Source organism: Urocampus carinirostris, chromosome 6 (genome assembly GCF_059441175.1).
Source record: "Urocampus carinirostris isolate Australia breed hairy pipefish chromosome 6, RoL_Ucar_1.0, whole genome shotgun sequence".
NCBI lineage: Eukaryota > Metazoa > Chordata > Actinopteri > Syngnathiformes > Syngnathidae > Urocampus > Urocampus carinirostris.
Window position 1 is genome coordinate 35008432 of NC_142354.1, and position 281520 is coordinate 35289951.

At 40.4% G+C, this 281520-nt stretch overlaps 2 protein-coding genes, 1 long non-coding RNA gene and 1 pseudogene across 6 annotated transcripts; 2 read left to right on the top strand and 2 right to left on the bottom strand.

Annotated features, from left to right (window-relative positions):
* The first annotated feature begins 27593 nt into the window (after positions 1 to 27593).
* Positions 27594 to 198758, top strand: LOC148364667 (A-type voltage-gated potassium channel KCND3-like). Of its 3 annotated transcripts, XM_088338849.1 has the most exons (7): positions 27594 to 27885; positions 30066 to 31225; positions 147976 to 148138; positions 173025 to 173126; positions 192175 to 192267; positions 192343 to 192593; positions 196641 to 198758. In XM_088338849.1, the coding sequence occupies exons 2-7, from the start codon at positions 30123 to 30125 to the stop codon at positions 196867 to 196869; spliced, it is 1941 nt and encodes a 646-aa protein (XP_088194975.1). In that variant the 5' UTR covers positions 27594 to 27885; positions 30066 to 30122; the 3' UTR covers positions 196870 to 198758. The 3 variants fall into 3 exon arrangements, with proteins under 3 accessions (XP_088194975.1, XP_088194974.1, XP_088194976.1); XM_088338848.1 differs by having other exon boundaries at positions 192175 to 192593; XM_088338850.1 differs by lacking the exon at positions 173025 to 173126.
* LOC148364668 (uncharacterized) lies at positions 177021 to 207880 on the bottom strand. The gene is made up of 5 exons (XR_015850775.1): positions 207704 to 207880; positions 194217 to 194489; positions 179583 to 179737; positions 179412 to 179447; positions 177021 to 177634 (listed from the first exon to the last, which is right to left on the bottom strand). It is a non-coding gene; the product is annotated as an uncharacterized LOC148364668 (long non-coding RNA).
* On the top strand, positions 207794 to 228830 carry inka2 (inka box actin regulator 2). 2 transcript variants are annotated; one of them, XM_088338851.1, is made up of 2 exons: positions 207794 to 208068; positions 224877 to 228830. In XM_088338851.1, exons 1-2 carry the CDS (start codon positions 208015 to 208017, stop codon positions 225978 to 225980), a joined length of 1158 nt encoding a protein of 385 aa, XP_088194977.1. In that variant the 5' UTR covers positions 207794 to 208014; the 3' UTR covers positions 225981 to 228830. The 2 variants fall into 2 exon arrangements, with proteins under 2 accessions (XP_088194977.1, XP_088194978.1); XM_088338852.1 differs by lacking the exon at positions 207794 to 208068 and adding an exon at positions 222025 to 222058.
* Positions 220625 to 220789, bottom strand: LOC148364670 (U2 spliceosomal RNA; annotated as a pseudogene).
* Positions 228831 to 281520: the final 52690 nt, after the last annotated feature.

Below are 281520 nucleotides of genomic sequence, written 5' to 3' on the forward strand. Positions count from 1 at the left end.
GGGTCCAGATAGATTCAAGTCATTTGTATGGCAGTGACATGCATTTTGGAGAGTCATCATAGAAATATAACATTCGACTTCACAACTTTTGGATTTTCTTTTTCAAAATTTCCAAACGTTAATATTTTATCATGAATATTACTTACACAGTTACTTTGTAACGTATTAGTATGCTTAGTGTCCACTAATGCAGTGTGAGGCACGCAATTCTCCTGCCTCATGGCAGAGGGCGATAGTGAGGTTCTGATTAGGCGCACATCTCGGCCCAAAACAATAGAATTAGAGGTAGTGTTAGCAAGCTAACAGCAAGTCAAGCTTTCGAATATTTTTGCAGAGTAGATTTCCTTGTTTAGCCAGAGGAAAGGTGAAGTTCACGCACAAATTTAGAAAAAATAAAACAAAAAAATTAGCCAGTCGAACAATTTGACCCATCAGAGAGAGAGAGAAAAATAAAGATAAACTTCATGATTCTAGTAGACCAACGGCCGGACAGATTGCTACCCCAGGACACGTTGCCTCCAGGTTTACCACCCATACTTCGTTCTCTGCCCTGCGTGAAGTTTAGTCAGGCAAGATTAGTCCTTTAGTGTGAATGCTATTCCTTATTTACTTTTATCCATCATCTGCACCGCTTATCCTCAGTAGGGTCGCGGGGATGGTGGAGGTCATTTTAAAGATAAAATTGTTTTCTTTGTCACTTGGCCAGTTTTACTTACTAAAATTTACATCTTTCGTCATCTTTTCCTCTATGTCTATGGCTCCATGCTTCTACCAGGAATGCCTCAAACATAGACATAGTCACAGATGAAACAAACAGAATTTAGAAGATTTTTGTGTTCTCAAAAATGTATATTTTTCAGTAATTCTGGATCATGTTTTAAGTGTCATCCTGTTTTCTTTTTTTCCCTTTGTCATATTAATATCGAATGCCAACCTTTCTATTGGCTGAAGCACCCAAAGCATTATAAGGTTCATATGCAGGACAATGAATTGAAAAATCAGTATAATATCTTTAAAGTCACACAGCAAAATTAATGGTGTTACGATAGAAATGGTTAACATGTTCGATGGTCAAATGAATATTTATTGAATGTATTTTATTATCATTATCATTATTAATTTTATGTTCATTAGGAATTATTGCCTGTTTGTGGTTTTGAGGTAATTATATAGCCTTGTCGCTTGATTTTCTTCCAGATAACAATACACTTTTGTTTTATTTTTGTTTTTATAAAATAAGTACAGAAATGATTTAATAGACTCACCCAAAAAAAAAAAAAAAATTCAAATTACAATGACCCAGAGCACCTCAGCTGTCCTTAAAGGGCTCCACATTAGAGACCCCTGAGATAAACAATTTAACATTACTACAAGGTTAATATTGTTGATAATCTATTAAAACGATGAAAGTCTTGCTAAGTAACTAACAAAAACAGATATAATTTTTATTCATCCTCATTTGTGTCTGTAAGACTGTAAAAATTGCAAGAAATAGACCATTGAAATAAGTTACTGTACAACAAAATTTGACACGCACGTTTTGTTGCATTTTTCAAATAAACTACAATATAATATCATACTTCTATTATTAAAGCACGTGAACAATCCTTTATTCATTATATGCACTTCTTATCCTCAGCAGGGTCGCGGGGGGTGCTGGAGCCCATCCCAGGGGACACCCTAAACTGGTTGCCAGCCAGTCGCAGGAAACACAGAGACATACACCATTCACACCATGCGACAATTTGGACCGGTCAATTAACCTAACATGCATGTTTTTGGAATGCGGGAGGAAACCAGAGTGCCCGGAGGAAACCCACACAAGCACGGGGAGAACATGCAAACTCCGCACAGGAAGGCTGGTAGCTGAATTTGAACCCATGACCTCAGAACTGTGACGTGAACACGCTAACCATAGCCCTGCTGTGCCACCCGGCACTCGAACAAAAATTGTAATTTTCTCAGAGGGAGTTTGGGTTAATAATGTCTTTCTGAAACACATTTATGAGAGAAAATGATTGAATTCCACTCACTGCAAGTAATAAAACAGAACACCTACACTTGAAGGAACGGCAAATCTCAAAGACCTTTTAAATTGAACCTATGACTCACTTCAATAGATTTTATCTCTTCCACATTTAAAATTCATTTATATTATATATTATTAATTCATTCATATAGAACATTTTGAAGCTCCATATGACGAGACTATAACTTCTTAAATGACAACTCGGAAAAATAAATTGCCTCCAGAGTTCAGGGGATTTCTTCTACCCAGAACTGAAGTTCCACCCCATAACTTGATAAATCTACTTTCAAACAGAACATCTGCCGCTCAATTGAGTAATCTGATGCATAAATTCCCCCTAACTTTTCTTACCGTTTAAGGAAAAGTATTCCAAATCAATATTTCATTTCAATTTCACACCTGGTGCACCAATCTCGGACGCCAGACTCACTGCTGTGACCGTGCCTTCGCTTCCGAGTTAGTGGCACACATTGAATCAGACAAGAATGGTAAATATAGCGTCTGTGGCTGACTACAATCCCGGATTTCATCTGAGACACTTATCAGATTCTGTCAGCTGGCAAGCACCCACTCGCTTTTACTCAGTTGCTCCATATCAGTTTCCTTCTCCCATTAAATTCCATAGGTTTTCTTGTCGGATTTCCCGTTTGCTTAAGGACTTTGCAGGGGCAAAGCTTTTTGAGGCATTGTGATGCTCTCAAATGAGATCAGACTATAAAACCCATTCATTTTTCACAAGCCAGACAGTAGAAGTGCCAGATGTATCGCTGGGCATAATCTTAGCCTAGTTGTTAGCCTGTTCAGGAGCAAACTGTGGAGAATAAATCCCCACGGTAAATGAGCCAAGCAAAATTTAACCTACTTTCATGCAAGCCACTTGAGGTGGAATTTAGCCAAGATAATAAACTTATCAATATTTTGTACCGGGACATATCTTCTTTATACCCTTCTCACCTTATTAAGCAACGACCCATTTTCATGCCTGACTAAATTATATTAAAGGGACATTATGAAATATTTAGTGCCTCCGAATGGTACAAAAAAAACTTTCTCCCGGGAAAAAAGACTGGGCAAAAAACATGATGTTGATTTTTTTAAATAAAAAAAAAATCATAGGTCGAAAATTTTTGTCTTTATCTTGCACCCTCACTTAAGCCAGCACGATGGGGCAGTGGTGAGTGCCTGTGCGGCACAGTACTGAGGTCATGAGATCGAACCTCCTTGCGAGGAGTTTGCATGTTCTCCCCGTGCTTGCGTGGGTTTCCTCCAGGCACTCCGGTTTCCTCCCACATTCCAAAGACATGCATCAGGTTAATTGGCCGGTCCAAATTGTGCCTACGTGTGAATGAGCGAGCGTATTGTCTGTCCCTGTGTGCCCTGTGACTGGATGGCAACCAGTTCAGGGTGTCCCCTGCCCACTGCTCGAAGATAGCTGGGATGGGCTCCCGCACCCCCGCGACCCTACTGAGGATAAGCGGTGCAGATAATGGATGGATGAATCCTCACTTAGATCTGCGCTACGTTTGTATCGCAAACTCCCCCCACGCTGTGCCGTGTATCTCTGGGCTTCGCTCATACCAAACAACACAGTGCTATCTAGGGGTCAAACATTACACATTGGGTCTTTAAGCAAAATCAAAAACATTCAAGGTCAGTCAAAACAAAGTTTGCGCTTTCTCGCCGAAAAATCCACTCACTCGAAATGTTAACGTTAAGATATTACATTTGTCCTTCAATCTAATATTTAGAATAAAAGGTTCACATTGTTTGTAATACTTTTTATGTAATTAGTGTCTGCTAAAACAAAATGTATTTATGTAATTAACTTGACAATACAAGATAACGTGAATATATTTTCTTTACTAGTAATTGTAGTGGACTGTATAACTGTTATATGAGTGCATTGCAGGAAAGAGGTCTAAATATAATGGAAGCTAGAGCCATTGTTGGTGATAGAGAGGAGTGGAGAGGTGTTGTGAAAGGACAGTGGGATTGTGGACGTGTGGCGTTCTTAAGGATGGGCTGGGCACCCGTATGATGCGGCAGGGGTAAACCAGTGAAAGCTGTCGGGCCCTGCTGTTGAACAAAAGAGTGTGTTGTGTCACCGTAACCCGAGTGACATGGCCGCTTTCTGGTGTCCCATTTCATCTGGAGGGACGAAATCATGACCAACTTGGGTGCCGAGGTGCCTAACTTGTTTGGATGTTTGGGCAATTGGGTTGGCCATTGTCCAAAAATTTTTGTGTTTTTTTTTATGCTATTTATTTCCCTTTTATTTTCTTTGTTATTGTATGTGTGCGTTTTGCTGTCGGTCACCCCTCTTGAGGGATATGACCAAGGTAGATAGATAGTAATTGTTGAATTTGTTACAATAGAAATAACATTCAGTAAGATGAAAAAAAATTAAAATATAAACTTTGTATTACAACAGTGATTTTTTTTCTATGACCGATGTGAGTATTGAGGAGGTCAAGACCTTATATTGGGGGTGCACTCTTTATCAAACAGCAATTTATTGACCCCAGTATCCTGAATTTGGGATTGGTGATCCGCCAATTGATTCTAAAATAACCTCTTCTGCACATCTCATCTCTCTTCCTTTGGTCTGAAGACAGCCACTGTCTTCTACTGATTAAATACCTTCTTCAGAAAAGAAAACAACTTGATTTTTTGTGCCTGGCAGATATTTTTGATTGCTTAAGGATAAAATAAGATTGAAAATAGTGAAAGTGTGTGGGACCTATTATGAGAAAAAATTTGGAGCTGTAAAAAATTCAGATAGACACGTTTGACGTTATAAGGCAGCTTTAATCGGCTTAGCTGTATTTAGTAGTAACTTAAAGGGACATTTTACATTATTCTGCGCCTCCTAGTGGTACAAAAAAAACTTCATGTATTACAAAGAAAATAGGAAAAAATACACACTTTCACCTAAAATACTAGTAGGATACGGAATTGGAATTTATTTTACATAACATGCGACGTATAGGGTGGGAGCTGACTTAATTGTCCGCCATCTTGCTGTTACGTGTACTGCGCCGACGTGCTGCCCATGAATGTTTTTCTTTAGTGATATTACATTCGCCTAACACGCGAAAAGGTCTCTGATTTGAGACTCTGTGGAAACATATGTTGGCCCAGAGAGGAATGGGCACCGCAGGGCATGGTGTTCCTACCACCCTAGTTAGTGGTTAAGGGACCAACCAACCAACCAACCAACCAACCAACCAACCAACCAACTAATCAACTAATCAACTAATCAACCAACCAACCAACCAACCAACCAACCAACCAACCAACCAACCAACCAACCAACCAACCAGACAACCAGACAACCAGACAACCAGACAACCAACCAACCAACCAACCATATTCTACAAACGAATACATTATAGCAATACATGGAATGTGTCTTGCACTCGTAAAAAAGCATAGTGTGATGGTGTAAAAATAATGATTGAGGTTCCTTCCCATTTTATGGAACTTTAGACGTCACAATATAAAACCAAAACAATGCCTTATCTTCTTTACTCGGGACTAAAAAGGCCTAACCACGAAAACAAAAAGAAACAATTGTGTAAAAGGCATATTTTGGTTAGTTCTACCACTACAAATGGTGATCAATGGGATGGATGTGTTATGTGGGCAGCCATCCTGAATTTAAAGCAGCCAAAAGTCAAATGATAAGGTAATTTAATCCCTTAATGGTTTCCACAGTCTTCAGGATTATAATTCTTTACGTCGGGCTCCTAAGGAACAAGAGCACGGTGTGAATGTCAATGATAGATAATGAGCAAACTCACCTCTGACAATTTGTTCTTGACAAATTGAGTTATTCCTCTGAAGTCTGAGGCTTAAGAAAGGAAAGGAGTTTTGTGCCCAGGGCTTTTTACCTGCAGAGTCAAGCAGCACTCTGTCCATACAATTTACATGTCAAGTTCCTTTACCTCCAGCTTTGTCATTAATCTGCTTCAGACCAAATGGTTTCTGGCGCTTATATAATTGCTCTCTTTGCATATACCTGGAGATTCAGGCCTTAAATCTTGGACTAGCGATACAAACCCCTAAAATAAGCCCTGCATTCATTACATCAGCTGTAGCTGCACAATGACAGACAAATTGCAGGCTTCCATTTGTGGAACAAACACAGCAGGGACAAAGCTAAAAGGAGAACTGTAACTAGATTCCAAGGAATTAACGTAAATGAACCAAACAAAATAGCTAGCAAAATATGAGGAAGTACTTGAGTGCAGTATTTCCCATCATGTAGGAAACTACAGCGTCAAAGATTTCTGTATCCTAATTGTAGTCACGCTTTTGGTAAAAGGGCTCAAAATTAATGAATAGAAAGAGGAACAATGATTAATGAGATATAATGGTGGCCAAAATGAATCAAAATTGGATGTAATGATATAATCAAGTCCATTTGAGATATTCTCAAAGATGTAGTGTGCTTGTTTGTTGTTAATGGACATTCATTAATCCTTTTCAAAGTAATATACCAGTCGGTGGCACAAAAGGTAGACTAAACCCAAGACCAGTAAGTGTGTTCGACATGTAGCAAAGACGCTCTAGGTAATCGAAATTACTGTCAGTAAAGACACACTGTAAGAGTAATGGTAACCACCCCCAAAATTTGGCTACAGAGAGTTTGAACTGATCTCAGTTGATTGTGGGATTGACAAAAAATAAAAATAAAATCAAGTTCATGGTTCAAGCAGGTGAAACAAAACTGATACCGCTTACTACTATTTACTTAAACCTCCTCTAGTGTTAGTTTTCAGGTAACATGTCCTATGTTAGCGGGTCGGTGGCAACCCAGCGTCTTATATCAGCTGTAAAATACACCGAAAAAACACTAATATATCATCTAATTTTCTCTTCTTTCATTTACATCCTTAAGATTCCTTACCCATGAAAATATTGTTGATGCTCTTTCCATTATTTTTGACAGAATTTAGTAAACGATTAATGGATTGGCAAATTTCACTGGTTGAGCAGTTTTTGGGCACAGGGCCTTGTAACAATTAAACCCCAAATTCATGGTTAAATATCAAGCTCAGATTGGTTGTTTATGGCCAGGGGTGGCCAACCTGGTCCTTGAGAGCTGTATGTCCTACATCCTTTGAAGGTTTCCCTTCTCCAACTCAGGTGATGTAAACTTTCATCCTGTTAGCAAGCTGTGTGTAAGCTTGATAATGATTCAGGTGATTGGAATCACCTGCATTGGACTAGTGAATTTCCCAAAACGTGCAGAACATGCAGCTCTCAAGAACCAGCTTGCCCACCCCTGGCTTATGACAATGCAGAATAATGCACTCCCCTTGGACTCCAGGTTTTTTTAATGCCCTTAATGTAATGGAAGCCATACTTGCAAAAAAATTACCTTGCTATTAGAACAGAACAATTTGTCCTCCACGTTGACGAGAACATTGTCCCACAACGCTTGTTAAACGATGTTCCAAAACCAGCAATAAACTATCCCCCACAAATGTCATTAGTGACCTCTCTGGGCATCATTTGTCGGACCACCGACCTGTGCTCTAGAAGAAAAATTGTATGGACTTTGCGTTCCATGGCTGGTGAGATCAATAGAAGCGGGGTAACCGAGCGTCTCTTCAGCATGTATTTACAATCTGATGATACAGCATGGGAAGCAATTTACAGAATGACCGCTCAGGTCTCCGGGGTCTCTCTCAGTAATATGGGTCATTGTGTTCATTGGCAAGGTTTTTTGCTTAAACTGTTGTTTTAATTTTCTTCCTTACAGGCGCCAACGTTGCATCCTGGGGATTGCCTCTAAAGAACCTGCCTATGATTTAAAGTGTTTTTAATATGTTTTTCCTTGAACATAGTAAGAACATCAAAATAGCTAAGTCAGCAGTACAGTATATTTAGTTTTGAGGAGGGCTTTTTTCAACATTCTTAGTTTACCTCCGAGTTAGTTACCATTGACTATGTAGTGTATGTATTTGCCTAAACCAGTGGTTCCCAAAGTGGGCAGTACTGCACCCCTGGGGGCGGTGGAAAGGTCTGGGGGGAGGTGAGAAAGAAGAAGGCTGTAGGGGGGCAGTAGGGGGGCGGCAGTCGAAGTCAGAAGTTTGAATGTAGTGCGGTTGTGAAACCGCAAAGCACTGCGTTTTTTTTCAAGGTTTTGTAGTGAGTGATGGAGTTTTGGCCGACCACAATTGTTACTGTTCGAGTTTTAAAAGTGCGACCAATCTGAAGGGAAGTTTTAATAATACCACAAGCCAATAAACGTGATTCAAAGTTTGCAATCACCACACTATGCCTCACCCGCTGTGTGAGCTCATTGAGTGTCATGGCGGACTCCGTAAACATAGTCCCAGAGTCAACAAATGAGAAGGAAACGAAGCTTGCACCGAAGAATGGCGGTACATCACTTGTTTGGACCCATTTTGGTTTTGACGAAGCGGACGTGGAACAGAAGAAAACGCCCATTGCAGAGTTTACTTTCGCATAGTCGCTACGTCCAGAGGAAAGACAAGTAACATGTACCAGCACCTTAAAAATTATCACACCATGTGAAAAGGATTACAGGTAAAAGACGAAGAAGTTACATCTACAAAAGGACTGAGAGGTAAATAAACCTCCATCAAAGAGGCATTTGCGCCCTTCACGCCTTACGAAAAAAGTGTCACAGACCAGAACGGACTCAGGACTCAATTGCATGCGTTTCTCAGATTTTATTGAAAGAGAGTGAGATTTTAGGCTTGCTTGATTGCTTGATCCGAGGACTGGCGGAGAGCGGAATCGAGCAAGGCGGGGATGACACTTCTGTGTCGGAAGAAGGCAGGCGGGAATGGCAAGTCGTTTGACCAGGGCTGGAGATTAGAGACGATGTCGAGTTCGTAATAGTGGTCGTAGGCAGGCGGCAGGCAGAACAGGCGTAGTCAGGTTCAAAAATGGGTCAAAAACGGGAATTAGGCAGAAAACAGGTATAGCAGGGACGGAGTTGGACGAAAACGCTCACTGAGTGAAAACACAACAGCTCGCAAACAATCTGACAAAGTTTGAACAGAGGACAGGGGCTCAAGAAGGGTGTGGCCACCAATCAGCTTGTCCGGGCTGTTGGCGCCAATCAAGCTGTCACAGGTGTTCCAAATAGGGCAATCATGACAAAAAGTTAGTAAAGCTAGTAATAAACTGGGGAGCCAAGTGGACACCAGCCTGCAAAAGTTTGGGAACCATTGGTCTAAACCATCATCACTTCATTTTCTATATCAGTAACTAGAAAAACCGAGATGTCATACATTACTAGAATCTGTGCGAGCTGATTCTACCCAAGGATAGTGAGGTACATTCCACATTGGTCATTCAGACCATTTCTACTGCTTGTCCTCATTATGTATGATTTTGAGCTGGAGCCTATCCCATTCGAGACTGGTCGCCGGTCAATTGCAGGGCATATTCATCATTTACTCCATTCTTCTCATCACGGTTGTGAGAACTGAATCTTTTAAAGCTGACCCTTGGCAAGAGATGCAGGGTGCACATTGGGCTTATTGTCAATAAACACTGGGCATGTCCTAGAATACATTTCAAAATGATCAATTTGGGGCCTGTACGAGCTGGCTTTTGATGAGGAAAGGTGGAGATTTACTATACTTTTCTTCAATCCATCCCTTCCAAAAAGAAGCCTCAGAATATCACCGTTAGTATCTGGTTTATATGTGGTGTCAGTGGTGGGCCATTGGTTTCTGCAACATACCTGTCAACCTCCACGGCTCCATGCCCGTACAAACTGTCGAATTTTCCCGTACAAAATACAAAATAATCGTACACCATATTTTTTTTTCCGGAATGATGCATGGTGGGAAATCCCCAGGCGGCAGACGCATGCGCACAGTAGCATCAAACCGCTCGCTTAGTTTGCAACGAAAAAAAACGATACCGAGATAGAGGCTTCCGCGGCGAACTCGTTAGACTTGATTGATTTGCCGTTTCGATATACAGGGAGTGCAGAATTATTAGGCAAGTTGTATTTTTGAGGATTAATTTTATTATTGAACAACAACCATGTTCTTAATGAACCCAAAAGTCTCATTAATATCAAAGCTGAATATTTTGGAAGTTGGAGTGGGGCTTTTTTAGTTTTAGCTATTTTAGGAGGATATCTGTGTGTGCAGGTGACTATTACTGTGCATAATTATTAGGCAACTTAACAAAAAACAAATGTATACCCATTTCAATTATTTATTTTCATCAGGGAAACCAATATAACAGCTCAACATTCACAAATATACATTTCTGACATTCAAAAACAAAACAAAAACAAATCAGTGACCAATATAGCCACCTTTCTTTGCAAGGACACTCAAAAGCCTGCCATCCATGGATTCTGTCAGTGCTTTGATCTGTTCACGATCAACATTGCGTGCAGCAGCAACCACAGCCTCCCAGACACTGTTCAGAGAGGTGTACTGTTTTCCCTCCTTGTAAATCTCACATTTGATGAGGGACCACAGGTTCTCTATGGGGTTCAGATCAGGTGAACAAGGAGGCCATGTCATCAGTTTTTCTTCTTTTAGACCCTTTCTTGCCAGCCACGCTGTGGAGTACTTGGATGCGTGTGATGGAGCGTTGTCCTGCATGAAAATCATGTTTTTCTTGAAGGATGCGGACTTCTTCCTGTACCACTGCTTGAAGAAGGTGTCTTCCAGAAACTGGCAGTAGGACTGGGAGTTGAGCTTGAGTCCATCCTCAACCCGAAAAGGCCCCACAAGCTCATCTTTGATGATACCAGCCCATACCAGTACCCCACCTCCACCTTGCTGGCGTCTGAGGCGGACTGGAGCTCTCTGCCCTTTACCGATCCAGCCACGGGCCCATCCATCTGGCCCATCAAGACTCACTCTCATTTCATCAGTCCATAAAACCTTAGAAAAATCCGTCTTGAGATTTTTCTTGGCCCAGTCTTGACAGTTCAGCTTGTGTGTCTTGTTCAGTGGTGGTCGTTTTTCAGCCTTTCTTACCTTGGCCATGTCTCTGAGTATTGCACACCTTGTGCTTTTGGGCACTCCAGTGATGTTGCAGCTCTGAAATATGGCAAAACTGGTGGCAAGTGGCATCTTGGCAGTTGTACGCTTGACTTTTCTCAGTTCACGGGCAGTTATTTTGCGCCTTGGTTTTTCTACACGCTTCTTGCGACCCTGTTGACTATTTTGAATGTAACGCTTGATTGTTCGATGATCACGCTTCAGAAGCTTGGCAATTTTAAGAGTGCTGCATCCCTTTGCAAGATATCTCACTATTTTTGACTTTTCAGAGCCTGTCAAGTCCCTCTTCTGACCCATTTTGCCAAAGGAAAGGAAGTTGCCTAATAATTATGCACACCTGATATAGGGTGTTGATGTCATTAGACCACACCCCTTCTCATTACAGAGATGCACATCACCTGATATGCTTAATTGGTAGTAGGCTTTCGAGCCTATACAGCTTGGAGTAAGACAACATGCATAAAGAGGATGATGTGGTCAAAATACTCATTTGCCTAATAATTCTGCACTCCCTGTAGTCATTGACAAATTTGCATTTTTTTCGTACAGATTTCTTTGTGCGTCGTACTCGTCATAAAAAACGTACTTTGTATGACAAAACCGTACAGGTTGGCAGAGATCCTGCAAGCACTCTTCTGCTGGCCTAAAATTATATATGAATTATGTGAGGTTTATTATATTTTGTCTATAGATACTTCTGTCAGTCTTCTTTCATTGCTTTTATATTCAAGCATTTAACCACTCACATTCCGACCATTGTTTGTTGCCAGGGTGAGTAATTTGCCCTGAGGCCTTCATAAAAAATGTTGAAGGCCGTGTAAGCGTAACATTGTTGTCTATAAAGCTGTTGAAGCTGTTGGTTTAGCCAATCAGATTTAAAGTTGGTGTCTGAATATCTACTAGCAGGCGCAAGGCAACATCATAGGTTTTACAAAATATGATTGGCTAAGGGCCGGTAACAGAAGTATAACAATAAAACATCAAGAAACAAATACCCGTGTCCACTGCTCCCGTCGAACGGAGTTTTCCAGCAAAAATCGAGAAAATACTTTTGTCAATAATATGAAAAGATGGCGTTGACCTTCATCAATAGCTTTGATGGCGATAGGAAATAACTTCTTGATGGAACTTAAACGCACGGATAATCGCACGGCAGATTGAAATCTTCTCGAGGAGAGAAAAAAGGATGAATTTTTGCAATTTCATGAGGTTACTATTGATGCCTTTTTATATGTATCACAGCAATAGCTGCAGTAATTGTTTCAGAGCAATAGAATAGTTATTAAGGGTTGGATTGTTTCAGACTAGTGATGGGAACGTCGGCTCTTTATAGATAACCAGCTCTTTGGGCCCGGCTCACTAAAAAAGCCAGCTCTTAAAGCACCCGAATGGCTCCACAGGTTGATCTTGGTGCTTGCATATATTTCTGATTCATATGAAAGATTTACAGATGTACAAAAAATGATATTTTTTATACTCAACAAATATAAGGTCGACAACATCCCTGAAAAACACATGCATATGGTATCACGAGAGAAAATAGTGTTTAGAAGTTTACCATGGGTGGAGAGACGGCTCCTGTCCTTCACTCACAAGAGCCGGCTTATAGAGCAGGTTCGTTCGTGAACGGCACATCACTATTTTAGACTGCAGCCGAAAGCCTAGTGGTGAATGCATGGCCCGCCACTTGGGTACAATACAGCTGTACTTGAAGAAAAAAAATCCTTGGATTAAACTTAGTTATCTCAGTTCCCATTTTCTTAAAATGAGAGTCAATGCATGCTTACTGTTACCATGGACCTTCTTCAAAAGAAACAGCAAAACAAAAGGTTTTGAGTGAGGGGACTGATTAAAGAGAAAGTCGCTTTCACTTGCTAACGGAGCTATAAAATGAAAGCAGATTTCTGGGTGACACTGTCTTCATAGACAGTATTTAGTATGTTTTGGGTGTAAAATTGAAACTACCGTAAATTCCGGACTATAAGCCGCTACTTTTTCCCCAAACTTTCAACCCTGCGGCTTATTCAGTGATGCGGCCAATTTATGTAATTTTTCTAACGGCCGCCAGCGGCGCTCGAGCACAAAAGGTAAGATTTAGACCGGTGGAATATATGCGTCGAGGAAGACTGCAACTTCACTAAAACTGGCCGCATGCGAAAGGCAACTTTTTCGCAAGTCTGCCAGTGGATTCTGACAACGCGGGACAGCATCAAAAAATCCACCATAACCAACGGGTTCCGGAAAGGTTTGCTGCATGCCGGAGAGGAGGGCACAGAATCAGGAGTGGATGAAAGTTCCAGCGACAATGAGAGTGCGAGTGAGGCTGCGGGAGCGTGGGACGACGTCTATATGACACTGTTTCTTTCCGACACTGAGGAAGACGACTTTGATGACTTCAGTTCTAAGGAGGAAGATAAGGACGGTTTACTGTGATTTTTACAAGTACGGTATTTTTTTTACAGACCCGTTTACTGTGTTGCAAGCGTGTTGCTAGCGTGTTGCTAGCGTGTTGCTACCATTAACTGCTCTGTCAGGCACCGTTTGGGATGAAAGTTATATTATTATTATCAAAACTTTGAAAACTCTCTCGGTGTATCGTTTTCTTTGTAAATATGTGTAACCTTGTATAATATATATTTGCAACTGTATATTTTTGTAATGTATTCATTTGTATTTATTTTGGACACTTATTCTGATATGTCTTGCAAAGGCCAATTAAAAAGAAGGGGCGTAACAAACGCGGGGTGACGGGAAGTGGGGACCGGTAAAGGTGAGTGTTTGTGGACACGGCGGGCAATAGTGGATATATATTTTTTAACGGGACCCGGACTCTGCAGGTCTGCATCAAACCTTAATTACCGGTATCATTTTCTGTTCATTTTGCCGGCTGTGATTTTTGGACTGTGTACTTTAATGAAGGACATTTAGTTTCAATCGTTAGTTAGTTAGTTTTGTGTTTGTGATACATTCTTTTAATGTGGGCGCATGCGGCTGATATACAGGTGCGGCTAGTGTAGACAAAATCGGTTTTCCTCTGAAAATGTGGTGGGTGCGGCTTATAATCAGGTGCGCTCTATAGTCCGGAATTTACGGCTAATTTAAAACATTGGGAATTTGTATGGTAGCAATAAATTGTCAGCTTAATAGTCCACAGTTCTACAGTGAAACTACTTGCATTGCAATAAACTCAAAAAAATTGTGAAAACAAGCCTATTTTTGTCGGCCGTCATTTTTTCCAACTTTTTTCAAATTCCTGCTTTAAATACGCCAACGGACAGAACATTTATAAACTGAGGGAACTTTTACTGATTTTCAGCCGCCTTTGTTTCATATGAATCTCCCATAAATAGAAAATACTCCCAAATGAACATTTTTAGAACAAACACGTTTAACGAACAAAAAGAACCCTGTTACCTTGAATCAGCCTTTGCGGAATTGCATGACCCGGATAACTGGATCCCTGCCGACCCAAATCTGATGCACAGCTTCCGCCAAAAATTAAACTGTGCTACATTCCATTTTCGCTGCGTTCAAATGAAAAAGGCGAATGACAAAGGGACCATGCCATTGCTGGTATTGACTCGGGGGTCTTAACCCGTAAAGCACCACTCGGTTTTTTTACAGCTAGGCTCTTTCCTCTGATGAATATTCAAGGGTCCGAGGCCTGGCGTACAGACCACAGGATGCTTGATCATGAAAGGAAATGATCTGAAATGATCTGCATTTATATAGCGCTTTTCAAGTCAATGACTTCCCAAAGCGCTTTACAGTGTGCTTCACATTTCCCAATAGCGGCCTTGTATTGCAGCCATGTAAGACGCTAACCTGCTTATTGGGGGTATTAGGGGTTCAGTGTCTTACCCAAGGACACTTCGACATGTAACACGGACAAGCCGGGATTCGAACTGGGATCCCTTGATCCCAAGACGAGCGCTCTACCTCCTGAGCTACTGCCGCCCCCTTGGGAAATCATGGGGCTCCCACAGCTAGGGTTGCAATTTGATGATATATTAATAATTGTTTTTCTAATCATGCATCAGTTCACACTGAAAGATAGAAGTAGAATGAAGTTAACCCCTTAACAATCCTGTAAAATTTGGCTGAAATCCCAATTCATGACGTACCCAGAGTAAATTGAATGCTGTTCTTTGTAAATTATGGACGCTTTTGGTCTTTTTTGAAAGGTATTACTCTGAAGTTTTGTTTCCAACTGAAAGAATCACTACTAATATTGAGTAAAGTTGGAACACACAGAAATAAAGGGTTTTATTGTCACCTGATTTATTTATTATTTTGCAATCACATTTGTTTAGAAGAGTGTAGCATGGGCATCTTAGCTGGAAAACAGCTGGGACAACAGCATGAAGCTGTACCGGGTCCCGGGTCGAATTTAATCACAATCTGAAAGACAAAAATTTGTATTTTGCACATTTTTCCAAGGGGATTTTTAGGGCCATTGGAGACGACGAGTGCGCAGCTCTAAAACCTCTTCAACCGTGTATTTGACTAAGGCTAATTCTTAGATATTGGGAAAGAGTTATAAGTGTTTCACTGTTTAAGCTGAAAGAGGCATTTTTTCAATACAGGCCCCCTAAGGGGCCGGTCACACAGCCATTTGCGGCTGAATCACGGATAAAATTTTGCGTTTTTTTTTTGCCCGTGGTTGCCCGCGATGGAAACTGCGCAAAATCGGCCAACCCGCTGTTCATCGGTGGTATGCCCGCAAAACAGACGCCGCCGACTGTTCCGCTTCCTCATCGCGTCATTTCTGCGTCATTTTCTCGTGTGGACCACGGGTATAAAAGCTCCCGAGCCGTTGTTGTGCCCAAATCCGACTCCTACGCAACAAATTACGTTCACAACAAAAACAAAGACGGAATGGTTTAAGTTGAATTACATTTCCAACAAATGCAAGACGAAGTGGTTTTGGTTATATGTTCGCCATTACATTCCCTAAAGGTGAGATAAAACGAGGTAAAAGTGGTTGTAGTAGCGAGGGAATGCAAATCTCGGCAGGGATGCATTTCTCGGATAACACCGGGCTCAAGACACAGTCCCGTGAAGATCAAGATTTCAAGCTATGGCATCATTTTTATTTTATTATCTTGAAAAGAAATGTCAAGAAATAAAATTGGATTAAGACGAGGTCACTACTCTGACGGGGATCCATGTTCACCCCCTTGACGTCTCAAGCACAACTGACGTGTGACCAGTGCTCGGCAAATCGCGCTGTATATACGTGGAGAAAGGCGTTTGACTGTCACACGCGTAACACGCTAATTTCACGTAATAACACCGCGATACAGGCGCAGAACATGCTATTACCATGCTCCACCCACGATTACCTGCTGAAATTTCCCGTCCTACCCATGTGTAACCACGCCCTGGCCGCGGCCAGAGCACGTCGTTCCGCGTTATTTCCGCGTTATTACCTTGTGTTGACCACGTGTGCGGCACGCGGTTTAACACGTGCTCAAACTTTTGAGCAGCTCAAAAGTTTTGCGCGCGGCCAACCACGTGTGAATTTCCGACCGCGAGTAAAGCACTGCTGTATCTCGTCTATATGGCGGTCTCAAAACGTCCAACAGCGCCCAACGGCATCCGCTTCGCGGCTAGAAATTACTGGCCGTGGTTCAGCCTCGATACGCTCGTGAAAGGCTGTGTGCCCGCGCTCTTCGCGCTGCCACCCGCGAGCGAATTTCCGACCGCGTTTTAAGCACTGCTGTATCTCGTCTGCATTGCGATCTGAAAGCGTCCAATAGCGTCCGCCTCACAGGCAGAAATTTCTGGCCGTGATTCAGCCGCAAATGTCTCTGTGACCGGCCCCTAAGGCTAATGCGGGCTGTGGATTGTGAATTTTTTTTGCAATTGGTCGACTGTGGTGTTAATCGAAAGTTCAGAGGCTAACTGCCACTTTGGATTTTTTTTTGCGAGTCTGTTTATTTGTAAACGGGAATTATGGGGCGAAACAGTTGAATTGCAACTAGAAACAATGCAGACATGCGTTTAGGCAGATTTTTTTTTTTGTCTGTCTGCATTATTGTGTGTTTTGGAGTAAATGTTTTACACGATTGGATTACCTTGACTCTCGTGGATGTAACTAGACCATGTTTGCGGAAAATTGTACCAGAAACTGACTACCATGGGTCGTTATTGGTGAGCTAGTCATGTCCATGAGTTATCTTTTATATGACTGGGCAGAGTTGCCTCTCCCATTGTGGTCTCAATTGTAGAACCTTCAAAACAGAAGCAGTCTATTTTAAAACAAGACAACTAGCAAGACAAATTGGCACAGAAGAACACCGTGTCGAATGGAGTGGCTGCGCTTTGCTTTATATTTTTCGGGTATCTTGTTTCAGACTGTTTGTTTCTTTAAGCTTTCCAATGATATCTGGCATGGCATATTTTAGTGATCGTACAAACACGTATTTGCTTCTTAACAGTGATTAAAGGCTTTACCTATGCCCTGAGGTGTACAAAGAGCCCTGACTTTCAGGAAAGTTTAGCAATTTTTTTGTAAAAGTTTGAATCATTACACTAAGAATTTTTTTTTAATTGGAGGTGTGTTTTTGTCCTACTCCCAAGCAGCGTTCCCTCTAAGCTGCGCGCGTGCGCAATTGCGCACTGCTCGCACATTCTCTGCGCACAAGAAAATCTAGCCGGCGCACAAAAATGAGGGCTCAAAATTACTAATTAATAAGCGACTTAAGTCAAAGTTACAGTGCATGATGGTAAAAATACACGGGTTCCCCTGATGTTGTGTCCTAAATGCGGTATTTTGAAGTCGAGTCAGAGTAGAAAGAAGTTGAGTAAAGTTAGTAGAGTTGGTCGAGAACTGGCTTCTTCGGCTCGGCTCACTAAAAGGAACCGGCTCTTTCGGGTCCTGAACGGCTCTTCAGGTTGTTTTTGCTTCTTTAATCCCAACATGACCAAATATTATGTAAAACTATGCACAAAATGACTTAAAAGAAGGGGGGAATAGAACAAAAAATAAAAAAAATCCCAAAATGAAAAAGTAGTGAAAAGCTGAGAAAAAAAAGAAAGAAAAAGAAGAGAAAAAAAAGAAGGAAAGATTTAGAAAAAAAGCCAGAAAAAAAGAAAAGAAAGAAATGTAGGAAAAAAGTAAACAGAGAACAAAAAGAAAAAAGTAACAGCTCGGAAAAATAAACACAATGAGATTTTTTTTAAAGGAATTTAAAAAAAAAGTAGAAAAAAACACAGAAAAAATAAGAAAAAGTTTGTGTTGCATTCAAATCATTTCCAATTCTATCAAGTGAATCTTGTTGCCAACATTGTACTTCCACTAAAAAATGTAATTAAGTACAGTTCTGTATCTTGCAACCGACTAAATAAGCCCTCAAAAATGTTTATATTTCGCGACAAAATATATCAGGAAATAAAAAGAAATGGATATCTTGTGAAAGAATTGTAAGAACAATGACGTTTATAGGCCGTACAACCTTGGCAATAGTACACGAGTCAATTCATTCAAAAGAGAAAAATAATTTTGCATTGCAGGAAACTCAGCAAAATGTAACTTGATGTCAAGTTTTGGACATGTTTGATAATGAATTATCTTGCCACACTTGGGATTATGGTTGCTCACTGTTGTTTCAAGCGTTGCTCACCGACTTTGTGTGAACGCTCAGACCCGTGGAAAATTACAGGGAACGTTGCTCCCAAGATATTGGCCCACATGAAAAGGCCATTGGCAAGTCAGGAGACAGATTGTTCCAATTTAAAAACATATCCTGCTGATGATGTGTTCTTTTCCTGCTGATCTTTGCACTGGCCCCCAACCAGACCAAACTGCGTAGCCGCGTCGTTTACTGATGCATTGTTATCAGATTGATCTTTTTTTGGACGCATTCAAAACGGGTGATAAGCTCATTTTGTTCCACCTGTTCCACCTACAGTGTAAGGTCCAGGATTCATTCTATTGGACCTGTTTTGACTTTGGCACTCCTCTGATGCCAATAGCTTATCTGATTAACCAGTCAGCCATGTTGGGCTTCATCTAGCGTGGCATTCATCATCTTCGGGAGAGGAGACGGAGGCTATTCATGCGCCAGATAAAAGACATGATTGCAGAAGAAGCGTCGCGGAAAGGCTTTGACACTGTTTTCCACGAGGAGCACCTCTTATGGAGTCGTACACAAGCTTTTCAAATTCAGCAACTGAAAAAATCCCTCTCGATCCAAAGGAACATTTTTTTTTAAGTCTCAATTTTCAAACCTTCAAAAGAGAAGCAGTCTAATTGAAAACAAGACAACTAGCCAGACAAATTGGCACAGAAGAACTCTGTGTCGAATGGGGTGGCTGAGCTTTCTTCTGTTGTTAACGCTTGGCTTTCATCGGCAGCAGTCCCAGGTGCTGGACAGCCTGATGAAAAATCTCAACCCTTTTCAGTAACAGCTTTCATTTGGGGGCTGAATGCCAACAAACCGTATTGATGTGCTCATACGTATTTCTTCCTTGCCTTTTTTGGTCTTTGTTTGTTTGGCATGCATTTATGGAGGAAGATGTGTATCCGTCTAAAGGTCCGTATCTGACATTAATTACCGTATTTTTTATAAGGCGCACCTAAAAGCCTTAATTTTTTTCAAAAGCTGACCATGCGCCTTATAATACAGTGCGCCTTATATATGGATCAATACTAAGTCGCAAAGTCTTGCAACTAAAGCAAGCAGCCGCCGACTAGATTTTCCCCCGAAGGCGAAGTCGTCCGCGGTGTATGCTGGGATTTATATACCGGCGTTTCATTTCCTAACCAATGTGTCAATCATCATTTGAATCAGTCACTATTGGCTAAAGTTATTCGGAGGTAAAGGGGGCGGATCCTTTTTATCATTTACAGGCTCGCATAGGCTAAAGGGGCGAAACAAAGCCTGCAATTGGCCCAAAAAGATGAATGTAAATCACAGGTTGGGTTGCACTACGGCATAGAGAAAACAATTTTTACTATTCTGTATTTGTAAATATTTTACTCTCCTGGATTTACTACACTCACGGTTGTAAGAAGACCATGGTTACGTATCATTAATGAACGTGAAGGCTGCAAAAGAACTTAGGAGAGCTATGCGGCTTTATATTTTCCCGGTATCTTGTTTTAGAACGATCTTGATGTTTCTGTGATGAGTTTATTTTTAAACTCAATTCAATTCAAAGTGTTTATCGTCATATGCACAGTAAAGAACCCCGTTTCCCTGTACAATACAATTCTTACTTTGCTGTCCACACAGTCGCCAGCAAAAAATAAAATGGAAACTAAGAAATGTTTCTTCGGTGACATCGTACGGACACCGCATCCGCGTATTTGCTTCTTTGCAAGCTTTGGGAATGTTAAGGGGGTAATAAGTTTGACTGAACTATCTGACTGTTTTGTCGATGTTCCCACTGTCGCGCCTTATAATCCGGTGCGCCTTATGTATGGAAAATATCGGACCAAAAACTATTTTTTGGGGGTGCGCCCTATATCCCGGTGCGCCTTATAGTGCGGAAAATACGGTACTTAATTATTAATTACTAAGTAAGTAAAATATATCAGTGTGGGAAGTGTTTAGACCTAAACACGCTGTAGCCCTTTTTTCGTCTGTTTTTGAATGAACACAGAATCAAATTAAATGTCAATAAATTAGTGATTGGAATTTACAGTGCATTACATTCTGGTTAGCTGCATGTAAGTGCGTTGTATATATTATTTCATTTTCCTGCCCTCTGTCCTGTCCTAAGACCCTATTCTGCTGTCATAAGGCAGGGACATACTGGACTGTTTGCCAGTCAGTCAGTAGGGTATACTCATGCTCAGTCATACCTAGGGACAACTTGAAAACACAAATCAATCTGCCATCCATGTTTTGGGACTTGGGAGAAAAGTGGAGTGCCAGGAGAAAACCAACTCTGGCAGGGCGAGGACATGCAAACTCCTCACAGAGAGGCCAGTAGCTGGAGCTAAACACGGGAAAAAAGAATAAACAGTGATTGCACATTTAAAAATGGTTCTTCCCTCCTTTCTTTCTTTCTTTCTTTCTTTCTTTCTTTCTTTCTTTCTTTCTTTCTTTCTTTCTTTCTTTCTTTCTTTCTTTCTTTCTTTCTTTCTTTCTTTCTTTCTTTCTTTCTTTCTTTCTTTCTTTCTTTCTTTCTTTCTTTCTTTCTTTCTTTCTTTCTTTCTTTCTGCCTGCCTGCCTGCCTGCCTGCCTGCCTGCCTGCCTGCCTGCCTGCCTGCCTGCCTGCCTGCCTGCCTGCCTGCCTTCCTTCCCTCCAACCTTCCCTCCAACCTTCCTTACACCCGTTCATCCTTCACAGCTGCAGTTACATATTTATAGTACTAGTGAAAATGCTTTTATTGGTTTAAAATGTCACAATTCAGAAAAGTAAAAATAGCTATATTAAGCATTTATAATATTAATTTTAAAGGTTTTGTTGAATAAAAAAGACCAATGCTGACATTTCATCTGTGGTAGAGTACATTTAGAGTAAAACTCTACAGGAGTATTTATTGTATATTACCTCTAAAATACTTACTATGACTGGGATTCAAAGCCCAGTATCCTTCATCATTTGGAAAATATAATTGAAGACTGAACAGTAGACTTATGAGCCACATTAACTGACTGTTACTATAACTATTGTTCACCTGATGATCTGTACGGTAAAAGACAGTTCTTACCTGTAAGAATAAGTGGCAAGCTGTGAAATATCACCTATTCTTGATACCAACTTAACAATTGCAGCTCAATTTTTCCTAGATCGGGGTCCATCCTCAACAGGGGAGAATTGAGCACAAGCTCACGTCTTCCATGATGCGCCAGAAGCTGATTTGAACATCTCAATGCACTGGGCATCAAGGGCCCTTCTGTCCCATGAAGCAGGCTCTCTCACTTTTATTTGCTTTCTCTCCTGGAATACACACAAGGCCATTCATTGAAAGGCAGGCCCTATCCCTCAAGAGCATTCCCTTTAAGGTCCAAGAAGAGCTCGCTACTGCCTGCCTCGGATTGAAGTGAGGGACCCCAGGCATCGCCTGCTTTCAACTTCATGATGAAAGCTCTACATAACTATCTGCAGAGGTCTGGTGTTCGGGCCAAGGGGTGAAGCAATTTTTTTTGCAACTTTACTCAAAAAAAAAAAAAACACAAAAATTTGCATCTCAATTTTTTAAAATCCGTTTTTTGATCTGGGTACTTATGGCTGCCTTGCTTAAATACCAATACAAATTTAAAAGTCAATTACAGCTTCAAAAGTACCGTATTTTCCGCACTATAAGGCGCACCGGGTTATAGGGCGCACCCCGAAAAAAAAGTTTTTGGTCCTATTTTTGACATACATAAGGCGCACCGGATTATAAGGCGCTACAATGGGAAAGTCGACAAAACAGTCAGATAGTTCAGTCCAACTTATTACCCCCTTAACATTCCGAAAGCTTGCAAAGACGCAAATACGTGTCGAGAACACGTGCGGATGCGGTGTCCGTACGATGTCACTCAAATGCATCGTTCCATCATTCGGAAGGTTAAAGTCTTGGGATTCAAGAAATGCCAACCGTTCCTTAGTTTCTATTTTCTTTTTCGCTCGCAACTTTACTGTGCATATGACAATAAACACTTGGAATTGAGTTTAATTTAAAAATAGACACTCCATTTCATCCATTATCTGCACGGCTTATCACAGAAACATCGAGTTCAGTCTGAAACAAGATATATAGCCGGAGTAGCTCACCGAAGTCGTTGTGTTCATAATAATGTGCAGCCGTGGTCCTTTTATATCCGTGAGTGTAGTAAATCCAGGAGAATAAAATATTTACAAACACAGTATAGTAAAAAATGCTTTCTGTATGCCGTCAAACCACGTGCTATACACATTCATCTTTTTTGGCCAATTGCAGGCTTTGTTTTGCCGCTTCAGCCAATGCCAGCCTGTAAATGATAAAAAGGATCCGCCCCTTGACCTCCGAATAACTTTAGCCAATAGTGATCGATTCAAATGATGATTGACACATTGGTTAGCCAATGAAACGCCGGTAAATAAATCCCAGCATACACCGTGGACTACTTGGCGTTCAGGGGAAAATCTAGTCGGCGGCTGCTTGCCTTAGTTGCAAGACTTTGCGAATTAATATTGATCCATAAATAAGGCACACTGTATTATAAGGCGCATGGTCAGCTTTTGAAAAAAATAAAGGCTTTTAGGTGCGCCTTATAGTGCGGAAAATACGGTAATTTATTAAGTTTAGCAATGTTCTCGTTTTTGCAAAAAATATCTCATTAGATTAGAATTTTATAGTTAGAGTTAAATTTTATGTAAAAAAAATCCTCTCACGGTTTATTTATTTATTTATATCAATTGCAAAATATATACTTTTATGAGCATGTACCATTTTTGGATCCACTGTGACACTCTTGAAATTGTACTCACAGCCTGCAGGCCCTATTTTGGACACACTTTCTATAATTTATTATTATCAAGACCGGAACTAAACAAACCTTAAGACATTAATTCACCAATAAATCTAATAGGATAATGCCAACTCAAAACGAAAAAATACAGTAGACCCCAGGGAACCACAACCTCGCCTTATGACAATTTTACTTTATTCTATGGATTATGTTGTTTTTTCAGCACCTTTTTTTCTGCATTTTCCCCACTACAGTATACAACATCAAAAAACAGCTTATTTGGCATGCCAAAAGAAGTATCAAACTCAAACTTTGTGGTCTTCTTGCATTTGTAGAGTTGTATCTCTGAGATGCCTTTCTGCCATGAGTTGAAGTCGAATAAATGCTAGCCTGCTATTGGTTGGTGTCCGGGAATCATGATAATGCCAATATGCATTTGGCTGAACTACCTCCCACAATACTTTTCTGCCGTGTGCTTGGTAGAGACTGTGAGTCGACAATAAAATACTGCATTTTCTGTACTGTCCCAAAGCTTGCAGTGATACGAAAGGAAGAATTGAAAAAAATGCAATTATCAAGAAATATAAAGAAGGCACAGATCACTACTCTCGCTAAATTGCATGGACGTGACCAATCATTATGACGATAGTTAAAAATAAGTAGCCAATTAAAGCAAGGAAATCCTTTAAGGGCAAGAAAATCCTCGCAAGTCAGTTGTAACTGTAATCTAAACACAAAATTTGCCAACCCAAATGATCGATTTTTGATAGGGATGTTTGGGTAAAACAGACTTATATCCAGTTTTGTTTTGTATGACGATTGAATTTATTGTTATTAAAGCAACAGATGTTTATGCAAAACAACCCAGGAAGTTGGGTCAAATTAACCCTTTTAATGGTCAGTCCAGTGACGTGCAGGAAAATATAAAATCTAAAATATACTAAATGTTTATATCTGTTCAGAGTTTTTTTCTGATGTACCATATTTTCCAAAGTATAAAGCTCACCCAAAACAAAATCTATGCCAGACATTCAAAGGTGCGCTTGATAATCCGCTGATCTCATAACCGGATACACAGTAAATAAAATTGGAAATGCATAATTACAATAAAATATTCCTACAAATACTGATCTTTTATTGATGAATCATGTACGTTTAGTAGTGGAATCAGATTTTAAAAATGTATGTCCTATAATTATTTATTTAATTACATTTTCTTATGTGTTTTTTTTAATGGTTTTTGGTTTGAACAATTTTATTGACACTAATAACAGCAAATAAACAATGTGAGGTTTGAACAATTTTTCTCGACAATTTTAACAACAATTAAGCATATTCACAATTTCGTTATATCTGACAATATGACGTTTTAACAATTTCTTCCGACATTTTAACAGCAATTAAACACACAATTTCATTATATCATATCCCAACAATATGAGTTTTTGCAACCCTCGCTCTGTAGTTGACATTTAATGCGCATAATAGTTTCTGCGCCTCACAAATGAAACATATAGCTCACAGTGGAATATTCTAAAGTCAGGTGTGCCATATAGTCCGGAAAATACGTTAACTTTTCAATTACTGGATTCAATTTTTCAAAATATTTGAACTTCCACATTTTATTATGAATATTATCAATACAGTTAATATGTAACATATTATTTTTAGGGTTTGACAGCTTTATTGGGGGTAAAGGAAATTAACAAAAAGTTCTCCAAATGGGGGGAAGGGATAAAACGGGCAACACAAATACAGTCCCAATTGCATGGCTAGTATAATTTACAAAGTCTTTTGTGGGCAAAGTACAGGCGTCAAAAAGTCGGGAATTAGGCTTGGGCAGGCGGGAATGGCATCATTATGGAGAGCCACGATCCAATAGAGGAAGCTGTTGGTGCAGTTATTTAATACCGGCTGGTTGATGAGTGTTAGGTGTTGGTGATTACAGGATGTGCGGATTTTCCTGTCCATTTGTCTGTTGGCGGCCTCTGGTGAACGTTGGCGTCTTGGATTATGTCTTTTATTGTGCTCAGTCAATACAGAGTGTGTCATGATTGCCCTATTTGGAACACATGTGGCAGCTTGATTGGCGCCAACAGCCCGGGCAAGCTGATTGGTGGCCACACCCTTCTTAACCCCCCGACTGCAATTCAAACTTTGTCAGATCGTTGCCAGCTGTTGTGTTTCAATCAGTGAGAGTTCCCGTCCGACTCCGTCCCTGTTAAAACATGCTTCCTGCCTGATTCCCGTTTTCGACCCGTTTCCGAACCTGACTACGCCTGTTCTGCCTGCCGCCTGCCTACGACCACTATTAAGAACTTGACATCGCCTGTGATCTCCAGCCCTGGTCAAACGACTTGCCATTCCCGCCTGTCTTCTTCCAACACGGAAGTGTCACTCCCGCCTTGCTCGTTCCCGCTCTCCGCCAGTCTTCGGATCAAGCAATCAAGCAAGCCTTACTCTCACTCTCTTTCAATAAAATCTGAGAAACGCATGCAATTGAGTCCTGTGTCCGTTCTGGTTTGTGACAGAGTGAGGCACACAATTCTCTTGCCTCAGGGCAGAGGGAGAAAGCGAGACTTCAGATTTTTCACACACCTCTGCCACAAAAAATAGAATTAATGATTGTATTACCAGGTAAGTCAGAAAGTCAGTCCATCTAGTGATTTTTTTCTCGCTGCATAGCCTTTTTTTATATACAGTGGAACCATGGTTTTCGAACGCCTCTCAGTTAAAACAAATCGGTTCTTGACCAAAAATTTCGTGAAATTCTTGCTTCGCTTTTCGTTCAAAAAGTCGGAGTTCGAACGCCTGTATGCTAGGGTGCGATGCTGAGCGGCGTACGGGTGTAGATCGTGGAGATTGCCCCCACTCCTCGTGAAGAACTGTTATGACGTGCGCGCGCACTTCTTTTCGCTTTCGCTTTTAATATCGGTGAACGGAGTGTTTTAGCCCTTAATTATGCCTCCGAAGAAGGTCGGTGCAAGCAGCAAAGTTGACAGGTGAAAAAAAAAGAGTAGTGCGTACAACTATTGCATTTAAGAAAGAAATAATAGCAAAATATGAAGAAGGTGTGCGAGTTTCCCTTCTTTTGAGGGAATAGAGCATGGCTTCTGCCGACCGGTTATAAATCCTATTCATAATTATTTTCTTTATCCTTTAACCCAGACCTGGGCACTCCGGTCCTGGAGGGCTGTATGTTCTGCATGATTTTTGAGGTTTCTCTGATCCAATACAGGTGATTCCAATCACCAGTATCGTTAACGAGCACTTGCTAGCTTGCTAACGAGGTTATAATTTGTATCACCTGAGTTAAAGAAGAGCAAACTTCAAAATCTGGCAGGACGTATGGCCCTCCAGGACCGGAGCTCCCAGGTCTGCTTTAACCGCTCACCACTTGTTGTGGAGACCCGGGTGCTAAATTACGTGTAAACGACCTGATTTTTTCATTTTTACACGTTCATGTTAGCGTAATCTTTGGTACGGAAGATTATGCTAACGCGAACGTACGATTAGCCTGGGTTAGCTTCATGTTTACGTTCATGGTAAACATTCAGGGTGTTGGAACGGATTAAAACGATTTTACATTACTTTTAATGGGAAAAAAACGATTCCGGTGATCGAACAAATCGGTTTTCGAACAGGGTTCTGGAACGGATTATGGTCGAGAACCGAGGTTCCACTGTATATATTTTGATATTTTATTCAAAGGGACCATTGCAAATATTTCATCCAAGTTAAGGTAAGACAATACAACTTTCGTTTCTATGCTACCGTTCATATATTGCTTCCTTGCTCTGCCAATCACATAAATCATATAAAATTGGATTGTTTATTTGTATTTGAGTCACTGGATCACAGCCCACTCATGACCGCCCAAAAATCTTATTTTTGACTCAACTTTTTTCTAAAACCTTGATTGGAAATTTGGTGACTTGAAACCATCTGCTCCTGCTCTGTTTACAACGTCTCGAGTGAAATCAGAGCAGTATTACCCCTGCCCTACATCCTAACTTGTTGAATGCATCGAAAGTGACAGAGTAATTTGTGTCACACACCGAAGAGTGGTGAAGAGGAGGAGGAAGACTGACGAAACCATCAAGCAGAGAGAAGAGCGCACACACTATCACTTCAGCCAGGGAGGCTCCAGGAAAGTACAACGTGCGTTTCGCTGTGCGCTCACCGAGGCTCAGACGAAGAAAAAAAAAAACCCAAGAAGTCAGGATGTAAACGGGCAGAGGGTTTTTTTCTTCCTTCCCTACAGGACAGACTCTGGTAGTCTCTTGTTCATCCTCTCTCTCTCCACCCATCCAGCCAGCAGTTGTATGCACTCGCCTCCTCCATCAGATTCGCAGGCTGACGAGAGGCGCTGCCCGCCGCTTTTTCCCGCTGAATGGACCAACATCTCAGATTGGATTATATTCACCTTCACTTTGAGATGGTGAGATCATTGCTTTTGTTATTTTTTTTATCTTTTCATTTTGGTGGGTGCCTCCCTACTGGATGAGATGAATGAAAACTTCACACCCGAGCAACACGGGGATGAAAGAAAAAAGCTTTCCATGACTTTTTTGTCCCCCACAAATGTAATGATTTATATCATTCAATGTGAGTTTGGATCAGACTTCAACAGGTCATATTCCTTAACTAAATTGTTAGTCCCTGATAGACCTGCGTAGAGTTGGTTTGCATGTTCTCCCTAGTGCGCTAGAACAGTGGTCCTTTTCGGTGCCAAAGACAGGTTTAATGTCTGACTATATTCTTGTGGCCCATCGCAATAATAACATTAATAATAACAAGGATAATGAATTTAATAACACTAAGCCCAATTCCACTGTGCAATCATTTGACCACTAGGGATCTAGATGACATAGGAAAATTCATTGGATATTATCTTATCCCACTGTTTACTCACTGTGCCATGGTGTACAACAATGTTTTGGAAAAACTATTTCCCATAATGCTTGACTACAACGTTCTACAGCGGGGCGCCATAAAATCAGTATGATGATGAGATAAACACAATGCCTTTTCCATTGACATCTACAATCATTGTTGCCAAGTGGTTTGGATTCAACACTCTCACCGCTGCGGTTCGATTCTCGTTCCATCTACTGCTGAGCAAATGAGGCCAGCGATATTTTTCGACTGATCAAACAATGCTCAACTACGGTGATGTTTTTACCTAAGTTTAACTGTCACCCATAAAACTTTTTGGGGGAAAAAAAAATGCTTGTATAGACAAATGAATATGGTATGAGCAAAAAAAACAGCTCGGTGGCCTTGGGGGTATGGCGCCCGCCCCGAGACTGGGAGGTTGTGGTTCAAGCCTCGGCCGAGTCATACCTAAGACTTAAACATTGGTACCCGTTGCCTCCCTGCTTGGCGTTCAGCATTAGGGGTTGGAATTGGGGGGTTTGGTCACCTAATGACTCCCAACACCTCAGTTGGGTTGAGCGAGGGGGCTGGGAATCCCCTCCTCTGAATCAATCTCCCAAAAAGAGTCAGAAATGACTCTAGCTACCTCCCACTAGGGGGATATGGCTGTGGTATATATATATATATATGAGCAAAAAAAGGCATTTTTTTCCTTTCTGTGCTGCCCAGTTCATAACTAGCCACGACCCATTGCCAACCACTGCTCTAGAATGTAAATTTAAATTAATTCACGCTAACATCGTGCATTCCAAAAAAGGCCCAAAATTCAACAAAAATCAGCAGAGATGGCTACAACACGCTTGTGACCTGTAAGAAAGAAACAAATGGAATAAAGGGATGGATAAAACTGTACACATCAGCATATTAGTTTTTAATTCTCCATAAAAAAGCTTTTTAGTAAATTCATCTGTTAGTACTAAGACCTCTTGACTATAAACTGTTTTTGTACTGGTTAAAATAAAAATCAATTCTCTAAAATAAGACTGAGCTTTGCTTACAGTTGCAACCCCATCGAAGATACAAAAAAGACTGACCAAGATGGGGAGACACAACAGCAATCATAGTGGGTTGCCATTCCTTATATGAGAAAGGTTTAACCTCTGCTCCCATAATGAGGAGTGTAGCATTAACCTGGAAAAAAAACAGCACATTCTGCCACATAATGAAAGACATCACTCTAGGTTTTGAACATGCGTGCAGAGGCTTGGTTTAGAGAGGAGCAGAATAGCAAGACATTTTTAAGGCTTCTGTTATGGAGTGAAATAGAAAGTGAAATCTAAAACAAACAAGGAATCATTGACATGTTTGCATAGTTTTGAATCATGAATGTTAAAGCCAAACATCCCATCAAAGTAAATCATAATATTGCCATGGATCATTTATCTGTGACCTATTCAGGAGAGAGTGAGTGCTAAGGAATACCCTAAAATGCCACAAGATGGTATCAACATATAGTTTAAAATCCGTGGATTGCCAGGAGATGACGTAAGAAGCCTTATCATGGTTCTAAGGAACAGTGTTGATGTCCGGTATCTTTTCTAGGATGCAGCTGTAGACATTTACAGAGGGATTAATGCAGAGATTTCTGTCCGTTCCTCCAAAACAAGACAAGATGGATCTTAACTTTACAAAAACCTGTGCTTGTTCTAATGCCATTTTCATCATCTTACCCTCCTCCTGAAGATGTCAACAGATTTTGAAGAAGCCTGAAGGTAAAAAGCACTTCCTACAAGACTCAGCATGGCTACGGGAGTCGCCGCATGGCTCCCCTTCGCCCGGGCAGCTGCCATCGGCTGGATGCCTGTTGCCAGCTGCCCCATGCCAGTGGCACCGCGAGATCACCGTCGGCGGCAGGACGAGCTCATTGTCCTCAACGTCAGCGGCCGTCGATTCCAAACCTGGAGGACCACTCTTGACAGGTACCCGGATACTCTGCTCGGCAGCTCGGAGAAGGACTTCTTCTACAATGAGGAAACCAAGGAATACTTCTTCGACCGAGATCCAGACGCTTTCCGGAGCATCCTGAACTTCTACCGCACCGGAAAGCTGCACTACCCACGGCACGAGTGCATCTCGGCTTACGATGAGGAGCTGACATTTTTCGGCATTATCCCAGAGATCATTGGTGACTGCTGCTATGAAGAGTACAAGGATCGAAAGCGGGAGAACCTGGAGCGGCTTCAAGATGACCAGGAAGAGAACAAGGATGCTAAGCTGCCCCATATGAACTTCAGAGAGACCATGTGGCGGGCATTTGAAAACCCGCATACCTCTACTATGGCGCTGGTGTTTTACTACGTCACCGGCTTCTTCATTGCTATCTCCGTCATCACTAACGTGGTGGAGACGGTGCCGTGTGGCTCCACTGCCACTCAAAAGAACATGCCGTGTGGCGAGCGCTACACGGTGGCGTTCTTCTGCATGGACACAGCCTGTGTTATGATCTTCACCGTGGAATACCTGCTGCGCTTGTTTGCCGCGCCCAGCCGCTATCGCTTCATGCGCTCCGTGATGAGCATCATTGACGTGGTGGCCATCTTGCCATACTACATCGGCCTGGTAATGACAGACAATGAGGATGTAAGCGGTGCCTTTGTCACACTCCGGGTGTTCCGCGTCTTTCGGATCTTCAAGTTCTCGCGCCACTCGCAGGGCTTGCGCATCCTGGGCTACACGCTCAAGAGCTGCGCCTCGGAATTGGGTTTCCTGCTCTTTTCTCTCACTATGGCCATCATCATCTTTGCCACGGTCATGTTCTACGCTGAGAAGGGCTCCAGCTCCAGCAAGTTTACCAGCATTCCGGCGTCATTCTGGTACACCATCGTCACTATGACCACGTTGGGGTAAGTCAATAACTGAAACTGCTCGATATCAATCGATATCCTGTTGGAGGGCTAAGGGCTATGTGATCGCCACTCGTTTTGATGAACTTCGTTTTTGGGTACTTATTAATCGTTCTGCAGTATTACAATTCCTGAGTGCTCTTAGACGATGAGACCCTACGGATCCCATAACTGCCTGGGTCGTCGGGGCAGGAGTTTTTTTTATGTGTGCCTTGAGCAAGTACAGCCCAGAGTCCATCCCTCTCCAGGCCAGTTTTTAAAGTAAAACAGATAGTACTGGTTTACATGGTTACCAAAAAAAATTATTTTATTTATACAGTCCATTACAACAATCCTTTCAGTGTACCAACGTGCTTTACAGTGATAACAGAAAAACAGTTAACAAAAAATTGACATAAATAAAACTAATAAAAGACAATAAAAACAATAAATATAACAGTATTTAATAAGATTAAATAAAATATAAAAAGTGTCCTTGAACTATGGAGCAATAAAAGCCATTCTGAAGAGGTACATGAAGTCAGCTGGTCTCAGATTCAGGACCTTCAACATCTGGTCACCATTAAAATATAAGTGTCCTTGAACTACGGAGCAATGAAAGCCATTCTGAAGAAGTACATGAAGTCAGCTGGTCTCAGATTCAGGACCTTCAACATCTGGTCGCCATTTATGTCGATGTAAAGTGTCCTCTTGCTCTTTATAGATTAGCCGGACCTTGCAGTGCATTTTCCCCTCTAAACCTTCTTGCAAGTGAATGCCGAAACTGATACCAGATTCCAAATCACTGCAGAAAATATAATTATTAAACATTTTTGAGATGATCACAAAGGGAAAAAAAAAGCTTGATTCCGTTTCTGAGGTTTTGGTTAGGCCTCTTTTCTTCAAATCACATTGTACAGTATGCATTGCATCACTTGCATCTCTATCTTGGTTATAAAACAAACTTTGTGGCAATGAGTTTGTGTTTTGTACGTGCATGTCTTAAGTTGCTGCACTTTGTTTAAAGTAATCACGTACAGTCTTTTAAGTATCTGAAGGGGAAAAAGAAAAGTAATCGCTACAAATAAAATTAAAAATGGCAAACTTAACATAAAGCATTCATGCATAATGCTTCCTTGGAATATGCTTTCTGAACATGAAGGAAAAATATTCACTTTATGAACAGTAAGGCGTAGATTTAACATTGCCTAGTAAATGGTAAATGGACTGCATTTCTATGGCACTTTTAACTAGTCACTGCCGAACTCTCAAAACACTTTACAATGTACTTCAAACTTACCCATTCACACACATGCAAACACTCACACACCGATAACAGAGTCAGCTATATTGGAGGCATTAGGAGTTCAGTGTCTTGCCGAAGGACACTTCGACATTTAACCCAGAGGAGCCAGGAATCAAACTTGCAATGTTTTGTTTTCAAGACGAATGCTCTACCTCCTGAGCTACTGATGCCCCGTAGGAATGAAAACTGCTTACCTGCTGCTCAAATAAAAATGAATAGCATAATCCTTTTCACCCAGGTCTCAAAAATATATTGAAAGGCTTGAGATACATCTTTAATAAGTTGAAATGCGCCGCTGCCATCTTCCCTCTACTAATGCCAGGATGACAATTTATCTAACGTGACTGGACAGAATTTTCTGGCCTTAAAGCGACAGTGTGTAATGTTTAGTCCCTTCTGGTGGTAAAAACAACTTTCGCAGTTAACGGATCCCTTAACCGCATGGGTCGTCGGGGCACCAATGAGGATGCAACTATGTACAGCCTTCTCCACTGTTGATGGTCCCAGGCCTCTTCTTGGGTCGTGGCAGTCTATTTGTTAATGTTGTCGGCCCAGTTCTTTTTCAGTCTTCCTCTCCTCCTGCCCTCTTGTACTTGCTCTGGAGAATTATCTTGGTCAACCCTGATGATCTTTTGACGTGACCATACCATACCATTTCCGTCTGCGCACAGTTGACAACGGTTCTTCGTAGGGTCCAATGTGCACTTTGTTGGTGTTGCACACCGTTGTCTTTTGTCACAGGGGCTAAGAAGCTGACGCCCAGAACTTTCCTAATTCAGTTTTGCTGATAGAGTCCATGTCTTGCAAGTGTGGAGGAAGATGGAAGTAACCAGCGCTTCCATGAGTCTGATCTTTGATTTCACTGATATGTGCTTGTCCCTTCAGTTGAGTTTAAGTCTGGCTAGTGCGGCTGTGGTTTGAGCTATCCTGGCCATGATTTCTGGTTGTGACCCCTCTTGTGTTATGAAGACTCCAAGATATTTCAATTTGGTGACAGGTTCTAGCTCTCTGTGGTTGATGGTGATTTTTGTGGTGATACCTTTGGAATAGTTGGTCAATTATTCTGTTTTTACTGTTCTGATTTCCATCCCATTCTGGCTTGATGCTTTGTCCAGGCGAATGACCAGATCTCTAAGTTCCTGTTTGTCTCCTGCCTATCCGGCAATATTATCAGCAAAGCGGAGGCTAGTGGTGTGGTGCCCCCCCAAGACTGCCAGAGCTTCTGCGAGAGCTTCGGACATAATCCTCTCCAGAAAGATGTTGACTAAAGTTGGAGAGAGAATGCAACCTTTTTTGACACCGATTTTGGTCCGAAACCACGCGCAAATTGTACCATTGATCAGTACCGCTCTGTTGTTATGAGCATACAGTTGTTTGATGGTCTAGTTTCTGGCCCATGTTGTATTTCCGCATGGTGGCCCACAAAGTGGCTTGCCATACTCTGTCAAACACCTACTTGGAATTAACAAAAACTCAGTGGAATCTCCATTTAGGTCCCCGAGATGGTTGTCTGGAAGATTGCCACCAGGTTATATTCCAAGGCACTGACCCTCGCTTGCACTAGACAACATAGTGCCATTTAATCGTCAACTATTACACATTGGGGGTTTAGATATTTTTTCAGGGAGCTATGAAGCAGCTATACTGTATGAGTTACCTGTTAAAGGTATGTACCAAATTGAATTGTTTTTCCATTTATAAACTGAGAATTTCCACAACATCTTATAAATTACTACATACGCTCACTCAAACATCCTCAGACATAGACAAAACATGTTCATATTGTCATGAGGACATGTCCTGTTTTACGGTAACACCAAAATTGCACACTATTAGAAATGTCCCAGTGATTGATCTGTTTAATTTCCAAGTATTAATTGCATTATTCCTCTTTTTTCAAATTGCAAAAAGAAAAAGGGGATCTTGGGCAAACGACTATCCTTGTCCCTTGGAGAGGATATAATTTGCACTCTCCAAACTTCAACAGAGCAAATAAGAATACTCATTAATGAAACAATCGGTCCCTGGGCAATTTTCCTTTTTTGTTTAGTACAAGTAATGTTTTCCACTTGAGCTAAAATTGTACGTCAAAAAAATGAACTGTTTATTAAATAATTCATCTGAAGTCAGATGTCAGTCCTAAGTATGAATGTGATAATATTATGAAAACGTTACAACCAAATCATAAATCAAAACCACAATGATAATTATGAAAAACAAGAGTTGACTCTAATGTGTTTTTGTTGTCTTCTTTTGTTTGTCTTTTACATGTTAAAGATAACTTGACTTTTGAACGTTCCACATGCATAAAAGCTTCCTTGCCTTGCTTATTATTCCAGATCCATCCATTTTTTTTTCTGTAAAATCAGCAAGGAATTAACTTTTCGTGAAATTCTTTGTTGTATTGTATAGCTAATCTAATATGGTTCCTTTAATTTATCAAAACTACAAATAATTGGCATGCTTAGCATTAATGAAATACATTGCTTGAAGAAAGCGATCCAGTTACAGGAATACATTTCTTAATTGATCAAAGCCTGACAGTGACAAATTACTCTTATTTTTACAATTTATCATTTTACTTTTATCCAGTGTTTCATTTCCTTTCCATGAGAGATGCGGCAAGAGAAAAAGAGAAACCAGTAAAACGGCAATTGTCTATTAAAGAAAGCTCAGTTAAACATTACTTTTTACCTAGATTTGATCCTGCTTGAATTTTAAGTGTGTTGACGGAGGTGGGCATATGTGTGCATTTTATTACATAAAATAAAAGTCTAGTCTAATAATCAAGATTGACCCCAACATTAAAGTAACCTAAGAGTCTCCTCCTACAATATATTTTATAGCTTCTTCTTTCTTTTCAGTAACTGATGTCATAATTCTTCTGCAAAAACTATTTTGTATTACAAAAATCAATATAGATGCTAAACATCATGTTTAGCATCTATATTGATTTTTGCAAGGGTCTATTTTCCACAAAAAGCATTTTATAAGTGTTTATCAGTGGTGGAACATCAGGGCCTGCAAGGCCTTCTCTGCTGGCCTAACAATATCTAAATCATGTGATCTTCATTATATTTTGTACAAAAATACTTCCACAATGTCAGCTTCCTTTAGTTAATTTTCCCGTGGTTGTGCTGCTTCTAGATGTGTGCTTTCATTGTTTGGCATTCAACCAATCACATTTATTCCATTACTTTAGAAATCTACCCAGAGCCCTTCACAACCAGTTTGCAGGCCCTGAGGCATAAAATAAGTATCAATAAAGCGGTTCAGTCAATCAGAATTCGAGTCGGCAGAGCCAAGGCCTCCTACCTGGGAAACGTCCGTGGTTTCACACATATGATTGGCAAGGGGGCAGTAACGAAAGTATCACATCCTGAGGTGAAGAACAAATAAACACCGTTTCACCTGCTTCTGTCAAACAGATTTTTTTCCAGCCCAAATATAAATAAAAAATAGTGCCAGAATTCGTCAGGACAGGCTTGACCTTCAGCATTCGCTTTAATGGTGATGAAAAATAACTTCTTGATGGAACTGAAACACTCAAATGCTCTGAATGACAGAGTAATTGAAATCTTTTTGAAGAAACAAAGGCGGATGGATTTTGTGCACAAATAAAAATGATTTTTTGTGAGTAAAATGTGGCTATATTCCTCAATAATATTGAAGTTTTATGAGGTTGGTATTGATACTTTTTAAAGTGTCGCAGCTGTAGCTACACAGTGTTCTCGTTTGCCTGCGTCCCTGCGTCCTAGACGCATTATTTTAGCTGGGGACGCATCGTGTCAAATCAACGTGCGTCCCCGGGACGCAACTTTTTTGACACGAAATTATCATTTTTTAACAAAGATTTACCGCACTCCAAACTTTTCGTCATTGTTGTTTTGGTCTCGCGGTTCGAGTTTTGGTCCGCACGCCGATCTCGAGTTCGAGTTGTGTAGTCCGTCTCATTTTAGAGAACCGGCTTTTTCGGCTCAACTCATTAAAGAGCCGGCACTCAAACGGCTCACTTGCTTTGATGCATTATATTACGAATGATTATGTTGTATAAAGAAGTTAAGAAAAAAAGGAAGTATAAAAGGAGAAAATGAAAAAAAGACAGGTTTGTGGTTATCCCTTTAATCAGTATATTACCAACAATAATTTAATGCAGAAAATGAATTTATAATTTGAATAAGAAAACATATTATTCTATTTAATTATATTTGCATGTATTTTTTCCTTCTACAGTGAACGTCCAAGCGACTTTATTTTTGAACTTTTTTTATAATAAACCTCATTCATGTCGAGCAACTCAGTGTCTCACAACAAAATGTTCATTAAAAATATATATGATATAAGGAAACACATGTACAATATAACATGTTAAACTACATAAATAAACATGTTTGAAAAAAAAGATTTTTTTTGTATTTTGTAAGGGAAAATATGACAGTTTGTAAGGGCATGGAGCACACTAAATTTAGGGGACCCATAGATCTCTGTTGGGATCCATAGATTTTTGAGCATGCGAGTCCTATCACTTTTCAGAGGTAAAATGAACACTGGCTACAGTAAATCTTTAATAACCATAAGCTAATTATTGAAGGTTGGATTAATTCAGACGCAGCACTTCTGAAGGCGTAGGTGTGAAATGCACGGCCTGCCAATGTCAATATTCTCAAACTGACTGATCCTGAATGCAACCATCAAAATCAGATTTTCTTATACTTTGAAATCAGTTATATGAATGCACACTCTTAGACAATAATGAAATATGAGTGGTTGCTCTATTGCAATTGATAACAACTTCTGATCTCCCACAAGGAACATATTTACGGCCGCCGCGTTCGGTGCAAGAAAAGAATTATTGCTACGTGAGGAATTGATTTAAAGGCGGCATAAAGTCCAGAGCAGTGCGTTTTGAGGCAGAAGGCAAAGAGTCCCGAGAGGCTTCTTCTGTCACATTTATTGTCACATTTATTATGATTCAACACGCTTAATATTTCACAAGCCTTCCAAGCTCGATGGCCATGACCTGCAGGGGGAGCGGGAACGTGTTGCAAAAGTTTGGGGCCTCGCTTAACCAGGAATACTTTGTTTTCAGGGTTGGGTAGGGTTACTTTCACTTGATTACTTTCAATTACTTTTGGATTACTCCAATACCAAATATGCTAATAAAAGACAAAATAAACTAAATATGAATAAAGTTACTAAATTTTGTGCAGGCTTGGGAGTAACGGAACACATGGAACGGCAAAAATGATGTCGGCAAGCTGTTTGGATTTATTTTCATTTTGTTTCTGTCGCATTTTATGTTAGTTTTGCCGGAGGTCAAAGAGATCAAAGCCAGAAGAGAAAGCCTACCACGTGTTGTGAGTCATAATTTTATTCATATTTAGTTTCTTAGTGTCTTTTATTAGCATATTTGGTATTGGAGTAATCCAAAAGTAATTGAAAGTAATCAAGTGAAAGTAACCCTACCCAACCCTGTTTGTTTTCATGAGATCCAAGCAGAGGTGGGTACTAACAAGTACCATTTACTTGAGTACGTTTTGGGAGACTTTATACTTCTGAGAGTATTTTTAAATCACTATATTTGATCATTTTACTTGAATAGATCTGAGAAGAAGAAACGGTACTCCTACTTTGCTGCATTAGCCAAAATTGAACCTGTTACTAAGTAACCTAAAGCCCCACCTGATGGGTTGGCATCCGTTGGCCGTGTGAGTAATTTGGCATCAATGCATTTATTTGCAAAATTCCAAAGGCTACGTGGACGCACACCTGACCCTGTTTTCAGCAGCGCGTTTTTCCACTCTCATCCAAGTTTTTTTTTACTTCATGTAATTTCGGATCATTAAACTGTACAAAAGAGCAAAAGTTAGATAGCAATTGCGACCAGAGTATGTGCTAATACGCCGAAAGAAAAGGCAAAGGAGGGCTACATCTCAAAAACATGTGAGCCCTATAATTGACAACGCTGTTGTCAACAGACTCGTGTCATTTGTGAACAAAAAGGATTAATGAGCTGGCTCTTGGAAGTGGATGGCGGGAGCCTGCTACCCTCTAATCAAGAGCTGTTCCCTTCGAGAAGCTATTTTTCTCTTGTGATTGGTCAACATTTGGCGCAACAAGGTTTGCTGACTCGTTAAAATGTTATATCGCGGTGATTATAATTCATGGGTTTGTTACCTCCAGTCTCGATTACTGTAATGCACTACTCTCTGGTCTCCCGAAGTCCAAAATCGAGAGCCTTCAGCTGGTAAAAAATGCTGCAGCGAGGCTTTTAACGAAGACATGAAAGTTTGATCACATTACACCGATTTTAGCTAACATGCATTGGCTACCTGTTAGCTTAAGATGTAATTTTAAGGTTCTGTTAGTAGTATACAAAATCATGCATGGACTTGCTCCCTCATACCTTTCAGATTTAATTTCCCCCTAAGTTCCGGGGGTGAGGTGGGAGGAGTTCAAGGAGGGGGGGTGAGCGAAGCGGCAATGACTAAGCATTGTGTCAGGGCCTCCCCCTCCCCTTCACAATAAGAGTGTCCACACCGTGTCCTCTGTTGACATAAGCTTGCGCTCAATGGCGTCAAGTCAATAAATGCTTTTATTGAGAAGGTAAGGTATATTTTCTAGACCTGCGAAGCTCTGAACCCGCAAAAGTGGAACCGCGAACTAGCGAGATTCCACTGTATTCCATATCGCTGTACGTTTTTGAATATTATATTCAGGGTTGGGTAGGGTTACTTTAACTGGATTACTTTCAGTTACTTTTGGATAACTCCAATACCAAATATGATAATAAAAGACAAAATAAACTAAATATGAATAAAATCATGACTCACAACACGTGGTAAGCTTTCTCTCCTGGCTTTGATCTCTTTGATCTCCGGCAAAACGAACATAAAATGCGACAGAAACAAAATGAGAATAAATCCAAACAGCTTGCCAACTTCATTTTTGCCGTTCCATGTATTCCGTTACTCCCCAAGCCTGCACAAAATGTAGTAATTGTATTCATACTTAGTTGATTTTGTCTTTTATTAGCATATTTGTTATTGGAGTAATCCAAAAGTAATTGAAAGTAATCCAGTTAAAGTAACCCTACCCAACCCTGATTATATTGTATGGTATTGTATCGAAAAACTTCAATAAACCTATGAAAATACCAATGCAATGTAAGTTGGGGTCTCTTATGTGTTATATATTCTACCTAAAATGAGCAAGAACTTCTTTTTTTGCAGTGAATAGCTGTAAACGTGTGCTGAGGTTCACAAGCTCTTGTATTTACTGCATAATGAGCATCTCTACTTTACCTAACTGTCCCAAAGCCTCACAGCAAAAGTAGATAGAGGTCCAAGTCATTACTGGGCTATAATCAAACCTGGCTGGTGCAGGCCTGACAATCTGTCACGTTGCGCCTCATTCGGTCCGTAATCAAAAGCATGATGCGACCTCGTAACTTTTTACAGACCTGACACACATTACATTACCGGGACTTGTCTTTTCTGGATCCAAACAAATATTTTCGATGATCACTAGAACAGAAGCAAGAGGGATTTGCATGCAAAAATGTCCAGTGGAAAAACACCTCTTGTGTTGAAAATGAATGAACAAAATACACAATGGTGAGTCTAGAACACAGGTGTCAAATAGGATGCCCGCGGGTCAGATCAGGACCGCTAAGGGATTGAATCCGGCCCGCGAGACAACACTCAGAGAAGCGCAAGAGAAAAACAAGCTGCAGGTTGAAATATGTCAACTTGATGTTGTCAAAGTCCAGTGCCTCGAACAAAGACACTGTACTTGTATTTCTCTCTCTCTCTCTCTCTCTCTCTCTCTCTCTCTCTCTCTCTCTCTCTCTCTCTCTCTCTCTCTCTCTCTCTCTCTCTCTCTCTCTCTCTCTCTCTCTCTCTCTCTCTCTCTCTCTCTTTTCCATCCCCTATCTCCCACTCTCTGTCTCTGTCTCTTTCACTCTCTGTCTCTCTCTTTTTCTTTTCCTTTGTTGCTCTTTGTTTATTTCCCTCTCTGTGTCTTTTTAACTTCTTTTGCTCTAACTTCCTTTTTTCCTTTTCTCTCTTTTCTCTTTCTCTCTTTCTACCCTTTGCGCTTTCTTTTCTCTTTTCTCTCCTTCTGTCTTTCTATTTCTCTTTGGATTTCTTTCTTCCTCTCCCTTTGTTTTCCCTCTCCCTTACGACTTTTTATCTCTTTTGTTTCTCACGCTCTCTCCCATTTTTTCTTTCTTTGTCCCGCCCTCTCTCATTTTCCCTCCCCTCTTTTCTTATTTCTTTAACTCTCTTTTTCTTTCTCTCAACTTACTAGTCCGGCCCCTGACAGAATGTTTGTTCTATCGTGCTTAACGTGATTTTTTTTTCAAATTGTATATATATTTTTTAAAAGATCTAATGATATTATAAAAGTGAGAAAAATATTATGCAAATGGGGTAATATTTTTCATTGATTGATTTTTTTTTTTTTTTTTTTTGCATTGTACCATGAATCGGGAATTTTGAACATTGATTGTCTTCCATTCCTAAACATTTTCAGACAAAAAATTGAGAACAAAGATGCAATTACACAAATTACACATTTGAAGAAAGGTGGCAATCACGGGTCCAACCTCATGACATATTACGGGTTTATTTTTAGCTGAATATTTTTTTAAGTTCTGTGTTAATATGTTGTGACACCTTTTTTCAAGGTGATTGAAAGTAATTGGATGTCAGAAAAGGCAGCTTGAATCCAGTAATAGGTGAAAACTCACCTCTCATGCCACATTTTATCTCTACGTTTCTGCATCACAAAGGTTCTCTCCATATTCCTTGTCGGCAGCACGGCAGCGCAGTGGTTAGCGCATGTGCGGCACAGTTCATGTCTTGGGAACCTCCTGCGTGGGTTCAAATCCAGCTCTAGACTTCCTGTGCGGAGTTTGTATGTTCTCCCCGTGCTTGCGTGGGTTTCCTCCGGGCACTCCGGTTTCCTCCCACATTCCAAAAACATGCATTTCAGGTGAATTGGCCGGTCGAAATTGTCCCGTGGTGTGAATGAGCATGTGAGTTGTCTGTCCCTGTGTACCCTGCGATTGGCTGGCAATCACTTCAGGGTGTCCTCTGCCCACTGCCCGATGATTGCTGGGATGGGCTCCAGCACCCCCGCGACCCTACTGAGGATAAGCGGTGTAGCTAATGAGATGAGATGAGATGAGATATTCCTTGTTCCCGTGCTTACAAAAGATGAAAGTGAAATACAAAATTGCTATATTCCACTCATAGTAGAAAATCTTACAAAAGAAAAATCCACATTATTACACACAAAAAGAATTTAAACTCCTTGTTCAAGGCCCAGGCATATAAAAAGACAATTTGAGCAAAATCATACCTGGAAATTATGCCGATCTATTTTTTTTTGGGTATCACTATTCTGAGGGTGAGATTATTTTTGCGTTAACATAGTTTCATCATCTAATGATTAACTTATTTCCAACACAGCACCAATGTTCCCTGTAATTTTCCACGGGTCTGAGCGTTCACACAAAGTCGGTGAGCAACGCTTGAAACAACAGTGAGCAACCATAATCCCAAGTGTGGCAAGATAATTCATTATCAAACATGTCCAAAACTTGACATCAAGTTACATTTTGCTGAGTTTCCGGCAATGCAAAATGATTTTTCTCTTTTGAATGAATTGACTCATGTACTATTGCAAAGGTTGAACGGCCTACAAACGTCGTCTGTTCTTATAATTCTTTCACAAGATATCCATTTCTTTTTATTTCCTGATAAATTTTTCGCATAATATTAACATTTTTGGGGGCTTATTTAGTCGGTTGTAAGATACAGAACTGTACTTATTCACATTTTTTAGTGGAAGTACAATGTTGGCAACAAGATTCACTTGATATAATTGGAAATTATTTGAATGCAACACAAACTTTTTCTTCTTTTTTCCATGTTTTTTTATAATTTATTGTTACTGTTTTCTTTTTGTTCTCTATTTACTTTTTTCCTACATTTCTTTCTTTTCTTTTTTTCTGGCTTTTTTTTCTAAACATTTCCTTCTTTTTTTCTCTTCCTTTTGTTTCTTTTTTTCTCAGCTTTTCACTACTTTTTCATTTTGGTATTTTTTTTTATTTTTTGTTCTATTCCCCCCTTCCATCAAGTCATTTTACATAATATTTGGTCATGTTTGGATTAAAGAAGCAAAAACAACCTGAAGAGCCGTTTATAACCCGAAAGAGCCGGTTCCTTTTAGTGAGCCGAGCCGAAGAAGCCGGTTCTCTACTAACTTTACTCTACTTTGTTCTACTTCGACTTGACTTCAAAATACCGCATTTAGGACACAATGTCAGGGGAACCCGTGTATTTTTACCTCTATGCATTGTAACTTTGACTTAAGTCACTTCTTAATGAGTTATTTTGAGCCCTCATTTTTGTGCGCTGGCTAGATTTTCTTGTGCGCTGAGAATGTGCGAGCAGTGCGCAATTACGCACGCGCGCAGCTTAGAGGGAACACTGCACAGCACCCCAATAAACTCATAATAGCAATATCTCTACTCTCATTATTCTCTCGCTGGCAGCCCACTGCTTTTCACTTTCCTTTGATCCTAATAACCAAAACGTCTTTGTCTGTTTTTCTCTGCTAACTTTGTACTGCTGCCTTTCCCCCCCAAAGAGCCCACCCACCCGCTCACCCACCGAACCAGTCTCCCCAAGCCAAGCCGTTCAAAGAAAAACAGCAGTAGGTGTAAATAGAAATTATTCATGGCGGATGCTCGGAATTAAAAACAAGCCCTCCAATCATGTGCGTATGCTCGCATGGGAAGAGTTCACCAACTGTCATTACAATTACATAACGGGGGACTCAGTGCGACTACTTTATAGTATATTTATGGACTTTTTTCTCTTATGCTTTGAGTTGCAAGGGTTTTAGAATAGTAGTTAGCCTCTCATGTACCAGGTACAAGTACCGTAAATTCCCGACTATAAGCCGCTACTTTTTTCCCTAACTTTCAACCCTGCGGCTTATTCAGTGATGCGACCAATTTATGTAATTTTTCTAACGGCCGCCAGCGGCGCTCGAGTGTTGCTACCATTAACTGCCCTGTCAAAGCTATATTATTATTATTAAAGCTTTGAAAACTCTCTCGGTGTACCGTCTTTCTTTGTAAATATGTGTAAACCATGTATAATATGTATTTGCAACTGTATATTTTTGTAATGTATTTATTTGTATTTATTTTAGACACTTATCCTGATATGTTTTCCACGTGTGAACGAAAAATGAGGGGCGGAACAAACGCGGGGTGCCGAGTTTAAGTGGGGACCGCTAAAGGTGAGGGACGGACAAGGAAAGAAGAGGGGGTGAAAAGTTGGTTGAAGAAAAAGGAGTTGCGTCAGTAAATTTGTTCATCTGATATATTTTTCCCACCCTTACCTTTGGAAATATACACTTTTTTCCTTGGATTACTTTCAACGGGACCCGGACTCTGCAGGTCTGCATCAAACTTAAAGTACCGGTATCATTTTCCATTCATTTTGCCGGCTGTGATTTTTGGACTGTGAACTTTAACGAAGGACATTTAGTATCAATCGCGGGGCTTGAAGTCGGGTTTGGGTTAATTTTGTGTTTGTGTTACATGTTTAAATGTGGCCGCATGCGGCTTATATACAGGTGCGGCTTGTGTGTGTGCAAAATCGGTTTACCTCTTAAAATGTGGTAGAATCAGGTGCGCTCTATAGTCCGGAATTCTATGCGACCTCTTAACATCCATCATAAAAGCTGTGTTGTTATTCTGAAAAAAATAAAGAAGAAAGGATAATAAGCATAATTCAGTGGTGGTTGATCCGGGCTGCAAGGCCTTCTCTGCTGGCCTAAAAAAAATTCATGTGTTGTTATTATATTTTGCCCATTGATGCTCATTCAATAACTCCAAATCTTCTTTCAGCATAATTTCATTGCGTCTCCCTGGTTGCGCTGCTTCCAGATGTGTGCTTTCATATTTAACCATTTAACAAATCGCACCAATCACAGCCGTTACTTGTTGCTGGGCTTAGACATCTACCCGGAGGCCTTCACGAAAAAATCCTTAAGGCCGTGTGCACTAATATCAGTCTTCAAAAAAAATTGATTTGGCTAAAGTGGGCGGTGGAAAGATCTGGGGGGGTAGTGAGGAAGAATGGGGCGGTAGGGGGGCGGCAGTCCGAAGTCAAAGTCAGAAGTTTAAACGTAGTGCGGTTGTGAAACCGCAAAGCACTGTGTTTATTTTAAGGGTTTGTAGTGAGTGATGGAGTTTTGGCCAAGAACAATTGTTACTGTTCGAGTTTTAAAAGTGCGACCAATCAGAAGGGAAGTTTTATTAATAGCACAAGTCAATAAACGCGATTCAAAGTTTGCAAGCACCACACTGTGCCACACCCACCCTGTGAGCTCATTGAGTGTCATGGCGGACTCCGTAAACATAGTCCCAGAGTCAACAAACGAGTAGGAAATGAGGCTTGCACCAAGGAAAGGGTGGTACATCACTTGTTTGAACCTATTTGGGTTTTGACGAAGCGGACGTGGAACTGAAGAAAACGCTCGTTGCAAAATTTACTTTCAAGTAGTCGTTAGGTCCAGAGGAAACACAAGTTTAAACATTTTTTTTTTAAATTATCACGGCATGTAAAAAGGATTACAAGTAAAAGACGAAGAAGGTGCATTGACAAAAGGACTGCGAGGTAAAAAAAAACCTCCATCAAAGCAGCATTTGCGGCCTTACGCCGTACGAAAAAAGTTCGCAAACCAGCAAGCCTTTTGCAAGCAGGAACACGTTTTGTCCACCACTTTCAGCCTGTAGGTGAGATCTTGAGCTCAAGCCTGATCCACCCTGTTTCAAAATTTGGGCTGGTCAGGTCAGGCCTAAAATGTCAATCATTATGTTTGGGTCGGGCCGAGCTTATCTTTCGCTGCCTTTAAAAAAAAAAAAGATTGAAATGAAATGAAATGAAATGATCTGCATTTATATAGCGCTTTTCAAGTCAATGACTTCCCAAAGCGCTTTACATTGTGCTTCACATTTCCCAATAGCGGCCGTGATCTGTGCAGCCATGTAAGGCGCTAACCTGCTTATTGGGGGTATTGGGGGTTCAGTGTCTTACCCAAGGACACTTCGACATGTAACACGGACAAGCCGGGATTCGAACTGGGATCCCTTAATCCTAAAACGATCGCTCTACCTCCTGAGCTACTGCCGCCCCGATTATTCACCAGTCATTGTATTTTCCTGTCTCTATTTATACAGTCTTGTTTAACTTTCAACAATTTCATTAAATTGGACCCGGCATTGGACCCTTCACGCCCTACAAATAACTACTGTACTGTCAAATAATATTTTATTGAACTCAAAGCACCTGGCCAATGAGAAGACAGAATACAATGCACGATGCAAATCAGTGAAGGAACGAGATCGTGGAAAGTGAACCACGCTATAGCAAGGGTTAACTGTTCTTAAAATAAACAATATACTCTTTTTGCAGTGTTCACTGCACAATTAAGTTTTTGCAGTGCTTTAACACTGCAAAAACATGCACAGGTATATTCTTTTCTTGTAATTCATTTTTCTAGTATTTCTTAAAGATATATTTTGTATATTTAACCTCTATTAAACAATATAGCAGATGGTATTTTGTTTAGCTAATTTGAAGTATATTTTTCATTTTCGGGTACAAAATATTTCTTAAAATGGTCAAATGTTTTACTTTCAATCTCATTTTCATCTCATTAGCTGCACCGCTTATCCTCAGTAGGGCCGCGGGGGTGCTGGAGCCCATCCCAGCAATCATCGGGCATTGGGCAGGGGACACCCTGAACTGGTTGCCAGCCAATCGCAGGGCGCACAGGGACAGACAACCCGCTCGCTCATTCACACCAAGGGACAATTTGAAATGCATGTCTTTGGAATGTGGGAGGAAACCGGAGTGCCCGGAGTTAACCCACGCAAGCACGGGGAGAACATACAAACTCCGCACAGTAAGTCCGGTAGCTGGATTTGAACCAGCACAGGAGGTTTCCAAGACCTTAGAACTGCGACACACGCTTACTTTCAATCACATAAGGTTATTTTTGCTTATTTCAAGGTTATGTTTTATTATTTTTATCAAAGAAGAAAAAATAATGAAAACAAGTATACCCAAAATGAAAAAAACAGCGGCCATTGTATTTTGTAGTGTGCCAATAGAGTGATTTTTGAGTTTTTTACGATTGGATGAGTGCAAAAGGAGATTCCATAGGATGCGGGTTTGTTATTTGGACTCACTGTTGTTCGTTGTTTTGACTATTGCATCATTGTCGCAATAAGCTAATCATGTTGCTATTCTTTGATACCCGCAACCCTTTAGGGCTGATCTGTTTTTTGCAACATTGAAAATGTTATACAAAGATGGGGCTCGGATTTTTAAAAAAAAAAGTTGAGAGCACTTCTATCCGTCCTCCTTACAATTTCAAAATCAATTGATTTCTTCTCGCCTTATCATCAGCCTCTATTAAAGTTGAAACTTAGTATTTTGTCCTTCGAGACTGATTTGAATCCGCGACTTAAGGGTAGAAACTTTTTTTTTGGTAAAGATTAAGTACCGTATTTTCCGCACGATAGGGTGCACCGGGTTATAGGGCGCACCCCCAAAAAATAGTTTTTGGTCCTATATCTTCCATAGATAAGGCGCACCGGGTTATAAGGCGCTACAATGGGAATGTCGACAAAACAGTCAGATGATTCAGTCAAACTGATTACCCTCTTAACATTCCCAAAGCTTGCAAAGAAGCAAATACGTGTCGTAGACACGTGCGGATGCGGTGTCCGTACGATGTCACTCAAATGCGTCGTTTCAAATATCATTCGGAAGGTTAAAGTCTTGGGATTCAAGAAATGCCAACCATTCCTTAGTATCTATTTTCTTTTTCGCTCGCAACTTTACTGTGCATATGACAATAAACACTTGGAATTGAGTTGAATTCACTCAACTCATCACAGCAACATCAAGATCGTTCTAAAACAAGATACCGGGAAAATATAAAGCCGCATAGCTCACCTAAGTTCTCTAGTTCAATAATGATACGCAATCATGGTCTTCTTACAACCGTGAGTGAAGTAAATCCAGGAGAGTAAATTATTTGCAAATACAGACTAATAAAACATGTTTCTTTATGGTGTACTTTAGCAAGCTTGCTAAGCTTGCTACACCATTGCTAAACTCGGCCAATTGCAGGGTTTGTTTTGGCCATCTAGCCAATCCGAGGCTCCGAATAACTTCAGCCAATAGCGATCGATTTAACGGATGATTGACACATCTTTTTCGGCCAATTGCAGGGTTTGTTTTGGCCCTCTAGCCAATCCAAGGCTCTGAATAACTTCAGCCAATAGCGATCGATTCAACGGATGATTGATACATCTTTTTCGGCCAATTGCAGGGTTTGTTTTGGCGCTCTAGCCAATCCGAGGCTCCGAATAACTTCAGCCAATAGTGATCGATTTAACGGATGATTGACACATCTTTTTCGGCCAATTGCAGGGTTTGTTTTGGCCCTTTAGCCAATCCGAGGCTCTGAATAACTTCAGCCAATAGCGATCGATTCAACGGATGATTGATACATCTTTTTCGGCCAATTGCAGGGTTTGTTTTGGCGCTCTAGCCAATCCGAGGCTCCGAATAACTTCAGCCAATAGTGATCGATTTAACGGATGATTGACACATCTTTTTCGGCCAATTGCAGGGTTTGTTTTGGCCCTCTAGCCTATCCGAGGCTCCAAATAACTTTAGCCAATAGTGATCGATTCAAATGATGATTGACGCATTGGTTAGCCAATGAAACGCCGGTATATAAATCCCAGCATACACCGCGGACTACTCCACGTTCGGGGGAAAATCGAGTCGGCGGCTGTTGTGTAAGTCGCGAGACCTTGTGATTTAATGTTGATCCATAAATAAGACGCACTGTATTATAAGGCGCATGGTCAGCTTTTGAAAAAAAATTAAGACTTTTAGGTGCGCCTTATAGTGCGGAAAATACGGTAGCTGCTTTTGTCTCACAGTCCTTGTCCACATTTTTAACCATAACACGAACAAATTGAAATAGATAATTAGTCAAACATTGTTGCCCTTGGATACAGTTGGAAAACTAGCGACAGGCAGATGGAGCAGAAGCCGACAAATCTTGACTAAAGCCTTCCGTCGTGACAATGTATTACAGTTCAGAAACATCGCGTACTTTTCTCTCCATAACACATTCCCATTTTTTTTTCTTTGTCCCAATCCTCGCCTGCAGTATAGTATCTAACAAAGTCAAAATCATCAATCTGTTACCCAAGCGGTCATGATTAATTCAAAATCTGCATAAAGCCAGTGTTACAGCATTATTATGTTTAATTCCCTGAATGGACATTTCTGAAATCTTCTTTTACCTCTTTTTTTTTTTAAAAACATACATGTCAACAGCACTGTTCCCTCTAGTTTTCCACGGGTCTGAGCGTTCACACAAAGTCGGTGAGCAACGCTTGAAACAACAGTGAGCAACGGCAATCCCAAGTGTGGCAACTAAGTCATTATCAAACATGTCAAAACTTGACATCACGTTACATTTTGCTGAGTTTCCGGCGATGCAAAACATTTTTGCACTTTTGAATGAATTGACTAATGTAATGTGAAGGTTGTACGGCTTACAAACGCCATTTGTTTTTACAGCAATTCTTTCACAAGATTTCCATTTCTTTTTTTTCCTGGTATCTTTTGTCGCATAATACTAACATTTTCGGGGCCTTATTTAGTCGGTTTCACGATACACAACTGTATTTAATCACATTTTTTTTAGTGGAAGTACAATGCTGGCAACAAGATTGACTTGGTATAATTGGAAATTATTTGAATACAACACAAAATTTTTCTTCTTTTTCCTTGTTTTTTCTATTTTTTTAGTTCCTTTAAAAAATCTCATTGTGTTTATTTTTCTTAGTTGTTACTTTTTTCTTTTTGTTCTCTATTTTGTTCCTTTTTTCATTCTTTTCTTTTTTTCTGGCTTTTTTCTGAATTTCTCCTTCTTTTTTCTCTTCCTTTTGTTTCTTTTTTTTCTCAGCTTTTCACTACTTGTTCATTTTGGTATTTTTTTTTCTTTTTTGTTCTATTCCCCCTTCCTTTAAGTCATTTTGTGCATAATTTTACATAATATTTGGTCATATAGGGATGAAAGAAGCAAAAACAACCGGAAGAGCCGCTTAGGACCGAAAGAGCCGGTTCCTTCAAGTGAGCCGAGCCGAAGAAGCTGGTTCTCGAAAAACTCTACTGACTTTACTCAACTTTGTTCTCCTCAACCCGTGCGTTTTTACCGTCATGCACTGTAACTTTGACTTAATTTGCTTCTTAATTAGCAATTTTGAGCCTGATTTTGTGAGCTGGCTAGATTTTCTTGTGCGCGGAAAAGCTCTGGGTAGTGCGCGATTGCGCACGCGCGCAGCTTAGAGGGAACATTGGGACTCAACAGAATCCCATTTATGTTCTGTCAATCGCAGCCCAAAAGTGGGCTACCCATATAATGATTGTATTCAAATAAACAGGTAATTTTAAAACATGAGTGAGTCCTTATTTCACAGTTTTCTCATTTGAAGCTATGATATATGAATAGACTTTGTAAGTGCCACCATTTTCTAAGTTCATTGCAGTGGACATTGATTTTTATTTGTTGGAAAACGAGATATTTCTTTTGATTCAAGAAATACATAAAAAAACAGACGGGAAAAAAAAGGGAGGGGGGTATGGGGCAGAATGAAGCACCAACAGCAGAAAACACAAAAAGTCTGCAGATTGTTTTTCTTTAATTAAGTAGGATATCTATAAAATATATATTTTGAACTTGTGTCTCAAATAAAGTATGAAGAAAATAATATGTCAAATTGTATTTTTCAGTGGATGGCAGAACATTTGGTTCATTTTAAGTATTATTTTCTTCGTTAAACAGAAAATTGTTTCAACAATTTTCAAAAATAATGTTCTAAAACAAAATACTTCCCAATTGGCAAACAATTTAGCTCATTTTTAATTTTAAGATATTTTGAAACATTACTTCGCGTGAAGTAAGAAAATGTAGACTTTAAAGGTGGGGTAATTTGTTTGAGGTGTCTTTACAAAGTTGAAAGTAAAGTATTTTCTTTATTAAGTGTGTATTAACAATGCCAAACTGAGTTCAAAGAGCCTTTATTTGTTTCTTATTTCCGCCGCACCTTTTTGCTTTTAGCTTACTCTTAGCATCGCAGTTGCAAGACTCGCAACGCGTTTGGAAGCAGGAAAGAAGGTAGCGGGGAGTGATTAAGAGTGATTTCACGCTCTCTTGAGGTTTTTTTTGTTAGTGTAGCACGAAAATTGTAAAAGAAAGAAAATAACTGTTTCAAATATCATCTGAATGCCAACCTAAACTCGCGAAAAGATGAAAAAGGAAGAGTGTATCTAAGCGCCTCTAAGAATTTCACATACTGAGCTGCAATGAGGATTTCAGTCAGAAGATGGCGGCAGCAAGTACAATATTTTTGAAGTTCCATACACCACCTTTAAAATAAGCAAAATGTGGTATTTTCTAACAAAATGTAGTTAAATATGTACATTTACTACGCGGATAGAACGTAATACTTAAAATCAGTCTAACAATTTACCATCCGTCACATATGACATTTTTGCTTCTTTTAAGAAAGTTTAAAAAAATAATTAATATAAAAAGGTACAAAAATATAAAATGAGCAAACATTTCTGCATATGTGTTAAGATATGGTGTAACTGATAAGTTTGCTGTTTTTTTCTCATTTTATTTTTCTGTTTACTTAAAAAAAAAGACTTAAAAATATCACAAGCAAGCATAATGGCTCGGCATTGCCGGACTTGGTGTTGCCGGGCATTCTACTTGAGCGAGGTTGTTGGGGCTGTGGTTTGTTGCAAAAGTGCCATGGAGCCACTAAGGAGTGCCAAAGACCAGTATTACGGCATGTAGCTCCAGACACCCTTCTACTCGGATGCAGATGTTTATCGAGTTATTTATTTGATGTAGTGGAGGGGGCGGGGGGGTTGTCTTGACATGAAACCTAGCTAAAGACACTCCCAGTGGTCTAAAGTACTAATGTGTACATTTTCCTGAAAATCGGTTCAACCGTCTCAGAACTTTTAAGCCACATACGAATACACGCATGCAAATCGGAATTTCTAGAATAGTCCAGGAGTCAAAAAAATCCTTAAATAACTTGAAAAATACTTAAAAATATCTTAAAAAAAGAAAAATAGTGCTTCAATTGAGAGCAGTTTTATCTAGTAGGAATTCATTTTATGAAAAAGAAGTATTTTATTTCAGAACAGTATCTTATATTTATAGTAACAAAAGTTTTCTTACCTAGCCTTTTCCAGCATTGATTATCTTTAGCCAGACCCTTTTCTGTCCAAGTCGATTCAATTTCTTGGATCGCGGTTATTATTACATTTTTCCTGATTGGTAACACTGCTGTCAAGGCACATGGCTGGCTGCTGTCCCATACAATTAGATTCACTCAGTGAATTTGGTTTTGTTTGCCCCTGATTGGCATCCTCATTGTGTGTGTTGTAGGGAGTTGAGGACAAGATTCAGGATTGTCCAGAGTGTTGAATCAAACTCTGGTGGCTGATAAAACCTTTTGGATTAAACAAAAGTAAAGTTACCTTATCTGTGGCTTTCTGCTGGATGGATGAGTTGCTTGATGGCACGAGTGGTAGGGGTGGGCGGATCGGTCCAAATTTGGATATTAGCGACGCAAGCAGGGTTGGGTAGGGTTACTTTAACTGGATTACTTTCAATTACTTTTGGATTACTCCAATACCAAATATGCTAATAAAAGACAAAATAAACTAAATATGAATAAAATGATGACTCACAACACGTGGTAAGCTTTCTCTCCTGGCTTTGATCTCTTTGATCTCCGGCAAAACTAACATGAAATGCGACAGAAACAAAATGAAAATAAATCCAAACAGCTTGCCAACATCATTTTTGCCGTTCCATGTATTCCGTTACTCCCCAAGCCTGCACCAAATTTAGTAATTTTATTCATATTTAGTCAGGGCTGGGTAGGGTTACTTTAACGTGATTACTTTCAATTACTTTTGGATTACTCCAATACCAAATACAGTGGAACCTTGGTTTTCGAACGCCTCTCAGTTCGAACAAATCGGTTTTCGACCAAAAATTTCGAGAAATTCTTGCTTCGCTTTTCGTTCAAAAAATCGGAGTTCGAACGCCGGTACGCTAGGGGCGATGCTGAGCGGCGTACGGGTGTAGATTGCCCCCACCCCTCGTGAAGAACTGTTGTCACTTCTTTTTGCTTTCGTTTTGAATATCGGTGAACAGAGTGTTTTAACCCCTAATTTTGCCTCGGAAGAAGGTCAGTGCAAGCAGCAAAGTTGCTACAGGTGAAAAAAGAAGAGTAGTGCGTACAACTATTACATTTAAGAAAGAAATAATAGCAAAATATGAAGAAGATGTGCGAGTTTCCCACCTTTCGAGGGAATAGAGCATGGCTTCTGCAGACCACCACAAAGGTAAGAAATCTTATTCATAAATCTTTTCTTTATCCTTTAACCGCTCACCACTTGTTGTGGAGACCCCGGTGCTAAATGAAGTGTAAACGACCTGATTTTTTTATTTTTACACGTTCATGTTAGCGTAATCTTTCGTACGGAAGATTACGCTAACGCGAACGTACGATTAGCCTGGGTTAGCTTCATGTTTACGTTCGTGGTAAGCCTTCAAGGATTTGGAACGGATTAAAATGATTTTACATTACTTTTAATGGCAAAAACAATTTTCGGTGATCGACCAAATCGGTTTTCGAACAGGGTTCTGGAACGGATTATGGTCGAGAACCCACTGTATGCCAATAAAAGACAAAAGAAACTAAATATGAATAAAATTATGACTCACAACACGTGGTAAGCTTTCTCTCCTGGCTTTGATCTCTTTGATCTACGGCAAAACTAACATAAAATGCGACAGAAAAAAATGAAAATAAATCCAAACAGCTTGCCAACATCATTTTTGCCGTTCCATGTATTCCGTTACTCCCCAAGCCTGCACCAAATTTAGTCATTTTATTCATATTTAGTTTCTTTTGTCTTGTATTAGCATATTTGGTATTGGAGTAATCCAAAAGTAATTGAAAGTAATCCAGTTAAAGTAACCCTACCCAACCCTGAACGCAAGTAATTGGATAGGATGGAAACTTTTGTCCTGGGATTGGAGCATGAAACCAAATCTCTATTTTTGAATGCTGCTAAAGTTCAAACTTAATACCAAAAAGTGTTATGTAAAGGTATCAAATCAGTAAAGATCGATACCACTATGCAATTACTTGGTTTGCATCTATCCAAAAATCCCCAGCATCACACCACTCTAATCTGTGGCACTGGTTGTAAACAACCGCTTTCCCTCATCATGAGCTCATTTTTATTCAACACAGAAGGGAGTGATCCATTTCAACTGTGAATTAAATTTGATACAAGGTCTAAACACAAGGGCGTAGGTTTGTTCTTGGCATTGGTTGGGACCAAAGAATATCCACGCCCCCATCCCCCTTCCCCCCGTCGACACAACAGCCGCAAATTCCAAACCGTATTTGCTCGCACTACTTTAAACTCTCCAAATACTAAAGGAAATTAAAGAAAACGAGTACACCGACCTGGGACACACAATACCCATTTTGGCTCTGGGTTTCAAAACGCTTGAAGATCTCCTTCTCCATTTCTGGATACACTTTTTGTTTTGATCCACTATTGGATTGTCTGGGTTTAAGTGCAATCTGTGCTATCCTTTTCTTTGCCATAATTTCTTGACACTTCCATGTTTTTTCAGCGGCTGTTTTCACTTTTAGCTTTAAGTCAGCAGTATTGGGAAGATGTTTCCTTTTTTCTGCCAGGCATTCAAATATAATTTACAAATAGAATCAACAATTTATTGTAAATTATGTGGCTGCATGCTCACGTTTGCCGCATTGGTTCCAATTTGGGCCAGTCTCCAAGCACCACTTTGTAAATATTTTTGCCTACACATCCTGAAAGTCGGGCAACACGGCGGCGCAGTGGTTAGCATGTGTGCGGCACAGTTCTAAGGTCTTGGGAACCTCCTGTGTGGGTTCAAATCCAGCTACCGGCCTTACTGTGCGGAGTTTGTATGTTCTCACCGTGCTTGCGTGGGTTTCCTCCATGGCACTCCGGTTTCCTCGCCCATTCCAAAGACATGCATTTCAGGTGAATTGGCCGGTTCAAATTGTCCCTAGGTGTGACTGAGCGAGTGAGTTGTCTGTCCCCGTGTGCCCTGCGATTGGCTGGCAACCAGTTCAGGGTGTCCCCTGCCCACTGCCCGGAGATGGCTGGGATGGGCTCCAGCCCCCCCGCGACCCTAATAAGGATAAGCGGTACAGCTGATGAGATGAGACAATTTCATTATATCATATTCTAACAATATGAGGTTTGAACAATTTTTATCAACACTTTTAACAGCAATTAAACACATTCACAATTTCACCATATCATATTCTAACAAGGTTTCTGGAGGTAAAGTGAAAGTGTGACATTCTGCCTTTCTGCATGCTCACGTTTGCAACATTGGTTGCAATTTGGGCCAGTCTCCAAGCACTACTTTGTAAATATTTTTGCCTACATATCCTGAAAGTCTTTATTCTCATTTTCCTCTCTTTAGTCTTTATTCTCTGTTTATCTTGATCATCCTAGAGTGCCATGTCTGATGTCATTGCAAACAAAGCTCACTACTTTATGTTATCAATACCATAAAGACCATTACATATTCTATGCTATTCTTTTGGTCTATGAACCATGCTCCCCTTCCTACATAGTGTCTGTGACTCGCTATTGGTGACACAAAGCAAAATATGTGCATATGAGCCGACCGAGCAACTAAACACGAGTCTTTGCGTGAAATACGTGAATATTTCCCATTAACCTTTCCAACGTCAGTGGGTCACTATTGATGTGTCAAGAGCTGGGTTGGGTAGGGTTACTTTAACTGGATTACTTTCAATTACTTTTGGATTACTCCAATACCAAATATGCTAATAAAAGACAAAATAAACTAAATATGAATAAAATTATGACTCACAACACGTGGTAAGCTTTCTCTCCTGGCTTTGATCTCTTTGATCTCCGGCAAAACGAACATAAAATGCGACAGAAACAAAATGAAAATAATTCCGAACAGCTTGCCAACATCATTTTTGCCATTCCATGTGTTCCGTTACTCCCCAAACCTGCACAAAATTCAGTAATTTTATTAATATTTAGTTTCTTTTGTCTTTTATTAGCATATTTGGTATTGGAGTAATCCAAAAGTAATTGAAAGTAATCAAGTTAAAGTAACCCTACCCAACCCTGGTCAAGAGAAACCATACGCTTGCGACTTCCGCTTCACACAGACTTTGACACGCAAGCAACGATTGGACTTGTGGCATGGATCGGCAGTGTTGGGCACATTTCTTTTAAAAAAAGTTATTAGTTATAGTTACTCACTGCTTTATCCAACAAGTAGTTATCAACTGAGTTACTCTATAATAAAAGTAACGTCTTCATTTATAATGGGGCTAGTCCCAACACTCTGGGTTGATTGGTACTTTCAAACCCAAGCGTGGACTGGACTCATTGCATGGATTACTTTAAAATGTGAGTGAAATCTCTGATGCAAGAAAGACTTTGGTTGCATATTTTGAATCGTCATGCGGGGATATCGTGGAGAAAGATAGTCTTATGTGTATAGACTTCTGAGGAGAACATCTACACGTTATGTACCTACTCATGAAACGATTGTGTTACCAATGAGGGTCAAGACGCCCAATGGTCCAAAAATGGAGACATGGTCACAATTGGAATTTCCAATTGATAAAACCCTCATTGTAACCAAATCTTGTGGATTTTATCCTTCCTCCATTAAACGTTCCTGGCCAGATTCTTCAAGCATACAGGTACACTTGACCCTTGTGTCTCTCTTTCACCAGTATTTGAGATAAATTATTCTACGATAGAGGAAGCACAGTAGCGCAGTGGTTAGCACATGTGCAGCACAGTTCTGAGGTCATGAGATCGAACCTCCTGTGTGGAGTTTGCATGTTCTCCCCGTGCATACGCAGGTTTCCTCCGGGCATTCCGGTTTCCTCTCACATTGGCCCTTTGTGTGAATGAGCGAGTGAGTTCACTGGCTCTGTGTGCCCTGCGACTGGATGGCAACCAATTCAGGGTGTCCCCTGCCTACTGCCCGAAGATAGCTGGGATGGGCTCTACTGAGGATAAGCGGTGCAGATAATGGATGGATTGATGGATATTCTACAATAGGCACCGCCATTCTCGTTGTTCTTATGCAACCATGCTTTACCAGAGAAAGCGATTTAACCCTTTTTATGCGGCAAGGTGAACGAGACCTTGAGCAATTTTTTGGGTGATCCCAAAGTATTGCCTAATGTTGAGAGGGGGCAAGTCGGTTTTATCCATACGGCAGTAACTCAGGAGGTAGAGCGCTCGTCTTAGAACCGAGAAGTCGCAGATTCCATTCCCAGCTCCACTGAGGTAAATGCTGAAGTGTCTTTGGCCAAGACACTGAACCCTTAATGCCCCCGAAGAGCGGGTAGAAGCCTTTGCGTGAATGGGTTCGTGTGAAGCTCATTGTAAGACGTTTTGGGTGGTCTTAAGCAGTGTTCCCTCTAAGCTGCGCGCGTGCGCAATTGCGCACTGCTCGCACATTCTCAGCGCGCAAGAAAATCTAGCCAGCGCAAAAAAATGAGGGCTCAAAATTACTTATTAAGAAGCGACTTAATAAAAATACACGGGTTCCCCTGACGTTGTGTCCTAAATGCGATATTTTCAAGTCGAACGAAGTTGAGTAAAGTTAGTAGAGTATGTCGAGAACAGGCTTCTTCTGCTCGGCTCACTAAAAAGGAACCGGCTCTTTCGGGTCCTAAACGGCTCTTCAGGTTGTTTTTGCTTCTTTAATCCCAACATGACCCTATATTAAGTAAAATCATGCACAAAATGACTTAAAGGAAGGGGGGAATAGAACAAAACAGAAAAAAAATTACCAAAATGAAAAAGTAGTGAAAAGCTGAGAAAAAAAGAAACAAAAAGAAGAGAAAAAAGAAGGAAAAATGTAGAAAAAAGCCAGAAAAAAAGAAAAGAAAGAAATGCAGGCAAAAAGTAAATAGAGAACAAAAAGAAAAAAGTAACAGCTCGGAAAAAAATAAACACAATGAGCTTTTTTTTAAGGAATTAAAAAAAAAGGAGAAAAAAACACAGAAAAAAGAAGAAAAAGTTTAATGCTGCTAATGTTTAAACTTAATGCCAAAAAGTGTAAAGGTGAAGGTGTGTTGCATTCAAATAATTTCCAATTATATCAAGTGAATCTTGTTGCCGACATTGTACTTCCACTAAAAAATGTGAATAAGTACAGTTCTGTATCTTACAACCGGCTAAATAAGCCCCCAAAAATGTTAATATTTTGCGACAAAATATATCAGAAAATAAAAAGAAATGGATATCTTGTGAAAGAATTGTCAGAACAAACGATGTTTGTAGGCTATACAACCTTTGCAATAGTACATGAGTCAATTCGTTCAAAAGAGAAAAATAATTTTGCATTGCCGGAAACTCAGCAAAATGTAACTTGATGTCAAGTTTTGGACATGTTTGATAATGAATTATCTTGCCACACTTGGGATTGCTGTTGCTCACTGTTGTTTCAAGCGTCGCCCACCGACTTTGTGTGAACGCTCAGACCCGTGGAAAATTAGAGGGAACATTGGTCATTGGGATTTTCAGGAAAAAATATTTTTTTAGTGGTTGATTGAGTCTATTTATCCATACTTACAACAACTAACCTGGTGATAACATCATAACAAAATACCAGTTACAGTATTATTTGCCCTCATGTAGGTTTTAGATCAGGTGATGGTGTCATAATAGTCTGTGGTTTGCAATAATCTGTGGTCTGTGCAGCCCTTTGAGACTCTTTGGTCTTAAGTGATTTAAAAAGCGCTATATAAATGCAGGCCTAAATAAATCCGTTGCCCAAACGATTCATACTTGTATATGAAGTAAGTTCGACAGATATAAACCACATAATGAGAAAATACTAATGAGGAAATCTGACTTATTCTGCATTAGAGTAGGCCTCCCTGTTGTAAAGTCCCGATCATGGACATCTTGGAGTTTTGTCCTGTAGTGGCAAAGTGAAAAAAAAATGTTGCCATGCATGTAGGTCATGTTCCCATCGCTGCCTTAATCAGTGGCTATATATAATCCGCTTTCTTCTGAGAGACTTTTAAGATGGCCGCCCTCTGTGTGTTCCCCTCAACATCTCCATTAGAGTAAGTGGACCGGGCCCAGAGGCCACCGTCAGAAAAAGGGAGAGGTCAGACAGTTGTTGGACCTCCTTAGCCAAAAGGAAGATACGCGCAAGAAAATGAGAAAGGCAGAGCGATTCTCATTGTCCTTAAATGTAGTTTCCCTTTGGCTCCCGACGAGGTGGGGCCCCGATACCGTTTCGGATATTACTAAACAAATACGTGAGTAAACAACGAGGCGCTCAACAGAGACACGGGTCCGGTAAAAAGGAAATTGAATCTTTCGACGACTAATAAGCTTTTTATTGCCTTTTCCTTCCTTAAAATATTAGAAGCATTAGTGTGCTCTGAAACTGCAGAATGCAAAACACTTAACTGAATTACTGAGGCAATATTCTTTTCTTTGAAATGGATTTATTGACTTTTCCAAACAACAACAGTACGAAGAATCAGATTATTTCGATGCCGTTAAATGTAGTCTTCAATAATCCATATTTTTTTTCTCCCATTAGCGTCTTTTAGCTTCTTTCTTCTCAGAGATTGTGTTGCGATTCGCTAGCATGAATAATTGGATGATTTTGTCTCCTCGTTGAACTCCGGGGTCAAACTGACTGCTGCTTGGCGGAAATTGGAAATATAAGTGCCTTGATCGGGCCAAGATGCTCTTGCGGCCAATTTGTCAAATTGCCGCTTTCAAATAATAGTGTTGCGTTGGAATGCATCGCCAGTGTTTTTCAAAAAATAATTACCAACAAAATAATGATTTCAAAGTACAGTGGAACCTCGGTTTTCGAACGCCTCTCAGTTTGAACAAATCGGAGTCCGACCAAAAATTTCGAGAAATTCTTGCTTCGCTGTTCGGTCAAAAACTCGGAGTTCGAACGCCGGTAATGCGTGAGTGCGTACGCTAGGGTGCGATGCTGAGCGGCGTACGGGTGTAGATCGCTCTTTTCGTGACCGACTGTTATCGAGTGCGGACGTGCTTCGTTTTGCTTTCGCTTTTAATATAGGTGTACAAAGTGTTTAAGCCCCTAATTATGCCTCCGAAGAAAGTCAGTGCAAGCAGCAAAGTTGCTACAGGTGAAAAAAGAAAAATAGTGCGTACAACTATTGCATTTAAGAAAGAAATAATAGCACCACCGTCCACCTGCGCCTTCTGCTGACCACCACAAAGGTAAGAAATCCTATTTATAATTCTTTTCTTTATCCTTTTTTTTATTTTTACACGTTCATGTTAAGCGTAATCTTTCGTACGGAAGATTACGCCAACGCGATCGTACGATTAGCCTGGGTTAGCTTCATGTTTACGTTAAACATTCAAGGTAAACATTCAGGGTGTTGGAACGGAGCCCAACATTCAGGGTGTTGGAACGGAGCCCCCTTTCCAATGAACCGCTCACCACTTGTTGTGGAGACCCGGGTGCGAAATGACTTTAAACGACCGTATTTTTTTATTTTTACATGTTCATGTTAGCGTAATCTTTCGTACGGAAGATTACGATAACGCGAACGTACGATTAGCCTGGGTTAGCTTCATGTTTACGTTGAACATTCAAGGTAAACATTCAGGGTGTTGGAACGGAGCCCAACATTCAGGGTGATGGAACGGAGCCCCCTTTCCAATGAACCGCTCACCACTTGTTGTGGAGACCCGGGTGCGAAATGACTTTAAACGACCGTATTTTTTTATTTTTACATGTTCATGTTAGCGTAATCTTTCGTACGGAAGATTACGATAACGCGAACGTACGATTAGCCTGGGTTAGCTTCATGTTTACGTTGAACATTCAAGGTAAACATTCAGGGTGTTGGAACGGAGCCCAACATTCAGGGTGATGGAACGGAGCCCCCTTTCCAATGAACCGCTCACCACTTGTTGTGGAGACCCGGGTGCTAAATGACTTTAGACGACCGGATTTTTTTATTTTTACACGTTCATGTTAGCGTAATCTTTCGTACGGAAGATTACGATTACGCGAACGTACGATTAGCCTGGGTTAGCTTCATGTTTACGTTAAACATTCAAGGTAAACATTCAGGGTGTTGGAACGGATTAAAACGATTTACATTACTTTTAATGGGAAAAATGATTGCGGCGATCGAACAAATCGGTTTTCGAACAGGGTTCTGGAACGGATTATGGTCGAGAACCGAGGTTCCACTGTATTACCAAACTAGAACGCTAGGTGGCCTAAATGACCCAGTCGAATTGATGCTACCTGTGCAAAAGCAGAGTTTGTCATCTCTCTGATTGTTTCTCGTATCTCTCTAAGGATCCTTAGGAATGCTTTTCATTCTCCAATCTTTGCACATTACAGTAGTCATTTGTCTTTGAAACTGCGCACACACGTTTGTGTGTTATTTTGATGGTGCGTCAAGAGGAAACCCTAAGAACCCAAATAAGATTGGTATCATTAGGTTTGTGTCAGATGTCAGACTTCATTCAGTGCATTTAATTTCTTCTAAGGGAGGGAAAACTCTTCCTTTGTTGGTCTTTGTTTCTTTCGCTCTCTGTGTCTTTGTAACTTCTTTTGCTCTAACTTCCTTTTTCCTTTTCTCTCTTTTCTCTTTCTCTCTTCCTACCCTTTGTGCTTTCTTTTCTCTTTTTTCTCCTTCTGTCTTTCTATTTCTCTTTGAATTTCTTTCTTCCTCTCCCTTTCTTTTCCCCCTCTCTCACGACTTTTTATCTTTTTTGTTTCTCACGCTCTCTCCCTCTCTCTCTTTCTTTGTCCCGCCCTCTCTCCTTTTCCCTCCCCCTTTCTCTTATTTCTTTAACTCTTTTTTTCTTTCTCTTTAATCTACTATTCCGGCCCCCGACAGAATGTTCGTTCTATCGTGTGGCCCCCGAGTTAAAATGAGTTTGACACCCCTGCTCTATGGTAAGTATTCATAATAAACTCATATTTAATTTCCTTAATATAATTTATTTTAGTGCTGTATTTTTCATGTTGGATTACTATTATAATTTGTTTTTTTCTTGTGATAAAATGTGTTTTACAGCTATTTGGGGTTTACCTTTTGGGAAGTCTGGAATGAGGCAATTAGTTACAAATTACTCATTACAAATATGTGTTTAAACCAACTGAGTCCAAGTTATAGTATATCAGCAGAGGAAGACAACCCAGGCATACCAATAAGACCTTTTATTTAAGAAAAATAGCAGGTACAAGAAGCATTTTTGAAATGAAATATGTCAGGTCTGCAAGGAAGTAAGAGCCTTTAATGCCTCCTGGCAAAGTTTCCTATCTGAAGGGGTTGGCGTCAGGACACAAAGAAGAACCTTGAATGACACCACGTGCTCTGTTTTGTGGCGTATTTTTAGCGGCTTGGCCCTTATCTCATAACACAGACGGCAAAAGGTTTGACTGGGTACGGGTATGTTGTAGAAAACCTCAGCGTGCCGTGATGGAGGATAGAGACAAGTCATCATACAGTGAGAGCGAATGAAGGGACAAATCTGGGTAAACAGACGAGGGAAGAAACATATTGGATTGTTTGCCAGTATCAATCTTAAAGACACATAGACATTGTCATAAGGGTTTAGGATTAAATACATGTGGTTAAGAGACAACTATTCTGCACTGTAAATTAGAAAAAAAATAAAAAACTAGTTGGGGGATAGGGGTATAGGGAGGTCCCCCTTGACCCGAACTCGGATAAGCGGAAGAAAATGGATGGATGGATGGCAGGGCAAAAAAATGAGAAGCAAACAGTGTTCATTTTACCTCTGAAAAAGTGATGGGTCCCGGGGACTCGCATGCTCAAAAATCTATGGGTCCCAACAGAGATCTCTGGGTCCCCAAAAATTTGTGTCATCGAGGTTGAAATTGTAAACCGGCGACAAATATATAATATAAATCTATATTTTCATTCAGTTTTAATCATCACAGTTAATTGGTAATACAAAGCAGTTACCACTTCAGATTTTTCAGTTCATATATTCTTCGTGGTTTGCTGTCACGCCACAGTTGTAATGCCTTCTCAAGGTCCAATCCATTATCATCCTCCTCATAGCGTAACCAGGAATAAAATTAAGTCCATTTTGGCAGAAAAGTCCTTATCTTGCTTAGGAGTATTATTTTCTTTATTTTCTTTCGTCGAGTCTTTCGCTTCAACACACGTGTTTTCCTAGCCTCTCGTGTTTTCCTAGCTATCTTCCGAAGAATTTCTCCGCCGTTTTTTCGTGCTGGAATTATTGCCATTGTTATCACTTTCGGCATTATGCTCCGACTTATTACGGACACTGAAGAAATGAACAATTTTGTGTTGATTTTCACCTTAAATCGACGACAACCACCAACACAATGACGTAATCTCGAAGCAACGAGATCTCGTTTGCCGTGATCGGCGTACGGACGAAAACTCAAACTGCGAGACCAAAACAACAATGGTGGATCTGCCTGACGAAAAGTTTGGAGTGCGGTAAATCTTTGTTAAAAAAAAAGTAATCGGGTAATAATGACAATTTTGTGTCAAAAAAGTTGAGTCCCGGGGACGCACGTTGATTTGACACGATGCGTCCCCAGCAAAAATGATGCGTCTAGGACGCAGGGACGCGGGTAAATGACACTGAGCAAAATCGTGCAGTTTGGTAACTTTGAGTGTCTGTAGTTTTTAATCTTCCTTATGTTTCGTTCCCCTTGCTTTTGGTTGCTTTACAGAATGCATTGACATCTAATGGTTATTTATTACCCAGTGTCCATTTAAAAATATTTGAACACATATATAAATGATTATGATGTAAGCCTCCATAAAGAATGGGCCATTTTATTTTAAAAAATAATATTGGACGTTTACGTTTTGATTCTCAAATTTGGGGTCGATTGTTTTTTCAAAGAATCTAAAAAAAATCGGATAATTCATCCATCCATTATCCGTACCGCTTATCCTCAGTAGGGTCGCGGGGGTGCTGGAGCCCATCCCAGCCATCTCCGGGCAGTGGGCAGGGGACACCCTGAACTGGTTGCCAGCCAGTCGCAGGGCACACAGGGACAGACGATTCGCTCGCTCATTCATACCTAGGGACAATTTCGACCGGCCAATTAACCTGACATACATGTTTTTGAAATGTGGGAGGAAACCGGAGTGCCTGGAGGAAACCCACGCAAGCACGGGGAGAACCTGCAAACTCTGCACAGGAAGGTTGGTAGCTGGATTTGAACCCATGACCTCAGAACTGTGCCGCACACACGCTAACCACTGCGCCGCCGTGCTAAAATCACATCATATTTCACAAAATGAATTCCCCAAACTTTAAATCAAAAATTCCCATTTTTTCAAATAAATTAAAGTTCTACATGATCTGCAAAGCCATAACAAACATAACTACAGTATAACAATCAGAACTCGAATTCGTGCTTGGTAATGGAGTTTGCCAACAGATTACCTTTAGAAATCGCTTTTACACAAACATATAGAATAGAATAGAATAGAATATACCTTTGTTGTCATTGTTACAAAATGGGTTAACATTTGTGACAACGAAATTGGGCATGACACTCCAGTTTTACACATTCACAGTGAGGTATGAGCCAAGAAGATAAAGGAACAGAGAAGATAAGGTTATAAAACAAGGGGGATAAGGCTATAGTTATAATTTACATGGTATTTACACAAGAAATGTCGGCATGTGTGATGTTACATACAGTGTTGTCGTGATACCGTTGGTATCGTAAGGGTTGTGCAATATTGCATTTGGTGCAAAGTCATCATAGTGCAAAAAAAATAGTCAGCATATGCATTGGTGCAAACATAGACAACATAGTGCAGAAAAAAGGAAATGGTCAGACATTGTGCAAGGTGAGCAGTAAACATAGTGCAGTCGACATGTGCAAGAACATAGACATTAGTACCATTATATTCGTATGAGGTAGTGTTGGCACAAGTTTTCAGTTTTTTTGTGCGGTGTCTGTTTTGAGCAGTGAACAAACATAGTGCAGACAGCATGTACGTGAGTACCATTTTACATTCGTGTGAGGTAGTTTTTTGCAACATATGGGAAAAAGCAAAACAAAACTGTATGAGCCTCTGTGCCATTTAGAAGTTCGCCTCCCCCCACCTTACCAACCCCCAGCCCATTCTCAGCCTCTACCGCATCATTCCCATGATTCAAAGAGAAAGCTTTTTGTTAAATAGTACATTTTCTGAAAACAATTTTAGAATGCAGATGGAAATAAGCTCATATTTGGTTCCCCGCTTTCAAACGGCACAATTTAAGATATTGGTGGCACTCCGAAGGGCAAGAGCAGTTTACACGAATGCTTGTGCTCATTTAAATGACTTTTTTAGGGGGAAGCAATAAGACTTGGCAGTGTAAGTCCAACAGACGGAAAAAAATTGGAAGCAATAGTGTGTGCTCTAACTTGTTGCAGGGAGCACATTCAAAGGTTGTCCATCTAGTCATATTCAAAAACACATTTTCATTGACACGCCGGCCTCGTAAAAGGCTTTTATGGAAATACTTGTCTACAATAAACCTAATGGATCCACGGTGCGGTCTGCTCAAGATTATTATTTGTCAAGAAGGAGACATTAAATCCATTAAATTTAAGTAGATTGAGGGCATGTTAATGGTTAGGACTCAATCATCTAATAATTCACTGATTTGAAGATAGCAATTTTTGCATTTTTAATTTGATAATTGACAAGAGAACTGGGTTATATGGTTTATTTCAATACCATCAAAGTACAGTGGAACCTCGGTTCTCGACCATAATCCGTTCCAGAACCCTGTTCGAAAACGGATTTGTTCGATCACCGAAATCATTTTTCCCATTAAAAATAATGTAAATCCTTTCCACACCCTAAATGTTGGGCTCCGTTCCAACACCCTGAATGTTTACCTTGAATGTTTAACGTAAACATAAAGCTAACCCAGGCTAATCGTACGTTCGCGTTATTGTAATCTTCCGTACGAAAGATTGCGCTAACATGAACGTGTGAAAATGAAAAAATCAGGTCGTTTACAAGTCATTTAGCACCCAGGTCTCCACAACAAGTGGTGAGCGGTTCATTGTAAAAGGGGCTCCGTACCAACACCCCGAAAGTTGGGCTCCGTTCCAACACCCTGAATGTTTACCTTGAATATTCAATGTAAACATAAAGCTAACCTAGACTAATCGTACGTTTGCGTTATCGTAATCTTCCGTACGAAAGATTACGCTAACATGAACGTGTAAAAATAAAAAAGGATAAAGAAAATAATTATGAATAGGATTTCTTACCTCTGTGGTGGTCAGCAGAAGGCGCAGGTAGAGAGTGGGGTATTCCCTAGCAAGATCAGACATTCGCACACCTCCTTCATATTTTGCTATTATTTCTTTCTTAAATGCCATAGTTGTACGCACTACTTTTCTTTTTTCACCTGTAGCAACTTTGCTGCTTGCACTGACTTTCTTTGGAGGCATAATTAGGGGCTAAAACACTTCGTACACCTGTATTAAAAGCGAAAGCAAAACGAAGCACGTCCGCACGCGATAACAGTTGGTCACGAAAAGAGCGATCTACACCCGTACGCCGCTCAGCATCGCACCCTAGCGTACGCACTCACGCATTACCGGCATTCGAACTCCGATTTTTTGACCGAACAGCGAAGCAAGAATTTCTCAAAATTTTTGGTCGGACTGAGAGGCGTTCGAAAACCGAGGTTCCACTGTACAGTCCCATTTCCCTGATATGGTTTATGAAACATTTGTAATCCACTCATTTACAGTAGGCTAACCTAATCCTGATCCAACACATCTGATCCTGAAGATCAGGATCATTATCACATTTATGCAGACCGGATCATTTTAATTAGTTATTTTGGGTATAGAAGGCATATGAAACCTTACCTGGATTACTAGATTTGGAGTTTGGTTGGCTATTAGTCTTCAGTGCATGTGCTGATAATTGACTAATCGACGCAGAAGCCCTGTGGTTAGAAGTCCAGCTTTGTTGTTCTAAGGCAGGGGGTTCCAACGTGGGGCCTGCGGGCACTAAAATGCCCCCTAGAGACCGCAGAGCTGCCCACGGACTGTAAATAGCTCATAAGTGCTGGGTCATTGGGATTTTCAGGAAAAAATATTTTTTTAGTGGTTGATTGAGTCTATTTATCCATACTTACAACAACTAACCTGGTGATAACATCATAACAAAATACCAGTTACAGTATTATTTGCCCTCATGTAGGTTTTAGATCAGGTGATGGTGTCATAATAGTCTGTGGTTTGCAATAATCTGTGGTCTGTGCAGCCCTTTGAGACTCTTTGTGATTAAGGGCTATACAAATAAACATGACTTGACTTGACTATAATGTTATTTTAGAAATGCTTATCAGACTGGGTGCACTTTGCGCTACCTAGCAACAAAAAGTAGCTCTCAAATTGAAAAATGTTGGAGACCCCTGGTCCAAAGAATAGGTTTGAATCTGGGCCCCATGCATACAGGCAGGTGTCTCAAAGATTTAAGTTTTTCAGCATGCAAAAAAATGTGTTCTTACTGTTGCATAGTAGGAAAATGTCATATAGAGGCAGAAAAACATCTTCTTTCACACGGGAAAATGAAAACGTCATCAGGTGGGGATGGTGTATCCCTTTCATTAATTTCTCATCTCATCTCATCAGGCGTACCGCTTATCCTCATTAGGGTCGCGGAGGGGCTGGAGCCCATCCCAGCCATCTCCGGGCAGTGGGCAGGGGACACCCTGAACTGGTTGCCAGCCAATCGCAGGGCACACAGGGACAGACAACTCATTCGCTCATTCACACCTAGGGACAATTTGGACCGGCCAATTCACCTGAAATGCATGTTTTTGGAACGTGGGAGGAAACCGGAGTGCCCGGAGGAAACCCACGCAAGCACGGGGAGAACATACAAACTCCGCACAGGAAGTCTGGAGCTGGATTTGAACCCACGACAGGTTCCCATGACATGAACTGTGCCGCACAAGCGCTAACCACTGCGCCGCCGTGCTGCCCCTCTTTCATTAATTTGTATATGCATATATGTATAGATTCAATTGTAGCATTTTTCACTGTATTGACAGAAAATGACATTTACATTTTGCTGTGAAATAAACATATTCACATAAGGCTTATTTGGCGATTTACCCTGAGTAAGCATAAATAATATCATTCAGTAAGACAAGACCAATGGTTATTACCACTCCAGAAGAAACATGCGTTATGATATATTTGTCATGATTACTGATGCGGGGAACCTGAGTCTGCTCCTTTGGCACCAACGGCCTCGGACGCTGATTGGCCGCTCATCTCTTTTTAAACCCCCGCCTTCCTGTCAACAATTGTCAGTTCGTATGCGAACCACAGCTACATGCAAGGCAAGCCCCTTTTGACTCCTGACTCTATCCTGCCCTGTTTACCGGGGCTGGAGAGGAGATCGAAGCGTGGGACAGAAACAGGTCGGATCAGAGGCAGGCAGAAACAGGTAAGCAGAGTTCTTTGACGAACGGGAAATCAGGAGAGTCACACAGAGTTACCAAAGTACACTCTGACGAGGAGGTCTGGGCGCAGCGTGCTTAAGAGCGAAGTGCCAGCCAATCAAAAGGCACCCACATGTTTGCTCCAGGTGATCAGAGTTAGTAACTGTACTTTTGTGGAACGAATTAGCGCATTTACGTGCAAAATGCGTATCTACCTACGAAGTTTTCAGGTTACAAAGCTACTCCCAGAACAAAATTATTTTGTAAGCAGAGGTACCACTGTATTTAATGGTATGTTCATGAAGACAATATTAGTGAAAATTCAGAGCTTAAATATTGTTGTATTGCGAGCATGTGCATAGTTCTGTAGTTATTCGAGCCAGGCTACAAGGGAATTATGCCATTTTGATAAACATCTGTGTTGAAGATTGACACTTATTCTATTGGCTTGGGCTACATCATCCATTTCATTTGTCATCTGGTGCAGTTTTGAAAAAAAGCCTTCAGAGTGCCAATTTTTGGATAGTTGATAAATTCGCATCCCAGGAACTCTCTTCACAGACTAATCTGTGTGTGAAAGCAAGAACACGTTCTCAGCGGAAGGGTATGAAAACCTTTCTCAGGTGAGACTTGTAATCACAAATGAATCCCAATTGCTTCTTCAAGATGTTTACAACAGTGCACGTCGAGGAAAAGTGTGATTTATGCCTTACTCTTGGCCATTTGTTTTCTTCTGCTCAATGCCCGCCGTTTAGGAATGCCAAAACCCGAGTAAAACGAAACACAATCACCGGCAAAGTGATTCAGCGTAAAGGATAACATAAAAGTTGTGTTGGTTAAAGTTGTTGTCTTGGCGAGATTCATGAAAACCGCAACAGCGCGTGACAGCTGTTCATTTTTACATTCTCTCGCTCGGACCGGCAGATTGCTTCTCTAACGAGCAATAGAGTGATAATGTGTCATGGCGGCAATATCGGGTGCCAACAATGAAATAATACATCAGCTTGTCATGTTGCTCCGTTCGGCTGTGGAAAAACTTGAATTTGATGGACTTCTAAACAGAATGTGCCAGAATTTTATGGTCCATGTATTTCTTCATAAAGACACAATAAAATTGTTCTATTGAAAAATATCTTCAATTGACCTGAAACGAATGCTCAACCCAAAATTTTATAACCACCATGAAACTCTTGTGACATTCATATTTGAACTTGTTGGCAGTTGATAGTTGATATGTGGTTGAAAATATCTCATTATCTCATCTCATTAGCTGCACCGCTTATCCTCAGTAGGGTCGCGGGGGTGCTGGAGCCCATCCCAGCAATCATCGGGCAGTGGGCAGGGGACACCCTGAACTGGTTGCCAGCCAATCGCAGGGCACACAGGGACAGACCACTCGCTCGCTCATTCACACCTAGGGACAATTTGGACCGGCCAATCCACCTGAAATGCATGTCTTTGGAATGTGGAAACCCACGCAAGCACGGGGAGAACATACAAACTCCGCACAGGAAGTCCGGTAGCTGGATTTGGACCCACACAGGAGGTTCCCAAGACCTTAGAACTGCGCTAACTACTGCGCCGCCATGCTGCCCTACTTTGAAAATATGTCTATAGGTAATAATAAGCCGCTTGAAAATGGGTCAGGGTCTATAAAGGTGACAAGGGTGTCGTGAAAATATCGTATTTATTTGTTGGTATAACATTTTGTTTGACTTTTTCTCAGCTCAAACTAAGCATTGGAAGTGACAAAAGTTGTTGAATATAGGCGGCCATGATTGAAATGATTTATTAAAAACTATGAACACAGTACCTACAAAAATTGACTGTATTTATTTAATATCCTTCTAAGTCCGAGTCATCATCAGATACACCAAAGAGTTGTTGACTTTGTCACAGTTTTTGTGTTTACTGTACCGTAAATTCCGGACGATAGAGCGCACCTGATTATAAGCCGCACCCACCACATTTTAAGAGGAAAACCGATTTTGTACATACACAAGCCGCACCTGTATATAAGCCGCATGCGCCCACATTTAAACATGTAACACAAACACAAAACTAACCTAAACCCGACTTTGAGTCCCGCGATTGAAACTAAATGTCCTTCATTAAAGTTCACGGTCCAAAAATCACAGCCGGAAAAATGAACGGAAAATGATACCGGTACTTAAGGTTTGATGCAGACCTGCAGAGTCCAGGTCCCATTGAAAGTAATCCAAGGAAAAAAGTGTATAGTTCCAAAGGTAAGGGTGGGAAAAATATATCAGATGAACACATTTACTCACGCAACTCCTTTTTCTTTAACCAACTTTTTACCCCCTCTTCTTTCCTTGTCTGTCCCTCACCTTTAGCGGTCCCCACTTAAACTTGGCATCCCGCGTTTGTTACGCCCCTTCTTTTTAATTGGCCCGTGCAAGACATATCAGAATAAGTGTCCAAAATAAATACAAATAAATACATTACAAAAATATATAGTTGCAAATACATATTATACATGGTTACACATATTTACAAAGAAAGACGATACACCGAGAGAGTTTTCAAAGCTTTAATAATAATAATATAGCTTTGACAGGGCAGTTAATGGTAGCAACATTCGAGCGCCGCTAGCGGCCGTTAGAAGAATTACATAAATTGGCCGCATCACTGAATAAGCCGCAGGGTTGAAAGTTAGGGAAAAAAGTAGCAGCTTATAGTCCAGAATTTACGGTATATCTTTCAGGACGTCCTTCTGTTTTCTCCATTCTCTAACATTTGCCTCTGGTACTGTGAATAAAAATTGCGTGATAATGAGGTAACATCGAACGCGAGTTACACACGAATAAATATAGTAAACCTGCGTGCGTGTACTGCACTCATTCTATATTCAACTACATCCAATTGCACTGGCCCAAACGCCCACCTCAAAATATGTCCTCCTCAGATCTATACAAATCATGTGGGTCACCTTTTTTACTTAAAAATTGTGAATTTTACCTAAAGGTGAGAGATTTTCACGCCTGATTAAGGAGAGTCAATTTGGAACACATTTGACCAGGTAAACCATACAATTACTCTTTTTGGATATAATTTGAATGATGTAGGCTGGTCTAAACACCACAACATGCATTTTCGAAGTCTACTTTTGGACTAAATCAAGTCTTAAATGGACTGGACAAGATTAAACAATCCAATGTCCAAAAGACGTATGTTGCTGGGTGTATACATTCTATCAACTATCCACAAGTATGTTCTGAAGGTACTGTCAGGGTTGGGTAGGGTTACTTGAACTGGATTACTTTCAGTTACTTTTGGATTACTCCAATACCAAATATGCTAATTAAAGACAAAAGAAACTAAATATGAATAAAATGACTAAATTTTCTGCAGGTTTGGGGAGTAACGGAATACATGGAACGGCAAAAATGATGTTGGCAAGCTGTTTGGATTTATTTTCATTTTGTTCCTGTCGCATTTTATGTTAGTTTTGCCGGAGATCAAAGCCAGGAGAGAAAGCTTACCACGTGTTGTGAGTCATCATTTTATTCATATTTAATTTATTTTGTCTTTTTTTAGCATTTTGGTATTGGAGTAATCCAAAAGTAATTGAAAGTAATCAAGTTAAAGTAACCCTACCCAACCCTGGGTACTGTCCAGAATTTCAAAATGTTCTATTTGCTGACGCTATGTTTGGGATTAAATTAGCACCGCAACCTCTGTCAAGCTGCTTGTGTGGAAGTATGAACATTTTTTTAAGACACACTTAAGTTAACTCTTCTTTTTTTCCATCTTTTTAGGGTTGGGTTGGAGTTTGGATTGTATTTGAAGCAGTCATTTTCTTACTTTCACCATTTCTTGGTATACTAAGCGCGGGCATGAAATCAATCACCTAGCCTTTGTTAGGAATTAATTATCAAAATGTACCGTTTACCAAATTGTTCGATTTAGGTAAACTAAGTCAATCGTATAAAATCCTTTATAGTCAAATGTTTAAAATCCTTTACCTTCCAGATTCTTCGGCTGGCTTGTGCAATTTTGAAAGCCTACAAACAGTTAGCCACAATGTTCCCTCTAAGATGCGCGCGTGCGCAATCGCGCACTGCCCGCACATTGTCAGCGCACAAGAAAATCTATCCAGCGTAGTTTTTCGAGAACCGGCTTCTTCGGCTTGGCTCACTAAAAGGAACCGGCTCTTTCAGGGTCCTAAACGGCTCTTCAGGTTGTTTTTGCTTCTTTCATCCTTATATGACCAAATATTATGTAAAATTATGCACAAAATGACTTAAAGGAAGGGGGGAATAGAACAAAAAAGAAAAAAATACCAAAATGAAAAAGGAGTGAAAAGCTGAAAAAAAAAGAAACAACAGGAAGAGAAAAAAGAAGGAAAAATTCAGAATAAGCCAGAAAAAAAGAAATGAAAGAAACAACAGAACAAAAGTAAATAGAAAACAAAAAGAAAAAAGTAACAGCTAGGAAAAAATAAACACAATGAGATTTTTTTAAAGGAATTAAAAAAAAAAAGAAACAACAGGGAAAAAGAAGAAAAAGTTTGTGTTGCAAATAAAATAATTTCCAATTATACCAAGTCAATCTTGTTGCCAACATTGTACTTCCACTAAAAAAAGTGATTAAATACAGTTGTGTATCGTGCAACCGACTAATTTTTTTGCATTGCCAGAAACTCAGCAAAATGTAACGTGATGTCAAGTTTTGGACATGTTTGATAATGACTTAGTAGCCACACTTGGGATGGCTGTTGCTCACTGTTGTTTCAAGCATTGCTCACCGACTTTGTGTGAATACTCAGACCCGTGGAAAATTACAGGGACCATTGGTTAGCGAGACCACTCAAGTTCTGACCAAGTTGTTTTCTTTGTTTCTCCAGGCATAGTGTGTTGCAAAAATAATTTTAAATACTAAAATCAATCAGACTTTTACTGTAAAGTCTGTGCTCACGTTGCCCCCTTGATTCAATTGAGTTGTTGTTCTGTATCAGCCACGCCCACCATACTACGACACACCAAATATGCTCATATACTATAAACTGACCACAGATTTCAGTATTTTGTTTTATATTTGTAAAATGATAGGTTGGTCGTTTTGGTTGTAACATTTCTCAGAATTCACTGTGTGAATATAACTTGTTTTTATATTCCTAAATATAAAACAATCTTTCACACACACACACACACACACACACACACACACACACACACACACACACACACACACACACACACACACACACACACACACACATGAAGTAACGTTTCAATAATCAGTCTAATTGCATCTCTTGTACGTTTATCAGTCTTGTACTCTTTTATTTTGAAGTCGCATTTCTGGTGTATTTTTCTGTTTCCTGTGTGAGTAAAGTTAACTACACACATGGGAGGGGCCAGTGCTGCCGAGGTCGTGGCCCGAATGGGCCACGGGACAGTGCTTTTCCGCTTGGGAAATTTATTTACCTTGATGCTTGTTTTTATTTGAGTAATTCTGCCAACATAGAGTTTATATAAGTTTTAACTTTAACATAAATACAGATTTTATGTTAGCATACAAATTTGGCAGAGTATCCACATGGTGAAAAGTTCAGTTTCTGCATATTCTGTGCTTGAGATGGCTCCGCCCTCCCCCAATTGTTTGAAAAACTCACACTCTTTTTCTATACAGTTTCTCAAATATGCATGTATATACAACAATATGATTCCATAACAGCCACATGCTTTTGATTTCCTTGCCCTAAAATGTATTATTAGTCTCTGGATACTAAGATGTATTTTTGATCTGCTCGTTTGTGTACTAGAGTGGATTCTCAAATCCTCATTAGACCTTTAATTAGGCACCGAAGTCCCCCGTGCTGCTAATTCTGAATAAATCAGCCGCTGGATGGTCACTGAATGCACTCAGGCGAATCATTTTTTTTCCATCATGGCGCGCTTTACCTTCATTAACTCTGCAATCCAAATGACTATTTGGGAAATAGTTTGGAGAGATTAAAACAATTTATTTGGAGCTGGACATTTCACAGGGAAAGGCATGTGGGGGACGCTCAACTGGAGTTTGATTATCTATTAACTTTTCCCCCACGAAGAGTACGGAGAGTCAAGGTTAAAGGAACTACTCGCAGATGCACTTCATTTGAATATTTTAATTTTACCGCGATTGGTTTGGTGGCCAGTGCAAGTCTTCTGGGAACAGGCTCCAGCTCACTCTAATGAGGACAAACGTGCAAGAAAATGAACAAATAGGAATTGGAATGCTAGCCATCTTTGCGTATTGCCTGGAAAAGTGAGTCTTCCCTGCAAACCACTCCAGGGTTGTAAATGTTCAAGTTTGTCAGGCAAATGGCTCTTTATGATCATGAGCGTCATTACCGGGACTCTAATTAAAAAGGGTTTGATTGGTTTTGCAGTCCTTAGTTGGAAATTTGTGATCCTTAATATGTCCATCTGTCCTCTCGATTAAAACTCTCCTTTGGCCACTTTTCAATGGAAATACCTTGTGCTCGCTGAATGACTGTCCTAGTTACGCACAGCTTTAATAAATGGTTGGAAAATTACGAATTGATTTAATGTTAAAACAAGTTCGAAGGGAAAAAAAAGTGTGTTTTTTTTCTCCTCAAAACGTTTTATAACACAAAGTAAGCATTGTAATCAGTAGTTTTTTTTAAGATCATGCAAATGAAAGAATACAAACTCACAAAAGTTCATGTCATGTCCAGCATGGTCGCCGTGGCGACCGGCTGGCCCTGCCCCCTTGGCACCGGCTGTAGCAGATTTTCTAATTTGCGTGTGTGCCTCTTAAGGGCGGGTTTTGGGGATTGCCGGTTGCGGGTTCATTGCATTATTTTGCATTATCCTGTTCTGTTTGACTTGAGGAAACCTGTACTTGCCCGTTCTGAGTAAAAGCCTGTTTTGTGAGTATTCCTAGTCTGAGTTCCTCTTTGCCTGTAAGCCTGTTTTTGTTTTTGTCCCTGAGTGTTGGACGACTTTTATTTCCTTAATAAAAGTAACTGATCGTTAACGCGAATGAGTTCACCCTTCCTGCCTCCTGCCTCCGATCTGGTCCGGTCTCGTGACAGTTCATATCTAAAATAATATATACATTTGTAGCGGGCTGTACATTTCACACCTAAGCCTTCAGTAATGCTACTTCTGAATTAATCTAACTCTCAATAACTATTTTATGGCTGTCAAACATTTTAGTGCAGATACAGCTATGATGCACTCAAAAAAGCATCAATTAAAAATGCTTAAAGTTGCAATATTGTTTTGGAATATAGCCACATTCTACCCACCAAAAACCCTGATACAAACGCCATCCTCCTCTTTCCTCTAGAAGATTTCAATTACTCTGTTGCACAGATTATCCATGCGTTTCAGTTCCATCAAGATGTTGTTTACTATTGCCATCAGAGCTAATGCTGAAAGCCCAGTCTGTCCTGTTGCTGGCTTGAGTTTTAACTTGATTTGGGGCTGAAAATGTCCGTTTGACAGTGGACACGGGCAGTGTTCCCTCTAAGCTTGCGCACTGCTCGCACATTCTCAGCGCACAAAAAAATCTAGCCAGCGCACAAAAATGAGGGCTCAAAATTACTAATTAAGAAGTGACTTAAGTCGAAGTTACAGTGCATGAAGGTAAAAATACACGGGTTCCCCTGACGTTGTGTCCTAAATGCGATATTTTGAAGTCGAGTCGAAGGAGAACGAAGTTGAGTAAAGTTAGTAGAGTTTGTCGGGGAACCAGCTTCTTCGGCTCGGCTCACTAAAAGGAACGGGCTCTTTCGGGTCCTAAACGGCTCTTCGGGTTGTTTTTACTTCTTTAATCCCAATATAACCAAATGTTATGTAAAATTATGCACAAAATGACTTAAAGGAAGGAGGAATAGAACAAAAAAAGAAAAAAATACCGAAATAAAAAAGTAGTTAAAAGCTGAGAAAAAAAGAAACAAAAGGAAAAGAAAAAGGAAGGAAAAATTTGGAAAAAAGCCAGAAAAAAGGAAAAGAAAGAAATGTAGGAAAAAAAGTCAATAGAGAACAAAAAGAAAAAAGTAACAGCTCAGAAAAAAGAAGAAAAAGTTTGTGTTGCATTCAAATAATTTCCAATTATATCAAGTCAACCTTGTTGCCAACATTGTACTTCCACTAAAAAATGTGATTAAGTGCAGTTCTGTCTCGTACAACCGACTAAATAAGCCCGCAAAAATGTTAATATTATGCGACAAAATATATCAGGAAATGAAAAGAAATGGATATCTTGTGAAAGAATTGTAAGAACAAACAACGTTTGTAGACCGTACAACCTTTGCAATAGTACATGAGTCAATTCATTCAAAAGAGAAAAATTATTTTGCATTGCCGGAAACTCAGCAAAATGTAACGTTATGTCAAGTTTTGGACATGTTTGATAATGAATTATCTTGCCACACTTGGGATTACGGTTGCTCACTGTTGTTTCAAGCGCTGCTCACCGACTTTGTGTGAATGCCCGTGGAAAATTACAGGGAACATTGGACACGGGGATATTTTTCTTCACATTTTCGTTGTGAAACTTCCATTACTGTCCCCTGACCAATCATTTTTGTAAAATCCCCGCTGTTTCCATAGGCTGCTAGCAGGCCCTGGCCCACCAATTTGGAATCTAATTGACTAAACCAACAGCTTTATCGCCACTTATTTCATGCCTCAGGTCCTGCAGAGGTAATCATGAAAGCCCCCGGGTAGATTTCTGACCCTGGCAACAAGTAATGGATAAAATGTGATTGGTAAAATGCTTGAATGTGAAAACACACAGCTGCAAGCATGACATGATTCATATTCATTTGTATAGGCCAGCAGAGTAGGCCCTGCAGTCCCTGACGGACCACCATTGATGTACACAACCTATAAGGCAATTTTAAAGGTGCCTTGATTTTTTTACTCTGACTATATCGAATAGCTTGTCATCTTTTAATCCGTTACAACATTTCGGGTTGAGCCTCTCCCAGATTCTTGGTGATGCGTTGCTCAGAGTGCTGCTATGCAAGATGTTTACACGGCAGCAGAATCGTATTTCAAAGTACCGTATTTTCCGCACTATAGGGCGCACCGGGTTATAGGGCGCACCCCCAAAAAATTGTTTTGGGTCCTATATCTTCCATAGATAAGGCGCACCGGATTATAAGGTGCTACAATGGGAACGTCGACAAAACAGTCAGATGATTCAGTCCAACTGATTACCCCCTTAACATTCCCAAAGCTTGCAAAGAAGCAAATACGTGTCGTAGACACGTGCGGATGCGGTGTCCGTACGATGTCACTTAAATGCATCGTTTCAAATATCATTCGAAAGGTTAAAGTCTTGGGATTAAAGAAATGCCAACCATTCCTTAGTTTCTATTTTCTTTTTCGCTCGCAACTTTACTGTGCATATGACAATAAACACTTGGAATTGAGTTGAATTCACTCAACTCATCACAGCAACATCAAGATCGTTCTAAAACAAGATACCGGGAAAATATAAAGCCGCATAGCTCACCTAAGTTCTCACGTTCAATAATGATTCCCAATCATGGTCTTCTTTCAACCGTGAGTGAAGTAAATCCAGGAGAGTAAAATATGTACGAATACAGACTAATGAAACATGTTTCTTTATGGCGTACTTTAGCCAGCTTGCTAAGCTTGCTACGCCATTGCTAAACTCGGCCAATTGCAGGGTTTGTTTTGGCCATCTAGCCAATCCGAGGCTCCGAATAACTTCAGCCAATAGCGATCGATTTAACGGATGATTGACACATCTTTTTCGGCCAATTGCAGGGTTTGGTTTCGGCCCTCTAGCCTATCCGAGGCTCCGAATAACTTTAGCCAATAGTGATCGATTCAAATGATGATTGACACATTGGTTAGCCAATGAAACGCCGGTAAATAAATCCCAGCATACACCGCGGACTACTTTGAGTTCGGGGGAAAATCTAGTCGGCAGCTGCAAGTTAGTTGCAAGACTGCGAATTGATTTTGTTCCATAAATAAGGCGCACTGTATTATAAGGCGCATGGTCAGCTTTTGAAAAAAATTAAGACTTTTAGTTGCGCCTTATAGTGCGGAAAATACGGTACATACGGAAAATCAATAAAGTTTTTAGAATATCGGATCTGAATCTATAAACACTATCATATTGTTGAGCAATTTTAAGAAGTTTGTTGTATGAAACAATGCTCGATATTCTCTGAACCCATCACCGGAAGACTTGCACACCTCCGGAATCACCATGGAGACGAACAAACCTCAACTCAAGAGGCCTTTTCTCTTCTTCCATTGTTTATTAAAAGGAAGAAGAAGAAGAAAATGTGGCAAAACATTGTGGTCTCCTGAACTGAGTGCAATGTGATCATTTATTGTCCTTGATACATCAGTCACTCACACTCGCACTTTTCTTTGTTGCTCGTCCTGGAACATTTTCGCGCTTCGTTTAACCTTGTCTTAGTGTAGCGCCCTTGTAAAGGGGACGAGGTGCATCAACAGAAAAATGAGACATTGTTCCTCTTCATGAACATAACGATACTGAAGAGAAAACCGTGCAGTCCCCTTACAGGGCTCATTGGACCAGACCAAAGTAATCGATCCTCAACATGAGTTACAGACTTTGAAGTCGATCGTGGAGCTCCCGATCGATCTGATGTTGTAAGGCAGGGGGTGTCAAACTCATTTTAATTCGGGGGCCACATGATAGAACAAACATTCTGTCGGGGGGCCAGACTAGTAGATCAAAGAGAAAGAAAAAGAGAGAGAAAGAAATAAGAGAAAGAGGGAGGGAAAATGAGAGAGGGCGGGAGAGAGAGAGAGAGAGAGAGAGAGAGAGAGAGAGAGAGAGAGAGAGAGCGAGAGAGAGAGAGAGAGAGAGAGAGAGAGAGAGAAAAATAAATACAAGTACAGTGTCTTTGTAACGGGACACAGGTGGATGGTCTAGCTCCAGCCAGTGTTACACATTTGTTTTATATATATATTTTTTTTCTTTTGGTTTTGTTGTTCTTTTACCTAATCTGCAAAATAGATGGTAAATGTCAGTCTCACACAACACCATTTACTTGTTGACATTAAGAGTGATTTATTGAACAAGTCTCATTAAATCACGTGAGTTCCCCTTTTAACATCTCATCTCATTTGCTGAACCGCTTATCCTCAGTAGGGTCGCGGGGCCCTTTTAACATATAAATACAAAATAACATTGCCATCAATTGGTACTTTTCAAGAATCATTTAACAAAAACACCATAACTGTACCTTCCAAAACAGCTCACTTTGTGATATATGGTAACCAAATATACATATTAACATCACAGTACACTCTTAACCCTGCCCCGCATAATGTAGCATACTTCACTCTGTTGCTTATGCTAACGGACGACTCACTCGTACTATTTCACTTTTTGTAAACTTTACAGACATCACAAACAACCTTTACAAACATATTTTCACGTATTATCATCCTCACAGTAAGCGTGTTACCAGTATAAACATCTCACCTGCAAAATAGATGGTAAATGTCAGTCTCACACGACACCATTTACTTGTTGATGTTACGAGTGATTTATTGAACAAGTCTCATTCAATCACATGAGTTCCCATGAGACTTGCCCCAAAACACCCTTCGCTGACCTGTGAGGCTATGTCATCTAGTGGTGATATACTGGTACTACACTTATTCTGCTTTACAAAACAACACCAAAATCCCAAAATATAACATTTTAACTAGTCAGCAACACTTGTTGCGCCACATCTTTGTGAGAGGCACCTGGCTTTGGCAACATCAAGTTGACATATTTCAACCTGCAGCTTGTCTTTCTCTTGCGCCTCTCTGAGTGTTGTCTCGCAGGCCCGATTCAATCCCTCAGCGAGCCTGTTCTGGCCCGCGGGCCGCCTGTTTGACACCTGTGTCGTAAGGCAATATTACACAGTAACACTGTTGTAAATAAACCCACAACGTCATACAAAATAAATGATAAACTCACAATACTAAATATACTTAGCCCTAAATAAAGACGTGGTTCAACTTTGCAAATAGACAAAATAGACACCTCTTTTAGAGTCGATTAACAACAACAAAAACAGTCTATTACACCAGCCTGTTTGCTATTGATTTTGTGAACTGTATCATGGTGGGGAATATATGCATGTATACACATGTACAATGTTCCCTGTAATTTTCCACGGGTCTGAGCGTTCACACAAAGTCGGTGAGCAACGCTTGAAACAACAGTGAGCAACAGCAATCCCAAGTGTGGCAACTAAGTCATTATCAAACATGTCATAGCAAGAAAAATTAAGTGAGTTAGTTTTACTATTTTAGCGGTTCATGATATTTTGATGAACCCTCACACACTCAAGTACTCAAGGAAAATCATTCAATACTAATCTAATAGAAGTGTGCGGCACAGTTCTGAGGTCGTGGGAACCTCCTGCGTGGGTTCAAATCCAGCTCGCGGCATTACTGTGCGGAGTTTGTATGTTCTCCCCGTGCTTGTGTGGGTTTCCTCCGGGCACTCCGGTTTTCTCCCACATTCCAAAGACATGCATTTCAGGTGGATTGGCCGGTCCAAATTGTCCCTATTGTGTGAATGAGCGAGTGAGTTGTCTGTCCCCGTGTGCCCTGCGATTGGCTGGCAACCAGTTTAGGGTGTCCCCTGCACACTGCCCGATGATTGCTGGGATGGGCTCCAGCACCCCCGCGACCCTACTGAGGATAAGCGGTGCAGCTGATGAGATGAGATGAACAATAACAAAAACAAGACAACCAGCACTAAATAAGAAAATGTGACATAAAGAAAGATAGATACATGTGGTATTACAAGCAATAAAAAGACAGAAAACACAGTTGTTTGACAATAAGAGTTTCATAGTACAGTAATGTGACTTGGTGTTATTTAAATCAAACCATTATTCCCTTATAAAGGGAATGTATACTATATGTGTCTCTTGTAGTAGTATTGATTTGGTGGAATGTTGGGTCCAGGAGATTTGTTAAGCATTGGTAAAAAGGACAAAAACTCAGCACAGAAGACTGGTCCAAGAAGAAAAGTCCCTTTTTTGGGCGTACGATTGCACACTGGAATCTTGAAGTCTATCACATCGCTGGCCCTCAACATGGCATTCACCTTGCAATAGCTATACAGTGGAACCTCAGTTCTCAACCATAATCCGTTCCAGAACCCTGTTCGAAAACCGATTTGTTCGATCACGAAATCATTTTTCCCATTAAAAATAATGTAAATCGTTTTAATCCGTTCCAACACTCTAAATGTATACCTTGAATGTTTAACAGAAACATAAAGCTAACCCAGGCTAATCGTACGTCCGAGTTATCGTAAACTTCCGTACGAAAGATTACGCTAACATGGACGTGTAAAAATAAAAAAATCAGGTCGTTTACAAGTCATTTAGCACCCGGGTCTCCACAACAAGTGGTGAGCGGTTCATTGGAAAGGGGGCTCCCCGAATGTTGGGCTCCGTTCCAACACCCTGAATGTTTACCTTGAATGTTTAACGGAAACATAAAGCGAACCCAGGCTAATCGCACGTTCGCGTTATCGTAACCTTCCGTACGAAAGACTAGGAATAATAGAATAGAAAAGAATTTACTTTTATTGTCATTCTTTGTAACCATGCACACAGAACGAAATGTCGATACACTTGACCCTTACAGTTTAACTGTAGCGACCCGATGCAGCCGCAGCCAAACAGGGCGCCGCCATTTTGGACCCAACTGTTGTGTTGGTAGTCATTAGGTGACCAAAACCCCCAATTCGAACCCTTAATGCTGAGCAGGGAGGCAATGAGTACCAATGTTGTAAGTCTTAGGTATGACTCGGCCGAGGCTTGAACCAGCGACCTCCTAGTCTCGGAGCGGGCACCCTACCATCTAGGCTACGGAGCTGGTAATACAAGCCTTTCAAACGATATACCGTAAATTCCGGACTATTGAGCGCACCTGGTTATAAGCCGCACCCATCGCTTTTTAGATGATTTGCCACTTTTATTCTCACACAAGCCGCACATATGCATAGGCCGAGTGCGCCCGCGTTAAAACTCGTGACACAATCACAAATTTAACCCAGATAAGGCTACAAGTTCCACAATTGTTACAACTTAGATAAGACATAATTCTAGAGCCACAGTTGCCATCATGATCGGAAAATGATACCCGTTATTAAGGTATGATGCAGACTTACCTACTCTTCTCGTCGGCTGAAAAATAGTCTGTGTGGGGTTTTTAAGGGTTATTGTTCTATCTTCGTTATTCATTATCCATTATCCGTTATCGGTCAGTTCATAATACGCTACAAAGCCTAGGAGCCGGGACACTTACTCTCAGCCAAAAGGCCAAGCTAAGGTCCTAGCCCTAAAGCCTTGCTGCGATCATTGCGAATGGTGGTCTGCCGGGGGGTTTTGGGGTTTTTAAGGGTTATTGTTCTATCTTCGTTATTAGTGTAATAATCTGTGAAGCCCTTTGAGACTATTCGTGATTTAGGGCTATACAAATAAAAATGACTTGACTTGACTTGTAAAGTCCGGGTCCCGTTGAAAGTAATCCAAGGAAACAAAATGTATATTTCAAAAGTTAAGGGTGGGAAAAATATATATCCACTATTGTCTGCTGCGACAACAGACAGATCTACCGGTAACGCAGCGTTACCCCAATTCCCATCAGCCCGCGTTTGCTCCGCCCCTTCTTTTTGATTCGTCCGTAGAACACATAACAGAATAAATCTCTAAAATAAATACATTACAAAAATATACACTTACAAATACATATTATACATGGTTACACATATTTACGAGAGAGTTTTCAAAGCTTTAATAATAATAATATAACTTTCATCCCAAACCGTGCCTTTGAAAGGTACCAACACGCTAGTAGGATCACGCTTGCAATGTATCAAACGTGCCTGTTAAAATAAAGCATCCCGTAATCGTGAAATTCACAAAAGATCGTCCTCAGCTTCCTCCTCATAACTATCGCCATCAAGGGCGTCTTCCTCATTATCGGAACATATCTTTACTTCACAGACAATGTATGCATAAAATTAGAGGTTGCAGTCTTTCTTGGCGCACATATTCTACTGGTCTTAATCTTACCTTTTATACTCCAGCGCTGCTGGTGGCCGTTAGAAAAATTTCATAAATTGTCCGCTTAACTGAATTAGCGGCTTATAGTCCGGAATTTACAATACTTGCAGGAGCAAGCTATCCATAGCTAACTAGAAATCTCAGAATTACGAAGGCTAAAATTCTACTAAAAAATGTCAACGTATAATCAAAAAAATGGCAAAATCCACAGAAATCTTCCGTTTTAGCATTCTGTACTGAATTGTTATCAAGTTTTTGGGCTCCACTTTACTGAATATGTTTTATACTTGAATAATGCATGTTTGTCATAGCCTGAGAGCTTGTTGACTGAATGGCAATGGCGCTTGCCATTCATCGCACTGGTTTCAATACTCACCGCTAGACAATAGTTTATGGTCCTTATGCGTACAAAACAAGCCCACAAGGACTGTTTATGGGCCATCGTTTTCAGGCTGCTCCTCTGTGTCCCGCATTCATGTGTGCTGCCTGTTAGCCCTGAACCACACACAACAAACACAAGCAGTTGTTTTGTGAAAGATGAAGCGGTCGTTGCTAATGGCTCGGCCTTGTTTAGAGGGCCACTCAAACGCGGGCGCTTGTTTATACCGCACGATGAAATCAGCGAGCCCATCAACTTCTCCATCTTTCGTTGGGTCTGCCCACTCTTATAATCAGCCTCTGTTTTACCTTTCAAGCTTCAGCACTTCACGGACGGGATGTGCAAACAGGTGGAAGCACGACGAGTTCGACATTCAAGCCATCATTAGACAAATTGGAATGTATTTGAGGAAAACCTTTAGCAGTAGTGGTAAAATATTTAAATCAGTTGGAAAAAAAGTCAGTAGAGAGTTGTTGAAAAGTGGCTCCAGGAAAGCCATAACAGAAGATCCAGAACTAAACCTAATTTAAATGTTGAGTACCACCAGGGTTGGGTGGGGTTACTTTAACTTGATTACTTTCAATTACTTTTGGATTACTCCAATACCAAATATGCTAATAAAAGACAAAAGAAACTAAAAATGAATAAAATGATGACTCACAACACGTGGTAAGCTTTCTCTCCTGGCTTTGATCTCCTTGATCTCCGGCAAAACTAACATAAAATGCGACAGAAACAAAATGAAAATAAATCCAAACAGCTTGCCGACATCATTTTTGCCAATCCATGTATTCCATTACTCCCCAAGCCTGCACAAAATTTAGTAATTTTATTCATATTTAGTTTCTTTTGTCTTTTCTTTTGTCTTTTATTAGCATATTTGGTATTGGAGTAATCCAAAAGTAATTGAAAGTAATCCATTTAAAGTAACCCTACCCAACGCTGGAAACTTTTTACTTTCAATTACTTTTGGATTACTCCAATACCAAATATGCCAAAAGACAAAATAAACTATCTATCTATCTACCTTGGTCATATCCCTCAAGAGGGGTGACCGACAGCAAGACACACACATACAACAACAAAGAAAATAAAAGGGAAATAAATAACAAAAAAACACACAACATTTTTTGGACCATGGCCAACCCAATTGCCCAAACACCCAAACAAGTTAGGCACCTCAGCACCCAAGATGGTCATGCTTTTGTCCCTCCAGATGAAACGGGACACCAGAAAGCGGCCATGTCACTCAGGTCAGGGTGACACAACACACTCTTTTGTTCAACAGCAAGGCCCGACAGCTTTCACTGGTTTACCCCTGCAGCATCATACGGGTGCTCAGCCCAACCTTAAGAACGCGTCCACAATCCCACTATCCTTTCACAACACCTCTCCACTCCTTTCCATCACCAACAAGAGCTCTAGCTTCCATTATATTTAGACCTCTTTCCTGCAGTGCACTCATAACACCATCCATCCACGTCAATCGCGGCCTTCCTCTCGGTCTCCTTCCATTGACTTCTGCTCTGTAGATCCTCTTCAACATTCGCTCCTCATCCATCCTCTCCATGTGTCCAAACCAAACGAGTACTCTCTTATCAACACGCTTGCTCAGTTCCACGACTACTCCAGTTCTGTCTCTCTCAATCTCATTTCTCAGTCTATCCAATCTTGTCACACCTAACATAGTCCTCAAACACTTCATCTCAAAAACATTCAACTTCCTTCTTAAATCTGCGTTCAGGCTCCAAGTCTCTGCACCATACAACACAGTCGGCACAATCACACTCTCACACAGTCCCCTCTTAACATCCATACTCATACTCTTGTTGTTCATCACTCTCCTCAGAGCACCCAAAACCTTGTTTCTTTGATTCACTCTATGCAATACCTCACACTCCATTCCACCAACTGCAGCCACATCACAACCCAAGTACCTAAAGCTTCAAAATCACAAAGCTTTAATAATCAATTGACTATGATCAAAAGAAACTAAATATGAATAAAATTACAAAATTTTGTGCAGGCTCGGGGAGTAACGGAATACATGGAACGGCAAAAATGATGTTGGCAAGCTGTTTGGATTTATTTTCATTTTTTTCTGTCGCATTTTATGTTAGTTTTGCCGGAGATCAAAGAGATCAAAGCCAGGAGAGAAAGCTTACCACGTGTTGTGAGTCATCATTTTATTCATATTGAGTTTCTTTTGTCTTTTATTAGCATATTTGGTATTGGAGTAATCCAAAAGTAATTGAAAGTAATCCAGTTAAAGTAACCCTACCCAACCCTGAGTATAGTATACACAATATGGCCGAAAGACCTAGAGCCGATCTACTGTATATGAGCTCTCTACAATAAAAAAGGGCATTTCAAAGTAAACACCCAGAATTAATTTGCACTTACATTGCGTGAAAGGACAATATCGTAAAGCTCACACATTTACAAGAAGATGACTCTCCATCTCGAGAGGGTATTTAAGGTGAACAATATGCAGCTTTTATGGCGGGAAGCTCGCAAACTCTGTGTAGGAGCTCGAACTAGACCTCAGGGAGAGTTTATGTCTTTGTGGAGAATCAATTGGGCCATGCTTGCTCATCTTAGCTCAGCACTGGAGAAGAAAATAAAGACACACTCGTGGAACTTTGTCATAATGAAGATGCATGCCACGTCAGGAGCAATCATGATTATCATGTCATGGAAATGAAGCATGAATTGAGAAGAAAAATGCAGCTATCAGGGAGGGCATTAGACTAATGACCTTGACTGACAATTAGAGATGGGAATCCCGGCTTTTTTTGAGGACCGGCTCTTTTGGCTCAACTCACTAAAAAGAGCATCTTTCGGCTCCTGAAGAGTTCTTTAGAATTGTTTTGCTTAAATTACCAATTATTACGTAAACATTGCACACCGAATAGATTATTAATTAAGTGAAAGAAAACTTTGAAATAAAATCTTTCTTTGTTTTAATCAAGGCAATATTTTGTTTATGTTTAAATATAAAGGTATTATTTGATGAAATGAGGAAACTTTTTATTCATTTAACCAGGGGTGTCAAACTCATTTTAACTCAGGGGCCACACGATAGATCAAACATTCTGTCGGGAGCCGGACCAGTAGATTAAAGAAAAAAAGAGAGATAAAGAAATAAGAGAAAGGGGGAAGGAAAAGGAGAGAGGGCGGGACAAAGAAAGAAAAAGAGAGAGAGGGAGAGAGCATGAGAAACAAAAGATAAAAAGTTGTGAGAGAGGGGGAAAAGAGAAAGGGAGATGAAGAGAAATAGAAAGACGGAAGGAGAGAAAAGAGAAAAGAAAGCGCGAAGGGTATGAAGAGAGAAAGAGAAAAGAGAGGAAAGAAAAAAAGGAAGTTAGAGCAAGAGGTTAAAAGACACAGAGAGAGAAAGAGACAAACAAAGGAAGAGAAAGAGAGACACAGAGAGTAAAAGAGAAAAGGGGTGGAAAAGAAAGAGAGAGAGAGAGAGAAATAAATACAAGTACAGTGTCTTTGTGAGAGGCACCTGGCTTTGGCAACATCAGGTTGACATATTTCAACCTGCAGCTTGTTTTTGTCTTGCGCTTCTCCGAGTGTTGTCTCGCGGGCCGGATTCAATCCCTCAGGGGCCTGATCTGGCCCGCGGGCCGCCTGTTTGACACCGGTGATTCAAACCTCAAACTGTTCACAACAAAGATATTATAAGGGACAGTGTGTAATATTTTGCGCCTCCCAGTGGTACAAAAAAAAGCTTATTCAGTAAAAGAAAAATAAATGTTTTGAGTAATAGACAAAAATACATAAACTATCATAACAATGTAGATTTTCATAAATACTCATAGGTCGAAAAGTAGAGCAGAATCCATACCTAGTAGTCGCAACCAACAATCTGGCATCTTGCTGCTATGCTGGCACTGGTTTTTTGTTGGTATTAGACTATACAATGGCATATTGTGGTCGAATTTTACACAGTGTACCCTTAAAGTCAAGTAACACAGAATTCCTGAAAAACACACGACATAATGTAAATAAAATATATCTACTTTTGAGTGCAACAAAAATTAATCCATAAAATACAAGAGTAAAAAAAAGCTAATCATAAAACACATGATGCCTCAAAAACACAGGAAACATTAATGAAATAAATGATAGAGTAAAAAGCGTTTTAGATTTCCTGAAAAAGAACATGCATATTGACCAAAAACATGAGAAAAAAGCATCTCAAAGAGAAATAGCTGTGGATTAGTGAGAAGCCAGCTCCAGTCGTTCACTTCAAAGAGCCGACTCATAGAGCCGTTATGTTCATGGATGACACATAACTACTGACAATAGTAAAAACAATTACAAAAGTGAAGTCAAGTCAAGTCATGTTTGTTTGTATACCCCTTAATCACAAGGAGTCTCAAAGGGCTGTTTTTTTAATATCCATAGATATTTCATTGGTAAAGAGAACTCCAATATTTTTTCGAGATAATGCATTTTGAAGACAGCCAGTCTCGTCTCTGACCCTGGCAAGCCAGTTATGATATCACTTAGCGTGTTAATTAGACTTTACCAGCGTTTTGAGCAAAGTTTTGGTAGTTCTTGTGAAAAATGCCTAGGCATTGAGTTGCAGGTGGATGCAGTAATGGTTCAACAAAGTACGAGCAGGCAAAAAAGTGGTAACTGGTAGAAATATCACAAGGAAAGCTAACGGGGGCTAACTGGAACTAACTGGGACCGATCAACAACAGGTGGCTGCAGCTTCGGCGGAAAAACGTGTCTCTGGCGGACTCAAAAACTAGCAGTGAGCAGCCAGGCTAACAGGGAACCAACAACAAAAAACAGCTATGGTGACAAACGCGAACCCAGCCGGGAATAAACCAATGGATGCCGCAGGCTAGCCGGCCAAACAACACACTGTTTGCAGTAAACAAGGGCAAAAAACGCTACTGGGGTGCTAGCCAGACAATATTAAAACAACTGTGACACACAGGATGAAAAACACACATAAAAAGCCACAATCGCCTAATTAGAAGGAGAGAAAGGCTCACTGAAACGGCGGCAGGTAAACGAACACAAAGCAACTTTTTAAGGTCGAAGCACGCAACTCGGCAAAAACAGTCACAAGGAAGGATAGGCAAAGTTCCAATTTCTCTATGCAGAAATAAGCAGTATCTGATCGCTGTTTGTTTCTGAGCTGCCACACGAGTTGTGTAAACGGGATTCACCGTTTTGACAGTAATGGGATCCTTCAATGACATCACAGCTCTACAAAAAACAAGCCGGACGGGTCAACTTTGAGACAAAATTCTCGAGTCCCCCGGCACGTACAATTTTCGGGAACATGTCTACATAATTGTGGGGAGGAACGCTACACGTTCTGTGCCTGAGGTCTTCGTGAATACCTTTAATTAAAAAGATTTGAATTGTCTGTGACACCACAGGTGTCCGAGATTCTAACAGCTTTGCGCCACAGACGGCACAAAACCCGCCCGAAACTGTGATCATGAAACACAAACCCGGAGCCTCGCCGGCATTGCCTAAATACTACCGCCAAAAAAGCCCATCTGTTCACGTCGCCTTGGTCGTTCATATGCTATCATTGCTGCGCATTGAGGCTCAGCCAGATGACTTCGAATTCAGAGCTCAGCTCCCCCCACCAGAGACATCCATGAACACCGCGAGTTCAACGTGGCCAACTTTAACGTCCTTGACTGCCTCGTCACATGCACAAAGCGCATGAAGCAATTATTTCTGCAAAAGCAGAGTAAGAAAAAGGAGTACTCTAAAGTACAAGGGCTGCCTTGACCTAAGAACTCAAATAAAGCTAAAATGTTTTGGAGTGAACACAACCCTGTAGCGCAAAGAGAGATTTAATTTACCCATCGTGAAAAATAAACCGTAGAAAGAGTGTTAATGTTATAAAATAGCGGGAGATTAGTGAGTGAAAATATTTGATCGGGCCTAGCGTGGTATGGTTCATGGTTGGGTAGGGTTACTTTAACTTGATTACTTGCAATTACTTTTGGATTACTCCACTACCAAATATGCTAATAAAAAACAAAATAAACTAAATATGAATAAGATAACTAAATTTTGTGCAGGCTTGGGGAGTAACGGAATACATGGAACGGCAAAAATGATGTTGGCAAGCTGTTTAGATTTAGTTTCATTTTGTTTCTGTCGCATTTTATGTTAGTTTTGCCGGAGATCAAAGAGATCAAAGCCAGGAGAGAAAGCTTACCACGTGTTGTGAGTCATAATTTTATTCATATTTAGTTTCTTTTGTCTTTTATTAGCATATTAGGAACAGTGTGGTTTTCGTCCTGGCCGTGGAACACTGGACCAGCTCTATACACTCTTCAGGGTCTTTGAGGGTGCATGGGAGTTTGCCTGTCCGGTCTACATGTGTTTTGTGGACTTGGAGAAGGCATTCGACCGTGTTCCTCGGGAGGCCCTGTGGGGGGTGCTTCGGGAGTATGGGGTACCGCACAGTCTTATCCGGGCTGTGCGGTCCCTGTATGCCCGGTGCCAGAGTCTGGTCCGCATTGCCGGCAATAAGTCGGATTCGTTCCCGGTGAGGGTTGGGCTCCGCCAGGGCTGCCCTTTGTCACCGATTCTGTTCATAACTTTTATGGACAGAATTTCTAGGCGCAGCCTTGGCGGGGATGGAGTCCGGTTTGGGGGCCTCAGCATTGCGTCACTGCTTTTTGCAGATGATGTGGTGCTGTTGGCTTCCTCAGCCCGTGATCTTCAGCTCTCGCTGGAGCGATTCGCAACCGAGTGTGAAGCGGCCGGGATGGGGATCAGCACCTCCAAGTCCGAGGCCATGGTTCTCAGTCGGAAAAGGGTGGTATGCTCCCTCCGTGTCGGGGAGGAGGTCTTGCCCCAAGTGGAGGAGTTCAAGTATCTTGGGGTCTTGTTCACGAGTGAGGGTAGGATGGAACGGGAGATCGACAGACGGGTCGGTGCAGCGTCTGCCGTCATTCGGACCCTGTACCGGTCTGTCGTGGTGAAGAGGGAGCTGAGCCGGAAGGCAAAGCTCTCGATCTACCGGTCGATCTACGTTCCTACCCTCACCTATGGTCATGAACTTTGGGTTATGACCGAAAGAACTCGATCCCGGATACAAGCGGCCGAAATGAGTTTCCTCCGCAGGGTGGCTGGGTTCTCCCTTAGAGATAGGGTGAGAAGCTCAGTCATCCGGGAGGGACTCGGAGTAGAGCCACTGCTCCTCCGCGTTGAGAGGAGCCAGTTGAGGTGGCTCGGGCATCTAATAAGGATGCCTCCTGGACGCCTCCCTCGGGAGGTGTTCCGGGCATGTCCCACCGGCAGGAGGCCCCGGGGGCGGCCCAGGACACGTTGGAGAGACTATGTCTCTCGGCTGGCTTGGGAACGCCTCGGGGTCCCGTCGGATGAGCTGGAGGAAGTGGCTGGGGATAGGGACGTCTGGGCTTCCCTTTTAACGCTGCTGCCCCCACGACCTGACCTCGGATAAGCGGAAGACAATGGATGGATGGATGGTATTGGAATAATCCAAAAGTAATTGAAAGTAATCAAGTTAAAGTAACCCTACCCAACCCTGGTATGGTTTTAGGGTGATGATGGATCCATGTGGGGGAAGCAGGTACTGGAGACAGGTGTGCTTAAAACAAGGGAAAATATTTAAAAACAAAACGAAGTACAAAGTGACAAACAAACAAGGGTACACAAAACAAAAAAATGTACAAACAAAACCAAACTAAAAAAGTCCAAACCACAAACAATGACCAAAACCAGAAATCGAAAATGCAAGGAACAAAGTAACAAACTAATATGTCCAAACCAGAAATGAGAAACAAAAGAAACAGACCTGGCATGGCGTGGCAGTGGAATTAAAATGACCAAAATATCCTAATGAAGGATGAGGATAAATAGGAACATATGTTTGGATATTGTGCACACCACACTCGGCGCCCCCTAGGGGAAGGAGGCACACCAGACCCTGACAGGGCGATACTTCAAATGTTGTTCTCGATCCGATCCAATTAAATAAAAGAATATTGATTGATACCAATTTGATACTGATAATTTTTGTTTTGAAATATCATGTTCGTTGTATAATTTGACTGACTCTGAGTAAGTTTATAAATATAAAAACACATCAAAAAGATTTTATCAGGCACTTAAAATATTTTTATCAAATAATAAAAATGCAAACTTTAGCAGTATAAAATAAGACATATCAATGTTTCTATTATAACTATTACAGAAACGAATACAAGGGACAAAGAAGCAGCAGTGTAACAAAAAAAAACAAACGGGGTTTTCAACTGGTGGGCCGGGTCACAAAAGTGGGTCACGGACCCATTTTCAGTGGATCGCGGGACAAAATTTACCCATAATAAAGGGTCCTAAAAAGGTATTGATAAGGGGAAGGAAAAGTGAAAAACTATAACAACAACGATCGAGCCGAAAAAGGAAATGATTGCAAATCCGAAAAATATTGTACGACTGTCTCCCACTAAAGCACTGCTTGAACGAAAAATATATGGCTTAAAATATTGTGTTCCTAGCTCTTTTACCTCTATATTGATCTTTATTATTGACAAAATTAGGTCATTATTTTAGTTTAGGTACAAGATTTTTTTAACATTCTGGATACGGACTCCTTAGTATGTGGCTGTTTTAAATCAGTTTTAGGGGGTCGCTTATATGTGATATAGGCAGGGTTGGGTAGGGTTACTTTAACTTGATTACTTGCAATTACTTTTGGATTACTCCAATACCAAATATGCTAATAAAAGACAAAATAAACTAAATATGAATAAAAAGACTAAATTTTGTGCAGGCTTGGGGAGTAACGGAACACATGGAACGGCAAAAATGATGTTGGCAAGCTGTTTGGATTTCTTTTCATTTTGTTTCTGTCGCATTTTATGTTAGTTTTGCCGGAGATCAAGGAGATCAAAGCCAGGAGAGAAAGCTTACCACGTGTTGTGAGTCATAATTGTATTCATATTTAGTTTAGTAGGCTTATATGCGAGCAAATACAGTACTTATTTTTGGAAAAACTACTGTCTCTGCTTAATACTGCACAATCCTTTTATACGATACATTTCTTGGTTTGGGTCACAGCTTGTCATGAGAGTGGAATAGTGGATCCTCAGTCAGACGAGTTGAGAACCACTGCTTTATAACAATATCAAAATGACAACTACAGTATTCCATTCAATGTTCCCTGTAATTTTCTACGGGTCTGAGCGTTCACACAAAGTTGGTGAGCAACGCTTGAAACAACAGTGAGCAACGGCAATCCCAAGTGTGGCAGCTAAATCATTATCAAACATGTCCAAAACTTGACATCAAGTTACATTTTGCTGAGTTTCCGGCAATGCAAAATTATTTTTCTCTTTTGAATGAATTGACTCATGTACCATTGCAAAGGTTGTACGGCCTACAAACGTCGTTTGTTCTTACAATTCTTTCACAAGATGTCCATTTCTTTTTATTTCCTGATATATTTTGTCGCATAATATTAACATTTTGGAGGGCTTATTTAGTCGGTTGCAAGATACAGAACTGTACTTTATCACATATTTTAGTGGAAGTACAATGTTGGCAACAAGATTCACTAGATATAATTGGAAATTATTTGAATGCAACACAAACTTTTTCTTCTTTTTCCGTGTTTTTTTCTACTTTTTTTGAAATTCCTTTAAAAAAAATCTCATTTTTTTCCCTAGCTGTTACTTTTTTCTTTTTGTTCTCTATTAATTTGTTTTCCCTTTGTTTCTTTCTTCTTTTTTTCTGGCTTTTTCAGAATTTTTCCTTCTTTTTTTCGTCCTTTTGTTTCTTTTTTTTCTCAGCTTTTCCCTACTTTTTCATTTTGGTATTTTTTTCTTTTTTGTTGTATTTCCCCCTTCTTCTTTTAAGTCATTTTGTGCACAAATTTATATAATAAAGAAGCAAAAACAACCTGAAGAGCCCTTTGGGACCCGGTTCTTTTTAGTGAGCCGAGCCGAAGAAGCCGGTTCTCAAAAAACTCTACTGACCTCACTCAACTTTTTTTTACTTCGTTCTAAGTCGCTTCTTGATTAGCAATTTCGAGCCCTGATTTTTGTGAGCTGGCTAGATTTTCTCGTGCACGGAAAAGCTCTGGGTAGTGCGCAATTGCGCACAGACGCAGCTTAGAGGGAACATTGCGCTGGATAGATTTTCTTTTGCGCTGAGAATGCGCGAGCAGTGCGCAATTGCGCACGCCCACAGTTTAGAGGGAACACTGCTTCCATTGCACAAGATTTTGAAAATAAAGTCAGTAGTACAAATAAAGTGTCAAACCACTCCTATTATTAATCAACATTGTTTTGTTTTTTTAATGATTATGTTTTGTAACCATTACTCGGCGCTAATAAATTCACAATGTCTCTTCAAATTTGACATCCCTAAATTTGATTTCCCTTAGGCCAACACAAGGTGAAGACAGTGAAAAAAAAACACCTCCAAAGTTATTCGTTTGAACTATTGGAAAAGGTGATGCAGAGGTAACAAAGTAAAGAAAAAGTAAAGGCACAAAGAATCCACAGTGACTTCTCCCTCCTCTACACGTTGTGCCCTGACATTGATTTTTTTTCTGCTCTTGTTCTGTTAAAGAATAACTTATTCAAGTTGTGTCGTCTGTTAGCCACTAGAGACTTTTTTCTTTTAGAACACATCGAAGCTGAGAACGAGGTGCGCTAAAGTGGCTGAAAGTAATTTGTGGACTCTGTGGCCATTGCGGTAAACAAACATCTCTTTTCAGTCCAACGGCGATGACGACCAAAGACAACGAAACGAAGGTGATGCGTAAATTGCAGTGCGATCGTTCTATAGGGGAAAGGTAAAGGTCCTGCCAATTATTTATGGGGAGAGCCAGGTTTAACGACTTTAATTGCGAGCGTTTGCCCCTGTTTTTTCCCCCGACAATCACCTGACAGTCACCGCGTATCTAAAAAACCCTACCGTAAATTCCAGACTATAGAGCGCACCTGATTATAAGCCGCAGCCACCACATTTTAAGAGGAAAACAGATTTTGCACAAGCCGCACCTGTATATGAGCCGCATGCGCCCACATTAAAACATGTAACATAATCACAAAATTAGCCCAAACCCGGCTTTGAGTCCCGCGATAGTAACTGAATACAAAGTACACAGACCAAAAACCACAGCCGGCAAAATGAACAGAAAATGATACCGGTACTTAAGGTTTGATGCAGCCCGCGTTTGCTCCGCCCCTCTTTTTTAATTCGCAAAACATATCAGAATAAGTGTCTCAAATAAATACATTACGAAAATATACAGGTGCAAATACATATTATACATCAGTTACACATATTTACAAAGAAAGACGGTACACCGAGAGAGTTTTCAAAGCTTTAATTATTATATTTTAACTTTCATCCCAAACCATGCCTGTGAAGGGTAGCAAAACGCTACTAGCAACATGCTCGCAACACAGTGAACGGGTCTGATAAAAAAAAAAAAAATACCGTACTTGTAGAAATCACGGTAAACCGTCCTCGTCTCCCTCCTTATAACTGACATCATCAAAGTCGTCTTCCCCAGCATGGGAAAGAGGCTTTGTCATACAGACGTCGTCCCACGTTCCCTTATTCAAAAACACGCTAGCAACACGCTCGCAAAGAGAATTCCACGTGCAGTAGCCCTGTTTCCTTCTTTATCGGACTGCTCGTTTGCTTTTAGCTTGAAAGCTACGTCATGTGCCTTTTTGCAATATGCATGATGAGGATATGTCTACGCTAATTTAATTTGTGCACAAGCTAAGAAGTTGCAGTCTTCCCCGGCGCATATATTCCACCGGTCTAAATCTTACCTTTTGTACTCGAGCGCCGCTGGCGGCTGTTAGAAAAATTACATGAATTGGCCGCATCACTGAATAAACCGCAGGGTTGAAAGTTAGGGAAAAAAGTAGCGGCTTATAGTCCGGAATTTACGGTACTCATTTAGCACCCTTTGTAGTCACGAAGAGGCCTGCAAAAAAGAAAAGGTTGTGAGGCATTAGATCTGAAACAACGTGCAGTTGGTGATTATCCTCTCGCTGCTGTCTCGGCTTAGCAGAGTGCAACTTCACGGGAAATGGTTTTACAGTTGCGTTGTTTTTAGAACTTGGGATTAAGAGGATGAGGGATGATCACATGCATTATTTCACATTTTGATTTGTACAAATAGAGATTAGCATTGTAATCCTATGAGAAGACGTTAGAGAAGTAAATCATACTTGCTGTTGTATTCAATGTCATACTCTCACACAGCCAAAAATATACTCTCATACAAACACAATTGTAGCCATAAACACAAACTACTATGCTATCTCACACATACAACTATACTAACATACACACCTTGCTATACTCTCTTTTACACATACGTAGTCACCTGCACACACAGATATCCTCCTAAAATAGCTAAAACTAAAAAAGCCCCACTCCAACTTCCAAAATATTCAGCTTTGATATTAATGAGACTTCTGGGTTCATTAAGAACATGGTTGTTGCTCAATAATAAAATTAATCCTCAAAAATACAACTTGCCTAATAATTCTGCACTCCCTGTAAAATTACTGCTAGTGTTAGCAAGCTAACAGTAAGTCAAGCATTCCTGTCATTTTTTTTTTCGTTGCATTGACTTTTTTTTCATAATAGAGAGTTACCTATCTATTTATGTTTTTTTCCCAAAAGGTGCAGCACATACAATTCATTTATAAGTTAAGGTAAGACAATAAAATGTTTTTTAATGCTACGGTTTATATACAGTGGAAATTCGGTTCTCGACCGTTCCAGAACCTTGTTCGAAAACCGATTTGCTCGATCACCGATAAATCGTTTTTCCTATTAAAAGTAATGTAAAATCATTTTAATCCATTACAACACCCTGAACGTTTAACATGAAAGTAAACATGAAGCTAACCCAGGCTAATTGTACGTTCGCGTTAGCGTAATCTTCCGTAAGAAAGATTACGCTAACCTGAACGTGTAAAAATAAAAAAAATCAGGTCATTTACACGTCATTTAGCACCCGGGTCCCCACAACAAGTGGTGAGCGGTTAAAGGATAAAGAAAATAATTATGAATAGGATTTCTTACCTTTGTGGTGGTCTGCAGAAGCCATGCTCTATTCCCGCGAAAGAAGGGAAACTCGCACATCTTCTTCATATTTTGCTATTATTTTTTTCCTAAATGTAATATTTGTACGCACTACTCTTCTTTTTTCACCTGTAGCAACTTTGCTGCTTGCACTGACCTTCTTCCAAGGCATAATTAGGGGTTAAAACACTTTGTTCTCCGATATTAAAAACGAAAGCAAAAAGGAGTGCGCGCTCACGTGACAACAGTTCTTCACGAGGGGTGGGGGCAATCTACACCCGTACGCCGCTCAGCATCGCCCCTAGCGTACCGGCGAACTCCGATTTTTTGAACGAAAAGCGAAGCAAGAATTTTTCTAAATTTTTGGTCGAGAACCGATTTATTCGAACCGAGAGGCGTTCGAAAACCGAGGTTACACTGTATTTATTTATTCTTCTGTCAATTAATGATGAATAGGGTGTACGGTTATTTAGTGTAAATTTGACTGTGATTCACCAGACATTATTTCAATGTCGTAGTAGCAATACTTGGTCTCCTGTCACTCGCTTTCCTCTCTATTATTTTGTCTTGTGCGCAAAGGATGGGAGAGCTTAAGATCAGGCGCATGTCTACAGGATGTTGTGTTTGTAAGGGCTTAGGTTTTGGTAATTGTAGTTTTTTTTTATACACTACATTGAGTTTTATTTTGGGAACGTTTTTCACACTCCTGCATGTTAATGCAAATGTAATTTATATTGACTGCAGTGCTAGTTGATTAAGATTGACAGCCGTGGAGAAAGTCCGCAAAAGCATGTCTTAATCACTCCACAATGTGTTACATTTCTATACTAGACATTTCCCAGCTGATATTTTTCAAATGTAGGAAATTGACGTGCTGTTTGAGCCTGAGGCTTATAATCCGGTGCGGCTTGTACAAAAACAGTTCCTTTCATAAATTTGCCATTGTGGTTTTTAATAAGGTGCACTCTCTAGTCAAGAATTCACGGTAATCTTTTAATGGGGTTTGCTGGATGAAAGCTGAATGGACCAGAAGTGATAGTTCAGATGTGATAAATTCACAAGTTGAATGATGTCAAGCTTTTCATCTAAGGTGTGAATTACTGTTACTGGGTAGTATCACAGTAGCATTCATCCCACCCCTCGGTTTGATGTAGGGAGAACAAAATGAAATACCAGGTAATCAACGGGTTTGTAAACAACACCAGGGAGTAGACCATATTCCTGGGGTGCAGATTCTCCTTTGCAATTGCTCCCCAGGGAATAAAAAAACAAGTCCAGCGTAATTTATTCTGCAAGTGGCAGGCCACTCAGGGAGCTCTGCCGGCTAATATTTCAAAAGCTATCACAGCTGAGCAGATGTTTACAGAAGGAAACAGCAAGAGGATCCTTGTCGGTGTAAAAGGTCGAGTCCGGGAATTCAGACATATGGAAACTGTCACTGGATGACTTGAATACACGTCTCTCAAGTTCAACTTTTCATATTTAAATCGTTAACTCGTTCACTGCCAGCCCAATTGACTAAGTGGAAGATGTAAGATTGACGTTTAAAACCGTCAATAGCATTGAATTTAAAAATAGATCTTTGACGTCGTAACATTTCCCAAGTAGGCAAATAGAGGGAGGGAATTTAAAAGATGTAATTGATTTGGCAAAAGCTAGAACTGATTATCAACCAACAGCTACTAGCTAGCTGATCATGGCACTACCAAGTTAACTACTCAAACGGAAAATAGAAAATTGATTGTCTAAATCTGTCAAATTGAAATGGATGTTTGACGTTGGTAACATAAAATAAATAAATAAAAAAGATACATTTCAATAACTGAGAGCTATTACACATTATCAATCAACAGCTACTAGCTAGCTGATCATGGCACTACCAAGTTAACTACTTAAGCGGAAAATAGAAAATTGATCGTCTAAATCTGTCAATGGCAGAGGAATTGAAATGGATGTTTGACGTTGGTAACATAAAATAAATAAATTAAAAAGATACATTTCCATTACTGAGAGCTATTACACATTATCAACCAACAGCTACTAGCTAGCTGATCATGGCACTACCAAGTTAACTACTTAAGCGGAAAATAGAAAATTGATCGTCTAAATCTGTCAATGGCAGAGGAATTGAAATGGATGTTTGACGTTGGTAACATAAAATAAATAAATAAAAAAGATAAATTTCCATTACTGAGAGCTATTACACATTATCAATCAACAGCTACTAGCTAGCTGATCATGGCACTACCAAGTTAACTACTTAAGCGGAAAATAGAAAATTGATCGTCAAAAATCTGTCATTGGCAGAGGAATTGAAATGGATGTTTGACGTTGGTAACATAAAATAAATAAATTAAAAAGATACATTTCCATTACTGAGAGCTATTACACATTATCAACCAACAGCTACTAGCTAGCTGATCATGGCACTACCAAGTTAACTACTTAAGCGGAAAATAGAAAATTGATCGTCTAAATCTGTCAATGGCAGAGGAATTGAAATGGATGTTTGACGTTGGTAACATAAAATAAATAAATAAAAAAGATAAATTTCAATAACTGAGAGCTATTACACATTATCAATCAACAGCTACTAGCTGGCTGATCATGGCACTACCAAGTTAACTACTTAAGCGGAAAATTGAAAATTGATCGTCTAAATCTGTCAATGGCAGAGGAATTGAAATGGATGTTTGACGTTGGTAACATAAAATAAATAAATAAAAAAGATACATTTCCATTACTGAGAGCTATTACACATTATCAACCAACAGCTACTAGCTAGCTGATCATGGCACTACCAAGTTAACTACTTAAGCGGAAAATAGAAAATTGATCGTCTAAATCTGTCAATGGCAGAGGAATTGAAATGGATGTTTGACGTTGGTAACATAAAATAAATAAATAAAAAAGATAAATTTCCATTACTGAGAGCTATTACACATTATCAACCAACAGCTACTAGCTAGCTGATCATGGCACTACCAAGTTAACTTCTTAAGCGGAAAATAAAAAATTGATCGTCTAAATCTGTCAATGGCAGAGGAATTGAAATGGATGTTTGACGTTGGTAACATAAAATAAATAAATTAAAAAGATACATTTCCATTACTGAGAGCTATTACACATTATCAACCAACAGCTACTAGCTAGCTGATCATGGCACTACCAAGTTAACTACTTAAGCGGAAAATAGAAAATTGATCGTCTAAATCTGTCAATGGCAGAGGAATTGAAATGGATGTTTGACGTTGGTAACATAAAATAAATAAATTAAAAAGATACATTTCCATTACTGAGAGCTATTACACATTATCAAACAACAGCTACTAGCTAGCTGATCATGGCACTACCAAGTTAACTACTTAAGCGGAAAATAGAAAATTGATCGTCTAAATCTGTCAATGGCAGAGGAATTGAAATGGATGTTTGACGTTGGTAACATAAAATAAATAAATAAAAAAGATAAATTTCCATTACTGAGAGCTATTACACATTATCAATCAACAGCTACTAGCTAGCTGATCATGGCACTACCAAGTTAACTACTTAAGCGGAAAATAGAAAATTGATCGTCTAAATCTGTCAATGGCAGAGGAATTGAAATGGATGTTTGACGTTGGTAACATAAAATAAATAAATAAAAAAGATACATTTCCATTACTGAGAGCTATTACACATTATCAACCAACAGCTACTAGCTAGCTGATCATGGCACTACCAAGTTAACTTCTTAAGCGGAAAATAAAAAATTGATCGTCTAAATCTGTCAATGGCAGAGGAATTGAAATGGATGTTTGACGTTGGTAACATAAAATAAATAAATAAAAAAGATAAATTTCCATTACTGAGAGCTATTACACATTATCAAACACCAGCTACTAGCTAGCTGATCATGGCACTACCAAGTTAACTTCTTAAGCGGAAAATAGAAAATTGATCGTCTAAATCTGTCATTGGCAGAGGAATTGAAATGGATGTTTGACGTTGGTAACATAAAATAAATAAATAAAAAAGATAAATTTCAATAACTGAGAGCTATTACACATTATCAACCAATAGCTACTAACTAGTTTATCATGGCATTTATACCATCACCGCCAGCCCTGTTTACTACCAAGTTAACTACTTTAAGTGGAAAATGGGAGAGTGATGACTAAATCTGTCCACGGCACTGAATCGGAAATGGATTTTTGCTATCTGTAACATCTATTAAATAGTGAAATTGAAGAGATAAATCTAAAAGATACATTTGAATTACTAAAAGCCAGTACTGATGATCAACCTTTAGCTAGTAACTAATTGATCGAGGCATTGAAGAAAAGTTAGCTACAAAATAACAAGTTAATTGTAGCATTTAAGAAAGTTAGCAACCGGCTAACTAGTTAATTGTGGAATTAAGGAAGTCAGTTATATGCTACTTCTTTGTGGCCACTTAACTCATTTCACCAAGTTATCTACTTAAGTTGAAAATGAATGGTTGACGTCTAAATCCATCAAATTCTCTCAGCACAGAATTTCAAAAGGATCTGTGACATTCGTAACTGTCATTGGTAGTGTATGAGTTTATTTGGGCAATGTGGATCTGAGACATCTGCATCGAAGGGCCTTCCGAAATTTTGTTCTGCAACCTTTCTTAATATAAACCTTCTCCTGTCCACTGATGCAGCGCCTATTTCAGACATATTTTCCATGCCTGGCCGAGTCTCTTTTTCCATCCATTCATCAGAAATAATGATCTGGACTGGAAACATGTAAGGGCAAAAACATGTTTATGTAGAGAATAGGTTTCTCAGGTAATGGGATAAGAAGTTCAAGAGCTGTCAAAAGTACACAGCTTCCATTTAATAAAATTGCATGAAAAATGCAGGCTGCGTTAACAAGGATAAAGAGGAGACGTGTGTCAAATGGTACATGTGAGCAATTGCCCCAAGAACCACGGGAAAAGTCTCCCTTTTGTTTTAACGAAGTTAAATTTAAACAGTACTAATAGAGTGGAACCTCGGTTCTCGACCATAATCCGTTCCAGAATCCTGTTCGAAAACCGATTTGTTCGATCACCGAAATCATTTTTCCCATTAAAAATAATGTAAATCGTTTTAATCCGTTCCAACACCCTGAATGTTTACCTTGAATATTTAACGTAAACATAAAGCTAACCCAGGCTAATCGTACGTCCGCATTATTGTAATCTTCCGTGCGAAAGATTACGCTAACATAAACGTGTTAAAATTAAAAAAATCAGGTCGCTTACAAGTCATTTAGGACCCGGGTCTCCACAACAAGTGGTGAGCAGTTCATTGGAAAGGGGGCTCCGTTCCAACACCCTGAATGTTGGGCTCCGTTCCGACACCCTGAATGTTTACCTTGAATGTTTAACGGAAACATAAAGCTAACCCAGGCTAATCGTACGTTCGCGTCAAGATAACGCTAACATGAACGTGTAAAAAAAAAGATAAAGAAAAGCATTATGAAAAGGATTTCTTACTTTTGGCGTGGTCAGCAGAAGGCGCAGGCAAGATCAGACACTCGCACACCTCCTTCATATTTTGCTATTATTTCTTTCCTAAATGCAATAGTTGTACGCACTACTTTTCTTTTTTCAGCTGTAGCAACTTTGCTGCTTGCACTGACTTTCTTCGGAGGCATAATTAGGGGCTAAAACACTTCGTACACCTATATTAAAAGCGAAAGCAAAACGAAGCACGTTCGCACGCGATAACAGTCGGTCACGAAAAGAGCGACCTACACCTGTACGCCGCTCAGCATCGCACCCGAGCGTACGCACTCACGCATTACCGGCGTTTGAACTCCGATTTTTTGACCGAACAGCGAAGCAAGAATTTTTCGAGATTTTTGGTCGGAGTCCGATTTGTTCGAACTGAGAGGCGTTCGAAAACCGAGGTTCCACTGTAGTCCAATTTTGTTGTCACAATATGTTCAACCCATTTTGTAACAACGATAATAAAGGTATATTCTATTCTATTCTATTCTTGATGATTCAATGATTTTAAAATTGTGTGGATTTTTAGAAGAGGGTCGCAAAATGGCTCAGTGGTTAGCGCGTGCGCGGCACAGTTCTGAGGTCAAGGGATCAAATCCAGCTACCAGCCTTGCTGTGTGGAATTTGCATGTTCTCCCCGTGCTTGCGTGGGTTTCCTCCGGGCACTCCGATTTCCTCCCCTAATTCCAAAAACGAGCATTTCAGGTTGATTGTCCGGTTAAAATTGTCCCTAGGTGTGAATGAGCAAGCAAGTGGTCTGTCTCTTGGTGTCCTGCGGCTGGCTGGCAACCAGTTCATATTCAGATTCAGATTCAGATTTAGATTCAGATATACTTTATTGTCATTCTTGTACACGTGTATACAGGATGAAATGTCGATACATCTGACCCGCACAGTTTCCTTGAATGTACAGATATAAATAAAATGTTGTATTGAGTTGGAGTATTGAAGTACCAATAATATAATAGATAATTATAGCTATGTATAGTATTTTACAGTAGTGCAAAGAGTGCAAGAGGAGCAGCTAACCAGATGTGCAAAATGGGCAGTCAGGTAAACAAGTCACTATACAATAACAATAACACTTGAGTATGATAGTGCAGAGGAGAACAGATGTGCAAAGTGGCTAGGTATAAGAGAACTGACAGTAGTGCAAAAAACCCCCAAAACAAACAGATGTACAGATTAGCAGCTGTGTAGGCTTACTATGTGTGTGATTGACCATTTAACAGTTTAATGGCCAGGGGGAAAAAGCTGTTGCAGGACCTGGTGGTCCTGCACCGCACACTGCAGTACCTCTTCCCAGAGGCTAGCAGAGAGAACAGTCCATGATAGGGGTGGGAGGGGTCCTTAATGATGTTCTTGGCTCGGGATAGGCAGCGCTTCTGGCCAATGTCCTGAATGGATGGGAGAGAAGTCCCGATGATTTTCTCTGCTGTCCTCAGTTCAGGGTGTACCCTGCCCACTGCTCGGAGTTAGCTGGGATGGGCTCTAGAACCCCCACGACCCTACTGAGGATAAGCAGTGCTGATAATGGATGGATGGATCTTTAGAATTTAACAATTATGTGTTGCCCATAAAGCAAATGTTTTTCTTTACTTACAAGATACTGTGTTTAAAATGAAATACAAACTTGAAAAATTGATGGAAGTTGTTTAAGTGTTCTGTAAAGATACTTTGGGTTTATTTGAGCTTTAAGTTGAAAAGTGTAGCGAAATAATACTACTCCCGGGTTTTTCATGTCACTTTTGGTTGCGCCAGCTAAACATAAAAAAGACTTAGGAAATGGTTGACAGCTGTTGCATGTCTAATGCATCCTCATCCATATTGAAGGATTAACAAGGCAATGCCGTATATTTATAAAAGTTTTTGTATGGTGTATAAACCATACCTTGTATTAGTTCAGACAGCTGTTAACTTTATTTTTCTGTCAGGAAACGGACCGGGAAGCAGGAAGTCGGCACTCATTTGAGTGGACGATCTGTCACTTTGATTAGGAAACAAAAGATGTCCAATACACAAACATACCAAAAACAAAACAAAACAGGTTCAAAGGCAATTAAAATTACATACTAGGCATTACTCAGATCAAACAGGCATAAACAGGAATTCAACAAGCTAAAGCCATGGTCTGGCAAGGGGGCAGTATCAAAAGGAGCGTTTGAGTACTCCAAAAGCAATCAGTCCAATGCGTCTCAGGCGGTGTCAAGGGGCGGGGCCAGCTGGGCGCCATGACAACCGTGCAGGACATGACATTTTCAAACTTATTGGCACATGGTCTCAATGAACTGTATTGTATTTTTGCAGGTTTCACCATCCAGAGAAGGGAATTAAAGCTTCAATGACACATCCTTTGTGGTCACAGTCCTTCTTCTGTGGTTTAGCTCAGAGTCGTATTGATGACGCTACAAATGGAATTAAAGTGATCGTTGTGCAGAATAATGCACCTTGACCTGAATTAACCATGTTGCATCTGCGGTTCCTAAACGCCCTTTAAATGGTATGTGTATCATTTATTTTATTATTACTTTTGAACCTCTTAGTGATAAAAAAAACTTAATTCATTGAAAAAAAAATGTTTCAATTATATGCAAAACTCAATGAACTATCATCTCATCTCATCTCATCTCATCTCATCTCATTAGCTGCACCGCTCACCCTCAGTAGGGTCACGGGGGTGCTGGAGCCCATCCCATCAATCATCGGGCGGTGGGCAGGGGACACCCTGAACTGGTTGCCAGCCAATCGCAGGGCACACAGGGACAGACAACTCGCTTGCTCATTCACACCTAGGGACAATTTGGACCGCCCAATCCACCTGAAATGCATGTCTTTGGAATGTGGGAGGAAACCGGAGTGCCCGGAGGAAACCCACGCAGGCACGGGGAGAACATACAAACTCCGCACAGTAAGTCCAGTAGCTGTATTTGAACCCACACACGTGCTAACCACTGCGCCGCCGTGCTGCCCATGAACTATCATATTAACGTGAATTTATTTTAAATACTCATTGGTCAAAATATTTGTATTAATTTGAGCTTCATCTAGAAAGAGCTGACATGATTCTTGTTTTACTATACAGTCTGTTTCATATACATTCATATCTTTTAAATATCAATAATCAATTATCATAATAAACATATGTATTTCCCTGTACCCATTCACAAGTAGTTCATTTGTATATAAAAAGTAAACAAATACTAATCTGCTAAAGACCGTTACCCAAAATATGCCTTAGCGTGTCTGGCAGGAGCTGGATTACCGACTTGACATATGCTATTTCTAAAGGTGTGCGACTATCGAACATTTGTGAAATCCTTCACATAATTTACATTCATTTAAATATCTCATTTAGATTTGGAATAATAAAATTTACGATCCTTAACATTATTACTTTTAAAATTTCATTTGCCTTAATCCTGTACTTTCTGCTCTCTCAAAATATATCGTTTTTTTTAAAGCCCTGAATTTAACTGATTTCAGCATATTTTACCTTTTTTTTCCTAGTAAAAATATCACTAAAATGTATCAAAAATGTCCGAATTGTATGAGGTTTAAAGGTCAATAATTATTTTACTTTTAAGTTTAAATATAATTGTTGTTATTTTTGAATTTTTTTTGATTGAAATAATCTTGCTTTTTAATAATAAAAAGCCAATTCATAAAATAGAAGAAATTGCAGGGATAGCCAATGCCATATAAGATTTATTATTTTTGTTTTTATTTTACTAGGCTGACAAGTTAAAAATACAGTGTTGTATTCTTCCTTCCCCGTAACCCTGAGGATAAGCGGTGCAGATAATGGATGGATGGTATTCTTCCTTGTGTTTGTGGCACTCATTCTACTCCATCCCTACCAACCACCAGAGGTGGTGCTTCAAGCACAAAGTTTCACCTTTGCGCATGTTCGAGAAATGCATACCAAAAACTAGTCACTCCATGGCACCTTTTTCTTTAGGTATGTCTGTAAATTCCATTCCATTCTCTACCCTTTTATCTTCTTGCATGGCGGTGCATACCGCTTGCTTCCGCTTGAAGGAATTGGCGTTTTCACCATCCCTCCTGCTATTAGCCTTGAGACGATTTTCGTCTGAGCTTTGTGTCTTTTGCCCTCCTAGAAGGCTGCATAGTGTTTGTTTTCCTGCCGCCTCTGCGACTTGGTTTCTAGCTCACCTTCGCCTCCCCTCGAGTTTGCCGAGTTTTTTTTTAAACCGTGTGTTGCGGTGGTTTTGATTTTGCCCGGCATAGCTTCCTGCTAGCTTTGGGGCTACCGGTGTTCTGCACTTTCTTCCTACATGGCGAGACGTCCTACTAATGCCCAGTGCGCTAGCATGCACACTGAGCAGATAGCGATTTCCAGGGAATTGTGCAGTCTGACCAGTCATACGTGCCTTTTACACGCAGTGTATGTGATGGCATAACGTAATACCCTCATTTTATTCATCCATTGTTCCATTATCCATCATTAAGGACCCCTCTCACCCCCATCATGGACTGTTCACTCTGCTAGCCTCTGGGAAGAGGTACTGCAGTGTGTGGTGCAGGACCACCAGGTTCTGCAACAGCTTTGCCCCCCTGGCCAGTAGCCTGTTATACGGTCAATCACACACATAGCAAGCCTACCCAGCTGCTAATCTGTACATCTGATTGTTTTGTTTTTTTGTCCTTGCACTACTGGCAGTTCACTTGTACCTAGCCACTCCTTTGCGCATCTGTTCTCCGCTGCACTACCGTACTCCATTGTTATTGTTATTGTATAGTGACTTTTTTACCTGACTGCCCATTTTGCACATCTGTTCAGCTGCTCCTCTTGCACTCTTTGCACTACTGTACAGTACTCATAACTATAATTACAGTATTTACCTACCATTGCACATCCATATATATATATATATATATATATATATATATATATATATATATATATATATATATATATATATATATATATATATATATATATATATAATTTATTTTATTTTTTTGTACATAAAATCCCTTTTCGATACTCAATACTACATATTTATACCTCTATATTTAAGGAAACTGTGCGGGTTAGATGTATCGACATTTCGTTCTGTATACAAGTGTACAAGAATGACAATAAAGTATATCTGATCTGATCTGATCTGATCTGATCATTATCAGCATCACTTATCCTCAGTAGGGTTGCTGGGGTGCTGGCAACTATGCCAGCTGTCTTCGGACGATTGCCAGCCAGTCGCGGCGCACACAGAGACGGACAACTCACTTGCCAACTCTCACCTAGGGACAATTTTGGACGGCCAATTAACCTGAAATGCATGTTTTTGGAATGTGGGAGGAAATGCCCAAATGAAACCCACGCAGGCATGGGGGGAACATGCAAACTCCGTACAGGAAGGTTGGTTGCTGGATTTGATCCCATGACCTCAGAACTGTGCCGGAGACGCACTAACCACTCATCCACTGAGCAACCCCTTCATTTCATATAAAAAGTAAAAGTTTCGTTGATAATAACTTTGAGTTTCAGCGTTACTGATTGTATTACGTTTGAAAGAAAACAAAAATGAATGATGCTGAGAACATTTACACACTTAACATGAGTTAAATAGGAAAAACAATCATGTGGCAATATTCGAGCTAGTGCTGTCACACGTTGATCAGATGTGGCTTAATCGAGAATGTGTCCCTTAATGTTCTCTGATTAAGTTAAAAAATGGCAACTGTACCTGAACAAAACTTTTTTCCAACTGAATCTTCGCCCGAGTAGGACATTAAGGACAACTCACTTGCCAACTCTCACCTAGGGACAATTTTAAGACTGTCGATTAAGCCTCCGGTAGAAAGATTCGCCCAAGTAGGAAATTACAGCAGAACACCAGTTTGTGTGCTAGCAAGTCGGGTGGTTTTTATCCGGCTAGTTTACTGCTAGCATCGGGTCTACAGTGTTCTTGTTCGCCCGCGTCCCTGCGTCCTAGACGCATTATTTTTGCTGGGGACGCATTGTGTCAAATCAACGTGCGTCCCCGGGGCGCAACTTTTTTGACACAAAATCGTCATTATCATTTTTTAACAAAGATTTACCGCACTCCAAACTTTTCATCAGGCAAATTTGCCATTGTTGTTTTGGTCTCGCGGTTTGAGTTTTCGTCTGCACGCCGATCTCCAGTTCGAGTTGTGTAGTGAAAGTCCGTCTCTGTTTAGAGAACCGGCTTTTTCGGCTCAACTCGTTAAAGAGCCGGCTCTCGAACGGCTCACTTGCTCTGATGCATTATGTTACGAATGATTATGTTGTATAAAGAAGTTAAGAAAAAAAGGAAGTATAAAAGGAGAAAATGAAAAAAGACAGGTTTGTGGCTATCCCTTTAATCAGTATATTACCAACAATAATTTAATGCAGAAAATGAATTCATAATTTGAATAAGAAAATGTATTATTCTACTTAATTATATTTGCATGTATTTTTCCTTCTACGGTGAACGTCCAAGCGATTTCATTTTTGAACTTTTTTCCTAATAAACCTCATTCATGTTGAGCAACTCAGTGTCTCACAACAAAATGTTCAGTAACAATATATATGATATAAGGAAACACATGTACAATAAATGTTAAACTACATAAATAAACATTTTTGAAAAAAAAAAAGATCTTTTTGTATTTTGTAAGGGAAAATACGATAGTTTGTAAGGGCATGGAGCACACTAAATTTTGGGGACCCATAGATCTCTTTTGGGACCCATAGATTTTTGAGCATGCGAGTCCCCGGGACGCATCACTTTTCAGAGATAAAATGAACACTGGGTCTACAGAAATAAAAATATTGAAACATTTTAGGAAGCAATACTCCAAAAAAGCTCATTTCTCTGCAAATTCGGCACTTTTTTTCCACCCTCCTTGCATTTTTGACCCCTGATAGAGCAAAACCTCGACTTCTGATCATGTTTTTTTCGTTTTTTTTTTATCAAAGTAACACTCCTAGGCATGTGAAACACTTATTACTGCAACATCTTTAATAAACCAGCTCGTTATTTTCACAATTGTCTTGTGATTCTGTGCTACTGTTGTGTATTTGTAGTTCTCTTATTAGCGCCGTAGCGTCATAAAAGCAAAACAAAACAATGCCTGTTATCATTTAATTAGATTGCATGTTTGTCCCAAGACTTTAATTAAGATATGCCATTAAGGGGCCCATCCTTTTGTTTTGCAAAGGCGTTTGGCTGCCTCTTTAAAACGATAGCATTTTTGTTTTGTTTTTTGCGAGTGCAGACGCTGAAGTGGAACAACACAGCTGGCAGCACCTTTCTTTGACTCGAATTATTATCAAACGTAAAAGCAACTTAATCTTAGAGATTGTTTGAGTGGGAAGAAACGACTGCTCACGCGCTGGGGATTTTTCTCCAGATTTTAATAGCACATTGAAATGCACGTAAGCAAAAACAATAATTAGAAGTCTATTTTAATCGCAGCGTATTACAAACGTTAAAAGGTTGCTTTAATTTGTAGTCTAATTCTGGCAGACTCGAAAGGTTTTTTTTTTTAATTAAATAACATGGATCAAATGTTGTGATTTTTAGGGATGCTGAAATACTCAACCAATTGATGGATTGATAGCAAAAAAAGGAATATTCACATTTCTTTCACACATGTGTATTTTCATAAAATGTGCAATTAAATACTAATGACACTATGTTTAAAAGGTTTAAAGTTTAATAAATACTCAAAATGAGAAGAGAAAACATAAATGATTGTTTTACCTTACGAGGGGAACCGGGGAAGACTCAAAACCCTAAATATGCGAAAATGTCTGCCTGTTCTAAAGGTCCTCTCCCAAGCCTTTTTTCAGGGTTGGGTAGGGTTACTTTACCTGGATTACTTTCAATTACCTTTGGATTACTCCAATACCAAATATGCTAATAAAAGACAAAATAGATTAAATATGAATAAAATGATGACTCACAACACGTGGTAAGCTTTCTCTCCTGGCTTTGATCTCTTTGATCTCCGGCAAAACGAACATAAAATGCGACAGAAACAAAATGAAAATAAATCCAAACAGCTTGCCAACATCATTTTTGCCGTTCCATGTGTTCCGTTACTCCTCAAGCCTGCACAAAATGTAGTAATTTTATTCATATTTAGTTTCTTTTGTCTTTTATTAGCATATTTAGTATCGGAATAATCCAAAAGTAATTGAAAGTAATCCAGTTAAAGTAACCCTACCCAACCCTGCCTTTTTTGTTATTAAATCCCCCGGGTTAGAAACAGCAGAGCAGCCCTAAGGGTTTTGGGGTTCAAAGAACAGCAAACTAACAATGATGTAAACAGTGCATACAATTCAATATAAGGAAGAAAAGTGTGCCAAAATAACGAACGGCAATGGACAATAATAGTCAAAATAAAGAACAAGCAATCTACTTTGCAGGTACCCATTAGTACCCAATAAAGTATCCATCTATCTATCTATCTATCTATCTATCTATCTATCTATCTATCTATCTATCTATCTATCTATCTATCTATCTATCTATCTATCTATCTATCTATCTATCTATCTATCTATCTATCTATCTATCTATCTATCTATCTATCTATCTATCTATCTATCTATCTATCTATCTATCTATCTATCTATCTATCTATCTATCTATCTATCTATCTATCTATCTATCTAGTAAAACAAAACCACATCCTTCATTGTAAGCAAGCGTTACATTTTAAATTCAATTTCATTTTAAAATCCTGGAGGAAAAAAAACTATTTTAAAATGCTCTCAAAAAAATATAAACTTTGTTTTCAGTGGGAGTCTGTGCTTCTGTTTTCAAAATTAGGTTTGTAACAAAATGCTTACAGCTTAATAGTAATGAGAATTTATTATGATTTAATTTAGAACAGAGTTCTCGAACTTATTTATATTACTTATTACTTATTAATTTGTGTCACGCGCCTGATTATGAAATTAGTTTGATACCTCCTTGCTAATTTGTTAGGTAGGGCTCAACATGTTCCACATCAATGTTTGGAGAATCCCCCAAGTTGTATGTATATAAAATGTAAGTATGAATATAAAATTACTTATAATAAGCATTCTTAATAACGGCAACTGGGGAGATAACTAAGATATTGAAAGAATTGTTTGTGTTGTTTGCACAAATTATTTGTTTTTCTTGTAGTTAGTCTGTCTTGTGGAATAAATACGTGCTGTGTTGTGTTTGGTAGGTGTATTATCACTTGATGGGAGGAAATGCAATCGTTTATAAGGGAAACAATTGGCTTAGGTTGACATGTATGCAATCGTTTAATTCCTCTCCTGTGCACCTTATAGTTTTCAAGTCATCATCATCATACTTTAAGGGCCTTTCAGATGTTGGGCTAAAGCAAAATAATGAAATCAGATATTGCAATGTTCCCTGTAATTTTCCACGGGTCCGAGCGTTCACACAAAGTCGGTGAGCAACGCTTGAAACAACAGTGAGCAACCATAATCCCAAGTGTGGCAAGATAATTCATTATCAAACATGTCCAAAACTTGACATCAAGTTACATTTTGCTGAGTTTCCGGCAATGCAAAATTATTTTTCTCTTTTGAATGAATTGACTCATGTACTATTGCCAAGGTTGTACGGCCTACAAACGTCGTTTGTTCTTACAATTTTTTCACAAGATATCCATTTCTTTTTATTTCCTGATGTATTTTGTCGCATAATATTAACATTTTTGGGGGCTTATTTAGTCGGTTGTAAGATACAGAACTGTACTTAATCATAATTTTTTCAGTAGAAGTACATCGTTGGCAACAAGATTCACTTGATATAATTGGAAATTATTTGAATGCAACACAAACTTTTTCTTCTTTTTTCCTGTTTTTTTTCCTACTTTTTTAAAAATTCCTTTGAAAAAAATCATATTGTGTTTATTTTTTCCGAGCTGTTACTTTTTTCTTTTTGTTCTCTATGTACTTTTTTTCCTACATTTCTTTCTTTTCTTTTTTTCTCAGCTTTTCACTACTTTTTCATTTTGGTATTTTTTTCTTTTTTGTTCTATTCCCCCCTTCCTTTAAGTAATTTTGTGCATAATTTTACATAATATTTGGTCATGTTGGGATTAAAGAAGCAAAAACAACCCGAAGAGCCGTTTAGGACCCGAAAGAGCCGGTTCCTTTTAGTGAGCCGAGCCGAAGAAGCCGGTTCTCGACAAACTCTACTAACTTTACTCGACTTCGTTCTACTTCGACTCGACTTCAAAATACTGCATTTGGGACACAACGTCAGGGGAACCCGTGTATTTTTACCTCTATGCATTGTAACTTTGACTTAAGTCACTTCTTAATTAGTAATTTTGAGCCCTCATTTTTGTGCGCTGGCTAGATTTTCTTGTGCGCTGAGAATGTGCGAGCAGTGCGCAATTGCGAACGCGCGCAGCTAAGAGGGAACTCTGATAGTAACCACATAGTGCAGGTGGTCCTCAGACCTCTGAATTCCTCTTTATTCAGGAACACTCAACCAAATGTGTCCTTGGAGGAACAATTCAACATTACACCTTCTCTCCCAACATGCAAAGCTGTGAAGTGGGATGCCACTCCTCTGGAGCGACGCAACAGGAGCTCCTTGGGCCTCCTGAGCCTCCTGCGGCAGCCTACTTTCGCCTCTAACCTACTTAGGAAGCTTTTTAAAAGATCCCAAAGAAAGCTTCGCTCCTTTCTGGTCTCACCTCGGGTGCTCCAGTGGTGACAGCTGATTGGAGGGTGGGACGTAAGAAGGGATAGACCATCAGTGTGGGGTAGCCCAGTGGCCGATTTAGAGCAGCAATATTTTTTATGAGCCGTACTGGAGGTGGAAATTGTGCCATTGTTTATTGGGGGGATCTAAAAATAATGACTACATTTGGAAATAATGTGATATTAGTTTCTGTGCAGTGATAGCTAATTCACAACTTTAGATCTTGTGGACATTTAGTAACCAAATGTATAAACATAAGACAATCTAAAAGGTGGTCTACTTTGAGGCACAGGTGATGTGTTGCCAGGTTTGTGGATTTAATTATGATTATTAATGAAACGGTTAATTTAACAATATCTCATCTCATCTCATTAGCTGCGCCGCTTATCCTCAGTAGGGTCGCAGGGGTGCTGGAGCCCATCCCAGCAATCATCGGGCAGTGGGCAGGGGACAACCTGAACTGGTTGCCAGCCAATCGAGGGCACACAGGGACAGACAACTCGATCGCTCATTCACACCTAGGGACAATTTGGACCGGCCAATCCACCTGAAATGCATGTCTTTGGAATGTGGGAGGAAACCGGAGTGCCCGGAGGAAACCCACGCAAGCACGGGGAGAACATACAAACTCCGCACAGGTAGTCCGGTAGCTGGATTTGAACCCACTTAGGAGGTTCCCAAGACCTTAGAACTGTGCCGCACACGCACTAACCACTGCGCCGCCGTGCTGCCCTTAAAAATATCTATTATACCAATTTTTCTTCTGTATGCCATGTTTGATTTCAAACCATGACTAAAGTAAGAGCCCTTAATCGATGGAAATATATTTATTGAATTAGCAGTGTACAAACTATGGCCTGGTGGGAATATTTGGTCCGCCATCCATTTTTATATGGCCAACAAAATACAGTATATTGAAATTGAACAAGAACCACTTTTCTTACTAAGCAAGTTAACAAACCTGAATAGTCAATCAAGGTTTCATCATTTTCATCTTGTAAAAAATTTACTCTAGCCGTTTATCTTAATAGAGTCCGTCATTTATTGATATAAGTCAAGTCCTCATACCTGCAAACTAAAAACAACTCTTGAAACAATGCAGAGACTGAATAACAACTCGGTGAAGAACTAAATAATTACACTCAAATAAATAAACAATCATAAAGTGCATTGATTAAGAATAAAATGAAGAATTAATTCAATCATGACCATATATGCATTGACAACAATATAATTTTTTGTCCAAATTGAGGAAGGCCGCGATTGACGTAGATGGATGGCGTTATGAGTGCACTGCAGGAAAGAGGTCTAAATATAGAGGAAGCTAAAGCTCTTGTTGGTGATAGGAATGAGTGGAGAGGTGTTGAAAAAGGGTAGTGGGGTGTTTGAACGTGTACTAAGGGATAGGCAGGGCACCTCTATGATGCGGCAGGGGTAAACCAGTGAAAGCTGTTGGGTCCTGCTGTTGAACAGAAGAGTGTGTGGTGTCACCCTGACCCGAGTAACATGGCCGCTTTCTTGTGTCCCGTTTCATCTAGAGGGACCAACTTGGGTGCTAAACTTGTTTGGGTTTTTGGGCATTTGGGTTGGCCATGGGTTGGGTTGGCCATTTTTGTGTGTTTTTTGCTACTTTTTCCCTTTTTTTATTTTTCCCTTTTTTTATTTTCTTTGTTTTTGTGTAAGGTGCAACTTTTAAGGATGCCAAGCGGTCTCCAATAGTCTTTCTAACCTGTCCGCTTTGGAAAAAAAATTTCGGGTTTTTTTTCAATCACGTAGCTATTAAAGGGAGCAAAATTATAAGATACCTCTTACATAGACAGTGCTCCCTCCCACAATGGCGCAAACTTCCACTTGTAATAGACTGCAAAAAATTCAAAGGAAATGAAACTCTCATGTGCACAATATGACTGTGCTATAAACAAGATTGGGTGCTGAATGGTAAAAAGGCCTGGTGTAATATTTCAAATGCGCTGGGTACTGCCACAAGCAGCATATCAAATTATTTTTTCGGCTAAAGACTTAATTTCACGACATCATCAAAGCACAGCAAACTACATGTTGCGCGAGATATTCTGGCGCGTCTTCTCTTTTCATAATCCGTTCTTCCATAACAAGATTAGGCATTATCTGACATCAAAGCACAACAATTCACAAGCGCACATCGTTGCCCGACACTTGTTTTATTCTTCTGTTATTTCACCGTTGAATTTTGAGAGTTCAGAAATGCATCCATCATGCATGAAGATGCAATCTTCATTTCTGCAACTGTCATCACAGTACACATGAAGACAGCCACTCCAATATTCATCTTTTCTTTCCTTTATATGAGCAGATTGTACAGTGTAGGGGTGTCTAAAACTCAAATCTGGGGACATTTGTGGCCTGTCATTGATAAATACATAAATAGATGAATACATAAATAAATACCGTATTTTCCGCACTATAAGGCGCACCTAAAAGCCTTTATTTTTTTCAAAAGCTGACCATGCGCCTTATAATACAGTGCGTCTTATATATGGATCAATATTAAGTCGCAAAGTCCTGCAACTAAGGCAAGCGGCCGCCGACTAGATTTTCCCCCGGAGGCGAAGTAGTCCGCGGTGTATGCTGGGATTTATATACCGGCGTTTCATTTCCTAACCAATGTGTCAATCATCATTTGTTATGTAAAATAAATGCAATTTACTTGAGCTACCAGTTTTTTTTAAATTGGGTCACTTATATGATAGTGGGTGTATTTTACATATTATTCAAATTTAAATGTTCAATGTATTAAATTTTTTTACAATTATGAGGCGTTAAACAGTTCATACTGTTTCTTTTAAGACATACATTTTTATATATATTATGGGTTTCTCTACATATACCAAGAGCTCCAAAATATATATGAGTAAAATATTTATAATAAAAATGTCTCTACTATAAATGATTCAATTAAAAAAAAGTTTGCTTATGTCTATTTTCTTTTATGTCAAGTTCTGATTAGTGAATACAGTATTATTGATCACGTTGTACCTTAAATAAAAAACAAAAACCTTCATCTTGTCAGAGCCAGAAGAAATGGTAGACCCAAACGCGTAACGTTTCACTCAAAAGTTCATTGGGATATTGAGGAAACAAACGCCAGTGATCCGGTGCTCGCTGGACGAGGGAAGCAAGTCGCTCACGGGATCGGAGCGTGATCGGAATGCAGAAGTGGATTTCCCGGGGTGGGAGATCGGAGCGTGATCAAATGGGCAAAACCGGTCGATAGCCGGAGCGGGGGATCAGAGCGTGGTCGGTTGTCAAAAACAGGTCGTTAGACGGAGCGGGAGATCAGAACTTGGTCGGTGGTCAATAACGGGTCGATAACCGGAGACAAACGGGGAATCAGGAACAGACGAGTTGTATACGGATGAAAACGGGACAGACGTCAGCCAGAGTCAAAGTGCTTGCCTTGCGTATGCAGAGGTTTGTTGACGGACTGACAAGTAGTAACTGGAACACTGGGTATAAATAGGAGGGGAATCAATCAGGCAACCAGCGGCAGCTGGCACCAAACAAGCGGGCATAGGTGAGTGCAATGAGTAATCGTGACACATCTTAGACCATGTTTTCGCTCATTCTGGTTCTGAAAGTGAAAATGAGATGGTAGTCAAGTCATATAAAACTATGTGTATTGTGACCTTGGACAGAAAACAGTTCTATTTTTATTTTTCTCCTCTTGTTTTGAAACAGGCAATATTTCTTTTGGTTTATTGGTAATAATGTGTTACAAATAATAATAATAATAATAATAATTTCCTTTGTATTGTCATTCTTTGTAACAATGTACACAGAACGAAATGTCGATACACCTGACCCGTTGTAGCGAGTCGATGCAGCCGCAGCCAACAGAGGGCGCCGCCATTATACCAATTAGGTATGACTCGGCCGAGGCGCGAACCAGCGACCTCCCAGTCTCAAAGGAGGTCAAGCCAAAATACTTTCTGTATCAATCAAATTGAAAAAGGTCAATCATCCCCGGTAGTGCTTTTGTCTCGCTTTTTATCTTATTTTTATTAATTCTAAAAAGTAAATTCATTCCAATGAAATTTCAAAGTAACAGATAATTTCCATTTATTTTTCCCTTGACTACTACTCCAAATCTTAAGTGCAATTTCTGGACCACTTTAGAAACATAGTAGATTAAATCAGAAATGAAAGCTCAAGATAATAATCTTCAAGAGAACATTTTTTTAGAATTGTCCTGGAATCATCGGCCAGTGTTAAAAGACCACTCAAGCCAGTGGCTGTTATTTCAGACTACAATCATTGTAGCTACTTCAACTCATTTTGCAGCGTTAGGCTGATCCAAAAGTTACCGCAGTGAGCGATTACAGACATAATTCAAGAGTTTCAACCACTTAGAGCCATTTCTGTTGGGTTAATCACAGAAATCTGCAGTGTACGTTTGACAGGGTTCTACATCTCCTCTCATCGTCCTATTCGTTTTCATCCCGGCAAAGCAGTTTAATTTCGCTTAAAGCACTTGATTTTTTTTAGCTCGTCCCTCAGCGTCCTCGGTTACAATCAGAATCACATTTTTTTTGAAGACGGCGTGTGTTCAAACAGCTGCTTTGAGACTTAAAGTGTCCACAGGCGTCACTATAAAGTAATAAAGCACTCAGCACATTCATACAGCGTCACGCTTTGAAACGTCTGAGTATGATAAAATAAAATGAAAATCCTGACTTTCGTTTTTCTTTCAGGTTACTTTCAAAAATCGCCTCCTCCTGAGGAATAGCATTGCGTGTGTGATCATATTTTAGGGGTTTTTTCACCGCGTGGGATTGGCATAAACACCTGACTACCCAAAATCTGATGCTCACCTGTCTTTAGGGGGTTTAAAGTTGTTGCTTTTGATTTCGAAAAGTCTGAAAAGTTTGTGGTTAATGAGCCGTTGGGACGTCTTCGCTCGAGAGACTTAAAAGGTTGCCTGCAGGTTTACAGAGAGCCGTTAATAACGCAAACTCTTAGTTTACTGTATTTAATGAACGCGTGTCTTTCACTAGTTTACTGTAAATTCCGGACTATAAGCCGCTACTTTTTTCCCAAATGTTCAGCCCTGCGGGTTATTCAGTGAAGCGGCCAATTTATGTAATTTTTCTAACGGCCACCAGCGGCACTCGAGTACAAAAGGTAAAATTTAGACCGGTGGAATTGTGCGCCGAGGTAGACTGCATCCTCGTAGTTTATGTTCGAATTGTTCGTATGACAGAGGACAGAGCTTCGTTCAGATTATGAGGAAGACGCCCTTGATGGCGACAGTTATGAGGAGAAAGACGAGGACGGTTTGCCGTGAATTTTGCAATCGCGGTATGGCTTTTTTTAACGGCTGCGCTTTGTGCGTTGCGAGCGTGTTAGGAGTAGTGTGGTGGTACCTTTCACAGGCACGGTTTGGGATGAAAGTTACATTATTATTATTAAAGTTTGAAAACTCTCTCGGTGTACTGTCTTTCTTTGTGAATATGGGTAACCATGTATAATATGTATTTGCAACTGTATACTTTTGTAATGTATTCATTTTAGAGACTTATTGGTTTTCTACGAGCGAATCAAAATGAAGGGGCGGAGCAAACGCGGGCTGACGGGAAATGGCGTAAAGCTGAGTTAAATCTCTTTGTTGTTGCAGCGGACAATAGTGGATATATATTTTTCCCACCCTTAACTTTGGAAATATACATTTTTTTTGTTGGATTACTTTCAACAGGACCTGGACTTTAAAGGTTTGCATTAAATTCTAACTACCGGTATCATTTTCCGTTCATGTTGCCGATTCTGGTAGATGGATTGTGTACTATATTTGCAGTTACAATCACGGCACCTAAAGTCAGGTTTGGGATAAGCTTGTGAATGTGTTACATGTTTAAATGTTGGCGCATGCGGCTTATATGTCACGGTCGCCATGACGACCAGTATGCCACGCCCCGAACTCAAGCTGAAGCAGATCAGCTGATTGCTGTTCTGCTATTTAAGGCTGGATTTTGGGTTTGGCGGGTGCTGGTTCATTACTCTTATACACAATCCCGGTCTGTTATGCTTGTCCTGTTTTAGTCTGTTATGCCTTGTCATGTTTTAGTCTGTTATGCCTTGTCCTGTTGAGTTCGTGCCGGAGGAACTCTGTATTGTTCTGTTTTGCCTCGGAGTATTGGGCGACTTTTATTTTATTAAATAAAACCTATGGATCGTCAACGCATTTGAGTTCTCCCTTCATGCCTCCTGCCTCCGTTCTGGTCCGGTCACCTTCCACGCCACCACGTCTCGTGACAGAATGAACCAGCCAACAAATAGAACTCAGCGAACGATCCCAGCGCGACTTGGGGAGAGCTGGAGAGCGCAGTTCGGCAGGCGCCTACTGAGTTGGCCTTCCCTGCCCGTTCGAACCACGGCCCCGCCCGTCGTGGCCCTTGCTGTGCCTCGAATGGGGTCCCGGGAAGAATTGACGCCTGTCTGTTCAACTCTCATGCCTGCCTGCCCGACTCCCGTGCCGATTGCCTGCTATTCCGTCTTCCCTGCGTGCCAGCCCGACTCCGACTCTGCTGCCCGTCGGGCCGACTCCGACTCCGCTGCCCGTCGGGCCGACTCCGACTCCGCTGCCCGTCAGTCCGACTCCGCTCCTCCTGTTTTGTCTGTTCTGATTTTGACTCTCTCATGTCTTGTCTGTTCTGATTTTGACTCTCTTATGTCTTGTCTGTTCTGATTTTGACTCTCTTATGTCTTGTCTGTTCTGATTTTGACTCTCTTATGTCTTGTCTGTTCTGATTTTGACTCTCTCATGTCTTGTCTGTTTTGATTTTGACCCTCTCATGTCTTGCCTGTTCTGATTCCGCCTGTCCTGTCTGAATCGCCACTCTGAACCCGAACCCCCTGAGTCTGACTCTTCTGAACCCGAACCCCCAGAGTGCGACTCTTCTGAACCCGAACCCCCAGAGTGCGACTCTTCTGAACCCGAACCCCCAGAGTGCGACTCTTCTGAACCCGAACCCACAGAGTGCGACTCTTCTGCATCGGCCTGACCTGAGTGCGACTCTTCTGCATCGGCCTGACCTGAGTGCGACTCTTCTGCATCGGCCTGACCTGAGTGCGACTCTTCTGCATCGGCCTGACCTGAGTGCGACTCTTCTGCATCGGCCTGACCTGAGTGCGACTCTTCTGCATCGGCCTGACCTGAGTGCGACTCTTCTGCATCGGCCTGACCTGAGTGCGACTCTTCTGCATCGGCCTGACCTGAGTGCGACTCTTCTGCATCGGCCTGACCTGAGTGCGACTCTTCTGCATCGGCCTGACCTGAGTGCGACTCTTCTGCATCGGCCTGACCTGAGTGCGACTCTTCTGCATCGGCCTGACCTGAGTGCGACTCTTCTGCATCGGCCTGACCTGAGTGCGACTCTTCTGCATCGGCCTGTCCTGAGTGCGACTCTTCTGCATCGGCCTGTCCTGAGTGCGACTCTTCTGCATCGGCCTGTCCTGAGTGCGACTCTTCTGCATCGGCCTGTCCTGAGTGCGACTCTTCTGTAGAGGCCTGTCCTGTTTATCTGTTCTGATTTTGCCTGTCCTGTTCTCGTCGGTTCTGCCTGTCTGTCATCCCCTGTCCAGTTGGCCACCAGACCCCCCCTGCCGAGCGCCGACTCCGATCCGCCCGACGCAGATGGCGCCTGCCTCTCCCCGTTCCTGCGTGTTCGGAGGAGGGAGCAGGGTTGCCCCAATCGCGATCGTCAACATTCCGCGAGGTAGTAATTTTTTCTTTTTTGGGACCTCGGGAGCTGTCCCTTAAGAGGGGGGCTCTGTCACGGTCGCCATGACGACCAGTATGCCACGCCCCGAACTCAAGCTGAAGCAGATCAGCTGATTGCTGTTCTGCTATTTAAGGCTGGATTTTGGGTTTGGCGGGTGCTGGTTCATTACTCTTATACACAATCCCGGTCTGTTATGCTTGTCCTGTTTTAGTCTGTTATGCCTTGTCATGTTTTAGTCTGTTATGCCTTGTCCTGTTGAGTTCGTGCCGGAGGAACTCTGTATTGTTCTGTTTTGCCTCGGAGTATTGGGCGACTTTTATTTTATTAAATAAAACCTATGGATCGTCAACGCATTTGAGTTCTCCCTTCATGCCTCCTGCCTCCGTTCTGGTCCGGTCACCTTCCACGCCACCACGTCTCGTGACATTATATACAGGTGCGGCTTGTGTAAGGACAAAACCAATAATATCCGCAAAATGTGGTGCACGCGGCTTATAATCAGGTGTGCTCTATAGCCCGGATTTTACGGTAAGTCAAAAGGATCATTTCTATTTCTGATTTTTAATAACAAGAGTGCAAAGTGATGACTTGTGTTTCAAAAGTATGTATCCACATACATTGTATATTGTTTTAACTTTCTCAAAAGTGGTTCAGGGACCCGTTTTCAGTGGGTCGCGGGCCAAAATAATGCTACGAAGAAGAAAAAGTGGAGAGTAAATTACACTTTTTGACAGTAGATGGCAATAATGCCATGCAACCTTGATCTCGTTTTCCTGTTGTCAATCGGTGTCGTCCCAATAGTGTGTGAGAGGGACCACAACTCATTTTATTGGGAACTTTTCTGTCGCATTTCCTTTTTATTTCCATCTTAATGTGTCCCTAGCAATTGTGATAAAGGGAAGGAAAACAGTGAAAAACAGTGACAAAAACGATCAATAAATATATATATTTTTTTACCAGTATATTAATCTTTATTATCTCACAGATCACGAATCACCTAACCGCCAAGGTCGTAGAGGCACCACTTTTTGTGGTGTGTCTTGGGCAAGTACAACATGGTGGCCATTGCCATATCAATTTTTTTTGTTGTTTGGACATTTTGTTAGTTATTATTTGAGTATTACTTCGTTCCAAAGTTTTGGTATTAAACATAATCTTTTTCAAGCGCACCTGCCACTACTAATACTTCCCTGCATTTAGGTTCACCTGAAAAACGTAACAAGTTAGTCTGAAATCACAAACCAAATGAAAGCATCAGCTTTCAATTCAAAAGCTCTCTTTGACCTTGCAAAACATTGCACCGAATTTACCAAATATTTCATCATCTCGACTTGTTCCACACAGATTGAAATGTCAAATGCTTAGCTCTGCCTGCCATTCAGCCACAGTAATTCTCCGTTTTTGTGTTGGGGTTTATCAAAGGAGGCATTCAATTTATTTTTTTTCTGAAACCCAAGAATTATTATCCATCTTAATACGGCTACTTGATTTGAAACCAACCACAGAGATGTATTGCTGACACATTAAACACAAAAATACCTGTTAGTAGCCATGCAACATGTAATAAGACAGGCAGATAATTGAATTCTATGTGCAGTGTTGTGCTTTTTCCATAAGCACGACATTTCACTTAACATCAATTTACTTCCACAGAACTATGCTATGTCCTGCAAATTGTCAAACTGCCAAATATGAAATGGCCAAAAAAGAGATAGAGAATGGAGACAATGAGGGGGCAAGTGGGGTTAATAGTCTCATTTGATGAACATTTGGTTACGACGTATGAAAGATTCTCTGAAGTTTCTTGAAGCGGAATCATCATGGGAATTGCCACAGGGCGTTTGTGACATTCAGACAAAGAGGCCATGTAAGATTGAGCTAAATATCGAAAGGCAAAGAGTATTGATGAACAAGTGTCAAACGGCAACAAAGGGAACCTTTCCCATTATTATAATCAACAAAATTTCAGTCTTCATGAGTAACCATGTAGATGTGATCGCATCAAACCTCTTGCATCAAATAGTGCGTTCTGCCTTGAATAGTGCTTTCTGATTTAGCAGTAAGCTTATCCTATTTCAGTTCGGGGCAGCAGTGGCTCAGGAGGTAGAGCGCTCGTCTTGGGATCAAGAGATCGCAGTTCGAATCCCGTGTTACATGTCGAAGTGTCCTTGGGTAAGACACTGAACCCCAAATGCCCCAATAAGCAGGTTAGCGCCTTACATGGCTGCACAGCCGCTATTGGGAAATGTGAAGCGCACTGTAAAGCGCTTTGGAAAGTCGTCTTGAAAAAGCGCTATATAAATGCAGATCATTTCAATTCGTTTAATTTGAATCATTCTATACCCGACATTTCTCTCAAGTGGCCAATAGTGCCATTTGACTCATTTTTGAAGCCATACAAAATTCAATTCTGTAGCTTTTCAGCCATAGAACATATCAAAGTAAAGATTCAAACCCCCTCTTTCATTACAAAAAATAGTAAATACATTCTTTAAAATTATTTTCAGAAAACCTCTGATGAAACAGCTTTTTGTGAAAGTGTCATGATTGCCCATTACCCTCACCTGTGCCCACTCGTTTGGCTCCAGCTGCTGCTCGTTTCCTGATTGGTTCCCTTCCTATTTAAACTCAACTCTTCCGGAGACTCCTTGTCGGTCCGTCAACGAACCTCCGCACTTGCAAGGCAAGCATTTTGACTCTGGCTCCTGTTCTGTTCCCAACCTGACCTGTATCCTGTATCCTGTATCCGGTATCGTCTGTTATCCAGTATCCTGGTCGTTATCGATCCCGTCCGTCCCGTATCCTGTATCGATCTCTGATACAAGCCCCGTTATCCCGTATCCTGTATCCGGTATCAATCCTGTCTGCCCCTGGCTTCCTGTTTTCCCGCGCCTGACTTCTCTCCCCTTCTTCTGCCCAGCAATCGCTGCTGTTTGTGTTCCCGCACAAGACTGCTCCGCTTCCGTAAATAGAGCTTAGTGTGAAAACGTTATGCGTTTGGGTCTACCGTCGGTTCGGGTTTCGACAGAACTTTCGGATTTTGGCAGAACTTTCAATTCTGAGCTTTTTTTTTGCATTTTTGATACCTCCAGTATTTAAACAATGCTTTCCACAAACACTTCAATGCATAAACTTGGCAAAAACAATTCAGTGGCCAATGTTTCCGGTGACGTGATCACACGATTTTGTTCACCATGGTGATCGCATTCCTGCAGATGTGCGCGAAACGTCATTCATATTTGCCCTCGCTATGATGAGAGGACTTCGTTATCTTTTAAGAAAGAAAAATACCTTAAAGTGTTAACTGTACTTATCCAAATCTTCGCTACTCTGACCACAGCGCTTTACTACCCCTATATTTGCAATACAGGGCTACCTATACACTTTAAACGCTGGGTAGAGGAAGCAGGACTAGGAAGTGTGGGCTTCCTTGATGTGTGGAAAAAGATCTGATCCAAGCCACTCCTGTCATATAATTGTGATTTCTCATACTGAAATCATTTCCTGGTGTGATACTTACTAGAGGTAAGATCCAGCCTAAAAAATTCAGCCTGAACGGAGTCGTGGGTATATAAAACCCGACAGATTAACTTAATTTGATATATAAACCCGAAATAATCCCACAACTTTAATTTGCTGGCAAAGTAAACACAAAGCTTTACATAATCAAAACTTAGTTTCTTCAATTGCTCCTCAATGATTCTGATGCTCATCTGGTACAACACTGTTCAAGCTTTGTTACTGAAGCACTTTATGGGCTGTTTGAACAATCCTGAAAAGTCCTTTTAATGAAATTGTTTTGCACATCTGAGTGAAAGACGGTAAATATAAAACAAGGTAACGTAACACAAGTGTTCTCGTTTGCCCGTGTCCCTGCGTCCTGGACGCATCATTTTTGCTGGGGAAACATTGTGTCAAATCAACGTCCGTCCCTGGGACGCAACTTTTTTTTACACCAAATTGTCATTATTACCAGATTACTTTTTTTTTAACAAAGATTTACCGCACTGCAAACTTTTCGTCAGGCAGATCCGCCATTGTTGTTTTGGTCTCGCGGTTCGAGTTTTCGTCTGCACGCCGATCTCGGCAAACGAGATCTCATTGCAGTATTAGGTGAAACTCAACACAAAATTGGCGATTTCTTCAGTGTCAGTAATAAGTCGAAACATAATGCAGAAAGTGATAACAACCGCAATAATTCCGGCACAAAAAACGGCGGAGAAATTCTTCGGAAGATCGCAGAAGCAAGGAAAACACGTGTGTTGAAGCGAACGATTCGACGAAAGAAAATAAATAAAAGAACACTCCTAGCAAGACTTTTCTGCCAAAATGGACTAAATTATATTCCTGGTTACACTATGAGGAGGATGATAATGGAAGGCTACATGTTCTGTGATGCATGTACCCAGCGTGACAAAAAACTGGATTGCATAAATCATTTCGCAATATGAACTTTCAGAAAGGCACATTGGATCGGCACAACGACAATGAAAACCACAAATTAGCTATGGAAATTCCGTTGCTGCAATTGGACCTTGAGAAGGCGGAACAGCAGACCACGAAGAATATATGAACTGAAAAATCTGAAGTGATTAAAACTGCATGAATATAGAGACTAATATTTCAGCAATATTATTTTGTATAATGTACACTATTTTTGTGAACTGAAAAATCTGAAGTGATAACTGCTTTGTATTACCAATTAAGTGTGATGATTAAAACTGAATAAATATATAGATTTATATATTTATTTATACATTTGTCGCCGATTTACAATTTCAACCTCGATAACACTACATTTTGGGGACCCATAGATCTCTGTTGGGACCCATAGATTTTTGAGCATGCGAGTCCCCGGGACCCATCACTTTTCAGAGGTAAAATGAACACTGGTAACACGCCCAAAAATCATACCTAAAAGTTCCAGAGTGTGGCTGATATTATCCTCCATGTTGGATGAGGCCGGCGGGAGAAAGGTCAGCCTGGAGAATGTCAGTCCACTTCACTTATGAGCGGCCAAACAAAGCCCGCAAAAGGCCAATCATTTATGATCATTACAGGTAGACTCCGCATAAAAAATGTATTTAGCTCTATGTTATTATGCCATACCCCACAGGTGTCAAACAGGCGGCCCGCGGGCCAGATCAGGCCCGCCAATGGTTTAAATCCGGCCCGGCGGACAACAGTGAAAGAAGCGCAAGAGGAAAATGTAGTTTTAAATATTTCCACCGGATGTCAACAAAGCCGGTTAACACTTGCGAAACAATTGTGGTGGTATTTCTCTCGGACTCACTTCTTTTTTATTTATTTCTCCCTCTTTTTCTTTCTCCTGTTCACTCTCTCTTCTTCTCTTTTCTCTATTTCTCTCTCACTCTCTAACTCTTTCTTTTTCCCTGTCTTGCTCTCTTTCTGTTTTCTCTCATTTACACTTTAATTCTCTTTCTATTTTTCTCTTTCTTTCCCCTTTTCGACCTCTCTCTCACCTCACTTTGTCTCTTTTTCTCCTGCTGACTCTTTCTCTTTCTGTCGTTTCACTTCTCTCATTCTTTTTATCTTTCTCTTTTTTCACTTTCTTTTTCTCTCTATAGTCATTTCCCCCTTCTTCTCCATTCATATCTCTATTCTGCTCTCTCTTTTTCTCTCACTGTTACTCTGTCTCCCTTGTTCTCCCTTTCTGTTTATCACTCTCTCTTTACCTCCCTCTCTTTCTCTCTCTTTTTCTCCCTCTCTCTTTCTCTTAGACTTACTAGTCCGGCCCCCGTGAGATTTTGTTATAGCATTTGTGGCCCCTGGCTAAAACGAGTTTGACACCCCTGCCATACCCAGTGAAGATTCAATTTGACTGGATTTCAATGTTTAATGCTGACATTTGAGGACTTCTTCAAACCTTAATGACATAGTAGCCCAAGCGCCAGTGTCCTAAGCAATTTACACTTATGCTTGCAATGCAGTAACTTGTCTCCTGTTTTCTTTTATGTTTGTCTTCTAGTTAGTTTCTTGATCTTAAGTAAACAAGACATTAAAAAATTACTCACCAACACCCAGCGACATACCCCGCACATGGCACTTACTACTATACACAAAAAATTGTTGAATGTGTCACTCACTACCAATGTTCCCTGTAATTTTCCACGGGTCTGAGCGTTCACACAAAGTCGGTGAGCAACGCTTGAAACAACAGCGAGCAACAGCAATCCCAAGTGTGGCAACTAAGTCATTATCAAACATGTCCAAAACTTGACATCACGTTGTATTTTGCTGAGTTTCCCGCAATGCAAAATTATTTTTCTCTTTTGAATGAATTGACTCAAGTACTATTGCAAAGGTTGTACGGTCTACAAACATCGTTTGTTCTCACAATTCTTTCACAAGATATCCATTTCTTTTTATTTCCTGATGTATTTTGTCGCATAATATTAACATTTTGGGGGGCTTATTTAGTCGGTTGTAAGATGCAGAACTGTACTTAATCACATTTTTAGTGAAAGTTCAATGTTGGCAACAAGATTCACTTGATATAATTGGAAATTATTTGAATGCAACACAAACTTTTTCTTCTTTTTCCGTGTTTTTTTTCTACTTTTTTTCTACTTTTTTCTTTTTGTTCTCTATTTACTTTTTTTCCTACATTTCTTTCTTTTCTTTTTTTCTGGCTTTTTTCTAAATGTTTCCTTCTTTTTTTCTCTTCCTTTTGTTTCTTTTTTTTCTCAGCTTTTCACTACTTTTTCATTTTGGTATTTTTTTCTTTTTTGTTCTATTCCCCCCTTCTTTTAAGTCATGTTGTGCATAATTTTACATAATATTTGGTCATGTTGGGATTAAAGAAGCAAAAACAACCTGAAGAGCCGTTTAGGACCCGAAAGAGCCAGGTCCTTTTAGTGAGCCGAGCCGAAGAAGCCGGTTCTCTACTAACTTTACTCAACTTCGTTCTCGACTTCAAAATACCGCATTTAGGACACAACGTCAGGGGAACCCGTGTATTTTTACCTTCATGCACTGTAACTTTGACTTAAGTCGCTTCTTAATTAGTAATTTTGAGCCCTCATTTTCGTGCGCTGGCTAGACCTTCTTGTGCGCTGAGAATGTGTGAGCAGTGCGCAATTGCGCACGCGCGCAGTTTAGAGGGAACACTGCTCACTACAAATATTTGCGACTCATACTGAACAATAAATTCACCTTCAAACAACATGTCACTGATGTCCATAAGTGTTCCCAGCTAAGACTCTTCTGCAAACTCTGTTCTCTCTCTGTCACTCCACATCTTCTTTTATCTTTCGATTCTGCTCCCTGTTATTTCAACTTGCTTGCAATGCAGTAACTTGTCTCCTGTTTTCTTTTTATGTTTGTCTTCTAGTTACTGTTTCATGCTACTCTGGTGTATCAGACTTAATTTCGAAAGACATTGTTTACAACTTCCAACCTCATTTGACTATATTTTTGATGTTATATAACCCATGAAATGAAATGATCTGCATTTATATAGCGCTTTTCAAGTCAATGAAGACTTCCCAAAGCGCTTTACAATGTGCTTCACACTTCCCAATAGCGGTCGTGCAGCCATGCAAGGCGCCAACCTGCTTATTGGGGGCATTAGGGATTCAGTGTCTTGCCCAAGGACACTTTGACATACAACACGGATGAGCCGGGAATCCAACCTGCGATCTCTTGATCCTAAGACGAGTGCTCTACCTCCTGAGCTAATGCCACCCATACTTTTCGTGGACCATATCTCTGTATTATTTGTGATTGCAACATCCTTTGCTGTTTGGTAATCCTGAAAGGGGGATGCCACATGCGGTCCCTTCGCAAGGTCTCTTCATTTTCCCTCATGTTGAGGTTTTTGAGTTTTTCCTTGCCCTCATGTTGGTTCCAGATCAGGGGATGGTGTAATAATAGTCTGAAAAAATAGTCTGTGTAATAACCTGTGAAGCCCTTTGAGACTCTTTGTGATTAAGGGCTATACAAATAAAAATGACTTGACTTGACAAGTTTTTAAACCTGTTTTTGTCGAAGAACTGGAAAAATTAAGACCAAAAATAATTAGCAAAATTAAAACAAAAATAAATCATCTGGCGTGGCCATTGACTGGTCTTTCTAATTTAACATTTTGATTTTCTTTAATTAGTTTCCTTTTTTCTTAAAATGAGAAAATTATACTTTAAATCAGAAAATCTGACAGTGGAACTTATGTCATTTAAAATGTTTCCTGTTTTAAATACTTCGGTCTCACTCTCCATGTTGCCCGTCATTGTACTCATCTCAAGATATTGCCTCCCCAAGACGACAAACTCTACATTCATCTCTGGGTATTTTCGTCAAGATATTAATTAAATCGTTTTCTAAAGACTTTCCCTTCCAAGACAACCTACTCGAGTTTCTATTCCGAGACTCCCCTTCTCGACAATTATGGTCCCACTCTTCTTTGTCAGTACTGAGTCTCATATTGTTGATAAATAAAGACCCTTGTTGGGGTTTGGTTGCAGCTCCATTTTTTAACCTCTTGTGTACAGCGTTTGGGTCTGTCTGACATTACATGACAATTGAATGCGTCTTAAAGCCGGTGCACCTTATGTATGAAAAAATATGACAAAATACTTTTTGGGGGATGCGCCGGTGCGCCTTATAAGCCGGTGCGCCTTATGGTACAGAATACATGGTCAATCTAATCTCCTACATTTTACTAACCTGGAGTGCCTGCGGCACGTCTTTAATTTATTGTAGTTAAGTATATTTACATTCTCTAATAATGGTGCAATATGTACTGTATTTTCCGCACTATAAGGCGCACCTAAAAGCCTTTATTCATTTAAATTGGTCACTATTGGCTAAAGTTATTCGGAGGTAAAGGGGGCGGATCCTTTTTATCATTTACAGGCTCGCATAGGCTAAAGGGGCGAAACAAAGCCTGCAATTGCCCGAAAAAGATGAATGTGAATCACACGCTGGGTTGCACTACGGCATAGAGAAAACATTTTTTACTATTCTGTATTTGTAAATATTTTACTCTCCTGGATTTACTACACTCACGGTTGTTGGAAGACGTGATGGCTGCAAGAGAACTTAGGTGAGCTATGCGGCTTTATATTTTCCCGGTATCTTGTTTTAGAACAATCTTGATGTTTCTGTGATGAGTCTATTTTTAAACTAAATTCAATTCAAAGTGTTTATTGTCATATGCACAGTAAAGAACCCTGTTTCCCTGCACAATAAAATTCTTACTTTGCTGTCCACACAGTTGCCAGCAAAAAATAAAATGGAAACCAAGAAATGTTTGGCATTTCTTGAATCCCAAGACTTTAACCTTCCGAATGATATTTGGAACGATGCATTTGAGTGATTGGTGACATCGTACAGACACTGTTTCTGTACATGTCTGAGACACGTATTTGCTTCTTTGCAAGCTTTCGGAATGTTAAGGGGGTAATAAGTTTGACTGAACTATCTGACTGTTTTGTCGACGTTCCCATTGTAGCGCCTTATAATCTGGTGCGCCTTATATATGGAAAATATAGGACCAAAAACTATTTTTTGGGGGTGCGCCCGATAACCCGGTGCGCCTTATAGTGCGGAAAATATGGTATATTTAATCAGCCATGGATGTTACAGCTCCACAAAGTGTACGTAGAGAAAAAAAAGAACAACAAGCTGTGAACACGAGTAATGGCACGCTTGAGCATCAATCAAATGTGGGCGGGTGGTCAAGGCGGCACTGCACACCACCTGCTGCATTGATATTATTCTCAGCCCTTGAAAAGAGGGAACAGGCTGCAACTAAAGAAACAAAACAGTGTGTTTTGACGCCGGGGATATTAAAGCCGGCGCCGAGGCGTACGCAATCCATCACGACTTACGTGGGGATCCAAAGCGGAGGACTTAAACGTCAACTTCTCAGCCCGAGCCCTACACACTTCATTTAAAGCGGTCAATGAGGCCACGTGAATGATGGAGAGAGCAACAACTGAACAACAGCCTGGCTCGAGAATTAAGACATTTGTCTTCGTCTGTTCTTATTTGGAGCCAAACTTTTCTCGAAGCGCACACATTGTGCTGCTTAATATTCATCTCGTCTACGAGCTGCTAAGTACACTAAGTCCATTTATCACTTGTTCTGTTATGTGGCTTCTCGCGTTTCGGTGAACTGTAAAAAGAGTTTTGAAGAAAAGTTAGGCTTTTTCTTTTTCCTTGTTTTTTTGTAGGCAGCACAACGTCATAATATGATCATTGAAACGTGACCATTTAATATATTTTATTACAGTGGAACCTCGGTTTTCGAACGCCTCTCAGTTCGAACAAATCCGTGTCCGACCGAAAATTTCGAGAAATTTTTGCTTCGCTGTTCGGTCAAAAAATCGGAGTTCGAACGCCGGTAATGCGTGAGTGCGTACGCTAGGGTGCGATGCTGCGTGGCGTACGGGTGTAGATGGCTCTTTTCGTGACCAACTGTTATCGCGTGCGGACGTGCTTCGTTTTGCTTTCGCTTTTAATATAGGTGTACGAAGTGTTTTCGCCCCTAATTATGCCTCCGAAGAAAGTCAGTGCAAGCAGCAAAGTTGCTACAGGTGAAAAAAGAAAAGTAGTGCATACAACTATTGGATTTGAGAAAGAAATAATAGCAAAATATGAAGGAGGTGTGCGAGTGTCTGGTCTTGCTAGGGAATACCCCGCCGTCCACCTGCGCCTTCTGCTGACCACCACAAAGGTAAGAAATCCTATTCATAATTCTTTTCTTTATCCTTTTTTTTTGTTTTTACACGTCCATTTTAGCGTTATCTTTCATACAGAAGATTACGATAACGCGATCGTACGATTAGCCTGGGTTAGCTTTATGATTCGAGGTAAACATTCAGGGTGTGGGAACTGAGCCCAAAATTCAGGGTGTTGGAACGGGGCCCCTTTCCAATGAACCGCTCACCACTTGTTGTGGAGACCCGGGTGCTAAATGACTTGTAAACAACCTGAATTTTTTATTTTTACACGTTCATGTTAGCGTAATCTTTCGTACAGAAGATTACGATAACGCGAAGGTACGATTAAAATGGGTTAGCTTTATGATTACATTCAGGGTGTTGGAACGGATTAAAACGATTTACATTATTTTTAATGGGAAAAATGATTTCGGTGATCGAACAAATCGGTTTTCGAACAAGGTTCTGGAATGGATTATGGTCGAGAACCGAGGTTCCACTGTACTTTGTTCCATGATGACCAGTGAGGCACAGCCTCACATTACTCTCCTGACTGCAGTGTTCATAGTTTGAGTCTGTGATCATATCTGAAGGATGATATATGTCCACGATGACAAGTGAGGCATTGCCTCATCTGCCTCCCCTGACTGCACGCCACTGCCATTAAGGCTTGATTGATTGATGGATTGACAAAGTGAAACTCTAGTTTTTCCTAACTCTACTGTTTGGCGACATGTTTACCTGAGCTGTATATTATAAATAATAATTAAACTTGTAAAAAAAATAAAGACCCACATAATGATACTTGTATTTTCTGTGTATGTTTTTTATTTTTTTTTATAACTTTTTATTTCTCACACACAGGTTTGATTCCTCCATCATACGGCAACACAAACACAAAATATATACATACCCATAAATAACAAAAGAAACAACAACAAAAATACAATGAAGAAAATAAAAAGTGAGGTGTTTAGACAACAAGTAAAAATTGTGTGATAAGCTTCCATCTTTTCTCGAATTGATTCAGATTCAGATTCAGATTCAGATCTACTTTATTGTCATTCTAGTACACGTGTATACAGAACGAAATGTCGATGCATCTGACCCCCACAGTTTCCTTGAATGTACAGATATAAATAATGTTGTATTGTATTTTGGCTACGTATAGTATTTTACCATAGTGCCGATAGTGCAAGGAGAGTAGCTAACCAGATGTGCAAAATGGGCAGTCAGGTTAACAAGTCAGGTACACAGTAACATTAACACTGTAACAATAACGCTGTAATTACAATAGTGCAGATAGCAATGTGCAAGGAGGAGTGGCAAGCTATAAAAAAAAAAAAAAAAAAAAAAAAAAAAAAAAAACTGCCAGTAGTGCAAAAAGTCAGATTAGCAGCCGTTTAGATTTAAGTTAACTATATGTTAGATTGACCATTTAACAGTCTAATGGCCAGGGGGACTAGACTATTGCGGAGCCTGGTGGTCCTGCACCGCACACTGCAGTACCTCTTCCCAGAGGCTAGCAGAGTGAACAGTCCATGATGGGGGTGAGAGGGGTCCCCGGTAATGTTTTTAGCATGGGATAGGCAGTGCTTCTGGCCAATGTCCTGAATGGAGGGAAGTGTAGTCCCGATTATTTTCTCTGCTGTCCTCGTTACCCTCCTCACACTACCCCAGTTGGTAGCGCTGCAGCCTCCACACCACACAGAGATACAGCTGGTCAGGATACTCTCTATGGTGCCCCTGTAGAATGTAATGTGGGAGGGTGGGGGCAGGTGGGCTCTCCTCATCCTCCGCAGGAAGTACAGGCGCTGCTGTGCCCTCTTAACCAGTGATGCAGTGTTCACGGACCAGGTGAGTTTGTTTGTAATGTGCACCCCTAGGAACTTGATACTGCTGACAACCTCCACAGCCTTGTTGTTGATGCAAAGTGGGGCATGGTTGGGCTGGTTTTTCCTAAAGTCGACAATGATCTCTTTAGTTTTGTCGACATTCAGGACCAGGCTGTTGTCCCTGCACCAGCCCACCAACTGCTCCACCTCCTCTCTGTAGGCCAGGTCGTTGTCATCCCTGATGAGGCCCACCACTGTTGTGTCGTCAGCATACTTCACGATGTGGTTTGTGGCGGACCTAGGGACGCAGTCGTGTGTCATCAAGGTGAACAGCAAGGGGCTTAGGACGCAGCCTTGGGGGGAGCCCGTGCTGAGGTAGATGACATCTGAACTGTTCTGACCTATCCGCACTGATTGGGGTCTGTCACAGAGGAAGTCCAGCAGCCAGTTCCGCAGGGGGGTGTTGAAACCCAGGAGTCTCATTTTGTCTACCAGATGTTGTGGGATGATGGTGTTGAATGCTGAACTGAAGTCCAGGAACAGCATCCGCACATGGGTGTTCTTCTCCTCTAGATGTGTCAGGCTCAGGTGAAGCGCAGAGGAGATGGCATCCCTGGTGGAGCGGTTTGTCCTGTAGGCAAACTGAAAGGGGTCGAATGAGGAGGGGAGACTGGAGGTGATGTGCTCTTTAACCAGTCTCTCAAAGCACTTCATTATGATAGGAGTCAGTGCAACGGGCCGGTAATCGTTGAGTGATAAGATCTGGGGTTTCTTTGGCACTGGGATGATGTTGGCAAATTTGAAGTATGATGGTACTTTGGCTTGGTCTAGCGAGGTGTTGAAAATGTCTGTTAGTACACAAGCCAGCTGATCGGCGCACTCCCTAAGTACCCGCCCCGGAATGTTGTCCGGGCCTGGAGCCTTCCTTGTGTTGACCCTTCTCAGGGTCTTCCTCACGTCAGATGAGTCCAGGTGGAGTGCTCTTTCGTCCTGATTTGGAACCGCTTTCGCTGCAGGGGTGCCGTTTTGTGCCTCGAACCTTCCAAAGAATTTGTTGAGGTCATTCAGAAAGTCCATGCTAGTGTTCTGCACTGGGGCGGTGGTTGGCTTGTAACTGGTGATGGCCTGAATGCCTTTCCACATATCCCTGGTGTTGGTTGTGCTGAGGAAACGTTCCTGGATTTTTTGACTGTGCGTTCGCTTTGCTAGTCTGATAGCCCGGTTCAGGTTAGCCCTCGCTGATAACAACGCCTCCTTGTCACCAGATCTAAAGGCAAGGTTCCGTACTTTTAGTTGTTTTCGTATTTCAGCAGTCATCCAGGGCTTCTGATTGGCACGGGTGCATATAGTTTTGTTATTGCTGACGTCTTCTGCGCATTTACTGATGTAGGCTGACACAGAAATGGCGTACTCATCTATATTTATTTTGTTGTTGTAAGTGGCAGCCGATTTAAACATGTCCCAATCAGTGCAATCAAAGCAGTCCTGTAGTGCCTCCATTGCCCCCTCAGACCACACCCTCACCTGCTTCACTGTAGGTTTTTCTCTGGTCAGCAGGGGCTTGTATGCTGAAATTAGCATAATAGAAAGGTGATCTGATGAGCCAAGGTGGGGGCGGGGGGCTGCTTTATATGCACCTTTGATGTTTGTGTAGGCCAGGTCTAATGTGTTCCTACCTCTTGTAGCAAAGTTTACATGCTGATGGAAATGCGGGAGAACTGTTTTCATATTGGCCTGGTTCTAGTTTCAGTTGAAGTCTTGCAGTGATTTTTTCCATAATGTACATTTGCTTTAATTTGTCTCTCCATTGTTTTATGTCAGGAGGTTATGGTTTCAGCCAGGACACTGTGATCATTTTCTTTGCTACCAGAAGCATAACTTTTAGTATATATTTATGTTGACCAGTCCATAATTCTTCTGGCAAAATTCCTAATACGTAGGTTACTGGGTCTAACCGCAACTCCCAACCAATAATTGATTTTATTTCTGTCTGAATACTTCTCCAGAAATTTAATACTACAGGGCAATTCCAGAAAATATGCGGAAAATCTCCGACCCTTCCCCAGTTACGCAAACATAGATTTGAGGTATTTTTATATTTTGAAGTGATAGAGGGTGTATAGAAGAATCTCATTTTTACTTTCAATTCATACTCCCTCCATGTCGGGCTGCTGGTTATTTTGTGTCCCTCTTTCAAAGTTTTTTCCCATTCGTCATCTTTTATCACTACATTAGCTTCTTGTTCCCATTTTTCCTTAACCATCGTCTGTCACGGGACCGGAACCGGATTGGATCGGAGGCAGGAGGCAAGAAGGGAGAACTCATTCGCGTTAACGATCATATACTTTTGTTAAGGAAATAAAAGTCGTCCAACACTCAGGGACAAAACAAAACAAAAACAGGCTTACAGGCAAACAGGAACTCAGACTGGGAATACTCACAAAACAGGATTTTACTCAGAACGGGCAAACACAGGATTCCTCACGTCAAACAGAACAGATTAATACAGAACAGAAAACGCAATGAACCAGCAACCGGCAATCCCCAAAACCCGCCTTTAAGAAGCACACACGCAAATCAGACGATCTGCTACAGCCGGTGCCCAGGGGGTGGGGCCAGCCGGTCGCCACGGCGACCATGCTGGACATGACATCGTCATTACTGAGATCCATTCGCAGCGCTTTATATAATTTTGAGATAACCCCCTTTATTGATTGTCCTTTTGAGTATGATATTAATAATTACTCAACTTTAGTTGGCTCCTTACATATTTTCCACCATTCATCATGTTTCTGGAGGTAATGCCTTAGTTGCAAATATTTGTAAAAATCATTTCTAGGTACCACAAATTAGCTATGGAAATTCCGTAAATTTCAATTTCTGTCCTTCGAACACTTGGGTAATCAACATCCATCCTTTTTCGGCCCATTTTTCAAATCCTACATTGTATGTGTATGTTTTTTAAATATAGATTCAGATTCAGATATACAGTGGAACCTCGGTTCTCGACCATAATCCGTTTCAGAACCCTGTTCGAAAACCGATTTGGTCGATCACCGAAAATTAAAAGTAATGTAAAATCGTTTTAATCCGTTCCAACACCCTGAATGTTTACCATGAACGTAAACATGAAGCTAACCCAGGCTAATCGTACATTCGCGTTAGCGTAATCTTCCGTACGAAAGATTGCGCTAACATGAACGTGTAAAAATAAAAAATCAGGTCGTTTACACGTCATTTAGCCCCCGGGTCTCCACAACAAGTGGCTAGCGCTTCATTGAAAAGGGAGCTCCGTTCCAACACCCTCAATGTTTTATGTAAACAAAGCTGACCCAGGCTAATCGTACGTTTGCGTACGAAAGATTACGCTAACACGAACGGGTAAAAATAAACAAAGGGTAAAGAATTATGAATAGGATTTCTTACCTTTGTGGTGCTCAGCAGAAGCCATGCTGTATGTATAGCAAGATCGGAAACTCGCACACCTTCTTCATATTTTGCTATTATTTCTTTCTTAAATGCAATAGTTGTACCACTACTCTTCTTTTTTCACCTGTAGCAACTTTGCTGCTTGCGCCGACCTTCTTCGGAGGCATAATTAGGGGCTAAAACACTTGGTACACCTATATTAAAAGCGAAAGCAAAACGAAACACGTCCGCACGTGATAACAGTTCTTCACGAGGGGTGGGGGCAATCTACACGATCTACACCCGTACGCCGCTCAGCATCGCACCCTATCGTACCGGCGTTCGAACTCCGATTATTTGACTGAACAGCGAAGCAAGAATTTCTCGAAATTTTTGGTCGAGAACCGATTTGTTCGAACTGAGAGGCGTTCGAAAACCGAAGTTCCACTGTACTTTATTGTCATTCTTGTACACGTGTATACAGAACGAAATGTCGATACATCTGACCCGCACAGTGTCCTTGAATGTACGGATATAAATAAAATGTTGTATTGAGTTGGAGTATTGAAATACTAATAATATACTAAATAATTATACCTATGAGTATTATACAGTAGTGCAAAGAGTGCAAGAGGAGCAGCTAACCAGATGTGCAAAATGGGCATTCAGATAAACAAGTCAATAACAATAACACTGGAGTACGATAGTATATATAGCATGGTAACTCATTTAGAGATAAAGAGATAAACCGAGATAGAAACAAAAAGTTGTTGTTGGATGATGTGGAGGGGGGAGAAGAGCACGGAACGCATCGCAAGAATATCATATTTCCATTACAGGTGAGGCACTGCCTCATCTGCCTCCCCTGACTGCTCGTCACTGTGATTGAATAACCTTTAAATAAATATAATAGCTAGCATTAGCACAATTCACTCGTATTTATGTACAATACAACAAACTTTGACCACTAGGGGCAGAATAAAATTGACATGCAATAAGCTGGGATTTGTTCATACAGCATGAAAATCGTTACGGAGATTCAGTACTTTCTCTCTCGTACGCATTGTGTCAATATAGTAAAAATAAGTGTTCACCAACAGTTTTGATTTTAGAAAGGCACCATTCAGTCCTACCTTCAACTATAACAGTACAACTGATTTAATTAAGGAGGAACTCCTAAAATTGGAATCCAGATAGTTATTAAAAAAGATCCAGATTATAAACCAGAGGGAAATGTCAACTGGATCCCACGCACCCTATTTTAGACAATACAGTTGAAAACAGAAAATCCATTTATCCATTTTCTGCACGGCTTATCCCCACCCATTGTGGCGGGGGCACTGGGGCCCATCAAAATACACCATTTTAATTATTAATCAACGCTATATTTAGTTACTAATATGATTTTTTTTTAATACTTGTTGTAATAAATCCTACTAACTAACAATCACAAACACAAAACGTTTTTTATTGATAATACTTGGCATTATTGGTGTTGTATGAAGAAAATTAAAATGTTGTACTTGTTTTCTGGTGTTTTAGAATAAAAACAGTTAATTGTCAAAAAAATGTAAAACAGTCATAATTTTCCTTATTTAAATATGACTTTAAAAATTTTTGGGACAATTTTGTTCATAAGGCTATTGTCTTCAGATATATAATGCTAATTTTTAATAACATAAATATATTTATGTTTCTTTTTTACTGTTTTAAAGTATGGCTATTTATTATTTATTTTTTTTACAAGACTATTAAACCACAGATCAATCAATAAGGTTAGGCCTTAAAGGGACAGTGTGTATTATTTGACCTCTATTGCACTGTAATTTTGTATTTGACTAGATTTTTATCCCAATTTTCAAGTTTTATTCGATTTAAAATATAATATTAAATCACAAAAACTATTATATGTGTCCTCTAGATCCCGCTGTATTGTGTAGTGCGGGCAAAATTGAGTGCTAAAAACCACAAGGAAGAAAACAATCTACGGAGACCTGAAGTGACCAAACTGCAAAATTTTTCCTCAAAGATTTTTTTTCCCAGCCTTCCACGAGGTTTTTAGGGACACGTACCAGCAAGATACCGCACCATTATGTTAGCTCCCTCTAGGTGAGGGTCACGTCATGTAAAATAAATGCAAATTTCTTGACCCACAAAGATTTTTATAAAAGTATGTAGGCTATTAATTATATCTTATGTTTTGTTTATTATCTAAATATTTTTTTTTAATAAATTATGTTTTGGATACCCCTAGGAATCACTAAATAACACACACCACCCCTTTAAAGGAAGATAATATGCCCTATCCCTTTAAATTTTAGGTTTTATATATTTGACAGGTTACAAATGTACAACAATGGAGTGCTTTTTGCCTGAATTTGCTAACAAAAAATACTTTCATAACAGATGAAGTGGCATCTTTTAAACTAAGCATGCTTTCAAAGCTGCTCCATTGACATTCGGATGCAGAAAAAAATATTATTGTTAATTAGGGTTTTGATGTATATTTTGACGGTGATTAAAACATATTTTGATGTTTTTTCTGTACAAAAAATTTTCACTTTTTGTGTGAATACTGACTAAATCAACACGGTGGGGCAGTGGTTATAGCGTGTGCGGCACAGTTCTGAGGTCATGGGTTCAAATCCAGCTACCGGTTTCCTCCGGGCACTCCGGTTTCCTACCACATTCCAAAATCATGCATTTCAGGTGAATGGGCCCGTCCAAATTGTCCCTAGGTGTGAATGAGCGAGCAAGTTGTCTGTCCCCGTGTGCCCTGCGATTGGCTGGCAACCAGTTCAGGGTGTCCCCTGCCCACTACCTGAAGATAGCTGGGATGAGCTCCAGCACCCCCGCGACCCTACTGAGGATAAGCGGTGCAGATAATGCAGTGTTCTCGTTTGCCTGCGTCCCTGCGTCCTAGACGCATCATTTTTGCTGGGGACGCATAGTCTCAAATCAACGTGTGTCCCCGGGACGCAACCTTTTTGCCACAAAATTGTCATTATTACCTGATTACTTTTTTTTAACAAAGATTTACCGCACTCCAAACTTTTCGGCTGGCAGATCCGCCATTGTTGTTTTGGTCTCACGGTTCGAGTTTTCGTCTGCACGCCGATCTCGGCTAATAAGATCTCATTGCTTCGAGATTACGTCATTGTTGTGGTGCTCGAGCAAAGGTTAAGTATGCTTCGGAAAAAAAAGTTAGTATTAGGTGAAAATCAACACAAAATTGGTCATTTCTTCAGTGTCAGTAATAAGTCGAAACATAATGCAGAAAGTGATAACAAGGGCAATAATTCCGGCACAAAAAACGGCGGAGAAATTCATACCTGTCAACCTGTACGTTTTTGCCGTACAAAGTACGTTTATTATGCATTTCAAGACGTGCACGACGTACGAGAACATCTGTACGGAAAAACGCAAATTTGTCAATGATGGGTACCATCCGGTATACACCGACTATCACGAAACGGCAAATCAATCAAGTCAAACGAGTTTGAGTTGTGTAGTGAAAGGAAGTCCGTCTTTTTTTAGAGAACCGGCTTTTTCGGCTCAACTCATTAAAAAAAGCCGGCTCTCAAACGGCTCACTTGCTATGATGATTGATATTACAAATGAGTATGTTGTATAAAGAAAATAAGAAAAAAAGGAAGTATAAAAGGGGAAAATCAAAAAAAGACAGGTTTGTGGTTATCCCTTTAATTGGTATATTACCAACAATGATTTGATGCAGAAAATGAATTAATAATTTGATGATTAAAACTGAATGAATATATAGATTGACATTATACATTTGTCGCCGATTTACGATTTCAACCTCGATAACACTAAATTTTGGGGACCCATAGATCTCTGTTGGGACCCATAGATTTTGGAGCATGCGAGTCCCGGGACCCATCACTTTTCAGAGGTAAAATGAACACTGTAATAGAATAGAATAGAATATACCGTATTTTCCGCACTATAAGGCGCACCTAAAAGCCTTTATTTTTTTCAAAAGCTGACCATGCGCCTTATAATACAGTGCGCCTTATTTATGGATCAACATTAAGTTTTCCAACTAACTTGCAGCCGCCGACTAGATTTTCCCCCGAACGCTAAGTAGTGAGCGGTGTATGCTGGGATTTATTTATCGGCGTTTCATTGGCTAACCAATGTGTCAATCATCATTTGAATCGATCACTATTGGCTAAAGTTATTCAGAGGTCAAGGGGCGGATCCTTTTTATCATTTACAGGCTGGCATTGGCTTGAACGGCAAAACAAAGCCTGCAATTGGCCGAAAAAGATGAATGTGTATAGCACGTGGCTGACGGCATAGAGAAAGCATTTTTTTCTATTCTGTATTTGTAAATATTTTATTCTCCTGGATTTACTACCCTCACGGATATAAGAGGACATTGGCTGGACATTATTATGAACACAACGACTTCGGTGAGCTACTCCGGGTTTTATATTATCCCTGTATCTTGTTTCAGACTGAACTCGATGTTTCTGTGATAAGCGGTGCAGATAATGGATGGAATGGAGTGTCTATTTTTAAATTCAACTCAATTCCAAGTGTTTATTGTCATATGCACAGTAAAGTTGCGAGCGAAAAAGAAAATAGAAACTAAGGAATGTGTGGCATTTCTTGAATCCCAAGACTTTAACCTTCCGAATGATGGAACGATGCATTTGAGTGACATCGTACGGACACCGCATCCGCACGTGTTCTCGACACGTATTTGCGTCTTTGCAAGCTTTGGGAATGTTAAGGGGGTAATAAGTTTGACTGAACTATCTGACTGTTTTGTCGACGTTCCCATTGTAGCGCCTTATAATCCGGTGCGTCTTATGTATGCCAAAAATAGTACCAAAAGCGATTTTTTCCGGGTGCGCCCTATAACCCGTTGCGCCTTATAGTGCGGAAAATACGGTACCTTTATTGTCATTGCTACAAATGGGTTAACATATTGTGACAACGAAATTGGGCATGACACTCCAGATTCACACATTTACAGTGAGGTAAAAAGCCAAGAAGATAAAGGAACAGAGAAGATAAGGTTATAAAACAAGGAGGATACGGCTATAGTTATAATTTACATGATATTTACACAAGAAATGTCGGCAGGTAGGATGTTACATACAGTTGGTATCGTACTACAGTTGGTATCGTAATGGTTTGTGCAATTTTGCATTTGGTGCAAAAGTCATAATAGTGCAAAAAAAATAGTCAACATATGCATTGGTGCAAACATAGTCATCATAATAATCATAATGGATGAATGGATGGACATTATATAAGATACACTGTTCCTTTAAGAAAAGTAAATTAATGTTTTTAACAAACATGCCCTTAATTCAAACCACACAATTTAATTAATTATAGTAAAGGATAAGGGCTAACAAATTACACATCACATGTGGGTTTTACACGGCCAAAATACTCTTAAGTAAAATTAATACGTTGTTGATTTAAGGTTCAGAAGTTAAACTGTTGTGTGTGAGTGTGTGTGAGAGTGATTGACGACTTTCAGGTCCAGTAACTCTGCTCCTGTATGTGTTTACAGCAAATTTGCCCACTCTGCCATTGAAGCCATCAATCTTGCTGGAATAAATAAAAGTGACAAATTACAGCATGAGCTCTTTACACCTGTAAAGGCAATAATAACACGAGCATTTCAGCGTCCTTTGGTTGCCCTTGCCAAAGAGATGCTTGATGATGTTCATCGCCGTTTTAACAAAGTGTGACTTCACGGATGCTTCCTTCCCGTCTCCCGCAAAGACGCCGATAGGACGGATTGGTTCCTTTGGTTTCACGGTGTCTTCTTCTTCTGTCATTTGATGCAAATGCATTTTCATCACATCATCTACTCAAAGCGTGCTGTTCCTGATATAAAGAAGACGAAAAAGCAGGAAGCACATTTACATACATTTCCTACAACCTTTTTTGCATGAAGATACATACTTTTAGTATTTTTTTGTAACAGTATATTATATTGTTTTTACTGTCCTTTAATCTTATTATTTTTTTGTTTGTTTTTGACTTTAATGACCAGCTCGGTGGCCTTAGGGTAGAGCGCCCGCCCTGAGACAGGGAGGTCGCTGGTTCAAGCCTCGGCTGGGTCATACCTAAGACATACAACATTGGTACTCATTGCCTCCCTGCTTGGCGCTCGGCATTAGGGGTTGGAATTGGGGGGTTTGGTCACCTAATGACTCCCAACACATCAGTTGGGTTGGGCGAGGGGGCTGGGAATCCCCTCCTCCGTATCGATTTCCCAGACAGAGTCAGAAAAAGACTCAAACTAGGGGGACATGGCTCTGGTATATACCGTAAATTCCGGACTATAAGCCGCTACTTTTCCCCCTAACTTTCAACCCTGCGGCTTATTCAGTGATGTGGACAATTTATGTAATTTTTCTAACGACCGCTAGCGGCGCTCGAGTGTTGCTACCATTAACTGCCCTGTCAAAGCTATATTATTATTATTAAAGCTTTGAAAACTCTCTCGGTGTACCGTCTTTCTTTGTAAAAATGTGTAACCCATGTATAATATGTATTTGCAACTGTATATTTTTGTAATGTATTTATTTTAGACACTTATTGAAATGAAATGAAATGAAATGATCTGCATTTATATAGCGCTTTTCAAGTCAATGACTTCCCAAAGCGCTTTACATTGTGCTTCACATTTCCCAATAGCGGCCGTGATCTGTGCAGCCATGTAAGGCGCTAACCTGCTTATTGGGGGTAATTGGGGGTTCAATGTCTTACCCAAGGACACTTCGACATGTAACACGGACAAGCCGGGATTCGAACTGGGATCCCTTAATCCTAAAACGATCGCTCTACCTCCTGAGCTACTGCCGCTGTGATATGTTTTACACGGGTGAACGAAAAATGAGGGGCGGAACAAACGCGGGGTGCCGAGTTTAAGTGGGGACCGCTAAAGGTGAGGGACAGACAAGGAAAGAAGAGGGGGTAAAAAGTTGGTTAAAGAAAAAGGAGTTGCGTGAGTAAATGTGTTCATCTGATATATTTTTCTGACCCTTACTTCTGGAAATATACACTTTTTTCCTTGGATTACTTTCAACGGGACCCGGACTCTGCAGGTCTGCATCAAACCTTAAGTACCGGTATCATTTTCCATTCATTTTGCCGGCTGTGATTTTTGGACAGTGGACTTTCAAGGACGCCATCTGGACCTCCAGAAACCTGCTGGTATGGAGGTGCAGGCAGATCCCCCCCGTGGCTGTGCTCCAAATGGCTGCAGATACCATACAATCTGCGAGCGGCGGGCCTAGGACGCAGCCATAAAGAAGACTCGTCTGCACCCACCCGGAGGGGGGAGCCGGAGCTACACTGTGGGAGTCCCGGCAGCAACGGCCTGGGTTGTGGAACCCAGAAGGGAGAGGACTCACGCAGAAGGGAAAGGACCCACACAGAGGACTGGAAGAATGCTGCTTGGGAGGGTGGGATGGCAGAGCTATGCCCTTGCACAATAGTATTGCCTTTTACACGCTGGTTAACTACTGTTAAAAGAAAATAACTCTGAAATTGTTTAATTGATGTTGAAAATGTCAGGAAAAATGTTAAAACGTCATATCGTCACGTCATATTGTCAAATATAAAAAAAATTGTGAATATGCTTGATGGCTGTGTTTTGCTGCTGTTGGTGTCGGTGGATTTGTTCAGACCGAGGACAATCGACTTTGGCCTGGACGGATCTATTGACACTAACAAAGATGTTATATAATGAAATTGTGAATATGTTTGATTTTCGAGAAGGTTTGTTCAAACCTCACTTTGTGTTTGCTGTTAAAAACGTAATATTGGAATATAATATTGTGAATGTGCTTAATTGCTGTTGAGATTGTCATGATTGTTTTTCTGTTTTTAGTGTCAATAAATTTGTTCAAACCAAAAAACCATTTAGTTTTAATTACGGGACTTGAAATCGGGTTTGGGTTAATTTTGTGTTTGTGTTACATGTTTAAATGCGGGCGCACGCAGCTTATATACAGGTGCGACTTGTGTATGTACAAAATCGGTTTTCCTCTTAAAATGTGGTGGGTGCGGCTTATAATCAGGTGCGCTCTGTAGTCCGGAATTTACTGTATATATAATATATATAATTTATGATCTTGTGTGAAGCACTTTGTTCCACCGAAAGGATTGTTGTCAAGGGCTGTGTAAATAAAGTACATTTACATTTACTTTTTAGAATTTTCAAGATGAAATGATGTACACAGTAATCATTCGGTTATCGCGGTTAATGGGGACCAGAAGCCCCACGATATGTGAAAATCCGGGAAACAGCAACACCCCTTTCCAAGATTCAAACTTACCTCGAGATGACGTCCTTATTGAATTGGACAGGGTTGTGTAGGGTTACTTTAACTGGATTACTTTCAATTACTTTTGGATTACAGTAATCCTTCGGTTATCACGGTTAATAGGGACCAAAACCACTCGCGAAAAGTGAAAATCCGCGAAGTAGCGACGTCCCTTCAAAAATGCTTGAAAAAAAAACAATTAAAAAAAAAAAATTATTTTATTGTATTATTATTATTTTTAGACCCGCGAAGCTCTGAACCCGCGAACGTGGAACCGTGAAGTTGCGAGGTCCCACTGTACTCCAATACCAAATATGCTAATAAAATGATGACTCACAACACGTGGTAAGCTTTCTCTCCTGGCTTTGATCTCTTTGATCTCTGGCAAAACTAACATAAAATGCGACAGAAACAAAATAAAAATAAATCCAAACAGCTTGCCAACATCATTTTTGCCTATTCATATTTAGTTTCTTTTGTCTTTTGTTAGCATATTTGGTATTGGAGTAATCCAAAAGTAATTGAAAGTAATTCAGTTAAAGTAACCCTACCCAACCCTGGACTTAGAGTATATGACTGACAACTACAGGTATAGATCTACAAATAAAGACACAGAACATAGAATAGAAGTTGAAAGAATGGTCTTTATTGTTATAATGACAGAGCTTCTCTTTTCAGTGTAAGACAGCGATCTAGAGAGCGGCTGGTTAGCATGACAGCATCGGGTATCCTAGGGCTGGCCAGGTCTCTGCAGTGACTTTGGTAGCCTTATGCTAATCTTGACACTAGATTGCATGCAATGGCTGAAACACAAACGTCACAGTTACTCATGTGGACAGTCAGTCATGTATTCTTTATCCTCTGCTTGATAAAGAATGAGTAATAGTCAAGCAATCAATCAATATGTATTTGCAAAGCACGTTTCAGACAATGGATTGCAACTCAAAGTACTGTGTAAAAACATTTATTTTACAATAAGAAAGTAGAACTCCCTCCTTTTCCCTACCCAAAAACCTGGAAAGCCATATACGTAGTCTTGGGAATTAAATATCAAAATGTATCGTTTACCAAATTGTTCGAATTAGTTATCTGACTCCATTAACCAAACACAACTTACATTCACCCAACAGTACGCGCTCTTTTCTTGATGGAAAAGATGAACAAGAAAAGCAGACATTTTCACACGGGGGCAAATTTAATTTCATTAACAATTGAACTAAGTGAACTCCATCGAATACGGCCGAATTAGTCGAATTAGTGTCGTTGGACTCTCTGGGAAAAACCTCTCTTCAAGTCCTCTCGCTTCTCCTCTCGGCCCACGTCTTTCCGCAAGATGGTGTGCCGGCTCCTCCCATGGGTATGCCAATGAAGCCCAACGTGAGCTCCACCACCTCGCCGCGATGTCTGGAAAACTCAAAACAGCACCGAGCGTTTCTCAAAACAATGCCTGCCGTCCTCAGTCATCAGGGCCTTTCTGCGTTGTCGGATGTGCTGATTATCTTATCAGCCTTACGCCCCGTCCCCGCCATTCCTGTAACCAATATTTCCTACCAGGGTGCCCTGAACTTTCACTGCTCATTGATTAAAGGCACAGTCAGTAAATAACTACAGCATTAAACTCAATAAATGTATAAAATCCTTTATACAGTGGAACCTCGGTTTTTGACCATAATCCGTTCCAGAACCCTGTTCGAAAACCGATTTGTTCGATCACCGAATTCATTTTTCCCATTAAAAATAATGTAAATTGTTTTAATCCGTTCCAACACCCTGAATGTTTACCTTGAATGTTTAAGGTAAACATAAAGCTAACCCAGGCTAATCGTACGTTCGCGTTATCGTAATCTTCAGTTCGAAAGATTACGCTAACATGAACGTGTAAAAATAAAAAAAAGGATAAAGAAAAGAACCCAGCGACCCTAATAAAGATAAGCGGTACAGCTAATGAAATGAGATGAGATGAGATAAGATAAAGAAAATAATTATGACTAGGATTTCTTACCTTTGTGGTGGTCAGCAGAAGGCGCAGGTGGACGGTGGAGCTATTATTTCTTCCTTAAATGCAATAGTTGTACGCACTACTTTTCCTTTTTCACCTGTAGCAACTTTGCTGCTTGCACTGACTTTCTTCAGAGGCATAATTAGGGGCTAAAACACTTGGTACACCTATATTAAAAGCGAAAGCAAAACGAAGCACGTCCGCACGTGATAACAGTTGGTCACGAAAAGAGCGATCTACACCCGTACGCCGCTCAGCATCGCAGCCTAGCGTACGCACTCACGCATTACCGGCGTTCGAACTCCGATTTTTTGACCGAACAGCGAAGCAAGAATTTCTCGAAATTTTTGGTCGGACTCCGATTCGTTCGAACTGAGAGGCGCTCGAAAACCGAGGTTCCACTGTAGTCAAATGTATAAAATCCTTCAGTAGACACACACAATTGCTAAAATGAAATAAAAATAAGTTTCACACTGATTGTGAACAATATAATAAACCATATCGAACTTTTATTTTAAAGTCTATTGTTGGCCACATCCAAGATCGCAACAATCCTTTCGGCCCAGCTATAAACATTTAGGGTCTTAGCCCCCAGCCTCTGCCCTTATGCTTCGTTTGCTATTATGAAACTCAATTTTGAGGCAAGAAGCAGACAGTGCAGAAGGAAGTTGATCCAATAATCCAGTCCTCAGCACATTTTTCAGCTCCAAGACTCAAGAGCTTCAGGGCTTAGAAAAAAAAGTCCGACACCTGCCTTGGGGTGTCTTACAATATCGGGATGGAGCTAGAGACGGGATATAAGAGGCGAAATCACAGCAGGCAGAGTTTCTTTGTGAACGTTTGACAGATGTTGCAAATGTGAAACATTGGAGATTTTTGAACATTCCTCAATACCATTTTATATCGTGACCATTTATTTTGCAGTTACGGGGACATGGTGCCGAAGACCATTGCCGGAAAGATATTTGGCTCCATCTGCTCGCTCAGTGGCGTTTTGGTGATCGCACTGCCCGTGCCTGTCATCGTTTCCAACTTCAGTCGCATCTACCACCAGAACCAGAGGACGGACAAACGCCGTGCCCAGAAGGTAAACCGGCCCGCTTCTGATATTGAGACAGTCAAGTCAAGTCATTTTTATTTGTATAGCCCTTAATCACAAAGAGTCTCAAAGGGCTTCACTGGTTATTACACAGACTATTTTTTCAGACTATTATTACACCATCCACTGATCTGGAACCAACAGGAGGGCAAGGAAAAATTTAAAAACCTCAACATCAGGAAAATTGAGCTTGAGAAGGCATCCCCCTTTCAGGATTACCAGACAGCAAAAGATGTTGCAATCACAAATAATACAGAGATATTGTCCACGAAAAGTATAGGTTAGATAGATAGATAGATAGATAGATAGATAGATAGATAGATAGATAGATAGATAGATAGATAGATAGATAGATAGATAGATAGATAGATAGATAGATAGATAGATAGATGGATGGATGGATGGATAGATAGATAGATAGATAGATAGATAGATAGATAGATAGATAGATAGATAGATAGATAGATAGATAGATAGATAGATAGATAGATAGATAGATAGATAGATAGATAGATAGATAGATAGATAGATAGATAGATAGATAGATAGATAGATAGATAGATAGATAGATAGATAGATAGATAGATAGATAGATAGATAGATAGATAGATAGATAGATAGATAGATACTTTATTCATCCCCATAGGGAAATTCACACTTCCAGCAGTCTACCCCGTTGTTTATTAACAGATTAACATGATGCCCTAGAGGTGCTTGTAGCGGAGCGGATGACGTCACGCCAGTCCAAAAGTTCGACATCCCTGCGGCAGATGAAAAACTTTTCTTTGTGAAAATCCAGGGATACACCACCTCGTGTTAGCAAGTCCGCCTCCTCTCCGATTCCCCCCGGCTTTAGTGTCTCTGTTTAGCGGCGTTGAAGCCGGACAGCTCCGGGTAGCTCCGGGTGGCTACACGTTAGCGTCCGGAATGCTAAACGTGAGCCACGTTTCCGCAAAACACAGCAACTGCGCTCGCTGTGCGCTTCGATGTTTTCCACCAGCACTCGATGATCTTATTTGGTCGTGAGTTCGCATTTACCATGATTACGGATGGTACCGAAGACTTATAACGCCGCTAGCCGCTTCGCTAGCTCCGGCTCCTCTTCCACGATAGGCCCCTTCATCACGCCGGCACGAGAATTCTTCAGGGCAAGGAGTTGAAATTCCTTGAATACACGCATTTTTTGTGCGCTAAAACCCATGTCCCATAGGATATAAGTAAGCCATAGTGTAGTTGTCAAAACGGGAAGAAAAAAACACCGAAGACAGGAGCAGACAATAAAACAATAGGGCAGCTGCTGGAAAAGGCAGCCGCTCGTGGCAGCGTTCATATGCTATAGAGTAGAAGTGTGTTTTAAGCTTAGATTTAAACATTTCCACTGAGGTTGCAGATCGGGGGAAGAGCATTCCACAGCACCGGTGCCCGGATGGAGAACGCTCTCAAACACAAACACTTCTTGGCTCTTAGGATCACCAGAAGAACGGCGCTCTCAGAACGAAGGCTTCGGACCGGAACATAGGGGGAAATCAGATCTAAAAGATATGAGGGAGCAAGTCCATGTATGATTTTGTATAATACTAAGAGAACTTTGAAATCACATCTTAGGCTAACAGGGAGCCAATGCAGTTTAGCCAAAATCGGCGTGATGTGATCGGACTTTTTCGTCCTAGTTAAAAGCCTCGCTGCGGCATTTCGTACCAGTTGAAGACTCTTGATTCTGGATTCCAGGAGACCGGAGAGTAGTGCATTACAGTAATCGAGAATCTATAATCTCCGCATCCGACTGAGACAGTATAGGACGAATTTTAGCAATATTGCGAAGATGGAAGAAAGCAGTTCTAGTAATTTTCTTCACATGTGTTTGAAAGGACCGGGTTTAAATATGACACCTACATTTTTAACTCTGTCACTCTGTGTGATGTGACATTTGTCAATGTTCACAGCAATTCTGCAATTTAGTTTGTCTCTGATGTTTATTTTATAGGTTCCTTTGCACTTTTTTATCAGATCGATATCCTTTGCATATACACCTGTTAACCTCAGCCGATTGTTCCCATTAAAAATGATCACAATTCCCCTTAGTAAGCGATAATTAGCCCGGTGGCCTTGGTGGTTAGGGCGCCCGCCTCAAGACTGGGAGGTTGCTGGTTCGAGCCTCGGCCGGATCATACCGAAGACTTCCAACATTGCCTTTCTGATTGGCGCCCGGCATTAGTGGTTGGAATTGGGGGGTTTGGTCACCTAATGATTCCCAACACATCAGTTGGGTTGAGCGAGGGGGCTGGGAATCCCCTCCTCTGTATCAATCTCCCAGAAAGAGTCAAAAATGGAAATGTGTTCCTCACTCTAGCCATCTCCCAATAGGGCAGGGTGTCAAACTCATTTTAACTCAGGGGCCACACAATATAACAAACATTCTTTTGGGGGCCGGAAAGAAAGGGAAAATACGACAGTTTGTAAGGGCATGGGGGCCGGACTTGTAGATTAGAGAGAAAGAAAAAAAGAGGGAAAGAAACAAGAGAAAGAAAGGGAAAATACAACAGTTTGTAAGGGCATGGGGGCCGGACTAGTAGATTAGAGAGAAAGAAAAAAAGAGGGAAAGAAAACAAGAGAAAGAAAGGGAAAATACGACAGTTTGTAAGGGCATGGGGGCCGGACTAGTAGATTAGAGAGAAAGAAAAAAAGAGGGAAGGAAAACAAGAGAAAGAAAGGGAAAATACGACAGTTTGTAAGGGCATGGGGGCCGGACTAGTAGATTAGAGAGAAAGAAAAAAAGAGGGAAAGAAAACAAGAGAAAGAAAGGGAAAATACGACAGTTTGTAAGGGCATGGGGGCCGGACTAGTAGATTAGAGAGAAAGAAAAAAAGAGGGAAGGAAAACAAGAGAAAGAAAGGGAAAATACGACAGTTTGTAAGGGCATGGGGGCCGGACTAGTAGATTAGAGAGAAAGAAAAAAAGAGGGAAAGAAACAAGAGAAAGAAAGGGAAAATACAACAGTTTGTAAGGGCATGGGGGCCGGACTAGTAGATTAGAGAGAAAGAAAAAAAGAGGGAAAGAAAACAAGAGAAAGAAAGGGAAAATACGACAGTTTGTAAGGGCATGGGGGCCGGACTAGTAGATTAGAGAGAAAGAAAAAAAGAGGGAAGGAAAACAAGAGAAAGAAAGGGAAAATACGACAGTTTGTAAGGGCATGGGGGCCGGACTAGTAGATTAGAGAGAAAGAAAAAAAGAGGGAAAGAAACAAGAGAAAGAAAGGGAAAATACAACAGTTTGTAAGGGCATGGGGGCCGGACTAGTAGATTAGAGAGAAAGAAAAAAAGAGGGAAAGAAAACAAGAGAAAGAAAGGGAAAATACGACAGTTTGTAAGGGCATGGGGGCCGGACTAGTAGATTAGAGAGAAAGAAAAAAAGAGGGAAAGAAACAAGAGAAAGAAAGGGAAAATACAACAGTTTGTAAGGGCATGGGGGCCGGACTAGTAGATTAGAGAGAAAGAAAAAAAGAGGGAAAGAAAACAAGAGAAAGAAAGGGAAAATACGACAGTTTGTAAGGGCATGGGGGCCGGACTAGTAGATTAGAGAGAAAGAAAAAAAGAGGGAAAGAAACAAGAGAAAGAAAGGGAAAGAAAGGGAAAATACGACAGTTTGTAAGGGCATGGGGGCCGGACTAGTAGATTAGAGAGAAAGAAAAAAAAGAGGGAAAGAAACAAGAGAAAGAAAGGGAGAGAAAAGTAGAGAGGGTGGGACAAAGACAGATAAAGAGAGAGAGTGAGAGAGATATATAGAGAGAAACAAAAGAGATAAAAAGAGAAACAGTGAGATACTGGGAAAGAAAGAGAAAGAAAGAACGTAATTCAAGGAGAAATATATGGAGAAAAGGAGAGAAAGAGAGATGGAAAGAGCAAGAGAGAGAAAGAGAGAAAAGGAAAAAAGGAAGAGAGGTCAAAAGAAGGTAAAAAGACACAGAGAGAAAGAGACAGAAGAACAAAGAAAGAGAAAAAGAGAGACAGAGAGAGTGAAAGAGAGAAAGATAGAGAGTGAGAGAATTAAATACTTGTACAGCGTTTGTGAGTGGCATCTGGCTTTGGCAACATCAAGTGGATATATTTCAACCTGCAGCTCGATTTTCTCTTGCGCTTCTCTGAGCGTTGTCTCGCGGGCCGGATTCAATCCCTTAGTGGGCCTAATCCAGCCCGCGGGCTGCCTGTTTGACACCCCTCCAATAGGGGGATATGGCTCCGGTATATATATAACAGCGACAGCTACAGTCCGTAGAATAAGGTGACAATATTAGAAATCGACGATAATTGTAAAAATATAAATAATGAGAAAACATATAAAACATGGTGAAAACGTCCATGTTGACAGGCGTGAAAATATTTAACTCTGATCTTATTGCAAAGAGCAATGGTACGGAATTAACGAACCATTTTGTAGATAAAGTATCATTTTTATCGTTACGAGCAAAACATTCTTGTTCTGTGTTGTTGGATATTGTTGCAAGTTTTAAAGGGACAGTGTGTCTTGTATGTGTCCACTTGATGTTGCTTTATTGTGTATTACAACCGAAAAGGAGTGATAAAAAGCACAATGGAGGATACAAAGTAGTGACTCAAAGTGAAGAAAACATCCTTTTTTCCTTTTTTTTTTTTTACAATTTTTGTCCGGCCTATTTTTTAGGTTTTAGAGTACCCGTAGGAACAAGATGTAAATAATGTAGGTTTATATGATACTTCATGTATTTTTAATGATCAATTCAATTATTGTTTTTTTTAATGAAAGATGATTATTACCACTAATTCTGCTAATTAATACTCACTGCCCCTTTAATAATAATAATAATAATAATTTCCTTTGTATTGTCATTCTTTGTAACAATGTACACAGAACGAAATGTCGATACACCTGACCCGTTGTAGCGAGCCGATGCAGCCGCAGCCAACATAGGGCGCCGCCATTTTACCAATTAGGTATGACTCGGCCGAGGCGCGAACAGGCGAAGAGTAATGTTGTCTTATTTTATTGAATTATTAATTTAAAAAGATTATCAAACAAAAGTCAAACGTAAGATAGATGGTAGATGATTATTATATTAACGACCAAAATTCTTTAGAATAAACTGCAAAATAGAAAATACAATATCTGATATTGCTGATCAATTAATTGTATTTTAGTTTTTTTATTATTTGAAAAACAGGAAAACTATATATTTAAAATTAAATGAATCCAAAATGATCTTCCATTAGTCATACTTGATCATTTAGCTTATTTCACTCGTTTTTTATTATTTATCAAATAGATTTGTACTTCAAGTCAAGTCATGCTTATTTGTGACGCCCTTAATCACAAGGAGTTTCAAAGGGCTGCACAGACCACAGATTATTGCAGACTACAGACTAATATTACACCATCCCCTGATCTAAAACCTACATGAGGGCAAGGAAAAACTCAAAAACCTCAACATGAGGAAAATGAAGAAACCTTGAGAATGCACATGAGGGTAATTCCCTCTCCAGGATGACCAGGCTGTAATGGATGTTGCATTAACCAGCGTTCTCGTTTGCCCACGTCCCTGCGTCCTAGACGCATTATTTTTGCTAGAGACGCATCGTGTCAAATCAACTTTTTTGACATGAAATTTTCATCATCATTTTTTAACAAAGATTTACCGCACTCCAAACTTTTTGTCCGGCAGATCCGCCATTGTTGTTTTGGTCTCGCGGTTCGAGTTTTCGTCTGCACGCCGATCTCGAGTTCAAGTTGTGTAGTGAAAGTCCGTCTCTTTTTAGAGAACCGGCTTTTTCGGCTCAACTCATCAAAGAGAGCCGGCTCTCAAACGGCTCACTTGCTTTGATGCATTATATTGCGAATGTGTCAGGGCGGACCAGAACAGAGCAGGGGACCCCAGAGCGTTCGTTACAAGTCTTTTATTTGGGGAAGCGTACAGGGTTAGCGGGAGACGCGATGACCGTCGAACGTCAGCAGCAACGCCGTGAAGACAACTTCGGAACACGTAGCCAATCGTAGCGTGGGACGGAAGCAGGTCGAGTTTACCGGGACTGGAGAGAAGATCGTAGCGTGGGACGGAAGCAGGTCGGATCGGAGGCAGGCAGGCAGAATCAGGTAAACAAGAAGGCACAGGTAAACGGGAGAGTCATACGGGGTACAGAAGTAATCCTCAGACCAAGAGGTCTCCGCGTAGCGTGCTTAAAAAGGGAACATAAACCAATCAGGGAGCGCATTCCAGCGCGTCAGATGATTACCCCAGGTGGCTCCAATTAGGTAATCATGACAGAATGATTATGTTGTATAAAGAAGTTAAGAAAAAAAGGAAGTATAAAAGGAGAAAATGAAAAAAGACAGGTTTGTGGCTATCCCTTTAATCAGTATATTGCCAACAATAATTTAATGCAGAAAAGGAATTCATAATTTGAATAAGAAAATGTATTATTCTACTTAATTAGATTTGCACGTTTTATGATAAACCTCATTCATGTCGAGCAACTCAGTGTCTCACAACAAAATGTTCAGTAACAATATATATGATATAAGGAAACACATGTACAATATAACATGTTAAACTACATAAATAAACATGTTTGAAAAAAAAAAAGATTTTGGGGGATTTTGTAAGGGAAAATACGACAGTTTGTAAGGGCATGGAGCACACTAAATTTTGGGGACCCATAGATCTCTGTTGGGACCCATAGATTTTGGAGCATGCGACCCATCACTTTTCACAGGTAAAATGAACACTGATTAAATAACAATAACATAAAATAATTAAAGTACAATATAAATAAAAAATTGAAATAAAATAAAACGGATGACCCAGTAACAATGGATGTAGCATTTCTCTTTAATAAATGAGTTAAATGCATTGTAAACAACTTTATTGACTACGGACAATAGTATCACATTTGATCCATAAAGCAAAACTGAAATCTTCTATTCTTCAGGTCTGCGTCTCAATTATCAAAGATAGAAATCAGGAAAATAAAAGACAAAACAAAATGAATTAAAAAGTAATACATTCTATCTATCTATCTACCTTGGTCATATCCCTCAAGAGGGGTGAACGACAGCAACACACACACATACAATAACAAAGAAAATAAAAGGGAAATAAATAACAACAACAAAAAAAACACAATTTTTTTGGGACCCTCCAGATGAAACGGGACACCAGAAGGCGGCCATGTCACTCGGGTCAGGGTGACACAACACACTCTTTTGTTCAACAGCAGGGCCCGACAGCTTTCACTGGTTTACCCCTGCCGCATCATACGGGTGCCCTGCCCAAACATCCCACTATCCTTTTACAACACCTCTCCACTCATTCCTATCACCAACAATAGCTCTAGCTCTAGCTTCCACTATATTTAGACCTCTTTCCTGCCGTGAACTCATAACACCATCCATCTACGTCAATCGCGGCCTTCCTCTCGGTCTCCTTCCATTGACTTCTGCTCTGTAGATCCTCTTCAACATTCGCTCCTCATCCGTCCTCTCCATGTGTCCAAACCGAGTACTCTCTTATCCACACGCTTGCTCAGTTCCACTACTACGCCATGTCTGTCTCTCACAATTTCATTTCTCAATCTATCCAATCTTGTCACTCCTAACATAGTCCTCAAACACTTCATCTCAAAAACATTCAACTTTCTTCATAAATCTGCGTTCAGGCTCCAAGTCTGTGCACCATACAACACAGTTGTCACAATCACACTCTCATACAGTCCCCTCTTAACATCCATACTCATACTCTTGTTGTTCATCACTCTCCTCAGAGCACCCAAAACCTTGCTTCTTTGATTCACTCTATGCAATACCTCACACTCCATCCCACCAACTGCAGCCACATCACAACCCAAGTACCTAAAGCTTTCAACTTCTTCCAGCACCTCTCCATGCAAAGTAGTACATACTAAACTGTAATAAAAAATAAGTATGAAATCGTAAAATAATATTAAAAAAACCATATATTTAGCTGGCTTTACTAAAACCTATACAATGGAGTAATTACAAATAAAAAAGGTATAAAGCACAAAATCTTCAACCTCAATGAAGCGCTGTCCAGCGCTACAAACAACCCCAAAACTAAGCAATGTTTTGCCCTTTTATTTGACATTTTTCTAGCTGCCACACATAGCACTCGCTCAAAAAGCAAGATGCGCTCCGTAGCAGAGTGTTAAATGTTATCCTGCTCTCACCTAGCGGGTTTGACCTTTTCCACCGAGCTTGGTGAGAGATGCATTACGCTAAAAGTTCCTTGGCCGTGAGACGGAGCTTGTCGTCCTTACTCAGTAGACGCCGATTTGCAAATTGTCCGTTGAGAAACGGACAAAATGTTGCAGCTTGAAAGTGTCAAAATTAGAAAAAAAAACTAGTTTTTGAAGTCTACACTCGAAGCCAGGGGGGGCGTCAAATTCATTTGAGCCACGAGGTAAAAAAAAAATGCACTTTCACGTGAGCCGGATTAGTAACTTGAAAGAAAGAAAGAAAAAAAGAAAGAAACAAAGAAACAAAGAAAAATAGAGAGATAAAAAAGAGTAACAGAGAAAGAAAAAGCGAGGGATAGGAAAAGAGACAGAAAGAAGTTAGAAAGAATGAGATAAAGAAAGTGACAAGGAAAGTGAAAGAGAGGGAAAAAAGACATGAAGAAAGAAAGAAAAAAATAGAGAGAGAGAAAAAAAGAGTAACAGAGAAAGAAAAAGAGAGAGGGATAGGAAAAGAGACAGAAAGAAGTTAGAAAGAATGAGATAAAGAAAGTGACAAGGAAAGTGAAAGAGAGGGGGAAAAGACATAAAGAAAGAAAGAAAAAAATAGAGAGATAAAAAGTAACAGAGAAAGAAAAAGAGAGTGGGATAGGAAAAGAGACAGAGAGAAGTTAGGGAGGATGAGATAAAGAAAGTGACAAGGAAAGTGAAAGAGAGGGAAAAAAAGACATATAGGAAGAAAGAAAAAAAGAAAAAAACAGAGAGATAAAAAAGTAACAGAGAAAGAAAAAGAGAGTGGGATAGGAAAAGAGACAGAGAGAAGTTAGGGAGGATGAGATAAAGAAAGTGACAAGGAAAGTGAAAGAGAGGGAAAAAAAGACATATAGGAAGAAAGAAAGAAAAAATAGAGAGATAAAAAAGTAACAGAGAAAGAAAAAGAGAGTGGGATAGGAAAAGAGACAGAGAGAAGTTAGGGAGGATGAGATAAAGAAAGTGACAAGGAAAGTGAAAGAGAGAGAAAAAAGAAAGAAAGAAAGAAAAAACATAGAAAGATAAAAAAGAGTAACAGAGAAAGAAAAAGAGAGAGGGATAGGAAAAGAGACAGAGAGAAGTTAGAAAGAATAAGATAAAGAAAGTGACAAGAAAAAGTGAAAGAGAGGGGAAAAAGACATAAAGAAAGAAAGAAAGAAAGAAAGAAAGAACAAAAGAAAAAAACAAAGAAACAAAGAAACAAAAACAGAGAGATAAAAAAGAGTAACAGAGAAAGAAAAAGAGAGAGGGATAGGAAAAGAGACAGAGAGAAGTTAGAGAGAATGAGATAAAGAAAGTGACAAGGAAAGTGAAAGAGAGGGAAAAAAGACATATAGAAAGATAGAAAAAAATAGAGATAAAAAAGTAACAGAGAAAGAAAAAGAGAGTGGGATAGGAAAAGAGACAGAGAGAAGTTAGGGAGAATGAGATAAAGAAAGTGACAAGGAAAGTGAAAGAGAGAGAAAAAAGAAAGAAAGAAAAAATATAGAAAGAGAAAAAAAAGTAACAGAGAAAGAAAAAGAGAGAGGGATATGAAAAGAGACAGAGAGAAGTTAGAGAGAATGAGATAAAGAAAGTGACAAGGAAAGTGAAAGAGAGGGGGAAAAGACATAAAGAAAGAAAGAAAAAAAAATAGAGAGAGAAAAAAGAGTAACAGAGAAAGAAAAAGAGAGCGGCATAGGAAAAGAGACAGAGATAAGTTAGAAAGAATGAGATAAAGAAAGTGACAAGGAAAGTGAAAGAGAGGGAAAAAAGACATAAAGAAAGAAAGAAAAAAAATAGAGATAAAAAAGTAACAGAGAAAGAAAAAGAGAGTGGGATAGGAAAAGAGACAGAGAGAAGTTAGGGAGAATGCGATATAGAAAGTGACAAGGAAAGTGAAAGAGAGAGAAAAAAGAAAGAAAGAAAGAAATAAAAAATATAGAAAGAGAAAAAAGAGTAACAGAGAAATAAAAAGAGAGAGGTATAGGAAAGGAGACACAGAGAAGTTAGAGAGAATGAGATAAAGAAAGTGACAAGGAAAGTGAAAGAGAGGGGAAAAAGACATAAAGAAAGAAAGAAAGAAAGAGAGAAAAAAAATAGCGAGAGAAAAAAGAGTAACAGATAAAGATAAAGAAAGAGGGATTAGAAAAGAGACAGAGAGAAGTTAGAGAGAATGAGATAAAGAAAGTGATGAGGAAAGTGAAAGAGAGGGAAAAAAGACATATAGAAAGAAAGAAAGAAAAAAATAGAGAGATAAAAAAGTAACAGAGAAAGGAAAAGAGAGTGGGATAGGAAAAGAGACAGAGAGAAGTTAGGGAGAATGAGATAAAGACAGTGACAAGGAAAGTGAAAGAGAGAGAAAAAAGAAAGAAAGAAAGAAAGAAAGAAAAAATATAGAAAGAGAAAAAAGAGTAACAGAGAAAGAAAAAGAGAGAGGCATAGGAAAAGAGACAGAGAGAAGTTAGAAAGAATGAGATAAAGAAAGTGACAAGGAAAGTGAAAGAGAGGGAAAAAAGACATAAAGAAAGAAGGAAAGAAAGAAAGAAAGAAAGAAAAGAAGGAAAGAAAGAAAGAAAGAAAGAAAGAAAGAAAAAATAGAGAGAGAGAGAAAAAAGAGTAACAATAAAAGAAAAAGAGAGAAGGATAGGAAAAAAGACAGAGGGGAGTTAGAGAGAATGAGATAAAGAAAGTGACAAGGAAAGTGAAAGAGAGGGGAAAAGACAAAAAGAAAGAAAGAGATAAAAAAAATAGAAAAAAAGCCAGGCAAAGAGAAGGAAAGATAGAGGCAAAGATAGAGAGTGTGACAGAGGGATAGGAAAAGAGCAAAAGAAAAAGAGTCAAAAGAGAAAGAGGGAGAGAGAGAGAGTGATAAAGATTGAGAAAAACAAGGGGAGAGAGAGAAAGCAAGAAAGAGAGAGAGGGAGAGAGAGGGAGAAAGAGAGAGTCAGAGAGGGAGAGGGAGAGAAAAGAGAGAAAGAGAGAGAGAGAGAGAGAAAAGAGAGAGTGTGTGGCAGAAATAAAGAAAGAAAAAAAGGAGAGAGAAAGAGAGAAGGAGAGAAAGATAGAGAGAGATGATCAATATTTCAAAGAAATGATGCAGTACAACATATAAGCAACGTCTGAATAAACGTCCGTGGTGATCGATTCTTTTTCAAAAGTGAAGAAAAACTAAGTGGTAAACACTTTCTGCAGGTGCCGGATTCCTGGAGGTGAGGGGCCGAATCGTGCGTTTTTAATGCTCACACAAAAAGAGCGGTCGGTAAAAGTAGGACAACGTTTAGTTTGAAAAACAGACAAAAGTAGGACATATAACAAGTGACTTTGAATGGAACTGGTGCAGTTCAAAAATAACACGGTGGAGAAAAAATGATTTACAATGCATTTCACACCAAGGCAATGTTCCCTGTAATTTTCCAGGGGCGTTCACACAAAGTCGGTGAGCAACGCTTGAAACAACAGTGAGCAACAGCAATCCCAAGTGTGGCAACTAATCCATTATCGAACATGTCCAAAACTTGACATCAAGTTACATTTTACAAGTTTCCAGCAATGCAAAATATTTTTTCTCTTTTGAATGAATTGACTCATGTACTATTGCAAAGGTTGTACAGCCTACAAACAATTCTTTTACAAGATATCCATTTCTTTTTATTTTCTGATATATTTTGTCGCATAATAGTAACATTTTTGGGGGCTTATTTAGTCGGTTGTAAGATACAGAACTGTACTTAATCACATTTTTTAGTGGAAGTACAATGTTGGCAACAAGATTCACTTGATATCATTGGAAATTATTTGAATGCAACACAAACTTTTTCTTCTTTTTTCCTGTTTTTTTAAATTCCTTTAAAAAAAAGTCTCATTGTGTTTATTTTTTCCGAGCTGTTACTTTTTTCTTTTTGTCCTCTATTTAATTTTTTCCTACGTTTCTTTCTTTTCTTTTTTCTGGCTTTTTTCTAAATTTTTCCTTCTTTTTTTCTCAGCTTTTCACTACTTTTTTGTTTCTTTTTTGTTCTATTCCCCCCTTCCTTTAAGTCATTTTGTGCATAATTTTACATAATATTTGGCCATGCTGGGATTAAAGAAGCAAAAACAACCTGAAGAGCCGTTTAGGACCCGAAAGAGCCGGTTCCTTTTAGTGAGACGAGCCGAAGAAGCCGGTTCTCGACAAACTCTACTAACTTTACTCAACTTCGTTCTCCTTCGACTCGACTTCAAAATACCGCAACCTCAGGGGAACCCGTGCATTTTTACCTCCATGCACTGTAACTTTGACTCGAGTCGCTTCTTAATTAGTAATTTTGAGCCCTGATTTTTGTGCGCTGGCTAGATTTTCTTGTGCGCTGAGAATGTGCGAGCAGTGCGCAATTGCGCACGCACGCAGCTTAGAGGGAACACTGGCTGGGGGCCACAAATGCTATAAAAAAATCTCACGGGGGCCGGACTAGTAAGTTTAAGAGAAAGAGAGAGAGAGATAAAGAGAGAGAAAGAGAGGGAGAGAAAGAGAGAGCAGTAAACAAATAGGGAGAACAAGGGAGACAGAGTAACAGTGAGAGAAAAAGAGAGAGCAGAATAGAGATATGAATGGAGAAGAGGGGGAAATGAATATAGAGAGAAAAGAAAGTGAAAAAAGAGAAAGATAAAAAGAATGAAAGAAGTGAAATGACAGAAAGAAAAAGAGTCAGCAGGAGAAAAAGAGACAAATTGAGGTGAAAGAGGGAAAGAGAGAGAGAGAGAGAGAGAGAGAGAGGTCGAAAAAGGGAAAGAAAGGGGGTGAGAAAGAAAGAGAAAAATAGAAAGAAAGAGAATTAAAGTGTAAATTAGAGAGAGAAAATAAAAATAGCGCAAGACAGAGAAAAAGAGTTAGAGAGTGAGAAATAAATAGAGAAAGGAGAAAGAGAGGGTGAACAGGAGAAAGAAAAAGAGAAAAAAAACAAATAAAAAATAAGTGAGTCAAAGAGAAATGGAGAAATACGACCACAATTGTTTCACAAGTGTTCACTGGCTTTGGTGACCTCCAGCGGAAATATATAAAACAACAGCTCATTTTCCTCTTGCGCTTCTCTCACTGATGTCTTGCGGGACATATTTAAACCATGGGTGTGCCTGATCTGGCCCACGGACCACCTGTTCGACACCTGTACTTTAGCAGAAGTCCAATGATCAGAACAGAATACAGTAATCCACAGGTGTCAAACAGGCGGCCCCGCGGGCCAGATCAGGCCCGCCAATGGTTTAAATCCGGCCCGGCGGACAACAGTGAGAGAAGCGCAAGAGGAAAATGAGCTGTAGTTTTAAAAATTTCCACCGGATGTCAACAAAGCCGGTTAACACTTGCGAAAGAATTGTGGTGGTATTTCTCTCAGACTCACTTCTTTTTTATTTATTTCTCCATCTTTTTCTTTCTCCTGTTCTCTTTTCTCTATTTCTCTCTCACTCTCTAACTCTTTCTTTTTCCCTGTCTTGCTCTCTTTCTGTTTTCTCTCATTTACACTTTAATTCTCTTTCTATTTTTCTCTTTCTTTCCCCTTTTCGACCTCTCTCTCACCTCACTTTGTCTCTTTTTCTCCTGCTGACTCTTTCTCTTTCTGTCGTTTCACTTCTCTCATTCTTTTTATCTTTCTCTTTTTTCACTTTCTTTTTCTCTCTATAGTCATTTCCCCCTTCTTCTCCATTCATATCTCTATTCTGCTCTCTCTTTTTCTCTCACTGTTACTCTGTCTCCCTTGTTCTCCCTTTCTGTTTATCACTCTCTCTTTACCTCCCTCTCTTTCTCTCTCTTTTTCTCCCTCTCTCTTTCTCTTAGACTTACTAGTCCGGCCCCCGTGAGATTTTGTTATAGCATTTGTGGCCCCCGGCTAAAACGAATTTGACACCCCTGCAGTAATCCCTCGGTTTTCGCGGTTAATGGGGACCAAGACCACCCGCGAAAACTAAAAATCCGCGAAGTAGCGGCGCCCCTTCAAAAATGCTTAAAAAAACATATACAGGTATACATTATACCCCTGTATACAGTACACCATATAGAATCCGGGTAGAGAGAGAGAGAGTGAAATTCATGTCATAACAAAAAAAAAACCCTGTAAAATACCGTAAATTCCGGACTATAAGCCGCTACTTTTTTCCCAAATGTTCAGCCCTGCGGCTTATTCAGTGAAGCGGCCAATTTATGTAATTTTTCTAACGGCCACCGGCGGCACTCGAGTACAAAAGGTTAAATTTAGATCGGTGGAATATATGCGCCGAGGAAGACTGCATTCTCTTAGTTTATGTTCAAATTGTCCGTATGACAGAGGACAGAGCTTCGTTCCGATTATGAGGAAGACGCCCTTGATGGCGGCAGTTATGAGGAGAAAGATAAGTACAGTTTACCGTGAAATTCACAATTGCGGTACGGCTTTTTTTAACAGCTTAGAGTGTGTTGCTAGTAGCGTTTTGCTACCCTTCACAGCCATTTGGGATGAAAGTTATATTATTATTATTAAAGCTTTGAAAACTCTCTCGGTGTATAATATGTATTTGCAACTGTATATTTTTGTAATCTATTTATTTTAGAGACTTATTGTGATATGTTTTCTATGAGCGAATCAAAAAGAAGGGGCATAGCAAACGCGGGCTGATGGGAAGTGGGGTAAAGCTGAGTTAAATCTATTTGTTGTGCAAGCGGACAATAGTGGATATATATTTTTCCCACCCTTAACTTTGGAAATATACATTTTTTTCGTTGGATTACTTTCAACGGGACCTGGACTTTCAAGGTTTGCATTAAATTCGAATTACCGGTATCATTTTCCGTTCATGTTGCCGATTGTGGTAGATGGATTGTGTACTATGTTTGCAGTTACAATCGCGGCACCTAAATTCTGGTTTGGGATAAATTTGTGACTGTGTTTAAATGTTGGCGCATGCGGCTTATATACAGGTGCGGCTTGTGTAAGGACAAAACCAATAATGTCCGCAAAATGTGCTGCGTGCGGCTTATAATCAGGTGCGCTCTATAGTCCAGGATTTTACGGTATGTTGTATGTACACGGAATAGGACTGCGGCGAAACCACTACGGACCATTCGGTATGATTGTATTAACCGATCTCAACCACATGCAGTTTATTTGGCTTGTTAACACTCCCGGTTACATATTGAAAATAAAAACAGTGAAAATGTGATATTTGATGAGTGTTTGTGAAGCATTTTGGGAAACAACAGTTAAAAAAATGGAAAGAAAGAAAGGAAGAAAGAAAGAAAGGAAGAAAGAAAGAAAGAAAGAGAGAAAGAAAGAACAAAAGAAAAAAAACAAAGAAACAAAAATAGAGAGATAAAAAAGAGTAACAGAGAAAGAAAAAGAGAGAGGGATAGGAAAAGAGACAGAAAGAAGTTAGAAAGAATGAGATAAAGAAAGTGACAAGGAAAGTGAAAGAGAGGGAAAAAAGACATAAAGAAAGAAAGAAAAAAATAGGGAGAGAGAAAAAAGAGTAACAGAGAAAGAAAAAGAGAGAGGGATAGGAAAAGAGACAGAAAGAAGTTAGAGAGAATGAGATAAAGAAAATGACAAGGAAAGTGAAAGAGAGGGAAAAAAGACATATAGGAAGAAAGAAAGAAAAAAATAGAGAGATAAAAAAGTAACAGAGAAAGAAAAAGAGAGAGGGATAGGAAAAGAGACAGAAAGAAATTAGAAAGAATGAGATAAAGAAAGTGACAAGGAAAGTGAAAGAGAGGGAAAAAAGACATAAAGAAAGAAAGAAAAAAATAGGGAGAGAGAAAAAAGAGTAACAGAGAAAGAAAAAGAGAGAGGGATATGAAAAGAGACAGAGAGAAGTTAGGGAGGATGAGATAAAGAAAGTGACAAGGAAAGTGAAAGAGGAGGAGTTGAAGAAGGGGCGGGGCGAAGCGGTAACTCACCATGAGGCATTGAGGCAGGGCCTCCCCCTCCCCTTCATAATAAGAGTGTCCACACCGTGTTTTCAGTTGACATAAGCTCGCTCTCAATGGCGTCAAGTCAATAAATGCTTTTATTGAGAAGGTAAGGTCTATTTTTTAGAGTCTAAAAGGGGTGTCAAACATGCGGCCCGGGGGCCAGATCAGGCCCGCTAAGGGATTGAATCCGGCCCGCGAGACAACGCTCAGAGAAGCGCAAGAGAAAAACGAGTTGCAGGTTGAAATATGTCCACTTGATGTTGCTAAAGCCAGGTGCCTCTCACAAATACTGTGGACTTGTATTTCTCTCTCTCTCTCTCTCTCTCTCTCTCTCTCTCTCTCTCTCTCTCTCTCTCTCTCTCTCTCTCTCTCTCTCTCTCTCTCTCTCTCTCTCTCTCTCTCTCTCTCCCTCTCTCTCTTTTTTCCCCTCCCCTTTTCTCTCTCTCGCTGTCTCTCTCTTTCACTTTCTGTGTCTCTCTTCTTCTCTTTCTTTGTTTATCTTTGTCTCTTTTTCTCTCTCTTTGTCTTTTTACCTTGTTTTGCTCTCTCTTCCATTTTCCCTTTTCTCTCTCTTGTCTTTTTCTCTCTCTCTTGCTTTCCCATTCTCGTCTTCTCCCATTCTCTCTTTCTCTCCTTCTCTTTTTCTTTTATTTCTCTTTGGATATCTGTATTTCTTTCTTTCTTTCCTCCTCTCTCATTATTTGTCTTTATCTCTTGTTTATCACGTTTCACGTTCTCTCTCTCTCTCTCTCTCTCTCTCTTTTTTTTCTTTCTTTCTCCCTTTCTCTCTTTCTTTGTCCCACCCTCTTTTTCCTCTCCTCCGCTTTGTCTAATTTCTTACTCTCTTTTTTTCTCTTTAATCTGCTAGTCCGGTCCCCGAGAGAATATTTGTTCTCTCCTGTGGCCCCCGAGGTAAATTGAGTTCGACATCCCTGTTTTAGACCCGCGAAGCTCTGAACCCGCAAAAGTGTTAACTTAGTGGTGAACTCTCAAGCTTTCATAGCCAATGACGTTGACTTTTGAGCAAACCCGACTTGAAGGCAGATCTCGTTAAACTTAACTCAACCTCCGTTCGGACCCGAGCGAGCGTCAAAGGAGTGACAGATGTTGGCAAAGCCCACCAATCGCCATCGACTTCCTGCCTGATCAGACTCTGTTTATTCTCTCACATTCATCCCCACCGCGTCGAGCGCAACCTTTGATCGAGCCAGACGAGAGCGTTTTCGCCGTCAAGATCATTAAAAGTCAACGCGATCCGGCAAACTAGTGACGCGCTAAACCACAAACAGGCGGCCCGCGGGCCAAATCAGGCCCGCCAAGGGATTCTCTCTCTCTCTCTCTCGTTCTCTCTCTCTCTTGATCTCTTTCTCCCTCGTTCTACCTCGTTCTCTTTCTCTCTACCTCGTTCTCTCTTTCTCTCTCTCTCTCTCTCTCTCTCTCTCTCTCTCCTCTCTTTTTCTCTCCCCCTCTCCCTCTCCCTCTCCCTCTCCCTCTCCCTCTCCCTCTCCCTCTCCCTCTCCCTCTCCCTCTCCCTCTCCCTCTCCATCTCTCCCTCTGTCTCTCTTCCTCTCCCTCTCTCCCTCTCTCTCTCTTCCTCTCCCTCTCTTTCTCTCTCTCTCTCTCTCTCTCACTCTTTCTCTCTCTCTCTCTCTTCCTCTCTCTCTCTTTCTCTCTCTCTTCCTCTCCCTCTCTCTCTCTCTCTCTCTCTCTCTCTTTCTCTCTCTTCCTCTCCCTCTCTCTCTCTCTCTCTCTCTCTTTCTCTCTCTCTCTCTCTCTCTCTCTCTCTCTCTCTCTCTCTCTCTCTCTCTCTCTCTCTCTCTCTCTCTCTTCTCTCTCCCTCTCTCTCTCTCTTTCTCTTTTTCTCTCCCTCTCTCTCTCCCTCTTTCTCTCCCTCTCACTCTCCCTCTCCCTCTCTCTCTCTTCCTCTCCCTCTCTCCCTCTCTCTCTCTTCCTCTCCCTCTCTTTCTCCCCCCCCCCTCTCTCTCTCTCTCTTTCTCTCTCTCTCTCTCTCTCCCTCTCTCTCTCCCTCTCCCTCTCCCTCTCTCTCTCTCTCTCTTCCTCTCCCTCTCTTTCTCTCCCCCCCTCTCTCTCTCTCTCTTTTCCACCCCTTTCCTCCCACTCTGTCTCTGTCTCTTTCACTCTCTGTGTCTCTCTTTTTCTCTTCCTTTGTTGCTCTTTGTCTCTTTCTCTTTCTGTGTCTTTTAACCTCTTTTGCTTTACTTCCTTTTTTTCCTTTTCTCTCTTTTCTTTTTCTTTCTTCCTACCCTTTGCGCTTACTTTTCGATTTTCTCTCCTTCTGTCTTTCTATTTCTCTTTGGATTTTTTTCTTGCGCTCCTTTTCTTTTCCCACCTCTCTCCCGTTTTTTCTTTCTTTGTCCCGCCCTCTCTCCATTTCCCTCCCTCTTTCTCTTAATTCGTTATCTCTTATTTTCTTTCTCTTTAATCTACTAGTCCGGCCCCCGACAGAATGTTTGTTCTATCGTGTGGCCCCCCGAGTCAAAATGAGTTTGACACCCCTGCGCTAAACCATTTCCGTGGCTTCGCAAGTTATGTCAGGTTCACTCTGTCGGCAGAATCCGGTTTAGGGGATCATTTGAATGAATGAATGAATGAAAACTTTATTCGAACATCAAAATAAAAACAGAACAAAAAACAATAACTCAACAACAGAATAATATTACATAATATGTTCGAAAAGGGGTAGTCAGAAGCGATGTTCCCTCTGAACCACAGGTGTCAAACAGGCGGCCCGCGGGCCAGATCAGGCCCGCTAAGGGATTGAATCCGGCCCGCGAGACAATACTCAGAGAAGGGCAAGAGAAAAACAAGCTGCAGGTTGAAATGTGTCAACTTGATGTTGCCAAATCCAGGTGCCTCAAACAAAGACACTGTACTTGTATTTATTTATTTATCTCCCTCTCTCTCTCTCTCTCTCTTTCTCTCTCTCTCTCTCTTTTTTTCACCCCTTTTCTCCCGCTCTGGCTCTGTGTATCTCTTTTTTTCATCCTTTGTTGCTCCTTGTTTCGCTCTCTCTCTCTCTGTCTTTTAACCTCTTTTGTTCCAACTTCCTTTTTTCCTTTTCTCTCTTTTCTCTTTTTCTCTTCCTACTCTTCGAGCTTTCTTTTCTCTTTTCTCTCCTTCTGTTTTTGAGCTGTCTTTGAATTTATTTCTTCCTTTCCCTTTCTTTTCCCCCTCTCTCACGACTTTTTATCTTTTGTTTCTCACGCTCTCTCCCTCTCTCTCTTTTTCTTTTTGTCCTGCCCTCTCTCCTTTTCCCTCCCTCTTTCACTTATTTGTTTATCTCTCTTTTTCTTTCTCTTTAATCTACTAGTCCGGCCCCCGACAGAATTCTTGTTCTATCGTGTGGCCCCCGATTTAAAATGAGTTTGACACCCCTGCTCTAAACTGCGCGTGTGCGCAATTGTGCACTACCCAGAGCTTTTCCGCGCACAAGAAAATCTAGCTAGCTGACAAAAATCAGGGCTTGAAATTGCTAATTAAGAAGCGAATTGAGTCAAAGGTACAGTGCATGAAGGTAAAAATACATGGGTTCCCCTGACGTTGTGTTCTAAATGCGGTATTTTGAAGTCAAGGTCGAAGTTGAGTAAAGTCAGTAGTTTTACAATAACCGGCTTCTTCGGCTCGGCTCACTAAAAGGAACCGGCTCTTTCAGGTTGTTTTTGCTTTTTTGATCCCTACACGACCAAATATTATCTTAAATTTTACACAAAATGACTTAAAGGAAAAGGGGTGGGGGGGCAATAGAACAAAAAAATAAGAAAATACCAAAATGAAAAAGTAGTGAAAAGCTGAGAAAAAAGAGACATAAGGAAAAGAAAAAAGAAGGAAAAATTCAGAAAAAAAAAACAGAAAAAAAGAAAAGAAAGAAACAAATGAAAAAGTAACAGCTAGGATAAAAAAAACACAATGAGATTTTTTAAAGGAATTAAAAATATAGAAAAAAACACGGAAAAAGAAGAAAAAGTTTGTGTTGCATTCAAATAATTTCCAATTATACCAAGTCTATCTTGCCAACATTGTACTTCCACTACAAATGTGATTAAATACAGGACCAATACGTAGGCCATCTTGATTAATAGTTATCAGGCCCCAAGAGGATACACTTGTTGAAAGAATACAAACAGGACCTGGATATAATCTTTGGCTTCGTTAAGCCACTTTTGAGGATAAAATCATACAAAAGCACATTCAAACTATAATCAAACTATAATTTCCCTTACACAGAGTACATATGGTAGGGAGAACATCTCCATGAGGAAAAATTCAGCATTCTCGTGATCTGTGCTCGAAGCGGGCTGCTCCAGAACTACCGTAAATTCCCGACTATAAGCCGCTACTTTTTTCCCTAACTTTCAACCCTGCGGCTTATTCAGTGATGCGGCCAATTTATGTAATTTTTCTAACGGCCGCCAGCGGCGCTCGAGTGTTGCTACCATTAACTGCCCTGTCACAGGCACCGTTTGGGATGAAAGCTATTTTATTATTATTAAAGCTTTGAAAACTCTCTCGGTGTACCGTCTTTCTTTGTAAATATGTGTAACCCATGTATAATATGTATTTGCAACTGTATATTTTTGTAATGTATTTATTTGTGTTCATTTTAGACACTTATTCTGATATGTCTTGCACGGATGAACGAAAAGTGTGGGTGCGGAACAAACGCGGGGTGCCGAGTTTAAGTGGGTACCGCTAAAGGTGAGGGACGGACAAGGAAAGAAGAGGGGGTAAAAAGTTGGTTAGAGAAAAAGGAGTTGCGTGAGTAAATGTGTTCATCTGATATATTTTTCCCACCCTTACCTTTGGAAATATACACTTTTTCCTTGGATTGCTTTCAACGGGACCCGGACTCTGCAGGTCTGCATCAAACCTTAAGTACCGATATCATTTTCTGTTCATTTTGCCGGCTGTGATTTTTGGACTGTGGACTTTAATGAAGGACATTTACTTTCAAACGCGGGACTCGAAGTCGGGTTTGGGTTGATTTTGTGTTTGTGTTAAATGTTTAAATGTGGGCGCATGCGGCTTATATACAGGTGCGGCTTGTGTATGTACAAAATGGGTTTTCCTCTTAAAATGTGGTGGGTGCGGCTTATCAGGTGCGCTCGATGGTCCGGAATTTACGGTATATTCAGTTCTTCTTTGTAGGTCAATCTAAACATGTCCACACTAGAGAAATTGTTGCTTGCAAATGAAAGGAATGGTTATGACAAAGTGACTCATGAAGGAAGGTTTGAGGACTCTGTGATTTAAGTTCTTCCTTTAATAAGTAGCAGAGTAACGGCAATATAAATTTTATTCATAACGTGTTACAGTACTCATTACCTAAAAAAGTAATTACCGTATTTTCCGCACTATAGGGCGCACCGGGTTATAGGGCGCACCCCCAAAAAATAGTTTTGGGTCCTATATCTTCCATAGATAAGGCGCACCGGATTATAAGGTGCTACAATGGGAACGTCGACAAAACAGTCAGATGATTCAGTCCAACTGATTACCCCCTTAACATTCCCAAAGCTTGGAAAGAAGCTAATACGTGTCGTAGACACGTGCGGATGCGGCGTCCGTACAATGTCATTCAAATGCATCGTTCCAAATATCATTCGGAAGGTTAAAGTCTTGGGATTCAAGAAATGCCAAACATTTCTTAGTTTCTATTTTCTTTTTCGCTCGCAACTTTACTGTGCATATGACAATAAACGCTTGGAATTGAGTTGAATTGACTCAACTCATCACAGCAACATCAAGATCGTTCTAAAACAAGATACCGGGAAAATATAAAGCCGCATAGCTCACCTAAGTTCTCACGTTCAATAATGATACGCAATCATGGTCTTCTTACAACCGTGAGTGAAGTAAATCCAAGAGAGTAAAATATGTACAAATACAGACTAATGAAACATGTTTCTTTATGGCGTACTTTAGCCAGCTTGCTAAGCTTGCTACGCCATTGCTAAACTCGGCCAATTGCAGGGTTTGTTTTGGCCATCTAGCCAATTCGAGGCTCCGAATAACTTCAGCCAATAGCGATCGATTTAATGGATGATTGACACATCTTTTTCGGCCAATTGCAGGGTTTGTTTTGGCGCTCTAGCCAATCCGAGGCTCCGAATAACTTCAGCCAATAGTGATCGATTCAAATGATGATTGACACATTGGTTAGCCCATGAAACACCGGTATATAAATCCCAGCATACACCGCGGACTACTCCACGTTCAGGGGAAAATCGAGTCGGCGGCTGTTGCGTAAGTCGCGAGACCTTGTGATTTAATGTTGATCCATAAATAAGACGCACTGTATTATAAGGCGCATGGTCGGCTTTTGAAAAAAATTAAGACTTTTAGGTGTGCCTTATAGTGCGGAAAATACGGTATGTTCCACGTACTTGTTCCTTGGTAACGCATTAGTCTCAGCGCTAGTTTTAATATCCTCTTCAATTTTACATATTTCATCTCGGTATCTCACTCTGTGTCATCCTGGATTGCCCCCTTCAGCTGAGTTACCAAATTTACGTAGCTGTCTTAGGGGCCGACTTTTTTTATTTCTCGACCGTAGACGAGCAAGCAAAAGAATGAAAGTGTTTCACTCAGGTTGCGTTTTTCGCCATCCTTAAAGCTGCAAATAGAATTCAGTGCAGCAGGTTAAGTCGCGAAAGAGGATTGATGGCATGCCCCGGTATCTTAGTCGTAGCTTACCTCTTGGCCTTTTTTAAATGGACGTAGGAGCAGCAAACACAGAATTTTTTATAAGCTGAGGAGCAATACCCACCAGTTTTTAGCCATTTCTGTGGGTGGCCATGCTGAGACTTTCTGTCACAATGACATCACAGGTTGCACAGGGTTCAGTTAATAACTATTCACGGTTCTATTTCAGAAAGCAGGTGAACTGTTGTAGCTCAATACTTCCTCGGCAACTGTTTTTTCATAGTCGATTGCGAGCATTCACAAAATGCTTTTATTTTCATTTTACAATAATTCCAAAATTCTAATTGGATTGGGGAACGGATCAGGCCTAGCCAATGATCATTTAATTACAGTTATTTCCGGACTACAGAGTACACTTCATTGATGACACTCGACTTTGTTTTCGTACAAGCCTCGCAAGGTTTTTAACCGCAAGCTAGAAAAGCCGTAGAAAATAACTAACGTAAATTCCGGACTATAGAGCGCACCTGATTATAAGCCGCACCCACCACATTTTAAGAGGAAAACCGATTTTGTCCATACACAAGCCGCACTTGTATATAAGCCGCATGCGCCCACATTAAAAATGTAACACAAACTCAAAAGTAACCCAAACCCGACTTCAAGTCCCGCGATCGAAACTAAATGTCCTTCGTTAAACTCCACAGTCCAAAAATCACAGCCGGCAAAATGAACGGAAAATGATACCGTACTTACGGTTTGATGCAGACCTGCAGAGTCTGGGTCCCGTTGAAAGTAATCCAAGAAAAAAAGTGTATATTTCCAAAGGTAAGGGTGGGGAAAAATATATCAGATGAACACATTTACTTTAACCAACTTTTTATCCCCCTCTTCACCTTTTTTTTGTCTGTCCCTCACCTTTAGCGGTCCCCACTAAACCCGTCACCCCGCGTTCTTTCCGCCCCACCTTTTTCATTCACCCATGCAAAACATATCAGAATAAGTGTCTAAAATAAATACGAATAAATACATTACAAAAATATACAGTTCCAAATACATATTATACATGGGTTAGATATATTTACAAAGAAAGACGGTACACCGAGAGAGTTTTCAATGCTTTAATAATAATAATATAACTTTCTTCCCAAACGGTCCCTCACCTTTAGCGGTCCCCACTAAACCCGTCACCCCGCGTTTGTTCCGCCCCTCCTTTTTCATTCACCCGTGCAAAACATATCAGAATAAGTGTCTAAAATAAATACAAATAAATACATTACAAAAATGTACAGTTGCAAATACATATTATACATGGGTTACACATATTTACAATGAAAGACGGTACACCGAGAGAGTTTTCAAAGCTTTAATAATAATAATATAACTTTCATCCCAAACGGTCCCTCACCTTTAGCGGTCCCCACTAAACCCGTCACCCCGCGTTTGTTCCGCCCCTCCTTTTTCATTCACCCGTGCAAAACATATCAGAATAAGTGTCTAAAATAAATACAAATAAATACATTACAAAAATGTACAGTTTCAAATACATATTATACATGGGTTACACATATTTACAAAGAAAGACGGTACACCGAAAGAGATTTCAAAGCTTTAATAATAATAATATAACTTTCATCCCAAAGGGTGCCTGTGACAGGGCAGTTAATAGTAGCAACACTCGAGCGCCGCTGGCGGCCGTTAGGAAAAAATTACATAAATTGGCCGCATCACTGAATAAGCCGCAGGGTTGAAAGTTAGGGAAAAAAGTAGCGGCTTATAGTCCGGATTTTACGGTAGTTGCCGCCAACACCCTCACAGCCGTCCGCCGAGCGACGATAAAAAAAGATTAGCAGCATCATATTGTAAGCCTCTGAGTTTAAAATATAGAAAATAAAGTAGCGGTTTGTAGTCAGGAATCTGCAGTAGTAAGAAAATAAGTAACTTTACTGTAAAAAACAAAACTTCAGATACTATTGGATTAAGTAAAATAGAGTACATACATGAGTTGTGAATATTGTTTTTGCCAACTGAACGAGACTTTTTTTCTTTTTTTTCTTATTTCTGTGCCCAGAAAGCTCGATTGGCCCGCATACGTTTAGCCAAGTCCGGGAGCGCCAACGCCTTCCTGCTGAGTAAACGTAACGGACTCCTGAACGAACTGCTGGAGTTGACGGTGAGGCATAACCTCGGACTTTTTAACCGCAAAAGTGGAACAGATTAGTCAAAAAGTTCCTTCAGGCTTCAGTTTCTACTATGTCCGGTGTAGCGGTCGGGCGTACCACATTTCGAGACGTATGAAATGAAATGAAATGATCTGCATTTATATAGCGCTTTTCAAGTCAATGAAGACTTCCCAAAGCGCTTTACAATGTGCTTCACATTTACCCATTCACACACACTCACACACCAATAGCGGCCGTGCAGCCATGCAAGGTGCCAACCTGCTTATTGGGGGCATTAGAGGTTCAGTGACTTACCCAAGGACACTTTGACATGTAATACGGAGGAGCCGGGATTCGAACCTGCGATCTCTTGATCCCCAGACGAGCGCTCTACCTCCTCAGCTAATGCGGCCTCATTTACATAACCTGTCAACCTGTAAGTTTTTGCCACACAAAGTACGTTTATTATGCGTTTTAAGACGTGTACGACGTACAAGAAAATCTGTACGGAAAAATGCAAATTTATCAATTATGGTTACCATCCGGTATACACCGACTATCACGAAACGGCAAATCAAGTCAAACGAGTTTGCCGCGGTAGCCTCTATCTTTGGTATCGTTTTTTTTTTTGTTGCAAACGAAGCGAGAGTTTGATGCTACTATGCACATGCATCTGCCGCTGTAGTGCCTAATTTCGACTCCCCTGCAAAATCCTTCCCCCCTCGCGTGAACGCGCATTCTGCTGCACTTCTGACAATAACAATCGTATTCTATAGAATAAGCTTATTAAAATAATAAAGCTATTGTCGGATAATTGAGTTTCACTTTTATTCGCACTTTCTTTTCTCTTTTCTTTTCTTTTGTCTTTCTATTTCTCTTTGGATTTCTTTCTTTCTTCCTCTCCCTTTCTTTCCCCCTCTCTCACGACTTTTCTTTTTATTTATTTTGTTTTCTCACGCTCTCTCCCTCTCTCTTTCTTTGTCCCGCCCTCTCTCTTCTTTTCCCTTCCTCTTTCTCTAATTTCTTTATCTTTCTTTTTCTTTCTCTATAATCTACCAGTCGGGCCCCCGACAGAATGTTTGTTCTATCGTGTGGCCCCCGAGTTAAAATGAGTTCACACCCCTGCTCTAGATAAAGTTTTTTTGTTATAATGTTGAATTACTGCTTTAATTAACAGAGCATCACTTTAAAGGTCCTTCCAAAGGCTATAAAAAGGCAGAAAAGTCAGAATGAATCTGTTCTGAAAGCAGAGGTGATAAGAGAGCTATCACTCAGGCAGATTTCATTTGAGCTTTGCGGGCAAAACTGAAGTCAGATTGAAACTTTTATCTTTTTCCCGACTTGTTTTTGTTGCTGCTGGTGATAATTAAATATCACATCTGTGGAAAAAGTCTGCAGGAGGTGAACAATGTAAAAAGGAAGCCACCAGAAATAAAATTTATTTATTAAAAAGTAGACGGTAGTTTTGATCGATATTCTGCATGATTTTTTTCACTATAATTTTGGACAACTTTGAAATCTTCTTCTTGGATTTCGGAGAGAATGTCAGTGTTTAAAAAAACTAAAATCATAAAAAAAGAGAAAAAAAACTAGGTTTCGTAGGGGCGGCAGTGGTTCAGGAGGTAGAGTGCTTGTCTTGGGATCAAGACATCGCAGTTCAAAACCCTCCGTGTTACATGTCGAAGTGTCCTTGGGTAAGACACTGAACCCCTAATGCCCCCAATAAGCAGGTTAGCGCCTTACATGGCTGCACAGCCGCTATTGGGAAATGTGAAGCACACTGTAAAGCGCTTTGGGAAGTCTTGACTTGAAAAGCGCTATATAAATGCAGATCATTTAATTTCATTTCATTTGTTAATTTATTATTTTTCTCTTCCAATAAAGCAGATTTAAAGCTCAGAGTTTATCTTTAAAGGGGCTGGATAGAATTCGGAACTTTGTAACTCTCTGCCATCATTTCTGGCTTGTGTGCAGCCTCAGTCCTTCCATTCACGATGCACGTGCAAGTACGTGCAGTTCTTTGACCCGCTTGAATGAACTCTCATTTTTTTTTATCATTTTTGGGGTTTGGGTTGCCGTTTGGTCTGTACTTGAAAACAGGGTTGGATAGGGTTACTTTAAGTGGATTACTTTCAATTACTTTTGGATTACTCCAATACTAAATATGCTAATAAAAGACAAAAGAAACTAAATATGAATAAATTTACTAAATTTTGTGTAGGCTTGGAATACATGGAACGGCAAAAATGATGTTGGCAAGCTCATCATTATCATCTCATTAGCTACACCGCTTATCCTCAGTAGGGTCGCGGGGGTGCTGGAGCCCATCCCAGCAATGATCGGGCAGCGGGCAGGGGACACCCTGAACTGGTTGCCAGACAATCGCAGGGCACACGGGGACAGACAACTCACTCGCTCAATCAAACCTAGGGACAATTTGGACCCGCCAATTCACCTGAAATGCATGTTTTTGGGATGTGAGAGGAAACCGTAGTGCCCGGAGAAAACCCACGCAAGAGCGGGGAGAACATACAAACTCCACACAGGAAGTCTGGAGCTGGATTTGAACCCATACAGGAGGTTCCCAAGACATGAACTGTGCCGCACACGTGCTAACCACTGCGCCGCCGTGCTGGCAAGCCGTTTGGATTTATTTTCATTTGGTTTCTGTCGCATTTTATGTTAGTTTTGCCGGAGATCAAAGAGATCAAAGCCAGGAGAAAAAGCTTACCACGTGTTGTGAGTCATCATTTTATTCATATTTAGTTTATTTTGTCTTGTATTAGCATATTTGGTATTGGAGTAATCCAAAAGTAATTGAAAGTAATCCAGTTAAAGTAACCCTACCCAACCCTGCTTGAAACTGGCCTTTTTTTTACTTTAACAGTTTTTATGCTACACCAACAAAAAAAAACTGTGGGTACAAGCATGACATCACTCTCCAGCACTCCCATCATTCGCCATTTCCTCGAACCTAATGTGTTCAACAAATGTACTACAGTCGTCTGAAATCATTTTCAAGATTTTAATATGTCTGCTTGAAGTATGCTAAAGTATAATTGGACAAGCCAGCTTTGTTTTGGAATAAGGTGATGTAGAGAGATGAGAACAAAATTTTGTTATTTGAACAAAATCATGAGCAGTGTTCATGGAAAATGAAGAGTGCATCAATTCAAGACTTTCTGCCCAAAGTGAATTTTAATGAGGGTACACATCATGCTGTGAGGCTATCTGGCCAGTGCAGACAGGTACTGGCAATCTTGTTCGATTCACGTCAGTATTAGCAGACACTTAAAAACAAGAATCAGTGACAAACTTGAAGTTGCGCCGTGGCAGGATACTTCAACAAAACAAGACCTAATCACCGCTCAAATCACAAATCACGAGAGCATTGATTCAGAGAAACAGGTAAAATGTTCTGTCATGGCAATATAAGTTCCTAGACCTAAATATTATTGATTATTCGTGATGGGATTTAAAGCAGGGTATGCATGCTCAGAAACCATCAAACCTGACTGAACTGGAGATGAGAGCTTTAGTATTTAATCATAATATTATTACCTGAGGGCAGCACGGCGGCGCAGTGGTTAGCGCTTGTGCAGCACAGTTCTAAGGTCTTGGGAACCTCCTGTGTGGGTTCAAATCCAGCTACCGGACTTACGGTGCGGAGTTTGTATGTTCTCCCCGTGCTTGCGTGGGTTTCCTCCATGCATTTCAGGTGGATTGGCCGGTCCAAATTGTCCCTAGGGGTTAATGAGCGAGCGAGTTGTCTGTCCCTGTGTGCCCTGCGATTGGCTGGCAACCAGTTCAGGGTGTCCCCTGCCCACTGCCCGAAGATAGCTGGGATGGGCTCCAGCACCCCCGTGACCCTACTGAGGCTAAGCGGTGCAGTTAATGAGATGAGATGAGATTATTACCTGATAATCATATTATTCATTTAGTTGTTGAAGGATTTTATACATTTGACTATAAAGGATTTTGTACGATCAAATACAAATTACATTTAAATGCAAAAGATATTCACTGGCTGAGCTGTGGGGCAGGTCATTATGACCAAAAAAGCATGTTTAAAAATACCTTCAACAAAAATCCAGACCCTTTGCGGCCCGTCAGACTGTTGATAAACAAAGTCATGTCTTTACGATATAACCAGTCACTGAAATATGCCATGCCACTTATCATTGGAAAAGCTTAAACTCTTGGGACTCAAGATATGATATGCTGTGAAATACCACTCATTAAACAATTATACACAAACACGGGCTTATATAGAGGAAAGTCAAGTGAATCCAACCGTATAAAATATTTAATCCCAAAAAACACGATAATGCCGACAGATAAAAAGAAATATGCCTTAAAGCAATTGTGCGTTGTTTGACAATCCTTGTTGTAATCAGTTTGTTTTGCTCCATAAATACTCCTCAGATGATTTCCAATAGAGCTGTTACTTCCGACCTCTTGATTGACACCACTCTCGGCCAATTGCAAGTTGTTTTCACGTTCCTTAGCATGTCAAAACCTATGAGAGTTTGTATTGGGGAAAAAAACAACACATGACTTCTTTGGCTTCCAAAATCTTTAGCCAATAGTGACCGATTCCAATGTTGATTTACACATTGGTTAGCCAGTGAAATTCCTAACGTAACTTTATGCAATTTATGGGCTGTATTTAAATCGGAGCCGAACATAAACATGCGTAAATACCACCCGGGATCAAAGTGTGCACAAGCATGGCTTGTCTTCTGGAAAGAGAAGTCAAACATTGACAACTCTATCACAATGTCTAAAAAATGGTCAACCTAAAATATGCAGTGGCAAAGTTTTTAGGACTGTGAACTGATCGTCTCTAAATAGCCACTTTTGGAAACGCTTTGACATAACTTGAGAAAAAATGTGTAAAATACTATGTTTGGTTTTTCAGATTACGATCAAATTGTCCTAAATGTTTTTAAGCTAAGATGCCCATGCCACACACTTTTGCAGGCATGAGATTTTCTAAAAAAAAAAGTAAAAATAAAGACAAATCAGGCAAAAATAAGAAACTTTTATTCCTGCGTGTTTCAACTTAGATTACTCAATGTTAGTAGCACTTGCAGTAAGTATTTCAATTTTGGACAAAAAATGATGGAAATGATGACACAGGGTTCACACGGTTTACGGTTTATGGATCTCTTAACCGCTAGGGTTGTAGGGCCACCATGTCATGTGGTGTGTTTTGGGTAAGTACAGCCTGGTGACACGCATCCCTTTCTGGGCCAGCTAGTACTGGGTTCCATGGTAACCAGTAGCAGGAGAAGCCAGTTGATCTGACTCAGATACACCAAATTTATCATTCGGTTGCCGGTGTCTTTCAGTGTATAGCGTATCCCACTCTTCAGAGATAAGCTCGACCTGAACCATTTGTATGACATGCCTGAAAATAAAAATGTACGGTCTTAAGTTAAAACTTGAAGGAATATTCAAGATGATAAGACAATGAAGCTGTTGTAGGATGCTAATATACGCCGTCAAAACAAATAAGAATCCTGGTAGGAACTCGCGAGACTCCGGTTAATTTAAATTTCAGGCAAACCCGTCAAATACGGCTTCATGACTGCTGACTGGCTCGACAGCTGCCGAAGCGCTGCTGTAATTTGATTCGCCGCCGGCCTGGTGGCAGATTTGCTGAGGGCCACTCGCAGATGGCATTTATATGGTAATGCCGCCGCGCCGGCCGGCGTCGACTCCCGATTCGATTAGATCCGAATGGATTTGAGGAAATGGAAAGATATAAGCCATGCGACGCTGTTAACAGATACACTGCAATAGTGGTGAAGAAAGAAAGAGGATGAATGGAATGAAGCGTAAAGCAACAATTGGATGTGGAGATGTGTACATGAATGCAAAATTAGAAGGAGAACTTTAAGATCCGGTGCCCTAATTAGCACATGATGCCAGAATATTATTATATACCACAGCCATATCCCCCTAGTGGGAGGTGGCTAGAGTCATTTCTGACTCTTTTTGGGAGATTTAGAGGAGGGGATTCCCAGCCCCTTCGCTCAACCCAACTGAGGTGTTGGGAGTCATTAGGTGACCAAACCCCCCAATTCCAACCCCTAATGCTGAACGGCAAGCAGGGAGGCATCAGGTACCAATGTTTAAGTCTTAGGTATGACTCGGCCGAGGCTTAAACGACAACCTCCCAGTCTCGGGGCGGGCGCCATACCCCCAAGGCCACCGAGCTGGTGCCTGAATATAAAAACAGCAATCCACAAAGTAGCCACTTCATAAAAGCCCCCAAGGGTAAAACTTACCTAAAGATGACATTCTTACAAGCTGAGAGAATATGACTGTAACAAAATAACAACCATAGAACAACAAATTAAAACACAGAACACAGAATTGCAGTTGAATGAACGGTCTTTGTCGTAATAGAAAAGCATAAACAAATTCGAGGACGAGTCTCTGTGATGATTAAGATATACCTGTCCCGAATGCAGCGGTTCCTCATGAGTTGGAGCTTCAGGTCATCCGTTTTACGGGAAATGGATCTTCCGATGGTGAGATACAGGCTCCTCACGGGCAGTGTTCCCTCTAAGCTGCGTGTGTGCGTAATTGCGCACTGCTCGCACAAGAAAATCTAGCCAGCGCACAAAAATGAGGGCTCAAAATTACTAATTAAGAAGCGACTTAAGTCAAAGTTACAGTGCATGAAGGTAAAAATACACGGGTTCCCCTGACGTTGTGTCCTAAATGCGGTATTTTGAAGTCGAGTCGAAGTAGAGCGAAGTTGAGTAAAGTTAGTAAAGTTTGTCGGGAACCGGCTTCTTCGGCTCGGCCTACTTAAAGGAACCGGCTCTTTCGGGTCCTAAACAGCTCTTCAGGTTGTTTTTGCTTCTTTAATCCCAACATGACCAAATAGTATGTAAAATTATGCACAAAATGATTTAAAAGAAGGGGGGAAAAGAACAAAAAAGAAAAAAATACCAAAATGAAAAAGTAGTGAAAAGCTGAGGAAAAAAGAAACAAAAGGAAGAGAAAAAAAGAAGGACAAATTTAGAAAAAAGCCAGAAAAAAAAGAAAAGAAAGAAACGTAGGAAAAAAACAAATAGAGAACAAAAAGAAAAAAGTAACAGCTCGGAAAAAATAAACACAATGAGACTTTTTTTAAGGAATTTTAAAAAAAGTAGAAAAAAATCACGGAAAAAACAAAAATAAGTTTGTTGCATTCAAATAATTTCCAATTATATCAAGTGAATCTTAATGGAACAAAAAATAAAAAAATACCAAAATGAAAAAGTATTGAAGAGCTGGGAAAAAAAAAACAAAAGGAGAGAAATAAGAGAAAAAAAGAGCAGGAAAAATTCAGAAAAAAGCCCCCAAAAAAGAAAAAGAAACAAATAAAATGAAAAAGAAAATAGAGAACAAAAAAGCAAGAAAAAAGTAACAGCTGGGAAAAAAATAAACATTATAAGATTTTTTTTTAAAGGAATTTAAAAAAAGGAGAAAAAACGGAAAAAGAAGAAAAACTTCGTGTTGAACTTAAATAATTTCCAATTATATCAAGTTAATCTTGTTGCCAACATTGTACTTCCACTAAAAAAGTAATTAAATACAGTTCTGTATCGTGCAACCGACTAAATAAGACCCCCAAAATGTTAGTATTATGCGACAAAAGATACCAGGAATAAAAGAAATGGAAATCTTGTGAAAGAATTGTAAAAACAAATGACGTTTGTGTCAGACAGGACGAAAGGAAGACTGTGATCACTTGCGCTCGTTTCTTGGTTTTATTGAAAGGAAGGAAATGACAAGGTGGGATTCTTCGATCCATTGGTTGGCGGATTGACGGAACTTGACAGGCGGGTGAAGGCTTGGCGGGAATGGTCGCGGACAGGGGTAGTGTTCGGAAAAGAGTTCAGGAGTCAGACGGGCAGGGCAGATTACAGAAACGGGTCGGCAACGGAGATCAATCAGAAGAAAACAGGGAGCAGGCAAAGAGTCATAGGTACGGGCTTACTGAGCTAAAGGCAACAGGTAGCATGAGTACAATCAGACAAAGTGTTACCGGAAGCTGGGGATTTAAATGTACAGGGTGCGCCAATCAGCTGTCCTGGCTGTTGGCGCCAAAACCTGAGCACAGGTGTTCCCAATACATGTGATTGTGACAGTTTGTAGGCCCTGCAACCTTTGCAAATCGTACATTAGTCACTTCATTTAAAAGTGAAAAATAATTTTGCATTGCCGGAAACTCAGCAAAATGTAACGTGATGTCAGGTTTTGGACATGTTTGATAATGACTTAGTTGCCACACTTGGGATTGCTGTTGCTCACTGTTGTTTCAAGCGTTGCTCACCGACTTTGTGTGAACGCTCGGACCCGTGGAAAATTACAGGGAACATTGGATTCAATTCCAATCAAAATCCGCAAAGCAGTGAACCAGCGATAACAGAAGAGCGAAGTAGGGGGTCTTTGTAGATCTTTGGATGTTTTGAATATTCTTAAACTTATTTCATCTTTTTTTCATCTTTCTGTCATGTATTTGAGCCACTTTGACAGTCCCAAATCAGAAGTTGGAAATGCCAGTGAAGAAGCAGCTCAGCGGATTAGGAACACCCCCACGTTGGCAGCCATGAACCTTCACCTAGCTCTAACCTTCATTACAATCATAGTAACTTTCACGCTGAGCTCCACATTGTTATCGATCGTGTCATGTCTTAGCAAGAAAGTGAAATATATATATATTTTGTCGTCTTACCCACGTGAGGCCTTTTTCTTCTGGAACAATCGAATACAAGTCATTTCTTTATGTTTTCCCTTTGTCGCGTGGCTCTCCCTTGTCACATTCTTATCGAAAGTATTACAACAAGTATTTGGCACGCAGACAATTGATAATTGAGATGATCTAATACTAAATGTCTCATCTCATCTCATCTCATCTCATCAGCCGTACCGCTTATCCTCATTAGGGTCGCGGGGGGGCTAGAGCCCATCCCAGCCATCTCCGGGCAGAGGGCAGGGGACACCCTGAACTGGTTGCCAGCCAATCGCAGGGCACACAGGGACAGACAATGCATTCGCTCATTCACACCTAGGGACAATTTGGACCGGCCAATTCACCTGAAATGCATGTTTATGGAACGTGGGAGGAAACCGGAGTGCCCGGAGGAAACCCACGCAAGCACGGGGAGAACATACAAACTCCGCACAGGAAGTCTGGAGCTGGATTTGAACACACGACAGGTTCCCATGACATGAACTGTGCCGCACAAGCGCTAACCACTGCGCCGCCGTGCTGCCCTATACTAAATGTATTCATCTATTTTCGATTACCATAAAAAGAATTACAGTAAAAAAAAAGCAGAGGTACTTCCAAAATTGAGTCCTAGAAAACTGATTGTTTTCATAATATAAATTTTGTTGCTTGGGAACTTCTTTTTTTGACCTTGGAGGTGCTTGCCTCTGAACACCAAGTGAATTCCTCAAACCACACAATTATTGAGTAAACTATAAAATTATAAACGTATAAAGATATAAGAGTACAAAGGTATAAGAGTATATATGAATACAGCATTAAAAGCACATTTAAACCATGATTTCCTTTACAAATACAATGACGTTACCGACAATGACAAAAGTATAAAATATAAGGAGCGGATTACCATCATATTTTGGGTATAATATAATTTGTAACATTTTATTTCAAGGAAAATTTTCTTTTCATTTTTTTCAAGCAAAGTCATTAGTTATTTTATTTTAAATGCTTTGTATTTTAATTTACATGTTTAAGTAAAGTCATGAGTTTGGACACCCCTGATCGTTTTCAAGATTCTTTTTTATAAATCATTGTTTGTTTGGAACAGCAATTTCACATAGCAAACAATCCCAGTAGTATTTGAAAAGGGAAAGTAAGTGTGCAGTAATTACAAATGTATATATCATGTGTTTTTGCTTACTATGCAAGTTAATATTATTTTTTAAATGAATAAAGTTTGTTTTACTACGAGAAGATGCTAAATAACCAGGGTTGGGTAGGGTTACTTTAACTGGATTACTTTCAATTACTTTTGGATTACACCAATACCAAATATGCTAACAAAAGACAAAAGAAACTAAATATGATCAAAATTATGACTCACAACACGTGGTAAGCTTTCTCTCCTGGCTTTGATCTCGGCAAACCTAACATAAAATGCGACAGAAACAAAATGAAAATAAATCCAAACAGCTTGTCAACATCATTTTTGCCGTTCCATGTGTTCCGTTACTCCCCAAGCCTGCACAAAATTTAGTAATTGTATTCATATTTAGTTTCTTTTGTCTTTTATTAGCATATTTGGTATTGGAGTACTAATCGAAAAGTAATTGAAAGTAATCCAGTTAAAGTAACCCTACCCAACCCTGTAAATAACAGGCACTATAACTTTAATTCTGTCACGAGACCGGACCAGATCAGAGGCAGGAGGCAGGAAGGATGAACTCAATCGCGTAACGACCAGTTACTTTTATTTAGCAAAATAAAAGTTGTCCAACACTCAGGGACAAAACAAAACAAAAACAGGCGTACAGGCAAACAGGAACTCAGACTAGGAATGCTCACGAAACAGGCTTTTACTCAGAACGGGCAAACACAGGTTTCCACAAGTCAAACAGAACAGATTAATGCAGAACAGAAAACGCAATGAACCAGCAACCGGCAATCCCCAAAACCCGCCTTCAAGAAGCACACACGCAAATTAGACGATCTGCTACAGCCGGTGCCCAGGGGGCGGGGCCAGCCGGTCGCCACGGCGACCATGCTGGACATGACAAATTCTTACAATCTATCTGTATATTTGACCTCAAAGACACACAAGACATATGACAAAAATGCTTACATGTTAGAATTATCAGGTCAGTAAAAAATGGACATATTTTTGCAACGAATTCACAGCAACGGTGAAATTAACTTAACCAGTAGAGTAGAAAATGCAAATACAATAATGTATTCCAAATCTAAAAAACACAACCGTTCGTATTCCTCTACTTTAATGATAACTACCGAGTGTACAAAAAACTCAAATTAACTATAAAAACTAGGCGATTAATTATGATTTAAAAAATAAACAAAGAAAAACGATTTTGCAGCCCTGACATATAAAGGGAATTATTACAAACCTATCAACTGTAAAATGAGCTATGCATTTGTTTAATGGTGCGTTATAAGGGACATTGAAAAACATTCATTAGGATTTGCTGACACCTGCAGAAACCCTGTTGAAAGCATCCTTTAAATTCAGGAAATAGTGCTCCCACCAAAAAATATGGAGACAATACAGCAAATCCTGTGAGTTTTTTGATTAATGGAGCTCTGTCCTGGTTTAAATAAAAAGACGGTCAAGCATTGATGCATTGAAAGGAGAGACCTAATCAGGGAGTAGCTGTCATGTTCCTCAGCCCACGTTCTTCTTGTTTACTTACTGAGTGTTCTGAATTTGAATGAGAATCCTTGATCGCTCGCAAACTGAAGCCTTTTTGTGCACACTTCAGTTGTTTTCATCTCCCATGGTGAGCAATTATGGGGTGGTCGATAAATTAATTTTAACCAAAACTTTATTGAGCAATTAGAATAAAAAGCCGAGTTTATGATTTTCCAAACTCATCTCAACTTTTTGTAGCACCGTATTTGTTTTTCGGATTATTATATCAGAGAAAAAGAATGAAAACCCTTTTCAGTCGCATTATTTGAAATATTGGCTACATAGCCATTTTTTGTGATTTTTTTTTTACAGATTTTTGATCAATTGAATCAAGGAGTCGAGTTTATTATTTTCAAAACTCGTCTTGCCTTTTTGGAGCACCACATACATTTTTAGAGCATTATGTCAGGAAAACGGATGAAAAATCTTGTTTAGTTATTCTGCAGGGTGGTTACCAGTGTTCCCTCTAAGATGCGCGCGTGCGCAATTACGCACTGCTCGCACAAGAAAATTTAGCCAGCGCACAAAAATGAGGGCTCAAAATTACTAATTAAGGAGCGACTTAAGTCAAAGTTACAGTGCATGAAGGTAAAAATACACGGGTTCCCCTGATGTTGTGTCCCAAATGCGGTATTTTGCAGTCGAGTCGAAGGAGAACGAAGTTGAGTAAAGTTAGTAGAGTTTTGTCGGGAACCGGCTTCTTCGGCTCGGCTCACTGAAAGGAACCGGCTCTTTCGGGTCCTAAACGGCTCTTCAGGTTGTTTTTGCTTCTTTAATCCCAACATGACCAAATAGTATGTAAAATTATGCACAAAATGACTTAAAAGAAGGGGGGAATAGAACAAAAAAGAAAAATGAAAAAGTAGTGAAAAGCTGAGAAAAAAAGAAAAGAAAGGAAGAGAAAAAAAGAAGGAAAAATTTTGAAAAAAGCCAGAAAAAAAGAAAAGAAAGAAATGTAGGAAAAAAGTAAATAGAGAACAAAAAGAAAAAAGTAACAGCTCGGAAAAAATAAACACAATGAGATTTTTTCTAAAGAATTTGAAAAAAAAGGCGAAAAAAAAAACATGGAAAAAAGAAGAAAAAGTTTGTGTTCCATTCAAATAATTTCTAATTATATCAAGTGAATCAACATTGTACCTCCACTAAAAAATGTCATTAAGTACAGTTCTGTATCTTACAACCGACTAAATAAGCCCCCAAAAATGTTAGTATTATGCGACAAAATATGTCAGGAAATAAAAAGAAATGGATATCTTGTGAAAGAATTGTTTGTAGGCCGTACAACCTTTGCAATAGTACATGAGTCAATTCATTCAAAAGAGAAAAATAATTTTGCATTGCCGGAAACTCAGCAAAATGTAACTTGATGTCAAGTTTTGGACATGTTTGATAATGAATGATCTTGCCACACTTGGGATTATGGTGGCTCACTGTTGTTTCAAGCACTGCTGACAGACTTTGTGTGAACGCTCAGATCCCTGTAAAATTAGAGGGAACATTGGTGGTTACACACACTTTCTGTGAATTATTTTTTCTGTTTTGATAGTTCAATATACTGCAATCAAGACACACACACTCTTGGATTTGTGTGCATTTTTTTTTACTAATTGTCAACTGAAGAAGTTTGAATGGAACACAAAACACTAATAATAAAATAAAGACAACTAGAAGTTGAGAACTTAAACTGGCACCATTTGGATAGACAACAACATTGGCTTGAGTATTATACCAGTATATACCACAGCCATATCCCCCTAGTGGGAGGTGGCTAGAGTCATTTCTGACTCGTTTTGGGAGATTGGTTCAGAGGAGGGGATTCCCAGCCCCCTCGCTCAACCCAACTGAGGTGATGGGAGTCATTAGGTGACCAAACCCCCCAATTCCAACCCCTAATGCTTAACGCCAAGCAGGGAGGCAACGGGTACCAATGTTTAAGTCTTAGGTATGACTCGGCCGAGGCTTAAACCACAACCTCCCAGTCTCGGGGCGGGCGCCATACCACCAAGGCCACCGAGCTGGCTTGTCTACCTGGCTTGAGTATTACTTTATTGTATTTTGATAGAGTTTCCCCTTTAACGTGATATCAATACCTAGCAACGATGAGATGTTCTGCTTTGATGACAATCATGGCCAAGTCTTTATGTCCTCTGCAGTAGAGCGATGAGAAATCCTGGTAGGCCTGGTACGAGGACCACAGGATGCAGGGTATTGAAGCAGAGGTTGACTGCTGGTGGCTTGAGGATTCTCTGAGGTCACTGGCTTTGTCCCACCGGGTTGGCCTTTGTGATCAAGCTTGGCTGCTGACTTGGCAAGGTTCTCTCGCTGCTTGTTGAGCTGAGACTTGGTCAGAACCGGACAGGGTTTTGGTCCAGTTCTTCTTGTTAGGATATGCCCTCTTGCCTTCTTGCTGGCAATATTCAGACTGGCCTTACGAGGTGAGACGTTTGCCAGCTCTGGGTTTCGGTCTCCTGGGAGGGGCGGAAACCCTGTGGTGGAGTTGTCACGGCAACCTTATATCCGCAAATGCAAGCTAACAAAAGATAATAAATCAAGTGTGATTGTCTTTCCTCAACCAAATTCATAGAGTCCCACTTTTGAACATAATCCATTATTGTTTTCTTCTTCTAGTTGTTATTTGTGTTTCCTTGATTTCAGAAGCAACACACTTTATTTACTCAATGGCTGTCTGCATTGTCCAGATTTGTCTTCATTGGTGCTTTTTCACTGAAGATCCAGACTGGATAAGATAGTATTGATTTTAATTGAATTGTCTTTAATGCCATTGTCACGCTGTGGTTTTCAAGTTTTGCCTTGCTCTTGTGGAGGTTTTAGATCAGTGGATAGTGTAATGGTAGTCTGTAGGCTGTAGCCTGCGCAACACTTCAAGACTTTCGAAGATACATTAAAATGATCCCCAATCAAAAAACATGAATTTGCTTGGATGAGATTTCATATACCTTTTTTAATGTTTTACTCCCATCCAGGTAAAATAGATTTTTGAAATTCTTCTCCGTCAATTTCAGTGAATGACTTACCGTATTTTCCGCACTATAAGGCGCACCTAAAAGCCTTTATTTTTTTCAAAATCTGACCATGCGCCTTATAATACAGTGCGCCTTATTTATGGATCAATTTTAAAATTGCAAAGTTTTCCAACTAACTTGCAGCCGCCGACTAGATTTTCCCCGGAACGCCAAGTAGTACGCGGTGTATGCTGGGATTTATTTACCGGCGTTTCATTGGCTAACCAATGTGTCAATCATCAGTTGAATCGATTACTATTGGCTAAAGTTATTCGGAAGTCAAGGGGCGGATCCTTTTTATCATTTACAGGCTGGCATCGGCTTAAACGCCAAAACAAAGCCTGCAATTGGCCAAAAAAGATGAATGTGTATAGCACGTGGCTGACGGCATAGAGAAAGCATTTTTTTCTATTCTGTATTTGTAAATATGTTATTCTCCTGGATTTACTACCCTCACGGATATAAGAGGACATTGGCTGCACATTATTATGAACACAACGACTTCGGTGAGCTACTCCGGGTTTTATATTGTCCCTGTATCTTGTTTCAGACTGAACTCGATGTTTCTGTTATAAGCGGTGCAGATAATGGATGGAATGGAGTGTCTATTTTTAAATTCAACTCAATTCCAAGTGTTTATTGTCATATGCACGGTAAAGTTGCGAGCGAAAAATAAAATAGAAACTAAGGAACGGTTGGCATTTCTTGAATCCCAAGACTTTAACCTTCCGAATGATGGAACGATGCATTTGAGTGACATCGTACGGACACCGCATCCGTACGTGTTCTTGACACGTATTTGCTTCTTTGCAAGCTTTCGGAATGTTAAGGGGGTAATAAGTTTGACTGAACTATCTGACTGTTTTGTCGACGTTCCCATTGTAGCGCCTTATAATCCGGTGCGTCTTATGTATGTCAAAAAGAGGACAAAAACTATTTTTTCGGGGTACGCCCTATAACCCGGTGCGCCTTATAGTGCGGAAAATAAGGTAAAATAAAATTATTTATATATGTGTGTGTGTGTGTGTGTGTGTGTGTGTGTGTGTGTGTGTGTGTGTGTGTGTGTGTGTGTGTGTGTGAATGGGTAAGTGTGAAGCACATTGTAAAGTGCTTTGGAGAGGTGGGCTTCAGTGACCTAAAAAGTGCTATGTAATTGCAAACCGTTTAAGATTTGATGTTGAATTGAATTTAATATATTTTTTTTTCTTATTTAACTGATTTTTTGGTACGTATTTCCTGTGTAAAATGAGGGAATTCATCCATAAAATTGACACCGTTTTTTGACGTGGCATATGATACATATTTTGCTTATCTTAACTATTATTTTTCAATGTTTAACATATATAGTTTTAATTATTTCTCAAGTAAAATAAGGAAAGTAATCTTCAAAATTAGCATAATTTTCTTATGTGGTGGAACTATTATTTTTCATTTTTAAGAGACTTTTTTCTTACTTATTTCCCCAAATAAAATGAGGAAATAATTCTTTAAACTAAGCCAAATCTTCCGATGTGGCGGATGATTCATTTTCATTCTTGTTTTAACTGTTATAATTCTTATATTAAGAAAATTTGATTCTAAAATTTGGAGAAAAATATTTCCCCTATTCCAAATTCCAAGAGTTATTTTGAGATAAATTCAAGAAGCATTTTACCTACTGCACGTAAAAGAAATGCTAAACCAAAATACAATAAGATCATCTATACCACAGGTGTCAAACAGGCGGCCCGCGGGCCAGATTATGCCCGCTAAGGGATTGAATCCGGCCCGCGAGACAACACTCAGAGAAGCGCAAGAGAAAAACAAGCGGCAGGTTGAAATATGTCAACTTGATGTTGCCAAAGCCAGGTGCCTCTCACAAAGAAACTGTACTTGTATTTATTTTTCTCTCTCTCTCTTTCTCTCTCTCTCTCTCTCTCTCTTTATTTTCCACTCTTTTTCTCCCACTGTGTCTCTGTCTTTTTCTCTTCCTTTGTTGCTCTTTGTCTCTTTCTCTCTGTGTGTTTTTTAATCCCGTTTGCTCTAACTTCCTTTTTTCCTTTTCTCTCTTTTCACTTTCTCTCTTCATACCCTTCATGCTTTATTTTCTCTTTTCTCTCCTTCTGTCTTTCTATTTCTCTTTGGATTCCTTTTGTAGGAGAAAATGCAGGTTCGATATCTTTTAAGTCTTCTTACGTGATTTAATCAAGTACACAGAGGCCTTGTCATGAGGGGGAGCTCTTTATTTCGTCATCCCAAAGAACTCAGAGAACTCCAGACATAACAAAGCTTTTATAGCTTCAATTTGAGTACAACCCAAGAGGCGGCGGAGATCTGACGTCTCAACAAGGAAGATGTTGTCGTACCCTTATTTGGACATGTTGTTCGCCTCAGTCTGCTCAGAGGGACCTTGCAGGTCTCATGCCCTTTTAGGGAAATTCAACTGTCTTGTCAAGGACCTTCTCGAAATGATGTCAACATTCCCTCACTACTGTAAGCAAGTCTTTCTATATTTCTAAATGTACGCAACTCTATTCTACAAATGCAAGTCTATTTTCCACAACACTTTCTTCGTCTCCCTTTCTTTTCCCCCTCTCCCATGACTTTTTATCTTTTGTTTCTCACGCTCTCTCCCTCTCTCTCTTTTTCTTTCTTTGTCCCACCCTCTCTCCTTTTCCCTCCCTCTTTCTCTTATTACTTTATCTCTCTTTTTCTTTGTCTTTAATTTACTAGTCCGGCCCCCGAGTTAAAATGAGTTTGACACCCCTGATCTATACTTACAATGAGCATGTTTATACCAAATGAGTAAAAACCTCTTTTCTTTTTCTTTTTTGTATACCACAGCAATACATTATTCCTTACCCAATTGGCAGCAAATTTATGATATTTGAAAAACACTTTTTAAATTGTGCAACCTTTTTTTTTTTTTTTTTTTTTTTACTAATTTTACTTGAAATTTGTTTTAAACAAATCCTTTTAACTGGAGATTTCTTTTATGGCAGATAAGTCAGGTTATTTTTAAATGTTATTTTTCCTATTTAACAAAATGCCTGGCAACACGTTTTCCCTTTTCCACACTAGACAATTTTGGGTGAATTCAAGAGTTGTTTTACATTAAAAAAACGGTTATAAACATTAATAAGCGAGTGCTCACCAATGAAGTACAATCTTATTTTATTGTACACTACTGGAATGTATTCCAAATTGGAAGAACATTGATACGTTTTAAATAATATTCTAATATTCTTTTGCTTTACACCAGGGGTGTCAAACTCATTTTAACTCGGGGGCCACACGATAGAACAAACATTCTGTCGGGGGCCGGACTAGTAGATTTAGGTGAAAGAAAAAGAGGGATAAAGAAATAAGAGAAAGAGGGAGGTAAAAGGAGAGAGGGCAGGACAAAGAAAGAAAAAGAAAGGGAGAGAGCGTGAGAAACAAAAGATAAAAAGTCGCGAGAGAGGGGGGAAAAGAAAGGGAGAGGAAGAAAGAAATCCAAAGAGAAATAGAAAGACAGAAGGAGAGAAAAGAAAGCGCGAAGGGTATGAAGAAAGAGAAAAGAGAGAAAAGGAAAAAAGAAAGTTAGAGCAAAAGGTTAAAAGACACAGAGAGAAAAAGACACAAGGAGCAACAAAGGAAGAGAAAAAGAGACACAGAGAGTGAAAGAGACAGAGTGGGAGAAAAGGGGTGTAAAAGAAAGAGCGAGAGAGAGAGAGAGAGAGAGAGAAAGAGAGAGAGAGAGAGAGAGAAAGAGAGAAATAATTGGATAGACAACAACGTAAGTACAGTGTCTTTGTTCGAGGCACCTGGCTTTGCCAACATCAAGTTGACATATTTCAACTTGCAACTTGTTTTTCTCTTGCGCTTCTCTGAGTGTTGTCTCGCGGGCCGGATTAAATCCCTTAGCGGGCCTGATCTGGCCCGCGGGCCGCCTGTTTGACACTTGTGCTTTGCACAGTATTTATATTACTCAATTCACTCCCAAAAAAACTATGACTACATTTTTCAACATGTTGAATGGTAATAAAGTGTGATTTTAGGTAATATTTTTCTTATCTGGCTAAAAAGTATTCTTAAAACAACATATTTGACCTTTTAGGGTTATTTCAAGTAATATTTTAGAAAATTAAATCAAGTATACAGTATAATGAGGAAAAGATACTTAGATTTAGCAATATGTTTTGCCCTTGCGGTAAGAGTTAGCGCTTGTGTGGCACAGTTCATGTCATGGGAACCTGTCGTGGGTTCAAATCCAGCTCCAGACTTCCTGTGTGGAGTTTGTATGTTCTCCCCGTGCTTGCGTGGGTTTCCTCCGGGCACTCCGGTTTCCTCCCACGTTCCAAAAACATGCATTTCAGGTGAATTGGCCGGTCCAAATTGTCCCTAGGTGTGAATGAGCGAATGAGTTGTCTGTCCCCGTGTGCCCTGCGATTGGCTGGCAACCAGTTCAGGGTGTCCCCTGCCCACTGCCCGGAGATGGCTAGGATGGGCTCCAGCCCCCCCGCGACCCTAATGAGGATAAGCGGTGTAGCTGATGAGATGAGATGAGATTTATGATAAGAAAATAAAAATGATTCTGTTCATGTTTCTTCAATCTGCTACTTATGTTACATCAGGGTGCAAACGCAGGAGAACAGATGCTGGCCAAGCCATCAGGTCTTTTGGAAAGCCAACACCACCATCTGCTGCACTGTCTGGAGAAAACCACTGTAAGTGCCTGCACCGTCGATCCTCTCCTCCTCGAGCTTCCGATTTTGTACTTCTCGGCACGTGCTCTCCTCCAGGCCCACGAGTTTGTAGATGAGCAGATGTACGAGCAGAACTATTTGGAAACCGTGATGCAGAGCTTCCCCACCCGCAGAGCGTCGGTGAGCAGCTGCGACAGCACCAAGTCCGCCTGCTGCGGTTGCAGGGCCAAAAGGAACACGGGCCTCCCCAATGCCGCCCTGCAGCCTGGCACCAACCAACAGGGGCCCTTGCAGGAACTCAGCGCCATTCACATCCAGTGTGCTGATAGGTCAGCACGTTCCAGCAGGTGTATATTTTACGAACACATGAACCCAACTACATACCTGTCAACCTCCAGGGCTCCATGCCCGTATTTTCCCGCACAAAATACAAAATAATCGTACACCAGGGGTGTCAAACTCATTTTAAGTCGGGGGCCACACGATAGAACAAACATTCTGCCAAGGGCCAGGCTAGCAGAGAAAAAAAAGAGAGATAAAGAAATAAGAGAAAGAGGGAGGGAAAAGGGACAAAGAAAGAAAAAGAGAGAGAGGGAGAGAGCGTGAGAAACAAAAGAGATAAAAAGAGAAGTCGTGAGAGAGGGGGAAAGAAAGGGAGAGGAAGAAAGAAATCCAAAGAGAAATAGAAAGACAGAAGGAAAGAAAAGAGAAAAGGCGCAAAGGGTAGGAAGAGAGAAAGAGAAAATAGAGAAAAGGAAAAAAGGAAGTTAGAGCAAAAGAAGTTGAAAAGACACAGAGTGAAAGAGACAGAGACAGAGAGTGGAAGAAAGAGGGGTGGAAGAGAGAGAGAGAGAGTCAGAGAGAGAGAGAGAGAGAGAGAGAGAGAGAGAAGATAAATAAAAAAAAGTACAATGTCTTTGTGAGAGGCACCTGGCTTTGGCAACATTAAGTTTGCATATTTCACCCTTCAGCTCTTTTTTCTCTTGCGCTTCTCTGAGTGTTGTCTCGCGGGCGGATTCAATCCCTTAGCGGGCCTGATGTGGCCCGCGGGTGGCCTGTTTGACACTTGTGCCATAGAGCATAGGTGTCTAACTCATTTCAGCTTGGGGGCCACCTGGTGGAATAACATCATTTTCACATGGACTAGTAAATTAAAGAAAAAGATAGAAAGAAAGAGAGAGAGACAGAGAGAGAAAGAGAGAGAGAACGAGGGAGAGAATGATGCATTATGGGAATCCCCACGCGGCAGACGCATGCGCACAGTAGCGTCAAACCGCTCGCTACGTTTGCAACGAAAAAAAACGATACCGAGATAGAGGATTCTGCGGCGAACTCATAACACTTGATTGATTTGCCGTTTCGTGATAGTCGGTGTATACCGGATTGGTACCCATAATTGATATATTTGCGTTTTTCCGTACAGATTTTCTCGTACGTCGTACACGTCTTAAAATGCATAATAAGCGTACTTTGTACGGCAACTAGTGTCTCCTTACCCAAACTCTTACTCTAATTGGAATAGATTGCAATGTAGTTACTTAATTGAAAACACATAATGTAGGTTGGTAGTGTCATGAAAACATACAGATTTTTACACAACCCCATTCATAACTGTCGTTTTAGACTGACAGACAGACAGACAGACAGACAGACAGACAGACAGACAGATAGATAGACAGACAGACAGACAGACAGACAGACAGACAGACAGACAGACAGACAGACAGACAGATAGATAGATAGACAGATAGACAGACAGACAGACAGACAGACAGACAGACAGACAGACAGACAGACAGACAGACAGACAGACAGATAGATAGATAGATAGATAGATAGATAGATAGATAGATAGATAGATAGATAGATAGATAGATAGATAGATAGATAGATAGATAGATAGATAGATAGATAGATAGATAGATACTTTATTCATCCCCGTATCGATCCATCCATTATCTTCCATTTACCAGGGGTTGGGTCGCGGCTGCAGCAGCCTCAGTAGGAAAGCCCAGACCTCTTCATCCTTAGACACTTCATCCAGCTCATCTGGCAGGATCCCGAGGCGTTCCCAGACCAGCCTAGAGACCTAGTATGTCCTGGGCCTCCTGCCGGTGGGACATCCCCGGAACACCTCCCAAAGAAGGCGTCCAGGAGGCATGCTTGTCAGATGCCCGAGCCACCTCAACTGGCTCTACATAGAGTCCCTCTGGGATGATGAGCTTCTCACCTTATCTGCCACCCTGCGGATGAAACTCATTTCAGCCACTTGTATCCGAGATCGTGTTATTTCGGTTATGAACTGAATTAAGGGTAATAGTATTTTGTCCCCTGCCCACTGCCCGGAGATGGCTGGGACCCTAATGAGGATAAGCGGTACGGCTAAAAAGATGAGTATAAAAGTAGCCCTGCAACTGAAAAGGCAGGGTTTCCCCTGCCCACTGCCCGAAGATAGCTAGGATGGGCTCCAGCACCCCGGTCACCCGACTGAGGATAAGCGGTACAGGAAATGGATGGATGGATGGAGTATAAAAGGTAATAATAATTTATTCTATCTATCTATCTAGCTTGGTCATATCCCTCACGAGGGGTGACCGACAGCAAGACAAACACATACAATACCAAAGAAAGGGAAAAAATAGCAAAAAAAAAACACACACAAAAAAAATTGGACCATGGCCAACCAAAATGCCCAAACACCCAAACAAGTTAGGCACCTCGGCCCCAAAGTTGGTCATGCTTTCGTCCCTCCAGACGAAACAGGTCACTCGGGTCAAGGTGACACAACACACTCTTTTGTTCAACAGCAGACCCGACAGCTTTCACTGGTTTACCCCTGCCGCATCATACGGGTGCCCTGCCCATCCCTTAAAACGCGCCTAAACATCCAACCATACTTTTACAACACCTCTCCACTCATTCCTATCACCAACAAGAGCTCTAGCTTTCACTATATTTAGACCTCTTTCCTGCAGTGCACTCATAACACCATCCATCCATGTCAATCGTGGCCTTCCTCTTGGTCTCATTCCATTGACTTCTGCTCTGTAGATCCTCTTTAACATTCGCTCTTCATCCATCCTCTCCATGTATCCAAACCAACCGAGTACTCTCTTAGCTCTAACTTTCACTAATAGATAATAATAGATAGTAATGATAGTACCGTATTTTCCGCACTATAATGCGCACCAGGTTATAGGGCGCACCCCCAAAAGACAGTTTTTGGTCCTATATTTTCCATACATAAGGCGCACCGGATAATAAGGCGCTACAATGGGAACATAGACAAAACAGTCAGATAGTTCAGTCAAACTTATTACCCCCTTAACATTCTCAAAGCTTGCAAAGAAGCAAATACGTGTCTCAGACATGTACGGAAACAGTGTCCGTACGATGTCACCAATCACTCAAATGCATCGTTCCACATATCATTCGGAAGGTTAAAGTCTTGGGATTCAAGAAATGCCAAACATTTCTTAGTTTCCATTTTATTTTTTGCTGGCAACTGTGTGGACAGCAAAGTAAGAATTTCATTGTGCAGGGAAACAGGGTTCTTTACTGTGCATATGACAATAAACACTTTGAATTGAATTTAGTTTAAATATAGACTCATCACAGAAACATCAAGATCGTTCTAAAACAAGATACCGGGAAAATATAAAGCCGCATAGCTCACCTAAGTTGTCTTGCAGCCATCACGTTCAATAATGATACGTAACCATGGTCTTCTTACAACCGTGAGTGTAGTAAATCCAGGAGAGTAAAATATTTACAAATACAGAATAGTAAAAAAGGTTTTCTCTATGCCGTAGTGCAACCCAACGTGTGATTCACATTCATCTTTTTTGGCCAATTGCAGGCTTTGTTTCGCCCCTTTAGCCTATGCGAGCCTGTAAATCAGTGGTCCCCAAACTGGGGGCTCCTGCAATCATCACACTTTTTCTGTTACAAACTGACCCCGGCCCCTCATCAGAGAAGGGAAAAGTTATGTGGCCCTCACAGGAAAAAGTTTGGGGACTCCTGCTGTAAATGATAAAAAGGATCCGCCCCCTTTACCTCCGAATAACTTTAGCCAATAGTGACTGATTCAAATGATGATTGACACATCGGTTAGGAAATGAAACGCCGGTATATAAATCCCAGCATACACCCCGGACGACTTCGCCTTCGGGGGAAAATCTAGTCGGCGGCTGCTTGCCTTAGTTGCAAGACTTTGCGACTTAATATTGATCTGTATATAAGGCGCACTGTATTATAAGGCGCATGGTCAGCTTTTGAAAAAAATAAAGGCTTTTAGGTGCGCCTTATAGTGCGGAAAATACGGTCATAATAATAGAATATCCAAATTAAAAGTAAAGAACTGAATCATCCCTTGTCATTTTGTTTCCTCTCAGTCGTTCCAAACTCAATATGAAGGCAGACGACGTCGGGAGGCTCAGGAGCAAATCGGGCCGGATGAGCTCCGCAATCGTCAGCCTCCCCTCGCCCCCAGCCCTCCCGATGCCCGACGGTGACAACCTGCTCGGACCCCCACTTCGCAGGCCTCCGACGCTCACTTCTCCGGGCGCCAGCATCCGGACCACCACCAGCTCGCCCAACGTCGTCAAAGTGTCGGCCCTGTGACGCTTTTAGCTTGCGGACACTTTGCTCAAAACGCGACGGACTGAAGCCATTGAGGGACATCTGGTGCAAATAGCATCTTGGCCAGCAGGTGGCACTGTTCAACTTCGTAAAGTTGACTTGAATACTTGTATACAAAGAATGTTATTGTGTGTGCGTTCATCAGATGGCCTTCATTTAAATGTCACTATTTCAATTCTACATGAGAAGTCCAGGGTTGGGTAGGGTTACTTTAACTGGATTACTTTCAATTACTTTTGGATTACTCCGATACCAAATATGCTAATAAAATACAAGAAACTAAAAATGAATACAATTATGACTCACAACACGTGGTAAGCTTTGTCTCCTGGCTTTGATCTCCGGCAAAACTAACATAAAATGCGACAGAAACATAATGAAAATAAATCCAAACAGCTTGCCAACATTATTTTTGCCGTTCCATGTATTCCGTTACTCCTCAAGCCTGCACAAAATTTAGTAATTTTATTCATATTTAGTTTCTTTTGTCTTTTATTAGCATATTTGGTATTGGAGTAATCCAAAAGTAATTGAAAGTAATCCAGTTAAAGGAACCCTACCCAACCCTGGAGAAGTCTGATTCATCTTTGTTCCCATGGTTGAATATAACCTACAACCAAATAAGGGGTGTTGAAACACCTTTGTTATCATATTGTTGTATTTTTTTTAACACATTTGCAATTGTACTTATGACACAGAGGTAAAATCGGGCCTAAAAAAGCATCCAGCCCAAACCGACCCAGGCCCGCGGGTACTAAAGCCTGACCCAGCCCGAGCTCGACCAATTAACTTGATTTTCTGGACGGAGCCGAGAGCAAACCAAATTTTTCATATTTTATCCGTGACAACTTGGGAGGAGGAAAGATGATTTATAATAACCAATTCAAGCCTGTCTTTTGTAACTACATCTGAATTAAACAAGGCTGTTTAAACATTTATATATTTTATATTTCTGTGTCTGCGATTGGCTGGCAACCAGTTCAGGGTGTCCCCTGCCCACAGCCCGATGATTGCTGGGATGGGCTCCAGCACCCCCGCGACCCTACTGAGGATAAGCGGTGCAGCTAATGAGATGAGATGAGATATTTCTGTGTCTGCAGAAATACCATTCACTGACAATTTTTCTTTTTAAGAGTTAACAAGAACATTTAAAGTCCATCATTTTGACGGGTTTAATACTGGGCCATAAACTGCGGCAGCAGTATGTCCTTAAGAATCTAGCATAGCACTTGTCAGCAAGAGAAAAACCCGGCCTGACCCGAACGTGATGATTGACATTTTGGGCCAAAATTCAATCGGGTAGTGCTCGGGACAAGGCCAAAGATATTACCTCTGTTGTGGAACCAACCAATCAATGAATGTGCTGTATGAACTAATGTATTGAGTCAATGTTGCATATACAGAAAGTGAAAAGAAAATGTTTTTTTGTTTTTTCTCAAAACGCTTCGATTACCCATTTAAACCTGCGGGGGGCACTGTCAAAACATTTCTTTATGTAGAGTGATTGTGTGTGAGTCTTCAAAATGGGGCAAAAAACTCAATAACTGGATGTGTAGTTGTCCGAAATGGGCTTAAAGGGACAGTGTGTATTATTTCGCCACAAGATATTTCTGTAGTGCTACTGCAAAGAAGTGCTAAAAAACACAAGGAAAAATACAAACTACAGAGACTCAAAGTGACCAAGCTGCAGGAATTTTCTTTTTTTACTTTTTTTTATTTCCCAGGCTTTAATGAGGTTTTTGATTTTCAGGTACCCCTCGCAGCAGGGTCGCAGACAATTACGTCAGCTATATCTCTGTAAGGCAGGGGTGTCAAACTCATTTTAACTCGGGGGCCACACGATAGAACAAACATTCTGTCAGGGGCCGGACTAGTAGATTAAAGAAAAAGAAAAAGAGAGATAAAGAAATAAAATAAAGAGGGAGGGAAAAGGAGAGAGGGCGGGACAAAGAAAGAAAAACAGAGAGAGGGCGAGAGCGTGAGAAACAAAAGAGGAAAAGAGAGACACAGAGAGTGAAAGAGACAGAGAGTGGGAGAAAAGGGGTGGAAAAGAGGGAGAGAGAGTGAGAGAGAGAAAGAGAGAGAGAAAGAGAGAGAGAGAAATATAAGTACAGTGTGTTTGTTCGAGGCACCTTTCTTTGGCAACATCAAGTTGCCATATTTTATCCTGCAGCTTGTTTTTCTCTTGCGCTCCTCTGAGTGTTATTTCGCGGGCCGGATTCAATCCCTTAGCGGGCCTAATCTGGCCCGCGGGCCGCCTGTTTGACACCTGTGCTGTAAGGGGTCACCAACATATTTTAAGCGAAGAGCTATTTTTTGTTACAGATTGGCACAAAGGGCTACTATTGGGATAAAAAATTCCAAAAGAACAATTTGAATTATTACTATGTTGTTACTATGTTGTTACTATGTTGTTAGAAGTTAATTTAACCATTAAAAATGTTTTCGGTAGGAAATCAAATTGACTAGAAAATCGCAATGACCCATCACTGGTGAGCTATTTTCAGAACCTGTCAGGTGTTCTCAGGGGGCTACTGGGTGCTTGCAGGAACAACATTGGAGACCCCTGCCATAGGTTAATCTCATGTCATGCAAAATGAATGCAAAAAGTTTTGACTATCTTAAAAATGCACATTTATATGACAGTGCATGATTTTTGGCTTATTTTTTAAATTAATATTTGTCTATTTTATTGGTTTTAAAGAATGACTTGTTGTACGCTACAATGTGCTAGATAATACACACTGTCCCTTTAAGGAAAGAGAATGTACCCCTTTGAATTGTATGTTCTACATATTGTACAAGATGTAAATGCACAACATTGTCTGATTTTGTCAAATAATAATAACAATTTTATATGAGACGACGGGACATGTTTCAAAAATGCTTTCAAAGCTGCTCGATTTACATTAAAATGCAGGAAAATACTCAAGTTCAAGTATTATTGTGAATTAGTGTGTCCGGGCCCATTTTGGCGCTCCTAAAAACATGTTTTGATGTTTTTAGAAAGAAAATTTCCCTTTAGGTATGATTGTTGACTTAATTGACGGTGCTGAATGTCATTTGATCTTTCTGTATTAAGGTACAAACTCAAAAGGGAGAACTTATTGGGACTGCTTGAAAGGAACACAAATATCAGACTATATCAGGGATAGGGAACCTGTGGCCCGCGAGCCATATATGGCTCTTTTCATGAGTACGTATGGCTCCGAAATAAAACGTAACTATTGCACATCTCTCTTTGGCGTTCCGAAGTCAAGTGATTTAATCCCGATTTTGGTCCATATAAAGCCGAAACAACTTAATGCAGAAGTTTGAAAAGAAACCATTTAAACTGATAAATAAAAACGCTGGCAAACGACTTTGATTGGATGAGCAGTAGAGGTGGGCGGATCCCTGCACACAGCGCAAGGCACTTCCTTCTTTCTCGCTCAGTGCAGTCTACACCGAAAGTGAATATGACGATATGCTTATGGTTTGCAGTAATTTGTGACATTTTTACAAAAGAACTTTGCATGCACATTGTTTTGAAACTGTTATTAAGGACACATTTCATGGGGAAAAAAAATGCCTCAACACTCTTAATTGAAGGTGGAAGACAAATTGTAAATGGCATATTTACATTAATTTGGGACGAAGGATTAAGCATTATTATCATTTCATACATTTGATTAAAGGATCAAATGACACACAGTGAAACGAAATGTGCTGAAGAATTCGCTTTTGTCTGGAGAGCGTGTTTGGCAGTTTTTTACAATTTTGTCTGAAAATATATGATGTGGCTCTCTCAATTTCTTTTTAAAACATGTTTTGCTTTTATGGCTCTTTGGGTCAAAAAGGTTCCTGACCCCTGGACTATATGATTGTTTTTGTCAAAGAAAATGCGAAAGAATTCATGAACATCTGCTTGTCATTTCGGTAAAAGTCTTGGCTTACGTCTTTGTGCTGTTCTTCTTTGATTTGTGTTTAAGTGTGCCTGGTTCTTTGTGTTCATTCAGACAAAAAATGTCACATGACCAATAAAATCTGCGCCAAATGGTAATATTTTTTGCATATTTATTTATTTTCAATTATATGAACCATGTGCTCTTTTTGAACACAGTATTCTAAATAATAATGAAAATGGAAATATGAATTATTGTCTTGAATCACCTGCGCCCGCTCTTTTGGCGCCGACCGCCGCGGGTTCTGATTGGCTCCCTGTCACTATTTGAACCCAGTCCTGTCAATACCCTTTTGTCAGTCCGTCTGGGAACCTCTGTTTTTCAAGGCAAGCATTTTTCGACCCCTGACAACCGCCTGTCCCGTTTTTGCTCCCGCTTATATCCGGCTACGACCCGTTTTGATCCCGACTACGTCTGCTTTCCTGTCCCGACTTACGACCCGTTGCTGACCCCGACCACGTTTTTGCTCTCCTGTCCCGGCTATGAACCTGTTTTTCCGTCCCTGACACCGCTATCGCTCGCTACGGAACATCCACTTCTGTGTTCAGATCACAATCCAAGAACGAGAGCGACTTGCTTCCCGTGTCCAGCGAACACCGGATCCTGGGCGCAGCCCTTCCTCTTTCCTTCAATAAAACTTGTGAGTAACGTCACGCAATTGGGTCCTGTTTCTGTTCTGGTTCTTGACAATTATGAAGTAAAATCTATTTGTTGTACCACATCTAAGGTGGGTAGTGTGATGTTTTTTACATTAGTCTTTTCTCCTTTAAACTATGAATCATGGTTCACTCTTCCTTTAACCGACAGGGTCGCCAGGGGACTACTTCTTGCGGTGTGCCTTGGGCAAGTACAGCCTGGCGGGGACCATTATAAATACATGCGCTTATAAGCTCCAGTTCGTCTTTTGTTTTTCAGTGTCCCCTGATCCCTCTTATTTTCCCTTCGACTCCCTTCGCACTTACAATAATATCCACTACATCCCGAGGGATATACAGAGACCACCGGATCTCCCTGGAAGATTTGCCGCCTGCTGACAATGACAACGACGGAGAAAAGGCTGAGCTAAGCTAAGAAGGCGACCACACAGACCAGCGCTCCCAAGCATGTTCAACCAACGCCAGATCCATCCGTCCACAATGAGTGAATTGAGCTGCGGATCGCCACCAACAACGTCCGGAATTGGAGGACTTTTTTTTGGCCATCACGGAGTCTTGGCTTTCCCGACGCCGCATTACATCACCGGCTCGAACGAGACGAAGACTCCGGTAAAAACAGGGGTTGGAGACTACGCGCTACAATAATAGCGGAACCATTGATACACAATGCTCACTTTATATGGAGTTTCTAGCTATGTACCGGGAGAGTTAACTGTGGTCTTTGTGTTTGCTGTATACTTTCCACCGCTAACAGTTTCACCAGATGCTAACGTTAGCATAGCGCTATATCTCCTGCCCGCTGCTAAACATCAGCTTGCACTACCCCAACGGAGCTTTATCGTCGACGGCGACTTTAATCGGGCATGTTTATTGACTGTACTCCCAAATCCTTTCATTGTGGACTCCCAAATCTACTAATTGTGGACTGAGCAATTCGGAAAAACGCTGGACTGTGTAATGTAAGATCAAACATTCGGGAACTCTGTTTGACCCTCACAACAACCCGTGCTGTTAATCATATTTTGTCTATACTTATAAAATAAGTCAGCTTCCTTTTGTTCCTTTCCCCCTGGTTGCATTGCTCCCAGCCATTGTTGCTAGGCTCAAAAATCTACTCTGAGGCCTGCAGAAGAGGGTCAGCTGGCTCTCATGTGACTGAGCAAGCAAGAAATAAACTGTTGATTTAGCCAATCAGATTCAGAATTGGCGTCTAAAGGGAAGCAAGCTGGCGATGAGGAATGTCATTGGTTCACAAATTATGATTGGCGAGGGGGTGATAATGGCCCAAATCAAACGGCAACATCAGTGAAACAAGGATATACACAGTTGTGTTGATTTCGTAGCGAAAGGTTGCACAACTCCAAAGCGAGCAGCATTGCACAAACAGGAAAAGGTTTTGTCGCCACTTTTTTTAGAGGTAAGATCTTAAGCCCGAACTCAACTCTGACACAATCCAAATTTTGGCTTGTCAGGGCTAAAAAGGTTATTTTCTGGTGCTGCTATTTTGAATTGTCTAAATTACAACTTCACGTTTCAGATAAAATAGTAGAGCATTGGTAATGAAGTCTTGAAGTGCATAAAATTGCAGGAACTAATGACTAAATGATTAATCAAAATATAATAGTCTGCATCAAAAGAAATGCAATGCCTCACTTCAATATGTAATTAAATGTAGAACAGAATTTACAAACGCTGAAGCAGTTTATAAGCAGTTTATACAAATGACCGCTAGATGGGAGTGTCCTACAGTTCACTGCTTTGTATACTTCCGTTCAAAAACAAACAATTGTATATTTACTGTCAATGATAATCATGATGGAATAGAATAGAATAGAATAGAATAGAATAGAATAGAATAGAATAGAATAGAATAGAATAGAATAGAATAGAATAGAATAGAATCAATGGTTTAGGATCAGGTAATTGTTGAATTGTAATCCTGTGCAGTCCTTTGAGACATTTTTGTGATTAAGGGCTATATAAATACATGTGACTTGACTTGAATAGAATAGAATAGAATAGAATAGAATAGAATAGAATAGAATAGAATGGTTTGGGATCAGGTAATTGTGGAATTGTAATCCTGTGCAGTCCTTTGAGACATTTTTGTGATTAAGGGCTGTATAAATACATGTGACTTGACTTGAATAGAATAGAATAGAATAGAATAGAATAGAATGGTTTGGGATCAGGTAATTGTGGAATTGTAATCCTGTGCAGTCCTTTGAGACATTTTTGTGATTAAGGGCTATATCAATAAATGTGACTTGACTTGAATAGAATAGAATAGAATAGAATAGAATAGAATAGAATAGAATAGAATAGAATAGAATAGAATAGAATAGAATCAATGGTTTGGGATCAGGTAATTGTGGAATTGTAATCATGTGCAGTCCTTTGAGACATTTTTGTGATTAAGGGCTATATAAATACATGTGACTTGACTTGAATAGAATAGAATAGAATAGAATAGAATAGAATAGAATAGAATAGAATGGTTTGGGATCAGGTAATTGTGGAATTGTAATCCTGTGCAGTCCTTTGAGACATTCTTGTGATTAAGGGCTATATAAATACATGTGACTTGACTTGAATAGAATAGAATAGAATAGAATAGAATAGAATAGAATAGAATAGAATAGAATAGAATGGTTTGGGATCAGGTAATTGTGGAATTGTAATCCTGTGCAGTCCTTTGAGACATTTTTGTGATTAAGGGCTATATAAATAAATGTGACTTGACTTGATTAAAATAGAATAGAATAGAATAGAATAGAATAGAATAGAATAGAATAGAATAGAATAGAATAGAATAGAATAGAATGGTTTGGGATCAGGTAATTGTGGAATTGTAATCATGTGCAGTCCTTCGAGACATTTTTGTGATTAAGGGCTATATAAATAAATGTGACTTGACTTGAATAGAATAGAATAGAATAGAATAGAATAGAATAGAGTAGAATAGAATAGAATAGAATAGAATAGAATAGAATAGAATAGAATAGAATAGAATAGAATGGTTTGGGATCAGGTAATTGTGGAATTGTAATCCTGTGCCGCCCATTGAGACATTTTTGTAATTAAGGGCTATATAAATAAATGTGACTTCAATAGAATAGAATAGAATAGAATAGAATAGAATAGAATAGAATAGAATAGTTTGAGATCAGGTAATTGTGGAATTGTAATCATGTGCAGTCCTTCGAGACATTTTTGTGATTAAGGGCTATATAAATAAATGTGACTTGACTTGAATAGAATAGAATAGAATAGAATAGAATAGAATAGAATAGAATAGAATAGAATAGAATAGAATAGAATAGAATAGAGTAGAATAGAATAGAATAGAATAGAATAGAATGGTTTGGGATCAGGTAATTGTGGAATTGTAATCCTGTGCCGCCCATTGAGACATTTTTGTAATTAAGGGCTATATAAATAAATGTGACTTCAATAGAATAGAATAGAATAGAATAGAATAGAATAGAATAGAATAGAATAGAATAGAATAGAATAGAATAGAATAGTTTGGGATCAGGTAATTGTGGAATTGTAATCCTGTACAGTCCATTGAGACATTTTTGTGATTAGGGGCTATATCAATAAATGTGACTTGACTTGACTTGAATTGACTTGACTTGAATAGAATAGAATAGAATAGAATAGAATAGAATAGAATAGAATAGAATAGAATAGAATAGAATAGAATGGTTTGGGATCAGGTAATTGTGGAATTTTAATCCTGTGCAGTCCTTTGAGACATTTTTTGTGATTAAGGGCTATATAAATAAATGTGACTTGAATAGAATAGAATAGAATAGAATAGCCTTTATTTCTATTGATATCAACGTGTTGAACTATTGTATGCAACGACATTAGACAGGATCAACATGCTATAAAGACTTTAAAGAGAAAACTCCTTCGACTCACATGGTGACCAAACCGCACCATTTTTTCTTGCCCAGCCTTTTACAAGGTTTTAGTTTTTTTGGGGGTACCGGTAGCAGCAAGATGTCAGAAAATCATGTCAGCTCCTCACATGGGTGACTCAGGTGTGCTTCTGTCTGCTAGTATGACCAGTAAGTGTACACTTTCTCTACATTTCATTAAGATTGTGAGTTATCAGCGTTAGTCAAAAGTATTAATCATATTACTACTAGTGGTACATGTGCCATACACTCACAGTCCGCCTTGTAGGACTAGCATATTTTGGTTCAGAAGGACTTTTGGAAGTACTCAGTCGATACACTTTAGAAACTTTCACTTTAGGGTGTACTCACTTTTGTGGTATTGTTACTGACGGCTATGTTTGAAGTTTTAAGAGGGTTAAAATAAATTTACACTGCTAGAGTAGCTTTACATATACTACCTTTAGTTAGGTCAAAGTGATGTTTTTTCAGTGTGGTTCTACTAAACATTTAAATGAAATATCTGCAGAAATGGGAGGTGTGTCCTCACTTTTGTGACATACTGTACATCAGTTGTCCATGTGTGTTTGCACAATTCTTGCCCCCTTTTGTGTTGAGACGCACTGGCAGCAGCTGTATGCCGGATGAATGCAGATTGTCAGAATACACATTGATGTTATTATATTTGCATGTAAGTTTTTTTAATGGATCGTTACAAAGGCAGCCAATAAGGATTTTGACTGACGAGGGTCGTCTTTTCTTCCTCTGCATGTTTGCCTTTATTTCTAGATTAAGAGTTATGAGTTTGATCAAAATAAGAGTTAAGAGATAAGCAGTTCTTCTGAAGTTTTTTACAGAATATTCCGAGCACAGGTGAGTTATGGAACAATGGATGTAGGAATTTACAATTGCAAGGTCAAAATGGCTCACAATCCCTTTAATGCTGGGAGGTCGGTCCATGAGTAAACAAAAACGAAATGGGAAAATGGCCAGCAAGCACTATTTTATTGAAAGGGCAGTATGGAAGAACAAAACTTTGAGGAAAATGAAATATAGAGTAGAGTTGGTCTTGGCACTGGTAGGGACATATCGCCCTTTTTTAGGTATCACATTATAGTGGGTGGGAAAAAAACAACGATTCATCAATATTGGTGAAGATATGTCCCTGCCGTTAATGCACAAACAACGCCCTTGCATAAAATACAGTGGTAGTTAACATTTCAACTTGACCCCTTGTTCACACTAATTCTAACCAGTAGTGATATCGTTCAGAGCCACTTTCTGGCCACAATACAAAACACAACTGAAATAATGGAAAAGATGAGTAATATATATCTGTCAACCTCCACGGCTCCATGCCCGTAAGAACTGTCGTATTTTCCCGTATAAAATAAAAAAAAAATCGTACACCATATTTTTTCTTCTCGGAACAATGCATGATCAGAAATCCCCAGGTGGCAGATGCATGCACACAGTAGCATCAAACCGCTCGCTTCGTTTGCAACGAAAAAAACGATACCGAGATAGAGGCTTCCGCGGCGAACTCGTTACACTTCATTGATTTGCCATTTCGTGATAGTCGGTGTATACCGGATGGTACCCGTCATTGACAAATTTGAGTTTTTCCGTACAGATTTCCTTGTACTCGTCTTAAAATGCATAAAACACGTACTTTGTACGGCAAAACCGTACAGGTTGACAGGTATGATAATAATGTTAGAATAAACTAATCAATCAAGAAGCCGAATAATGATTACTAAATACATGCATAGATTAAGACGCTAAATCATTTTGACTAAACGGGACATTGGAACCCCGCGACCTAACTGAGGATAAGCAGTGTAGATAATGGATGGATGAAAGGAAGAAGTTATAAATGACTTAAATGATTACATTAATCCCAGGGTTGGGTACGGTTACTTTAACTGGATTACTTTCAATCACTTTTGGATTACTCCAATACCAAATATGCTAATAAAAGACAAAAGAAACTAAATATGAATAAAATGACTACATTTTGTGCAGGCTTGGGGAGTAACGGAACACATGGAACGGCAAAAATGATGTTGCAAGCTGTTTGGATTTATTTTCATTTTGTTTCTGTCGCATTTTATGTTAGTTTTGCCGGAGATCAAAGAGATCAAAGCCAGGAGAGAAAGCTTACCACCTGGTGTGAGTCATCATTTTATTCATATTTAGTTTATTTTGTCTTTTATTAGCATATTTGGTATTGGAGTAGACCAAAAGTAATTAAAAGTAATCACGGTAAAGTAACCCTACCCAACCCTGATTAATCCTTAATACCAACCTTATTTTCATGTCAACAAGATGTGGGAATAATGGTGGCGTTTCTATGCGTGCCTGAGGTTTTTTTCTATCTCGAGATCGTGTGCGTGACGTCAGAGCTCCGCTTGAATGGACGCACGCGCTCACCAAACGCTCCACGCGCGTCACAATTTGGCAGACTCGAGTGTGGTTCGGTCGCGTCGCTCTACCCCGCTGCAGCATCGCAGCAAAGGAAAGCAAAAAAAGGAGAGCCAAGAAGAAATCGTCAGTCTTCCACGCTTGCGAAAGCGACACTTTGCGTGACATGTGACGCGCTTTCCCATTCGACCTGACATGTCCAAGAAAAAGAGCATGGACGTCTGCCTGCGTAGACTCAAACAGGAGCTGGTACGTGGATTTGAGGATTTCTATTACGCTTGATGCGCTTGCTTGTTCAATTCAAATGATGACGGAGTGAGGTGAAGTTATAACGAAAAAGAACGATTTCATTCGTGTTTATGTGATTAAGATACATTTAAAATACACTATTGACCTACATGCGCGTGCACTATCATGACCCGTGGGTTGGCGCGCGCGCGTGCAAGCTACAGTGTCTTCTTTTCCACTGTACGTGTACATTTATGTCATTGTGTGCAAACAATATTGAAATGGAAATATTCACATTTTATTCGTTTAGTCTGTGCCTTGGCATCAATGTTCCCTGTGATTTTCCACGGGTCTGAGCGTTCACACAAAGTCGGTGAGCAGCGCTTGAAACGGCAGTGAGCAACCATAATCCCAAGTGTGGCAAGATAATTCATTATCAAACACGTCCAAAACTTGACATCAAGTTACATTTTGCTGAGTTTCCGGCAATGCAAAATTATTTTTCTCTTTTGAATGAATTGACTTAGGTACTATTGCAAAGGTTGTACGGCCGACAAACGTCGTTTGTTCTTACAATTCTTTCACAAGATATCCATTTCTTTTTATTTCCTGATATATTTTGTCGCATAATATTAACAATTTTGGGGGCTTATTTAGTCGGTTGTAAGATACAGAACTGTACTTAATCACATTTTTAGTGGAAGTACAATGTTGGCAACAAGATTGACTTGATATAATTGGAAATTATTTGAATGCAACACAAACTTTTTCTTCTTTTTCCATGTTTTTTTCTACTTTTTTGTTACTTTTTTCCTTTTGTTCTCTATTTACTTTTTTCCTACATTTCTTTCTTTTCTTTTTTTCTGGCTTTTTTTTCTAAACGTTTCCTTCTTTTTTTCTCAGCTTTTCACTACTTTTTCATTTTGGTATTTTTTTCTTTTTTGTTCTATTCCCCCCTTCTTTTAAGTCATGCTGTGCATAATTTGACATAATATATGGTCATGTTGGGATTAAAGAAGCAAAAACAACCTGAGGAGCCGTTTAAGATCCGAAAGAGCCGGTTCCTTTTAGTGAGCCGAGCCGAAGAAGCCGGTTCTCTACTAACTTTACTCAACTTCGTTGTACTTCGACTCGACTTCAAAATACCGCATTTAGGACACAATGTCAGGGGAACCCGTGTTTTTTTACCTTCATGCACTGTAACTTTGAGTTAAGTCGCTTCTTAATTAGTAATTTTGAGCCCTCATTTTTGTGCGCTGGCTAGATTTTCTTGTGCGCTTAGAATGTGCGAGCAGTGCGCAATTGCGCACGCGCGCAGCTTAGAGGGAACACTGCTTGGCGTATTTGCATACATTTTATTAATTTATTAGTATTATGTATTTTGTTATTATTTGATTTTGCATCATAGTCATCGTATTGAATACACATTATTTTCCGATTTAATACAAAATTAAATCGGATCATAATAATTGTTGTTATTACTCAGTCCAAGATGAAGACAATATATTGTTTAGAAAAGGAATGGGCACATTTTTTGAGTCGTGGGCAGCATCGTGTTACACAATTTTTCATGATGGGGGGACCAGGAGAAAAAAAAAATTGCTGATTGATGTATTTAATTTTTTGGGGATATGCCGGTACAGAGCCTTGAATCTTATACATAGACAATACATAAGCCTATATTAATTTGTCTCGTTTGCAACAATATGCACGGGTTATATGTCATTGAATTTTTTTTTTTATAAAGGCGCCTTTCAATCCAATTGGTTTTGGAACACTGCTAATCCTCAGTAGGGTCACGGGGTTGCTGGAGCCCATCCCAGCTAAAGGGTAGCACGGTGGCGCAGTGATTAGCGCTTGTTCGGCACAGTTCATGAAATGAGTTTGCACGTTCTCCCGTGCTTGCGTGGGTTTCCTCCGGGCACTCCCACTTCCTCCCATATTCCAAAAGGTCAGGTTGATTGGCCGGTTCAAATTGTCCCTAGGGAGCGAGTTGTCTGTCCCATGTGCCCAGCAACTGGCTGGCAACCAGTTCAGGGTGTCCCCTGCCCACTGCCCAAAGGTGGCTGGGATGGGCTCCAGCACTCCCGCGACCCTACTGAGGATAAGCGGTGCAGATAATGGATGTATTGATGGATGGTTATGGAACACTCAAAATTAATAAATAAATGAATTCATTTATAAATAAAACATAATAAAAAAAATAGAATATCTCCCTCATTTAACACTAAGTTCGATCAAAATTTTGGTATTTGGTATCATCTTCCAGATCCATCACAACTCTTACAATTGCAGCGGGAATTGTATAGTTCCTTCTACATTCCAAAAACATTCCTGGCAGGTTTCTTGGTGATTCCAAATCATACTACTAGCGGTTCGGAAAATGAATGAATGCATGAATGAATGAAATAATGAATGAATAGTAGTCTAATAAGTGTTGATGCGGGATATAGTGTTATTTCAGAATATTATTTCTCATATAATCATCGCCAAAGCCTTTGATTTGGTCATTAATTTGTGACTATGTAAGATTCAGCGACTCCTATAGGGCAGGAGAATCAAAGTTCTTGGATGTACAATGACAGCTCTTCAGAGTTGATTCTCTTTGAAAAGGTGTATAATAGCCAAAGGAGTCAATGTGCTTGAGCTGCTCGTCATTGTGAAGGTCGAGATGACTCAGGCAAGCATGCAGACAGTCATTAGTGTTACCTCGAAAAACCAATCATCACGTCCTTCCACGAGATACGTCAATAATTTTACTGCTGGTGTCTTTTCACCCAAGGAATCAGGAGATCATTCAATGGAACAGTATTTTGTAAAACATTATTAAAGAGATAGTGTGTATTGTTTGATGATTACATGTCGCTGCATTGTGTAGTGCAACTGAAATCGAGCGCTATAAAGCACAAGGAAGGAGTGATACAACTGCACAATTTTTATAGCAAGATGGCCGACTATCATGTCAGCTCCCTCAAGGTGAGGCTCTTGTTATGGAAAACAAATGCAAATTTCACAAACGACAAGTATTTTATAAAATGCACTGCCATGTGTGTTTGATTATGGTTGAAATCAATGTTTTTCTTTTTTTTTCCTTTTTTTTTAAATGAGGTTTTTCTTAACCACTAGGGGGCACTAATTAATATGATCTGCCCTGAAGTTGATTGAAGGACTATTGATAAACCACATTATTTGTTAAATATTTCTAACCAAATAGTAGCTCCTGCAGATTAGACAGGGGTCTGCAACGTTTTCCAAGCTTATTTGATTGATTACAGTAAAAGCCTAACAGTTTTTTTAAGTTTATTTCTGAAATAGCTTACCATGTTATTACTATATTGTTATTGTTTTTTAATTACTGTATTTTCCGCACTATAAGGCGCACCTAAAAGCCTTTATTTTTTTCAGAAGCTGACCATGCGCCTTATAATACAGTGCGCCTTATATATGGATCAATATTAAGTCGCAAAGTCTTGCAACTAAAGCAAGCAGCCGCCGACTAGATTTTCCCCCGAAGGCGAAGTCGTCCCCGGTGTATGCTGGGATTTATATACCGGCGTTTCATTTCCTAACCAATGTGTCAATCATCATTTGAATCAGTCACTATTGGCTAGTTATTTGGAGGTAAAGGGGGCGGATCCTTTTTATCATTTACAGGCTCGCATAGGCTAAAGGGGCGAAACAAAGCCTGCAATTGGCCGAAAAAGATGAATGTGAATCACACGTTGGGTTGCACTACGGCATAGAGAAAACATTTTTTACTATTCTGTATTTGTAAACATTTTACTCTCCTGGATTTACTACACTCTCGGTTGTAAGAAGACCATGGTTGCCTATTATTATTGAACGTGAGAACTTAGGTGAGCTATGCGGCTTTAGATTTTCCCGGTATCTTGTTTTAGAACGATCTTGATGTTTCTGTGATGAGTTGAGTGAACTAAATTCAATTCCAAGTGTGTATTGTCATATGCACAGTAAAGTTGAGAGCGAAAAAGAAAATAGAAACTAAGGAATGGTTGGCATATCTTGAATCCCAAGACTTTAACCTTCCGAATGATGTTTGGAACGATGCATTTGAGTGATTGGTGACATCGTACAGACACTGTTTCCGTACATGGCTGAGAACCGTATTTGCTTTTTGCAAGCTTTGAGAATGTTAAGGGGGTAATAGTTTGACTGAACTATCTGACTGTTTTGTCGACGTTCCCATTGTACAACTTATAATCCGGCGCCTTATGTATGGAAAATATAGGACCATAAACTATTTTTTGGGGGTGCGCTCTATAACCCGGTGCGCCTTATAGTGCGGAAAATACGGTATGCTATTACTTGGTTGTGCTAATGAAGAGTATTGTTTCATTGTCTTGAAAAAAGGCACTGAGCACATATATGTAGATGGACTGATTAAACAACAATGTATTAACTGTTTCTATTGGCAGTTGTAAAATGCATACTACCGATAGAAAAAACAAATCCTTTTCATTGTTTACATTTTTTTATGTTTGTAGAAAATCAGAGACCCATCACTGGCAAGGTGTTTTCAGAACCCCAGGGTATCATGTTAACCCCTGATTTAATGAACTTTGCAAGAATACCTTTAAGCCAGAATTGACAGATTTCCTCCTTAGAGGGAAATGTTGTATTGTTTTCCGCCTCCAAGTAGTAAACACAATTTCATTCATTTTAAAATATGACTTGAATAATAAGCAAAAATACATGCGATATCATATAATCGTGCATTTTTCAAATTATTGGTCGCTTGAAAATTTTGCATATATTTTACACAACAGGCGCTTTGCTTGAAGGGAGCTGAAATAATTATCAGACGTATTTCTTCTGTGGATACCCCAAAAAAACAAAACTTCACAAAAGGCTGGGAAAAAACAAAACAGAAGAAAAAAGGTGCGGTTTGGTACTTTGTATCCTTCCTTGTGCTTTTTACAACTCAAATTCAGATACTCCACACCAGAAGTGTCCAAACTTTTCAGAAAGCTGGCCAGATTTGGTTCGATGAAAATGTGTGAAGTCCGACTATTCAGCCTGGCATTGTTTGGACAGTCTTCAATGAAATCACTATCGGTGTAAGGTTTGCAGTGCTTGGCCATCAGCGTCGCGACCTTGTAACTCGCCTTTGTAGCATTGTAATTTGACCCGCAGGGTCTAGTGAAAAAGTGCTGCTGTGACGTAAAAACAGCTTCCAGTTACTTCACCTTTTCACAGCGTTTGTTTGTAATTACGCTTTTTGTAGTCAGCTTGTTTTCGTTTGATATTATATTCTTTCAAAACACACACAGTCCCTTCGTAAATTAGGCAGACGCGGTAGTTTCAGATTTCGATGAAAAAATACTCTTGAAAGCGGCGGCCCTCACAGTCAACTTTCCTTTTTTTTAAAGTCACCATGTCAGAAATGGAATGGGCTAAATCCTCACAGAAACCAAAGGGCTACTGCTATCATCTGGTGAAATTGTGATTTATCTGTTTTTTGTAAAAATTTGATCACAACCTGTAACTGGCCCCTGGGCCGCACTTTGGACATGCTGGTCTACAAAATACGGCATATAGTGGTAAAATACTGTAGTGTACCCCTAATCCTGTCGTTCAGGTTTTTGGTGCTTTTTTAGAATAGAAAATAATTGGCTTTGTCAGTGTGTATGTTGTAGAGCACAGGTGTCAAACAGGCGGCCCGTGGGCCAGATCAGGCCCACCCATGGTTTAAATCCAGCCTGCAAGAGAACAGTGGTAGAAGCGCAAGAGGAAAATGAGCTGTAGTTTTAAATATTTCCACCGGATGTCACCAAAGCCAGTTAACACTTGCAAAACAATTGTGGTCGTATTTCTCTCTTTCTCTCTGACTCACTTTTTTTTATGTATTTCTCCCTCCTTTTCTTTCTCCTGTTCACTCTCTCTTTCTCTCTCTTTTTCTCTTTTCTTTATGTCTCTCTCACTCTCTAACTCTTTATTTTTCTCTGTCTTGCTCTCTTTCTATTTTCTCTCTCTAATTTACACTTTAATTCTCTTTCTTTCTATTTTCTTTCTTTCTCACCCTCTTTCTTTCCCTTTTTAACCCCCCTCTCTCTCTCTCTCTGTCTCCCTCTCTCAACTCACTTTGTCTCTTTTTCTCCCGCTGACTCTTTTTCTTTCTGTCGTTTCACTTCTCTCATTCTTTTTATCTTTCTCTTTTTTCACTTTCTTTTTCTCTCTATATTCATATCCCCCTTCTCCATTCATATCTCTATTCTGCTCTCTCTTTTTCTCTCACTGTTACTCTGTCTCCCTTGTTCTCCCTATCTGTTTATCACTCTCTCTTTCCCTCTCTCTCTTTTTCTCCCTCTCTCTTTCTCTTAAACGTACTTGTCTGGGCCCCCGTGAGATTTTTTTAATAGCATTTGTGGCCCCCAGCTAAAACGAGTTTGACACCCCTGTTGTAGAGACTCATAGTGGTGTAAAAATACAGGTTCAACCCATGGCAAACTGTCTGTTATATCTTTCTATTTTCCAAGCTGAACAGTTTGTTTGCACGGGTGTCACCCGGTCGCTTGAAACACGTTTTGCTTGTTCAAGACGATACACATACTGTTATTTGCTGCACACCTTTATGAGCCTGTTGATGTTGACCTGCCTCCATATAGAAAGACCCTTGTGCTTCTTAGATGGCTCTATTCCTTTGCCCTTGACACAAACACACACACACACAACTGTTCATTTTTAATGAGCCGACTGGAGGAGCAGGAAGGAGTCTGATAACCTCGACGTTGGATACCCAGGCCCAACCCACCAAACAAGCAACAGAGACACATCTTAGAACTACTGCACAGGCACTTGTTTGTGTATGTGTGTGCGTGTAAGTGTGTTTGTGTGGGGGGTATATACTGGTATATTTATGAACATTGACTGAATATTAGTGCACCTCCAGGGCAGTTACAGTTGATTTCATGGGGTTTGGTTGCATGGGGCGGCAGTAGCTCAGGAGGTAGAGCGCTCGTCTTGGAATCAAGGGATCCCAGTTCGAATCCCGGCTCGTCCGTGTTACATGTCGAAGTGTCCTTGGGTAAGACACTGAACCCCTAATACCCCCAATAAGCAGGTTAGCGCCTTACATGGCTGCAAGGCCGCTATTGGGAAATGTGGAGCACACTGTAAAGCGCTTTGGGAAGTCATTGACTTGAAAAGCGCTATATAAATGCAGATCATTTCATTTCATTTCATTTGGTGACCTTGGAACAGAATAATGCTGTGGACAATATCTCTGTATTATTTGTAATTGCAACATCCTTTGCTGTCTGGTAATCCTGAAAGGGGGATGCCACATGTGCGGTCCCTTTTCAAGGTTTCTTCATTTTCCTCATGTTGAGGTTTTTGAGTTTTCCCTTGCCCTCATGTTGGTTCCAGATCAGGGGGGTGTTGTAATGATAGTCTGAAAAATAGTCTGTGTAAAAACCTGTGAAGCCCTTTGAGACTTTTTGTGATTAAGGGCTATACAAATAAAAATGACTTGACTTGACTTGACTTTCCATTTATTTCAATGGGAGAACGTGTTTCTATTTACAACTGTTTCATTATCCAACGTTACTGCTGGAACCAACTACATTTGTAAGTAACCAAATTCACTGTATAAGTCGCACAGGAGCACAAGTCTGAAAATGGGGTAAGGATTTTTTTATGCGTAGAATAAAACGTTTCTTTTGTAAATATTGGACTTATTTTGCTGCTACAAATTAGTATGAAATGATCTGAAATGATCTGCATTTATATAGCGCTTTTCAAGTCAATGACTTCCCAAAGCGCTTTACATTGTGCTTCACATTTCCCAATAGCGGCCGTGATCTGTGCAGCCATGTAAGGCGTTAACCTGCTTATTGGGGGTAATTGGGGGTTCAATGTCTTACCCAAGGACACTTTGACATGTAACACGGACAACCTGGGATTCGAACTGGGATCCCTTAATCCTAAAACGATCGCTCTACCTCCTGAGCTACTGTAGTGTATTATTCTACATAGAATTTTACATAGAATGTATTTTTGACTCAAGGCTTTACTTTTACACTCCACACATTTAAAGATGCAACATTTACAGATTTGCCCCCCAAAAAACTGTAAGCATTACGTTTTAATTAATAGGCATGTACTAAACTTTATTACCTTATTGTAACTTCATGAGCTTTAATTTAAATGTGACACTTGATCAACAGGGCAGCACGGCGGCGCAGTGATTAGCGCATGTGCGGCACAGTTCTAAGGTCTTGGGAACCTCCTGTGTGGGTTCAAATCCAGCTACGGAGTTTGCATGTTCTCCCCGTGCTTGCGTGGGTTTCCTCCGGGCACTCCGGTTTCCTCCCACATTCCAAAGACATGCATTTCAGGTGGATTGGCCGGTTCAAATTGTCCCTAGGTGTGAATGAGCGAGCGCGTTGTCTGTCCCTGTGTGCCCTGCGATTGGCTGGCAACCAGTTTAGGGTGTCCCCTGCCCACTGCCCGATGATTGCTAGGATGGGCTCCAGCACCTCCGTGACCCTACTGAGGATAAGCGGTGCAGCTAACGAGATGAGATGAGACTTTATTAACAAGGAGGAGGTTATACTTGAATAAGAGAGGAAACCTAAATTGTGTTAAAATACTGATGTTTCTTGGATAAGTGCGTCTTTGATGAGAATGCCAGATGATGTACAAGTCTTGAACTGTGCACAATATATTTGGATTTTTTTCTTCTTTATACTGTGTGTTGCAGAGTTTTACTATTGTTACTATTGTTTCCCTTAACCACTAGAGTTGTGGGGCATCATTTCTTGTGGTGTGTCTTTGGCAAGAACAGCCTGGTGGTGCCCCTCCCTCTCCAGGCCAGTTGCACAGTTTACTGTTCTATAAAGTTAAACCACCTCGATTATCACAGCAGAGACACTCCAGTTGAGTTCAGAATTGGCATGAAGGTAGCTCACCTCGGGGCGAACAGACTTTATTCAAAGCGAGCAAATCACATAAATGGTGACATATGGTTGTTAAATTAATGTTGAATACGGTTTTGAAACATTTTATCTTTGTTTATGTTATGTCTCAAACAAAAAAGGCATTTGAAACAGGGTGTGCATACCTTTTACACCATACAACTACCGCTATAAATAAAAATGACTCTTCATGCATCAGTAGGGCTTTGAAGATACTTGTCACAATACAAAGCGTTTAAATGTCTTAAACTTTATTAGAACAAGGGTAAGTCTCCAAGCGCGCAGGTCGTATCTCGTCAGAACATCATACGAGCAGACCGATGATGCAAGAAGTGCAGCAGGGCAATAAAGGGCTCACCCGCGGCTATGCTTTCTTCATCGTCTTTAAATCAGACCTGACGGATGTTTCCTAATGAGATACTTTGGGCTGTCTGCGCCTTTTAAAAAGACGTCCAAAAGATCCGCGCTTTTAAAGCATCTAAATGCCAGGCTAAAAGGTTGCAGACGCTGACATATTTGGGCCACACGCTACAGCCAATAGTAAGCTAGAGTGTGGAATAGCGAGGGACCTTCGTGATGGGATATGAAATATTAATGAAACTTCTGAAGGAAAAAAAAAGATTTGAGTTAGCCCTTCACAAGTCAAATCAAGTCAAGTAAACTCATGTTTATTTGAATAGCCCTTAATCACAAGGAGTCTCAAAGGGCTGCACAGAACACAGATGATTGAAAACCACAGATTATTATTGCACCATCACCTGATCTGAAACCGACATGAGGGCAAGGAAAAACTAAAAAGCCACAGAATGAGGAAAATGAAGAAACTTTGAGAAGGGACCGCACATGAGGTAATCCCCCTTCCAGAATGACCAGGCTGCAATGGATGTTGCAATAACAGTACACGGATATTGTCAACATGAAATATAGGTCATTCATAAGATAAAGAATCTAAGTGTGTTTTAAACCTAGATTTGTGGCAAGCGCCCTCTTCTATGCGGCAGCATGTTGGGGAGGCAGCATCATGAAGAAGGATGCCTCTCGTCTCAATAAACTGGCGAGGAAAGCGAGCTCTGTTGTGGGCACAGAGCTGGACTGCCTGACAACTGTAGCTGAGAGACGGGCACTGAAAAAGCTGCGTTCAACCATGGACAATTCATCACATCCACTACACAGCATTATATCCAGACAGAAGAGCAGCTTCAGCGACAGACTGCTGTCACTGTCTGACTGAAGAGATCTTTTCTTCCTCATGCCATGAGGCTCTTTAACTCCACTCCATGAGTAAAGGCCCACATTAAACCACACCCCCTACATTGCATATTACCGTACTTTTATTGCAGTGTGTATTTTATGTAGCACTATTTAAATACTCTATACAACACGCTACAGTGGGTATTAGCACGTTACATTGGGTATTTGTATATTGTATTCCTTTTGCTTTATTATTGTATTGTTCTCAGCGAAGGGATGCTGCTGGAAATGTGAATTTCGCTGCGGGGATAAATAAAGTATCTATCCATCTATCTATCTATCTATCTATCTATCTGTAGATCTCAGATGGGCATACAGCACCGGGGCCCAAATGGAAAATGCTCTCGAACCTGCAGATCTCTTCCTGGCTCTCGGGATCACTAGTAGACCAGCATTTCCAGAGCGAAGGCTCCGGACAGGAACAAAGAAATTAAATCTTAAAGATATGAGGGAGCAAGTCCATGCATCATTTTGTATAACACCAACGGAACAAAAACAAGTGGTTTTAACAAATGGTTTTGACTCTGTTTATGATTTATTGTATGTATCCATATATAACTAAAAAACAATTACCGGTATAAAAAATAACTCAAAGTTTGGTTTCACATTATACACAAGTTTTACAGTAGTATATGGCCGTATCTGCGCAATGATTGTTCAGTCAAATAATATCGCTGACCACAATCGCAAAACAGTAGATGAAACAAGAATCTGGTCGTGGAGGTGAGAGTCTTGAATTCCAACGACTAAACCACCAGTGTTTTGGATGACAGATGGGAAGGCATTAGAATGTATCGCATTATCACCCTATTTTTACAGTGTCAGACAAATGTTAGAGAATGCAGAAAACAGACAGAAGTCCTAAAAGATATAAATAAACGCAAAAAAGCAAGATGAGGGACACAATTCTTTGGTGTTTACCTTCATCTCATCTCATCTCATTAGCTGCACTGCTTATCCTCAGTAGGGTCACGGGGGTGCTGGAGCCCATCCCAGCAATCATCGGGCAGTGGGCAGAGGACACCCTGAACTGGTTGCCAGCCAATCGCAGGGCACACAGGGACAGACAACTCGCTCGCTCATTCACACCTAGGGACAATTTCGACTGGCCAATCCACCTGAAATGCATGTCTTTGGAATGTGGGAGGAAACCGGAGTGCCCGGGGAGAACATACAAACTCCGCACAGGAAGTCCGGTAGCTGGATTTGAAAGCAAACACAGGAGGTTCCCAAGACCTCAGAACTGTGCCGCACGCGCGCTAACCACTGCGCCGCCGTGCTGCTTACCCTGTCAAAAATTATTTTAATCAACCACGTTTGTCACTTGCAACGCTTAGTTTAAGCTGAGAAAAATTAAAACATTTTCCCAAAATGTTGAATCCAAAATTAAATGTTATGCACAAGTAATTGATATTTAAAGTGATTGTATTCTGTTACAGTTGCAGACAAAAAGACATAATCAATTTACAGGTATATTTTGTAAAAATAAGGATTTTTTTGCAGGATTACAATTTTATTTTAAAGCATATTTTTGTTGCACATAGTAGGGGACAATGATGAAATCCGGTGAGCATTGGTTTTAACGTTTTATTATTTTACTCGTTCTCATTAGCTTTGTTTACATTCGCCATGTATGTTTGCACCTCTTTGCACACACACACACACACACACACACACACACACACACACACACACACACAATCTAGGCACCTTAGCAAAACAACAGAAAAGTGTCATATGATTAAAATTTAAATAACGAGGCAACATCAAAAAACAAATATGAACATATAAATAACATGAAATGAAATGACTAATGCAATTTAAAGCCCTCTTCCACAGCATCCTCTCAAGCATCCACTCATTCACGTGATTCACTCATTCACATTTACATATACAGTACATATTTGCGCTTATAAATTGTTTGTGTCCATCACAATTTTAATCACTGACACTAGAAAGACAGAGAGAGATGACAAGACATTCCAGATTTTTTGGGAGAAGAGTAAATCTTTCTACAATGTTTAAGACAAAATTATTGTGCTTACCGTAAATTCCGGACTATAGAGCGCACCTGATGATAAGCCGCACTCACCACATTTTAAGAGGAAAACCGAATTTGTACATACACAAGCCGCACCTGTATATAAGCCGCATGCGCCCACATTTAAACATGTAACACAAACACAAAATTAACCCAAACCTGACTTCAAGTCCCACGATCAAAACTGAATGTGGGGTTTTTAAGGGTTATTGATCTATCTTCGTTATTCATTATCCATTATCCGTTATCGGTCAGTTCATTATATGCTACAAAGCCTAGGAGCCGGGACACTTACTCTCAGCCCAAAGGCTAAGCTAAGGTCCTAGCCCTAAAGCCTTGTTGCGATCATTGCGAATGCACCGTTCCCGGAGGTACTGCAATACCGGGCCGATGCGTGGAGTGGACAGAGCAAGCTCTTATTCCATCTCCGGAATGCAAAAATCAAAAGGCCAAGCTAAGGACCTAGTATCTAAGGCCAAGCTAAGGACCTAGCTAGGCCAAGCTAAGGACTTAGCCAGAAGTTTCTGGTCGTGAAGCAGATAGTACACAATCCATCCGGGCCAAGCTAAGGTCCCAGCATCAAACCCAGATAGCTATCCTAGCCACAAACACACATATCCTTCGTTAAAGTCCACAGTCCAAAAATCACAGCCGGCAGAATGAACGGAAAATGATACCGGTACTTAAGGTTTGATGCAGACCTGCAGAGTCCGGGTCCCGTTGAAAGTAATCCAAGGAAAAAATTGTATATTTCCAAAGGTAAGGGTGGGAAAAATATATCAGATGAACACATTTACTCACGCAACTCCTTTTTCTTTAACCAACTTTTTACCCCCTCTTCTTTCCCTGTCTGTCCCACACCTTTAGCGGTCCCCACTTAAACTCGGCACCCCGCGTTTGTTCCGCCCCTCATTTTTCGTTCACCCGTATCAGAATAAGTGTCTAAAATAACTACAAATAAATACATTACAAAAATATACAGTTGCAAATACATATTATACATGGGTTACACATATTTAAAAAGAAAGACTGTACACCGAGAGAGTTTTCAAAGTTTTAATAATAATAATATAGCTTTGACAGGACAGTTAATGGTAGCAACACTCGAGCGCCGCTAGCGGCCGTTAGAAAAATTGCATAAATTGGCCGCATCACCGAATAAGCCGCGGGGTTGAAAGTTAGGGAAAAAATTAGCGGCTTATAGTCCGGAATTTACGGTACTTTTATGGGACGGTATATATTATGCACCTCCTAGTGGTAAAAAATAACATCCACGGAAAAAACAATATCGATTTGAGTTACAAGCAAAAACACATAGAATAAAATAGAATAGAGTAGAATAGAATAAAACAGAATAGTGATGACCCTGGGGATGAAGCTTTCTGTCATAAACAAGCACACTGTGTTTAACGGGGGAGTGTTTGTTTTTGTTTGTGTTGTGGGTACTGTCACATATAACAGCCTGCTATGGTCTCACAGACCTTTCGATCATCCATATGTAATCATTCATAATTGAAGCCATGCACTCTCATCGACATCTGAACACATGTCCGAGGGTGCAACTCCCCCCGCAAATAATCTCGCCCCGCCGACTCTCCCTGATTCATTGTTTCTCCGTTTCTGCCTGAGTGACCCCAGAACCCTTCTTGCAGTTTGGAGATTAATCTGGGCTCTTATTTCTCATTGGTTACCCCCAAGTGAGACTTCTCTATATATACATCCAGACACATTAGGGCCAGTTAGGATGGTGAATTTGTAACATGACAGGCTGACTCCAGAAACGGTAAGAGGATGATATCATCAATAATAATATTGCAGTTTATGAAGAAATAGATTGATTTTTTCCATATGAATAAGAAGTCTTAACTTTTTCTTTAAAGGGGCAAATTTGGCCAAAATCCTGTTCATTTAATGACGTAATCATAGTCTAACAGCGGTCCCCAACCTTTTTTAAGCTGAAAGTTTATTTTTGTTACAATTTAGCGCAAAGGGCACACAATTTAATATGCATTTCTAGAGTAAACAATCATTATGTTAATATTTTGTTGTTACTATATTGTTAATAGGTTAACATTTGGAAGCTAGGTAAAATAGACTCAGTCACCCTCTAAAAAAACAACATTTTAGTAGAAAATCACAATGACCCAGCACTGGTTGCGCTATATTCAGAACAGCTATCTTTTGGGGGCACCCTGGTGCACACGGGCACCACGTTGGAGACCGCTGGTCTAACACCATTGAGTGTTGCTGGATCTCAAAACAACTATATTTTGAATTTGAATTGGAATTGTATCAACAAGATTAAACATGGCACTCTAGGATAAACATATAATAAAGCCTTTTAGAGAAAAATTATCTTATCTAAAAAATGTCAGGATAAATAGGCAAAGTACTGCTTAGAGAATAGTTCAATCTAATTTTAAAAGCAACAAATCCCAAATGAGTTTATAAATAATATATGCTTACCATTTTTTTCTATACAATATCCATTTTTCAATACAACTGGCAAAATATATATTTTTCACAGTCCTGCGCCAATTTTAACCATGAGGAATTCAAATAATAGAATAGAATAGAATATACCTTTATTGTCATTGTTACAAAATGGGTTAACATATTGTGACAACGAAATTGGGCATGACACTCCAGTTTCACACATTCACGGTGATGTAAAAAAAGCCAAGAAGATAATGGAACAGAGAAGATAAGGCTATAAAACAAGGAGAATAAGGTTATAGTTAAAATTTACACAATATTTACACAATCAGTGTGCTTGTTTATGACAGAAAGCTTCTTCCCCAGGGCCATCACTATTCTATTCTATTCTATTCTCAGAACTCAAATCAATATTGTTTTTTTTCGTGGATGGGTTTTTTTTTACCACTAGGAGGTGCATAATATATACAGTCCCATAAAAGTAAGCACAATAATTTTGTCTTAAACATTGTAGAAATATTTCTCTGGAATGTCTTGTCATCTCTCTCTCTGTCTTTCTAGTGTCAGTGAATAAAATTGTGATGGACACAAACAATTCATAAGCGCATTATGTACTGTATTTTTAAATGTGAATGAGTGAATCACGTGAATGAGTGGATGCTTGAGAGGATGCTGTGGAAGAGGGCTTCAAATTGCATTAGTCATTTCGTTTCAGTTTGGTATCGTCATACAGTTTGGTATTGTAAGGGTTTGTGCAATTATGCGTTTGGTGCAAAAATAGTCAATAATAACTTTGTCATTTGCGTGTTTAAAAATGACCACCAAAATCAATGGGCACGATCCACAAAGTGGGTTATGGAGGGCGTGTGACTCAGAACTTGGCCACGAGGCAACTTTCCTGTCTGTGTGCCTTCGAGAGTTGTGTCTCATGACTCAGCCCCGAGAACAGACAAGAGGGGGAAGATGACAAGAGTATGATTGCAGCAGGAGGTGATGCAGAAGTGTGAAAAACATGCTTGAGTGTCCTGATTACATATTTCTACTAGTACATGGTACATAAGTTGGATTATATGTAGCTTTCTATAACAACAATGGCTAAAATTGAAGCTGCATTTGCTCATTGATGATAATATAATAATAACGTATCACATTGATTTGGGATGCATCGTCCATCTGGATGGATCTGATCACCTGTGACTTTCTTTAAACCTTTAAATATAAGACCCTAAGGAGAAGGAGAGAGATTTTTCAAGAATTAACTGGCTCAGAGACAGTTTCTTCTCCAGGGCCATCACCATCCTAAAGGAGCGCACAAGACTGTGTGAAAAAAAATATGTATAGCCATGTATAGAAATGTGGGTCATCTTTTCTCTTGACCCGTTTTGGAAATACCTTGCTGCAAAATGTCATTCCACACCATTGTTTTTGTTTTAAATATCCAAAGATGGAAATTAACTCTGGCAGCACGGCGGGGCAGACTTCCTGTGCGGAGTTTGTATGTACTCCCCCGTGCTTGCGCAGGTTTCCTCCCACATTCCAAAGACATGCATTTCAGGTGAATTGGCCAGTCCAAGTAGTCCCTAGGTATGAATGAGCGAGCGAGTTGTCTGTCCCTGTGTGCCCTGCGATTGGCTGGCAACCAGTTTAGGGTGTCCCCTGCCTACTGCCCAAAGATGGCTGGGATGGGCTCCAGCGCCCTCGCGACCCTACTGAGGATAAGCAGTCCAGATGATGGATGGATGGAAATTAACTCTATTTTAAAGCAGGGCTTTTGGCTCATATGCTATATTTCCAGGCTCCATGGGCTTCTGTCTTTGAAGTGTTGCTGACTTTACTGATTAATAAAAACACAAAAGTGGTAAAGGTATGAGGATTTTGTTGGTTTCAGCTAAGAGAAAAGAATACAGTACTGGACTGATGTCTGTAAAGCGATGGTGGAAAGGCAGTGAAAGTGAAAGTGTTTTGCAGCTGTCGTGGGTTGGATTCCCTCTTGAATGCAGGACATATGGGTCAATGTGGACATCCAGCCAAAAATGCCTGTCGACCTGTTTTTTATTAGGACACTTCACACTCTTGTTATTGAATTAAAAAGAGGAACGCCTGGTAGCACAAGGTTTGGATGCTATGAAACTGATTTGATTGTCATCTCTCTCGTTACTCTACAGGTGTCCATGAAAGAAGCAGGAGATGGCCTCCATAAGCAGATGAACTCCATGATGGGTGCACTCCAAGAACTGAAGCTCCTTCAGGTCCAGACCGCGCTTGATAACCTCAACCTGTCCGCTCGAGGTCAGAGACATCAGCAAGACGTGACTATTTCTGACACGTCAACGGGTGCTTCTGAAGCTCACAGAAGGTTTTGCTTTTCCAACGGCACCAGTCCAAGTCCAGAGCCAATTACAGACTTTTCACGGAGCCGATACAGTGAAGAAACTATGTCAACATCTAGTTCCAGTCTAGAAATGGACGGAAGTGAAGAAGACCTAGAGGCTGTACCACGGAGATGGTCGGGTTACGCAGCGCCGCAGGTAGATTTCTACGGGCCCACAGTGGGGAATCCCCCACCCGAGCCCTATATGCAGCAATCAAAACAAAACCAACCACTTGATCTACCAGGTATCCTTTACAGCCTCTCCAGAGAAGGTCCGTCCCTGGATAATGACTTTTCTCAGGACAGCACGGATGACTGGACTTCATCACTTATGAACCGATGCCGCAATCGCCAGCCTTTAGTGCTCGGCGACAATGTCTTTGCTGACCTTGTAGGGAACTGGCTGGACTTGCCAGAACCGGAAGAAGACGTAGATGAAGAAGAAGACAAGAGGGAGGCACGGGTGGAAGAAGGGGACAGTGACAGACCGGATTCTCCAGCGCACCCACTACGCCTTAGCCGCTCACAAGAGCTCTGCAGAAAGTTCTCACTCACGACAAATATCTTCAAGAAGTTTCTCAGGGGTGTTCGTCCTGACAGAGATAAACTTCTCAAGGAGCGGCCTGGCTGGATGGCACCTGAGATCTCAGAGGGAGACCTGTTCAAGAGGCCTAAAAAGGCGGTTTCAAAAAGCTCAAAAGGCAGCTTTTACCTGCCTTTCTGGGCGAGTGGACAGCAGGCCAAAGAACGCATTGAAACACATCCGGGTAGCCAATATCAGTTTCAGCAGTTCCAAGAGAAGCCGTTTACAGGGTTATATTTGGACCGAAGACCTCCAGAGGGGAGACTCCGGAAAATGCAGCCTTTGTTTGACTACAATACAGCTGTGTGGGTCTGAAGGCTTGGCCAAAAGACTGGTTCCAAAATGCAGGTGCAAGATCAATGAACAAAAGACACAAATGTCACAATTCTTGATGTCAGGTTTGGTTTGACAATCTAAAAAATTTTGTACGATCAAGAAGTTTTCATACATTTCTGGATTTGACGATCCCAGAAGATGGTACTTTAACAAACTGATTGCAAACAAGTCCTGGTTTGCATGGGTTTGTCTTTGATATGATGTCACTAAATCAAACTTTTAGAGAATCTTTACAACAGCAATCTATTTGAAGTCTGTTTTAATGATAAAGATTTACATTGATTTTTAAACAATAAATCCTACAGGGAACAAAAGGTTTTATTGATCAAAACTCCCGTCCAAAATGTGTAGATTTCAAATCATATTATAGAGATTGGTCATAGATTGTGCAAAAAACACCTATCAACAGCTTGGACTAATCCACTCAATTGACAAAATGAAATGGTAGGTTTGGGTAGTAAGCCCAAAAGTAACTCCTCTATGATTATACTGAGTTTTGAAACTCGGGATTTAAAGTGATTTCAAACAATAAACCCTATAGGGAACGATACGTTTTATTGATCAAAAATGTTATGCACAAAGTGCAGACATTTGATTATAGTCATAGTTAATGCAAAAAAAAAAAAACACCTACCCATAACTACAAACTAACCCTAAATAACACAATTAAGTAGTAGGTTTGGGTGATATGTCCAAAAACAAAATCTCAATGTTTTGATTCCATCTTGAAAATCAAGATATAAACATTTTATTGACTCACCCTACAGGGTATAAACAGTTTTATTGATCATCAAATCCTGTGCATAGTTGGCAGATGAGAAATTAATATTTGTAATCCATTTTAACAGATCGTCAACAGCCATATCTTGTGAAAAAAGGGACCTACCCATAGTTGGACTCATTTGCATAAATGCCACGATCAGGGTTGGGTAGGGTTACTTTAACTGGATTACTTTCAATTACTTTTGGATTACTCCAATACCAAATATGCTAATAAAAGACAAAATAAACTAAATATGAATACAATTACTCAATTTTGTGCAGGCTTGGGGAGTAACGGAACACATGGAACGGCAAAAATGATGTTGGCAAGCTGTTTGGATTTATTTTCATTTCGTTTCTGTCGCATTTTATGTTAGTTTTGCCGGAGATCAAAGAGATCAAAGCCAGGAGAGAAAGCTTACCACGTGTTGTGAGTCATCATTGTATTCATATTTAGGGGCGGCAGTGGCTCAGGAGGTAGAGTGCTCGTCTTGGGATCAAGAGATCGCAGTTCGAATCCCGGCTCCTCCGTGTTACATGTCGAAGTGTCCTTGGGTAAGACACTGAACCCCTAATACCCCCAATAAGCGGGTTGGGAAATGTGAAGCACAATGTAAAGCGCTTTGGGAAGTCTTGACTTGAAAAGCGCTATATAAATGCAGATCATTTCATTTCATAGTTTATTTGGTATTGGAGTAATCCAAAAGTAATTGAAAGTAATCCAGTTAAAGTAACCCTACCCAACCCTGGCCACGATTGAATAGTAAGTTACAATTGTTTGATAGCAGGTTTACTAGTTAAGATTTAAGTTTTACATTCCTACACTCAATTTGATGATTTAGCACTGTTTCTAAATGGAATCAAATTAACTCAATGAATTCCCCTAGTTTCAAAGTGTCATGAAAACATTTTCTGTCTTGTGTTTTGAGATTTTAACTATATGTTTTAATTACTCTCAATCCTATTTTTCCATATTGCATGATAATGTTTCTGCCTTTTGATTGGATGTGAGCAACCTAAAATCACAGACACGTCTTAGTAAAAAATGTCGATGATCAAAAAAACTTACCTTCTTCTTTGATATTACCACTGACTCAATATTTACATGCACTTCAATGTTTTACAATGATTCATTCATCATCAGCCTCAGTGAAGTAAATATTGGACTTCAATAGTTGACCATCATACAATCTGAGTGTTCCATTTTTTTGTTTTGACTGTCCCATCATTGCGTCATCTTGGACCCAGCAGTCCATGAAAGCAATTGAGTGCATGACTAGTTCACTTCAGTCCCATTTCTCGCTCTGTTTTGGCTTTTGCCAGCTGTCACTTCACATACACTAAATGCTTCTGCTGTGCGCACACACTGAGTCAACTGTCAGTCCACATGGGCGACTGACAAGGGAGAGGGAGCATGGCACAGCTCACCATTCACTCCCATCTGCTATCAGCACTATGTCAAGGAAAAAACAGGGCATGCTGCACTTATTATGAGTGAGTAGTACCAATCTTGTACATATTCAACTCAGATCACTTGGAGAATTCAATAATAATAATAATTTCCTTGTATTGTCATTCTGTGTAACAATGTACACAGAACGAAATGTCGATTGCACCTGACCCGTTGTAGCTAGCCGATGCAGCCGCAGCCAACAGAGGGCGCCGCCAACCACTTTTTAAGTCTTAGGAATGACTCGGCCGGGGCGCGAACCACCGACCTCCCAGTCTCAAAGCGGGCGCCTTACCATCTAGGCTACTGAGCTGGTATAGGACTATGGAATAAATGTTATGTTTTTGTTTTCATTCCTCTCAAAATTGACCAATCAAGAAGAGCCGTCAGGGATTAGGCCTGAGCAGCCTCTTGGCCAGTTGATCCATATGCAGTCTCAGGATCCGGGTCTCATACACTTTTCGCAAAATGACCTAACACCATAAGGATGTCATATAAGGATGTCATGTTTTAGGCTATTCAGACTTTGGACTTTTTTTTTACCAAGTAAGAAATGTGTATGTGTTTTGTAGATTTGTCATGTGACTTTTTGCATACAATAAATTTGTTTTAAGTAACAGCGGTTTTGGGCATCATGTTTTTCAAAGGTTGTGAGTTAAAAACTTGTAATATATTTTTAAATGTTCTTTTTAGAAACAATCTAGACCATGGGTCACCAATGTTTTTAAAGCTGAGAGACACTCCAGCTTTTTTTTTCACTGATTAAGGGAAGGGCCACCAATTTAATGTGCATATTCTGATTTTTTTTTTTATCTTGTTACTAGGTCATTGCTATGTTACTAGATAGATAGATAGATATATAGATAGATAGACAGACAGACAGACAGACAAATTGACCTTCATTGTTCCCAGAAGGATTTTTTTTTAACATACCAACTAGATCAGGAGTGTCAAACTCATTTTAACTCGGGGGCCACACGATAGGACAAACATTCTGTCGGGGGCCGGACTAGTAGATTAAAGAGAAAGAAAAAGAGAGGTATAGAAATAAGAGGATGGATGGATGGATGGATGGATGGATAGATAGATAGATAGATGGATAGATAGATAGATAGATAGATAGATAGATAGATAGATAGATAGATAGATAGATAGATAGATAGATAGATAGATAGATAGATAGATAGATAGATAGATAGATAGATAGATAGATAGATAGATAGATAGATAGATAGATAGATAGATAGATAGATAGATAGATAGATAGATAGATGCTTTATTCATCCCCACAGGGAAATTCACATACTAAATTCACATTCACATACATAAAATTCGAACACTACTGGGTTGTAGAGGTAAGATCTTGGGCCAGGGTCCAAACCCGGCCCGAACTTTGCCGCCGCCCATACTTCAGCAGAAGAGCGCACTTCACCAAAGTGCAGTTTCTGGTTCACTTGGGGCTCGGTCCCTCAAATCAAGTTAATTGATCGGGTATCAGGGAGATTCGGGCTATTTTACCTGCAGGCCAGGTCGGGTCGGACTAGAGTTTTTTAGGCCCGATCTTATCTCTAATGGGTTGTAGTTATTAGACCTGAAGCTAAATTATGTTAGAAATCCAATTTCCTGGAAAATCACAACGACCCATCACTGTTTAGCAATTTTAGAACAGGTCCGCAGGCTGCACAGGTGATCTTGGTGTCCCAGGGCACCACGTTGGGGACCCCTGATCAAGTCCTTTTCTTTATTGATTTCATGGATTTGAAAATGTGCAAAAAGTATTCATAAAATAAAAACCTGCAATCAATAACAATGATTTGCATTAAATATGTCTGAAAAAAAATGTCAGGACCAGAACGGAAACAGGACCCAATTGCGTAACGTTTACCACAAGTTTTATTGAAAGAAAGACGAAGGGCTGCGCCTACGATCCGGTGTTCGATGGACGCGGGAAGCAAGTCGCTCTCGGACTCGGAATGTGATACGAACACGGAGGTGGATCTTCCGTAGCGAGCGATGGCGGTGTCAGGGATGGAAAAACTGGTTTGTAGCCGGGGCTGGGAGAGCAAAGCGTGATCGGGGTCGGAAACGAGTCGTAAGCCAGGACGGGAGAGTAGACGTATTCGGGGACAAAACAGGTCGTAGCCGGAGACAAACGGGAGCAAAAACTGGACCGGCGGGTGTCAGGGTCGAAAAAGGCTTGCCTTGTATACACAGAGGTTTGCAGACGGACTGACAACAGGGGATTGATAGGACTGGGTTTAAATAGGGACAGGGAGCCAATCAGAGCCTGCAGCGGTTGGCGTCGAAAGAACAGGCACAGGTGATTCTCATCGGTAATCATGACAAAAACAACTTTTTTTCCAGCCCTGGCATACTTTTTCACCCCTAAAAATGTCAAGGTACACTGTACATCTCTCATCTCATTAGCCGTACCGCTTATCCTCATTAGGGTCGCGGGGGGGCTGGAGCCCATCCCAGCCATCTCCAGGCAGTGGGCAGGGGACACCCTGAACTGGTTGCCAGCCAATCGCAGGGCACACAGGGACAGACAACTCATGTGTAAAAATGAATTGCGGGAACCAGTTTTATTTTTTGTTTATTTTCTAAAGCTTAAATTATCATGTTGCCTGAATTGGGAGTATAAAGTTTATATGATAATTTCTGCCTAGTCAGCCTCTAGAGGCGAATCATTTTTTAACCAGATTTTTATGTTACATATTGTATTTTTATGTTATTTTTCCTGGAAGAAAATGATTAGTCGAACAAAATACATTTTTACTTCCCATTTACCATGTTTTGTACACTATGAAAATAATAATTGTTATTAAAAAAATTATGTGAAATGTTTTTTTTTTCTTTTTTAATGTTTTACTGGTATTCTCCTAGTGTAACCTCAAACAGCTTCACCAAACAAAATAAGTTATCAAAAACATGTCCGTGCATTACTTCGTGAGCAAATAGAGTGCCGTGTTTTTAGGATTATGAGTCACAGTTTTTTCCATAGTTTGGGTTAGTTCTAGGGTACGATTTATACTTCATGTGATATATATAATTTTAATACCATGTCAATTATGTAACGTTATATAAAGTACACTTATTCATCCTGTTGTTCTTTATTTTATTTTAAATTGCCTTTCAAGATGAAGTGCATGTTTTTGGTGTTGGATTTTAACAAATAAATTCCCCCCAAAATGGGACTTATACTCCAGCTGAAACTTATAGTCTGGATAATACGGTACAGTACATAAAAAGAAAAAAAAAAGGAAATCTGATGCCACCTTTTGATATGAATGAGTGTCAAAGTTACTCAACTGATCACTAGAAGAAGGCAAGTATACCAAACTAGCATTATTTTCTTGCAAAGATAAAATTGGGCATTTTACTGCGGCACACTCAACAATCCACGTTGGATGGTTGGTGTTATGAGTGCACAGCAGGAAAGAGGTCTGAATGTAGTGGAAGATAGAGCCCTTGTTGATGATAGGAATGGGTGGAGAGGTGTTGTAAAAGGATAGTGGGATTTTTAGACATGTTATAAGAGACAGGCAGGGCACCTGTATGATGCAGCAGGGGTAAACCAGTGAAAGTTGTCAGGCCCTGCTGTTGAACAGAAGAGTGTGTTGTGTCACCCTGACCCGAGTGACATGGCAGCTTTCTTGTGTCTTTTTTCATCTGGAGGGACGAAAGCATGACTGACTTGGGTGCCGAGGTGCCTAATTTGTTTGGGTGTTTGAGCATTTGGGTTGGCCATGGTCCAAAAATGTTTGTGGGTGTTTTTTGCTATTTTTTCCCCTTTTTTAATTTCTTTGTTATCAAATGTGTTTCTCTTGCTGTCGGTCACCCCTCTCGAGGAATATGACCAAGGTAGATGGATGGACAATAGACAAGATCTTCCAGGACACTGATTGAAAAACAATGTGCTAGAGTCCATTTAAGTGTGCATATTAGGGGATTTTTTTTTTAATATGGTAGAAAAATAATTTTAGCTCATGAAATTCCTAATCAAATTTTTGCATACCAGTAGCTGAAAGTTTGGACGGCTAAAATATGCTTTATGGGCGCTGTTTCCCTTGAAAATGTTTAAGCCACCTTGTAGTGTTCTGCCAAAATAACCTTAATGAAGGGTGCAAACTCCAAAACAGAATAGTATGATAATATATACAATCATAAATGAAATAAATAAACTGTATGTATGTGTAAAAAGTCTTGATACTTGATGCAAATGAGTATAACTCTGGAACCAATTTAACTTGAAAGTAGAAAAAAAAACTTTCATATAAATATTTCCATTGCATCACAGAGTATGTATTGGTATTATTTAGTGACGCAACAAATCTCCTTAGATTGCGGCTAAAGCGTGCGTGCATCTGCAAAATAATTGCTTCAAATTAACCTGGTATGGATTTTCCTTAAGGGCAGCATGCAGCTCTTCCTCCATAAGAGTGCCTGCGGATCAAAGTGCTGCCGGATGACTAAAAACTCGATGGTTCTGGCTTGCTGGCTGTTTTCTAAATTGATTTCTAAATATGGAACCACTGCAGTCAGATAGCTTCTTCAATAAGTAAAACGCTTAGACCGTGCTGCATCTTTCTGACCGCATCAAATTTTCTGCACAAAGAAACAATATCGATTTAGTCTAATACTAAACACGCTTGTTCGAATTAAGAAAATGTGACCACAAAGCCTATCTTGTTGCAGTTGTGGAGAAGAAACAAAGTTGTTTTTAAACACACACAAAAATCTTCATGTAACATGGCACTCTTGTTTTCATTTGCTTTCCAGTTAGTTATCTTTAACACTTGACACTTTTATTTACCGTATTTTCCGCACTATAAGGCGCATCGGGTTATAGGGCGCACCCCCCAAAAATAGTTTTTGGTCTTATATTTTCCATACATAAGGCGCAACGGATTATAAGGCGCTACAATGGGAACGTCGACAAAACAGTCAGATAGTTCAGTCAAACTTATTACCCCCTTTACATTCCCAAAGCTTGCAAAGAAGCAAAGGCATGTCATAGACACGTGTGGATGCGGTGTCCGTACGATGTCACCAAACAAACATTTCTTAGTTTCCATTTTATTTTTTGCTGGCAACTGTGTGGACAGCAAAGTAAGAATTTTATTGTGCAGGGAAACGGGGTTCTTTACTGTGCATATGACAATAAACGCTTTGAATTGAATTTAGTTTAAAAATAGACTCATCACAGAAACATCAAGATCGTTCTAAAACAAGATATCGGGAAAATATAAATCCGCATAGCTCACCTAACTTCTCTTGCAGCCTTCACGTAACTATGGTCTTCTTAATACCATGAGTGTAGTAAATCCAGGAGAGTAAAATATTTACAAATACAGAATAGTAAAACATGTTTTCTCTATGCCGTAGTGCAACCCAACCTGTGATTCACATTCATCTTTTTCGGCCAATTGCAGGCTTTGTTTCACCCTTTTAGCCAATGCGAGCCTGTAAATGGTAAAAAGGATCCGCCCTCTTTACCTCCGAATAACTTTAGCCAATAGTGACCGATTCAAATGATGATTGACACATTGGTTAGGAAATGAAACGCCGGTATATAAATCCCAGCATACACCGCGGACGACTTCGCCTTCGGGGGAAAATCTAGTCGGCGGCTGCTTGCTTTAGTTGCAAGACTTTGCGACTTAATATTGATCCATATATAAGGCGCACTGTATTATAAGGCGCATGGTCAGCTTTTGAAAAAAATAAAGGCTTTTAGATGCGCCTCATAGTACGGAAAATACGGTACTATTCTATTTTTCTTCAATCAGACTAAAAAAGAACACGTGAGTGCATGTGTGGGAAAAGGAGAGACCAACAGCTGCAACATTAATGCCGTCCGCAGTCTCATCTAATTCAGTTTCCCCCGAGATCCCAGCAGCGGTCTGTCTGGAGATCCAAACCCCCTGTTCTCCCCCTTGCACAAATGCTGAGCCCTCCTCCCCCGGCAGCCTCGACTCTTCAGCTGTCGCTCTCACACAGGCCAAGATTCAAGTCAAAAGCATTGTGGTTTAGCAGCACCAAAATAAAAACAAGAAGACACAGAAATGCAAGCACCAAACCTCTGAAAAATCAGGTTAAAAACATTGAATAAAAATTGAATTAAGAATAAGAATTAAGAATATGCAGGGTATTCCATAATAAAGCTCGCTTGTTCAAATGTGCTTTACCATACCACAAACAGACGGATTGAACTATAATTGAGTTATTTGGGCATAATAAGAGGTGGAATGCATTGTGGAAGAACAAAGCATTCCAGGAAAAACCCTTACTACCCACTGTGAAATATGGAAGTGGTTCTATCATGCTGTGGTGTCTGTACAGGTACGGTCAATCTTGTTAAAGGCCTCCTAATTTCCAATCAGTCTATGCAGAATCAGTGACAAAGTGGAAATTGTGCTGGGGATGGATACTTCAACAAGACATCAACCCAAAAACCGCTCAAATTTTACTAACATCAATGCAGAGGAATGGCCATCTCAGTCCCGAGACATTAATATTATTGATTATCTGTGGCGGGATATAAAGCGGTCCGTCCATGCTCGGAAAACGTTAAATTTGACCGAAATGGAAGTATTTTGTAAAGAAAAACGGTCAAAAATACCTTTAGCCTGAAACCAGACCCTCACTGGAAGATATAAAAAGCGTTGAGAGCAGGGTTCTTAACTCAATTTACTTAGGGACAATGTTCCCTGTGATTTTCCACGGGTCTGAGCGTTCACACAAAGTCAGTGAGCAACGCTTGAAACAACAGTGAGCAACCATAATCCCAAGTGTGGCAAGATAATTCATTATCAAACATGTCCAAAACTTGACATCAAGTTACATTTTGCTGGGTTTCCGGCAATGGAAAATTATTTTTCTTTTTTGAATGAATTGACTCATGTACTATTGCAAAGGTTGTACGGCCTACAAACGTCGTTTGTTCTTACAACTCTTTCACAAGATATCCATTTCTTTTTATTTCCTGATATATTTTGTCGCATAATATTAACATTTTTGGGGGTTTATTTAGTCGGTTGTAAGATACAGAACTGTACTTAATGACATTTTTTAGTGGAAGTACAATGTTGGCAGCAAGATTCACTTGGTATAATTGGATATTATTTGAATGGAACACAAACTTTTTCTTCTTTTTCTGTAGTTTTTTTTCGACTTTTTTTTTAATTCTTTAATTAAATCTGTGTTTATTTTTTCCGAGCTGTTACTTTTTTCTTTTTGTTCTCTATTTGCTTTTTTCCTACATTTCTTTCTTTTCTTTTTTTTCTGGCTTTTTTCTAAATTTATCCTTCTTTTTTTTTCTTCATTTTGTTTCTTTTTTTCTCAGCTTTTCACTACTTTTTCATTTTGGTATTTTTTTCTTTTTTGTTCTATTCCCCCATTCCTTTAAGTCATTTTGTGCATAATTTTAGACAATATTTGGTCGTGTAGGAATTAAAGAAGCAAAAACAACATGAAGAGCCGTTTAGGACCCGAAAGAGCCGGTTCCTTTTAGTGAGCCGAGCCGAAGAAGCCGATTCTCAACATACTCTACTAACTTTAATCAACTTCATTCTACTTCGACTCGACTTTAAAATACCGCATTTAGGACACAACGTCAGGGGAACCTGTGTATTTTTACCTTCATGCACTGTAACTTTGACTTAAGTCGCTTCTTAATTAGTAATTTTGAGCCCTCACTTTTGTGTGCTGGCTAGATTTTCTTGTGCGCTGAGAATGTGCGAGTAGTGCACAATTGCGCACGCGCGCAGCTTAGAGGGAACACTGCTTGGGGACTGTAACAAGGTTCTGAACGAGGTTGGGTGCAGAAACTCACCAAACTTCCAAGATGCGTCCAATGTCCTTTAAGCTTCAGTTCAACAGCAGTGATTTCGTTCGACCACCCAAGCAGCTCCTTGTGACATATTTCAAATAAAATAATTTTCAATTAATTAGCAAAAAATGCCTCATCGAATGAGCTAAATTGTTGAAACTAAATCGTTGTACGCACTGCCATGCATCCACCCAAGAAGTTGCTGGCCTATCACATTACAGGGCAAACATACATCGAATCTGAACTCGTTAGCATCCATATCAATCTGAGAGCCAGAATTTTAAAATAGAAAAAAATACTTTATAATTTTACTTTATACTAGAAGTACTTCAGATTTTTTACTCAAATATTGCAGCTCCACGCAGCTAAAATTGAAAAGTTGAAAAATGATATCTTTATCTCTTTTTTCTACATTGCAAAAAGGCCAGGGAAACATTTGCCTTAGACATTTATTAAAACTAAAATATTTTCATCGTTCCTGCAACCCTACACTGAAAATAGTCCGTGGAAAAAATGAGAAAAATGTTGTAAAATAAACATATAAATGTTTTTTTCTTTTTCATGGAAGTACACACCAAGATGTATCTGTCACGGTCGCCATGGCTACCAGTCTGCCGCGCCCCCGAACTCAAACTGAAGCAGATCAGCTGATTGCTGGTCTGCTATTTAAGGCTGGATTGTGGGTTTGGCGGGCGCTGGCTCATTACACAATCCCAGGTCTGTTATGCTTTGTCCTGTTTTAGGTTTAAACATTTTCCGTCTGTTATGCCTTGTCCTGTTGAGTTCGTGCCGGAGGAACTCTGTATTGTTCTGTTTTGGTCCCGGAGTATTGGGCGACTTTTATTTTGTTAAATAAAACTTATGGATCGTTATGCAATTGAGTTCTCCCTTCCTGCTTCCTGCCTCCGTTCTGGTCCGGTCACCCCACTCCACGCCACCACGCCCCGTGACAGTATCATTGTTTCAACTCTAGTCAGATTTATTTGTGCAACCCTTAATCACACAATTTCACAAATGACTGCAAAGGTTACAATTATAATATCCCCTGATCTCAAACCAACATGCGGGCAAGGAAAAACTCCAAACCTCAGCAAAAGGAGAATAAAAAACCTTGAGAAAGGGCCTCACAAGTGGTGATCGCACCAGGTGGCAATAGATTTAGCATTGAGTAACAGTACATAAAACATAGTGAACATAAATAAAATAAAACAATAGATAATATGTTGAAATTTGTCCAGAAGGTGCATTACAGCAATGACGTCTCAAGCCTATAAAATAGTCAAAAAAATAAAAAATAAAAAAGACCCTGACAGCAATGAAACATCGAGCCTGTGAACTCGTTGTTCTGTAAAAAGAGACTATAAAAATGTGAAATTATTTAGGCTGGTCATCAATGTTCCCTGTAATTTTCCACGGGTCTGAGCGTTCACACAAAGTCGGTGAGCAACGCTTGAAACAACAGTGAGCAACCATAATCCCAAGTGTGGCAAGATAATTCATTCTCAAACATGTCCAAAACTTGACATTTTGCTGAGTTTCCGGCAATGCAAAATTATTTTTCTCTTTTGAATGAATTGACTCATGTACTATTGCAAAGGTTGTACGGCCGACAAACGTCGTTTGTTCTTACAATTCTTTCACAAGATATCCATTTCTTTTTATTTCCTGATATATTTTGTCGCATAATAGTAACATTTTTGTTACAGAACTGTACTTAATCACATTTTTTAGTGGAAGTACAATGTTGGCAACAAGATTCACTTGATATAATTGGAAATTAGTTGAATGCAACACAAACTTTTTCTACTTTTTTCCGTGTTTTTTTCTATTTTTTTGTTACTTTTTTCTTTTTGTTGTTTTTTCCTACATTTCTTTCTTTCCTTTTTTTCTGGCTTTTTTTTTAAATGTTTCCTTCTTTTTTTCTCTTCCTTTTGTTTCTTTTTTTCTCAGCTTTTCACTACTTTTTCTTTTTGGTATTTTTTTCTTTTTTGTTCTATTCCCCCCTTCCTTTAAGTCATTTTGTGCAAAATTTTACATAATATTTGGTCATGTTGGGATTAAAGAAGCAAAAACAACGTGAAGAGCCGTTTAGGACCCGAAAGAGCCGGTTCCTTTTAGTGAGCCAAGCCGAAGAAGCCGGTTCTCTACTAACTTTACTCAACTTCGTTCTACTTCAACTCGACTTCAAAATACCGCATTTAGGACACAACGTCAGGGGAATTCGTGGATTTTTACCTTCATGCACTGTAACTTTGACCTAAGTCGCTTCTTAATTAGTAACTTTGAGCCCTCATTTTTGTGCGCTGGCTAGATTTTCTTGTGCGCTGAGAATGTGCGAGCAGTGCGCAATTGCTGGTCATTAAGGTACATTTATGCGTGCCTGCATATGACTCTGCGCGATTCTCCATGCACTAATTTCCTCCTGCCACGATGATCATCTTTCATTGATCCTTCAGCTGTGCAGCCACACCAGCTTGGCTTTGACCCCACCCTGGAATGCGCTCACATTTCACTTTTTAGAATAGCGTGAAGACGAAGGAGAAGGAAGAAATTTAGAATAATCATCACTCAACGTTTTTCCTCACACAGGAAACATGAGAGGTCTTCAATGGCGGCTTATGAACATGTGCACTAAAACGCCAGCGCCACTCCTAAGCAATAGGATTTGCATGTACGCTCAATCATCGGGATTCTTCCGACTTGTTTGGAAATTGTAGCGCTGATCCCATAGCTGCATGGTATTCCCAGCACTTCACCTTTTCCACCTTATTTGCGGCTACAATCCAAAAGAAAACTCACAGTTCTACACACAATACTTCATTCCATTGTCACGGCAAAGTGAAGTCACGATCCACCTCTTTAGCTTCTAGCCACCATTTTCTACAGATATTCTCTTGAAAAAGAGAGCACTCATCTCATCTCATCTCATCAGCTGCACCGCTTATCCTCAGTAGGGTCGCGGGGGTGCTGGAGCCCATCCCAGCAATCATCGGGCCGCACACGTGCTAACCACTGCGCCGCCGTGCTGCCAAGAGAGCACTCACTTATGCATAATTTCAATGCTCTTTTCCTTCAAGCACATTGTCAAACACAAGGCAAAAGCAAACTACCATCATTCGTCAGCTAAACGGGCTTCTGTTTTTATACTTAACCTAGTCAGCAAAGTTTAGAGATACACCTGTATATTCAGACCTACCAACCAATTCACTAGATTTCCAAGCCAAAGCTCGTAGCAAACCTAAAATTGTATACACTGCTTCTAGTTTTTACGTACATTTATTTTGTACGAGTTTAAGGTTAAGCGTAGTTATTTGTTATGTAACTTTGAAAGACATTTGCCACTTATGGTCAAACACAAAGATTCAAAGTCGAACAAAGGGACTTTCTGATGTTATGGACTATTTCTCTTCGAAATAAAATTAAAAAATACCAGTAAAATTTCATCCTTCATTCCAGGGGCATGTTAATATATATATACATGTATTTGTTCTGTTTCCAGGGAAAGTTAATTCCAAGTTAATGTAGTTTTCCATATTTTGTTTTGAAAGACACTCTCAGACCGGAAGTGACGTCACATTGAGAGTGTCATGATTTGCCCATTGCCCTCACCTGTGCCCGCTTGTTTGGCGCCAGCTGCTGCTCGTTTCCTGATTGGTTCCCATGCTATTTAAACTCAGTATTCTTATCCACTCCATGTCAGTCCATCAGCAAACCTCCGCACATGCAAGGCAAGCATTTTTTGACTCCGGCTATCGGCTGTCCCGTCCTATCTATTTCCTACTCGTCTGTCCCTGGCTTCCCGATTGTCTTCGGCTACCTGACTTGACTCCTGCCTCCGACCACGTTCCAATCTCCCATTCCGGCTACCTGACTTGATTCTTTCATTCGACCACGCTCCGATCTCCCGTCCCGGCTGCCCGACATGTTTCTGTCCACCGACCATGCTCCGATCTCGTGGGCTTCCTGCTTCTCCTGCCCAGTGATCACCGAGACGCTGGCATTTGTATTCCCACGCCTGACTTTGCCGCTTCCGTAATAAAGCTTGATGTGAAACGTTATGCGTTTGGGTCTATACCTTCTGGTTCTGACAGGGAGTCATTTTGGTTCAGTATTTAAACATTGTCCCCGGTTTTGAGACCAGATGGAAACATATGTTGGCCTGTTGGGGCCACCAGGCTGTACTTGCCCAAGACACACCACCGTTATTGCCCCTAGTGGTTGAGGGATCCAACTCACCAACCAACCAACTAACAATTGACACATGGCATCCTCACCGTCAACAGCCATTTGCTTCCATTCAACATTCGACCCCGTTGTCTGTAAATTTTCAATTTGACTCTTTTGTTAATAGATATTAAGGATGTATTCCACTAAAATTGCTAATTCGAGGTTTTCTTCGTCGTTTGTGGTATCTGTATTTTTTAAGTATGCTTTAGTTTTGGAATACCACACCTTTTCTGACTTAGCACCTATTTCTAAGACGATTTAAGCTGCTGCTAAAATTGAGTAACACATGCACAAGGGGAGCCGAGCAACATTTATATTAAAATCAAAAAAGTCCGCCAGAGAGAAGACCTGAAATGAAAGTATTTGACAATTGTGGGCTCAAAATCTCATTTTCCAATTAAAAGAAGGAGGGTTTTAAGTCAAGTCAAGTCATGTTTATTTGTATAGCCCTATATCACAAGGAGTCTCAAAGGGCTACACAGACCACAGATTATTGCAAACCACAGACTATAATCACACCATCCCCTGATCTAAAACCCACATGAGGGCAAAGAAAAACTCGAAAACCCCAACATGAGGAAAATGAAGAAACCTTGAGAAGGGACCGCACATGAGGTAATCCCCCTTTCACGATGACCAGGCAGCAACGGATGTTGCAATAACAAATAATACACAGATATTGTCAACATAAAATATAGGTTGTTCATATGCTATAGCAGGGGTGGCGAACACGTGGCTCTAGAGCCGCATGCGGCTCTTGGCCAAAAAGAATGCGGCTCTTTGCCTCATCATATTTTCTATATACTGTGGCTCGTTGCCTTGTTTCATGTTTAGTTTTTTTTGTGTGTATTGAGGGTCTTTCTTTGAATTCAACACAAGAACAATACTTGTTGTATTCAAAGGAGAGGAGTGTGTTCTAGAAAATAATGTTTTTAATTGTGTGTGTCTGTCATGGCAGGTCAGTGCGTGGTGTGGCTCTTTGACTCTCACAGTTAAAAAATTCGGCTCTTTGTGTCAAACTTGTTCCCCACCCCTGTGCTATAGAATAGAAGTGTATTTTAAGCTTAGATTTAAACATTTCCACTGAGGTTGCCGATCGAATCTCAGGCGGAAAAGCATTCCACAGCACTGGGGCCCGAATGGAGAACGCTTTCGAACCTGCGGATCTCTTCTTGGCTCTTGGGATCATAGTAGACTAGAATTTTCAGAGCGAAGGCTCCGGACCGTAACAGGGGGAAATTAAATCTGAAAGACTTGAGGGAGCAAGTCCATGAATGATTTTGTATAATACCAACCGAACCTTAAAATCACATCTTAAGCTAACTGGGAGCCAATGCAGGTTAGCTAAAATTGGGGTAATGTGATCAAACTTTCTTGTCTTAGTCAAAAGCCTCGCTGCAGCATCTTGTACCAGCTAAAGGCTCTTGATTTTGGAATTCTGGAGACTGGAGAGTAGTGCTCTCTGACTGTATTCTGACATACTGAATCTCTTGACTTCCATTTGATTAAGTCAAGGTTGCAAAGTAAAAGTGAGATTTTAATGATTGGCATAAAATACAATCGTGTACAGTGATCGCTCATCAGGCATACAGTACATCAGGTAATGTTTAGTCACAGGAGGACTTGTGTGAGATCTACCTTTTGGGTAGAGAATGTTGAAAATATATAAAATATCTGGTGGCAACACACCAACCCAAATTTCAGTAAAAATTCTGTCCCAATTGTTTTAAAAGGACCTGCAATAGCACACACTTGTGTACACCCCCTTAAACCCAGCAACAAAACCAGATTGGCACTCGAGATAAAGAGTTAAAACTGGGGCAAATTATTGTGGGATTTAACATCTGGCCAGCATCCAATCTCAAACTCTTGTTCTGCTGATGTTTGCAAAACCATAGTCTTTATCCACGCGTATTTGAAATATGCCACGTGGAGCGTTATAAATGGCACTGCAGTGTGCCTCAGACACAAAATGTATTTATAATGCTCCCTTTGCTGCAGTGTTTAAACTGGGCAAAGTGTTGGGAAGCAGAAGAAGTAGCGGCATGTGCAGATGTTTGCCTGCGAACAGGCTCCCCGCTGTGTTAAATAGGTCACCATGAAGCTAAATGTATGTGTGTGGCTGTGCTCTCACTAAGTACTTGACAAGGTTCAGCTTACATGACACTAATGTTCATACGCCGAAATTCAAATGAAGATACTGTTGGTTTTTTCGACCACAAATGTGAGAATATTGGGATACATTTGGAAAGTCTCTCAAGGGTTGCATTACAGTCAATGTTCCCTGTAATTTTCCACGGGTCTGAGTGTTCACACAAAGACAGTGAGCAACGCTTGAAACAACAGTGAGCAACAGCAATCCCAAGTGTGGCAACTAAGTCATTATCAAACATGTCCAAAACTTGACATCACATTACATTTTGCTAAATGTCCGGCAATGCAAAAAAATGTTTCACTTTTGAATGAATTGACTAATGTATTATTGCAAAGGTTGTACTGCCTACAAACGTCATTTGTTTTTACAATTCTTTCACAAGATTTTCCATTTCTTTTTTTTCCTGGTATCTTTTGTCGCATAATACTAACATTTTTGGGGGCTTATTTAGTCGGTTGCACGATACACAAGTGTGTTTAATCACATTTTTTAGTGGAAGTACAATGTTGGCAACAAGATTGACTTGGTATAATTGGAAATTATTTGAATGCAACAGAAACATTTTCTTCTTTTTCCGTTTTTTACCATTTTTTAAAATTCCTTTAAAAAAATCTCATTGTGTTTATTTTTTCCTAGCTGTTACTTTTTTATTTTTGTTCTCCATTTACTTTTTTCCTTTGTTTCTCTTTCTTTTCTTTTTTTCTGGCTTTTTATCTGAATTTTTCCTTCTTTTTTCTCTTGCTTTTGTTTCTTTTTTTCCTCAGCTTTTCAGTACTTTTTCATTTTGGTATTTTTTTCTTTTTTGTTCTATACCCCCTTCCTTTAAGTCAGTTTGTGCATAATTTTAGACAATGTTTGGTCGTGTAGGGATTAAAGAAGCAAAAACAACCTGAAGAGCCGTTTGGGACTCGAAAGAGCCGGTTCTTTTTAGTGAGCCGAGCCGAAGAAGCCGGTTCTCGAAAAACTCTACTGACTTTACTCAAGTTCGTTCTACTTCGACCTTGACTTCCAAATACTGCATTTAGAACACAACGTCAGGAGAACCCTTGTAATTTTACCCTCATGCACTTTGACTTTGACTTAATTCGCATCTTAATTAGCAATTTCGAGCCCTGATTTTTGTGAGCTGGCTAGATTTTGTTGTGTGCGGAAAAGTTTTGGGTAGTGCGCAATTGCGCACACACGCAGCTTAAAGGGAACATTGCGCTGGATAGATTTTCTTGTGCGCTGAGAATGTGTGGGCATTGCGCCATTGCGTACGCGCGCAGCTTAGAGGGAACATTGATTACAGTAATTGCTATTATCTATTAACTCAGTTTTTACAGAAATATTCATGTTGGACTTATTGATGCGCAAATTTTTCTCCCCAAGGCTGTATTACGAACATGATAATCGTACATAATAATAACATAACAATCGTCATTTGTCTATGAAAAAATGCCTATTTTTCGAGTATTTGCAATTACACCTGACTCTAGTACACAGTAAAATAACTATAGTTATTTTATCACTATTTAGATGAGGACCATGTGTTTCCTGAGGAGCTGTTAGGTAGATAATTCAGTTGACACGCAAAATACAGGAAGAAGACGTCAATGGATTTTGAACATACAAAGGGAACAGAAGAGGACCCAAAGCTTGCATAATAGTCAAGTCATGTTTATTTATATGGCTCTTTATCGCAAGAAGTCTATATAAATTTCAAGCTGTTCTAAAAGCCCTCCCCTAAAACCCTGTCTTTTCATAAAATCGCCTAGTTTACAAAAGCACATCCACCCTAAATAATGTGGAAATTTATTTTTCAAATTTACTCCTTAAGATCAGATGATGAAGATGGTTTAAGATCAGGTAATGGTGTAATTGTAATCCTGTGCAGTCCTTTGAGAGATTTTTGTGATTAGGAGCTATATAAATAAATGTGACTTGACTTTAGGTGTTAAATTTACACTGGTTCTAGTGTTAACTTATTAGAAACATAAAACAACCAGCAATATTTATGTGTTTACAATAGTTTTCTTTTTTTTCTTTTATGAATTTGGAAAAAATTCCCAAAGTAGGATAGTTTATAGCCCCAAATTTTGTACATGAAATCAAATATATATAATTGGAACAGCACGGCGGCACAGTGGTTAGCGCGTGTGCGGCACAGTTCTGAGGTCATGAGATCAAACTTCCTGTGTGGAGTTTGCATATTCTCCCCGTGCTTGCGTGGGTTTCCTCCGGACACTCCAGTTTCCTCCCACATTCCAAAAACATGCATTTCAGGTGAATTGGCCGGTCCAAATTGTACCTAGGTATGAATGAACAAGCGAATCGTCTGTCCCTGTGTGCCTTGCGACAGGCTGGCAACCAGTTCAGGGTCTCCCCTGCCCACTGCCCGAAGATAGCTTGGATGGGCTCCAGCACCCCCGACACCCTACTGAGGATAAGCGGTTCAGATAATGGATGGATGGATATAAAATTGGTTAATTTTGTTGTATTGCGAAAATAATGATCCCTCTTCTATGCGGCAGCGTGTTAGGGAGGCAGCGTCAAGAAGAAGGATGCCTCTCGTCTCAATAAACTGGCTAGGAAAGCGAGCTCTGTTGTGGGCAAAGAGCTGGACAGCCTAACAACAGTAGCTGAGAGACGGGCACTGGAAAAGCTGCGGTCAATCATGGACAATCCATCGCATCCAGTACACAGCATTATCTCCAGACAGAAGAGCAGTTTTAGCATCAGACTGCTGTCACTGTCTTGTACTACGGACAGACTGAAGAGATCTTTTCTTCCTCATGCCATGAGGCTCTTTAACTCTACCCGGCAGAGTAAAAGCCCAGAGTAAACCACACCACCTACATTGCATATTACCGAATCTTACTGCAATATGTATTCTGTGTAGCACTATATAGTTATTCTATGTAACACGCTACAGTGGGCATTTGCACGTCACACTGGGTATTTGTATATTGTATTCTTTTTGCTTTATTATTGTATTGTTCTCAGCTCAGGGATGCTGCTGGAAATGTGAATTTCCCTTCGGGGATGAATAAAGTATCTATCTATCTATCTATCTATTTATCTATCTATCTATCTATCTATCTATCTATCTATCTATCTATCTATGATGTTTGGTTTTGTTTTAAATGAACACCTAAAATGAATAATTTGGTTTCAAACCAAAATTATTCGGTCACTTGTTAGTAACAACATTGTGCTCATTGTTTTTTCCAAACCAAAAATGTTTGATAACATAATACAACCTCAATTGATAAATTAAATTAAAACCAAAAGTTTTTTGCTATGAACATACATCAACTGATGCAACCTGGACACATAATCAGTGATGTTACCTGGGGTCACAGAGTGTTTCGGGTCTTTCAAACATCAAAAACTCTCACCCAGACAACCCAACTGGGGTTGATCAAACCCCAACTTGTGTCCAGGTAGCGCTACCTAAACAGCCTAAAATACTGGCTCTCCTTTTTTGAAATCCCTCATATGTATAACCAAGTAAATAGGGCGACCAAAGGGAAATAAATAGGCAGTGGACAGGTCAATATTTGTCCAAACATGGGCAAGTTTTAATGTAACACATAAAGGGTACATTTTAACACTATTATTTGAACACAGTTTAATTAACTCTGCCCAAAAAAGTCCCTCGAATAAAAATATTTCTTTTGTATTATTTTTCAAAAATAAGAATATCCTTAGCGTTTTTGTGGGATTGTATTCCGATGGCTACACAGGACCTAGAAATACCCCAGTTGGCACAATCTATCAGGAAACCAGAACAGACCAGGAAACCCCAGAGCATTCGTTTTAGTTCTTTATTTAAGGAAGCGTTCAGGGCTTGCGGGAGACGTGATGGCCGTCAGACGTCAGCAGCGGCGCCGGGGAGAACACTTCGGAATCAAAGAGCGGAAGTCAGGCAGGTCGTGTTTACCGGGGCTGGAGAGGAGATCGAAGCGTGGGACGGAAACAGGTCGGATCAGAGGCAGGCAGAAACGGGTAAGCAGAGTTCTTAAATAAACGAGATATCAGGAGAAAACACACAGAGTTACCAAATGTACACTCTGACACTGAACTCTGGGTGCAGCGCGCTTAAGAGAGAAGTGCCAGCCAATCAGAAGGCGCCCACATGATTGCTCCAGGTGATCAGAGTTAGTAATCATGACACAATCCCATTTTTGACTCATCTGTAACCACTGTTGAGGCCTTTGGGTGAGATGAATCAAAACAAGCCCAGCGACTGGCTGGCATCCAGTTCAGGGTGTCCCCTGCCCGCTGGCCAGAGATAGCTGGGATGGGCTCCAGCATCCCCGCGACCCTACTGAGGATAAGCAGTGCAGATAATGGATAGATGGATGGAATAAAAACAAAGCAACATCAGCATGCACATAATACAAAACATCTCTGAAAAATGTAAAGGAATACTGCTTTGGATTATTGCACACAGGTTTATTGTAATGTTATTGTGTGTATGAATGTATAACAGTAAGTTCAATTTAATAATATGAGCAAGACAGTATATAACAGACACCAACCACAATAATTGTCATGAAGTCTTTTGGGGTAGGACCTTAATAATTTGGAATTATCTCTGTAGGCTGTTGCTCAAACACACGCAAGTTTCCGCAGGGTGCCAACTGCTAACATCCCTGGCCCGGTTTTCGTTAAATCATAAGAGTGACTGAAAGCGGGGGTGCAAGCCCTCATTAATCCTGATTAAACACAAATCCCCACTTCTGACTCGCACACACACACAGATGATTACTTAACAACTCTTAGTGTTACACAACACATGTATGCAATATTAAAATGTTTTTGTTTGACTTAAAAAAAAAAAAATCAACCATATCGATTACACAGCTTACTAAATCAAAACCTGCCTTGCAATTTACCTTTGATCTTGACAAGAAAAGCATGTAAGAATAAACAATTTAACCTTGAGTTGGAAGGATTGCTTTGAATGTCCTCCAGTTTGCTCATTATTTAGACCTTACACTAAACCTCAGAACTCTTCATGAAATGAAATGTTTATTGAAGGTATTGTTGGATACATTAATCAAAACATGACACAAGGAAAAAACTAATGCTGAGAGTGAGCATGGCCAAATATGGTCACCTTACGCCCCCTCCCCTAAGAAAATTTGACAAATCTATTTCTGCCAACCTTTGCTTAAAGGTTTTACACCGTATTTGCACTAATAACCTGGTCAGGCACAAAATTTCAAAATTTTTGGTATCCTGAAAGAAATAAAGTTTCCATGCAAGTTGCTGGTAGGTCTAGGCACCCGTGACTTATATCTGTGACCACGTAAACCATCAACACGACAGAACTCAAAAAATTGATCAAAAGGCACATCGATCATTCCATGTAGTACTTTGAACACAAAATTTAAATCAAATTGAATTCTACGGAGCTCCAAAAAGTCCAAGTTCAGTTCATGTATCAAAATAAAACATGCAGTACCATACGTCCAGTAATTCTCTGACCCAGTACTTGTAGCTCATTACAAAAACTTACAGTGACATCCATCCTGGACAGTAACACTGAAGAAATGTCATCCAAAAAAGAACAGAATCACAGTAAAATTTTACTTGAAGGCTTATTATTTCAGCTTTATGTGCTTTCTCCGCTGGTCTACCGCCCCAGGATTTCTTTAATAAGTGAAGCAAAATAATTTAATTTAAACTAATTTAGATTGACTAAATTAGGACATCTTAGTTGAGATTTTCTGCAAGTAGACGAGCGTGGGCGAAATTTGCTGTTCCAAGCACCAATATGCTGAGAGATCACATGTTCTAAAATACAAGGTCCAAATTCACATTGAAAGAGTCCGGCATCAATAACAAGCCACTTCCCTGTTGACAATAGTGTGTTAATATAATCCCCAAATGGCCGCACTTATTAAAGTTTTTATTCATTGGAGGCACATTTAACATGTTCAATACCATCCATCTATACATGATCCACCGCTTATGGAACCCACCCCAGCTATCTTCGGGCAGTGGACAGAGGACACCCTGAACTGGCTGCCAGCCAGTCGCAGGGCACACAGAGACAGACAATTCACTCGCTCATTCACACCTAGGAACCATTTGGACCGGCTAATTAACCTGACATGCATTTGTTTTAATTGTGGGAGGAAACCCACGAAAGCACAGGGAGAACATGCAAACTCCACACAGGATGGTTTGATCACACGACCTCAGAACTGTGCCGCACACGTGCTAACCACTGATCCGCCGTGCTGCCCATGCTCAAGACCAGTCCTGTCATGAACCGGAACAGGATCAGGACCCAAATGCGTGACGTTTCTCACACAAGCCTTTTATTTTACGGGAAATGGGTAATCATGCACGTTAGGCAGCAGTCTGGCATGGAATGCTAGGAAGCCAGAGGCCGACGAGATCGATAACAATTGCCTGAGTAGATATCGGACGGATGGGGTCGATACCGGACAGGATGGGACAAACAGGATTGATAATGAAACAGGATATCGAAATTAAACAGGACAAACTAGACTGGAACGAAAACTGGAAGGAATAATAAACAGGACAAAAAAGGACAGGAACGAAACTGGAAACCGATATTAAACAGGACAAAAATCAACGGGAACAATACCGGACAGGAAATAACAACAGGAAACAGGACGGAGTCAAAACCCACGTTTTGCGGGGCAGAGGTTTGTTGACGGACTGAGAGCACTGAGCTCAAATAGACGGAAAGCCAATCCATCAACGAGCCGCAGCTAGCGCCACACGGGTGGGTCCAATTGGACGCCATGGCAACCGTGACAGTCCAGGTTAAAAAAAGTTTATTTTACCATTTTGTTTCATTATTTATTCCTCCTATAGTAGCTGTGTAGGAGTATTTTCCCCAGAATATATTAGGTGTTCAATGACCTCAAGCTTGCATACGAGCCAAATCTGATCGGAAGATTCTGACAAATATCTGAAGTACCAAATTTTTGCCTGTGTTTAAAAGAATTTCTTGAAAAAGGCACCAAAGAATTTTGGAGTGACCTCTTTTGAAGTCTTTAAGCACGTCCTCCCAGCTGGAAACTCCACAGCAGCAATAGGACGAATGAGTAGAAACCTTCCTGTGCTTCACTTTAGTTGGAGGAGGAGGAAAAGATTGGGGGAGTATGATGGAATAAGATGAGACACTCAGAGTTTCCCCCAAGGATGAACAGTGGTGCGTTACTGTGTCATAGCTAAATGAGGTCCTGGGGATACAGCATGGTCTTATAGCAGAAGAAGCTGCAGAGGCGTTTTCCTTTTTTTTTAATACTAAGAACTTTGGCAGGAGATATGCAGTTAGTTGGAATTAAAAAAATGTTACCACTGATTGGCTGAGTCCATTTAAGGACAAGAGTTTGGCTCTTTTTGATTCTGCTGACTTATTGCTTGGCTTAGAAGTTCATTCCAGTTTATTTTAGGTTAGATAAGGATAAGCAAATTTGATAATTTGGCAAAAAGAAGATTAAAATACAGTAGGAGGTAGAAGAGCAAACACCTACACGAAATATACCTATTTCTTTATTGGGAATATGTTTTTTTATCTGAGAATTTAGCGCGTGCGTAGCACAGTTCTGAGGTCATGGGCTCAAATCCAGCTACCAGCCTTCTTGTGAGGAGTTTGCATGTTCTCCCCGTGCTTGCGTGGAGAACCTCCCACATTCCCAAAAAACATATTTGTCAGGTTAATTGGCCGGTCCAAATGGGTGACTAAAGGACATTGCCTGCTCTCGCTACCTCAGCAGAGCAGAAAACATCATCAAGGACTTTTCTCACTCCAGCCACCACCTCTTTGACCTCGTGTCTTCCGACAGACGCTACAGGTCACACAAAACAAACACAAACAGACTCAGAGACAGTTTCTTCCCCAGAGCCATTACCACCCTTAACACACACCGCACAAAAAACTAAAACTCTTGCAAACACACTACCTCATACGCAGTTCTAAGGTCTTGGGAAGCTCCTGTGTGGGTTCAAATCCAGCTACCAGACTTCCTGTGCGGAGTTTGTATGTTCTCCCCGTGCTTGCACTCCGGTTTCCTCCCACATTCCAAAGACATTCATTTCAGGTGGATTGGCCGGTCCAAAAAACTGAAACTCTTGCAAACACACTACCTCATACAGATGTAAACTTGTATTCATGCCTAAGCTCACATTGCACAATGTTGCCTATTTTGGCACTACCGCAAATTGCACAAATACGATCCCAAAACTGTATGTAACATCCTACAAGCCCACATTTCTTGTGTAAATATTGTGTAAATTATAAACGTATCTAGTAATATTAACAATAGTAATATAGTCTGAAATAATAGTCTGTGCAATAACCTGTGCAGCCCTTTGAGACTCTTTGTGATTAAGAGCTATACAAATAAAAATGACTTGACTTGACTTATCTTCTTTGTTCCATTATCTTCTTTGTTTTCTTTTATCCTCACCGTTAAATGTGAAACTGGAGTGCCACGTCCAATTTCGTTGTCACAATATGATCAACCCATTTTGTTACAATGACAATAAAGGTATATTCTAAAGCGGAAGAGAAAATTGGGGGAGCCTTGAGGACATAGCATGGCGTGGGCCATTAGGAGGCTTCGGTGGCTATACCTATGTTAAGCTTCCTTGTGTCTATATTGTTTGATGCGCATATAAGCCGACCCTTGATTTTAGTATTGTATTTTGTAGTTCTAAATTGTGCTTGGATGTCAGCATATACAGCAGTGTTCATTTTACCTGTGAAAAGTGATGGGTCCCGGGGACTCGCATGCTCAAAAATCTATGGGTCCTGACAGATCTATGGGTCCCCAAAATTTAGTGTTATCGAGGTTGAAATTGTAAATCGGCGACAAATACATAATGTAAATATATAAATCTATATATTAATTCAGTTTTAATCATCACAGTTAATTGATAATACAAAGCAGTTATCACTTCAGATTTTTTACTTCACAAAAATATTGTACATTATACAAAATAATATTGCTGAAATATTAGTCTATATATTCTTGCAGTTTTAATCATCACATTTAGTTGGTAATACAAAGCAAGTTATCACTTCAGACTTTTCAGTTCATATATACTTTGTGGTTTGCTGTCCCGCCACAGTTGTAATGCCTTCTCAAGGTCCAATCCATTATCATCCTCCTCATAGCGTTACCAGGAATATAATTGAGTCAATTTTGGCAGAAAAGTCCTTGCTAGGAGTATTCTTTTGTTCGTTTTCTTTCGTCGAATCGTTGGCTTCAACACACATGTTTTCCTTGCCTTCGCGATTTTCCGAAGAATTTCTCCGCCGTTTTATCGTGCCGGAATTATTGCCGTTGTTATCACTTTCTGCATTAAGTTTCGACTTATTACTGACACTGAAGAAATGACCAATTTTGTGTTGATTTTCACCTAATACTAACTTTTTTCGGAGGCATACTTAGCCTTCACCTTCCCTCGACGACAACCACCACGACAATGACGTAAGCTCGAAACAACGAGATCTCGTTTGCCGAGATCGGCGTGCAGATGAAAACTCGAACCGAGAGACCAAAACAACAATGGCGGATCTGCCTGACGAAAAGTTTGGAGTGCGGTAAATCTTTGTTTAAAGAAAATGTAATCGGGTAAAAATGACAATTTTGTGTCAAGAAAGTTGCGTCCCGGGGACGCACGTTAACTTGACACTATGCGTCCCCAGCAAAAATGATGCGTCTAGGACGCAGGGACGCGGGCAAACGAGAACACTGATACAGTATATGCCATCATATGATATGAGAGACTGCTTGAAGACATAGGTTCGGCCCAATGAAGCACGCCATTGAGACAAAGTCAAAGTTGATATAAGACACATTAAAAATAAACCAAAGTCTCTTGACCATGTCATTAAATCCTGTCTTTGTCCCAAAATGCCACATGTATTTTGACGCTCGGTGCACATGCAGCTGCTTGCGGCTTGGCAATTAAAGGGCCCCTCACAAAAATGTCACCGAACGCTTGCACAACCATACCGGTGAGGACCCACCCATGCGAGTTTGGAGAAGATTGACACGGGAAGTCACTTATCTTCCTTGTGTACTTGAATAAACAGATTTATTTTGAGAGTGAAGCTTTATTGGGGTCATATTTTGTGCAATAGAGCCCCATGAGAAGACGGCAACGAAGCACTTTCATCATATATTGACAAACACATTCAACTTTCGTGTAGAATTTAGAGCAGTGCTTCTTTTTTTCCTTGGGCTTCAGCCTGTATACCTGATACCCAGGGTTGGGTAGGGTTACTTTAACTGGATTACTTTCAATTACTTTTGGATTACTCCAATACCAAATATGCTAATAAAAGACTAAATAAACTAAATATGAATAAAATGATGACTCACAACACGTGGTAAGCTTTCTCTCCTGGCTTTGATCTCTTTGATTTCCGGCAAAACTTGGAGTAATCCAAAAGTAATTGAAAGTAATCCAGTTAAAGTAACCCTACCCAACCCTGCCAGTGTTTAACTAAGACTGCAAATATACTGTACTTGCATATTAGAATATATAATAAACAAGTACATTTAAAATAAAAAATACTAGCGTAGGATAATTCTGTTACCTGTTTTTAGGTAACAATAAGTATTTACTTATTTTTGTAGCATTAACTTTCACTTTCTAGATCAAAAAATAATAAATGTGACTGTTTTTTTACTCAAAAAGTTATCGTTTGTCCCAAAATATGAGAAATAATAATTGCACTGAGCACAAGTGATCGTCGCCTACGCCCCCACTGATGTCGCTGATGAGGATGCGAAGGACGCGTTCTTTGACCAACTCCACCAGGCTGTGGACCAAGCCCCACCACACGATGTCACCATCATCCTCACTGATGCCAACGCCACTCTATCCAGCAATGATCGGCCCCCCGGCTCACCTGTCGGCACCACCTTCGTTGACAGCACAACAAACGACAATGGCAACCGCCTCCTCCTCCTCTGCCACCAAAACAACCTTTGTGTTGCTGACACCTGGTTTCCCCGGAAATGCATCCATCACTGGACGTGGTACAGCCCAGATGGCAGAACCAGGAAGGCATTGGACCACATCCTGATATCACGACGCTGGAAGTCGTTTGTAACCAACTGCCGGGTGTTCAGAGGAGCACAGCTTGGCAACACAGACCATCGTCTGCTGGTGGCCCAGCTCAAGCTAAAGCTCCGAGCCAACCAGCACAAGACTCTGCCTCGCCCCGACTCCTCCCGACTCAGCGACCCCAACATCGCCAGAGACTTCAGTTGCTCCATCCGCCGCACTCTCGATGCCCTGGCTCCTGACAAGCTGACAGACTGGGCGGCCTTCAAGGAAAGTGTCCTCCAGTCTGCTCACAATGTCCTCGGACGCCCGCGATCCTCCCCGAGAAAGCCCTGGATATCAGAGAGGACACTAAACATCATAGACCAGCGGCGTGAGGCCCGGCTCCGAGGCGACCTCACGGAGTATCGGAGACTGAACCGCCTGCGCAATGTGCCCATTGCTGAAGATAGGGAGAGGTTTTGGCAGGCAGAAGCCCAACAGCTTGAGTCCGCGGCCAACAACAACAACATGAGCCGCGTATTCAGTCTACTACGCCAAGCCCGTAGCGGCCCACACATAAAGACAGCCCTGGTAAAAGACTCAGACGGCAACCTCATCATGACAGAAGCCAACTGTCTCGCGCGCTGGAAGGAGCACTTTAGCCTCCTCTTGCAGCACAGCACCATCCCGGCTGATCCCACCCTCCTAGTGGCTGCAAACACAGCACCTCCTAGCGACGCCTGCTGCACAGACCCTGTAACACCCGAGGAAGTGAGAGCTGCTCTGAAGAAGCTGAACACAAAGAAAGCCCCCGGCATCTGTGCCATTACCGGCGAGATGCTCAAGGCCGGCGGTGATGGCATGGTGGAGTGGCTAACCTGCCTATTCAACCAGGTGTGGGAATCGGAGCAGCTGCCCACCGACTGGACCAGAGGAGTCATCATGCCCTTCTGGAAATGCAAGGGTGACAGGCTTGTCTGTGGAAATCACAGAGGTATAACCTTACTCTCCATCCCGGGCAAGGTCTTTACCAGGATCTTGCTCAGCCGTGCCCTTCCAGCAATCAGAAGCTGCCGCCGTCCCCAGCAGGCTGGCTTTATGCCCAACCGCTCCACAACGGACCACATCTCTGCCGTCCGTTTGCTGATAGAAAAGACCCGTGAATTCCGTAAAGATCGCCATCTATATATCGGATTCATTGATCTGAAGGCCGCCTTTGACACCGTCTGCCACTCTTCACTGTGGAACATCCTCCAAGCTCTCGGAGCACCACCCAAGATCATAGCCCTGTTCAAGCTACTCTACAGCAACGCAGAGAGCTGTGTCCGTATCAACGGCATTGATTCCGACTGGTTTACTATCTCCAGCGGCGTTCGTCAAGGCTGCGTGGCTGCTCCCGACCTTTTTAATTGCATCATCGACCATCTGATGTTCAGGGTTAGTGAGCGCATCCCCGGAGTGTCTTTCGGCAACTACCACCTGACTGACCTGGAGTATGCTGACGACACCATCATGCTCAGCACTTCCTACAGCCAGCTGAAAGACGCTCTGGGCATTTACAGCGAAGAGGCAGCGCGGCTTGGCCTCCAAGTGAGTTGGACGAAAACCAAGTTCATGTATGTTGGTGATGGACCAGATCCACCTCCCATCCAAATTGGTAGCGACATCGTAGAGCCTGTCAAGAGCTTTGTGTATCTGGGGTCCATGGTGACACACAATGGGGACCTAAAACCAGAGATTCTCCGCAGAAGAGCCCTGGCAGCATCTGCTCTGCAGTCTCTCTGGAAACCACTCTGGCGGCACCAGACCATCGCACGCAAGACGAAGCTCCGCATTTACAACCTCGCCGTACTCTCTATCCTGCTTTATGGCTCAGAAACATGGCCCCTGAACGACACCCTGGCCACAAGAATCGACGGCTTTGATAGCAGGGCTCTCAGAACCGTCGAGAACATCAGGTGGCCCCAACGAGTCTCCAATAAAGAGCTTAGAGCCCGCACGTGCCAGCCCCGAGCATCTTCCTTGGTCGCACAACGCCGCACCCGCTGGTTTGGCCATGTCCTTCGTCTACCACCAGACCATCCGACACAAGCCATTCTCCAGTTTGACCCAAAGGCAGCAGGCTGGAGACGACCACGAGGGAAACCCCGCACTCGATGGCTCGACGTCGTTGCGGGCGACCTCCAACAACACGGAGTTGCTGTAGAGGATGCAGAACAGCTGGCACAAGACCGCCAGCATTGGAAAAACCTGGTTCATCTGGTCGGCTCAACGCACAGGGACGGGACCCCCCGACCTTCGCTGGAGCAATAATCAATAATCACTGAGCACAATTATAGGACAACTCATTTAAAAATATTTTCTTTTTAGTCAGTTGTAATAAGTTGTAATTTTTAAAAACAAGATAACATGTAAAATAATTTGATTCATCATTTTTCTCAGGTAAAGCAATTTTAAATTATGCTAAATTAAAAAAAAAAACATGACTAAAACAAATGTTTTATTTTTCGAAAAGGTATTTTAAGCATTTCAAAATATGAAAAATATTTGCTGAATTTGTTTATTTTATGGATTGTTCTCTCAATTTTAAGCGAAATATTTATATTTGAATTTTTTTTAAATTAAATAGCATTTAGTTTGACTTAAAAACGATAAATCAATAGTAACACAAACATACTCGAAATTAGAAAACTCATCCAATAATTCTGCTCTGCTGAGTTTTTGTTATTATGAGTAAATAAACCTAAAATTGTTGTTAATTAACACAGAAACACATTTTTTTTTCTCCAAGTGTAGCTGGGAAGCAAGTGTTTTAATTTTTATTTTAAATTCCAGGTACCCTTTAAGTTTTGTGGAAGAAAGTCGAATTTTATCCTTGATACCATTAGCATATATTGGACAAAGATGTAAAAAATGTCAACAAATTAAAACATTGGATAATTCAAAACAACCGTTGTATTGTTTCTCATTGCAACAGACTAAAGTTTTGTTCCAAAGGTCAAAAAACGAATTGCCTCGCTAGGAGTAATCCCGCAGGAGTTTTAATATATCACATCATTAAAATAATCATAAAAGTGATTTCATGTCACGGTCCCTCAAAAGGGTCAACAAGGGCCACATTGTAAGGCTTCATCTGCTGTAAACAACAAGCACTTTGTTTTTGCGAGACCCCCAGAAGCAACTGCACACTAAAACCAGTCGGACAGTCTGCAACGAGAACTCCGGGTGGGCCATTGATTCAATTCAACACAGACAGATATAGGAATGTGTTGTTGATGCACATGCACAGGAACACCCCTGCAGCCTCGGGCCCACACATGCACACACAAGCCAAGTTGCTAACTTGAGCTTCTCAATGACTCCCCCCTTTACCGAGTCATCCTAGTGGGAAAACAAACCATTATTCTTGCACATTTGTTGACATCATAAACAAAATGCGCTAGTATTATCAAATTCAAGGCTAACACACGATGGTAGGGTTACTTTAACTTGATTACTTTCAATTACTTTTGGATTACTCCAATACTAAATATGCTAATAAGACAAAAGAAACTAAATTTGTGATTAAGGGCTATACAAATAAAAATGACTTGACTTGACTTAAATATGAATAAAATTATGACTCACAACACGTGGTAAGCTTTCTCTCCTGGCTTTGATCTCTTTGATCTCCGGCAAAACTAACTTAAAATGCGACAGAAACAAAATAAAAATAAATCCAAACAGCTTGCCAACATCATTTTTGCCGTTCCATGTATTCCGTTACTCCCCCAACCTGCACAAAATTTAGTAATTTTATTCATATTTAGTTTTTTTTTTGTCTTTTATTAGCATATTTGGTATTGGAGTAATCCAAAAGTAATTGAAAGTAATCAATTTAAAGTAATCCTACCCAACCCTGCACGCCAACCAATCAAGAAACAATCACCCTAGCTCAAACAATGTTTATTTGTTTATTTATTGCAGTTGCTGCAAATAAATGAGTCACAACACAACACGTGGTAAGCTTCTCTGCTGGCTTTGATCTCGTTGACAGCACGCTGTTAGACTGCCCAAAACATATCAAAGAGCTTTCTTTTCAGTTTACATAAAATATATTTTAGAATATCAACCATCACAATACATTGTTACATCCATTTTAACAAGATAATTTTAACAAGAGATAGTATAGTGTTTTTTTTTAAGTTTACAATGAATTCAAAATATTTTTCTTTAAACTGAATTTTAACCAACATCATCCTTTTTATATATATGAGAAAATAGAAATAATAACAATAACGAGTATAAAAACGGGTACAATGTACCTGCAAATGAATGAGTCACAACACAACACGTGGTAAGCTTCTCTGCTGGCTTTGATCTCTGTAAGGGGAATTAGCATTTTAGCACAACATGCAACGTCTGGCAAAACTAACGTAAAAGGCGACGGAAACAAAACAAAAATAAGTATTGAATATTTCCAAAAATATATCAAACATACTATTTACATCGTCTTTACCATAAATTATGTTCCATCCATCCATCCATCCATCCATCCTTCAATTATCTGCACCGCTTATCCTCAGTAGGGTCACGGGGGTGCTAGAGCCCATCCTAGCCGTCTTGGGGCAGTGGGCTGGGGACACCCTGAACCGGTTGCCTGCCAGTCGCAGGGCACACAGATACAGACAATTCGCTTGCTCATTCACACCTAGGGACAATTTGGACCGGCCAATTAACCTCAGAACTGTGCCACACACGCGATAACCACTGCCCCACCGTGCTGCCCCTATTGTATTCCAGTTTTGTTTAATTAAGTTTTCATTAAATGATTTAATAATAATTTAATAATTCTTACTCGTTTGTAAATAAATTCTATAGTTGATTTCTGACAAGTAACCTTATCATCATATACTGTAAATACTGGTAGGTGGTTGGAAATATCACAGACCAATAATCCACTAACATGGGCATATTCAGTATTTTTTGTAAATATATTGTCAATAAGTACTTGTACTAGGTCTTAATATAGTGGGGTATAAACTCATGCTCTACATTGTGTTAATATAATCATCAGTGGACGGGATTTAAGTTACCTAGTAATGGCTTCAATGTGGGCTAACGCAGTGGATTAAGAGTTATTCACAAATCTACTTAAGTAAAAGTATAAAATATTGTGATGTAAAAATACTCCCAGACCTACAAAATGTCACAAATTCACTCAAGTAAATGCAACGCTCTGCTACACAAATATAATTAAAATAAAAACCTGTGGGGACGAGCATGACGTCACTCTGCAGCATTCCCCTTCTGCCCCCATTCCTCAAACCTAACGTGTTCCGGCCTGAACAGCTCTGATAAATGTAAGATAAAAGCAGATTGGCACAGTGGAAAATTATAAGGGCTCTTTTAACTTAATTGGGCATTGTTAACACGTACTGCACGGAGAAAATATTTAACTCGAAACTTTTTAAGGACACCTCAGCATTCCCCTCTGCCCCCATTCCTCAAACCTAACGTGGTCCGGCCTGAACAGCTCTGATAAAAGTAAGATAGAAGCAGATGGGCATAGTGGAAAATTACAAGGGCTCTTTGAACTTAATTGGGCATTGTTAACACGTAATGCATGGAGAAAATATTTAATGCAAAACTTTTTAAGGATACCTCAGCATTCCCCTCTGCCCCCATTCCTCAAACCTAACGTGGTCCGGCCTGAACAGCTCTGATAAAAGTAAGATAGAAGCAGATGGGCATAGTGGAAAATTACAAGGGCTCTTTGAACTTAATTGGGCATTGTTAACACGTAATGCATGGAGAAAATATTTAATGCAAAACTTTTTAAGGATACCTCAGCATTCCCCTCTGCCCCCATTCCTCAAACCTAACGTGTTCCGGCCTGAACAGCTCTGATAAACGAAAGATTATAGCAGATTGGCACAGTGGAAAATTATAAGGGCTCTTTGAACTTAATTGGGCATTGTTAACACGTACTGCACGGAGAAAATATTTAACTCGAAACTTTTTAAGGACACCTCAGCATTCCCCACTTCCCCCATTCCTCAAACCTAACGTGTTCCGGCCTGAACAGCTCTGATAAAAGTAAGATAGAAGCAGATTGGCACAGTGGAAAATTATAAGGGCTTTTTGAACTTAATTGGGCATTGTTAACATGTACTGCACGGAGAAAATATTTAACTCGAAACTTTTTAAGGACACCTCAGCATTCCCCTCTGCCCCCATTCCTCAAACCTAACGTGTTCCGGCCTGAACAGCTCTGATAAACGAAAGATTATAGCAGATTGGCACAGTGGAAAATTAGAAGGGCTCTTTGAACTTAATTGGGCATTTTTAACACGTAATGCATGGAGAAAATATTAAACTCAAAACTTTTTAAGGACACCTCAAACACCCCCCATCCCAACTTTAATAATACTCAGTTACTTTAAACATTTATATTAAGGAGGGGGGCTCAGACTGTCATCCCGTGGGCAGCAATTGGCCCCCGGACTGTGAGTTTGAAATTCTTGGGCTAGCTCCACATTGTGGAATTACATTGAAGCTTTGCACTTTTCAGGGGTTAGGTTAGGTAGCAAGGCCTGTTATGAATAATGCAAATGCATGAGTAATGCAAACTAAATTTTTGAAGGGTATATGTTGCGGTTGTATGGTTTCACTTGACTTACACGCATGACTGGATTGCTGCTAAAAATAGACCGAGTCTCCCACTAAGACCGTGTTTTGCGTTTGTGGCGAGGTTCAGATGAGCGACTTTGCCGTTTTGCGGATGGTCGACGGCGTCGGAGGACGACATCATATATTTATGTGGCCTCGAAGCGATGACACACATTTCCTGATTCAGTGCACAAACGGAGTAAGCAAGGGCCCACGAGGTTTTCAACACGAGCGTGATGCCATTTCACGTTAAAATACCAACTAGCCAATTTAGCAATGGCTGAAAGTCAGAACCTCAGGCGGCTCGAGGAGCTCGTACAAATTTGTAGAGAACAAATGTAAAAATAGAAAGTACTAAAAAGTCATCCAAGCACTGGTGGGCCGTCAGCGCCTGCAAGGCCTTCTCTGATGGCCTGAAAAATATCTAAATTATGTGATTTTAATTGTGTTTTTTATGTGCAGTACTACTTCATTGCGTTTTTCAAACAGTACCAAACTGTCACGAAACGGACCGGCAAGCAGGAAGTCGGAACTCATATGCATAGACACTTTAATTAGGAAAGAAAAGTTGTCCAACACACAAACGGACCAAAAAACAAAAAAAAACAGGTTCAAAGGCAATCAAAATTACAAACTAGGCATTACTCAGATCAAACGGACATGGACAGGGTTTCAACGAGAGTTAAACAATGATCTGGCCGCGGGCAGTTCCAAAAGGAGCGCTTAAGTACTCCAATGCGTCTCAGCCGGTGTCAAGGGGCGGGGCCAGCTGGGCGCCATGACAACCGTGCAGGACATGACACCAAACAGTCTGTCAGCAAGGGAATCACGGCAGATGAGTGGTTAGCACGTCCCTGGCACTGTTATAATATAATAATAATAATAATTTCCTTGTATTGTCATTCTGTGTAACAATGTACACAAAACGAAATGTCGATTGCACCTGACCCGTTGTAGCGAGCCGATGCAGCCGCAGCCAACAGAGGGCGCCGCCGACCACTTTTTAAGTCTTAGGAATGACTCGGCCGGGGCGCGAACCACCGACCTCCTATGAGGTCATGGGTTCAAGTCCAGCTACCAGCCTTCCTTTGCAGAGTTTGCATGTTCTCCCCGTGCACTCCGGTTTCCTCCCACATTCCAAAAACATGCGTTTCAGGTTGATTGGCTGGTCCAAACAGGACCCACCGCCCTAAGATAGCTGGGATGGGATATGTATATATAAAATGACAGACAACTCATTTGCTCATTCACACTTTGGGACAATTTGAACCAGCCAATTAACCTGACATGTACCTTTTTGGTATGTAGGAATAAACCCACACAGGCATAAGGAGAACATGCAAACTCCGCTGCGGTAGCAGGAATCGAACTCTGGCATCTGCACCGTCGGGCCGTATGTAACCACCCACCCATTGTGCCGCCTATATGTAAATAAAAATAAGTCAAAATTATACTTGATATGTAAAAACAATACAGACAATAATTGATCTCATCTCATCTCTTTCTCATTAGCCGCACCGCTTATCTTCATTAGGGTCGCGAGGGGGGGGGCTGGAGCCCATCCCAGCCATCTCTGGGCAGTGGGCAGGGGACACCCTGAACTGGTTGCCAGCCAATCGCAGGGCACACGGGGACAGACAACTCACTCGCTCATTCACACCTAGGGACAATTTGGACCGGCCAATTCACCTGAAATGTATGTTTTTGGAATGTGGGAGGAAACCGGAGTGCCCGGAGGAAACCCACGCAAGCACGGGGAGAACATACAAACCCCGCACAGAAAGTCTGGAGCTGGATTTGAACCCACACAGGAGGTTCCCATGATATGAACTGTGCCGCACAAGCGCTTAACCACTGCGCCGCCGTGCTGACATTTATTTATTTATTCTTTTATTTACTAAATATAAGATTAAGTCTTATTTGGCTCATTATAAGGATTGATTTTTGCTTTTCAATTATTAATTTAAGTTAAGAATGTAGTAAAGTAGAAAAAATAATATCTGTACCAGCATTTGAAGAAAAGACAACAGAATATATATAAATGTAAATTAAAATTACACCCAAAAAAAATCATGAGGGTGGCAGTAATTGCTTTTTATTTCAGGGATTTAACTGAAGTGGGGGTAAATCTGAATTTTTTATGTGCAGTACTACTTCATTGGGGCAGCACGGCGGGGCAGATGTTAGCGCATGTGCGGCACAGTTCATGTCTTGCGTGGGTTCAAATCCAGCTCCAGACTTCCTGTGCGGAGTTTGTATGTTCTCCCTGTGCTTGCGTGGGTTTACCCCGGGCACTCCGGTTTCCTCTCACATTCCAAAAACATGCATTTCAGGTGAATTGGCCGGTCCAAATTGTCCCTAGGTGTGAATGAGCGAGTGAGTTGTCTGTCCCCGTGTGCCCTGCGATTGGCTGGCAACCAGTTCAGGGTGTCCCCTGCCCACTGCCCGATGATTGCTGGGATGGGCTCCAGCACCCCTGCGACCCTACTGAGGATAAGCGGTGTAGCTAATGAGATGAGATGAGACTACTTCATTGCTCACATTAAAGGTTGTTTCTTCACCCTTACAGAAAAAAAGGTTTAAAGGTATAAACTCAATCAGTTCTTACATTTTATTCTGGGAGCATCGTATGACAATGCCTCTTCTAATCGCATTAAAGAGGACATGTTGCTGTTAATTTCACTTAAAGATAAAATCACATTTACTGTAACAATGATAAGACACAGTCAAGTCAAGACAAACAAAAAGAATCTAACTTTTCCTGCTACTAGAGTTTCATTTAATGCTTTCATCTTTTTAATGCATTTAGTACGTTGCAGTATGTTCATCACCAGCTAGAACAGCTTTAACATGCATACATTTTTAAATTAGTAGTTTTTTTGTCGTTGAGGTTTGTTAATTGTTTATGGGAACATCTTAGAAACAATAGTGAAGCGCATCCTCATCAATGTTAAAACCTAAGTCTTGATTTGCATGACAGTCCTCAAGGGTGACTTCACGCTCCAATAAGCAGTTCCAAACTTGCTTCAGACTTCACTGCTTCTGAAGTTGAACATGTCATATAGCGGCCGTGTGTGTGCATGAGCAGGGTTGGGTAGGGTTACTTTAACTTGATTACTTTCAATTACTTTTAGATTACTCCAATACCAAATAAGCTAATAAAAGACAAAAGAAACTAAATATGAATACAATTATGACTCACAACACGTGGTAAGCTTTCTCTCCTGGCTTTGATCTCTTTGATCTCCGGCAAAACTAACATAAAATGCGACAGAATCAAAATGAAAATAAATCCAAACAGCTTGCCAACATCATTTTTGCCGTTCCATGTATTCTGTTACTCCCCAAGCCTGCACAAAATTTTGTCATTTTATTCATATTTAGTTTATTTTGTCTTTTATTAGCATATTTGGTATTGGAGTAATCCGAAAGTAATTGAAAGTAATCCAGTTAAAGTAACCCTACCCAACCCTGCATATGCATGGGAGGTGAAAATCAATTATACGTAGTTGTAATTCTGAAATACATCAATGCATACATCTATTCATGATCGCATCGTTATTCTTGTCATGATTACTGATGTGAATCTGATGTGTGCCGTTCCTTTGGCGACAACTGCCTTGGACTCTGATTGGCTGCCTGTCCCTATTGAAAACCCGGTCCTTTCTGTCACCTGTTGTCAGTCCGTCTGCAAACCTCAGTATATTCCAGGCAAGCTTTTTTAGACCCTGATTCCCACCTGTTTTTGCCCCCGTCTGTTTTTTTTAATATCCTGACCATGTCTACTCTCCTCTCCTGGCTATTGACTCGTTTTCGTTCCCGACCACGTTTTTGCTCTCCTGTCCCGACTACTACCCATTTTTTTCCTTTCCCGACACCGCCATCGCTCGCCACGGAAGGGGGACTTCCGCGTTCAGAGCGACCTGCCTCCCGTGTCCAGCAATCACCGGATCGTGGGCGCAACCCTTTCTCTTTCTTCCGATAAAACTTGTGAGAAACGCAACGCAAGTGGGTCTTGTCTCCGTTTAATTCTTTTATGATGTTTTCAATATTTCAGTTGTTTATAACTGCTGTATTCCTTTACTCTTAATTATGTAACTTTAGTTCTTTTATCTTGCGGCCAGACATGGCCTTGAGCACCATTGCTGGGTTTACTTCTTTGACTGAGGTACACACTGATAGCCAAGAGACATCAATTTCAGAAGATCAAATCTTGCAAACTCCAACTCTTATACCTCATCATCATCATCTCATTAGCTGCACCGCTTATCCTCAGTAGGGTCGCGGGGTGCTGGAGCCCATCCCAGCAATCATCGGCTAGTGGGCAGGGGACACCCTGAACTGGTTGCCAGCCAATCGCAGGGCACACGGGACAGACAACTCACACGCTCAGTAACACCTAGGGACAATTTGGACCGGCCAATTCACCTGAAATGCATGTCTTTGGAATGTGGGAGGAAACCGGAGTGCCCGGAGGAAACCCACGCAGGCACGGGGAGAACATACAAACTCCGCACAGCAAGGCCGGGAGCTGGATTTGAACCCACGCAGGAGGTTCCCACGACCTCAGAACTGTGCCGCACACGCGCTAACCACTGCTCCGCCGTGCTGCCACTCTTATACCTGTTAACTACAATTGTTGCCTTCAGGCAAAGGTTGAGCGGTTTGAGCAAGACTCCGGCCAAAGGTGTAGGACAGCGCTCAATTCAAATGTGGGATCCATTAAATGTTTGGTGCAATTATACAGTATATATGAACATGCTTTTCTAATATCGTACAGCATAATACAATTAGAATCAGCTTATGGGCCGCCTATTTAGTATAAGAATGATAGTGAGACATTTCAGTCTTTGCATTTCTGAATTTCTACGGCCATTGTCTGTAACTCATTAATGCACAGAATATTCTGTAAATAACATGTTGTTTTGCAAACCTTCCTTCTTGCTACAAAGAAAAAGATGATTTACAACATATGCTCACGTAAATTATTTATGATGATTTTGTAATATTTGTTCATGGTTAAGAGATCCCTTAACCACATGGGTCGTCCAGACACCACACCCTGTGGTGTGTCTTGGGCAAGTACAGCCTGGTGGCACTCATCCATCTCCAGGCTATTTTTTGGGGTAAGGGTTTGCTCCCCCACATGAAATAGTTAGGACTAGTTTCCTAGGTTACTAGTAGCAAAAAAAGCCTCCTTATCTAACTCATACAGCACCTTCATCATCTGGTTGCCGTTATTTTTCAGTGTAAGGCATCATCTCGCTCTTCAGAGATCAGCCAGAACTCTAATACCACGGCCAGCAGTGTATGACAATACTTTAAATCCCTGGGGAAAAAATATTTTGTTCAGAAAATTTTAGTATCGCATGACGTTACCCCTTCTGCTTTTGTGACTTCTTAAAGACTTTTGTATATTTTTGTATCCATATTCTAATTAAATGAATAAATAACCAGATGGATAAAAAACGTAATGGTTTCCTCGAAAATTAAAAATCAAACGATTTAAAGAAAGTTAAAGATGGTACTTAAGCAAATAATTCAATAGTTCCATTTAAAATACACGAGAACATACAAACTCCACACAGGAAGCTTCGATCTCATGACCTCAGAACTGTGCCGCGGACGCGCGAACCACTCAGCCGCCGTGCCGCCTACAAATAAATACATAAATATCTAAATTAATTGATATGAAATGAATACATACCCATTAAGAGACTGTCCACAACATATTGAAAAAGCTAACTGTTATTTATTGTTATCATTATATCATTCACGTTACTTCGGGCCCCAGTGCTGTGGAATGCTCTGCCCTCTGAAAGTCGATCTGTAACCTCAGTGGAATTGTTTAAATCTAGGCTTAAAACACACTTCTATTCTATAGATTATGAATGACCTATATATTACGTTGATAATATCTGTGCACTATTTGTTATTGGAACATCTATAGCAGCCTAGTCATCCTGGGAGGACATTACCTCATGTGTGGTCCCTTCTCAAGGTTTCTTCATTTTCCTCATGTTCAGGTTTTTGAGTTTTTCCTTGCCCTCATGTAGGTTTTAGATCAGGGGATGGTGTAACAATAGTCTGTAGTTTGCATTAATCTGTGGTATGTGCAGCCCTTTGAGACTCATTGAGATTAAGGGCTATACAAATAAACATGACTTGACTTAAACCAATTTTCTGAAATAGTTTTTCCGCCCGATATCTAATTTACAGTTATAATGAGCCACGATATTTAAATAAAATATTAAACAACACTAGGTTTTTTCTTTGCCTGTACACATTTGGAAAATTGTACAGGCAAATGTATAATGGTTTTTATTTATTGTTATTTCTAGTATCCACTTATACACTTTACCAAAACAATTTCTGGCACAGTTTTTCATTTGCTGTTGCAGTTGGCATGGTTCATATCAAGCAAAACATCAAGCGCAGCATGCTAGTTCTTGTTTGTTTTTTATACACATTTGGGAAAATAGATTTTATTTACTGCTATTATGCCATCATACACTTTACTAAACCAATTTTATGGCGCAGTTTTTCTGCACAGCATATCATTTGCACTAATGATGGCACACATAGTAATCAGAACATCAAACACAGCATGCAAGGTCTTGTTTATTTGTTTTGTGTGTGTGTTTTTTATTTATTTTTTATTTCTATTTTTTACTCCAGCAGAGACTGAGCGTGATTAAACACCCAATCCCAAGTGACAAGTGGATGCAGAAGCAATTACACCTCCAATGATTTCTGGAGGGCTCAATGTATTACTACTGTTCACCCATGCAGAAAAATCATATTATTAATATGAAAACAAATACATATCCCCCATGTAGAGGTGCAAGCAGTGCATTTTTACCAAGGAACTTGAGTTGAATACAGAGCAGCCCCAACAAGTCATTCACTAAGGCTCAATTCTCAGAGTCAGCGCACACACGTCAATCCCCTAGATGGGTTTTTACATTGTTCTTGCCATTTTTTTTCAGACTTGAGCCTGTGTGTTTGGAGGAATTGAAGGGGCCCTGGCTCCCTTGTGAGATGAGGATTTGACACATGTGTGTGTGTGCGTACATGCTTGTGTGTAAGCCATGTGATCATATGAGCCCCCCTCGTCTGCTTTGTCGAGGTTAGAAATCGATGCTTTTTGTGCACTGGTGATCCAATACAAAAGAGATGAAAGGGATTTTCACATTTTTCATCTCCTTATTATTATCATTATTATTATTATTATTATTATTGTAGTCCATCCTTCTTTAAGAGGTGAATGATACTGGGTTTCTAGTATAAAACTGATCCAAGTAAAACCATTGTAGTATCGCTCGATACCGTTTCGATACCAATACGTTTTGCTTGGAAATATCATGATCATTGAATAATTGAACCTTCTCCCTTGAGTTAGTTTGTATTTACGGGAAACATAGATCAAATATTTGAGGCACAAGTGTTTATTTATTTTTTATTAAAACCACAATTTAAACTTTAATAGTAAAAAATGAATATAAATATTTCTATAACAACTCTTTCGGAACAAAAGCCCAGTGAGTCAAATATTACAGCAGCAATGTAACAAAACAAAACAAGATGTATCTATGTCAACACGCGGCAATACCTTAATTGCATAATATTTTGAGCATAAAATCCAAATTTCTTTAGTGGTATAAAATAATAAAATACTTCTACTACAATAACTGTTAAAGAGCACAAGTCAAGAGAGTTAAATATTAAAAATCATCAATGTAACAAATAAGCCCCTTCTGCCCTGTTGCCATAGTGACAAAGTATTTTCAGGTTTTTCTTTGGCACCAATAACCAGGGTTGGGTAGGGTTACTTTAACTTGATTACTTTCAATTACTTTTGGATTATTCCAATACTAAATATGCTAATAAAAGACAAAAAAACTAAATATGAATACAATTATGACTCACAACACGTGGTAAGCTTTCTCTCCTGGCTTTGATCTCTTTGATCTGCGGCAAAACTAACATAAAATGCGACAGAAACAAAATGAAAAGAAATCCAAACAGCTTGCCAACATCATTTTTGCCGTTCCATGTATTCCGTTACTCCCCAAGCCTGCACAAAATGTTGTCATTTTATTCATATTAAGTTTCTTACTTAACCCTACCCAACCCTGATGTAGACAAATCAAAGAAGAAATCCCAGTGGCAACTGCAGTGACTTCATCTGAACAGGGCAAGGACACCTTAAGATTAAGGATGGGGGAGGAAAGCCTTGGGAGTGAAATTGATGGTGAAATTGCCCCTGGACCTTCTACGTCCCCTAACAGTGTATTGCACTACAGACACGTCCTTACTGCTGAATGAAGGTAGAACCACAAATGTCCTATAGTCATTCATGTTATATCATTATTTTTTCATCCTTACAAACATAAAACATACAAGGATGCATGTGAAGGCCACAGTAAGAAAATCAACATCTGATACATTATGCTAAGGACACAGTGAATACATTAGCGGCAGGAAATGGCAAGCAGGAGGTCAAAGATATCATCATCCACCCACCCCCTCTCTGCAAAACCTGTCGATATTTCTTGTGATGGAGAAGCTCATATTCTGCCCGGACCGCATTAGACATACATTTGATATTCTGCACTGCTCCGCAACCTCCATCTTGAGCATGAAATCTCGTAATTGATCAGCCAATGGTGTGTTTGTGTGCTCTTGAATGTGCCTGTGTCTTTTGGAGGTAGGGGTCTCTCGAGTTTTTTAAACTCTGGATAGTGATAGTTGACCAGTTGTTGTTCAACCGTAAACAAGTGTTTGTGTCCAATACCAAATATGCTAATAAAAGACAAAAGAAACTAAATATGAATAAAATTATGACTCACAACACGTGGTAAGCTTTCTCTCCTGGCTTTGATCTCTTTGGAAAAACAGTTTGCAGGGAGTCCGTATAGTTTCAGGGTTTATAGATCAACAACAGGGGCAATAGACAACAAAAAACATGCAATAGGAGTATTCATCTATCTCAGGAAAAGCATTTGATACAACTAACCATAATATATTATTCAATAACCAGGAAAAATATGGGATAAAGAGTATGGTATCAGAATGGGTAAATAATTATTTGAAAGGACGGCAACAGTTTGTGAAGTTGGGTAATCATTGTTCTGGATGCTTGGACATTTCATGTGGTGTACCCCAGGGGTTAGTGTTAACCCCCAAAGAGTTTATACTGTACTATATATAAATGATATGTGCAAAATAGCTAGGAGGTTTAAATTGGTCAATTTTGCAGATGACACAAATATATAATTTACAGGTGACACTATTCAACGAGTGGGAACTGTTATAATTAAGTAAATGAAAATGATAAAATTATGGTTTGACTGGAACAAATTATGATTAAATGTGACCAAAACTACTATGTTATTTGGCAAAGGAACAGTGACACACAAAGGTCCGAATAGAATTTCTGCAGAAATATCATATAATTTTTCAATAGAACATCACTGAAGAAACATTGCTTGGACACAATTAAAATTAGTATTAAACAAAGGCCATGGCTTAGTGGAAAGGTATCCTCTGGGCTGATGAGACAAAGATACAAAGATGTATTTATTTGGTTTAGATATGTCGCGGGAACCAGGTGAGGAGTACAAACATGTTTTGTTGTGCCTCAAGTCAAGCATGGTGTTGGTAATGTCATGGTTTGGGGCTGCATGAGTGTAACTGGAATTGGGGAGCTACATTTTATTCAGGGAAACGCAAACTGAAGCATGTACTTTGAAAAACGGGAGCAAAGAATGATCCCCTCCCTCTAGAAACTGGGTCGCAGGTCAATGTTCCAGCCTGATAATGACCCCAAATACAATTCTAAGATGACTAAGGCTTTTTAAAGGATAAAGGGTATGGACTGGCCAAGCATGTCTCCAGATCTAAATCCAATAGAACATCTTTGGGGCACCCTCAAACGGAAGGTGGAAAAGCACAAGATCTTGAATATCCCTAGCTAAGTCACATTGTCACGGAGGAGTGGAAGAGCATTCCAGTGGCCATTTGTGGGACTTCGGTGAAGTCCATGGCCAGGAAGTTTTAAGTGGTTCTGCAAAATCATGACGGCCACACAAAATATTGAACTATGATAACTTTTACTTAAGTCACCAGGGGTTCGGCTACCCATGGCTACATTTTCAGTTTTTTGAGGGGAAAAATACATTTACACTGATGTTTCCGTAGTGCCGTGGTTAGCACATTCGTCTAACACACAAAAGGTCCTGCTCCAAGACCAGGTGGAAAAACATGTTGGTCTGGAGAGGGATGGGTACCACCAGGCTGTACTTGCCCAAGACACACCACAGAAAATAGTGCCTCTACGACCCTAATGTCACGAAACAGGCCGGGAAGCAGGAAGTCGGAACTCATTTGCATAGACGATCTGTCACTTTCATTGAAAAAGGAAAGTTGACCAACACACAAACGGAACTAAAACAAAACAAAGCAGGCTCAAAGGCAGGCAAAATTACAAACGAGGCATTACTCAGATCAAACAGGCATGAAGAGGGTTTCAACGATGGTTAAACAATGATCTGGCAGCGGTCAGTTCCAAAAGGCGCGCTTAAGTACTCCAAGAGCAATCAGTTCAATGCGTCTCAGCCGGTGTCAAGGGGCGGGGCCAGCTGGGCGCCATGACAACCGTGCAGGACATTGTCATGATTACCCAAGTGGAGCCACCTGGGGTAATCATGTGGCGCGCTGGAATGTGCTTCCTGATTGGTTAATGCTCCCTTTTTAAACGCGTTATGGAGGATTACTTTTTACCCCGTTTGACTCGCCTGATTTTCCTGTGTATTTTTGACTTGTTTACCTGATTCTGCCTGCCTCCGATTCGACCTGCTTTCGTCCCACGCTACGATCTTCTCTTCAGTCCTGGTAAACTCGACCTGCCTCCGCCCCCACGCTACGATTGGCTACGTGTCCCGAAGCTGTCTTCACGGCGTTGCTGCTGACGTTCGACGGTCATCGCGTCTCCCGCTAACCCTGTACGCTTCCCCAAAATAAAGAACTGTACGAACGCTCTGGGGTCTCCTGCTCTGTTCTGGTCCTTCCTGACAGAATCCTCCGACCAAGAATGGACCCCGCGTTCGTACATTTGCCCCCTGACCACTATGAAAGCCTGAATCAGCAGCGCAATTCCCCTTCAGAATGTGCAGTTCGGCAAGTCCTTTCTGACGTGGCAAAATTGGCTAAGGCACCTCCGGCCGTATGACTGCGCAATGACTCCCATGCCTGCCTGTTCGACTCCCATGCCTGCCTGTTCGACTCCCATGCCTGCCTGTTCGACTCCCATGCCTGCCTGTTCGACTCCCATGCCTGCCTGTTCGACTCCCATGCCTGCCTGTTCGACTCCCATGCCTGCCTGTTCGACTTCGACTCCGCTGCCTGCCCGCCCTGAGTCCGACTCTTCTGAATCTGCCCGCCCTGAGTCCGACTCTTCTGAACCTGCCCGCCCTGAGTACGAGTCTTCTGAACCTGTCCGCCCTGAGTCCGAGTCTTCTGAACCTGTCCGCCCTGAGTCTGAGTCTTCTGAACATGTCCGCCCTGAGTCCGACTCTTCTGAGTTGATTCTCCTGATTTTCCTGTGTTACCCTGTGACGTGCCGTGGGTTTATTTATTTTTTTTTTTCTGGGGAACTTCTGGAGCCGTTCCTTGAGGGGGGGGTTCTGTCATGATTACCCAAGTGGAGCCACCTGGGGTAATCATGTGGCGCGCTGGAATGTGCTTCCTGATTGGTTAATGCTCCCTTTTTAAACGCGTTACGCGGAGAACTCTTTGTCGGAGGATTACTTTTTACCCCGTTTGACTCGCCTGATTTTCCTGTGTATTTTTGACTTGTTTACCTGATTCTGCCTGCCTCCGATTCGACCTGCTTTCGTCCCACGCTACGATCTTCTCTTCAGTCCTGGTAAACTCGACCTGCCTCCGCCCCCACGCTACGATTGATCACGTTTCCCGCTAACCCTTACGCTTCCCCAAATAAAGAATTGTACGAACGCTCTGGGGTCTCCTGCTCTGTTCTGGTCCGTCCTGACAGACATGACACCTAGTGTAAGTACAAGTACAGTACTTGCATTTGTTGAACAAATGACTGAGCCTGAAAATATGGTTTGTTCTTCGGCTTTAACATATAATAGAATATTTGATAAATAACATGTACATTTTTCACTTTTGTGACTTTTTACCATCACGGGTCCTTTTTGGGACACAACCCCAGAAAAAACGAAGGATATATTACATATACCACAGCCATATCCCTATAGTGGGAGGTGGCTAGAGTAATTTCTGACTCATTTTGGGAGATTGATTCAGAGGAGGGGATTCCCAGCCCCCTCGCTCAACCCAACTGAGGTGTTGGGAGTCATTAGGTGACCAAACCCCCCAATTCCAACCCCTAATGCTTAACGCCAAGCAGGGAGGCAACGGGTACCAATGTTTAAGTCTTAGGTATGACTCGGCCGAGGCTTGAACCACAACCTCCCAGTCTCGGAGCGGGCGCCATACCCCCAAGGCCACCGAGCTGAAAAAACGAAGGATACCTGTACCATACTATTTTTTGAAGGAATGTTAGGGCCTGTAAAAAGTTTTCGTTACCTTTGATTTCAATGTACAATAGAGTATTTTATCATATCTCATCTCATCTCATTAGCCGTACCGCTTACCCTCAGTAGGGTCGCGGGGGGGCTGGAGCCCATCCCAGCCATCCGGGCTGTGGGCAGGGGACACCCTGAATTGGTTGCCAGCCAATTGCAGGGCACACGGGGACAGACTCACTCACTCACTTATAGATCAACGGCAGAGGCAATAGACAACAAAAAAACATGCAATAGGACTCACTCACTCACTCATTCGCACCTAGGGACAATTTGGACCGGCCAATTCACCTGAAATGTATGTTTTGGGAATGTGGGAGGAAACCGCAAGCACAGGGAGAACATACAAACTCCGCACAGGAAGTCTGGAGCTGGATTTGAACCCACGCAGGAGGTTCCCATGACATGAACTGTGCCGCACAAGCGCTAACATCTGCGCCGCCGTGCTGCTCTATTTTATCATATAATAATTGTAAAAATAGAAAAAAGATTTCTACTCTACGGATTTCACCTATAACGGGTTCTCTTTTATATGTAATCCCTGTGATAAATGACGGTTCACTGGTTTTATTTTATTTCTTTCACATGTATTTCACAAATAAGATGACAGTCAATGTCATTGCAATCATGTGCAGAAAGCTGCTGTAATAAAAAGATTCTAATGACTTTGACTTTTGACCAATCGTGGCTTGCATCTTCTTCTCCCGATTGGTCCATGTCTGCAGGAACTTGTCTAGCATCCATCCGCACACTTGAAGGTGACATTCCCTGGGTAGCCACAGCTTTGATGTAACTCCAACCCACCTGTCTGCTAACCCAAGAGCCTTCTCCCTACACCTCCACAAAAGAAGATGACGTGTTATTTCACTATGAAAAAGAACACGCTTCTCAACTGCTAACAGGATTAAACGCTTCCGCGAGGCTGGGGAGAAGGTGATAAGAGTGAAAGACAAAGCAAGGAGCTGAGGCACTCGGTTAAAAACGTTCTTTTGCGTCCTCTTATGCTCCATGTTCCCTTGTTGGAGACATAGAGAATGGTTTAGAGCAGGGGTGTCAAACTCATTTTAACTTGGGGGGCCACACAATAGAACAAACATTCTGTCGGGGGCCAGACTAGTTGATTAAAGAGAAAGAAAAAGAGAGACAAAGAAATAAGAGATAGAGGGAGGGAAAAGTAGAGAGGGTGGGACAAAGAAAGAAAAAGAGAGGGAGGGAGTGTGAGAAACAAAAGATAAAAAGTCGTGAGAGAAGGGGAAAAGAAAGGGAGAGGAAGAAAGAAATCCAAAGAGAAATAGAAAGACAGAAGGAGAGAAAAGAGAAAAGAAAGCGCAAAGGCTAGGAAAAGAGTAAGAGAAAAGAGAGGAAAGGGAAAAAAGGAAGTTAGAGCAAAAGAAGTTAAAAAGACACAGAGAGAGAAAGAAACAAAGAGCAACAAAGGAAGAGAAAAAGAGAGATACAGAGAGTGAAAGAGACAGAGACAGAGAGTGGGAGAAAAGGGGTGGAAAAGATAGAGAGAGACAGAGAGAGAGAAATAAATAAATACAAGTACAGTGTCTTTGCGAGAGGCATCTTTGTTTGGCAACATCAAGTTGACATATTTCAACCTGCAGCTTGTTTTTCTCTTGCGCTTCTCTGAGTGTTGTCTCGCGGGCCGGATTCAATTCCTTAGCGGGCCTGATCTGGCCCGCGGGCCGCCTGTTTGACACCTGTGGTTTAGAGGAACAAAATAATAAAAAGTGGTCATTATGGGCCTTTTTATCAAGTAAAACCTGACAAAACATGTGAAAGCAGTATTTTTCATGAATATTCAACTAAAATATTTACATTTTTGATTATACATAATGCAGACCAAATTAACATGTATATTTTTAATTTATTTATAAATACAGTACATACAGTGAATTTCTTGTCATAGCGACCCCAAAGAGTCATTTGGCGTGTGGCAGCATATTTTTGAGCTACAGTGCCCTCTAGTGGATCGATCATATCATTGACTCGTGACAATATTCCTGCAGTCTCATGTGGTTTTGCTGTCGCCACATATAATGAGTTATCTGCGCCATCTTCTGGTAATAATAAAACACAGTTAAGAACCACATGACGCTATTGCACATTTCTACAATGTTTGTCAAACTTTTGTGAAGTAAGGCACACTTCTTTCATCAAAAATTATTTGAAAAATGCATTGCATAACAAGGTTGCATGTTTGTTTTTAAAGCATTTTGCCTTTGTTGATAATATAATGTTTATGTCACATAATAATTAATTATTCGGTAATTATGGCGTAGGAGGTAATGTAGGTTATTCATTTTGATGAATAATCATGCTGTTTTGGGGGATTTTCATTTATTTTAACCTGTTTTTTTTAAGTCCTATCTATATTTTCAATTTATTTTGGGGGGAAAATATCCAAAAAAGCACTTTCAATTAGCAAAATGATCAAATAAACTTGTGCAAGATTTGTACTTCATTTGATATATTTGTCATTTCACATTTAGCGCAATCTTGAACAGCTTCATCAAACAAAATACGTTATTCAAAACATTTACCTGTGTTACATCAGGAGCAGACAATTAGTCTATGAAAGTAAAAAATATGAATGTGAGAGTTACCCGGGGGCAGCACGGCGGCACAGTGGTTAGCGCCTGTGCAGCACAGTTCTGAGGTCATGAGATCGAACCTCCTGTGTGGAGTTTGTATGTTCTCCCCGTGCTTGGGTGGGTTTCCTCCGGGCACTCCGGTTTCCTCCCACATTCCAAAAACATGCAGGTCAGGTTAATTGGCCAGTCCAAATCGTCCTTATGTGGGAATGAGCGAGTGAGTTGTCTCTCTCTGTGTGCCCTGTGACTGGCAGGCAACCAGTTCAGGGTGTCCCCTGCCCGAGCATGGCTGGGATGGGCTCCAGCACCCCCGCGACCCTAATGAGGATAAGCGGTGCAGATAATGGATGGACGGATAGAGTTACTCGGATGATCACTGGAAGAAAGCAAAGAATCAAGCAATAGACCGAACAATGCCGGGCTTCTTTGCAAAGATAAAATTGGGAACTTTTCTGTGGCACACTAGACAAGGTCTCAAGGCACAATAGTGTGTATTCCAGCCACCAACAGGATATGAAGGTATACAGTCTCGAATGTCCAGCATATTAGTGAAAAAGACAAGAAGGCTAGCTTTGGGTATGTGGGTATATGGGTTATGTAGAAGTTGGACCAGTTTGCTTGGCTTGTCATATCCTGGACAGTTAAATCAGTCTCAAGTCGGTACGTCTATTTATTTTGAGTTGCACTTGCCTCTGAGACATTTGGCAAGAAACATATGATCCACACCACTTGGTCTTCCAGAATTTGCCAGGCAGTTCCCTTGATTTTAAACTGGTAAAGTGGAGCCAGTCTCTGATTTATCGTGAGTAAAGTGGGATACACTATTGCCTGGTTGTCATTAATGGGATATTCTACCAGCCGTTTTTTTAAGTATTTTCGGTATTAAGCCCACCATCCACAGCACCACAATTTGGTCAGAAGATGCAACTGCAGAGCTACAGGCCTCCTTAGAGTGCACTGATTGGAATATATTTCAAGTTCACCTGGAGCAATGGGTTTCAGTAACCACAGACTGCATAAAATTCTGCATACCATCCAAGAACATTTTAAAATATACCCCAACTCAAATCTCTAAATCACTTATTTCGTTAAAATCAATATGAAAAAAAGACTCAAAGCGTACCGATGCGGGGACTCGAACACTGTCAATACCCTTAACAGAATATTAAAAAAGATATCCATTTCTTTTTATTTCCTGACAGATTTTGTCGCATAATATTAACATTTTTGGGGGCTTATTTAGTCAGTTGTAAGATACAGAACTGTACTTAATCACATTTTTTAGTGGAAGTACAATGTTGGCAACAAGATTCACTTGATATCATTGGAAATTATTTGAATGCAAAACAATTCATTTCGGATGTCCATCCTTGTCATTTGTTTTATGTTTACCTAGTTGGTATGTTGAAAAAAAAAATCCCCCTGGGAACAATGAAGATCGATCAGTCTGTCTGTCTGTCTGTCTGTCTGTCTGTCTGTCTGTCTGTCTGTCTGTCTGTCTGTCTGTCTGTCTGTCTGTCTGTCTGTCTGTCTGTCTGTCTGTCTGTCTGTCTGTCTGTCTGTCTGTCTGTTTGTCTATCTATCTATAACAAAAAACAAATTTCTCAACCTATGCTTTTTTATAAAAAATAACATTGGTATGATAGTCAATATATTTTTATCTAGTATTCAAATCAATGTTTTTATTTTTTACTGGATGAACGTTTTTTGTCAAGTCAAGTCAAGTCACATTTATTTATATAGCCCTTAATCACAAAAACGTCTCAAAGGACTGCACAGGATTCCAACTACACAATTACCTGATCTTAAACCAACATGCGGGCAAGGGACAACTCAAAACCTCAGCATGAGGAAAAAGAGAAACCTTGAGAAGGGACCTCACAAGTGGTAATCCCCCTTTCAGGATGACCAGGGTGAAATAGCTTTAACACTAGGAGGCACTAAACATCACACACTACACCTGTGATGAACAAGATACTGTTGTTGGCATCAGTTAGAACAGCATTTTAAGTATTTTTCAAAATAAAATTGACAATATTTGTGTCGTATATGGCTTTAACAAAGAGAGCTTGAAGCAGGGGCAATCTCAATTGATTTTGATGAGAGAAGCAGGATTTACTTTTAGGTGGCTGATAGTTATCAGTGACATGTGGTGAGGTTTGTGTCTGGTGAGGCACAGTCGTATTTACCATCTCATCTCATCTCATCAGCTACACCGCTTATCCTCAGTGGGCAGGGGATACCCTGAACTGGTTGCCAGCCAATTGCAGGGCACACGGGGACAGACAACTCACTCGCTCATTCAAACCTAGGGACAATTTGGACCGGCCAATTCACCTGAAATGCATGTTTTTTGGAATGTGGGAGGAAACCAGAGTGCCCGGAGGAAACCCACGCAAGCACGGGGAGAACATACAAACTCCGCACAGAAAGTCTGGAGCTGGATTTGAACCCACGCAGGAGGTTCCCAAGACATGAACTGTGCCGCACATGCGCTAACCACTGCTCCACCGTGCTGCCCAGTCGTATTTACCAATAAATTAAACTGCATCTTATTCATTATTCTGCAGAGCAAGGTAGCAAAAAAATAACTGTAGCATAGAACCTTTTATTGTCATACCGTTGATCATAAATTAAGTCTATGCGCTGCTCCTTTAATATAAAATCATCACTAGATAGGTAATCCTACATGATGAGAAAGTCAATGCTGTTGAGGTCCGACATATCTTCTAGCACCAGAGGACCTCAACTGGTTGTGTGATAAATTGGCCCAATCATCCTGACCCCTTATAAAATATACTTTTGTTTAGCAATCTCTGTCGGTTCAGTTTGAGTTCTCCTGTCATCTTCCTTGTGCCATTTTCTTCACTATGCCAAGTTTGTTTATTTCTGGTGTCTTTGTCACTTTGCTACTTGCATTTTCACTTTTTTGTTGTTGTTGTTTTTGTTAGTACTTTTGTGCCCAATTGTTTGTTTGGTACTTTGGTCCTGATTTGTTAATAGATACCATCCTTGTTTTGTCACAGACCAGAAAAGACACAGGACTCAGTAGCGTACGTTTCTCAGTTTTTATTTGAAAAGAGAGGGAGAGTAAGGCTTGCTTGCTTGATCCGAGGACTGACGGAAAACAGGAGCGAGCGAGGTGGGAGTGACACTTCCGTGTCGGACGAAGACAGGCGGGAATAGTAAGACATTTGGTCGGGGCTAGAGATCAGAAGCGATGTCGAGTTAGTAATCGGGGTCGTAGGCAAAACAGGTCAGGTAACAGGGGGCAGGCAGAACGGGTGTAATCAGGTCCAGAAACGGGTCAATGACAAAGATCAGGCAGGAAAAAAGGTTTAGCAGAAAAGGAATCGGACGGGAATGCTCACTGAGTGGAACACAACAGTTCGCAATGATCTGACAATCACTGAGAGGAAGCCGGGTGTTTAAAAGGGGAGTGTCTACCAATCAGCTGCCCGGGCTGTTGGCGCAAATCAAGCCGCCGCAGATGTTCCAGATTGGCAATCACGACATGTTTTGAGCACCTCTGCCTGCAGTTCCTGCCTCCTCCGCATGGTTCCATCATTACCACTACCAAATCATAACAAATCCAATGAGATGAAAATTACTGGATGGCTTGACTCCTTGTTTGCTTGCTAATATGATCACAAATTCTCTTGTTTTGGACTGAGATGCAGGTTAAGTCAGAATCCTAGGTCCCCTATCGCCCTCTGCCATGAGGCTGGATATTGGCATGCCGCACTCTGAATCACCATACTCTCCAGACAGAAGACAAGCTATATTAGTTATTAATAGTCATCAAACAATGTGAAGATTCAGCAATTTAAAAAATAATCCAAAGGTTGTGAAGATAATAGAGAAAAAAACACTAAATAAATATAACCATGATTACAAGTGAGGCACTGCCTCTCCTGCCACCTCTGAATGCACGCATCAGCTAGTAATAAGTCACAATTTTTTTAAAATTCATTTATTCATTCAAATAATTCACGTTGGTAGCCACATGAATAAAACTACTTACAACACCAATACTTTTGCTTTTGTTTAAGGGTGACTAACAGGTAAATATTAAATTCATCGGGTTGATATTTAACTTTTCAAATATGCGGATATGCCCCTTTAAGCATGATTCATCATTAAACATGTAAATGATCTTTTGTATTTCAAGTTTTCGGAATATAAAATGCAGGTCGTGATGCACATTGTGAACAAGTAATAAAATAGGAAAATGGCTTTCTTGCAATTAATGTATTTTAAGTTTAAAAAAAACGTTGAATTTGTCTATGCACTTGAAATATGAAAATCAGAGGGACTCACCCACAGTTTTTGGAATAAAGAAGCATCATTATTCATCTTGTATTTCCAAACTGTAGTATTCTTGGTTTCAACTGTTCCAGAGAAAGGTCTGACATTTTTCCTTGTGCTTCCCAAACTAAAACTGAACAAAATCATTCATCATCACCCTAGAATATTTTTTTGGGCAGAAAGGCATTTATTACCCAATAAAGCCGGTAAACAGAACAAATCTTACAGGATGTATGTGGTATTAACATATGACACATATGACGAAACCATGAGGATGTCTGGAGGTTTTCTAGTTGCGCAATGCTCTTTTATTTCCACAGCGGGTGCGGCCTGTCTAAGCAGCACACGTACACGCACACACACAAGCACAGGCACTGAAAATAAGTCGAATAAGTAGGAGAAGGTGTTTCCACTCATTGCATTTCAAAATAAACGTTGCAGTCTTTCTATCAAGCGATGTTTGAGCTAAAATTAAGCAACGTTTGGTGTGTATTTCAGAGAAAGTGGTTCAAATTTAGATAAAACGTTGACTCAGAATGTAAGCTTCGAAGCAAAGCTGCAAAATCAATAAACACTGGTCACCATGCTTAGATAATACAGTAATGACAAGGGATGATAAGGTTCTTTATTTACTTATTTTTGTTTTATTTTTAATTGTCAATTCAAGTCATGTTTATTTGTATAGCCCCTAATCACAAGAAGTCTCAAAGGGCTACACAGACCACAGATTATTGCAAACCACAGACTATTATTACACAATCGCCTGATCTAAAACCTACATGAGGGCAAGGAAAAACTCAAAACCCCAACATGAGGAAAATAAGCTGGAGAAGGGACCGCACGTGAGGTAATCCCCCTTCCAGGATGACCAAGCTGCAAGGAATGTTGCATTACCAACAATAAATATAAAAAAAAATAAAAAATAATTCAACAATAATTGTCAAGAAACGAACCAGGAAGCAGGAAGTCGGAACTCATTTGCGTAGCCGATCTTTCACTTAAATTGAGAAATAAAAGTTGTCCAACACACAAACGGACCAAAGACAAAACAAAACAGGTTCAAAGGTAATCAAAATTACAAACTAGGCATTTACACGGATCAAACAGGCATGAACAGGTCTTCAACATTGTAAAGCAATGGTCTGGCAGTCCCAAAAGGAGCGTTTAAGTACTCCACAAGCAATCAGTTCAATGCGTCTCAGCCGGTGTCAAGGGGCGGGGCTAGCTGGATGCCATGACAACCGTGCAAGACATGACAATAATATAAAATTTAAAAAATATAAAAATGATGACCAGGTTGCAACAGATGTAGCATTAACAAACAATACACGGACATTGTCAACATGCAATACAGCTCACTCATAAGCTATAGAACATAAGTGTGTTTTCAGCCTAGATTTGAACATTTCCACTGAGGTCGCAGATCGAATCTCAGGGGGAAGAGCTTTCCACAGCACCGGGGCCCGAATGGAGAATGCTCTTGAGCCTGCGGATCTCCTCTTGGCTAGTACTTATTTTAATACTATTAATTTAACATTTTATACTGTGGTATTTTATCTTGTTAATGTTCTTGCTTCATCAGGATGACACTTTTAATTTTGTTGTGCATTTAACGTGTTACAATGTCAATAAATTCTATTCTATTTGTTCTATTCTATTCTATTCTATTCTATTCTATTCTATTCACTTTAATACATTTTAAAATAAATAACCCAGTCTTTCTGTCAGCATTTGAGCTCCAATAGAACAGCATTTTAAGTATTTTTCAAAATAAAATTGACAATTCTATTGGCCATAATAAATACCATAGTATATAGGGCAAATGAATGCATAATTCACTTTCAAATAATGTAACTCAAAAGTTAAAGCTTCACAGCT

Bases quoted from the DNA above. Each gene is read 5' to 3' on its own strand.
- LOC148364667 (XM_088338848.1), top strand. From the start codon at position 30,123: ATGGCTACGGGAGTCGCCGCATGGCTCCCCTTCGCCCGGGCAGCTGCC. The intron at 173,127-192,174 runs GTGAGGCATAAC...ATGTTACATCAG, and splicing joins ACGAACTGCTGGAGTTGACG to GGTGCAAACGCAGGAGAACA. The intron at 192,594-196,640 runs GTGTATATTTTA...GTTTCCTCTCAG, and splicing joins AGGTCAGCACGTTCCAGCAG to TCGTTCCAAACTCAATATGA.
- inka2 (XM_088338851.1), top strand. From the start codon at position 208,015: ATGTCCAAGAAAAAGAGCATGGACGTCTGCCTGCGTAGACTCAAACAG. The intron at 208,069-224,876 runs GTACGTGGATTT...GTTACTCTACAG, and splicing joins GTAGACTCAAACAGGAGCTG to GTGTCCATGAAAGAAGCAGG.